The 288,358-nt window shown below is 44.5% G+C and overlaps 5 protein-coding genes, 1 long non-coding RNA gene and 1 pseudogene across 66 annotated transcripts; 4 read left to right on the top strand and 3 right to left on the bottom strand.

The window, feature by feature from the left end:
* The first annotated feature begins 1,097 nt into the window (after positions 1-1,097).
* On the top strand, positions 1,098-12,218 carry LOC147351882 (nucleoside diphosphate kinase A). Of its 9 annotated transcripts, none has more exons than XM_086358285.1 (5): positions 1,098-1,565; positions 7,719-7,848; positions 10,190-10,291; positions 11,327-11,439; positions 11,912-12,218. In XM_086358285.1, the coding sequence occupies exons 2-5, from the start codon at positions 7,723-7,725 to the stop codon at positions 12,027-12,029; spliced, it is 459 nt and encodes a 152-aa protein (XP_086214411.1). In that variant the 5' UTR covers positions 1,098-1,565; positions 7,719-7,722; the 3' UTR covers positions 12,030-12,218. The 9 variants fall into 9 exon arrangements, with proteins under 9 accessions (XP_086214411.1, XP_086214413.1, XP_086214407.1 ...); XM_086358287.1 differs by having other exon boundaries at positions 1,098-1,257; positions 9,472-10,291; XM_086358281.1 differs by having other exon boundaries at positions 1,098-1,257.
* Positions 12,219-15,089: 2,871 nt separating this feature from the next.
* On the bottom strand, positions 15,090-18,312 carry LOC147351883 (uncharacterized). The gene is made up of 2 exons (XR_015147736.1): positions 17,936-18,312; positions 15,090-15,406 (listed from the first exon to the last, which is right to left on the bottom strand). It is a non-coding gene; the product is annotated as an uncharacterized LOC147351883 (long non-coding RNA).
* LOC147351884 (nucleoside diphosphate kinase B) lies at positions 17,855-22,154 on the top strand. The gene is made up of 5 exons (XM_086358279.1): positions 17,855-17,937; positions 18,312-18,441; positions 19,340-19,441; positions 21,016-21,128; positions 21,901-22,154. Exons 2-5 carry the CDS (start codon positions 18,316-18,318, stop codon positions 22,016-22,018), a joined length of 459 nt encoding a protein of 152 aa, XP_086214405.1. The 5' UTR covers positions 17,855-17,937; positions 18,312-18,315; the 3' UTR covers positions 22,019-22,154.
* Positions 22,155-25,947: 3,793 nt separating this feature from the next.
* On the bottom strand, positions 25,948-94,450 carry MBTD1 (mbt domain containing 1). 48 transcript variants are annotated; one of them, XM_086358249.1, is made up of 20 exons: positions 93,421-93,658; positions 92,736-92,799; positions 87,718-87,756; positions 69,105-69,187; positions 65,542-65,743; positions 61,823-61,956; positions 60,340-60,454; positions 59,433-59,518; positions 48,900-49,017; positions 45,711-45,845; positions 45,338-45,426; positions 44,899-45,133; positions 44,250-44,305; positions 43,808-43,912; positions 39,317-39,464; positions 38,270-38,352; positions 37,760-37,994; positions 37,184-37,261; positions 33,639-33,830; positions 25,948-29,141 (listed from the first exon to the last, which is right to left on the bottom strand). In XM_086358249.1, the coding sequence occupies exons 5-20, from the start codon at positions 65,693-65,695 to the stop codon at positions 29,023-29,025; spliced, it is 2,082 nt and encodes a 693-aa protein (XP_086214375.1). In that variant the 5' UTR covers positions 65,696-65,743; positions 69,105-69,187; positions 87,718-87,756; positions 92,736-92,799; positions 93,421-93,658; the 3' UTR covers positions 25,948-29,022. The 48 variants fall into 48 exon arrangements, 41 of the variants coding, with proteins under 41 accessions (XP_086214375.1, XP_086214362.1, XP_086214386.1 ...); XM_086358236.1 differs by having other exon boundaries at positions 61,817-61,956; XM_086358260.1 differs by lacking the exons at positions 69,105-69,187; positions 93,421-93,658 and adding an exon at positions 93,705-94,450 and having other exon boundaries at positions 59,433-59,515; positions 65,542-65,717.
* UTP18 (UTP18 small subunit processome component) lies at positions 94,084-152,715 on the top strand. The gene is made up of 14 exons (XM_086358278.1): positions 94,084-94,451; positions 96,553-96,665; positions 99,517-99,615; positions 102,256-102,323; positions 108,490-108,578; positions 110,451-110,576; positions 110,667-110,841; positions 119,315-119,415; positions 119,714-119,804; positions 132,595-132,718; positions 145,017-145,191; positions 149,981-150,123; positions 151,282-151,320; positions 152,564-152,715. Exons 1-13 carry the CDS (start codon positions 94,086-94,088, stop codon positions 151,304-151,306), a joined length of 1,695 nt encoding a protein of 564 aa, XP_086214404.1. The 5' UTR covers positions 94,084-94,085; the 3' UTR covers positions 151,307-151,320; positions 152,564-152,715.
* Positions 152,716-189,259: 36,544 nt separating this feature from the next.
* Positions 189,260-190,460, top strand: LOC147351887 (SKA complex subunit 3 pseudogene; annotated as a pseudogene).
* Positions 190,461-243,859: 53,399 nt separating this feature from the next.
* Positions 243,860-279,291, bottom strand: KCNJ12 (potassium inwardly rectifying channel subfamily J member 12). 6 transcript variants are annotated; one of them, XM_086358294.1, is made up of 5 exons: positions 278,587-279,099; positions 258,463-258,548; positions 251,691-251,809; positions 247,600-247,779; positions 243,860-245,645 (listed from the first exon to the last, which is right to left on the bottom strand). In XM_086358294.1, exon 5 carries the CDS (start codon positions 245,583-245,585, stop codon positions 244,302-244,304), a length of 1,284 nt encoding a protein of 427 aa, XP_086214420.1. In that variant the 5' UTR covers positions 245,586-245,645; positions 247,600-247,779; positions 251,691-251,809; positions 258,463-258,548; positions 278,587-279,099; the 3' UTR covers positions 243,860-244,301. The 6 variants fall into 6 exon arrangements, with proteins under 6 accessions (XP_086214420.1, XP_086214419.1, XP_086214418.1 ...); XM_086358293.1 differs by lacking the exon at positions 258,463-258,548 and having other exon boundaries at positions 278,587-279,259; XM_086358292.1 differs by lacking the exon at positions 247,600-247,779 and having other exon boundaries at positions 278,587-278,885.
* Positions 279,292-288,358: the final 9,067 nt, after the last annotated feature.

Raw genomic sequence — 288,358 nt, forward strand, 5'->3', positions numbered from 1 at the left:
TACAAAACTTACAAGCATTTACTTAATTGGAAATTAAGTATGCCCTAAAAACGAGGAAACTCTTTTATCCTACATGAAGCTAAATTATAAAGCTGGCTTGATAAAAATATCTTCAGAATTCTGTTTTTAAATAAAGGCCTTCTACTGGGAAACTTTTAGTTGTCTATGTCTTTTGGATTTAAATGTTCTACCAGATCTTCCTAGGATGTTCTGTGTATGTGTGTGCTTGTATGTATGTGTTTCAGAAATCTGACCTCTTCCATGCTACTTAAAAATAATAAGTTTTGGCTGTGCTGGGTCTTTGTCGCTTTGCCTGGGTTTTCTGCAGTTCCACCAAGGGGAACTACTCTCTAGCTGTGGTGCCCTGGCTTCTCATCATGGTGGCTTCTCTTATTGTGGAACATTGGCCTCTAGCTGTGTGGATGGGCTTCAGTAGTTGCGGTGGGCGGGCCCCACAGATGTGGGTCACAGGTCTTAGTTGCTCCTGGCATCGGGAAATCTTCCTGAACCAGGAATCGAACCTGTGTCCCCTGCATTGGCAGGCAGATTCTTATCCACTGTGCCACCAGGGAAGTCCCTCCTTGAGCGTTTAGTTTACTTCTCTACCTTCCCCTCAATCCTGCTTTTTAAAACAGCATTTACATAATACATCGCATACGAATTTGCTCATTAGTTTATCCCCATTCTCAATCCCATCGCCAGCTTCAAGAAAACTTATTGTCATACCCCAGACCCTGAAATAGCGCCTGGTACACAGACGGTACTTGGATAAGTAAATTTGCTTGGCAGGCTGGAAATAACGAGTGAATGTAAAAGGAGGGCTACGGTCTACTTCTAGATCAGAAGCTCTTCAGACTTTGCGTGAGCGCCACCTCTCGGGAGCCAATTTGGTCGAGAAAAAGAAAGTTGAGGCACAGAATCTTAACCAAAGAAATAAAGCTTTTAAAATGGCGGAAGGTAGCTTGCCGGAAGAGCAGGGAAAAACAAGAGCAGCTGCTGTTCCCTAGAATGACGCCGGACTGTCAGGAGGAAGCGTAGGCGAGCGGTGTTCAGCAAAACGGACCCTCCTGCAACCGATCTAGGCAGAAGCGTTCCGCGCGGGTAGGTACCGGGAAACTGGAGGAGCCGGGGCGCGTTTCCGGTGCTGGCGGCCGCAGACGGTGTTGAAGCCCAGGAAGCAGGAGGGTTGGTAAGAAGAGGTCGGGCTCCTGAGAGGAAAGGGAAACGAGTGGAGTCTGGGAAGGAGGAGGTGAAGAGGTGGGACTTGTTCTGTCAGAGAGGTGGCCGGGGGATCGGATGGGGGGGAATCGCCTGACGACTGGTCCAAACCTGTCAGCTCTCGTCCCACGCCACGTGGACTTACCTTTGTCGGTGGCTGCCTTTCCGCGACTGTAGGGGTTGTGTCTTGTTTCTGGGCAGCAATAAATGACTCACTCTAGTACTCTTGCCTGGAAAATCCCATGGACGGGAGCCTGGCGGGTTAAATCCACAGGGTCGCAAAGAGTGGGACACGACTGAGCGAGTACCTACACATACAGACAGAATGAACGACAGCTGTGTCGCAGGTATACGCGGGGGACACTGATAGGGACTGTGTGTGGCTCTTTAGTCCCATTTTCTCCCGGGGAATCGGTGCTTATTTTAAGCTTCCATTAGGAGTTCTTCACCAGTTTGGGGGCTTTGTCTCTTTTTCTTGGAGGTGCAGGGTGATTATCATTTAAGAGATTTTCTTTGCTCTTACTGAGTGCTACGCCCTGTGGCTAGGTAGCAGGACAGACACAGAAGTAAACCATCCCTGTATAGATGCAGCGGGCCAGTGGAAAGACAGATAAACAGAAAATTCAAATATATTGTTACAGTGCTGTAATAAGAGGTAACTAAAGTACAGGAAGAGAGAGCCAGAAAGTGGTCCTGCTAGCCAGAGGGATTGTCTTTCAAGATAAGAGGACTCGTTTCTCGTCTTGTGAAGAAGGATCAGTTTCTGAGCCCAGTCTTCTCTGTAAAAGGAAGTCTAGAATCGGTTCTCTCTAGACTTCCTTCCAGCATGATGTCCCATGTCAGATATTACTCATGGTTTTAGTGCTCCCACAATCCACCATTTATTGGTTAGTGAGAATATGCTTTATGTCTCATGACATAGCATAAGTTGCATAGGGTTAGGTGATCTGGATTTTGGTGCTCTGAATCTGTTTCCTCGTTTGTAAAAGGAGATTGTAATGAAAGAATCTCTAATACCCCTTCCAGGTCTAAAACCACGACTGTGGCAGTAGGTCAAACCACATTTCAGACTGCCCTTTACATTATCACTGTGGTTTCCCTCATCTGGATAGTTAAGAAAGATAGTGTCTTTTTAAAAAATCTGCTGCCTTAGTTCTGCCACAGTATTGGGTACACAATACTGTGTTTGAAAACTGGCTCCTGTACACAGAAGGAAAGGAAGACAAAAAAAAGGCCAAGCACTCAGATTGGTATATGGCAGGTGTAATGAGCAACAGAGTTTGAGGCCTATCTTGGGTGGTTGCAAGATGAGTAGATCTCTGTTCTTGTCCACCAGAATTTTAAAATTATATATAGAGGCCTTAACTAGGTACAGTCACGTGGTTCAGTTCAGATGGTCTGAACAACCCCTTACTCTCTCAAGGCTGCTGTCCTTGGAACAGCCCCTAATGTGAGGACAGTAGGGAGAGTGTAAATCCCAAGGACAGGGGCAGGGGTGAGGAGCTTGCAATTGCTGGGATCAGCCGGAGTGTCAACTGATGGTCAAAACCTCCTCCAATACTCCATCCCTTGTGACCAGCCCTTACAATCTCACCCCCTCTCCTTCTGCAGGGTCAGAAGTGTGCCCTGAGAAGTCAGCAAGTGGTTCTGCCACATGGAGGTGGCTTGTTTGGCAGCTATCTGACTGCAGTGGAGGCAGATGCCACAGCAACAATATAAAGGCACATGCAAGAGAAAAGACAGATTAAGATGATTCTCAAAATAAATAACAGTTGTCTCCATCAAGAGCCCCATAATTTGAACCATTGATTTACTAAGTCCCCTTATGAGGCAGTAATAATGTCCAAGGCTATTCTGTTTTAGAGGACAGCTTTTCTCATTGAAGATTATTTTAGTGTTCGGTTAAGACAGGCTTTGCACACTGTCATTTAAGACTTGCTGGATGAACTGAGTAAGGGCCTGTCTGTATGTTTTAATGTCCTCCAGGCCAATGGAGGGGACCAAGATGGTGGCTCTGTCCATGGGATTCTCCAGGCAAGAATACTGAAGTGGGTTGCCATTTCCTCCTCCGGGGATAGGGCCTAGGAGCACCCACATTTCTAGAGACAGTGGACTGGTGGTAGGGTGCTCATCTGCTACAAATGGACAGGTCATTTAGTCATTGTGAGGGTTTGAGCCATGGCAGAGGTGGGTAGATGGAACTTATTCTTAACAACCCCTTCAAAGGAAGGGAAGTTCTTTCCATGATGTGCTGTTCCTTTGTGAGAAGCTCTGCCCAGAGGAGCATTGTGTACAGTGCTAGAAGCTGCTGTTCTGTGGGGTGTATTGGGTTTCTGCCCTCTTCCAGAGCCGGAACCAAAATCCTAGGGGAACTCTCCTTCTCTACCACAGTGCCCAACTCAGACCTTCCGGGGTAATAGGTGCGTCTAACTCAAATGGGAGCCCAGCTTGGGAAGTGCCCAGAGCTTTAATTTGCTTCACTAGTATTTTTTGCCATCTCAAAGGCAAAATAATCTGCTGCTCTAATAAGACTGCTGCTGTAATCCCCGGTCGCACGTATGCCTTGTCTTTACCAGGTGATATAAGGGATGGAGGCACTGTGCCAGGCGGGGAATAAAAGTCCTCCAAAACCTCCAAATTCCTACAAAGGCTTGCACCTGTTTCACAGTCTTAGGGCTTAGATAAGCTTGTACCTTATCAGTGACAACTTCTGGGACAATTTATCTGACCAAAGGACTGCCAAAAACTTTACCTAGGTGTCTGGGCCTTGAATTTTCTGTGAATGTACTGCCCACCTTCTCCCTCATGGATGTTCCGACAAAGCCTGCAGAGTGTCCTACAGCAGGGGCAAGTCGTCACATGTTCACAGTATCATATCATTGATGTAATGGACCTGTTTTTATCAGAGTGGGGAAAGGAAACAGGGACAGGTCTTGGGCTATCACCCAAGCATGTGGGGTTGTGCAGGTAGCCGCGGGGCAGTCCTTGAAATGTCCAGTACTGCCCCTCTCACGTGAAGGCAAATTGATCTTAGTTATCAGTAACTTATGCTTGTAAAAAGTTTTCCATAAATCTCCTTGAAGATGAAGCACATTTTAAAAAAATAATTTCTTTTTCGCTGTACCAGGTCTTCATTTCTGTGAGCAGGCTTTCTCTAGCTGCAGTGAGCGGAGGCTGTTCTAGTTGCGGTGCTGAGCTTTGTGTTGCAGTGCCTTCTGTAGGCTCTAGGGTATGCAGGCTGGTTGCGGCACTTGGGCTCAGTAGTTGTGACTCGTGGGATCTAAGCACAGGCTTAGTTGTGGTGTGCAGGCTCAGTTGCCTGTAGCATGTGGAATCCTGGACCAGGGATCGAACCTGTGTGCCCTACACTGGCAGGCGGATTCCTCACCACTGGACCACAAGGGAAGTCCAAGATGAAACACTTGCAGGAACAGTTTTGCAAATCATCAGAGTAAATCAATGACTGTAAATGACAGAAAAAACCTTTTAAATGACTATAGCTAAAGATCTTATGAGAGTTCATTATAATTCAGTTGACAAGGAAATGTGATTTTTTTGGATACACATTTAAAAATTATAGTTGATAACATTATACCAAGACATAGCAGATTTTTAGAAATCTCATACAAATATACCCGAAAGAAAGTTTAACATCACTTCTTATTTGATAATGCTTCCCATATAATTTAATATATTAAACAGGCTAATTAGTTTAATATCTCTCTTTTATAAGGAAAGAAAATATATCTTTTGAATTGTTCTAGAGGTTCTCTCGGAGAAGGCAGTGGCACCCCACTCCAGTACTCTTGCCTGGAAAATCCCATGGACGGAGGGCCTGGTGGGCTGTAGTCCATGGGGTCGCGAAGAGTCGGACACGACTGAGCGACTTCACTTTCCCTTTTCACTTTCCTGCATTGGAGAAGGAAATGGCAACCCACTCCAGTGTTCTTGCCTGGAGAATCCCAGGGACGGTGGAGCCTGGTGGGCTGCCGTCTATGGGGTCTCACAGAATCAGACACGACTGAAGTGACTTAGCAGCAGTAGTAGCAGTAGAGGTTCTCTGGAAAATCCCAGAGTTAGTTCTAGGTCAACAAAACTTTATTTACGAATAGATTTTTGGAGAGCTTATCAAAAATACCAAAAGGTTTCAAAACACGATTAAATAGGATCTTAGGTCACTGTGAATTAATAGTTTTCTATTTAACTTAAGTTACAAAGACTCCAAAGGCAAATACAGAAAGTTACATAATTGATAAAAAAAAACCCCCAAACTTAGCCCTTTTAATAGAGAAGACTCATAGAGAAATACACCCCCAAAACTCCTAAGAGAAAACTTTCATTCTTTCTCTCTTGAAATTGTAAACTTACCATGTGTTTGAAATGTAAATATCACAGGAGGTAACTAAAACGTTGCCCACAGATTGAAGAAAGAGGGTGGGGAGGGGTGTGAAAACAGTCTGCTATAGGACCGCCCTCACACAAAATCTAGTCCTCAGCTTTCATCAAAGGCAAATACAAAAAAATATTTTGTGAATCAAAGACCTGAGAAAGATAACATGAAGCACAAGAAATTTTGATAAAACACAGAATCTTTTTCTAGGCAGGTTACTCAAAAGGTAATAAAAGCCTCTCACAATCCCGTAAGGAACAGACCAGTAGTCCAGCAAAACTTTGTCCTTTGAGCACATGAAAGAAAGTGGTTTAGCTTTCATAAGTACACTACTGATATCAAAGCTTATTTTTCTTTAGGCCAACTAAATAGAGCTTTTTTACAAATTGATTTTGACAACTGTGGAGATAGAAAAATATCACCTATATTTATAACATACATCCATAGACATATGAAATACAGATAGACACAAACAAAGAATCCATAGCTGTCTCTCCAAAACTTTAGCCATGAATCAGGTATCCACTTACATGGCTAAAGCCTTTTACTAATATTTGTAGAGAAGACTTTAAAAATTTGGGAATTTCCTGGTGGCGCAGTGATCAGGACTCCATGCTTCCACTGCAGGGGCCATGAGTTCAATCTCTGGTTGGAGAACTAAGATCACTCAAGCCTCGCAGCATGGCCAAAACAGTTTTTTTTGTACTTGCCTTTGATGGACGCTGAAGACTAGATTTTGTGGGAGGGCGGTCCTATAGCAAGCTGTTTTCACACCCCTCCGCACCCTTTTTCTTCAATCTATGGGCAATGTTTTAATTATCTCCTGTGATATTTACATTTCAAACACATGGTAAGATTTACAATTTCAAGAGACAGAGAAAGAATGGAAGTTTTCTCTTAGAAGTTTTGGGGTGTATTTCTCTATTACCATAAGTCTAGAGTAATTACTGATGAAAATTTTTCTTTGTATTAGGGGCTGGACAGCGTCGAGGGCTTCATCTGTTTCATTGTCAATCACCACGACGTCCTCCCCTTAGTGCTTCTCACTTTCCCAAGGATTCTGTCTCTCAGTGTCCTAATCAGGCTTTGTCACAGCACTTGGACATTAATCTGCAGCAGCTTGTGCTCTCCTAGCTTTGCTACATAAAAGCTCAGGTCTCCAACTTATACCTTGTCTCTCAGCTGGCAGAGCAGTGGACACCTGCATGTTCTTCTCTAACTTCAGCTCTTCCAGCTAACTCAGGCTTCAGCCTCTAGTGCGTCTGTGGCCAGTGGCTTGCCCACTGTGGTGGCCACTCATTTCTCATCTTTGTTGCCTGTGTAGTTTCTCTAACAAACATGTTAAAGTAGCCAGAGTTTTTCGGGGCATCCCTGTTCTCCTGTAGTGGTCCACAGGCATCAGACATACAGGCCACCTTCCCCACATAGAGGTAGATGTTCAGCTTGGAGTTCCTCTAGGGATGCTCCTTTCTCAAGGCCCATTTCTTCAGTCTCTTGGCTGGCTCACCAATTGTTAGTTCACAAATTGGCCCTGTACATAGAGGGCAAGGAGAGTCCAAAGAAGCAGACCACTCTAGGTTGGAAGGTAGCAGTTTTAATAAGACAGGGAACATAACACATGAGGCTTATCTTGGCTGACTGCATTGTACCCACCCACCAGAATCTTAAAGGTTATATAGAGGCCTTAACTGGGTTCAGTCACATGTTCTGTGTAGATAGTTTCAATAACACCTTACCTCTCTCAAAGCTGCATCCTTGAATGGCTCCTGCTATGGGAACAGTGTACAGAGTGTATATTCCAAGGACCGGGGAGGGAGTGAGGAGCCTCTGATCACCTGGGTCCAGATTGAGGGTGAACTGGCAGTCACATCCTCTTGATATGACTTAACAGAAGCTTATTAAATAAAATAGCACATAACCCCGGCTTTTTGACCCTTCCCCACTCTGGGATATTAATTCATAGATGGGGGACTGAGGTGGAATTAGAGAGTCCTAGAATTGATGTCACAGATTTAAAGCAGCTTTATGGGATAATCTGCTTGAGAAGGATAATGATGTAGGCAGGATATTCAGTGTTGGTTGCTTCATCCCTCCACCTGCCTATCCCCAGGACCATGGCCAACAGCGAGCGCACCTTCATTGCCATCAAGCCCGATGGAGTCCAGCGAGGCCTCATGGGAGAAATAATCAAGCGTTTTGAGCAAAAGGGATTCCGTCTTGTTGCCATGAAATTCATGCGGGTAAGTGGACTTCATTCTTGCTGTTTCTATTACTTCATAGAAATAGGGGAACACCGTCGGTCAGCCTCTGTCTCCCTTCACATCATTTTGGACTTCTCCATTTAGGGTGAATAAATGTCCTGAAACGGTGGCCTCTCCACTGAGTCCTGGAACCACGCGAGTTATTCAGGACTTTCAGAAGTAGCCTCCCTTTTCTCTTGGCAGTGCAGAGTTCCACATATTACTGTAGCACAGTGATTTCTGACTCAAAGCCCTGGGCCTGTTTGAGCTGCTGATCTTGAGCTTCCTGAGCAGATCATTTTAGAGACTCCCCAACCCTCACCTTTGCCCCCACCCCCCACCATTTGAGGCAAATTGTTTTTCAGCAAGGAAGTCTTTTTATCATTGTTTACCACCTGCCTAGCGTCTAGCGTGTATTAGGTGCTATCCGGGCATATAGGGGAAAGTTGTGGCTGTGCCCTTGGGGGGGCCCACCTGAAACAACAGAGAGCAGACACCCTTGCAAGATACCTGCAAAGCAATATTTCAAAAACTCCAAAGAACTGATTGGCCAAGAACCCTTCTTCAAACAGACCTGGGAAATAAGAACTTAAATTCTCAAAGCAAATACATTAGGGAATCATCTTTTTTTTCCCTTTTAAGAGTCAACTTTAGTGAATGAATCAGAGAAAAAGAGTCAACTTCGGACTTTTCCAGTGCATTTCATTTTTTAGCTGTGCTGCATGGCCTGTGGGATCTTAGTTCCGTGACCAGGGAACGAACCTCAGCCCTGGCAGTAAAAGCATTGAATTCTAGCCACTGGGCTGCCAGGGAATTGCCCGTCTGGTGCATTTTAAATTTAGTTTGATTTGCACTATAGTTCCTATGTGATGTTTTAGAAAGAGTGTGTTAATATAAAAGGGAGCAGACTGATGTTAATGCTGAGGGGATAGCATGATAGAATGGTTAGAACCAGGTATTGGACTAGCAGTGCTTTCCAGAGAGTTTGTATGTTGAATTAGGTTTTGAAGGTAAAGTGAAATCAAAGTAGTATTGATCAGATATTTACCATGTGTTGGGCACTTGTGTTTTCTCACAAGCTCTCATGACAGCCCAGAGAAGTATTTATTTCTATTCCCGTGGTTGTTAACGATAAGAAAGCTAACTGAGGCTTGGAGAGTTTAAGTAATGTGTGATTACCCAGCCGGTGATGTAGCTAGGATTTTAACTCAGGGCTCTCTGACCCGTAAGCGCATGCATTTTGTCCTTTACACTGTTTCCTATCAAGGGCTTGGACTTGGTGAAGAATGGGAAGGGGGAAAACTGCCATGAGCCTACAGGGTTATTTAAATCTGATGTGAAGGAAAACTTGAGTTCCCTCCCACCTGCCCCCCGCCCCCCCCACCCCCGCCACCCCTCCCTGCCCACCACACACAAAAAAAGCCAGCACCAATGAATAGAATTAAAAGAATGTTGGTAAGGGAAGGTCATCAGGAGACAATCACTGCAAGTCTCCCATATGGATTGAAGGGATGGGTCAGGATGAATACTAACGGGGAGATGATGTGGCTGTGTAATTTCACTTTGGCAAGAGACGACGAACGGGGCTGAACGATAGCATGTTCAGGATGTGCTTTTTGGCAGCAAATCCCCACGTTTGTGTATCGCTGAAGTGTGCAGCATTCTGTACGAAGCAGTACTACAGAACTGGGAAAACTAAGGGATCTCATTAGACCCTTGAGGAGCATGTAAGTGGTAGCAAAGAGGAAACACAGGTGAGTCGAGTTGGCATTGCTAAGCAGATGGTTTGCTCTCTATAACTAGTCTGATTTGTTCCCAGATACCAGCCTTGCAACGTGAAAGATTTATTCTTTAGTAAAATGACTTATTGTTAGATGGCATGCGCTTTTGGGTGGTTTGCAATACCTGTGGAAATTGCATGGTCACTGCACTGGGCCTTTGGTATTTTTTAAATATGATGAGAAATGGCCTGGTTCAATTTGCTTTTCATCCAATGCTGAGACCACCTCCCTCTAAGATTTTAGTTGAGGATTGTTTGGGAATGGAAATTCATTGTATTGTTAGTTTTGCTGTCTAAAATGCCATGGCTGGATTCAGTTCTAATGTTCTGTAATTTTATACTGATCAGTCAAGGGCAATAGGGGAAAGCTGGTACAAAGCTGAAGCACTTAGAGTCCCTGTCTCTCCTTCCTTTTGGTAAGTTGAGGGAATTAGATTGTAATAGAACAAGTGAGCTGAGAGCTCACGTTTTAAATGGCCAGATGGGTGAGTGGAAAATAACTAAATTGCTGGTTCTTAAATAGTTTGGGGATGAAATTTCTTTCTCTATCTCATGGGCTAGGCTTCTGAAGACCTTCTCAAGGAGCACTATATTGACCTGAAGGACCGTCCATTCTTTGCTGGCCTGGTGAAATACATGCACTCAGGGCCAGTGGTTGCCATGGTGAGTGTACATGTTTGGGATGTTGATACAAATGGCTCAGTTGGGAGCAAAGAGTGAATGTTGTGATTCCTGCTCCTAATGGCAGGTCTTCATTGATGCAAGGATGCTGAGCCTGGGGCATTGGACAATTAGGGTATGAGTTTTCTGACTCACCAAAGGCAAAATACATTTGCTTGGTGAGCTGAAGACTCATATCTGGGAGACATCAGGAGAGATATGCCTGACTGTAAGCTCCTGGAGGGTAGAGAGACTGTGTCTTATTGTAGTAATTCTTCTCTGAGTATGTATTGGTTGTCATCTTTGTGCCAGGCTTTTTTTTAGACACTGGGGATATAATCATGAATGAGACAAAAATAGGTAACTGTTTTCATAGCTTTCCTTGCCTACATATTCTGAAAAGGGAGGATGGGCAGATAATATAGAAACCAAAAATCATGCATATCAGCTAATGATTAATGATGCACAGAAATGAAATAAGATGACGTAATAGGAAGTGACCACATTAGATTGAGTGGTCAAGAAACATGATTTTCAAACTGAGATCTGCATGAGAAGGAGCCGGCTACACACAGATTTACAGTGAAGAGCATTCCCAACCAAGAAAATAGCATGTGCAAAGAACCTAGGGTGGGGAACTTTTTGAAGTACAGAAGGACGTTAGGAATAGATGAAACCTGGTGGGTGAAAGGGAAGGTTGGGTGAGATTAATTCAGTGGCAGAGGCAGAGGCCAGATTATGTGGGGCTGTCTTGGCCCTGTACTTCATGACTGCTGGGAGGCTGTAGGAGTTTTTTACACTTGGTGTTTTAAAAAGGCCACTCTGGCTGCTGTGTCAAGACAGATAGTAGAAAAGCAAGAGGAGTGCAGGAAGACCAATTTTCCCAGTGCTGGAACACTTAGATGCCCCATAAATACTTGTTCAATGAATGAATGCCATTTTATGAGAGCCTTTTATTTTCTTTTTGAGTTAATAGTTTTCAGATTTTCTGCTGAGATTGATTTTTTTCCTTAACCATATCTTCTTTTGTCCTTGGAGGTCTGGGAGGGACTGAATGTTGTGAAGACAGGTCGAGTGATGCTTGGGGAGACTAACCCTGCGGACTCCAAGCCTGGGACCATCCGTGGGGACTTTTGCATCCAAGTTGGCAGGTAGGGGTTGTTGCATTTTACTGTTTTCTAAAATCCAAGTTAGGTGCAGTAAGAATGTGGTTTTCTGCAGCTGAGGGTAGACATGATGCCATATACAGATCCATTTATAATCAGAGTTTATTGTTTCCCTCTTTCTTAATTTGGCTTTTCTTAGCTTGGCTTTGTAGGCCCTCTGCCTTTGGTCATCATCGTCAAAGTGGTTGCGCTCTGCTGTGAGGGTAGAACCTTCCTGAAGGCTCCCACTGCCTGCATTAGTGTTCAGATAGGCTGAACATCAGAGGGCTGGATGTGTGGAGGGAATTCTTTATCCTTACTTTGATGGCAACTATAGGTTTCTTCTTTTGACAAGGAATAATGTACATGGAGCTTTGTTTTTTATCCTGCTCTGTGGCTATAGGCTTTCTGGCAATGGGAATGAAGGGAGCTTCTGGGCAGTTTAATCCTGGTTTTGGCCATCTCTTTCCCCATCCAGGAACATTATCCATGGCAGTGATTCCGTGGAGAGTGCAGAGAAGGAGATTGCCTTGTGGTTTCGCCCTGAGGAACTGGTGAATTTCAAGAGCTGTGCTCAGAACTGGATCTACGAGTGACTTGGAAGCAGACCACAGTGCTGGTCCCATGCTAATTTCCCTCCTTCCCGCAGGCAAGGACCAGGCCATTGCAAACCTGGTTATTTCTGAGAACTTGCTTTTCATTTGGAGGGAAACTCTTGGAGCTGTGGGTGCTCCATGTACAGTATTAAATGCTATCATCAGATTAAAATGTTCATCTCAAGGAAAGAGTCATTGAGTTACTTTTGTTTTGTTGTATTGCTTTGTATTATTTTCTTTTTTTAGGTACTTGGCTAATCTAATAGAGTATAAATACAATATAAATTATTTATATTGGCCTGAGAGATCATACATAAACACATATTTTTTGCCTGTCCCTCTTTCCCTGCGTTCCGTCCATTCTTGGCACTCAGCCAGTCAACAGCTATCTGCCAGGGATCTGCTTGGTTGCCCAAACTGTACTATATACATCAAGGATTCCCTGGAAATAAAAGATATTATTATCTTTCTTGCTCTTGAGAAGCTCTCAGGGATTCAGTGTTTGGGCGAGTGTGAGAAGTTGTAACTACTCCAAAATAGAAAAGTTATGTAGATAGTGGGCCTGGATTTCTGAGATGACCTTAAAAGATGCAGGAGTTATTTTGTAAAGAGTTTTGATTTGTTAGGATATTGATTTGGTTGCTTTAACAGAGACAAGATGGAAATGTATTTATTTATAAGTTCAAATGAAATCTAATGTTGATCACTGTGATTGCAATTAACAATACTGTACTGTATACTTCAAATTTGCTAGATTGGGTAGATCTGTGTTCTCACCACAAGAAAGAGAGGGAGGGAGGGAGGGAATGGTAACTATGGGAAGCTATGATTATATTAGCCTGATTTTATTAGCTTGCAGGTAGATAGAGCCACAGGATCAAGTTCTGGCCAAAGAGATGTGAAAAAGTGAAGATGGTAAATTAAGGTTGTACTTTGCAAAAGAAGAGGTAATCCTACTTCCCAACTTGCTAGAAGCTGGATATAGGGGTGGTAACATCTGTCTTGGATTGGATGGAGGGGACTGAGTCCCTGGACCACCTCAAGGATTAGAGTTTTATGACTGTCATCACCTCTATGAGCCATACCTGCTTGGATTCTGCCCCTGCCCCTCATCAGTTTTACTGAGGTATAATTGACAAAATTGTAAGATATTTAGTGTACAACATGATTGGATATAAGTATACAAACAATATACATTGTGAAAGGATTTATTCCATTGGGGGCCACCTTCTTTTAGAGCAGCTGAGGACTAGATGTATTTCTGTTTCGTACAAAGAATGGTGGGATGGGTGGGGGGTGAGAGAGAGTACCAGGACTTTGGGGGAATGAATATATGTGTAGTAAGACAGGAGGGTTGTGAAACTGCATACCTCATCTTAGGACTTAATGAAGCTCAGGTTCTTTATATCTCAGCACAGAAGGAATTCAGCAAGAGACAAAGGTAAGAAGTAGATTTATTAATATAGGATGCTTGTGAAGGGTACCAGTGGGCAGGCAAGAGGGCTCTTCCCTGAGAACTAAGTGGGGTTTTTTTATATCAAAGGAAAAGTGGGGAGGTAGAGAATGAAGGAGGAAACAGAACAGGCTCCATCTTGAAAGCAGGACTCCATCTTGGGCCGGACTCTGGACTTTGAGCTATATGCCCAGTATCTATGGAAATGACATACCAACTGGAAAACCAGACCCCCAGATGGAAGAGCCCCAGGGTTTGTACCTAGACTCTCCGTAGCCTGAAAGAATACCCTAAGTATCTGTGTAACCGAATAGAATCATAAATTCTATTATGCTTATTGGGGTATGACCACAGGCCTATTGATAATTGTCCACTGTTAACTACTTAGGTTGAAGGCATATGAATCATGGGTTAGCTTTGATTGTATCTTTCTTTTCCTTTGTTCAGGCTAGTTTCAGGAAATTTGGGGAGATGGGTTTGGGCACGTACACTTAGGGTATATAAGGTTTTCACAAAAACTGGTTGGAGTCCTTGACTAAGAAGAGACTGCCTTGGGCCTGCCGGTGTAATAAACTGCACTCCACTATCTGCATTGTCCTGGATGAGTTTATTTCCTGGAACACGTGGCTACAACGAGACCACTTTCTTCCTCTTCTTTCATAAATATGTTGCAGGAAAATGGGGCACAAGAGGATGGTCTTGTCCTAGGTCTTGGGATGGGCCACCAAGTGAAGGTCCTTGGCTTCGTGCAGGAAAGAATTTAAGAGCAAGCATAGTAAAGTGAAAGCAGTTTTACTGAGAGAGGGACACATTCTGTTACTGAAGTTGTGTTCATGTGCCTGATGCACAATTAGGCCAAACAATACCTAAATGTTGGAGTTTGGAGCAGAGAAAGACTTACTGCAGGGCCATGCGAGCAGATGGGTGGCTCATGCCCCTGAACCCCTCCCCACCCCCAGCCCCATTTCTCAAAAGGTTTCAGCAAAGCATTTTTAAAGGTCAGGTGAGGGAGTGGGATTGTAGGGTGTGTGATCAGCTTGTGCACAATTCTCTAATTGGTTGATTGTGAGGTAACAGGGTGGTGTCACTGGAGTTAACATAATCCTTAGGCTCTAGGAGACCTGGGGGCTATGTGTCCTTGGTCATCAAATAGTTAAGTATCTTCCATTTAGTGGGGGCTTTCACATCTGTAAAACTACTCAGGAAATGTGCATCAGGTACTATTATCTCAGTACTTCAGAGAGGAGCTAAAGCAGAGGATTCTGGGGGAAGGTCTGTCCCAGAAGGCCCCACAGGGGCCTGGTTGGTTACAATTCCATAGGTAGTCTGTCTTAGGAGGCAAAGTATCCCTGAGATGTGGGGTGGTTAGTTTTTATGGGCTGGGTATTTCCATAGGCTAAAGAGTAGAAGGAATATTCTAATCACTTTGGAGAAGGGGTGGGGATTGCCATGATTTGGGCCACTGCCCGCTTTTTGGCCGTTCAGTCTTGGCCTTGGAACTTGATGCCTGTGTTTGTGTCATTTGTTGCAGGAAGGGGGACCTCTTCCAGGGCCCGAACTGGGCTCTTGTCTAACACTCGGAAATGAATTGTCCAAGGAGACACACGTGCTGACAAAGCAAGAGATTTTATTGGGAAAGGGCACCCGGGTGGAGAGCAGTTGGGTAAGGAAACCCAGGAGAACTGCTCTGCCATGTGGCTTGCAGTCTCAGGTTTTATGGTGATGGGATTAGTTTCTGGGTTGTCTTTAGCCAATCATTCTGACTCAGAGTCCTTCCTGCTGGTGCACTCCTTGTTCAGCCAAGATGGATGCTAGAGAGAAGGATTTTGGGAGGTGGTCGGACCTGTGGTGTCTCCTTTTGACCTTTCCCAAACTCTTCTGGTTGGTGGAGGCTTATTAGTTCCATGTTCCTTACTAGGACCTCCTGTTGTAAAACAACGTATGCAAATGGTTACTGTGGTGCCTGGCCAGGGTGGAAGGTTTCAATCAGTGTGCTTCCCCTAACAATTTAGCATGCTAGTGAGAAGGCGATGGCACCCCACTCCGGTACTCTTGCCTGGAAAACCCCATGGATGGAGGAGCCTGTTGGGCTGCAGTCCATGGGGTCGCGAAGAGTCGGACATGACTGAGCGACTTCACTTTCCCTTTTCACTTTCATGCATTGGAGAAGGAAATGGCAACCCACTCCAGTGTTCTTGCCTGGAGAATCCCAGGGACGGGGGAACCTGGTGGGCTGCCGTCTATGGGGTCGCATAGAGTTGGACACGACTGAAGTGACTTAGCAGCAGCAGCAGTGCATTACAATGAGAGTATAATGAGGCTCAAGGTCTAGGGAAGTTGAATCTTCCACCATTTTGGGCCTAGTCAGTTCTAACTAGTTTTTGTTGTATCCAGTTTTTTTCAAGGCTGTGTTATCTTTTAAGGATTGTGCCCTGCCCCCTTCTCTTTTTGTTTATACCTTCTCCAGTCTTCCCAGGAAGAAAAGGAGAGTTGAAAGGCAGAGGGCTGCTACTGGCTATAACCACAAGGTGGTATTAGTGACCAGGCCAGGAGGCAAACAGCTTCGCGGAGAAATATTTGTGAAATTCCCACTCTTTCGCACAATTGACATTTGATAACTCTGGAAAGGAAACTCAAATAAAAGTGTGCTGCAGATTGGGGCCCACCCAAAGGAACACTGGGTGTTCCTGCTCCAGAATGAAGACTGCCAATGTACTGTGGTTTAATGCTCTGCAACTAGAAGTTTGGAAAGCCAGCAAAGTGTAATGGAGGCCTGGACTGTCAAGTCATCTAACACAGGTTATCAGTGCAGTGCCAGGACTACTAGGGTGGTGACACGCAATCCCTATGGTTAGCTCACCACCCTGAGCAGAGAGTGTGTTTGCCCATCTCAGGCTGTAAGCACTGCAGGAGAGGTGGAGGGGGGGAAGCTGGTCACCACCAAAGCTAGTGTTTTGCCAGAGAGGAGATAGAGATTGTCTGCAAATGTATGACAGGCCTGATTTCTGAGACAGAATCTAGAATCTTATCAAGGGTGTGTCTCAGACTGAACTGTATATCCTGGCCACACAATAGTGCTGGGGCAGAAGAGACCATCATCTCAGGGTGGGAATGTTGCAGCTGTTGTAGCTGCTGCTACTGCTGCTAAGTCTCTTGTCTGACTCTTCACGACCCCATGGACTGTAGCCTACCAAGCTCCTCCATCCATGGGATTTTCCAGGCAAGAGTACTGGAGTGGGTTGCCATTTCCTTCTCCAAGGAATGTTGCAGGGAGGAAGCCGATTCTGACTCCATGCTCAAAACTTTCTTTGACTTGATTTTCATTGCTGTATTATTATAATCATACTTAACGGCCTCCCTGGAGGACCCTGCCCCTCTGCTTGACAGGAAAGTGCCTTTGTTCAGCTCTTGGCGAGACAGTTTGTCCCTGCCCACCTGTGAATAGAGATTAACACACCCCATCCAAAGGCTGATGTTTTGCAAGACTGAGGACCCTTTCGCTTCACTTCCCCGCCGCCTCTCCCTCTCTAGCCTGTTTTTTGATTTTAGCTCCTCGTTGCTTCTTTCTCTCTGACCTGGAAAAAAACCTGGCATCCATGACGGTTATTTTGAAGCGCTAGCCTGCCATCGTCTCTGTCAGCTGCTTTCTGAATAAAGCTGTTTTTCTTGCCTCAACACCTCCTCTCTTGGCCTTCGTGTGGTGAGCAGAGCGAGCTTGGACTCCATAACAGGATCAGGGCACCTAAACTGGGCTGGGAAGGTTGGTGGAGAGACAGGTAGGAAGGAGCAGGGCATAGGGCATTTTGTTAAATTAGCCTTGGATGCCATCCTCCAGCCAGAGGCAATAATCAAAGCAGGGCGGAGGGTCAGATGGTGTTTGAAGAGGATGCTGACGGAGGCTCCTTGCGGGGAGAAGTGAGGTTGAGGCGCGTTGGAAGGCGGAGGGCTTGAAGCAGGGCTCAACTTGCTTGAAGGGAGGGAAGGGGAACCGATTTCACACGTAGGATAATGGCTTGTGCTAGACGGGGCGGAGAGAAAGCAGCTCTGGGTACTCGGTGGATGGGGGCGGGGGGGAGATGGTACTGACTCGCACAGAGTAGGACACGTCTGAAGCGACTTCGTAGCAGCAGCAAGACCTGGAGATATTTGAGTGCTACGAGATACTGAAGACAGGAGTTGGATTGGACGCGCGCAGTTTTACTAGTGGATCATCCAGGTAGCGAAAAAAATCACTTCCTGCCCCTGAAGCCCTAGCCAGCTTCTTCCTTAAGCTCGGGGCTGGTCAGAGTCTTCCGAACGCATCCGGCCTCGCGGGTTGGGCGGCGGGTCGTCCGGGGTGTGGCTACTGCCGGCCCCTCCTCCGCGGGCTCCCAGCCGAGTCAGTCGCTCAGCTCTCGGCTCAGGTCTAGGCTTTGGCCGTCATCGCTACCCGCACCCGCGCTCACCCCCTTACCGGTAAGGCTGCGGCTCCGCTCCTTTTCTCGCTCTGGGGCACCTCCTCCCTCGCGCCGCGTCAAGCGGGTCCCGGGCCGCAGGCGTCTCCTGCGTCCCGCAAGCGTCCCCTGAGTCCCGCAAGCGTCCCCTGGGTCCCGCAGGCCTGGCTTTATCCCAAGATTCGGCCGCGTGTCCTCCGCGGCAGCTCTGGACGGCCGAGGGGCGGCGGCTGGGTGCTGGTAGGGCTTGGCTTCCAGAAAGTCACGTAGCGGCGGGCGGCTGCGGGCTGGGTCGGGCAGGCGCGGGCGCCACGTGGCCTCCCGGCCGGAGTCTGAGCCCCCTCGAGGCCTGTGTGGGCGCGGACACCGGTTTCTGATTGCACCTGCCGCCTACAGGACCATGGCCCACGCGGAGCGCACCTTTATTGCTATCAAGCCCGACGGCGTGCAGCGCGGCCTGGTGGGCGAGATCATCAAGCGCTTCGAGCAGAAGGGATTCCGCCTTGTGGCCATGAAGTTCCTTCAGGTGATGCGCCCCACTCCCTTTCCCCCGGCTGCGGCATGGTCACGGGCGGTTTTCCTTCCCCGCAGCGCCGATCCACGTCCTTTTCTGAGTCGGAAAATCTGGCTGATCTAGGGCCCGCTAGAACTTCCTTTAGCCTCCCTCTCCAGGGCGCCTGGGGCCCGCTGACCCTTCCCCAGGCCCTGGCGGCGCGGTGTGGGCGGGCACCCTTGGAAGGTTAAGTGGAGGTAAAGTGACTCAGGTTGCCATGGGGCTGTAGGCCGCAGGAGGGCAGCAGGGAGTGGAGAAGGCCTGTGTCCTGGGCCCACGCGGGTCCACCCAGGCACAGGATGGAGGCTGCAATCCTTTTGTGCTTCAGTTTTGCAACTCTGAGATGATTGAGGTTTTAGATGGGGCTTCCCTTCCTCTGCCCTTTCCCTGCAGGCTCCCTTTGGCATAGGACAACTTTATTTTCCACATTAAATTTGGGGCACAAATCTGGACCTCAGGGGATACATATCTAAGAACTGATTTTTAAACCAAGCTTCTCAGTAAAGAGATCTTTCAGTTAACATCAGAAATGTTTAAAAGGGCATTATGAAAGGGCCAGAGGATTTGATATGACCTCTGTTTGGAATAGTTCCTTTGATTGCAGCCAACACTTAATAACCACCTTGTTTTAAGGATTATAACATCTGTATTACAAGGTCATTGACATGATAGTGTGTGTTCATGATCAGAAGAATCTTTCTGCTAATAAACTGTCAGTTTCATGGTTTGGATGGGATTTTAAAAAAAACACGTCTTATGAATGTGAACTTAAATACATAACCAGACTTTTAGAGAACCTACCAAGTTACTGGGGTAGGGAGGAGGTCTGAGGAGTTTAATTCCTAATTGGTACCTTCTCTTCAATGCTAAGGCCTCTGAGGAACTCCTGAAGCAGCACTACATTGACCTGAAAGACCGCCCATTCTTTCCCGGCCTGGTGAAGTACATGAACTCAGGGCCAGTTGTGGCCATGGTAAGTTTCTCATGGTGGCACCAAGTAGAAGAATAAAGCTGATAGGTAACTGGGTTTGCTCAGTGTCTTCATTTCCCTTTTTAGACATCATCTCCAGATACCCAAATTCCTTGTTTTACAAATGCAGCCTGCTTGTGGTTAGTTTACAAAGCAACTGGGAGCTTGGGAGGAAAAAGGAAGTGAGAATCAGACATAACAGAAAGTTCTTTTCATCCTATGCTAGAAATGAAGTGGTCTATTTCTTCATGTGGCATTAACGTCCAACTGGAAATGAAGTGAATAGAAGCAGGGGGGTATAATACAGAGTCAATACAATTGTTGAGAAAGAAGACCTACTTCCTGTTCCCTGACAGTAACCTTCTTTCTGCTTTTCCCTGGAATACACTTCCCCGTTTCGTGTCAGTTTGTGCCTTGTCTTGCTCGGCCAGTCTTCTGTGATGCCCTTCCCACTGATCCCGTTCTAGTCTGGTCACTTTTTTTTACCCTTTCGTCATTACTTTTTTAGAGTTCGTGACTGCACAAGAATTCTTCAGTCTTGTTAATCTTTTTCCGTCAGACTAGGAAGTCAAGTTGGGCAGACCTTTTCTCTGTATACACTTGGGATAGAGTATTGGGTATTTTATATCAGCCCCTATTCTGGGGCCGGTTGATAATCAGGTCACTGATTGGTCTGACTGATGTGTGCTACTGTTGTTCAGTTGAAGTTGCATTCAACTCTCTGCAACCCCATGGAACGCAGCATACCAGGCTTCCCCGTCCTTCACTATCTCACGGAGTTTGTGCAAAATGTCCATTGAGTCGGGGATGCCATCCAACCATCTCATCCTCTGTCACCCCTTCTCCTGCTCTCAGTCTTTCCCAGAATCAGGGTCTTTTTCAATGAATTGGCTCTTCGCATCAGGTAGCTCATCCTTGCATGAAAAATTGGTATCTCCAATTTTCTTAAAGAAATCTCTAGTCTTTCCATTTTTTCCTCTGTTCATTTAAGAAGGCCTTCTCATCTCTCCTTGCTGTTCTCTAGAACTCTGCATGCAGTTGGGTGCATCTTTCCTTTCACTTCTTTTCTCAGCTATGTGTAAGGCTTCCTCAGACTGGTTGTTTGCCTTCTTGCATTTCTTTTTCATTGGGATGGTTTTGGTCACTGCCCCCTGTAGTGTTACGAACCTCTGATCACAGTTCTTCAGAAACTCTCCCTACCAGATCTGACTCCTTGATTCTATTTGTCATCTCCACTATATAATCGTAAGGCATTTGATTTAGGTAGTATCTGAATGGCCTAGTGGTTTTCCCTACTTTCTTCAATTTAACCTTGAATTTTGCAATAAGGAGCTCATGGTCTGAGCCACAGTCAGCCCCAGGTCTTGTTTTTGCTGACTATATGGAGTTGCTCCATCTTTGGCTACAAAGAATCTGATTGTGGTATTGACCATCTGGTGATGTCCATATATAGAATTGTATCTTGCGTTATTGGAAAATGGTGTTTGTGATGATCAGTGTGTGCTGTTAGGTAGAGGTAAATGTTTTCAGTGGTCCTGATGGCAGAACTGATGTACTTCTTTTTTCCTACTGTCAAGGTCTGGGAGGGCCTGAATGTAGTGAAGACAGGACGAGTGATGCTTGGGGAGACCAACCCAGCAGATTCTAAGCCGGGCACCATTCGTGGTGACTTCTGCATTCAAGTTGGCAGGTAAGTTTAAGGGGCGTTATAATCACTTTTCCTCAAAGCCACTTACTTTGGGTTTAAAACATATTTTCAGCATATTACAATTTTAGAAAAACTTGAACGTTTAAATTAGGTGGTAATTATCATTGGATGAATGCTTTCTTAGTTACTTCTCTAGGCTACTTAAAATTTAACCCAAGACACTGCACAAGGGAGTTGCCATTAGGTCCTTTGTGACAACAGAAAGTGCAAAGAGTGGGGCAAGGAATGTTTCAAGTGTTGGCTCTGCCCTGTGGCACTGTGTCCAAGGGTGTGTCACTTTTAGTCTTTCTGCTTCTCTCACTTACACAAAATATTACAAAAATTTTACGGAGTTATGAGATTCAAATGAAATAAAGGGAGTCTCAATAAGTGTGAATGTTTTGGTTGGGCTTTGCAAACTAATGTAACAAAATACAGCAGAAATGACTGTTAATATTTTATATCTAGTTTGGGGTTTGGTCTAGATATTCCTGTATTTTTTAAAATATGAGAAGGAATGTTTTGTGGTGGCATGGCAATCTTGGGTACAAGCACTGTTTTGAAAACATAGAAACATAATAAAGTTGAACCAAGGGATGCTTTTGAGTTAAGTACCTTTATAGTTTTACAGTTGCTTTTAAGAGGAAATAATTTGGGGTCATCAGCTGCTTCAAGGGGCAACGGGCTGAAAAAATCTTTAGTGGCTCTTTGTTCCATCCATTAAACAGACTTTCTTGCACTTTAAAATGTGGTAACTAGTAATTATTCTCCTTAGGAACATCATTCATGGCAGTGATTCAGTAAAAAGTGCTGAGAAAGAGATCAACTTGTGGTTTAAGCCCGAAGAATTGATTGAATACAAGCCTTGTGCTTTTGACTGGATATATGAATAAGAGGTGGTCAGCATCAGTCCCTTCAGGCACCACTTCCTGTGTTCCTGGGCACAGCTCTTCATTCCACTGATATGGAAGCAGTAGGATGGATGTTTATTTCCTAAAGCATATTTACCAATAAAGCCTTTAAAAACTGCGTACAGCCTCCCGTGATTACTCCTTATTAAGCTGGAAGAAGTGACTTGGTCCCCTGGCTATTGTAGTGTTATCCAGAATGAATGAATTCTGCTTGTTATGGAGAACTCACCTGACCCTTCTCAACACCTAGTATACTTCAGACGAGAAGGAAAGCAGCGAGGCTGAAGAGGACAAGTGCGGCACTGACTGTGTATCTGAGGACACTAATGAGATAACCAACACGGGATGCAGACATGCACATTTCTGTACAAAAATTGTTGCAACTTCGCAGGATGAAACAGACTAGTCAAGCTGTCCAGAGTTACACTCTTATTGACTGCAAACTGGGCAAGTTGAAGAAGTGGAAAATGGAAACCTAAGGATATCTGTAAGATGAGGATGATACCAAGACAATGCAGGGTTAAATGAAATAATGCATGTAGAGCTGTTTAACCTAGTGCCTGGCCCATGGCCGGTACACAAATAGTCCCTGCAATCCTACCTCCCTTCTTACTCTCTACCCTAGGGTGGGATATTTATCATGATTATTCCCTGGGCTAAAGTAGTTAAGTGGTTACAAAATCCATATTGTCTGTTTTTAAGGTTCATTTTTACTGGATTGGCAAAGTTGTAAAACAATACCAAATAGTACCTATCATTATCATTTGGATTTTGCCTTAAACATGAGATTATAGAAATATGTGGTTTTATGAATAGCTGTTTTTGGAAAACAGTGACAGCTTTTTATGTCACTTCCACATAAAAGACTTAACATTGTGTGGTTTTTCTTTTGCCGTGGGATTCTTGGTTCCCCAATCAGGTATTGAACCCAGGCCACTGCAGTGAAAGCCCAGAATGCTAACCACTATGCCACCAGGGAATTCTCTCAACATTGTTTTTTGTGCACACTGCTATACTATAAGACAATGACAAATACGTCAATCAGTTCAGTTCAGTTGCTCAGTTGTGTCTGACTCTTTGCGACCCTATGGACTGCAGCATGCCAGGCCTCCCTGACCTTCACCAACTTCTGGAGTTTACTTAAACTCATGTCCGTTGAGTCAGTGATGCCATCCAACCATCTAAAAATCCTGTTGTCTCCTTCTCCTGCCTTCAATCTTTCCCAACATCAGGGTCTTTTCAAATAAGTCAGTTCTTTGCATCAGGCGGCCAAAGCATTGGAGTTTCAGCTTCAACATCAGTCCTTCCAATGAATATTCAGCACTGATTTCCTTTAGGATGGATGTGTTGGATCTCCTTACAGTCCAAGGGACTCCTAAGAGTCTTCTCCAACACCACTGTTCAAAAGCATCAATTCTTTGGCACTCAGCTTTCTTTATAGTCCAACTCTCACATCCATACACGACTACTGAAAAACCATAGCCTTGACTAGAAGGATCTTTGTTGGCAAAGTAATGTCTGTTTTTTAATATGCTGTCTAGGTTGGTCCTAACTTTTCTTCCAAGGAATAAGCGTCTTTTAATTTCAGGCTGCAGTCACCATCTGCAGTGATTTTGGAGCTGTTTTGAAGTCTGTCACTGTTTCCCCATCTATTTGCCATGAAGTGATGGGACCAGATACCTTGATCTTAGTTTTTTCAATGTTTAGCTTTAAGCCAACTTTTTCACTCTCCTCTTTCACTGTCATTAAGAGGCTCTTTAGTTCTTCGCTTTCTGCCATAAGGGTGGTGTCCTCTGCATATCTGAGGTTATTGATATTTCTTCCGGGAATCTTGATTCCAGCTTGTGCTTCATTCAGCCCAGCGTTTCTCATGATGTACTCTGCATGTAAGTTAAATAAGCAGGGTGACAATATACAGCCTTGACATACTCCTTTCCCTATTTAGAACCAGTCTGTTCCATGTGCAGTTCTAACTGTTGCTTCCTGACCTGCATACAGATTTCTCAAGAGGAAGGTCAGATGGTCTGGTATTCTCATCTCTTCAAGAACCTTCCAGTTTGTGGTGATCCACACAGTCAAAGGCTTTGGCATAGTCAATAAAGCAGAAGTAGATGTTTTTCTGGAACTCTCTGGCTTTTTTGATAATCCAATGGATGTTGGCAATTTGATCTCTGGTTCCTCTGCCTTTTCTAAAATGGTTCACGTACGGTTGAAAGCCTGGCTTGGCGAATTTTGAGCATTACTTACTTTACTAGCGTGTGAGTTGTGGAGAAGGCAATGGCACCCTACTCCAGTACTTTTGGCCTAGAAAATCCCATGGACCGAGGAACCTGGTGGGCTGCAGTCCATGGGGCTGCAGAGTCGGACACGACTGAAGCAACTTAGCAGTAGCAGCAGCGTGTGAGTTGAGTGCAATTGTGCGGTAGTTTGAGCATTCTTTGGCATTGCCTTTCTTTGGGATTGGAATGAAAAACTGACCTTTTCCAGTCCCGTGGCCACTTCTGAGTTTTCCAAATATGCTGGCATCTTGAGTGCAGCACTTTCACAGCATCATATTTTAGGGTTTGAAATAGCTCAACTGGAATTCCATCACCTCCACTAGCTTTGTTTGTAGTGATGTTTCCTAAGGCCCATTTGACTTTTCATTCCAAAATGTCTGGCTCTAGGTGAGTGATCATACCATTGTGATTATCTGGGTTAGGAAGATCTTTTTTATATAGTTCTGTGTATTCTTGCCCCCTCTTCTTAATATCTTCTGTTAGGTCCATACCATTTCTGTCCTTTATTGTGCCCATCTTTGTATGAGATCTCTAGTCTTTCCCATTCTATTGTTTTCCTCTATTTCTTTGCACTGATCACTGAGGAAGGCTTTTTTTAATCTCTCCTTGCTATTCTTTGTATTCTTTAAATACATCAATAGCTTGGTATAAAAAAATGTCAGGATTCTAATTTCAAGTTAAGAATTTCAAAAAATGTTAGCATTTTCAAAATCATTTTTTAGTTTCAAATGAATTTCATGTTTATATATGCTGCATGCTTTCACTACATTTAGTAGCAATTTCACTACAATTAGTAGATCCTGAGGCAGACCTGGGATATGCATTTTAATGTGGGGGTACCCATCCCTGATCCCAAAGCACCCTGGCTGAGGTACTTGTAATTAGCAGCAGCAGTTACGTACAGGCTTATTCTGTGCCAGGGCTGTTCTAGGAATTTTTTTGTTACACGTTCAGAACTCTTCATCACTCCTGCTGGCTTACCTTATGAGAGTACAGGTTTTGTGAGGGAGGAACTGATCCAACTTTCCCTGGGGCTTTTGACTGCTTACAGAAGGCACCATGTATGTGAGAGAGCAAAAGAGACACAAATGTATAGAACAGTCTTTTGGACTCTGTGGGAGAGGGAGAGAGTGGGATGATTTGGGAGAATGGCATTGAAACATGTATAATATCATATATGAAATGAATCACTAGTCCAGGTTCGATGCATGATAATGGATGCTTGGGGCTGGTGCACTGAGACGACCCAGAGGGAGAGTACGGGGAAGAAGATGGGAGGGGGCTTCAGGATGGGGAACACATGTACACGCGTGGCGGATTCATGTTGATTTGTGGCAAAACCAATACAATATTGTAAAGTAATTAGCCCCCAATTAAAATAAATAAATTTATATTAAAAAAAAGAGAGAGAAGGCACTCAAGGGACTCCCCTAGCTGTCCAGTGGTTAAGACTGCAGTTTCACTGCAGGGGGCGCAGGTTGAATCCCCGGTCCAGAAACTAGAATCCCTCCTGCCGCCAGGTGCGGCCAAAAAAACAATTACAAAGAAAAAATAAAGAAGGCATTCAATGTTTTGAATGAAAAAGGAAATTCCTCAAATAGCAAGCACATTAAAGAACTGCTCAGGTGCAACTTAACTTTAACGTTTTATTTTGTGTAAAAAAGGGCAAATTTAGTGAATTATTTTCATCTTGTACACAAAGTTATAATTTTAATGCTTTTAACACATCCATGCTGAAAATTTTCAATTTGGTAAAAATGAAAGGAACATAAATTTCTCCAAAGGAATTTTTCACGCCATTATATATACACGTCATGAGAAAGTTTCACTTTCTGAATGATCACAAGTTACCAAGAAAATAAAAGATTAAATTTGTACAGATATTGATCTATATATCAAATACATACAGAAATGATGTAAAAACCTTATGCAGTTTACTTTGACCTCTGTCCTCAAAAGATTTGCCCAGGGACAGATGCTTTTCTTTTGTATAAATGACTGTGGCTTTATTTAAAATATGAAAATCAAAGGAAGAAACCCAGTTTAATCACAGTATTTTTAAAATCCCTTCCCAATAGTAAAGGATCATTACCAAATATATAGCACCATAATACAAATATTGATGGGAGAGGGTATTCACATCACACAAAATGAATAATAATAAAAACAAACAAACACTGAAAACCCGTGTTAGTATCCATAGAATAAGAAGTTGATAACAGCTTTAGCTTTCCTCATACACAGCAAGGAAAAAGTTAAAGAGTTTAAACCACCAAAAACCCCCAAATAATCCTAACAGAAAAAAAAAAAAAACCAAGAACGAACCCAAGGTCAGCAGTATATTTGAACCGTAAGAGAACGGGGCTACTGAGTTGTACGCTTGGAGTTGTGGCTAAGACATGAATCTCCTCTGCCACCAACTCGTTTTCTGTTCTTTCGGCAGTAGGAGTGAAGAGCCTGAACAGTGAAGAGGGCTTCAGATCGAGTTTATCTGGTACAAAGTCCTTACCATCACCATGCTGGTCATGGGATTAAGACAAGAAACACTTCATAAATATTAATAATATGTGGCAAATTTGAAAACAGCCTGGCTTTGCTGTAAAGTTAGAAGCTTATAAAATCTGGCTACAAATGAGCATTTCACAGAACTAATTACCAGGCTCCAAATCAAATCCCTCCTGGTTTATTCAGTTCCCCATAGAGATCTTAAGCTCAGGGTATGGTAAAGCACACGCTACAACTGGCTTCTGGTGCCCATAACACGGAATCGGAGTCCTGGGTTTAAATTCACTGAGCCTGAGAATAACGACTGTTGTAACCTTTGCTTTAGAAGTCTTCCAGGCTTTAAGTTCATGGGAAGATTCTTAAAAGTTGAAGATCTGGGAAGTTTATGTCACATTTACAGTAGGTCCCTCTCAGTAATGTTTAAGATAAATATCCAGTAATTTAACAGCTGAATTCACATATATTTGACACATAAGAATCAACCTGGCATTGATATGACTTGCATTTATGCCCCTAAAGAGACAGTATTAAGAAATGTTGACATGCAATTCCATACATTCTTACACTATAAAGTAACAAATTTTACTTCCAGTAGCAACTACAAAACCTTATGATATTAACCCCTCTTGCATAGAATGAGGTAAACCTGTGCATATTACCAATGCTATTATTCCCAAAAGTAGAGCAATATTTTAGAAAATAAATTGCTGGTTTTTAATGTTCTATGCATTTTAAAATTCAAACAAAAAAAATCTTACCTAATATGGTCTCCTGGGGCTTTCCATTAACATTTTTTTAAAGCATTCCATAGGCTGAAGGACTGTAGAGGTTAATCATTTTGATTAATTTCTAATTAGCCCTACCTATATTCCAGAGGAGATGGTTAATATTACCACTCTGAAGAGGCCAGGCTAATACCCAGAAGCACTTCTACAACAGATGCAATTAATTCCTGAGAGTTTAGTTTATGAACCTCACTGGTAAATGCTAAAGCTCTCTCATTCAGTCACAACTCAGTCAGAAAAATGCAGAGAGCAAACCTTTCACCAATTTACCCTTATATCCTTTTTTAAACGAAGCCATGCGAATTTAAAAATAGGGAATGTTTGAAATGGTCCAAATCAGTTATTACTGTAAAATCTGAATACAGTTAAAGACAATTTGTACATATACATATATGGAATTTTAAGAAAATTAAATTCTCTTTCAAATTAGTTTTCTAACAAATCCAGGATAGTCAAAAGCAGAGCAGGAATGATTTTGAAATCTAGACTTTTCTTGGCTTGAAACTGTTAAAATAATTTTGATTCTCTTGGTAATACAGAACACATAAGTTTTGGGGTGTAGTTATACAAGTATTATCTCACAGATGGAGAGAACTAATGAGAATTCCTTTTGTGGGATATTTTTTAGTAAGGAAAATAACATAAACTTAGGACAATATTGCATTTTCCCCAATCCCTCAACATGTAGACCGAGATCTTGTATATCTTGTCAACCATTCCAGTTTAACATTTTAGTGTTAGGATGATTTTACTCATTTTTAATTAAAAGAGAACATATAAAGTATCCAGAGTTCTTCCAGTTTCATATAGAACTCTAAATAAATTTTCACAGAATGAAACACTTCTGTACAAATATTTAAAATGGGCTGCAATAAAATGCCAACAAGCAGAATTAATTACCCTTCCATGATTTATGTGGTGATGAGCTCTCCACAGGGGGGATTCAGTTGCATATTCTGCAGCAGAGGAAGCTGGAGATGTGACTGGCCTAACTTCTAAAATCCCAAAATCTCCCAACAGGTACCAAAAAGGTTCATTAGTAATGACAGTTCGTTTGCATTTACAACAGTATCTTTCTTAAGTCATTTCCTTCAATCCTGCTACCTAAACTTTAATCTTACCAAAAAAGTTAGAATTTCAATTCTTGTTAACAATGCACATAAATCCAAACTTGGAAAATATTACAAAATTCTTTCAAAAGCTTCAAATACAACACAAAAATTGTCCATCTTTATAAATTGAAAAATTTCCCCCCAAGGCTAAAATAGTTTCCCTACCCACTTGAAAAATCTGGAACTGAAATTTTCTATGTTTAGCAAAATGTCCCAGTAGAATAGCCCCGCTGTACAGCTGGATTGATTATAAAATCAGTCCTGTGTAAAATTCTTTCCCTCCCACCCTCAGTTTCTGAGCAACCTCAAGGCTCTTGTTTGATGTAAAAGTTGGCAGAGCCATTGCTTTCCTGATCAGATGCTCCTTGGAGGAAACTATAATCCTCTCCATCTATCAACTCCTCTTTCAGCTGCAATGTAGTCACTGCAAGAAAGAGATAAATATACAAGATGTTATTAAGTCTTTCTGGAATATTCAGATTGCTTTTAATCTTCATGTTCCACCAGCTTTATAGTTAATAAGAGGCTTCTTCATGTCTTCAATAATTTTAAAACTAACTCCCCCTGAAGGAGGAGCATTTAATTACTTTTAATTTTCAAAGTATATTTGTAGTTGAGAAAAGTTTCAAAAAAGAACAACACTACAAATTGGACACTGCACAAATGAACACTGTCAATGAAATGTTGAAGATGATAGTGATCACTAATTTGACTAGAATTTTTCTCATGATTAAGTATTCACTTTTATGTCAATGCCTATATAAATGATGTATTTTTTGGAGAGTTCTGAACTATAGTAAGTAACAGAATAAATATGACTTTAATATGTTATCTCCAAGGAGTACCTTTGTTAAAGATGCTTCATAAAAAAAAGATAAAATCTAATTTTAAAATAGTATTAAAATAATATAAAATATATGATCTACATATAATTTATATATTTATAAAAATAAATAATAAACCCAATAGTAAAAACATCTGTATTAAAACTAAAATCAAGAAAAACTTGTAATCATTTCAGGTAAAACAGAAATTGACATCAGCAGTGTGAAAGTCACTGGTATAAAACAGCTAACACTTGGAATTCCCTAGTGTCCAGGGGTTAGGACTCTGCTTTCACTGCTGAGAGCATGGGTTCAATCCCTGATTGTGTAACCAAGATCCTGCAAGCCTCGCAGTGCAGCTAAAAGAGAAACCAAAAACAAAACAGCTAACATTACCAATGAGATCACTTAATAGTACTTACTGCCTGTCCAAATTTTTATCTGAAGATCTTTTTTTTTTTTTTTTTTTTAATGAAAAGAAACAACAGTATAGGCAGTCCTCAATTTATGAACAGGTCATTCCAATAGGTCTTTATTTTTATAGACAAATGTTTTCCAGTTTCCATTATTTTCAGTGGGGTTTAGGTTTCTTGGTAGCCACTGAAGTCATGCTAGTCAGCATTTTTAGTGGCAGGAGGGCTCCTTCTAATGCATGGACAAGCAAGAGGAGAAAGAAAAATTTTTTTCTTGCTCGTCCCGACACCGGCCTTAGGCAAAAGTTTAGGCAGTTTAATTCTCAGATTTTCCTATCTTCTTTTATAAACATCTCTTAAGTTACCCTCAACACAATTTGCCAGTAACTTCAGATTGCCCTAAATACTTGCCCTGAAGCCCACCCGCTACTTCCTATTAGAACTCTGTGAAGAAAAATTACTTTCTTACTTTAAAAAAGATTAATTTTTTTGGATTGCACTGGGTCTCCATTGCTGCACACAGGCTTCCTCTGGTTTGGGCTTGCGGGGGCTAGTCTTTGTTGCGGTGCGTGGGCTTCTCATCGTGGTGGCTTCTGTTGCAGAGCATGGGCTCTACGTGTGCCGGCTTCAGGAGCTGTGGGACATGGGCTTAGCTGCTCTGTGGCATGTGAAACCACATTCCCTACTTTGGCAGGGGGTTCTTATCCACTGTACACCAGGGAATTCCCTAAAAGGGCTACTTTTAAAGTCAAAATAGTGATAGAAAAACACTTTGTGTCTTGATTTCAGTTATAAAATATTAGTTTCAAAAACAAGGGTCTTTGACATCTTATTTGGTAATTTAAAGAATAATCTTCTGCATTCCTCGGGTGGCATAGTGGTAGAAATCCACCTGCCAATGCAGAAGACACAGGTTCGATCTCTGGTCTGGGAAGATTCCATATGCTGTGGGCACTAAGCCTGTGTGCCACAACTACTGAGCACGTGCTCTAGAGCCAGGAGACACAGCTACTGAGCCCATGTGCTGCAATTACTGGAGCCGGTGCTCCACACTAAGAGCAGCCACCTCAGTAAGTCTGTGCACCACAGGAGAGGAGCCCCTGTTCGCCACAAGAGAAAAGCCTGTACAGCAATGAAGACACCGCGCAGCCAAGAATAAATATATAATCTTTAAAAAATACGGAAGAAAGTAAAAACAAGCATAATCTTCTGAGATATGCTAATGCATTTTATTTTGCTTTGGTAATGGTGTTAAAAAATTTAAGTCCAAAGACAGAAAAGTGAATACACTATTTCTATAATAATAGCGAAACACATACCAATCAGACTGTTAAAAGGTAAAGCAAACACGACTGACTGCTTGCTTTCTTTAAAAAATCGTTTAAAAATTACTTAATATAAAAAAATGCTTTTATGGAGGATATCAAACACAGAACAGTATCCTTCAAATCAAACCAACATGCATTAATTGCTAAGGACATTTGGACATGAAAACACACACATGGAAAAGGGAAAAAAAAAACAAATTTCATTAAAGGTGCAGTACCCACAATAAAAGGTTGATTAAAACAATATCTTGTTATATGATGATCAGATGGCTAAATGAATGAGAAAATAATTACTGTGCTTCAAGACCAAATATGTTCCATTCAAATGGATGTTTTTGCTTTTTTTTTTTTAATGTAAGAAAATTAAACTGAGATTCTAAAGCACATCCTGAAACTATTTGCATTTATTATTAACAACAAAGTTCTGGATTATGCTTCTACTCATGTTAATATATGGAAACAATGTTCTAAAAAACATAACTCAAGATAAACATGAAACATTCACTGAGATGTGGGATGTTTTATCTAAAGTTTCAGAGTTTTCATGGAACCTAAAATAAAGCCTGTCTGGTATCTTCACACTCATCATTTTTTCTTTACAGGCCTTATTGTGAATGAATAATGGATGAAATACAATAGACCCTGTGGCTAATGTCACTTTCTACACAAATGCATTTTCTTGGCTCTGTTTTTAAAAGGAAGTTACCTTGCTGACTCTAATCACTAACATTTCAGGACATAAACAGAAATCACACTTTTCTAGTTAGAAGTCCATAAATAGTAAACTCTTGCAAAAGCTAAACCAACTATAGTTAGGCCAGCGACACAGTCCCTACACAGTTTCACCAGAGTAAAATCACACAAAAGTCCCGCAAATGTGCCCCCAGCTCAGAAGACACACATGATAAAGTCTAGAGGAAAGGAAGTCATCATGAGGCCTTGTGAGCTCTACCCTGTATGTCTACTCCAAGTTCCTCGGTTTTACCAATCCTAAAAGTCAAGTTCTCTCACAAAATGTGACATACACCTTCAAAATCAGTCTAATGCATAAAACAAAACAAAACATCTAAAACGCAGTAAAAATCGAATATATCCAGAGTTCACAATATCTACAGTTAATTAAGTTATAAAAGACTTTCATAATAACAAGTACAAGAGGAAAAAAAAGTTAAAAAAGACAAACAAGGAGCTGAAATGCTCTTTTTTTTGAAATGCTCTTGATATCTGAAAGTAGCAGTCCTAATCCATTTCTTATACAAAAGAGGTACTGTAATTTTTTCTAGATATAAAGATATGAGAGTGATCTTCAGAGAAACAGACTGGGAAGGATAAAGATCACCTAATATACTGTTTAAGAAGGCAAAAGCTAAAGAACACATCCTTAAATGAAAAAAAAGAAAAGAAAAAAAAAAAGGCTGATGACAACTTCAGGTGCAAACAGTAATAAGAAGAAAACAGAGCTAGACACTAAGTCTCATCAGGGTTTTCAACAGCGATTTGAAAGAATGCAAGGCTTTTTAAAGAACAAAAATTAGATGAAAAAATGTAGTTTACAAGCAATAGGTAGGACACATGGCAGAATATATGCCAAATTAGATACCACTTTGATGCTATCTGATCTGTACTCACGTCTAAGATTGATCATATGCAAGTGAAGATCCTCTGACATTCTATGGTAACATGTTTGTTCTCAGCAAGGACAAAGGGCAGTCTTCCTTACTCTACCAGCTTATCCTAACCAATTCAACTTGAATTAAACATTAATCACTGTACATATTTCATGTTCATACAGAAATAAATTTCACTCAAATGCAATACCAAAATTACACAGGTATTTTATTTCCAAATTCATGTTATTCAACTAAGATTGTGGTAAATGTTACTACCAGAACCAAAATTACACAGGAATACAAAACACATGTTTATTGAATGAGATGCTAATGGAATGCTATGAAGAAGAAAGCCTCATTTTTGGATCTGATTAGTCATACTGATCCCTTATTGCATATTTCTCCCTGAAGTCAAGTCACACAGAACTCTGCAATGCAAAATGTTCAACCATTTTAACAAAACCATGAAATAGTACAAGCTATCTCACAAATTCCGTAAGCTGAAATTACAGCTTTACCTGAATGTGAAGCTCATAAGTGGCTTATAACAAAATAAAAGTCCTTTCCTGATTATTCATTTTAGTGAAGTAACTACCAAGGACTAGTGGAAATGAATTTTTTAGTTGAAAGATAAAGAAAAATTTGATGAGTCAGCATCTGCCATGCGAGACCATGCTTTGTCTCCCACCACCCTAACCCAGACTTTGACCCTCTGCAGTACCTGAAGTGTTGATGTGACTAATTACCTGTTTTGAGGCTGGGACTGAACTCTTGGCTAGTGCGGGGAGGTGGGAAGGCCTCCAGGGCTGTCTGTGCTGGAAGGGTTCGATATGGAGGAGGAGTCAACTCTTCGTCACCAGAGAAGCTCCTCCGCACCCCACCTGTCATGGGCAGGCTTGACAAACTGACAGGCTTCTTCCCAACTGGCATCTTCCTCTCTAAATATCAAGTTAAACTAAAGTAAGCTTTTACTTACATGCGTGGGAAGAAAAGTGTATCATAACTAGGAAAGGTTGTATTGCAGAGGATACTGTGAAAAGAGAACCAACTATGCAAGGTTCGTATTTTTGAAAACAAGGATGTGTGTGAGAAACAAGGTGTGTGTGTGTGTGTGTGTGTGTGTGTGTGTGTTGGGGAGTGGATGATAGGGGAGATATTTCTAGTCTCTCTGAGTCTAGTAATCCTGATTCTTGACTCTGTGGTCAATTTAAAACAAATCAAAGCAAAATGAATGACAGAGAGCACTGAGTGTGGAGCACAGCCAGCTGGCTAACTACTTTCAAGTAAAATTTTAGTTTGAGGGGGACTGAAAATCCAAGGCAGAGAGAATTTTAAAGCCCTACTTGTAGGTATTTCACTGTGCCCATATAAGCCCAAACACTGTCCTTCAGGGAGAAATCAAACAGCTTAATTAATGAATTATACAAATGGCAGAATTTTACTGGTATGAAATATGTTTCCCTAACTTTTGGTTTATAATTCACTCTTTTAGGAAAAAATTCTTACTCTGAAAAGCAGTTCTAAAATTTAAAGATTCGTGGCCTGCAAGATCTTAAGCAATTTAATTTCTTTTGAAACAGCCTTTGGTTATAGTTTCATTAGCACACATAAGCCTTCAAAGACTTTTACAATACTTTCACCACCAACAAAAAAACACTCTAAGCTTTGCAAAGACTGAACAATCAAGCATACCGCATTTATCTGGTTAAAAATGGAAGGATACTTACAGATCTTTGTGATTATAAGTTATATCTGTTTTATTCCAGAGTTAACATAACTCAGGAAAGAACAATCAGAAATTTGCTTTGCAAAATCAGAACTAAAAGACAAATCTAAGTCAGACAGTATTAATATGTAAAATGATCTGGAAATCAAGTTCCTATGAGTACACATTCAACTCTCAAACCAAAATCACCTGTAGCATTCATTTAGATGAAAAAGTCTAAATGCACTACACACTTGGGAGGTAAAAATGCGAGGAGAATCTTCAATTCTCTACTACTTACAACAGCCCCTGAAGATGGTACAGAAATGAGTGCTGATTTCCTGCTCTAGAATTATTAAACTTTGAGGGAAAAAACACTTTTCAGATTGGACAGATCGTATGTATACAACAGTCTATATGATCCTCTTGACAGAACATTCTTCATATTGTTCGAAAGCACTAGTTAATAGTTACCCCTTTACAGCATGAACACAGCTAATTAAAAAACAGGCTAGAACAATGAAGTCAATCAATTATTTTTGTAAAAAATAAGCCCTACCAAAGAACATAACCAGTAGATGATTTTAGGTTGTAGAAAGACCAGAGTCATAATATGAAATGACAGAGCCAGGATATAATAATCTGTAGATAAACTTAAAAACAAAAGGTTTTGTGTCTGACTGATAAAAATCTGCATGCAATGGATGACTCAAGGTTCCTGAACCCCAGGTTCTTTCTTATTTTGAAATTTCTAACAAACTATTTGCTGAGTAATGTGAAAAAAAAAAAAGGAATAGACAGTATCTTAAAATGAAGAATGCTTTTCATTCACACATGACTACAATTCCTTATCCTGAATTCCGAAATTCAAAGTTTTTTTTGGGCAACAAAATCAGACCTCACTTGGTGATACTATTTATAATAATCTTTATTTGGCCCATTAAATGTTACTATTTATATATATTCTACTTCAAAGTGCTGCAGAGTCTGCAAGGGGTGTTACATAATATATACTACACACACTGTACTTCTTTCAAAAAAACCCCCAGAATTCTTAATTCCAAAGTGCATTTGATCTCTAGGATTTCTAATAAGGGACTGTGAGTCCATAGTTTTTTCTTTTCTATGTCCAAAAGACAATTTAAAGGCATTAGAGATGATGTCGCAATATTAAGAGCTATTAAAATATTAAATAATATATTCTAGGTTTAAATTCATTTTTTCAGCTAATCCAGAAATCTGATGATGTCACTAAATGGGACATTAAGTTTACTGACACACATTATTAAATGTCACTAAAAATTGGGACACTGATATTATCACTTCATTAATTTCATATTTCTTCCCATGTCCCTAGCCTATTAATTCAAAATGATTAAACCCCATAAACTATAACAAACCCAGTAAGAGTCACACTGAGAGAGGTATGTGAACTGTGTATACAATGCTCAGAAGTTTGTTCTAAAAAATGTCATAAAGTCACTGAGTAGTAAAAAACATTCTTAAATTCAACACATTGCAAAGAAAATTCTGAAATCTCAAATTCTTGTCCAATTAAATGTAAAGACAGGCCAAAGCAGCCTGTACTAATTCAGTCTTAGAGAAAGCTCAATGATCACACCTGCTGTGGTTAGTCCACTGACATGAAGTTACCACATGACTTCTTGCTAATCAGTTTCTGATAAACTGGAAATCATTTTAATCTGCCTGGTTTGGCAATGTTCTCTGGAGTTCTTTTAGGTAAATATCAACCATGGTAAGCAGCCAATAAGCAAAATAATTCTGGGTCTACAGAGGCTTACGTCTACAACATAAAAGACGGTAAGAGATAGGTCTTGACGGTTAGCACTATAGTGAGACCGACTTGGGTTTCATGTAGGAAGAAACTAAGCACGCTGCAGTGGCTGCTATAAGTCCCCAGGAAAAAAATGAAAAACAAAATAACTTTATCTTAGGATGAAATATTCCATGACAAGTTTCACAAAGAGAAAAAAATCTATAGCTTTCTATGATGGAGGGGGAAAGATTTTAAAAGAATCAGAGCTATCAATATATTTTATATTATTCTGGCTATTAATGCCAGTTATCATTCATTGGAAGATAAAATACTGTCAGAAAGCATATTAAGATTTTCTTAAGCTTGATTTCATTAGCTATCAATTTTAATTTCATTTTTCTTTTATTTTTTTAACTTGAATTTAAGCATCATTTTAGAAAGAGTTTTTTTGGTTTAGAAGGATAGGTTTTTTAGTCTCCAAGTCTATTGTAAGCACCAAACACCTGTTTTTATTTTTAATAAAAAATTTTTTGAAAAGGACTAATTTTCAGGTTTACCTATTACTCCAAGAATCATTCATAGACTCTACTCTTTACCATCTATTAAATATTGTGGTAATAACTTCTCCTGTCAAAGACAAGTGCTTATTTTTAAAAAGTCTGCCTTTTATGGCATACTGCACCTTTAAGCATAATACAGGATGCACAGTTATCAGCTCTCACAAGGGATACCATTTCTGTGCAAGGATACCAAGACCCCCGTTGGTTAACAAGTTAGGAAATGTATATAAACACCATGTGGTGACCCACTTTTCTTATGTCCTTTGTATTGCTGGGACTTAGTCTTTTTCTTTTGTTTTGATGAACCTGACTGGCTTTCTCTTGATGCTGAAAAATAAAGAAGAAAATTGGTTATCAGATAATTTCTTACAACTCTCGATACAACTCAGATGAACTACCTTTACCAAGACCATGATGTTTATAAAAGTACACAATGTTTCGAAAATAAGGGTACTTGTTCCTGCAAAACCATGAACCTCAACACCAGACAGATTTCATTATTTATTCAATAAGCGCTTTGTATATGTTAATAAATTTTAGCCTGTAACTTTAAACTCACTAAAGGAAGTCTAATTTAATTCGGTGGGTGTTCTTAATGTTGTGCTATAGTCATTAAGCAACTGACTATTGAGTTCACACTGCCATGGCACACATGGTCTGATTCTGTGATATCATGGTTGAGTCTTATCAGGTAAGATCTTACCTGGCAACCAATCAGACACAGGTATATTCTGGTCCTGTAAGCTCACAAGATGATTTATGTATGACAATCCTTGGAGAATTGCTGATTTTTACAAAAGGACACCTTTTCTTATACCAACTTACACTGTGATGCTGGAGGCTGTAGTTGATATCCAGTTAATTGACACCACCCTACAGGATAGAGGTCAGGGGACTCACAGTCTACCCACTGATCATATTCTTCTTCCCATCCATCAAAATGTATCCTCAAGAGACGATGAATAATTCGAGTTACTGTGGCTACACATATTAATCGTGGCTCCATGAGGTCCACTGCTTCTAATTTCATTCCGACACGAAATCCGTGATTTGGAACATCCTAACATGGAGAAGCAAAACATTAACACTGGTGAAAAGAAGAATGTGTAACTCCATCATCACTAGGAAAGAAAAAAAGAGAGGTAACATAACCAATTAACAATTTAGACCAAAAAAACCCTTTACTGAAACATATGAAGGTGAAGCATGTAAGAACTAGTTAGGAACTGCATTCATTCCTAATAATGAAACAAAGTTTGGAAACAAATTTCAACTCCTATGTAAAGGAAATACCTACACTGTTTAACTAATATGTATGTGTTTATTTAAATTTACCTTATTAAACAGTTTTACTGGTGCTGCAATGGAGCCAGTTTCCCTGAGGTAGTCAAACCATTTAAAAGGAAGCTTTGTGTAACCTGGAAAACACAACTAGTTTAACTAGAAGTTCATTTAAAATTAGTGTAATATAAAAATGCAGATATAAAGTAATTCAGTACACATTACAATCTCATGAGCTAATGCTGCAGAGTACAATAATTCCTCCCTGTTATATGGCTCTTCCTGTTTTTCTAGACAGAAACAGGTGCACCCACATATCCTATAAGAACTAGACTTTTGCTTTTCAATCCTAGGCTTAGAATAGTCTAACATTTAATATTTTTCAGTAATATTTTTCTTTCTTTGTAAGAAAGAACAGTGGCTGGGCAAATACTGTTTTTACAGTCTTCTGTTTTGGCTTTTCTCCTTAAGAGAAAAATCCAAGGCTCAGATATTGAAATTAGGAAAGTCACTGGTTAAGCCATATGAACTATTTAAGGGTATCATTTTTAAAAAGTCATACGGTAATTTTTATTTTTTTTTGGTAATATCACCTGCCTTGGGAGATCTTAATTTCCTAACCAGGGATTGAACCCAGGGCCCTGACAGTGAAACCTCCAAGTCCTAACAACTGGAATGCCAGGGAGCTTCCTCATACAGTAATCTAAACATGAAAACTTGCTTTCTCTCAAAGGCTAAAGTCTATTTTTTAAAAAAAGTTTATGTATGTGATAGCCCTTTGAGCCTACATCATCATCTCAACAGGGATGAGAATACCAATTCTCATTATAAAATGTACAAATGCTCAGGAAAAATTCTACATCAATTTATTAAAGCTAGCTAGGTTACAGGTCTTTATGTTTTCAGACACCCCACAGCTCTTGATATAAATATATAAATATGTAACACACATGTTTATATATACATATTATATTTTCATACAGCAAATAATCTAGGGCTAAAAATAAAAAAGAAATCTAGGGCTGTGGTAAACAGTGTAAACAGGTACCATGTAAAAAGAAAACAAGGATGAATACCCAGGTATATATTAGAAAAAAGTACCTCTGGGTGGAGTGAGTTCAATCATGTTAATTTCACAGAAACCAACAGGGAAAATAGAAGGGGAGGTTGCATGATAACAGAACCAGTCAGATCCATCTGCTGCTTCTGAGCCATCGATCCCTATCATCAGGAATCCATCAGCCAGCACCTTTTAAATTAAGAGAATTGCAACTATTTAAAATTAGGTACCACTATTATAAAAATGATCCTTTAAGTGACATTCTAAAAGAATGCAAAATCTATTACATAAAGATCTCGTGAAAGTGAGAAATGTTTATTGAACTCTCTTAAATAACTGAAATTATAATGAAAAACAAATCTGTATAAATTCTACTGTGTGCCAGAAATAAAAGCATGGTTACAGAGAAGTAATTGTAGAGGTCTAAGGAAAACATACTCCTGACGATGGCCAAGGCTGTTTTCTTCTGTGGCATCAAACAGGGGGCTGAGTGCTCTTTTACAATTCAACTATCTAGTCTTGGCTAAGCTTTAAATCTTATTCAGTAGGAACTCTACTTATATCCTTCTGATTTTCACATAGTGGAGTTTTTCTAAACTTTTTCCATGTTCCTCAAGCTCCAACTTTACCGCTTTCATGCTCTGGATAACTGTGCTCCTCCATGACAGAAACTACGAGAGGGACCTCACAGTCCATCCTGTGCACGTCAGACTGCTCTAAGTAGTAGTCCTTCCTTTGCCTCTCAAGACAAACCTCTCCATGTCTCCCAACTCCCGTTATATTAAAAGTATTTTATTTTGAAACAGTTCACACTTAAAAAAAGGTATATATAGAGTACAACAAATTCCTAAATACTCTTCACCCAGAGACCCAATTCAAGTTATATCACTCAGTCGTGTCCGACTTTTTGCAACCCCATGGACTGTAGCCTGCCAGGCTCCTCTGTCCATGGGGATCCTCCAGACAAGAATACTGAATTGGGTTGCCATGGTCCCCTCCAGGAGATCTTCCCAACCCAGGGATTGAACCCAGGTCTCCCACATTGCAGGCAGATTCCTTACCGTCTGAGCCACCAGGGAAGCCCAAGAATACTAGAGTGGGTAGCTTATCGCTTCTCCAGGAGAATTTCCTGACCCAGGAATCGAACCGGGGTTTCCTACATTGTAGGCAGATTCTTTAAGAGCTGAGCTATCCGGGAAGCAGCGATCTTCTAGTTTGTCAAATCCAGTGTCTTTTTCCCAACACTTCACCCTCCTTTACAATATCCCATACCAGCTGACTTCTCAATTTTTTGAAGCATTTATTCCCAGATTCTCATTACATTATAGTCTACTGATCCATCTTCTCACCTCTGTGTTCATTGCTTCACATTTTTTTTGGCAACCACCCTTTCACCTTCAACTCTTGTTTCTGATTTTAGCCCTTTTCTTTTGTTTTCATGATGGCATTCACTCTTCAATGGTTGACTTTTATGCCAACAATTTCTCAAGTTTTATCATGAGTTTTTCACCCTCCTAGTGTCTCAGGCCTGCATTTTACCTGCATGCTGAATATATTCTCTGAGAGTTAGTACAGGGCATCAAACCAACAACTCTTTCTCCAGCTCCTTTCAAGGGCAATCAATTGCTGGGTCCCCACAACTCCCCCTAAACATTCAGTCCCTTTATCCTAGCCATTAACTCTCTCTCCACTATGTTGCTTAATATTATCGCTTTCAGCCTTCCCTATGTACATTTCCCCTCTTACACAGTTAAAACTTTCCTTTGCTATGTACTCTGTTCATGCCAGAAAGCTTTACCAGCTTAACCTGTTCACTAAAGAAAACTCAACGTGACCAAGCACTAAAGACTGCACAAATTAATTTCACATCACCTTCTTGTCTACTTGCAGGTTCTGTTCTCCTAGTTCTTTCTTTTTTTTTTTTTTAGTTATTTCTACTATATTGGATATATATATACTGATTTTCTCTTTAACCTTAAGAACTCTGAGACCTCTAGAAAGGACTACCTCCACTCATACAGGATTCGTTTTTCCCTTTTGAACACAGCTTAGTGAATCAGGGGCTCGTATCCCACCTTCAGAGTACCACGCAAAAAGCTGGGCTCAGTTGTTCAGATTTTCTCTGTAATTAGAATTAACATACAGAGAGATAACAGTCAAGCCATGGGTTGGAGAGGGCACTGAAAGGCAGTGATACAGAAGGGTGAATGAAGTGAAAGCTGCTCAGTAGTTTCTGACTCTTTGTTACACCATGGACTGTAGCCCTCCAAGCTCCTCCGTCCATGGGATTCTCCAGGCAAGAATACTGGAGTGGGTTATCATGCCCTTCTCCAGGGGATCTTCCCAGACTAAGGATCGAATCTAGGTATCCCACAATTGCAAGGAGATTCTTTACCATCTGAGGTACCGGGGAAGCCCAACAGAAGGGTGAGGGGCTACCATATGGAGGCTGAATATGCAGGACACCAGGAGAGAGAGAGAATGAAAGAAGAGTGGCACAGACACAGAGCAGAGATGGAACAAAGAGGCCCGTAGAGGCAGAGGACAGCGCTAAGCTTATGCCTTTCCAGGTTTCATCCCTGGGGCCTTCTACGTCTATGAACGTGCCCACTGAATCCTCAGAGTGACTTTTCTAAAGCCCACTTGAGGGGGTTTCTGTTCCTTATAAACAAAAAGTCTGGCCCAGAATATTCAAAGCAACCTGTCCGACGTGACCTGTGTGTGAGCCTTTCGCCATTTCCTAAGCGTGGCCTGTGCCTTTCACTCTTGGTGCTTCTGTGCATATTCTCTTTCCATGGCACAGTTTCCTCCTGAATCTCTTCTCGGCCCAGTTTTTCCCATCCTTCAAAATGAAGTTTTCAAATGTCTTCTCTTCCACAAAGCTTCTCCTGATTCCTCTGAGAAGATGCTTCTTTATCTGAATTTCAACAGTACTTGTACCATTCTTGAATCATAGTTGATCTTGTACATTAAAACATATTTTCCTACATCTTATCTTGTTCTACAAGACTGTAAGCTTTATAGAGTCCAAACCAACCTAGCACTGCAAGAATTCATTTTAAGTATTTTCTGAGTGAAGCTTAATATTCTACTCACTGGACACTTATTTTCCTTTCACACAGAGCATGACACGATGGTGCTGATTTCCAAATCTGGCTGTCAAGAGTTACATCTTGAGAACTTTTTAATTATTTTTTTTTTAAACAAATACAAATATCTGGGTAGTCTTTCTTATGATTCTGATTGAGCAGGTCTAGAGTAGGTCATGGGAATCTATGTTTTAAATACCAACAGGTAGTCTGGATTCCTAGTCAGGTCAAAAGGAAGAATAAGGGTTTAGAGTCAGTCTGGTTTAGCTGTGTGACCTTGAACACAAGTGTACAGGACATGGCAGCCAACATAACTTTTTAATTCTTTTGGCTTAAGGCTTAAAGGACTTCCTTTGTGGCTCAGCTGTTAAAAAGTCCGCCTGCGATGCAGGAGACCTGGGTTCAATCCCTCGGTTGGGAAGATCCCCCGGAGAAGGGAAAGGCTACCCACTCCAGTATTCTGGCCTGGAGAATTCCATGGACTCTATAGTCCATGGGGTTGCAAAGACATGATGAACAACATTCACTTTAAGGATTAAACTGTGTTGAAATGCAAGTCACAATTTAATTACACCTTTATGTAAGTGTATTCTGGATCAATAGGTCTTAACCCTGATTGTACTTCAGAATCACCTGGGGACCTTAAAAAAAATGCCAATTCTAAGACTGATTAAATCAGAATGGGAGCGCGGGGTTGGAGAAGAGGCTTAGTCAATAGTATTATTATTATTTTTTAAAGTTCTCCAGGAGATTTCAATGCCTACTAACAATTGAGAACCACTCTTCTACATCTTCTTGTAAAAACAGTTTAAGAAGAGAGGAAAAAGAGAAAAGAAGCAATAAAGTACTACCAATGGAGGGAAAAAGCACAAAAAGGAAACACAGGAAACTGAGGATAAACTAGCATTGTTACAATTTTGTATTGGACAAGTTTTGACTAGGAAGTAACTTAAATAAATATTCTTCTTTTAACTTAGGATATACTTCCATAAAATAAAAGTAGCAGACTCAAGATAACAATCTTGATAATAAGATATATACAAAGAAAACCTCTGGTAAGAGAACTCAAATTTATCTTGCAATTACTACTGACATTCTCCCCAGTGAAGACACAGATGCACACATTTTAGGTCAAAATGAATGTTAGGGGCCTCCTTCTCCTATTTGTTGTTGCTTAGTTGCTATGTCCTGTCCTACTTCCTACTTTTTTGCAACCCCATGAACTGTAGCCCGCCAGGGTCCTCTGTCGATGGGATTTCCCAGGCCAGAATACTGGAGTGGGTTGCCATTTCCTTCTCCAGGGGATCTTCCCAGCCTAGGAATAGAACCCATGTCTCCTGCACTGGCAGGCAGATTCTTTACCAGTTAGCCACCAGGGAAGCCCAGTACTTTAAAACTAGTTCCTATAACTTCATTTCTATATTTTAAAACCTATTCTCTTACCTTTCTAATGGTCGCAACACATATTGTGGAAAGATTTAATGGGTCTATAGCTTCCAATTTCATTCCTTCCTTGAACCATTCCCCACTCTGGTCTACTTCTTTTACCTACAGAATTACATGAAAGCACATCTATTGTTACAGGTGTTATCAGTTTAATAATTAAAATAATACCAATTTGAAAAAGTTTACAAGATGAAAATACCAAGTACCTTCTCCTACCTACCTAATATTATAACTCAAACTTCCATTACGGAATAGAGAGAATTCAGGCAAATAGAATTTAAGAATAATTATAATCAGTAGTTGTGACACATATGGATTACAAGGTCTTAATCCTTTTAGGTGAATATATGTAATTGTGATTTCTATAATATTAGGAAAAAACCCACAACCCTCTTTCAAACATAATTTACAAATGAGGGTTCTTATAAAAACTTCTTACCTTAGCAAATAAATGTGGTGGTGTATCAAAATGTCCATCCTGTTTCTTTGTAATATCTACAAGGAAAAGTTACATACTAATCTGTCAGCATTTGTGAGAAGACCAAAAACCACGTTGTTTTGAAGGCTTCAAACTCACAAGGTACGTATACTCTAAAACATGGCAAAAATACGTGCCTTCTACATTCCAGTGAATAATATTCTTTAAAAGTCTCTCTCTCTTTAGAGTACATGTGCTATTAAGTACATTTAGCCAATTAGAATGCTGGGAATTCCCTAGTTAGGGATAAAAGTATGTTTTAAAGTGTTTAGTATTAAGTCTAACCACATTTAATTTTGGTATTTCTACTAACACTGAATGGAAAGGGAAAGGCTATCTTCTTTCAAATGGGCTGGATAAAAAAGTGTAAGAAAACAAATGTAGTTGTGACCGAAAGGGCTTTATTTTTAACTTGAGCATAAGTGGAAGGAATATAAAGGAATTGGTTAGGACATTTAATTTTCTGGTGTGAACCTTCCCTAATTAAGGTAGAATAAGCAGCCCAACACAACTGATTTTGATCTTTGCTATTCTGCGGAGAAAACTACCCAAGGAGTACAATTTAGCCTCAACATTATTTTCAACAGGAATTCTTGTGACAGGTGCTTACCAGATCTTTTGAATCGATGGCCTATGCTTCGAGACCAACCAATATGATGGATTAATGGGCTGTGCATATGGCACCAGAAGTCGTCTGTTCTATCTTCACTCTCTTCATATACTAGTCTTAATCTTCCTCCAATGACACTCTCCACCACTGCCACTCGTGTTCGACACAAATGCCTCTTGTCAACCACCTCTACTCTCATGCAAGGTTTGAAAGGATACTGCATGCTCTCTGAAACCTTGAAAGAAAAGCAGAACTTTTGAGAATTCATGACAAAGGTCTACAAATTAGTATTCTACTATAAAAATATCTAGTGCACTCAATAGTTAACATAGGTCATTTGACTCACTAATTGAAACAATTATTTAAAAAGCTTTGAAGTTACTCCATTTTTTAGAGTTCTCATTTGCCACTTGAGTCCTTTCTAAGATCTTGTCTTTACCTTTTGTGAGAAATCGGGAGGCAGAGTTTTGGCACCAGTAAGTCGTTTCACTAGAAAAGCTTTCCAGTTTGTATACTTATGCTGAATAGCTAAAAAAAAAGAAATAACCAGTTATACTTTAGCAAAGAAGATAACTGCTTCAAAAGCTATTTGCTTAAAAAAAAAAAAAAAGTAACAAATTTCCCTGCAGTTAAAATTCTTAAGAAGAATAACAAAAATAGGGAAAACAAGTATGTCTTGCTAGCAAATAAGTTACCTGAAATAAAAAAATTATTTTAATTTTTATGTCACTTGTCACTGTAATGTTACTAATTGTGAAACTGCATTAAAGTTCAGATACTTAAAATACAGTAAGGGTAAAGAAGTTACTCACTTCTAGGAGGGACAAGAGGTTTTCCACTTGCAGCACACCAACCAACTGGATGGATATCAGAACCACATATACTGTACCAGAAGTCCAGACCAGAGTCATTTTCAAATCCTTCATATCTTAAGAGGGCATTATAACCTGAAACCAACAAAGCAGTCACCACATAATAAGAAAATCAAATGAAATAAAACAGAATACAGCTGCTGGTAGTGAGTATCAAATGTCAGTGAACATCTGCAACAGGTGCAGAGCTTGTGAACAGACAAGACGGCTGGGCCTCATACCCCAGAAATCATTTAGCAGATCTTGGGTGAGTCTTAGAAACTGTATTTCTAAGAAGTTCCTAGAGGTGCTTACACTAGTGCTATATGGATGAAACTTTGAGAACGATTTGAACAATGGAATTAGTTTAACTGTTTTCAGAGCACGGCCTATTTCTCTGAATATATTTCAATTTTACCCATAGTTTCTTAAATTCTAGAAAAGAGGAGTGAGAAAGTTCTACTAGGATGCATAGTTTTGGAAATAAAGAGTATTGTGGTAAGTTAATATAACCTTGTTAAGTCACAGAAATCCAGTTAAAGTACATTTCAAAGACACTGCTTTCTCCAAGTGATCAGGTGACCAAATTATTTCCAGATAATTTGCATGTGGCTACTTTAAGAGTTTAAATTTTTTTGTCTTGTTGATTTGGAAATAAGATTCAAAAACGCCAAGTAAAAAAGTTCAATGAACACAAATAAAGATATGTGAAATCACTTAAAATCTACATGTACTAAACAAACAGGGTCTTCCCAAGTGGTGCAGCGGTAAAGAACCTGCCTGCCAGCGCAGGAGATACAGGAGACTCGGGTTCGATCCTGGGTCAGGAAGATCCCCTGGAATAGGAAATGGTAATCCTCTCCATTATTCTCTCTTGGAAAATTCCATGGACAGAGAAGCTTGGGTGGCTTGCAGTCCATGGGGTCACAAAGAGTTAGACAGGGCTGAGTGACTGAGCACGTATGCACTAAACAAATGGGAAGACTTATTTCCTGGAAAGAACAAATAGTGTATGATATATACTGTTTATAATTTAATAAACCTTATCTTTTTAATATTTAAATAGACAAACTTTTATTAAATACATACAATGTAAAGAAAATAAGAGTATCAAATATCATTTCCTCAAAGAAACCCTCTGATGTACGTACAGTCACCCATAACCAGCTCTGTCATCTCTTCAAGCTTGTCTTTGACAAAGTGTTTGTTTCTTTGCTTATTTAAAATATTTTTCTCTCAGTGAAATAAAAGTTATATGAGAAAGTATTTTCATTGTTTATTACTTTTAGTAAACCTTATCTTGATAACATTAAAAAGTTAAGGTCTTTAGTGGAATAAAAAATGCCCAATAAACTTGTATTTCAGGCTAGGAGCTAGGTTTAGTTAGCATTTTCATGTGTTAATACTTAGGTTTTGAAAATTTATAGCATTAAACTTTTAGTTTTAAAATTCAGTAATTCACAGAACAACTCATGACTTGCTGTTTCTAAGTTCTGGGTTCATGATCAACAACAGGCTCACTTCTAAAATGTCATAAAAGTGACTTAAAATGAGATACATGTTGCAATTAGATATAGCAGAAGTATGAAACCAGAGATGGAAGACAGAAATAATTCTTGAGTACTAAATGCATTGATCTTTAGAGCCATTTATATGCAAGTGATTTACACATCAAGCAAAAAATATATATTGCTGTTTTAAACAAGGTACAGGGAATAATACAGGCATTTAGAGAATGTCTATACAGCTGGGGGCTTCCCTGGTGGTTCAGATGGTAAAGAATCTGACTGCAATGCAAGATTTGATCCCTGGGTCAGTAAGATCCCCAGGAGAAGGGAATGGCTACACACTCCACTATTCTTGCCTGGAGAATTCCACAGACAGAGGAGCCTGGCAGACTACAGTCCACGGAATTCCAGAGAGTCAGACAGGACTGAGCGACTAACACTTTCACTTTTTTACTTACATAAGCTGGGGAAATGTTTCATGGAAAAGGTAGGAACTGTACTGGGTTAAATAAGGTGAGTGAGAGTGAGTAAAGGAATGAAGGTGACATAGAATATGCTGTATGAGAGAGAAGGAAAACTAATCTCAGCAGAACAGATCATTTATGTCGGGGAACAATAAAAAAATCTGTTCAGTGGTGTACAGTGAAACTTAACAATAGCTGTAAATGGTGACCATCCTGATCCTTTAAGGACAAAGAAGCCACTAAAGACAGAAAAATGGGATTGAGGTCATTTTTAGGTAAATTAAGTCTATCAGCAGTACACAGGGTGGAACAGGCAGGGCATTTTTGGGAAGATGGCTGGAGATAAGACTAGAAAGAGTAGGATGAGTAAGATACCTCTTCCAGTAATCTCAGGATACCTTTTACTATCTAAGCGGCTGCTCCTCCTCTGAAGTATCACAGTATCCTACTATACCACTTACTAAGCACCTTGTCATAAAATGTATTCAATATTTAGCAGATGTAAACTCACCAAAAAAAGAAATCTTTTAAGTTTGCACATCACCTGCCCACAGGGTCTAACACAGTAGATACCTAACACATTTACTTCACAGACAACAATGTAAAAAGGGCTGGGATACATGGAAGAGGTGGGACTGAAGAAAATGTAGTACCCAAAATAGATGAAATTTTCATCATTAATTTACTTCTGATATTATGGACCATATAACTTTTTTTAGTACTTTTTGTTACTTTCCGAAATATTTCCCTGTATCAGAGGTTGAGGAAACTATAGGGCCCACAGATTTGGCCTACTGTCATCCAGAAGAGTTTTTACATTTTTAAATGGTTGAAAAAAAATTAGAGGTAAAGTAATATTTTATGATATGTAACAATTATAGGAAACTCAAATTTTAGTGCCCATAAACAAAGTTTTATTAGAACACAGCCATGCCTATTCATTTATGTGTTGCTTTGGCTGCTCCTATGCTATGATAGTAGAGTTAAATGGTTGTGACAGAGATTGCTTTGCTCACAAAGCTGAAAATATTTACTGTTGTTTTTTTTAATAGAAAAAAGTTTGCTAACCTTTGCCCTATATCATACTTATTTGGCAATACTTGAAAATTTACAAATATGCTTTCTTACAAATTACAAATACAAGTGATTTTTAAAAGTGAATTATGCATGTTTTTCACCTGCTAATTTTACTATTCCAGCGATCCAGAAGACTTTGGTAGGTAGGCTGCAGTCTGTATTGGGAACTTCTACTCTCACATTTTCTGAGATATCACCCCAGCAGGTCCCCATAGGTGCCTGTCATATAAAAATTATTAAATTATCATCTTATTAAATAAAGTCCAAAATACATGGTTCAAAATTAAGCACTATTATTCAATCATGGTAACATTAAACTAAAAATACCATTTAATTCATTCTTTTTTTCTAGAAACATAATTGTTATCCCTTGCATCACAGAATTCTATTTAGAAAAAGCCAGTGTCAGGGACAAGCTCAAGATGAAGAGAATTCACATATACTAGAACTGATCCATATCCAGTTCAAAATTCAATAGTGCTCAAATATAAGACTTGAGAGCAATTTTTGCCAAATTACACACTTGATATTAGGTTTCACAGGAAAAAGCTGACTTAACAATTCATTATTTTATCATGAACTGAATGAATGTACTTTACCTTAACCTCTAATTTTAAAAGATCTGGCTAAAGAGTAGAAAGAAAGAATTCCAATCAGCCATGTGGTTTCCAATAACACAGAGAAACAAAACTTAGTTATCTGTATTTTCAACTTCAGTTAAGTTCGCAGAACAGAAATATAGTCTGTTACAACAGACTTGTGGCAAAAGCACCAGATAAAGTTGTTAATATGATGAAGTTAAAGAGATTTTGGAGAATCGTACATGGTAAATTGTTAAATGATTTATTATTTCAAAATTTCTCACGCAGGAATTACAATAAACAAAGAAAACTTTCAATGCTAGATCTGGTAGTAATCAGCCTCCACACAAATGGTTAAGATGGGGACTTAGAAAACTAATTAAATGAATATCATGAAGGGATTTGCCAACATTTAGTGTGTTTCCAAATTACAATTTCCATTACATTTTAATCCTTAAATTTGAGGCAGTTTACCATTATTTGGAATTTAGCTAATTAATTTGGCTAATTAAAACCAAAATGAATTTAGGAATTTAAATGCTGATAATACCAAACAGTCTCTGTGGCCCTTGATAATCAGCTCCTCATTAAATACAATTCAGAACCCTGATCACAAGAAGTATTAGGTAAGGATGTAAAAGACTTGATAACACGAACAAATCAGGAAAAGACAAAATAGCTTCGAAGCTAAAAGATGATTAAACACAAAGATATCCAAGAGTCACGCGAACTAGTCCATCTGAACACTGGACAAATGTCTTCCATGCAAGGCTGCTCATCTTGGGTAGTCGCTAACCCAAAAGGGGGTTAGCTTAAAACAGTACTCAACCCGTATGCTCTCAATAGCTTAAGGAATTTCTGAAGGACAGGAAGAAAATGTCAAATAATACTGAACTAGGATAAGTCTAGAAACCAAACACAGAATCAACTTATGGCTATTTCTTTAAGTAGCAAGCAAAGAATATACTTCAATCACTTGGATACAGTGGCCTATCTCAAGTATTTCTAATTCTGGAAGGATACACATAACTATCTTCCTGAGCTGTACAAAAAATAATACATCCATTATGACTACCTCTTTCTGCTATTTTTAAATGGAAAGAATGGACTCTTCAGGTTCTGCTATCTCCCCCTATATCATTCTAGACTGTAGGGCCATCCCTATTGCCAGCAGATATGATCAGAAAAGGAGAGGCTGGAAGGAAGATAGGTAACAGATTAAGCTACCATATATTAACACAAAGACCATGTATTAATTTCTGTGAGGATAAACCAATTTCAGCGGACAGATGTAGTGGACGTATGCATTAAATTAAGGTAGGATATCCATTCCTCTTTGTTTGGCTGCCAAGTCTTATGAAATGGGCTTTATTTTTCATTAAGAAGGAAGACGCGTGGTTATGCTGACAAGCTATGTGTAAAGATGAGCACACTGCTAAAAGAATTTGGCATATAGGACTCCCTTTTGAGTTAGGTGTGACAATGACTTTTTTTTTTTAAGTCTTTTAACAGTTGTTTGGAGAAAATAACTTTTAGTCACATTTTATTAAAAAAACAAGTATCAATATGCTTGCTCACTTAGAAAATAAAGTTAACGCTCACTTTGGTTGGGGGATGTTATGTTTTCGTCCCTACAGTCTGGATTGGTATAGGAGAAAGTAGCAGAAAGTGACATTTGTTCTTGCCTGTAAGGTTGTGGTTCTGCTAGGCCCTCTTAAACCAATCCATATGGTTCACTCTAAGAAAAAAAATGAACAAAAACAATAACAAAAAAGAGCACAATCGTCACTGCATAGTATGTGCTCAATGTGTTGAAATAATAAAAGGAATTTTAAAGATACAGCTGCCCTTTTGTTTAAAATGGATATTCTTAAGTGTGGAAGACTAAATGACCCAGGGCTCGAGAGCCATCTTCAGCCAAGTCATCTGTCTTCTCTTGCTGGCAGGAGGGATACCTCTGAAAGTCTGGATTGGCATAGCATGGACTAGCAGAACCATCATTTACAGGTAACAACAAATTTACCTTCCAGACTCAGGACGAGAGGTCCACCTCAGGTTCCTCCCAAACCAGGAAGATCTGCTTCATCACTTCCTGCTCCAGGGCCACTCGTGAGGGCTATCTGGGAGCGACTCTCCTTCCCTGCAAGGTAAGCTGTCATCAGGTCCTGCAGGTCATGGCCAAATCCAAATGCTGAGGGCTCCCCAACACAAATGTATGATAACCTCCACCTGACTGTCCATAAGAAAGTAACTGGATGGGATTCTTACTTTTTCTGTACATTAAGAACATTTCCAGATAGTCCAATAGCCCAGATGGCTAGTATTTAGACTCTCAGAAGACTGACACATTACACACATGATGCTTTGCGGGAGAAATACAGATTTCCCTCCACAGAGCTGAAAACCTGTAACTTTTGATAATCACATTCTTCAGTAGTAATAGAATTCAAGCGGGCAGAAGTTAGCCCTGAAGTTGTACACTGGTAACTATTATTGATCCTACTAACGATATTCCAAATATACAAAAAGCCACCATTAAAATACTTTGACTAATAGGCATATGGTGACTAAAGTACAACTAGGAGAGAAAGGTAAACTATTATATGGGCAAAAGGGGAAAAAGCATTATAGGAAATTGACTAGAAAAGAATTCGAAGTCCTAAATGTCATTTGCTGGAATTGACAGAAAGTAGGAACAGAAAAATAAAACAGTTCCCTCTTTCTCCAGAAAGTCCACTCACCTTTTGATTTGATAACAGGACCTACTTTTGGGGTTGGGTCATAGCGGGAGGGCTTTCCAAGTGGTGCTAGTCGTAAAGAATCGACCTGCCAATGCAGGAGACCCAGGAGACGGGGGTTCGATCCCTGAGTGGGGATGATCCCCTGGAGAAGGGCATGGCAATCCACTCCAATATTCTTGCCTGGAGAATCCCATGGACAGAGGAGCCTGGAGGGCTACCGTGCATAGGGTCACAAAGAGTTGGATACAACTGAGGTGACTTAGCACGCACGCACAATAGCAGGGGGATGGGAGTACAAGGAAAGTAAAAAGAGAAAATGGGATGCTTGGGGTGAAAATCAGATTAAGAATGAGGGAATGCTGGACTTCCCTCATGGTCCAATGGTTAAGAATCCACCTGCCAATGCAGAGGACGTGGGTCCAAACCTTGGTCTGGAAACCCTAGCCGTGGGGTAACTAAGCAGGCATGTGCCATGACTACTGAAGCTAGTGCGCTCTTGAGCTTAGCTGCTCTTCAACAAGAGAAGTCACTGTAACGAGAAGCCTGCACACTGCGACTGGAGAAGGCCCTGCTAGCAGCGACTAGAGAAGGCCTGCGTACAGCAACCAAGAGCCAGCACAGCCAAAAATAAACAAGTAAATAAATAAAGCCCAAAAAAAATATGATGGAATGCTAGTGTACGTAAAAAGAGAAAGGAAGCAGTGGTTACTAATTTGAAAAGCATAAAGTAGTCCATAATTTTTAAAAAATATTAAATGAAAATAACCTAGATTACTTAGGCCTTCCCTGAAACAGATTATTTTTATTATATTTTATTATATATATATCAGAAGCCACTGCTTTCCTGCAGAGAATTTATTTTGTGGCAACACAATAGCTAAATTAGAGTACTAACAAGTACCAGAAACTGAAAACTTCTACTTCCATTAGAAAGAAACTCTGCAATCTAGGATGACATACTGATAACTCTACCTTCAGTTACAAAGGATGTGAAGTCATATTTATTTTCAATGGAGTTATGTATGCATGGTTAAAGCTAGGGGAAAAAAACAAAGAATAGTTTTATTTGAAAGAGACTATTTTACTAATAAACATAGACCCAAGTTTTACTAATAAACCATTGTTACCACACATACACAAACAAAAAGCCTTTTTTCTCCTTAATATATATATTCAAAAAATATTTTTAATGCCAGTTGCAAAGATATATTAATAACCTTATCCCTTTCAAAATAGCTGGACCAATACAGAGGATTAGAAAACATCATGTAAGCAATACAAACTGTTTGTGGAGGTAAAGGACCTTTGTAAAAATTACATAACTACAACTATTTCCAAGGGAGAAAAAAAGTAGAATGATTACATTTCTGCTTTTAGCAAGGACAGTATCAATAAACTGACATCAGAATACATAGTTCAGGTACCAAACAAAAAAATTTGAAGTCTGTAAATTTGTAATTAAAGGCATATGATTTTAGCTTTTTAAGATTCATATACACTTGATATTGAAACATTTTGGCCTGGGCTGTAATGCTTCAGTTCAGTTGTGCAGTCATGCCCGACTCTTTGTGACTGGATATCAGGCTTCCCTGTCTATCACCAACTCCCAGAGCTTACTCAAGTCCACTGAGTCGGTGATGCCATCCAACCATCTCATCCTCTGACGTTCCCTTCTCCTGCCTTCAATCTTTTCCAGCATCAGGGTCTTTTCCAATTAGTCAGCTCTTCACATCAGGTGGCCGAAGTATTGGAGCTTTAGTATCAGTCCCTCCAATGAACATTCAGGACTGATTTCCTTGAGGGTTGACCAGTTTGATCTACTTGCCGTCCAAAGGACTCTCTCGAGTTTTCTCCAACACCACAGTTCAAAAGCATCAATTTTTCGGTGCTCAGCTTTCTTTATCGTCCAACTCTCACATCCATACATGACCACTGGAAAAACCAAAGCTTTTGTTGGGAAAGTGATGTCTTTGCTTTTTGATATGCTGTCTTGGTTGGTCATAGCTTTTCTTTCAAGGAACAAGCATCTTTTAATTTCATGGCTGCAGTCACCATCTGCAGTGACTTTGGAGCCCCCCCAAATTAAGTCTGTCACTGTTTCCATTGTTTCCCCATCTATTTGCCATGAAGTGATGGGACTAGATGCCATGATCTTAGTTTTCTGAATGTTGAGTTTTAAGTCAGCTTTTTCACTCTCCTTCACTTTCATCAAGAGGCTCTTTAGTTCCTCTTCACTTTCTATCATAAGGGTGGTGTCATCTGCATATCTGCTGCTGCTGCTGCTGCTAGGTCGCTTCAGTCATGTCCGACTCTGTGTGACCCCGTAGACGGCAGCCCACCAGGCTCCCCCGTCCCTGGGATTCTCCAGGCAAGAACACTGGAGTAGGTTGCCATTTCCTTCTCCAATGCATGAAAATGAAAAGTGAAAGTGAAGTCCCTCAGTCGTGTCTGACTCTTAGTGACCCATGGACTGCAGCCCACCAGGCCCTCCGTCCATGGGATTTTCCAAGCAACAGTACTGGAGTGGGGTGCCATTGCCTTCTCCCTGCATATCTGAGGTTATTGATATTTCTCCCTGCAATCTTGACAGAAATATTCTACTTGATTTTTTTTTATTTTGGCCATGCTGCATGGCTTGTGCGATCTTAGTGCTCCTACCAAGGACTGAATCTGGGCTATGGTAGTGAAAGCCTGGAATTCTAATCACTAGGTACCAGGGAACTCTCTATACTTGATATTATAAGGAAATAATGGGGAATAGAGTGTATCTATTTAAAAGACTACAATATTAGAAAAATTAAGAATGCTTTAAGGCTAAATATTCTGCATACATATAGAACAACTCTCTTGGGTTCAAACATAAATGTCATAGGAGAAAATAGTCTGTGCATTTCACTAACAGAGGGTACCTAACTGGAATGTAGTACTGCAGAAGTACTTTGAAGATTTTTCCACAGTTAGTAAAGATAAGGCTACTGCTTTTAGAAGCTGTGAAATAAAAAAATAGATTAGTTTCTGGCCCTGTTCCTGGTATAGTTTTCACAGCCTTCATAATTTCCTAAGTGATAAGAGCACTAGATATATCTTTTGTTCTAATATTTGATCTTTGACCTTGATTCCAGACACAGAGCTCCTAAATCCTTTGCAATTTCTTGGATGACAGCAGTGTTTTTTGTTCTAATGAGGCATCTCTTTGTGGGCCCCTAGATAGCTTCAGGATGGGAGCTGGTCACCATACAGATCAAACTCTGATTAAAAGCTTCTTGGAATTTTCAGCCCCATCATCCATCTTGCAGGAAAGGGAAAGGAGTTATAGATTGAATTAATGATCCAGTATGCCTAAGTGATGAAGCCTCCATAAAAATCCCAAAACACAGAATTGGGCTGGTGGGTGCGTAAAGGCGCTAGAAGGGTGGTGCACTTGAGAGAGATAGAAACTGTGCTCCTTCCCATATAGCCTGTGCTACACCTCTTCATCTGGTTGTTCATCTCTTTTATTATGTCCGTAATGATAAGATAGTAAACCATTTCTCTGAATTCTGTGAGCCATTCTAGCAAATTATCAAACCCAAAGAAGGGGTCATGGGAACCCTGATTTATAGCTAATCTGTCAAAAGCAGAGATGACAATGTGGGACTTGCAGCTGGTGTCTGGAGTGGCAGCAGTCTTGTGGGACTGAGCCTGTAAGTGTGGCATCTGATGATGATTCCAGATAGACAGTGGCAGAATTAAACTAAATTGTATGATACTCAGCTGGTGTCAGAGAAATACTTGATGGGCAGAAAACCCACTCATCTGGTATCAGAAGTACGGTATTGGTAGTTGTGTTAAGGTGAAACACAGAAGGGTTTTTCCTATAGGGGCTTAATTCAAAACCATTAAAACAAAACAAAACAAAAACAAGGGCTTCCCTGGTGGCTCGGTAGTTAATAATCTGCCTGCTAATGCAAGAGACCGGGGTTCAATCCCTGGTCTGGGAAGATCCCACATGCCGTGGAGCAACTAAGCCTATGCACTACAACTACTAGAGCCCGTTCCAAAGCCCAGGAGCCACAACTACTGAGTCCATTCACCCCCATTATTGAAGCCCATGTGTCCTCGAGCCCATGCTCTGCAACAGGAGAAGCCACGACTGAGACGCCTGTGCACTGAAACTCGAGTTTCTCTCCGCGACTAGAGAAAAGCCTGCACAGCAACGAAGACCCAGCTCGGCCATAAATAAATAGAATTAAAAAGAAAATAAAAACTGCAGGTTAAAGCCCAAAGTTGAAAATTTCAATCCAGCTACTGAAAAAGATAGCAAGAGCTTCTTCATTTATAATAAGAGATGGAGTAGAGGAACTAGATGATTTTTAAGATAACTTACAGCTTTGTGACCCTATGATTTAGGAATAATTAAAAATGATATTACCTAACACTGGAAACCAACACAATACTGTATAAACAACTATACTCCAATACAATTTTTTAAAAAAATGATATTACCAAATTCAGTGGTTTCCAACCACAGACACTGCCAAAGAAGGGAAAGCCAAGAGTCAGGTGCCAAGGCTCCAGTCAATTCATTCTACTCTTTCCAGACCAATCGGTATGAATTTCCTTTATTCTAGCTATGTTTACTAGAAAAAAGAGGAATTGTAATGCTTAAAAAACAAAGAAGTCTGAAAACTATCACCTAGATAAAATGAAAGTTGCATCAGATATACAGCAACAATATGCAGATTTCTAAGCAGATATATTTAATGACAACTTGACTCCATTTACACTGATAATTATAAAGAATGTCAAAAGTAATTGAGTGATTGACTATATAAACCATTACGCATAATTACTGCAATATTCAGAGACAGTATTGTCCTATGACATATTTTGCAGAAACTTTCCAGAAATTTAAAGACAGACCATGGTAAAGAGGAATTCCACTGAAATTCTATGCTTTTAGAACTAATCATAATCACTTTTAAGTATTGGAATATATATTTACCTGTGGTTCTTACTGCATAAGAGGCTGAGTTATGTTAAAGAAGCAGGCAGGCAAAGTTGTGACACCACCCTACACTCAAGTCCTGGTTCAGCCAGAACAGTTCTGTTTCCATGGTTTTAGACGGGTTTTTTTTTTTTTGCAGTGCTGCCTGGCTTGCAGGATTTTAGTTTCCCAACCAGGAATGGAGCCTAGGACCCATCAGTTAAAGCACAGAATCCTAATCTCTGGAGTGCCAGGGAATTCTCACAGATTTAATGTTTTTAAAAATTATGCTTGAAAAAAGAATCCTCTCAGAGTAGGGAAAGGCTCTTAACGTGTGCTCAAGTTGGAGACAATGCAGGTATAGAGTGTGGAGGAAGGGGCCTTGCTGATGAACAAGTGTTGGAGCAGGCATCAAGTGTTAGAAGACTGGAAAACTGACGAGTCAAGGCAGGACCCTGTGCTTGCGGCTCCTCCTAGCAATAATAAAACTAAAAGCTAGTAATTTTCCTTGGAGACCACAAAAACTGTTTATGGGGGAGAACCATGAAGAGTCAACTCTAAAGGACACAATCTACTACAACAGGAAGTCTTACCTTCTAAATCAAATGACTTCAAATAAAAATGCTGGTTAAGGCAACAAAGCAAACTCATTTTGCACTAAAATACACTAAGACATTAAAAATAGAAAATGTTTCCTAGTTAATAAGGAAAAGACAGTGAAGGAAGATGAGTGGAGCAGGAAGGCACTGGGTGACAGATACTTTGATTGTAAATGAGAAAAAAGAGATTCCATAGTATCCTTCTTAACCATATAGCTAAAGCTAGCTGCTCTATTCTTTTTTCAATTGTAGAAAACAAATTTCAATTTGTTTTTTGTAAAACAAAAAAACAATTTCATTATAATAGAGATTTTCTTGCAAAGAAGTTTAACACAGTATTACTATTCAAAGATACTGTCATGAAATAAAATATTATATCTTGGGACTCTGAAATACTATTTTTAAAATATTCTGACTATTTATATAAAATAGCTGGACATGGGTTACGATAGTAAACCTAGAAAACCAAAATACTAAATAATAAAGATGGAAAAAGAGATAAAGGCTACTCAGAAGGAAACAACAAACAAATGTTCCAGAAGGCTGCAATGGAAGAGTTATTATAAATGAGGGCTTAATCCAATTCTGATATTCTTTGTACCAGAAAAGAACTCTCTCAAGAGAGGAGAGTTAAATTTGTTTCGTAATTCTCATGAAAGCTACTGGGGCCATATATTTAACATCTCTCACAAGTATGACATTACTACCAACATTTCAATAAAATATATCAGCTACAGTATATTGAAGCTATATCGAGTCCACTGAGGCTGGTTCAGATAGCAGGCCACTGATTAAGGGCTTAACACCTGTACTTTCCAGAAAGAAAAGTTAGCAAACGACTGAATTTGGCTTTAATTTTTATTTCTACCACTGAATTAATATGCTTGGCCTTGATCAAGATCCTTTATTGGCCACAAATGAATTAAAATTTATTTTGATTTCCACAGCAAGAACTCAAGCTCAGTTTTGTTCACATGCTATTATTTAACAGGAAAGCCCTAAGTTAACAATATGTTAAGTGTACACAAAACTTTACTCATTAACTTTCTAAATTCTTTTCTTCTTATACACAGTCAGTAGCAGATAGAACCATTAAATATAAATTAAAACTTACAGGTTAAAAAAGTATCGAAGAGAATTAAGCACAAATAATTGAATCAAAAGGAAAGAATTTATCATTGGTACATTTTAAACATAACTCTCAATTACTTCAAATGTCTGTGACAATCTACTTGTTAAAAAGAACATCTTGCAAAAAATAAATTCAGTCCACAATACTATATTGCTAATAGTTCCTTCTTTGTTTTTGTGATTTTATATTTGTGACCAAACAAAACTAGATCTTTCCTCTTCTCAATTATTAGATCAAATCACAAAAATTTAGGTAACATACAATGGACGGTTTCTATGAGGTTGAACCATATGATTTTGCTAATATCCAACTATTTTTGATACACAAAACAAGTAATTTTATATGGTTCAACTTAATATGAAAATTGGATGAGACTCATGCCTTCCCCATTTAAAATAATTTCAACTTGCAATGTCTTTAAAGGAAACCTTTATTTATAAAACTTAAGGTTATGTAACTATTAGTAAGTACAATAATTAATAAAAAAGAAACATTTCCATTATGGCGTATAAAATAAAGACCTTCTAAGGATAAGATGTTTAAAAAATGCTACTGTGCCTTCAGATTTAAACGATGACTAAGCATTTCAATACAAACAGAAAATTCCATACTCACATGTTTAAAGCAGGTAACTGGAGCTGCTATAAAGCTATTGCTATTGATGTAGTTACCCCAGTTGAAACCTTCTGTGGAGACTGCTGCTGAAATAAAATAAGTTTAGATATATTGGAGTTCTCAGATCGTTTATTTGTAAGAAGGTTATTACTTTATAATGTGAAGTGACACAAATGTATCACCTCTAAATTTTTTCCTATAAAGACAAAACTTCTGTAAATAAACATGAACTTCAGCATGTATCGTATTTGCAAACAAATAGTTTAACTTTTCTACACACAAGGTATGCTCCTTGGGAAGTGAGGCAAGAGCTCTCCAATCATAAGAAACAAAGAACACTGAAAGAAGACACGTTCAGGATAACAAACACTGTTCTGACTGCTCCTGTGTTTTATTCCCATGAAGCTCTAACTGCACACTTCACTGAAATTTCTATCCAGTATTTACCACCTAATACTTTCACTATGGCTCCTTATTGTCTTACTCCCTACTTACTGCCTTGCTTTCACATTCCTGTTAAGAATCTTTCTGTTAGAAAAGACCCTTTCCTCAATCTCCTTCTCTTGTTACTCTCTTCTCCCCAATCCCTTTGAAGCCAAATAAATGTCATATTTCTTTGCCTTATCACCACAACGTTTCCCACTGTTCACAGCTAGAGAATCAATGCATAAAAAATAAATAATAAACCAAATAAGAGTATTATTAAGGAGACTGTCACAAGCACCATAACTTGTGAACACTATACTTTTCTAGGATAATTTACTGAAATCAAGGAAGCCTAGTGTCATATGTACAAATAGGGAACAGAAATAGCTTAGTTAACAGGATCTAAAATTAAAATGTTATTAATTAAAACTAGATGAATTAGTACCAAGTATTTTACCTCTATTGCATTCACCCATATTACCTGATTTAGTCTTTGCTTGATTTTGTAAGGTAGCTTGATACTGAGCATATGCAGCTAGTTTAGCAACTAAAGGTTGTTTCTGAAGAACTTTTGCTTTCTTTGTTGGAGGCTTACCCTAAAACAAGAAGAGTTAAGTAAATAGGATTCTTTATCATTCCCCACCCCCAAATCTGAAAACTAACTTAATTGCATACTACTCATTTTAAGGAAACATTGAGGGTTTAGAAAATTATTAAAGCAGAGGAAACATACAAGAAAATTCACATGAGAAATGTTTTCTGGAGTTCTGCTACAATGTAGATATCTAATATGGGTAGCGCAGCTGGCACAGACTTAAATAGCAATATGCAAATTAATATATTAATAAAAAATTATATCCCATAAAATGTTAAAATATAGGCTGTGGTGAATAACTGATTCCATCTTGTACTAGATAAATCCAGTGGTTATTCACTCATGCAGGTTGCTAAGCACTGCTATTTATATAAGAAAAAAATAATTCAATGTTTAAACAGCAAGTGACTGAGGTTTATACCTTTAGCGCTAATGCAAAAGATCAATGACAAAATGATCATGGGCCAAATTCAGTGTGACAAACTGCCATCCATTTGGGTACAGACCATTGCTCAGGATCTTTAGGGGCTGTCTATCTGAAATACAGAAATACATCTAAGTGATGTATTTCCTCAACTTGGGGAACTTAAATAATCCTTTCAGTGTTATGTGCTACCTTATTACAATAAGATGAAGAAGAAAACAACAAATGTGATCAAATAAAATATATTACAAAAATCAGCTATGTGATGCTTTTATAAAGTTGTTTATATGCTACAATAGCAATAAGTGGTCATTTTGTAGGCATTCCAGTCATTTTGTAGGTGTTGATGTACATTTACAGAAAGACGATTTTCTTTTAGTATTATGATTGTTTCCAAAAAGGTTAGTTGGATTAACCAAATACCCTTGGTCAAGGTATCAAATGGGTTGCAATCAAAAGTACAAACCAAAGATAATGGAAAAATAAAACCAGAGGGTAAATCATTCCCTGCCAACACTGAAAGTTTCTACCTTGATACTAATTACGAAACTTTCAAAGAAAACCAGGGGGGAAAATGGCTTAAATTTATATATTTATATATATATATATATATATATATATATATATATATAGACATGCCTATATCTATATCTATATAGATATACATATAAAGATATTTATTACATTTATACTTATTTAGAAAAAAAGACAAACAATTCATAGTTTACTTTGAATAGTATGCCTTCTCTATTTATAACAGCGGCTCAAATTTTATAGAATGGACAAACTCTAGGGCTCACATATTTCTTAAAAATGTGGGGTATAAAATACTAACAGGCTGGTTAGGTAAAGGTGGAGTGTAGTGAATCACAATCAAATGACAGACAAACAGTGAAAGTCATAGAAATAACAGATAAAAGAACAAGAAGGTTTCTGTACCGTTACCTGAAGTCTGGCCAAAATGCTTGCCTTCTTGGAGTTTGACGAGTAACTTCTTGAACATGAAACACTGCAGAAACGCTTTGTTTTAGAGTAAAAAGCATCTCGCACACCAACCATTCCACACATTTCACAGGTAGCTAATTAACAAATAAAAACACTGGTGTTATGATCATAAAACTGATTTTCGTCTAACAGTTTAATAATTCTTCCAATTATCTAAAGGTTTTAATTTTTAAAACATTCCTTCAGGCAGATAGAAAATTTCTTCTGTTACATGTGATAGAAAAATCTAAATAAAAGGTAGGGGAAAGACTAGAATGATGCCATGGCTATAGGCTCCAGAAGGACTGACAATAAAGTCTGAAAAGGCTTTAAAAAGGATCAAAATACACAAACGTAAGTTAGATTCAACTAACATTTCCTTAGTGCTCACCTTGTGCCAGACATTATAAGCTCTAATGTTTGAAAGGATTATAAACAAAAGATGAAAAGTAGTTGCAGTACAACTGAAGATTCATACAAAGCGCAGCACAGGTCTTTAAAATATTGTGAAGACTGAAACATAAGGGTAACAAAAAGTGAATCTCAAAAGACATACAAATTGTGGGACTGCTGAATTATAAAGTAGTTCTATTTTCAAATTTTTGAGGAATCACCATAGGGTTTTTAATAATGGCTGTACCAGTTTATATTACCACCAGGAGTGTATAAGTTCTCTTTTCTCCACATCCTCCTCAACATGTTATCTCTTGTCTTTTTGACACCAGCCATCCCAACAGGCATGAGGTGATATCTCAGTGTGGCTTTCATCTTCGTTTCCCTGATGATTAGTGATGTTGAGCACCTTTTCATGTATTTATTGGCCATTTGAAGGTCTTCTTTGGAAAAAAATATCTATTCAGGTGCTTTGTCCATTTTTAAATTGTATTATTTGCTTTTTCTGCACTGTTGAGTTGTACAAGTTCTTCATGTATTTTGGATATTAACCCCTTATCAGATATAGAGTTTACAAATATTTTCTCCCATCCTGTAGGCTGTCTTTTCAATATATTGTTTCCTTTGTTGAGTAGAACCTTTTTTAATTTGTTGTAATCTCACTGTGTATTTTAGCTTTTATTAGCTGTGCTTCTAGTGTCTTACCTAATAAATCAATGCCAAGAGTAAAGTCAAGGAGCTTTTTCCCTATGTTTTCTTCTAGAGGTTTTATTGTTTCAGGTCTTACATTTAAGTTTTTACTCCATTTCAAGTTAATTTTTCTGAGTGGTGTAAGACAGATCCAGCTTTTCTTTTGCATGTGGATATCTAATTTTCCAACATAATTTACTAAAAAAAACTACGGTTTCCCTATCAAGTGTTCTTGGTGCCCTTATCATAAATTAATTGACTGCAACTCAGTATATCAGAAAGGTATCTGCCCTCCCACATTCACTGTAGCATTGTTAACAATAACCAAGTTAGAGAAACATATTAGATGCCTTCTGATGAATGAGAGGATAAAAAAACAAGTTATACATATATGTATATGTAAATGCATATGTATATGTAAAGTAGATATTATTCATTATAATACAGTATTATTCAGCCATATAAAGAAGGAAATCCTGTCATTTCTGACAACAAGGACAAAACTGGAGGGGATTACGCCAAGTGAAATAAGCCAAAATGAGAAAGACAGTGTATAGCATTACATACATGGAATTAAAAAAAAAAATAAAAAGCCTATTTCATAGGATGGTGGTTGCCAAGGGTTGAGAAGAGGGAGAAATGGTGAGATGAAGGCCAAAGGGCACAGATTTTCAGTTATAAAAAGAATAAGTTGTGACGATCTGATATATAGCATGGTCACTATAGTTACTGCTACTACTACTTATACACTTGAAACTTGCTGAGTAGATCTTGTGCTCACATGACACACACACACACACACACACACACACACACACACAGAATTAACTTTTGGGGACTTCCCTGGTGGTCCAGTGGTTAAGACTCCTCGTTCGCAATGAGGGAGCCTGGGTTTGATCCCTGATCAGGGAATTAAGAGTCCGCATGCCACAACTAAGACCCAGCACAGTTGAATAAATAAAAAGTTAACTTTGTGAGGTGATGGATGTGTTAATTATCTTGATCTTTGTAATCATTCCACTAGGTACATGTAATATCAAATCACATTTATGAACATTTATACATTTAAACATACACAACTATATTTGTCAATTATTCCTCAATAAAGTTGGGGGAAAAAAGATAACACAGCAAACAACTACTTCAATGGCTTTAAATCTCCACCTCAACAGTTACAACTGGAGGGACTTACAGTTTCACCAGTACTTAGAAATTCTGAGAAATCATGGAAAAATGTAAGGTACCAGAGAATGAGAGATAAAGGGGATCTAAGGGGGAAAAATCATTCATCTCGCCTGAATGACTTTCTGTTGTAAAAATTCTAGAACAGATTAAAAGGTTTGCGGATCACATAGGTTAAAAAAAAAAATGCAATCCCAAGGGGATAGTACGACTTTGCCAAGAACTGAACATGTCAAACTAGAACTCCCATGACTAGGATGTAAGCTCCACCAGGGACTTTATTCTATATTATTCCTATCTGTATCTTTAAAACAGAATCCGGCACATATAAAGCTCCCTCTTGTGATAGATTGCCACATTGGTATGTTATAACTAAATCATGGCAAGATGTATATTAATAGGAGTTAACACATTTGACAAAATCTCTCATGTAGCTCTGTCAATTAAGGATTAAGAAATTCAAGCTAAAGTAGAAAAGATCTAGGTAGCTATTAACTGGTTGGATGACCACACCTACTGGGTCTTGATAAATGAAGTTAAGTTCTTTGATATGATATGAATGACTGTGTACCAGGCCCTTTGATGCTTAACTTTTAATCAAAATATTAGAATATGATCTATAAGGCATAATCGTCAAATCGGAAAATGACAATCAGAAGATACTGCATTCAACATTAGATGACTGAATTAGAAATATGCCTAAATGGAAACACAGTGTCCTGAAGAAGAGATAAACGTTGAACAACCTCTGCTCTAATCACACAGGGTGACCAACTATTTGCCGGAGGTCTTTTCCAGGATAACCCTAAAACCAGGAGGGTCTCAGGCCAGTCAGGACAAGTTGCCACCCTGCGACCACACAATCTGAAGTATCTCCAGAAGAAAGTGAGCGGGACACTGATGAATTAAAACACTGTGATGCTGTGAGAAATGCTTGAAGCAACTAGGTTTACTTGGTATGCCCAAGAGAAACACTAAAAATAAATGTTTTTGTGTGAAGGAAAAAAGGACAAAAGTCAGAGTAAGGATAATTTTGGTTCAATATAAAGAATATTCTGGTAATTAGAGATACATTATCACTGAAGTGTTAAAACAGAAAACTTATAAGGAATTGTTAGAGAAGGGAGACTTACCTTGAAAGTGTCTCTCAATTCTGGAAGTCTATTATCTTACACACTTCGAATTATATGAAGTTTCTCAACAGCTTTTTGTTTTCATTTTGTTCTACTTGTTAATAAAGAGATCTAACACAAATCCAGTGATCTTATCTAGAACTGTAAGTTTCAGATTCTGTTTCTTAATTGTTCTTTAAAAATTTTAAGGGAAGTGACATGAGAAATGGAATTAAAACATACCCTCAAATATAAAGGGATGTAAAAGGTGAAGGCAGTTCACCTGAGCTGAAGTATACTCACCCATGCCAGATTTACCATCTGGGTATGTGTACACCTGGCCATTGTTTTTGATGATCGGGAGACTAGAAGGTAAAGGAGCAGCCTCCTCTTCACTCTCCTCAGAGCTGGAGCTGCTGCTTGTGTCCTCACTGCAGCTATCATAACCGTCAAACATCCCGAACGAGTCTCTTCTTTGCCTTTCGGATGGTGAAGAATGTTCAGTCTTCAAAGCAGAAGAAACCAGTAACTATGATACAGCGCTCATGTACACCACCCAAAAGACCTTAGTTCAAACTGTGATAAATGAGGTTTGCAAAATGAAAATCTAAATGTCTGTGTCAAAATGCAGCCCTTCATTTCCATGAGGCATAAACCTGTTAACCACCATGCTAGCTAAAAGGAGTAACAATGATGGAACAAACAGGGAATGGGAGTCAGAAGCTGTAACAAGTTTTGCCATAAACTAGATATATTACTTTTCTATAAAAATGTGATCAGATGATTTTTTTAAAAAGTAGTGAAATACTCGTAACAAATAGATGGTTTCTTAATTTGCCTTTTATCTCTAAAATTTTAAATTTTTATTATAATTTAGAGCATCCAGGAAATACATAGATGCTTTTAAAAATCACTAAGAGTTCTGGAGAGACTGCAAATTTTAAATTTTGGGGAGACAATTTTTAGACATTAGCTATTTCAAAAACTATAGAAGACAGCATTTCTACATGTAACACTATTTCGTTTTTTTCTTTAACATAAATAGTTAGACATAACCCAATTATCTCCAGCTAAACACTATGCCCTTTAAAAAAAACAAGCACAAAGATAACTATGTATCACATTGAGCAACTGCTACTCATATGTTCCTCCCAATATTCCCTCACTCAAGCCACCAAAATATCCCCAAACTAATACCCACCACCACTCCAACTGTTCCTGAAATCAATTCCAAAACTTCAAGTTCAGTGATAAGAAAGTTAACAGAAAGCAGGACATAACAAAAAGAAAAAAAAAAGGAATATTTGAAATGAAAAAAAAAAAACACAAACAAACCACCAAACCATTACTAAACATACACTGAGTTACAACAGAGTGAATGAAAATTGTCAGCCAAAAAATCTTTAGAGTTTGGTACCTATCTTCTTCTTTTGCTCAGTTATAAGTTTCTTGGTATCATCTTACACTTTATGCACAATTTCTTTCCTGGCTAGTTTAAAGTCTTAACATGACCAGTAACAAAGCTGAAATCTATTTCCAAAGCTTGACAAGATAAAACCATGGAAATGCATCTCTTAGTTTTACTAAATAAACTATCATTTTCAGATATGCTTGTATTAAACCGTTTCACTGAGGAGGGGAACTGATTTTCCATTTGTATTATGTGTAACTATGAAAGCAAAAGAAGTAGTTTTTCAATCCATAAAATGGGAATATTATACACTCAAGTGAATACGATCTTAAGAAGTCCTCCCCTTGGGAGGCTCTACAAATGTTCTACAAATATTGCCACATTAAAAAAAAAAACTATTCTTCTTTCAGAACTCTCTTTTAGACCCAATTTAAAAAGGAAAAGCTGTTTGTAGTCACTTTAGAATTAGTCTCCCAATCTCCCACTATTGTTTCCCCCAGCCTGATTATTCAGCAGATTCAGTTCTGAAAATCTTAGTTATTTCTATAAATCACATGTATCTTCAAAGAACCAAAATCTGCTACCAACAGAAGATTTCAAAAAAATAAATAAGACTCTGAAGGCAATTGAAAAGGAAAAGTTTAACAATATTGGTAATACTGGTAAGCTGGTAGGGAATAGGATAATCCTTGTTTATATAAAATGTGGTGCTAATAACACATAATTATGACAGACCCAGGTTTGAGATTCAGCTTTGCCATTTACGAACTATGAACCTGGGCAAGTGATGGGCTTCTTTCTTTTGTTCATTTAGCATTCAGCAAGCATTTGTTTCTCAGAGAGGCTAAAGAGAGATCAATGGTTTTCATAAAGTTTACAGCAGATGAGTCCACAGGTGGGAAAATTCAAGCAAGGCCATGTGATAATACAAGGCACGTGAAAAGGACAAGGCCCTTAGGGCAGTCAACTGAGATTAAGGAAGGATCCTGAGCACAAAAAAGGCAGTTACTTGAATATCTGCCTTGAATATTTAGCTCAGATGACCATTACATCTACTACTGTGGGCAGGAATCCCTTAGAAGAAATGGAGTAGCTATCAACAAGAGGGTCCAAAATGCAGTACTTGGATGCAATCTCAAAAACGACAGAATGATCTCTGTTCATTTCCAAGGCAAACCATTCAATATCACGGTAATCCAAGTCTACACCCCGACCAGTAACGCTGAAGAAGCTGCAGCAGCTCAGTTCTATGAAGACCTAAAAGACCTTTAGAACTAACACTCAAAAAAGATGTCCTTTTCATTATAGGGGACTCAAATGCAAAAGTAGGAAGTCAAGAAACACCTGGAGTAACAGGAAAACTTGGCCTGGAGTACAAAATGAAGCAGGGCAAAGGCTAATAGAGTTTTGCCAAGAGAATGCACTGGTCAGAGCAGAAACCCTCTTCCAACAACACAAGACAAGACTCTACATATGGACATCACCAGATGGCCAACACTGAAATCAGACTGATTATATTCTTTGCAGCCAAAGATGGAGAAGCTCTATACAGTCAGCAAAAACAAGACCGGGAGTGGACTGTGGCTCAGATCATGAACTCCTTATTGCAAAATTGAGACTTAAATCGAAAAAAGTGGGGAAAACCACTAGACCATGCAGGTATGACCTAAATCAAATCCCTTATGATTACACAGTAGAAGTGACAAACAGATTTAAGGGACTAGATCTGATAAGACAGAGTGCCTGATGAACTACGGACGGAGGTTCATGACATTGTACAGGAGACAGGGAGACATTCCCAAGAAAAAGAAATCCAAAAAAGCAAAATGGCTGTCTGAGTAGGCCTTACAAATAGCTGTGAAAAGAAGAAAAGTGAAAAGCAAAGGAGGAAAGGAAAGATATACCCATCTGAATGCAGAGTTCCAAGGAATAGCAAGAAGAGATAAGAAAGGCTTCCTCAGTGATTAGTGCAAAGAAATAGAGAAAAATAACAGAATGGGAAAGACTAAAGATCTCTTCTGGAAAATTAGAGATACCAAGGAACATTTCATGCAAAGATGGGGTCAATAAAGGACAGAAATGGTATGAACCTAACAGAAGCAGAAGATATTAAGAAGAGGGGCCAAGAATATACAGAAGAACTATACAAAAAAGATCTTCACAACCCAGATAATCAAGATGTTGTGATCACTCACCTAGAACCAGACATTCTGGAATTCGAAGTCAAGTGGGCCTTAGGAAGCATCACTACGAACAAAGCTAGTGGAGGTGATGGAATTCCAGTTGAGCTACTTCAAATCCTAAAAGATGATGCTATGAAAGTGCTGCATTCAATATGCCAACGAATTTGGAAAATTTAGCAGTGGCCACAGGACTGGAAAAGGTCAGTTTTCATTCTAATCCCAAAGAAAGGCAATGCCAAAGAATGCTCAAACTACCACACAATTACACTCACCTCACATGCTAGCAAAGTAATGTTCAAAATTCTCCAGGCCAGGCTTCAGCAATACGTGAACCATGAACTTCCAGATGTTCAAGCTGGTTTTAGAAAAGGCAGAGGAACCAGAGATCAAATTGCCAACATCTGCTGGATCATCGAAAAAGCAAGAGAGTTCCAGTAAAACATCTGCTTTATTGACGATGCCAAAGCCTTTGACTGTATAGATCACAACAAACTCTGGAAAATTCTTCAAGAGATGGGAATACCAGACCACCTTATTTGCCTCTTGAGAAATCTGTATGCAGGTCAGGAAGCAGCAGTTAGAACTGGACATGGAACAACAGACTGGTTCCAAATAGGAAAAGGAATACGTCAAGGCTGTATATTGTCACCCTGCTTATTTAACTTCTATGCAGAGTACATCATGAGAAACGCTGGGCTGGAAGAAGCACAAGCTGGAATCAAAATTGCCAGGAGAAATATCAATAACCTCAGATATGCAGATGACACCAGTGTGGCAGAAAGTGAAGAGGAACTAAAGAGCCTCTTGATGAAAGTGGAGGAGAGTGAAAAAGTTGGCTTATAGCTCAACATTCAGAAAATGAAGATCATGGCATCTGGTCCCATCACTTCATGGCAAACAGATGGGGAAACAGTGACGGCCTTTATTTTTTTGGGCTCCAAAATCACTGCAGATGGTGACTCCAGCCATGAAATAAAAAGATGCTTGCTCCTTGGAAGAAAAATTATGATCAACCTAGACAGCATATTCAAAAGCAGAGACATTACTTTGCCAACAAGGTCCATCTAGTCAAGGCTATGGTTTTTCCAGTAGTCACGTATGGATGTGAGAGTTGAACTGTAAAGAAAGCTGAGTGCCAAAGAATTGACGCTTTTGAACTGTGGTGTTGGAGAAGACTCTTGAGAGTCCCTTGGACTGCGAGGAGATCCAACCAGTCCATCCTAAAGGAAATCAGTCCTGAATATTCATTGGAAGGACTGATGTTGAAGCTGAAACTCCAATACTCTGGCCAACTGATGCGAAGTGCTGACTCATTTGAAAAGACCCTAAGGCTGGGAAAGATTGAGGGCAGGAGGAAAAGGGGACAACAGAGGATGAGATGGTTGGATGGCATCACCAACTCAGTGGACATGAGTTTGGGTGGACTCTGGGAGTTGGTGATAGATAGGGAGGCCTCACGTGCTGCAGTCCATGAGGTCACAAAGAGTCGGACATGACCGAGCAACTGAACTGAACTGAGTATCTGGTGCTGGAATATTCTAGGCAAAGGAAAGGCAAGACAGAGGCTTTAGGGCTGGCATATACTTGATGCATTGAAAGGTCAGGGTAGCTGGTACCTAGTGAGATGGGGTATGAGGAGGATGCTACACTCAGATTACCAGAGCCCTTGAAGGCCAGAGTATAAGTTTGACATATGTTTTTTTTCCTGAGGGCAACATAAAGACACTATGAAGTATTTTTCACAATGCCTGGAATATACATTTAGTAAAAACTGGCTAGAATTGTAAGTTCTAATAAATTCATACACCCTAACTCCATGCAGAGATTATCTTTTACAACCCAGAGTTTTCATAGAAGCTTGTCGTCCACTTGATAGTCAGCTTGCTTAGCAGCTGACATATTTACTGACCCTTTAGTGTCAATAGAGTATCTTATTCTGACTCAACTTGTTAAGAGAATATAAACCTAAAATTTCGGAGAGTCAAACATTTTAGTGTTAATAATTAAAGGGTGTTAACATTTAAAAAAAAAGGATTATGATCAAACATATTTAGGAAATTGTCCTTACTTCAAAGCCCTCTACGAACCCTTAACACATTGTGAACATTACAATAATTTAAGAGGAATATACAGTATGCAGCCCTTTCCAAAGCATCTTTAAGGACTTTTGTTCTAGAGAGATACTCTCTAATCTCTTCCACGGACCCTGCAAACACAGAATATGTCATCCAAGGAACACAAGGGGAATATGCCCAGTGTTTATGTGATTGTATTTACTGCTCCTCAGCCCAGTCACTGGACTGAACCTGGGCCACAGCAGTGAGAGGCTAGAATCCTAACTGCTAGGCCACCAGGAAACTCTGTATTCCATTTTGGTATAACTTTTCCTGGAGTTAGCAATTGTCTCATTCCTTTTTCATTTAATCTCTATTAAAAGTACCTATTGCCTTTTTCTAAATCCTTCAACTGTCAAAGGTTCGTTTTTATCCTGGAGCCACCTTCATCCCTCCTCCTCCAATACAGTATGGTTGCTTTCTAGACCTCCTGTACAGCTGTCAATCCAAGGACATCCCTTTTATCATTGTCTTGGCAAGTTTTGACAAATACAGCACTCATTAAACTATCACCACAGTCAAGATACAGAACCTGTCCATAATCACCATATGTTTCTTCATGCTGCTTTGTAAATTCTTTCCCTCCCCTGGCCCCATCCGTTCCCCAAGTAGTTTGCTGCTGCTAAGTCGCTTCAGTCGTGTCCGACTCTGTGCAACCCCACTGACGGCAGCCCACCAGGGTCCTCTGTCCCTGGGATTCTCCAGGCAAGAACACTGGAGTGGGCTGCCATTTCCTCCTCAAGTGCATGAAAGTGAAAAGTGAAAGTGAAGTCGCTCAGTCGTGTCCAACTCTTGGAAACCCCATGGACTGTAGCCCATAGGCTCCTCCGTCCATGGGATTTCCCAGGCAAGAGTACTGGAGTGGGTTGCCATTGCCTTCTCCCCAAGTAGCTTACTGATCTGTTTTCTGTGACTGTACATTAGTTTTTTCAAAGTTTTAAATACAAATGAAATCATACAGCTTTTTTTTGGGGGGGGGGGTACAGTTTTTCACTCAGCATAATTATGATGAGATTTGTCCCTGTTATGAGTATCAGTAATTCATTTATTTTTATCATAAAGTAGCGAGATGGAATTACTGTGTGGACATATCAAAATGTATTTATTCAGTTCAGTTGCTCAGTTGTTTCTGACTCTTTGCAACCCCATGAACTGCAGCACGCCAGGCTTCCCTGTCCATCACCAACTCCCAGAGCTTACTCAAACTCATGTCCATTGAGTTGGTGATGGCATCCAACCATCTCATCCTCTGTCGTCCCCTTCTACTCCTGCCTTCAATCTTTCCCAGCATCAGGGTCTTTTCAAATGAGTCAGTTCTTCATGTTAGGTGGCCAAAGTATTGAAGTTTCAGATTCAGCATCAGTCCTTCCAATGAATATTCAGGACTGATTTCCTTTAAGACGGACTGGTTGGATCTCCTTGCAGTCCAAGGGACTCTCAAGAGTGTTCTCCAACACCACAGTTCAAAAGCATCAATTCTTTGGCACTCAGCCTTCTTTATAGTCCAACTCTCACGTCTATACATGACCAGTGGAAAAACCATAGTCTTGACTAGACATACCTTTGGTGGCAAAGTAATGTCTCTGCTTTTTAATATGCTGTCAGGCTGGTCATGGCTCTTCTTCCAAGGATCAAGCATCTTTTAATTTCATGGCTGCAGTCACAGTCTGCAGTGATTTTGAAGTCCAAGAAAATAAAGTCTCTCACTGTTTCTGTTGTTTCACCATCTACTTGCTGTGAAGTGATGGGACTGGATGCCATGATCTTAGTTTTCTGAATACTGAGTTTTAAGCCAATTTTTTCATTCTTCTCTTTCATTTTCATCAAGAGGCTCTTTAGTATTTCTTCACTTTCTGCCATAAGGGTGGTGTCATTTGCATATCTGAGGTTATTGATATTTCTCCCGGCAATCTTGATTCCAGTTTGTGCTTTTAACTCTGCATATAAGTTAAATAAGCAGGGTGACAATATACAGCCTTGACATACTCCTTTCCAGATTTGGAACCAATCTACAGTTCAATGTCCAGTTCTAACTGTTGTTTCTTGACCTGCAATATGATTTCTCAGGAGGCAGGTCAAGTGGTCTGGTACTCCCATCTCTTTAAGAATTTTCCACAGTTTGTTGCAATCCACACAAAGACTTTGGCATACTCAATAAAGCGGAAGTAGATGTTTTTCTGGAACTCTCCTGCTTTTTTCATGATCCAACGGATGTTGGCAATTTGATCTCTCGTTCCTTTGCTTTTTCTAAATCCAGCTTGAACATCTGGAAGTTGTTCACCTACTGTTGAACCATGGCTTGGAGAATTTTGAGCATTACTTTGCTAGCGTGTGAGATTAGTGCAATTGTGCAGTAGTTTGAACATTCTTTGGCATTGCTTCTCTTTGGGATTGGAATAAAAACTGACCTTTTTCAATCCTGTGGCCACTTCTGAGTTTTCCAAACTCACTGGCACATTGAGTGCAGCACCTTCAGAGCATCATCTTTTAGGATTTGAAATAGATCAACTGGAATTCCATCACCTCCACTAGCTTTGTTTGTAGTGATGCTTCCTAAGCCCTACTTGATTTCACATTCCAAGATGCCTGGCTCTAGGTGAGTGATCACACCATTATGCTTATCTGGGACATGAAGATCTTTTTTGTATAGTTCTGTGTGTTCTTGCCCCCTCTTCTTAATATCCTCTGCTTCTGTTAGGCCCATACCATTCCTGTCCTTTACTGTGTCCTCTCTGCATGAAATGTTCCCTTGGTATCTCTAATTTTCTAGAAGAGATCTCTAGTCTTTCCCATTCTACTATTTTCCTCTATTTCTTTGCACTGACCATTGAGGAAGCCTTCCTTATCCCTCCTTGCTATTCTTTGGAACTCTGCATTCAAAGGGTACATCTTTCCTTTTCTCCTTTGCCTTTAGCTTCTCTTCTATTCTCAGCTATTTGTAAGGCCTCCTCAGGCAACCATTTTGCCTTTTTGCATTTCTTTTTCTTGGGGATGGTCTTGATCACTGCCTCCTGTACAATGTTCTTATGATTAGACTGGGTTTATACTTTTGGGAAGAAGATCACAGATATCAAGTGTCCTTTGTTACATCAAGGATAAATCCTTCAACATCGTTTATCCCTGTTGATGCTGACCTTGATTACTTGCCTGAGAAGTATGTCAGTTTTCTCTACTCTAAAATTACTCCTCTCCCCTCCTCCATATTTTACTCTTTGGAAGGAACTATTGGAAGTCCATGCTTAAGGAGTTGGGAATTAAGCACCCCCTCCATAAGGGTGGACTATCTACACAAATTATTTGGAAGTCTTTTGCACAGATTTCCTCTCCTTTACTAAGATAAAAATTCCTTCTTTTTGGATTTGAGATTTTCTCATCATTAGATTCTGGAGAAGGCAATGGCAACCCACTCTAGTACTCTTGCCTAGAGAATCTGAGGGATGGGGGAGCCTGGTGAGCTGCCGTCTATGGGGCTGCACAGAGTCAGACACGACTGAAGCGACTTAGCAGCAGCAGCAGCATCATTAGATTCAGACTGTATATTCCCAGTTGAAATACTACATAACTGATGATACTTTTCTCAGGGAAGCAAATCCAGATTACATGTGTCCATCTGCCCCTTACTGGTGATAAGTTTGAAGACTTGGTCTAGTTGCCATCTGGTTCTTCACTAAAGTCTTACTATTTTTCTTACTTAAATAAGCAGTCTATAGGAAGATGGGGCTTCCCCTGTGGCTCAGCAGTAAAGAATCTGCCTTTGATGCAGGAGGCACAGAGACATGTGTTCAATCCCTGGGTCAGCAAGATCCCTTGGAGGAGAAAATGGCAACCCACTCTAGAAATCTGGCCTGGAAAATCTCAGGGACAGAGAAGCCTGGTGGGCTACAGTTCATGGCGTTGCAAAGAGTTGGACACACGACTGAGCAATTAAACAACTACTATAGAGGACACTTCAAGACCATGTGAATGAAGTGCTCATCAAAATGTCACTCCAGATTTAGCATTCAGTGATTTTTGCCCTATCTTTTACTATGATTTTCCAATCCCAGAAATCCTTCCATATCCATCAGCTGGTATTCTTCTGTAAAGAAAAGCTCTCTTTCCTCTCTTAAGGCTTTTAACTTCTGGATTCCTATGTTTCAGTGGTTTATAATTCCCTATTGTCCTTTGTTATTTGGGGGTTCAAACCATGCCAGATTCGGCCAGCTGGAACCCATTCAGGCAGACTCCTGTGTCATTCTGACATGGCCCTATCATTTTTGAGCATTTCTTTACTTTCTGGTATCACAAGACAGGCAAGGCTTATCTTCTACTCACTTTCTGTCTCAAATCTGGAATCAACCATTTCTCCAGAGAGCCCTGGTTTCTTTTATTGGCAATGTTAGAAATAAAGACCTAGGTGGTCCATGTGCTCATTGCCACTAGGGTATCTGTTTGATTCTGGAGCCCTTCAGTGCATGTGAGTTGGAATAAATATGCACACAAAAATGTGACATTTGTCTTATATATATACACAATGTATTTTAGAAAATCATGAGTTCACACTTACATTTTCCATCCCTACAGGGCTTTTCCTTACCTTCCCACATTCCTATTTGTTGCTCTCTTCTTCTACTGAAAACCCTGGCCTCCAACAAAATTAACATTTATATGCTCCATCCTTTTCTATATTTAAATAAGTTTCAGAAGCATAACATCTATACTGCTATAAAAATGAACTTTTATATTCGGAATTTCTTTGTAATCTCTTGTCTCCAAACCAAGCAATAGAATATCAAGTTCAAGAATTACCTGGATTTGTTATTTCTCTCTCCTTCAGTTGTGGTTATAGTTACTAACTTGAAATAAGCTGGGTTTTGGCTTGCATCTCCCTTGACATCCTTAGTGAATTTGTTTCAGTTTTAGGGACTATCAAAAAAATCAGGAGATGTAAGTTGGAGAAATATCATTTCCTTGCCTTACCCTACCACTGACTCTTGTAAGGTGGGTAACCAACTTTATTGCTTTCTGGTTCATCTCTTATTGTATCTATGTTTTAAAAAGTTAAACAGGTATATTTATGCTTCCTTATTTCTTCTTCTTTCTTACACAAAGGCCACATACTAAATTCCTCCATCCTTTGCTTTTATTTAGAAAAATACCCTGGAAAACACTGTTTCAAAGCATAGACATCTTCCTCATTTCTTTTTTTTTATTTTTCCTCATTTCTTTTTAAGCTGAACAGTTCCTACATTGTGTGTGTTTATCAAACTAATCTCACTTAGACATTTAATAGTTTTCAGTGTTTTACAATGAAAAATATGACAAATTTTTGTCATATGACAAATGACAAATATTGCTGCCATGAACATATACATGTATATGAATTATTTGTGGTAAACCTTCAGGATATACTCCCAGAAGTGTGACTGCTGGTTAGAATGGTGAATGTAGTAATTTTGTTAGCTATTGCCAAGTTCTCCTGCATGGAGATTTCACCATTTTGAATTTACTCTGGCAATAATGAAGAAGTCGGAGAAGGCAATGGCAACCCACTCCAGTACTCTTGCCTGGAAAATGCCAAGGATGGAGGAGCCTGGTAGGCTGCAGTCCATGGGGTCGCTAAGAGTCAGAAACGACTGAGTGACTTCACTTCCACTTTTCACTTTCATGCACTGGAGGAGGAAATGGCAACCCACTCCAGTGTTCTTGCCTGGAGAATCCCAGGGATGGCAGGGCCTGGTGGGCTGCCGTCTATGGGGTCGCACAGAGTCGGACATGACTGAAGCGACTTAGCAGCAGCAGTGAAGAAGTAAGAGTGTTTTTTTTTTGCCAATATGCTGATTCATATGCTGGATGAAAACAGTATGTTCGTGCAGTCTCCTCTGCTGTTTTAACTTTTTACTTGGAAATAACTCTTGAACTTTCAGAAAAGTTGGAAAAATAGTACAATGAAATCCTGTGTATTCTACTCAGATTCACTAATCGATAAAAAATTGCTCCGTTTGTTTAATTCTTCTGTTGAAATATATAAATATTTTTCTGAACCATTTGAGAGTGAGTTGCATAGTTTTTTTTTGTTTGTTTTGATTGCACCCCATCAGCATGAAGGATCAGACTTCCCTGGCCAGAGATCAAACCCATGCCCCCTGAAGTTTCCACTGCAGAACCTTAACCACTGGACCACCAGGAAGTCCCATACATGTCTTTTTATTCCAAACTGCTTCAGTGTGCATTTCCTGAGAATATAAACATTCTCTCATAACTACACCACAATTATTCAATTTCAGGAAATTTAACATAAAACACTTTGCCCTAACTTACCATCTGTAGTTCAATGGACCCAATAATATCCTTTATAAATTTCTTCCCTCCAGTCCAGGATCACATGTTGTATTTGCTTCCTTAGTTTTCTTTAATCTAGAAGATTGCTTTCAGAGAATATAGGCCTCCTCCCCTCTTGGTGCTGTCTAGGTTTTCCAGTATACTTACCTTACATACTTCTCCCTGAAATTAATAAGCAATCTTAGGGACACATTTAAAACAAATACTGTTTCTCATCGAAATTCCACCCTTCTTTTCCCTAACTCAGGCATCCAAAAGCTCCTGCAGAACCAAACATTATGATGTCACAAAATGATTTTCTAATTCTAGTATTCTCTTACCAGTCAGTAGGAAACTCTCTCATCATCCCCTTTATATATCTACCTACTCATTATCAGTATGAGCTCACTAACTCCTTTTTTTTCCCCCAGTAGTTTATAATTCCGGAGAAGGCAATGGCACCCACTCCAGTACTCTTGCCTGGAAAATCCCATGGATGGAGGAGCCTGGTAGGCTGTAGTCCATGGGGTCGCTAAGAGTCGGACACGACTGAGCGACTTCGCTTTCACTTTTCACTTTCATGCATTGGAGAAGGAAACGGCAACCCACTCCAGTGTTCTTGCCTGGAGAATCCCAGGGACAGGGGAGCCTGGTGGCTGCCGTCTATGGGGTCACACAGAGTCGGACACGACTGAAGTGACTTAGCATAGCATAGTTGTTTTTTTTTTTCATAGCACAGTTTATAATTCATTATTGTCCTTAATTATTTGGGGGTTCAAATCACCCCAGATTTGGCTACTAGGATCACTCTGAACTAACTCCACGTCATTCTGACATGCCCACATCCATTTTGGACAATGCCTTACTTTCTGGGATATCAAGATAATCTAGTATTATTTTAAACCTACACTGCTCCAGCTCTGAAATCAACCATTTCTCCAAGGAGCTCTCACCCTTTTTAGTGGGGACTGGTATTATAAACCAATACAATTTTACATTAAGCCATTATCATTCTTGTAAATGTGTGTGGATTTGTCTGTTCTTATCTTTTATCCTTTTTTTTTCAGTGTTTTTAATCTTTCAAATGTTTACTCAAAACTTTGTATTTAGGAATTTACCCTAAATTTGCCCTTGTGTGTTATATATGGCAAATTTTTGATTTTGCTTATAGTTTTTTGTCATGCAACTAAAATTTTTTAATGTAGTAAAATTTATCAGTATTTTCTTTCAATGTACCTTGATCTTGAATCACAGAAAAATTTCCAAATTCACCTATATATGTTATTTGTAGTTTTTTATAATTGTATCACTGATCCAGAGTTTATTCTTAGGTATGGTGTGAAGAGGGGGGTTCTAGGTAGTGCTAGTGGTAAAGAATCTGCATGCCAATGCAGAAGACACAAGAGACATGGGTTTGATTCCTGGATCAGAAGATCCCCTGGAGTAGGAAATATCACCCCACTCCAGTATCCTTGCCTGGAAAATTCCACAGGCAGAGGAGCCTCGTGGGCTACTGTCCATGGGGTTGCACAGTCCAACACAACTAAGCACACAAAAAAATGAGGTGAAGAATAGACCTAACGTTATCTTTCCCCAACTACCTAGTTGTAGTAACCCTTTTTACTAAAATGTCTATTTTATCACAGTGCTTTGAAACACCACTTTATACATCAGGTTTCCATATGTAGTTGTCTCCATATCTAAACTTTATATTATTTCATGTATTTTCCCTTTAATGTTTCAAAACTCTTGCATGTTTTATTTTTCCAAATGAACTTCAGTACTAACTAATTTAGCTCTGTATCGTAAAATTGTTGGGTATTATTAGGGTCTCATTAGATTTACCAACTTAGGAAGAAGTGACATCTTCATAATACTGAGACGTCTTAAGTAAGAATATGAAATGTGTTTTACAGTCTGCATCATCTTAGGAATTTAAGCATATTTTGTGGTTAATATAAGTGCAATTTTTCCTTGTTATATTGTTGACTTGTTTACTTAGCACATTGTTGTTCAGTTCCTCAGTGGTGTTCAACTCTTTGTGACCCTATCAACTGCAGCACACCAGGCTTTCCTGTCCTTCACTATCTCCTGGAGTATGCTCAAACTCATGTCCATTGAGTCAATGATGCCATCCAACCATCTCATCCTCTGTTGCTCCTTTCTCCTCATGTCCTCAATCTTTCCCAGCATCACAGTCTTTTCCAGTGAGCTGGCTCTTTACAACAGGTGGCGAAAGTACTGGAGCTTCAGTATCAGTCCTTCCAATGAATATTCAAGGATGATTTCCTTTAGGATTGCCTGGTTAGACTTCCTTGCTGTCCAAGGGACTCTCAAGGGTCTTCTCCAACCCCACAGTTCAAAAGTGTTAATTTCTTCGGCACTTAGCCTTCTTTAGGGTCCAACTCTCACATCTGTACATGACCATTTGAAAAACCATAGCTCTGACTGTATGGAACTTTGATGGCAAAGTGATGTCTCTGCCTTTTTTTTTAAAACAGTGTTTAGGTTTGTCATAGCTTTCCTTCTGAGGAGCAAGCATCTTTTAATTTGTGCAGTCACCGTTCACATTGATTTTGGAGCCCAAGAAAATAAAGTGTCATTGTTTCCATTTTTTCCCCATCTATTTGCCATGAAGTGATGTGACTGGATGCCATGATATTTGTTTTTTGATTGCTGAATCTTAAGCCAGCTTTTTCACTCCACTCTTTCACCTTTATCAAGAGTACACTAAGGTGTATCATTTTATATCCTGCAATCTTGCAAAGTTATTTTTAAAGTTTTGTCATTAATTTTCTAGGGTTTTTCAGATAAACTACCATGTCACTTGCAAAGAAACTTCTCTTTCCCACTATGCTTATAATTGTTTTCTTTTTCCTAACTGATTGGTTCATACTTATAGTACAATGTTAAACAGTGGAGACAAGGGACACCCTTTCTTTCTGATCTTAGTGTTTTCCTACTAAGATGCTAGTTTTAGGATTAAGGTGTATGTATATATGTATATGGTGCATGTATATTTATGAAAATCATGTTAAGGAAGAATCCATCCATTCTTGTTTTCTTAAAAATTTCTAAAAGGAATAGATCTTTCCTATTGTCACGGACTTACCCAGCATCTAAAAAGAAAATATGACTGTTCTCCTTAGAGCTATTAATATGGTAAATTATACACCAGTAGAGTTCCAAATACTGAATCATTCTTGTATTCCTACTACAAACCTTACTTTATCACAATATATTTGAATACAACGCTAGAGATTGCACAACATTTAGCATTTTGCATTGACATTCACAAATGTCTGATTTTCATTTCTTTGCATTATTTTTATCAGGTCAAAAAATTGGTTATTAGTCTTGCTTCATAAAAATACTTAGATCGTTTTCCTTCATTTTTTATGGTCTGAAATGATTCGTGTAGCATTGGTCACTAAAGGTTTCACAAAATCCTATGTGAAATCATTTGGGTCTGGTGTTTCGTGGAATAGGTGTTAGTTGCTCAGCCATGTTTGACTCCTTGCGATCCCATGGACTGTAGCCTGCTGGGCTCCTCCAGGATTCTCCAGGCAAGAATTCCTGGAGAATTGCCATTCCCTTCACCAGGGGATCTTCTGGACCTAGGGGTAGACCCCAGGTCTCTTGCACTGCAGTCTGATTCTTTACTGGTTCAGCCACCAGGCAAGCTACTTGTAGGATACCTACTTGATAATTTCTCCAACTCTTCTATGGAAAGTGTTCAAGTATTTTTTTTTTTTTAATCTTTGGTGAGGTCAATTTTCTGAAACTATATTTTCCTAATAATCCATTTCATCTAGGTTCTCAAATTTATTTGCATAGTGTATGCAAAATAGTTGTTTATGATTTTCTCAATGTGTTTTGTATCAAATTATCCTTTTGTTATGCATTCTGTATGTCTGTGCATCCTCCTCTTCCCCTTGATTAAACTAGCTAATGGTTTACTTATTTTGTGAATTTCAATATAAAGGTCCAGGACTGACCCATCAATTTTACATACAGTTTTCTCTGCTTTTTAACAAATTAATTTCTACATTTACCTATTACTTCTTTTGTTTTCTGTGTTTTGCTTTGGCTTACTTTGCTATTCTTTTTTGTTTCTGAGTTGGGAATTATTTATTTTCAATCTTTTATTTTTACTATGCTAAAGTAACCAAGAAGGCAAAGTGATGTTACCTGAGGAGGCTTTACAAATAGCGGAAGAACAAAGAGAAGTGAAAAGCAAGGGAGAGGGGAGAGGTACACCCAATTAAATACGGAGTTCCAAAGGAATAGCTGGGAGAACAAGAAGGCCTTCTTCAATGAACAGGGCTTAGTAATTGAAGAAAACACAAAAAAGAGGCAAGACTAGAGATCTCTTCAGGAAAACTGGAAACATCAAGGGGCCATTCCACCCAAAGATGGGCACAATAAAGGATAAAAATGGTAGAGACCTAGTAGACACTGAAGAAATCAAGTAAAGATAGAATACATGGAAGAGCTGTATAAAAAAGATCTTAATGAACCAAATTACTACAATGATATGGTTAGTCATCCAGAACAAGACATTATGGATTGTGAAGTCAAGTGGGCCTTAAGAAGCACTGCTGTTAATAAAGCTAGTGGATATGATGAAATTCCAGCAGGACTATTCAAAATCCCTAAAAGATGAGGCCATCAAGGTTTTGCATTCCTTACGTCAGCAAATCTGGAAGACCCAGCAGTGGCCACAGGACTGGAAAAGGTCAATCCTCAACATAATTCCCAAGAAAGGCGGTACCAAAGAATGTGCTAACGACTGGACAATTGCACTCATCTCCCATGCTAGTAAGGTCATGGGTAAAATCCTGCATGCTAGGCTTCAGCATTATGCAAACTAAGAACTTCTAGATGTCCAAGCTGGGTTTAGAAAAGGAAGAGGAACTGGAAATTAAACTGCCAACCTTCGCTGGATTATAGAGAAAGCAAGGGAATTTCAGAAAAACAACTATCTCTGTTTCATCAACTATGCTAAAGCCTCTGACTGTGTGGATCATTACAAACTGTGGAAAGCTCTTAGAGAGATGGAAATACCAGATCATCTTACCTATCTCCTGAGAAACCTGTATGTGGGTCAAGAAGCAACAGTTAGAACCCTGTATGGAACAACTAACTGGTTCAAGACAGAGAAAGGAGTACAACAGGGCTGTCTGCTGTCACCGTGTTTAACCTACACGCTGAGCACATCATGAGAAATGCTGGGCTGGATGAGTTACAAGCTGGAATCCAGATAGGCGGGAGAAACATCAACAACCTCAGCTATGCGCATGATACCACTCTAATGGCAGAAAGCAAAGAGGAACTTAAGAGCCTCTTGATGAGGGTGAAGGAGGAGAGTGAAAAGAGCTGGCTTAAGACTAAATATTAAAAAAACTAAGATAATGGCATCTGGCCCCATTACTACATGGCAAACAGAAGGGGAAAAGGTGGAAGTAGTGACAATTTCCTCTCCTTGGGCTCCAAAATCACTACGGACGATGACTGTAGCCATGAAATTAAAGGACACTTGCTCCTTGGAAGAAAAGCTATGACAAACCTAGACAGTGTGTTGAAAAGCAGAGACATTATTCTGCCGACAAAAATCCACATAGTCAACGCTATGGTCTTCCCAGTGGTCACATATGGTTATGAGAGCTGGACCATAAAGAAGGCAGAATGCCAAAGAATTGATGCCTTCAAAATGTGGTGCTGGAGAAAACTCCAGAAAGTCCCTTGGACAGCAAAGAGATCAAACCAGTCAATCTTAAGGGAAATCAACCCTGAATACTCACTGGAAGGACTGAAGCTAAAGTGCCAGTATTTTGGTCATCTGATACAAACAGACGGCTCTTTGGAAAAGTGCCTGATGCTGGGAAAGATTGAGGGCAGAAGGAGAAGAGGGTGTCAGAAGATGAAATGGCTGGATGGAATCACTGATGCAATGAACAATAACTTGGGCAAGCCCTAGGAGATGGTGAGGGACAGGGAGACCTGGCATGTTGCAGTCCATGGGGTTGCAAAGAGTCTGAGACCACTATGCGACTGAACAACAACAAAGTAACCAGATGAGGCCCAAGATGGAGTTGCTCAGGCTGAGGCCCAAGTCAGAAAACCAAAATTTAATGGTTAAGTTTCTACACTCAGCTCTTCTGGAAGAGACAGGCCTAGGTCAACCTAGGCACAAATCAGCACCAATTACTTGAGGCAGCTCCAAGACCTCTTTTTGCTCCATTAAGTCAAGTAACACCATTTTAACCAATCAGTAAATGTCTAGTAGAACTTCCTTGTTCCCCTTGCTCACTTTGGTCTATCAAAATCTCTTGGCCTTGTGCAGCTTTTCAGAGTGCCTTTCTAACTGCTAGACTGGATGCTGTCCAATGTATCAATTGCTGATAAAGCCCAGAAAACCTTTAAAAGTCACATTTGCATTTTCCTTTAACAACTGACTGATAATTTAGGAGTATGAATTTTCCTCTGCTCAAGGCTTTAAGTATATTCCACAAATTCTGATACATATGCAGTATTTTCATTATTGTTATTTTTTATAAATTCTGTACTTTGTTTGCATTCCCCTTTTACCCAAGTTAATATTTTTAAACTGAGGCATGATTTTGAATGCCTATCAAGATGCAGAACTTCTCTATCACTCTAGAAAACTCTCTCATGTCCTTTTCCAGTCTGTTTTTCTCCTCCCTGCAGTTTTAGCACAATTGGTTAATTCTGCATATATTTAAGATTTTATATAAATGGAATAAAACTGTATGGACATTTTTGGTATCTAATTTATTTCACTCAGCACAATATTTTTGAGATTTATCCATGTTATTACATGTACAATGGTTCATTGCTTCTTTCGGCTGAGTAATACTCAACTTTCTCAATATATTAGTCCATCCATTCTCCACCCAGACTTGACTACTATGAATAAAACTGCTATGAACATTCTTGCCAAGACTTTATAACATATAATAGGTCACTAAAGTTAAAGATGGAAGTGCCCTTTTGCTTTTTGGTTTGCTTTTGTGTTCTTGAATGGAACCTAGTGATGTTTTCCTCATTTAGCAATGATTTTTGTGAATACTTGGTGTTTGAAATATAGTCTTTCTTAGGATGTAGTGGTAGACATACCTGAAGATCTTTGCCTTATTTTCTTGTTAGATTTTTCATATTCTTATATTTTGTCTACAACAACTATCTAGTGTTAAAGTATTAAAGTCTTGAAATTTTAGTGCTTCTTTTCACTACTTCCATCTTTTTTATAGCTTCTGATTTACAGATTGTTGGTGTTATTTGGTTCATATATAACTATTTTCTGTTGTGAATTGTGGTTTTAGCATTATAAACTGTCTTTGCCTTGTTCAAAGCTTTTTGGTTTGACATGTTATCAGCACTGCCAATCCTGCTGTCTGCCTAGTATATCTGCCTAGTATATCTGTTTGCCTAGTATATCTTTGTCCGTTTTTTTTTGTTTTTAGCTGTTTCAAGGGCTTTTTGTCTATTATAACACGGGTTTTAATTTTCTGATCCAATTTGACAATATTTTTAGTTGGTGACACTACACTATTTCTTGCTGTGTATGTTGCTTTTGAGAAATCCAAAACCATTCTAATTCTCTGGCCCCTGTAGGTCACTTCATCTTTTTGCCTGGAGGCCCTGAGAATTTTTCAGAATCTTTAAAGTTGCATAGGTTTACTATCTTGGAATTTATCTTACGGTATGAAATTTTGATGTATTCAAAATTCAGAAAGTTTTTTGTTTCCAGAAAGTTTTCTTGGATTATGGCTTTAAATATTATGCTTTTATTCTTTTGCCTTCTTGAGAGACACCAATTACATGAGACTTTCTGGACCCATCTTTCACTGAAATTGTCATTCTCTTGGTCTTCCTGTTTTTCTTCTATGCCTTTTGTCATATTTGCATTTTACTCTCTTGTCTGTTGGAGAAGGCAATGGCACCCCACTGCAGTACTCTTGCCTGGAAAATCCCATGGACGGAGGAGCCTGGTAGACTGCAGTCCATGGGGTCGCTAGGAGTCAGACACGACTGTATAACTTTCAAGTAGACAACCTGAGCGACTTCACTTTCACGCATTGGAGAAGGAAATGGCAAGCCACTCCAGTGTTCTCGCCTGGAAAATCCCAGGGACGGGGGAGCCTGGTGGGCTGCCGTCTCTGGGGTCACACAGAGTCAGACACAACTGAAGCGACTTAGCTCTTTTCTGTTGGCAATTTGTTACTGAGACCTCATTTCTGTTACAATTTTTCCCTCTCTTTTCTCAGTTTAATCCGACTTTATTTTTTCCTGTCTCCTGTTCCTTTCTGTTCTGTTTTCTATTTGAGTGAAGGTGTTTTTCCTCACTTTTGTCTCCAAATACTGATTTTAAGATGTTTTATTTCATTTTGAGTATCACTGTATCAATTTTCTTCTGCCTCACATTTTTCTTTTTCTGGGGATAAGGAGAGATAGTAATCAGCTCCATACACTCACATTGATTGTTTCTTCTTATGGGAGTTCTGAATGGATGTGATTTACTCTTTTCTATTTCTATTCACTTCATGGTCAGAGTTCCCAGTTCAAGAACACCCTCTTTCTTTTTCTGAAAGATTATTTTTTTCCTCTTCCTCCTTCTTTTTATCCATGACTCTTAAGTCCTATGTCTTCATTTCTTCCCTATGAAGCACTGATCATTTCAGGTTACCAATTCTGGTACTGCTTGCTTTCTAGCTCTTCTCTGTGGTTAGAGCTGTGAACTATCAGATTTCAAACCTGTGTTCATTTTTTTTTTTTTAACGTTTGCCCAAAATTCATAAGAAAAACTTTTTGGTTAAGAAAAAGAAAGGAATAAAGGTATGAAAGGGACTGAGGCCTGGAAGCAGCATGGTAAGCCTGTGTTCAGTACTTTGGAACTTAAGTGCTGAATTTCTCTCTTTTGGAAGTGGAATTTTTGTGCTTCATTTAAGCCTTCCATGACCCTAAACTCTATCAATAAACCTGTTAATACTTCCTTTTCCCACTCTTTACACAGTCAGATGGATCTCTTGGAATCTGATTTCTCTACTTTAAGGTAATTTGAAGGTTGTGCTAATTTCTTAATGCTGAAGGCAAGGATAGTGTGTATGATTAATAATACAACTAATACTTATACAATTCTTAGTATGTGGTAAGGACATTCTAAACAGTTAATATGAAGTAATGCATTTAATCCTTACAAATATTATTACTCCCTTTCTACAGATGAGGAAGCAGAGGTTCAAACAGATTAAGTGATTTGCTCAAGGTCATACAGCTAAAATGAACATTAGCAATGAATCAAGGGAATAATCTTAAATTTACGTTCAATTTTAACCTCTTTTCTCCTTCTTTCTTAATTACGGTTCTAACTTCTACAGGCACAGAAAACAAAGACCAAATAAAATTGTTTGAGGCAATATGACATTTGAACACTTTGTTCTTCAAAATAAAACTGAGAAATCACATTAGGTACTCATACAGTCACTCAAGACTTGAAATATAAGGTGGTGAGATGACTTATAAGGTGATGGGGAAACCTTGCCTAATATTAGAGCATATATGGTAACTGCTCATCCAGCACAGAAGATGTCAAAACAAGGTATCTGAAACCCATATACCAGGTAATGGAAGTTTACTATTTAGAATTATGTAGATAGACACTAAATCAAAAATAAAAGAATTAAAAATAATTGTCTCATAAAAGCTGAACTGGGAAAAGACTGCTGCAAGGGATCTTTTATTTTACAAAAATAAAAGCAAATTTTTATTATTAACTACCTCTAAAAAATTTAATAAACTGGTAAAAATAGACTGATGATATCTGGCATTGGCAAATTTATGTATGAGAGAAAAAGCACTCATATATATTCACATAGAAAGGCAAATGTATGCCATCTTTTTGGAAAGTAATTTGTATTACTTATGAGATGAGTATGTCTGTTGACCAGGAAATTCCACTCTAAGGAACCCATCCTTCAGAAACACTCATGGGACACAAGAATCCATGTGGAAGGCTATTTCTTATAGTAATAACGTAATTGCAAAAAAATGAAGGCAATCTAACCTTCATTTTTTAGGTTATGATTAACAACAGGTGGATGATTAACAACAGGTAAAATACTGATTGAAAAAAAATAAATTGCCAAATATGAGTAATATGACTCACTTTTTTATTAAAAGAAACAGTGTGTGCTGGTATACATGGAGACTGATATATATATGTTTATGTATATATTTAGAAAGATTCTGGAAGGAATAGCTAAACTACTAACAGGGTGAGAATGGGATAGGAAGATAAAAAATTTTAACTTTTCCATATTTTTCATTTTTTTTTTTAAATAGCAAGTATGTAACACTTCTATAATGAAAAATAAAACAAAAAAGAGGTTTTCATAGTGATGAAATACAGGAAGAAGTCACAAACTGTAGTAGAATTTCATTTTCCTACCGTGATGGTCTCCCTGAAGAAACTTCCTCCTTATACAATCTACAAAGAAATTAAAAGGTATAACCGTTAACTTATTCATATAATCACCCACAGGTTCCAATAAAAGTGTAAACCTCTCCAGGAGAAATTTTACAGAAAACATTTGAGACTCTAAATGCAAGCACACATAAATAATAGTATAGGGCTTCCCCGGTGGCTCAGTGGTAAAGAATCCACCTGCCAATACAGGAGATGCAGGTTTGATCTCTGGGTCAAGATGATCCCCCAGAGAAGGAAATGGCAACCAACTCCAGTATTCTTGCCTAGCAAATCCCATGGGCTACACTCCATGGGGTCACAAAAGAGTCAGATACAACTTAGCGACTAAATAACAAATTAATAATATAATCTCAGTATGAATAAACTAATCAAAAGTTAAACCAATTCTCCATTATCCATACCAATAGAGTACAGTGGTCCATATAATTGTCAAAGTTTTATATTTAACCATGGAATGTAAGTTTCCCAGAATCCTAAGTTTGAAAGTTGTACATGTAAACCGATGAAGTTCAAAATAAGAATTAATATTTACTCTGTAATGACACAGAAAAGCTATGGAGCTACTCAGTTCTTGCTCTTCTCTTCCTCATTCCCCTATCAAAATACAATTTACTGGGCTAAACATAAGTGCCTTCATGCTTCTTAAGCTTACTATTAGGACAAAAATAAACAGTAAAGATTTGGGATTATTGGGCTTTTGTTTCCCACAAGTTCAACGTGAGAGAACATATCTATCCCGGTGATATAATCATTAAAACTGAAAGCAATAATATCTTGAATATCCCACCCAGAGAAACTGAAAAGTACCCAGAGAAGGATAGGACAGTATTCTACATGACAATATTCTAAAATGTAAAGCTACAGTGAGCAAAAGGAAGTTATCTTTGATATATAAAAAATATAAATTTCTATCTCTTTGGGTTCAAGTTCTGGTACTTCATTACTTAGGACTTTGGATGTAACAATTATTTGGGTCTCAATTTCCTTCTCTTCTAGATAAGGAAAACACCACTTACCACACAGGAAGATGTCTGAAAAATAAAATAATTTGTATGAATGGGCCTTCAGTTCTTCAGAAGACAGTTATGAATCCTTAAGTATGAATCTTTTGAAAAGCTAATTAAAAATAAAATGACCTCATCAAAATTAAGTCTGAAATGCACTAACCTAGATGGTCTTCAAGATCATTCATATTAGGTATCAATTCTATCCAAATAACAGAATTCATACTAAGGCTAGGCTAAAGTCTAAATGTATTTTAAATAATCAAACAAGAGCTTTTATTAATCTTAATGTAACAAAAATAGGTTAAATAGGTTATTCATCATCATGTTAATTTGATATACCTAAAAATATTGATGTAAAATGATGACATTCTCTTGGTGTTTATCTTTCAAAAAAATATTTGTAGCTGGTTGCTCAAAATATGTACAACCACTAACAATAGTAACTATAGGGTATTGATAATGGGACAGTTAAAACACAATCAAGTGAGTTATTTCTCTGATATATAAAATAATCTGAAACTAATTAAAGTTTTGAAGTCTAATAGTAAAGTGAATAAATGGTATTATCTAATATGTACTGAGTAATATACACAAAAATCATGCTGAATACCAGAAATGCAAAGAAGTGTTAAACTTTATATGCGTGTCCTAACACTAGACTATAAACTATCCCAAATAGTTGGGAGGACAAGAAATTACTAAATCAATGAGTATTGTATATAACTAGTTCTATAAGTATGAATTAGATAATACAGTGAAAAGGGAAAAAAGAAAAAGGCATTCTGGAAAGGTATCTTCACATTTTACAGTTTATAGCAGCTCACATTTTACTACATAGCGGTTATCACATTTGACTGGAGGTTTATAGAAACCTTGGGAGGAAGGCAGGACTGATGTTTGGCCGTTACGTAGATGAGGAAAATGAAGCTTGACAGATCACAGGTGAGGAGGTGGCAGAGCAAGAGCCGGGCCAGTCTGACAACTTTGTCCACAGCTCATTTCCACTCTGCTACATTTTAAGTTATCAATCCTAAACGTCAGAACTAGAAAGCGCCTCAGAAATCTTCTCATACAGTGTTTCTCTAACCAGTCTGATAAAAACTTTTCTGAAGCATGCATTTCTAGGCTCCACTGCAGACCTACTGAATCATAACCTGTAAGAGAGAGGTTTATAATGTGTATATAACACTGTCCTCTATGTGTATGTCCAATGTGGCAGACATGTAGCTATTTAAATCCACACTTGATTAAATCAGATTGGAAATTGGGTTCCTTGGTCCCACTAGATACCTTTTTAAGAGCTCAAAAGACACCTGTGGCTAGTGGCCACCATACAGATGGCACAGATATAGAACAGTTTTATCACTGCAGAAAGTTCTATTGGCTGTTAATTCTTGACCAACCCTTCTACTCTAAGGATGAGAACACTGAGGCACAGAATCTTGTCCAGCAAGGGCTACGAAGTTATTTAGAGGCAGAAGTGAAATGCTAACCCAGTCTGCCAGTGCCCCTCATACTGTATCACTTCATCCCCTCAACTTCAGGGTTTATTCAAATGGGAATGATTTTCTTTCCACCCTTCCTTGTGGGTTGCAGTAAAGAAAGAAGAGAAATTCTAAATTTGTGGGAAGAAAACTTCTAAAAAAAAAGAAGTATTTAAAATTCATGATTAAATCAAACTATTTTGCAAGTTTTATACAAAATTAAAAGTAGCCTTGGACAGTTAAGAATATACTAGTGTTAGGAGGCATATTTTAGTTTAACTGTTGTTAAGTCCTTCCTCTTCTACCATCCTGATGTTTTTCTCTTTTGAATCTGAAATTAAATCATACATTTTCTTAACATTATAAATGTGAAAAAGTTAGATTTTCTTTTGCAAACATTCCATTTTAAAGATGAAAAATTGAGAAACAAAGGAGCAACCAAAAGAATAATGACTTCTAATTTTAGGATGTGGTTACTCAAACCACTGAGAATGCTTGGCTTTTAGTAATCTAGTAGTTTATTATTTACAAAACTAGTATGCTGTTTTCACTTCTGAGCTATAGTTTTACCTCCCTTTGACTACTATGTTACATTTAAAATAATTTGTTTTAATTTCCAATGTAACTGAGGGTTTAAAGCCTCTGAACACCTATGGTTTATACACTAATTAAATCAACATATCATCAGTCATAAAAATATAGTATCTTCTTTAAAAATAAAACCAGTTGTTCCTGTCTAGTATGTTTACGATGCAAATATCTCCACAGTCAGTCAACGTAAGCCATGACAATTCACATTTAAAATGAACAGAACTTGGGAACTCCACATTAATGGAAACTTTCAAGATAGAATTATACAGCTCCATTAACTTTTATCACTTATCTAGTATTCACTCCCCTGTTAACTTTTAGTGATTAAATTCAGTGAAAGTACGTGTCAAAGTGTATATAAAAAAGTGTGTATAAAATAAAAAAGTTGGACAGGTAAAAAACTGTCTTAAACATAAGATACTTATGAACAGATCTTTACTCAAGACAGTTTTTGCCATAATGTGCAAAGCACCCAGGAGCCCAGAGTATGGTGTTCTATATAAATAGAAGCTACTTGTTATTCAGAGAAGGAGGTGGTACTAAAAAAGACAGCTATTTTCTTTCTAACCACTCACTGGTGTTGAGGTAAACAAAAAAAAATACAGCATAAGCACATTAAAATACTTGGAGAGCAACAGTCTCCAAACTAAGAAAGGGAGAGAAAAAAATTTCTGTGCTCTAATATTTTAAAGAGGCGGCTGGGAGTTTAAAGTGAAATTTATTCTCTGGCTTTTATACTAGATTCATTGGTGGTGGTGTTTAGTTGCTAAGTTGTGTGTCTGACTCTTTTGGGACCCCATGGACTGTAGGCCGCCAGGCTCCTCTGTCCATGGTATTTCCCAGGCAAGAATACTGCAATGGGTTGCCATTTCCTTTTATAGGGATCTTCCCCATCCAGGGATTGAACTTACATCTCCTGCAGGGGCAGGCAGACTCTTTACCACGGAGCCACCAGGGAAGCCCACCAGATTCATTACTTTTACATTCTATCTGTTATGTCTTGACTACCACTTCACCATATTAGGAAGAGGAAAACATGTGCCCCCAAGATTCCTATGCCAATAAAACAACTTTTGGAAGCAGCACAGCTCACCAAACGAAGAAGAATATTCGAAAAATGCTAAGTGATAGTAGTAGAACTGAACTATCTCAACCACTGTATGTTAACTACTGCTGCATACCAATGTAAGGAGCATGAAAAATATTGCAAACTCTACGCAAAGATTATAAAGTATTGCAAAAGTTTCAAATCTCATTAAAAACTGGGGAAAAAAAAATAGAGAAAGTATTGTGAAGGAGGGGCCTTCAGAAGGAAGCCCAGCTTGAAAGAAAAACAGAGGAGTGCAGTTCTTCTGATTATCCCTCTACCTATAGGCTTTGGTACAATCTCCAGGAGGTGATTTTAGGCATCCTTAGGAAAAGTTACTTAGACATACAGAAATGTGCTTTGGGACAGGATCCTGAAATTTATAACTTAAAAAAAAAAAAAAAAAAATAGCGAGAGAAAACAGCCATGAAATCCCTAGATCCTATTTTCCAAGCTTCCTGCAGAAAAACAGCATCCATTCTCAGACATATAAGCCAGCACATCTGAACTGACCTAAGCCAAGTTTTCAGCCAGCCCTCACTATCTCGTAAGCCCTCCTTCCCCCACTTCCTGGCCGTTCTTTTCTGGCACACAAAATATAGGCCAATGAGCAGTGGGGTGGGTGAGGAGGATGTGAGAGAAAATTTGAGAAGTAAAAGGGGAATCCACTTAACAAAGACATGAATGAGACTGAAAAGTCTAATAGGGATAAGCAAACAACAATCATAACAACTGAACAGAAAGGGCTTTCCTGGGCAGCAGCGAGCGCTCAATGTTTGGAGGGGTTTAGGCAGAGGCCAGGCTACCTACCACTTGTCAGGGAGGCTGCACAGGGGACGGCGGCTTTGGGTGACCTCTAATGTCTCCTCCGACTCTGAAATGTTAGGATTCTTATTTCACAAAAGAGAATACAATGGTCATAAAAGCCCACCAAATTAGAACCCTTTTAAAAGGCGACTACTTCCCAAACACCACTCCCACCTCTCCCTCCCACACGTGCCCACTCCGCCCCTTTTCAATTTTTCCACCTCCACGTGCGAAACACCTCGCGGCGCCTGCCCCACAGCCTGAAGGCGCCCTCCCACGCAAAGCACCCAAACTCTGCCCCGCGGGAGACGTGAGGACTCCACTCCCCGACCCTGGGCGGTCAAAAAAGGAAGTCTCAAATCCAGTCTTTCTCCCCCAGCCAGAGCTAAGGGGGGTGGGGTGGGGTGGAATGAAGAGAAGAACTTTCTTCTAAAATTTGTTTTCCAGATAGTGAAGGGGATAGAGAGAATCCCGAGGAGTCCAGGGCTGAGGGGAGTGGGGGGAGGGGACACCCCCCAATCGTTTAACGGCCGGCAGGGGGAGGGGGGCTCCGGAGGTGGAGAGGGCGTGGGATAGGAGAAGCAGGCCTGGGAGCGGGGTCAGGGGGCTGCACGGGTTCCTGGGGTCAGGGAGCTGCGGGCGTCCCCCCCATCTGGCACACAAAGCAGCTGCCGCGCTCGGCTCTCACCAGATCCTTTGTGTTTTCCATCAGGGCCTCATGGGTAGGGGTTGTCCGCGCTCCCCGGGCCCGCGGCGCCCCCTCCCGAGCTGGGGGCAGGCGCCTCTCCCCGGGACTACGGCGACTACAAGGGAGCCCCGGCTGGGCCCAGACTGGTGGCGGCTACGGCAGCCCCCGGATTTCCCCCCTTTAACTCGGGTGGCCCCAGGATATCAACAACATTAGCATAGCCCTCCCTCCTCAACGCGCCTGCGCCGTGACCCGCGCCCCGATTGGCCCGCTTCCCTACATACCCTCCTCTCTGTCTTCCAGCGTGGGACCCTCTGCAGGCTCCGTACTCCAAGGGTCGTACCAAGACGAAGGGGTGGAAAAGGCGATTGGGGCTCGTGTAAGTCGAATGGTTAAAAAGCCAGGAAAAAGAGTAAAAGTTTCAGCCTGTCATCTATAGCTTTCTTTATATCCTTTCAATCAGTTACAGCTGCGAAGTTATGTTGGAAAAAAAATTTCCACTCCAGGCACGCCGCTACCCCCTCCACCCGGAAAATTGGTCCTCCCGGAGGAACTCCCACACGGGGAGGGGCTCGTGAGGGGAGTGGGCGTTACACAAGAACACAGTGTTGGTCACGTGCTCAAAGGCGGTGCAGCCTTCTTCCGGCCACCTGCGGCCTCAGCGCATGCGCAGTGAGATTCCACGTGAGGGCCTGCGTTTCTTCTCAAACCGAAAGATGCCGCCGGAAAGAAGGCGCCGAGTGAGACAGGACCGTAAGACCCAAGTGAGGCCGGACCGGAGAGCCGGAGCGCGGTGGGGCGGGCCGCCCCGAAAGGCTGCCTCCTCATACCAGCAAAAGTCGCTGGCCTGGCCGCGCGCGGCGCCCGCTGCAATCTCAGTTGAGGCGGAGGAGGAGAACCGGCTCCGACTGCGGAACCGTCTGATGCTAGAGGAGGACAAGCCGGCAGCAGAGCGGTGCCTGGAGGAGCTGGTCTTCGGCGACGTGGAGGACGACGAGGATGCGTTGCTGCGGCGTCTGCGGGTCCCGCTGGTGAGGGAGGCCACCTCGCGCTGCTTGGGCCCGCGGTGGGCTGCGAGCCCCCGGGGCCGGAGCCTGGGCGCTCGGGAGCGGTGCCTGGAAGCGCTCAGGTGGTAGGGAGCCGGGAACACGGGCGCCTTGGGGTGCCAGCTTTAAAGTCCTGGGAGGGCGGAGACCGCGCCTTTCTTCGCCCGCTTGGGAGCCGCTGCGCCAGGTATCCAATAGGCGCTCAATACATACTGGTTTGCACGCACGCGCGCACAGTCGCTTCAGTCCTGTCCAGCTCTGCAACACTGTGGATTGTAGCCCACGAGGCTCCTCTGTCCATGGGATTCTCCAGGCAAGATTATTGGAGTGGGTTGTCATGCCTTCTCCCGGGGATCTTCCAGACCCAGGGATCGAACTCGCGTCTCCTAAGTCTCATGCATTGGCAGGCGGGTTCTTTACTACTAGCGCCACCTGGGAAGCCCTCATACTCGTTTAGACTGTTTTAATCGTGAGCATCTTTTGTGGCTCATCCCCACTGTCTTTTCTCCCTTAGTCGTTGCATCACCTGCCTCAGTACTGTGCAGTGATTCAGGAGTTCCGCTTCGTTTGCGAAATCAGAATTCCTGGGCACAGGCCTGGGAGTCTTGTCTGATGTTTTAACAATCATACCAAGTGATTGACTGGCCAACTTTTGTATTCGTCTTTTAAATATTTGTGAGCCAATTTGGCGGCAGATTCTTTTCCTGGCGGTGAAAACCCTGCATGATTGATTGATTATAATGATTATAAATTTTTTGCACGCTTTAAAAAAAAAAAAAATCCTTTATCTGGCTTATCTTCCAAGATAGGAAGTCCTAGGCAATTTCTAGGCACTGGAAGAGAAACAGCAATGGACAAAAACTGGCAAACATCCTTGCCTTTTTGGAGTTAGATACCAGTGGCAGAGGCAGAAGATAAAACTCAACTATGTCAGTGAAATGATGAAGAATAAAAAGACATTCAAGAAAGGAAGATTAAATTTGTGTAGAGGGAGCCTATACAATAATACATAGGGTAGAAGAGCAAAGCCTTCCTGAGAATTACTCAATTTGATAAAGAAACAGACGTAACAAGTATCAGTTGATTGCCAGAACATCCTTTGGGTGCTTATGGGAGAGGTTGCAGAATCTAGCTGGGAGATAGAGAAATACTACTGGGAAAATGCGGAAGTATGTGATGGTTTCCCAGTCAGGAAAAGAAACTGTGAAATGGGGTTTATCGGGCTTTGAAGGATCATAGGCTAGTAATAGAGCAGGTATAAATCATTTGAACATACCTGTTGTGGTTTTGGAGAAGGCACTGGCACCCCATTCCAGTACTCTTGCCTGGAAAATCCCATGGATGGCGGAGCCTGGTAGGCTGCAGTCCATGGGGTCACTAAGAGTCGGACATGAATGAGCGACTTCCCTTTCACTTTTCACTTTCATGCATTGGAGAAGGAAATGGCAACCCACTCCAGTACTCTTGCCTGGAGAATCCCAGGGACGGGGGAGCCTGGTGGGTTTCCATCTATGGGGTCGCATAGAGTCCGACACGACTGAAACGACTTAGCAACTTATCGTGGTTTTGGGAAAGCTCAAGCTCACTTCAGGGTAAATTCTGTGGTCTAGATTTAGATTTGATTGTATAGTATAAAGTTTCTTAAGTAGGTAGGGGATCAAGAACAGTTAAGAAAAATAGAGAAGTGTGTCTAAGAATATGAAATATGGTTTAGTCATGACATTCAATCATGTTATTTTATTTTTGGTGTCAGTCTGCCTCTGATCCTGTGATTTGTGTAGTTCTGTGATTTTCCCTGCTCTTTTATCTAACTTACCTTTTACGCTTGTCTTTTTTGATCTTCTCAGCAAGTTGACTTTTTCTCCTAGACTGTTCTATCTTACCTCACCTGTCCAGTGGGTGGTGCATTTCTCTATCTCTAACCTGGTTTTCTGTTCTGCCTCTAGCATTTGCTGTGGAAGCATTCTGTCCCATAATTTGATCAGAGGGCCATAAAAACAAAGCATTCTACAAATAGTGTAACTACAAAGTCTGCCACCATGAGACAAGAAAGACTCAGTGCTTGTGGGTATTTTGTCTTCTCTAGGTTCAAGTACAGGAAGACTCAGATGACTCAGAAGTGGAGAAGGAAGCAAAAGATAATTTTCTACCTCAGAAGAAGCCAGTTTGGCTGGATGAAGAAGATGAAGATGAGGAGATGTAGGTTGCCTAATTTTTTTCTGGAATCCCTCTGGATGTGTCAGAAGTTGTTTTTCAGGTTTTAAGAACGTTCTCTTTCTGAATATGTGATTCTGTGAAGATTTAAAAAGTACTGCAAAGTATATGGCAAAGGTCATTCATATCCCATCGCCGAGGGAGAACCACTGTTAGCGTGCTGGCATGCATCTCTCCTCTCTTCTGTGCTCCACAGAGAAACTAAGAGAGCACAGTGTTTGGGGGTCAGACCTGAGTTTGCTTCCCAGTTTGGCCAGTTCCTAACTGACTACAGGCCAGTTTGGAACCTGTCTTTTCTCCTTTGTAAAATGGAGATAGTAACTATATCAGAAGACTCTTGAGATTAAATAGTATATGTAGAGCTCTTAACACATGCCTAAAATGGAGAAAAGACTAAAAAAAATTAGCCATCATGCACAGTATGTACTTTAATTGATGAGAATGTATTGTATTGCAAGCATGTCTCCCTAGTTAAAAAAAAAACTTTATAAACACTTTAAAATGGATATGTTATCCATTATATGATTTAACCATAATTTACGTGGGCTTCCCAGGTGGTGCTAGTGGTAAAGAACTCGCCTGCCAATGCAAGAGATGTAAGAGACACGGGTTTGATTCCTGGATTGGAAAGATCTCCTGGAGAAGGGCATGGCAACCCACTCCAATATTCTTGCTTAGAGAATTTCGTGGACAGAAGAGCCTGGTGGGTTCCGAGTCCAAGGGTTGCAAAGAGTTGGACACGACTGAAACAACTTAGCAAGCACACACGCATAGGGAGAATGTACTGTATTACAAGCATTTCTCCCTAAATAAAAAAAAAAACACCTTATAAACACTTTAAAGACTATTATAATGGATGTATTATAATCCATTATATGATTTAACCATAATATACATAGCTGTTGTTGGGTAAGTTATTTTTTTTAATTAATGTTGAGATGGGCATGTTTATGCATAAACCTTTTTCTTTTAAAATTAAAGGAAGATTCTTCTTTTAAATTAGAAAATGAATTTATGAAATCTAAGGCCAGAAGTTGAAGCCACAGACAGACAAATATACAACATCACTGGGGCAAAGGAGCTTCTTTATTGAACTCTGCCACCACTTATTCTTAGAACTGGATGCCAGATATTGCACTGCTGCCCCCTTGAAGGAGTGCAGCGATGATGGAGTTGGGGGTGAGGATGAGGATGCAGTGAGGAAAGAGGGTAGGTTTGAAAAGGAAGCAGAGGATGAGGCTCCAGTCTTTCAGAGGTAGAATAATTTAATCAAAGAGGAGACATTTCTAGGGTTATTGATAATTACTACCAGGCTGACTCTGAAGTTCTACCAGTTTACTTTTCAATTGAGAAGTATTTGTTCTACTCCTTTTTGAAAACCGTAATTTCTGTTTTCAGACCTTGTCAGTTTAATGGGTGGGAAATACCTACTTAATTTTTGTTGAGAAGATAGATCAGTTTTTGTTAGTCATTGGTATTTCTTAAAAGTAGTCTCTGTTATGTCTTTGCTTGTTTTGTCTACTAAACACTGTTTCATTTTGTTTACTTTTCAAATAAAAGTTGAATGTGTTTAAGGTGTACAACATGGTAATTTGCTATACATATACATACTGAAGTTATTACTGCAGTCATGTAAATTAATTGCATTTCCATGTCTTCAAAGAGTTACCATTTTTATTTGTAGTGAGAGCACTTGAAATCTCCTCACTTTGCAAATTTCCAGTGTGTAATATTAACTGTAGTCATGCTTTGCATTAGCTCTCTATCCTACACAACTGCAGCTTTGTACTCTTCGACCAGCATCTCCCTGTTTCGTCTACCTTCTCACCCCTGGTAATCGTCATCCCACTCTTTGCTTTTGTCTGTCCTCTTCAGAGGCCACGCATAAGTGAGACCATGCAGCATTTTTCTTCATGTCTGTTTTATTTCACGTAGTGTTCATCCATGTTGTTGCCTGTGGCAGAATGAGATTGTTTATTAATGATTTTAGTATATTAGCTCCTTGTGTAATTGAGAATTTCAAACCCTTTAATGTCAAGTTTCTTGCACATTATCTTCTAGCTTTAAAAACTATATAATTTTATTTCTTTATTTTTGGCTGTGCCATGTCTTTGATGTTGCTTGGGCTTTTCTCTGGTTGTGGAGAGTGAGGGCTCTTCTTTAGTGCAGTGTGCGAACTTCGCATTGTGGTGGCTTCCCTAGGGTGTGTGGGCTTCTGTAGTTGTGGCTCATGGTCTCAGTAGTGGCAGTTGCCAGGCTCTAGAGCTCAGGCTGGATAATTGTGGCACTCGGGCTTAGTTGCCCCGCAGCATGTGGGATCTTCCCAGAACAGGGATCCAACCCGAGTCTCCTGCAGGTAAATTGCTTACCAGTGAGCCACCAGAGAAACTCATCTTCTCGCTTTTTGTTTGCTTTTAAGTTTGTTTTAATATTGTTTGGCACAGAATAGTCAAGTATATATATAGTGAAGTCTTTTTTTTTTCTTCTGATTTTAACAGTAAAAAGTTCTGCATCAGAGAGAAAAATATTTACGTATATTTTTCCTTCATAGTATTTTAAGGTTTCGGTGATTTGCCTGGAATTAATTTTGGTGAATGGCTGTAAGCTGTGTCTAGAGAAGTCATGAATTTGAAATAGCTCACCAGAGGTTGAATTAGGTGACCTGAAATATTAGAGACTTACTTTTTATTTCTGGAAGAATGAAGAACGTATATTTGAGATGTTCCACATTTTATAAATCTTGGCCTGTGTTGTTTGCTCCAAATACTAAAGGCAACAACTGTTAATGTTAATTCTTTAAGTTATCTAAAGCATACCGTTCTACTTTTTTTTGTAGGGTTGACATGATGAACAATCGTTTTCGGAAAGATATGATGAAAAACGCCAGTGAAAATCAGCTTTCGAAAGATGAGCTTCAAAAGAGACTTAAAGAAGAGTAAGTGTATTTTATTTTGACTTTTTCAACCTCTGGCTGTAACAGCTTCTTGGGTAGTCAGATTTCCATTTTGAATCATAAAAGAATTGTCCTTGGAAAATGATTAAACTTTATTATGAGGGAGCAGAGAGACAACACAAGTACAAAAAACTTGGAATCCCACTGTCCAAGTATGATCAATGATATTATTGTTCACTTGCTTGTTTGTTGGTATGTGGAAAATCATCTGTTTTCCACAACTTCTAGGCTCTTGCAGTTGAACAGAACTGGGAAATATATATTTTAAAATAATGATTTTATATTGAAACATTTTATTAATTCGAACTTGTGTACCTTTAAAAGTATTTTAAGGTATGTTTATTTTTTGTACTGAATTTTTTTTAATGTTCCTAGAGATTCATTACATTATCACTATATTTTGACAGTAGATTTATTGAAGTATAATTTACATATATTGAAATTCACCCTTTTAAAGTATCATTCTGTAAATTTTGTTTAGTAGGTATAGTCATGTAAGCCCATGACAATTAATATATGTAATCAAGATACAGAACATTGCTTTCACTCAGAAAGTTCTTTTATACCCCGTGATAGTCAGCATTCTCTCTTCATCTTCTAATTCCATTACCCCGTGACAAGCATTGATCCATTTTCTGTCTTTATAGATTTGCTTTTTCCAGAATGTCATATAAATACAATAATACAGTATGTAGTTTTTTCAGTCTGTTAAACCCATTTAGTGAATTTGTTATTTCAGATATTCTCCAGCTTGAGAAGATCTTTTCAACTAGACCTTTCGTTTTGTTCTGTTTAGTTGCTATTTTTCCTTTTATTGTGTTCATACATCCTTTAAATACTTGAATATATTTGTATTAGCTGTTTTATTTTATTTTTTATTAATTTTTATTGGAGTGTAGTTGCTCTACAAAGTTGTGTTTCTGCTGTACAGCAAAGTGAATCAGCTATACATGTACATATATCCCCTCTTTTTTGGATTTCCTTCCCGTTTAGGTACCACAGAGCATTGAGTAGACAGTCCTGTGCTATGCATTAGGTTCTCACTAGTTATCTATTTTGTACATAGTGTCTATGTGTCAATCCCAGTCTCCCAGTTCATCCTGCCCGCCTCCCCCTGCCCCCATCCATTACCATACACTTGTTCTCTACATCTGTGTCTCTCTCTGCTTTGCTGATAAGTTCATCTGTATCATTTTTCTAGATTCCACATGTAAGCAATATTGCATGATATTTATTTTTCTCTTTCTGACTCACCTCACTTTGTGACAGTCTCTAGACTCATCCACATTTCTGCAAATGGCACGGTTTCATTCGTTTTGATGTGTATTAGTTACTTTTAGGTCCTTGAGCGCTAGTCCTGTCAGGTCTTTCATTTCTGTTGACTGCTTTTTTTTTTTTTTCTGGTTATGGTTCATATTTTTCTGCTTCTTTGTAAATCTAATAATTTTGATTGTATTCTGGGCAGTGTGAATGTTGTTCAGTGCCTGGATTTTGTTTTTTGTTTTCAATGGGTGTTTAACTTTGTCTTGGCAGGCAGTTAAATGACTTGGAAATCACTTTGATCCTTTCAAGACTTGTTTTTAGAGATTTCTTCTATTCGAGTAGCATTTATTCTAGGCTGGTTTAGCCCTATTAAGATGTGACCTTCCTGGGATCTCTGCTGAATGTCCTGAGTGTTCAATAAGGACCCTTCCTCTGACTGGTTGAACTCAAATGTCTGAACTTTGGTTCTGTGCAACTTAGATCCGTCTAGTAGTTCCTTGCTTGACCTCATGGAATCTTATTCTGTGAGTGTGTAGCTTAGTATTCAGAAGTGTCTGTGGACCCCCTGTGCAAATTTCTGGAGCTCATTCTCTTCCTCTTCTATAGTTGATTGCCCCTCAAGTTCCTGTTGTCTCAGCTTCTTTCAAGTCTGATCATTTTCCCCTTACCTCTGTGTCAGGGTCTTATGAAAATGCCTTGAGGGGAAAATCCCAGTAATGGCATGGCTCCCCTTGTTATTTCTCTTCTCTTAGGAATCATAGTCCTATGTTGCCTTTTGTCCAACTTTTGAAAACAGTTTCATACATTTTGTCCAGTGGGCTTAGTTTGGTGGACTTGTCTATGATTCTGTTTTAAACAATTAGAATGATTTTTGCAGGCTTCTACATACCAGAATGTAACTAGCATACTTCTCTGGGAGCTTGCTTTTTCCAGGGTGAAGTGCTCCCATTTTAGTCAAAGGATATACAATGAAGGTTTGTTTATTTTACCAGTCTGGTCATTTTCTTTCAGACATGTTCTAGTATTCTATTGTGTATTCTGTTAGCATTGATTTATAACCACAAAGAGTTTTCTATTTCTTTACTTAATCACCAAATCTTGTGTGTTTATATGTGCAAATAAGGCAACAGCAAATGTAATTAGTAACAACAAATAGGTATCCAGGTGTCCTGTATCCCAGACTAGTTTAGATGGTTATCAATTTAGGCAGGTTGGGAATATCCTGTGTGACTAGCCCTTCTGTTCCTCAGGATAAGAACTTCTTTGGAAGAGATTTCTATTTATGTTCTGACCTATATTCTTTAAATGTACCAAAGTATAAATACAGTGGTCCCTGCAAAATTTTATGTTTTTGCTTAGATTTCAGCATGCTATGGGGGGAGTCCCTGCCTGGGCAGAGGCCAATAAATGGAAAACACCTTCAGATGGTGAGTGTTGACACCTCTGTTTAAATTGGTAACTAGATTCCTAATGTTGTTCTGTTATTATTTGAGGTTTCTCATGAGACTCATTAATGTTTGAAATGTCTTTTTTTTTAAATACCTGGTTTTGAAGTCTACCATTTCTCTGAGGGAAATGCTTTTACAATAATGTAAGACTTAATAGTATATTCTTTACTTGTAAAGGCAATAATGAATGAATTTTATTTTGTTTTCAACAGAACTGTGTTACATTATGACATAGGATTAAGTAAAAAAATTAGTAGTGTTATTTCTTGATTCAGAGCCCCTTCCAAAGACATGAGCAACTGATCTAGCTATCCACTAGGAAATGGAATGTTTTGCTAAGGAGCACCTATCAGGTCAGACCCAGAGGATTACATACTTCCTAAAAACCTATTTTTCAACTCCGGATTTTAAGTTTGACTTGTACCAAAACTGTTTTCTACCGTTAAGATCTTTGAGTTTAGGTGTTATAAGTTTGGCCAAGACCTGATATGAGTTTTTGGAGTTACAAATTTTAGACTTGAAATTGACCTTTGAAATCCTTGAGGGATTCTGCAGTATAGCCTTTCATTGTAATACAGGAGCTCCTTTCTTAGCATCTTTGATATATGATGAATTTCTATTTGATTGTCGTCATCACCTCTCCCTTCCTTCTCCCAACCCATATCAGTCCTGGTATTCAAGTATAGGGAGCCCTTACAAGGAACCAGTTTTATACATTTCTGATAGAAAACTCAATCAGTTAGTAAGTAGAAACTTGCCTTCTGGTTTCCAACTAGATACTTTTAGAGGTTGAGGGCCTCTTAGTGATATAACCTGACTTGATCCACTGCGAGAAGCTTTTCCACAACAGCTGCTAGATGATAACTTAGCCTCTGCTTCAATATATCAAATAATGTTGTGCTCTTTATTTGGCTGTTTCTTACTCTCTTCCTCTTTAAGAACTAATTGTTCTAATTTTTTACTATTTTGAAATTTAATCTTTCTACTCTCTAGTCCTATATTTTGAAGAAATATAATCTTATCTTTCATATGAAACTGTTCTGTTATTTGAGAAATGTTTTTCCAAGTTTTTTTCTTTTTTTGGTATGTTAATCATCTTGTTATCACTTTTTTTTAACATGACATAATTACAAACTTTGGTCACCAGTTTACTTTCCTGAATGAAATACAATTTTATTATCTGTTTTAGAATACTGCATTCATAGAATACTCTATTTTAGATCCATGTAATTATAGATAAGGTTTTATGCTAGCACTGAAGCAGAAAATTTCCCAGATCCCAGTGGCTTAATCAGGTAGAATTTTTTTCTGTGCATATGGTTAGGGTGGTGAGGTCATGTTCTATTTCAGGGGCCCAAATTCTTAGAGATTCTGCCATCTCATTCTGGGCCTTCCAGAGTTGCCGAAGGTATTGACGACTACCAGTTGACTTACAGGAGAAGTGAGAGAGGCTCACCAAGGGAGCTTAATAAAACCTGTCCTGGAAGTGCTACATGATACTTGCGCCCACATTTTTTTGGCCAGAACTCAGTCATGAGACCACACTTAACTGCATGGAATACCAGGAAGTAGAGTGTGTCTTTGTGCCAAGGAGAATAGGGAAATGAATTAGGTCAACAGTTAGCCAGTCTGTTACTGTCTGGGATATTGAAGTCTAATACCTTTATTGGACAGATGACAGGAGTAAGGTTCAAAAAGATACAAGTGATTTGTCCAAAGTATACTTATTGGCAAAGTGGTGACTATAATAACCGAGCTTCACAGTTTTAATCTCACAGTTATTTTTAAAAATTAATTAGTTAATTTTTGGCTGTGCTAGGTCTTCATTGCTGCGTGTGGGCTTTTCTCTAGTTGCAGTGAGTGGGGGCTATTCTTCATTGCAGTGTGCAGACCCTGGAGTGTGTGGGCTCAGGAATTCCATCACATGGGTTTAGATGCTCCATGGCATGAGGGGTCTTCCCAGACCAAGGATCGATCTCATGTCCCTTGAGATTTCTAACCACTTAACTCTGTCCCTTTAAGGCAGATTCTTAACTACTAGACCACCAGGGAAGTCCCACCATTTGTTATTTTTATCTATAAATACTAGATTATTGTGTTTTTTTAAGGTTATTTTTTGTTTTTTCTGAATTACTTTTTTTGGCTCACTGTTACGTAAGTTCCCTGACTGGGGATTAGACCTGTGCACCCTGAAATGAATGTGCGGAATCTTAACTCCTGGACTGCCAAGGAAGTTTCTAGATTAAAAGAGAAATACCGCCCCCAACCCCCACCCTGCTTTAAACGTAACTGTAATGCTGTTACGATCCATTGGATCATAGAAAAAGCAAGAGAATTCCAGAAAAACATCTGATTCATCGACTGCACCAAAGTCTTTGACTATGTGGGTCACAGAAAACTATGGAAAATTCTTAAACACATGGAAATATCAGACCACCTTACCTGCCTCCTGTGAAATCTGTATGCAGATCAAGAAGCAGCAGTTAGAACCAGACATGGAACAACGGACTGGTTCCGAATTGGGAAAGGAGTACATCAAGGCTGTATATTATCATCTTGCTTATTTAATTCATATGCAGAGTACTTCATGCTGGACTGGATGAAGCACAAGCTGGAATCAAGATTGCTAGGAGAAATATCAATAACCTCAGATACACAGATGACACCACCCTTAATGGTAGAAGGTGAAGAGGAACTAAAGAGCCTCTTGATGAAAGTGAAAGAGGAAAGTGAAAAAGCTGGCTTAAAACTCAACATTCAAAATGTGAAGATCATGGCATCTGGTCCCCTCACCTCATGGCAAATAGATGGGGAACCAGTGACAGACTATTTTGGGGGCTCTAAAATCACTACATATGGTGACTGCAGCCATGAAATTAAAAGATGCTTGCTCCTTGGAAGAATAATTATGACAAACCTAGACAGCGTGTTAAAAAGCAGAGACATTACTTTGCTGACAAAGGTCTGTCTTGTCAAAGCTGTGGTTTTTCCAGTCATCATGTATGGATGTGAGAGTTGGATGATAAAGAAAGCTGAGTGCTGAAGTAATTGATGGTTTTGATCTGTAGTGTTGGAGAAGAGTCTTGAGAGTCCCTTGGACTGCAAGAAGATCCAACCAGTCCATCCTAAAGGAAAGCAGTCCTGAATATTCTTTGGAAGAACGGATGCTGAAGCTCCAATACTTTGGCCACCTAATGAGAAGAACTGACTCCTTGGGAAAGACCCTAATGCTGGGAAAGATTGAAGGCAGGAGGAGAAGGGGACGTCAGAGGATGAGATGGTTGGATGGCATCATTGACTCAATGGACATGAGTTTGAGCAAGCTCTGGGAGTTGGTAATGGACAGGGAAGCCTGGTATGCTGCAGTCTGTGGGTTTGCAGAGTTGGACATGACTGAGCAACTGAGCTGAACTGATATGCTTGCAGTAATCAGTAATAATTCCTTAATATTGTAATTGTGTTATTGTTGCTTTTTTGTCAATTTATCTACCCCTCCCCCCAATCTTTTTAGATTGGTTTGTATTCTTGGTCTTCACAGGTACTCTTGAATCTGGCTAGATGTCTTTTCTAAGTTTTGCAAATTCTTGCCTGTTAATCTCTTCAAATTGTTTTTGTTCCATTCTTTCTTTCTTTCTAGGATACCAGTTACATTTATGTTAATTTTTTTTTAACATTCTGTGTGTTCTTTTCTGATGATTGGGTGCATTCAGGGTGGTATGGCTGTAGACTATTCTTTTCTGTATTTTCTTTTTGCTTTCTATGCTTTAGTCTGGATAATTTTTTCTGATCCTTTTTCTAGACCACGAATTCTCTCTTCATGTAATTTTGATACCTGTTAAAACCATCCACTGGATGTTAAATTTTCATTACTGTGTTTTTTTCAGTTCTAGAATTTCTATTTGGTTCTTTTTTTTTTATGATAGTCTGAGATTTTGTTTTGCTTTTTAAGTCTTCACTGAAGTTGTTACAGTATTGCTTCTATTTGTGTTTTGGTTTTTTGGCCTAGAGGCATGTGGGATCTTTGCTCCCTAATCAAGGATCAAACCCTTACCCCCTGCATTGGAAGGCAAAGTCTTAACTGCTGGACTGCCAGAGAAGTGGCTGGTTCTTTTTTACTCATCTAGTTTTCTGGCTTACTTCTGAGTCTTGTCTTTCAAATATGTAAAACATGTCTTTTAAATATGTTAAATATATTAAAAATGAAGTTTTAATTTTTTTATTTTTCTTTTCCTTCCAGTTTTATTGAGAGAATTGACCTACAACACTGTATAAGTTTAAGGTGTACAGTGTAATGATTTGACTTACAGACATCATGAAATGATCACCAAAATAAGTTTAGTGTATGTGAACATCCGTCATCTCAGATAGATAAAAAGTTATAGACATAGAAAAGAAATATTTTTCCTTGTGATGAGATGTCTTAAGATTTTTATATCTTAACAACTTTGATATATATAGCAGAATTCTAGTTATCATGTTGTATGTTATATCTCTAGTACTTACTGATCTTATAACTGAAAGCTTATACCTTTTGGACTGCCTTCATCCAATTTCCCCTTACGTTCCTCTCCCTCACCAATCTCTGGAAACCACAGACCTGATCTCTTTTTCCATAAGTTTTAAACATAATATTTAAATTTTTATGTCTGATAACTCCATTATCTAGATCTCCTGTGAGGATTGTTTGTTTCTCCTTAGGTTTTCAGTCAGATTATATTCACCTTGTCATTATTGACCTGGTTCTGTTTCATTGAGTGGTGGGCATTGTACATGAAAAATAGTATCAAATAGAAAAATGGTACTGCACCTATTTGCAGGGCAGGAATAGAAGACACGGATATAGAGAACAGACTTTTGGACATGTGGGAAAGGGAAGATGGGATGAATTGAGAGAGTAGCATTGACTTGTATACATTACTGTGTGTGCGGTGGGGCTTCCCTGGTGGCTCAAGTGGTAAAGAATCTGCCTGCAATGCAGGAGACACAGGTTCGATCCCTGGGTCTGGAAGATCCCCTGGAGAAGGGACTAGCTGCTCACTCCATTATTCTTGTCTGGAGAATTCCATGGACAGAGGAGCCTGATGGGCTACTGTCCATTGGGTTACAAAGAGTCGGACACAACTGAGCAACTAACACATGTGTAAAACAGATAGCTAGTGGGAACCTTCTGTATAGTACAGGGAGCTCAGCTTGGTGCTCTGTAATGACTTGGAGAGATGGGATGGGGGTGGGATGGGAGGGAGACTCCGAAAGGGGGGAACATGTATAGCATATATATAGCTGATTCGCATTGTATGGCAGAAACTAACACGATATGGTAAAGCAATTATAGTCCAATTAAAGAAAAGTAGTATTGATTAACTAGAGGTCTAGGACAATGATATATTTCTCTAGAGAATTTGTACAGTTGTTTTTGGGTAAGTGGCTGGGCAAGGGGTACTAGCAATCCTAAAACGTTTTATTCTAATGAGACAGTACGAGGTTTTAAAGCTGGGTTTCAGGTCTTGGGAGATTTTCTTACGATTCTTTTATTTCACCTTTAATTTTATGTATTGCCTTTTGTGGCAACAATTTGAGAGCCTGGTAGTTTATCAGGTCCCTTAGGCACCCTAGAGGGCTTCTGGTGCTGGGTTTTGCCCCCTTAACCTTAAACACTCTGCTTAGCTTCTCAGCTTTCTTTAGGAGACTCATCAGTCATCTCCAGGGGAAGAGCAGGCCTATTACCTGTCTTTGAAGTTCTGACGCATGGTTTGCTACCAGTGATCTTCCAGTCAACTAAAAATTCTAGTTCTTTTTCTTGTGAATTGTTAAGCTAGATCTGCTGTTCATCCTGTTGCCAGTTTTGCCACAATTATGAGTTTCTCTCTTTAAATGTTGACTCAGTTTATCTTTATTTCATGTTCTTTTAGTCACTGTAGTGAATGTGTGCCTTTCATTCCAGAGTCGGGCTTTTAAACATATACATTGATGTGTTTGTCATTTCCTCTTTCAAATTTATTTTGCTGTTTTACCAGTTGTAGCTTAAATAAAATGATTGAGGTTGGGAGAATGGGAGGGGAGTTGAAGTTTGAAATACAGGTGTTTGGGGTAGGTGATGGCTATCTCATTGATTCTAAAGATATACTTATGGGTTTGTTTGACATAGATGAAAGTGAAGAGGAGGAAGATGATTTGTTGCAAAGGACTGGGAATTTCATATCCACATCTACATCTCTTCCTAAAGGAATCTTAAAGGTGAGAATTAGTAAAATTGGGCCAAACCAGCTAATTACCTCAAATCCAATGTACTTTGACTTTCAGACCTATGGCTTTCTGTTATCTGTGGGATTAAATGTGCTTGCTGTCTTTTTGCCTTGATAAATATTTGTGTAAGGTGTTTTTTTTTTCCTTTTGCAAAAATGATAACATTAAATTATGTTCCCAGGAATCTTTTATGATTCTTGCTTGATTCCTCCTTTTGCATTTCTCATCCTTTCTGTTGACAGGAGCCTGGTTCGTGCTGCATGGCAACAATTTCATGGCTAGACTCTCCATTTCCACTTCTTCCTCAACCATTCTTCCTACAGTAGCCCGAAGGGTCTTTTAAAAATAAAGCGTCATGTCCTGTCACTTTTCATTGCTCTTTGTAAGCTTTCTTATCATAGTCTACGCTACCCTCTTCCTGGGATCTGACTTAATGCTTACGTCTTCAACTTCATCTCATCCCTTTTTCTCTTACTCCTTATTTAGGCCGCAGAGACCTTGTTTCTGTTTTCTGCACATGCTGAGTCCTTTCTTGCCTCTGAACCTTTGTTCTTGCTCAGTCTTCTGTCTGTTTTTCAAGCACAGCCAGTGGCAAACTCACTCTTACCTTTCTGCTCACATAATGTCATAGAAATGTCTTTCCTGGCCTTCCTGTCTAAAGTGGCTTACTCAAGACTTCCCTAGTGGTCCAGTGGTTAAGAATCTGCCTTCCAGTGCAGAGGACTTGGGTCTGATCCTTGTCAGGGAACTAAGATCCCATGAACCACAGATCAACTACACCCAACTACGCCCATCCATTGAGACTAGAGAGACTGCTGCAAGAAAAACTACTGCATGTTGCAATAAAGATTCCCCATGTGCTGCAACTAAGACTTGATACAGCCAAATAAATCTTTTTTCAACCTTTTTTTTAAAGAAGTAGCTTACTCTAGTTACCTTCTAATTTACTCCTGTGTCCCACTTGTTCATTGTTGTAACCAAGTGCTTACTCAGCACTTACTTCAAATATCTGTCAAATGAACTGTTCTCTCTTTGATGTAATTTTCCCCATTATAAAGTGATAGCATGTGAATTATATGAGAAAAGGGGATCTTATGGTAAATTATTAGTGATTCTGTCTATCCTTACTCTGAAGGTAGTTCATTTAGCTCCTCATAGAGTGAATTCACCTCTGTTGAAAATGTAGTCAAAAATAGAACATCATATAATACTATGATGTTTTATATAATTTCATTTTTAATGCAGAGTGAAAAGCCTGTAAAAACAAAACAAAAGCATGAAAATAGTCCAAATGACACATGAGATCATCATTACTTCAAACTAACAACCATATACCATGAGAGGAAAACATTACCAGTCCATACCAACCATTGCTGTTGTTCAGTTGCTGAGTCAAGTCTGACTTTGTGACCCCATGAACCGCAGCACACTGGGTTTTCCCATCCATCACTATCCTGGAGTTTGCACAAGTGGACATGCCAACCGTAGAACCTTGGGAATGACCACTCGTTGCCTCTTATTGTGTACCATGACTACAGCGATGCCAGAGTAGGAGTTTTAAGTAAAATTTCCATGGAAATAAAAATCTCCTAACTCAAATGGATATATCTCAGGGAAATGATTGTGTACTAGAGTTCCAAGGCTTAACGATTTAATCTCCTTCTTTGAAAGATTGTAAAAATGGATTCTTGAATAGTGAAACAGTGTACTAGAATACTAGTTGGTCACAGAGCTGTGGTCTTCTGGTTTTCATTCCAGTGCACTTTCTTTTGCATTGTAAACTATGATGTCTTTTATCATGCTTTAAAGAAGATAATGTTAACCCATTTGAATTGATAAAATTTCAACTTTATTTTTCCACAGATGAAGAACTGCCAGCATGCGAATGCTGAACGTCCTACTACTGCTCGGATCTCATCTGTGCAGTTCCACCCTCGTGCCCAGGTTGTGATGGTCGCTGGACTGGATAATGCTGTATCCCTGTTTCAGGTATGTGGAGACTTGTAGTGAAAAGTGTTTATAATCAGCATACATGGTCTTTGGAAATAATCAAAAGGAATATTTTAAAATTCCTTATAGGTTGATGGAAAAACAAATCCTAAAATTCAGAGCATCTATTTGGAAAAGTTTCCGATCTTTAAGGCTTGTTTTAGTGCTAATGGAGAAGAGGTTTTAGCCACGAGCACTCACAGCAAGATTCTTTATGTCTATGATATGCTGGCTGGAAAGCTAATTCCTGTGCATCAAGTAAGAGGTAAGGTTTCTATTGAATGTATTGACACCCACAGCCCACAGCTGAGTTTGTTTAACAGTATTTAGAACCACTTTTTTTTTCTTCCCATAAAGTTCTTAAAAATAGAGTTTCTTTGGTTTTAGTGTGTAGAAAATGTGTTGTTGAGATAATGTGTTTGAATGAAAAAAGTGAACTGAGTTTATTGGGGGGAAAAAATGATAGTTTGCAAATCTGTATTCCCCTAGAGTAGAAAGGCAGTTGCACATATTTGGCTGTAAAATCAGCAATTGCTGCAGCAGAAAGAATATGAGCCTGGGAGCTAGAACATCTGGGTTCTAATTCTTCAGACAAATTATTTCACTTCTTTGTTCTGAAATTTGGATACCCTCCAGTTCTTCTGGTGTTTGTTTTAATACAATTTTGATTTACATTTAAAGGGAAACAAAGCACTGCTTTTGGAAGTCGTACTTCGAAAAATGAATTACTTAGCAGATGTATCATCAGATAAAAATTAGTCTTTCCTCTGCCTTGTCTATTCTTTGGCATTCTCCTACCCCCGTTACCACAAAAGCACAGTGCCACCTTCATGAACCCTTTGGGAACCAAAGCCTTGTGATTGGTTGGCTTAACATTATAAATCTTGGGAGGGTGGGAGTTGGTGATGGACAGGGAAGCCTGGCATGCTGCAGGCCATGGGGTTGCAGAGAGTTGGACACGACTGAGCTGAGCTCAGCCCCTGCCACTTTGTGAATGTTCCTTGATAACTACTGCCGCCATTAAGAGCAGCATATAATCTATCTGATCACAATCAGACCACTTCCCGTGCTGTGGAATTTGGCTCTATTCTGATTAACCTGGACATTCTTTTTCTTATCAGTTGCACAGCAGTTGACCTGAAAACTCATTCTCTAAGCAGTAGCAACATTTATAATCTGACATCATTAAGTTGTATATCTTTTTTGCTCAAGGCCATATTATAAATTTTATCTGGCTTCTATTTTGAAAGCTCCAGCTTTTGTAAAACAGTTGTAATATTGATATTGGCATTTATTATCACTATATTTTGTGTGAAGTTAAAAGCAAAATGCTGTGTACACGTAACTGGCATTACACGGTGTAAGTGAAACCGATTGGTGTCATTTCATGGAGGCTCTGAAGAACGCTGGTACCATAGTCCTTTATGTCTCAGTGCAGAGAGGAATTCAGCAAGAGCGCAGTGGTGGATAAGAAGTGATCTATTAGAACGGCACACCTGTGAGGCCCCAAGCGCCCAGGAGAGAAATGCCGTGCTCTGCGAACTTAGTGGTCTACAGTTTTCATAATCAAAGGAATAGTGAGGAGGGGGAGAAGACTTCTTTGTCTTTCTTGAATAGATGCCATGTTTTCATCGTCAACTCCTCCTCCAGATTGGGCATAGGAGTTTTCTTGTCTCTGTGTGATCAAGCTAGGTCCACAAATTTGTTTTTCACATGTGTAGAGCCCATATTCTAGGGATCATTAACTTACTTAGCTCACTGGGCAGGATATGTGTCTCATGCCCCCATTGGTTTATGGTTTAGGAGCATACCCTGTGCTTCTGTTGCTAAGCAAGCCTGTTTGGTTTTGTGGTTAAGCAAACCTGCTTTCTTGAATAATAATTAACTTACAGAGGTCTTCCATATATTTCTATTTTCTATTTCTCTTTCTAATCCCTAGTAGGATTAAATATTTAATCATCTATCTTGTCGTTTCATTCTGTCCTTATCATTTCCCCCCTCCAGGTGTTTACCCTTTTATTCTTAAAAGAGGGGGTAAGGGGTGAAGTTCTTTCAGTCAGTAGCTACTTTCAGCTGAGAATGGGCATAGGCCTGTCAGGGGAAGGAGTGAACATCTGGCTGACTGTCCCTTTTTTAAAATTTATTTTTAAATGAAACAGGTGAATATTTGTAATGATAAAAAGTATAATTCACAAAGAAGAAAGACATCATAAACCATCAGACACCTAATAACAAAGAAGCATGGATACATAAAGCAAAAATCAGAACAAATAGAAGGGAAAAGAAAAAGTAGTCACAGTGACACTAACATTTCTCTGAGAATATTTTATCAAGTGCAGGAAAAATAAGAATAGAAGCATCTTGAATGATGTCATTAATAATTTAAATGTAGATTTCTGTTTATATTATATTAATCTTATATCCTACACAAATATATTTTGTCCCTTTTCTATTTGGAGAACTGCAAGTCAGTGTCACTCTGGTTAGCATTATCTTTTTAGTTCTCTTGGATGTTAAGCATTGAGGAATCTAAAAAAAAGTTTAGGAATCTAAAAAAATACAACAGTAAGCATCAGAAAAGTCATTAAAAGAGATTATAACCATAATTTTAAAGATCTGAACCATTTTTTTCCCCAGTGGTTTCCAAATCCAGAAGGGGGTCACTTGAGGCCTCAATCTGTTTGTTTTAATTAGGCCCAGAGTCTCAGTGTTTTATATTTTAGGGTCTGTTGAGTCTTTTATGTCAGTTATAGATTTAATCCGTTCCTTTTTTTCTGTTAATATCGTTTGGTGATGAGGGTTCCTTTTTGTCCCTTGAGAGGTAGAATGACTCCTAATTTAGTTAATACGTCCCTTTTATTAAAGAAATAGGGTAATTAGGCATAAACAGAAGGCAATGTAGAAACAGCCGGTTTTTGATGTTAGAGAAAAGGGGTCCCAGGAAAGTGGGCCCCTGTCTGTTTCCTGACATTCCCATTACATATTTCTTACAGTTGATAAGGTTTTCAGTCCTTTGGGTTAAGAGCAAGAAGATGCAGCAGTGTTTATGAGAAATTCTATCAAGCGGCCTGCCATTTCAGTGACCGCCTGAGGCTCAGTGTTAGTTGTATATACGCCGTCTCTGGGCAGAGCCACTTCTAGCCTTGGGCCCTGTCAGTCTTTGGATTGTGAAACCATCTATGGTTGTGGGCATCTGGGGCCTTCACTCTGCCAATGCCCTGGCTGTTTGCAAGGGCACGTGGATCACTATTTCTTCTAGTGTCCCTTCTGTCCACACAGGGCACACTTATTTTGCCTAGCTGCCCAGTAACCATGGCTTTGTAGTCTACCATGTCCAGTTTGGCCCAGAAAGTCTGGCCTCTTCTTTGGTGGTCCCTGAGTGGACAGAGCTGTCACAGTCATTTGAGCCTTTTCTTTTTCTCTTTGGGTGCCTTCAGCGTTTTTGGCCATATCCCAGTTATTGAAAACCAGATAAGCCAGTTGGAGTAAATCACTCATAGATGGTCTGAGGACCAGCAGTTTTTTTTTTTTAATTTTGTGCCTGATGTCTGGGGCAGACTGGGCTATGAAGTGCATAGCCAAAAGGGCTTGTTCCTTGAGGGAAGAGTAGTCCATATTTGTGTACTTTTTAAAAGCTTGTATTAATCACCCTTGAAAAACTATAGTGTTTTCATCCTGTCCGTGTTTTTTTTTTTTAATAACAGGGTTCTCTGTGAACTTTTTTATACTACTTGTTAAACAGTTAATCATATGGTCCCATCTATCTCTATCAATAAAATTTACCTGATGATTGCATTGTGAATCTGCCTCAGGGAACAGTGTTGTTCCCTGCCTGGTGCACTGTATGGCCTTACTGGGTTGCCATTTGATTAGCATGGGCTCTGTCTATAATAGGCTTGGAGCCTTGGCTCCCGCCTGTGAGATAGCCCTTGTTGGAGCAGCCATTTTCATGAATACAGTAGCTTTCACCAAGGCAGTAGTTAGCTATATAAGAACTTCCTTCACATGTTAAAAAATCCACCATATAATTTAATAAAGATTTGTACTTAACAACTTTAGATGTTATCCCTTCTACAGTAGTCCCCCAACCAGGTGTTAATGTCTGAGAACTTGCCACAAAGGAATAGAACAGAAAAAGTCCCCAGTGAACTGGTCTGGCTGCAAATTGGAAATAAAGGATCAGCATTTTTAAAGGTTGGAAGGAGGGAAAGACTGACATTAAGGCTCAGGAAGTCATCCTCCGTTGGGCACTTTTAGTAATTGGGGGGAAAGTACCTCAAATCCTGCCCTGCCTCCCCACTCACCAAAAGAGTTGATTCCCTTCAATTTTTTTGGGGGGGTGTGGTGAGGGGAGGAGGCATGGTATACTTAAGAATACCCAATAAGAGGTATTTTATCTGGTGGGACACAGTTCATTAAATGTTTATTTTTTTTAAACCATATATCCTTTGGTTATAGATTATAAGCATTTGATCTTTTTTCAAAGATAAATTACAATGATCAGCTTCAGAAACAAGCTTAGAATACCTTCTTAGTAACTCAATTAAGTTTTACAATAATATAAAATAATGACCAAGGCTATTTCAAAAAGTAAGTTTTAAACAGTAGATATGTTCCCTGTCCTAATGATTTTCAGAATTTGGTGAGGCAGAATCCCCTTCTGTGGTGGCTCATATGGTAAATTCAGGAGACCTGGGTTTGATCCCTGGGTTAGGAAGATGATCTGGAGGAGGGCATGGCAACCCACTCCAGTGTTCTTGCCTGGAAAATCCCATGGACTGCAGTCCTCCAGGCTCCTCTGTCCATGGTGTTGCAAAGAGTTGGACACAACTGAGTGACTAAGCCTCAAGTAGCAGAGCTAAAATTTAATATTTATAAAAATACAATTTTCCCAAAATTACCCTCGCTTTTACCACACATAGCCAAATTAAGATAGATTTGTTTGTAAAATAAGATAAGTCTGGTTAACTGATCTTATAGGCTTGTATGTTTTGTCCAATAAAGAAAAAGGATACCCCAAGTGAAAAACACTTTTTTATCCCCCCCTCCCCTTTTTTTTGATGAGTGTATTAGCTTTGTAGCCAAGAAAAGCTTTAGCCCATTAAATTAAAAAATGGGGTTTGTCAGGGAGCTGGGAAGAGTCAGGCAGCTGTCTTGGATTTCCCATAGCTCTGTTTAATTTACAGCTTAGTTTTAGGACTGAAATCTTATAACCCAGTTTAGAACTTGAATCCACGTAGTTGGGACTCCAGCCTAGCCAAAACCCATATTGAAACTTGAACCTGAGCTCTTTTAATTGAGATTACACACCTGGTTTTAGGACTTCATGAAGTTCAGATTTTTGATGTCTCATCACAGAATTCAGGAGAGACAAAGTGATGGGTATTTATTTAGAGAGAAGCACAATTCACAGAGTTGTGTGCCATCTCAAAAGGTAAGAGGCGTTATGAAAAACAGTCTTTTGAGTTTTAATCAGGGATAAAAGAACAGTCTCAGAATTAAAGTGGTTTCTTGCCAGATAAACTGAGATAGAAGAGAAGAATGAATTGCTCTAGTGAATGTAGTAAAAAGTCTTCTGGAGTTAAAAAGGGAAGAAATAGAATGGAAACACATGTAAAGCATAGAAGGAAAACCTCAGAGCGAGAGAGAAAAGTATAGATTATTAAATTCTGTAACATCATTTAGTGGCTGGCTTTATCCCAGGCTAGCTGTTGGATGTGCGCAAGCATAGCCTTTATATTCTTTTTATGTTTCTATGCAGCCACTACTCGAACCTTGTCAAAGCCACCAGAGAGTGAAATTCTTCCTTTTCATAAACCATTTCCCTTGTCTTCTGCACCAGCAGAAAGATCCCTTCCACAACTCCTGCCACCTTTCTGTGGCAGTCCATGCTGATCACCATTGTTCTTCCAGTTCCTTCTCTTTAAACATTTATATCATCAATCCCCTGGCCTGTGCTTAGGTACCCAATCAGAGCTCCAAAGCATTCAGGGTTGATCGGCCCAACTGCAACAGGCTATCATCGAAAGAGCACCCTCCCTGGAACTCTTGGCCCATGGCATCCCATGGCCCTGCTAGGATCTGATCCTAGACCTTCCTTTTTTACCACAGACCTGCCGCAGTCACCAGCTGAAACTGATTGATGTCATTTCAGGAGGGCTCTGAAGAGCTCTGGTACCACAGTGCTTTATGTCTCAGTGCAGAGAACAATTCAGTGAGAGCAAAGTGGTAGATAAGTGATTTATTAGAATAGGACGCTTGTGAGGCATATAAGCAGGTGGGTGAGAAATGCCATGGTCCAAGAACTTACTCATTGGAAGCACTGATGCTGAAGCTGAAACTCCAGTACTTTGGCCACCTGATGCGAAGAACTGACTCACTGGAAAAGAAAGAGCCTGATGCTGGAAAGATTGAGGGCAGGAGGAGAAGGGGATGACAGAGGATGAGATGGTTGGATGGCATCACCAACACAATGGACACGAGTTTGAGCAAGCTCCGGGAGTTGGTGATGGACAAGGAAGCTTGGCATGCTGCAGTCACGGGGTCACAAAGAGTCAGACGTGACTGAGTGACTGAACAGAACAGAAGAACTTAGTGGGCTACAGTTTTATAAAATCAAAGGAAAAGTAGGAAGGGAGAGAAGACCTTATCTTTTGAGTAGACATCATGTTTTCATCATCAGCTCCTCCTCCAGGTTGAGCAGGGGAGTGTTTTTTGTCCCTGTGTGGTCAAGCTGTGTCCACAAGTTGTTTTATTTGTGTGCAGAGAGCATGTCCTATGGATCATTAAATTAACTGAACTCACTGGCAGGATATGAGTCTCATGCCACCATTGTTTTGGGGCATGTCCTGTGCTTATGTTGCATGGTTTTGCTAAGCAAGCCTGTTTGGTTTTGTGGTTAAGCGGACCTAATTTCTGGAGTAATCATTAACTCACAGGGGTCTCCCATATTTTTTTTTACTTACAATCTCCTAGTGGGATTAACTGTTTAATGACCTATTTTGTTCATTCTGTCCCTATCATAAGCTTTGGATAAAAATATCGCCGTCTTTCTTATTTTTCCAGTTAATTGATAAAGCAACTTTATTTGTTGAATGTCTGATATTTCCTTCTTGAAGACAACCTCCTCTCCTTAGTTACCCCCAAACAATAGGCTTATTCAGAACAAAAAAGTAAGGTCTGTCATGACGGGCCGAGAGCTGTGGACTCTGTAAGAGTCCTCTGGCGCTTTGTCTCTTCTGTTGCCCTCCTTGGTGTGTGTTGGATCCTGCACAGTATGAGGGAAGATTGTTTGCCGTTGCCCTTGTGATGCCTGTGCAGTCTGCAGTCCTGCAGCACTGTGGCGGCGCCCAGCTTAGGCTCCATGGTGAACACTGTGTTCTCTCTTGTGTTCCCACTGCCTGGTACTGTGTCCTTTGGATTGGGTCTGGAGGGGTTTCCAGCTGTAGCCTCACAGGGTGATACACCTAATCTCCCTTTCCGGATTCTTCATGTTATGGTATTTTCCCTCTGTTTGGAGCTGTCTCTTTTGATTGTGTAGTCAGTGTATAATGTTTGCCCAAAATTTGGGGTGAAGATTGCCCTTAGTAAGACTAGAGTCTAGAATCATTGTGAAGATTGATAATCCCTAGCTGAAGTAACCCTAGTAGTTGGAAACAGGTATCTGGATTGATTCCAGTCAAGGAAATTAGGGTGTAGACTTTTGGTGGAGTACTAGAGTGGGAGGCCCAGTTTTGTGGTATTATAAACCAGCTAGACAAAGACTGTTAATAGCCCAAAGATAGTCTGTGGGACCTTTAACCATCATTTTCCTATGGAGAAAAGGAACTCTTCATTGGATTTTTCTAGTTTCTTTTTCCTGGTTAATACTTTAAGTTAGCACATTAATTTTTTTTAATAACTTTTTTGACTAAGTGATACATTAACATGGTGCAAAAATCCAAAAGGTACAAATGAATGGCTAGTGAAAATTCTCTTGTCACCCTGGCCATTTACTTCCCTTCACTGGAAGTGTAGCCAGTTATACTTATTATGTATCCTTTCTGTTAGGCAACGTTTTAATGGGTATGTTGGCTCTTTAAGCTAAGTTTAATATCAGAAAGAATCTGTTGCATAGTATGAGCCTTTCAGGCATGGAAAAGAAACGTGTCCCATTATAGATAAGTAAATTGACTCTCTGGTCTATATACTTAGCTCATGTGATTTGCCTACATGAGTGTTGAGAAGCTAATTAACTCTTAAATACATTACCGACATGTGGTTTTGTTTTTTCCTTTTGGATCCACGAAGTTAAGAAATAGACTGCCGTATGTCATGGGATGTTTAGTAGGTGGATAGCAACTAGTTTCTACATGTTACTGTGTTTCAGCTGTCTCTAATGGCAGTCATTATATTTCCCTTTGGTGATGAATGTTGTGACAAAAAAGTATAATTTATTCTTTCAGTTTATTTATGGGTATTACTGTTTACATTTAGAAAATTAGTCAATAAGTTTACTATTTGGAGAGCTGAGTCTCTGGCCTGCAATTAAAATGGTAAATGTTATCCAAGAGAAAGAACAAAAGTTTGCCAAGCATTTTATAGTGACCTTATATTTGGGTTATACTTGATGCATGGAGTCAGACTTACTCAGTGTCTGAGCCTACATTTTATTTGAGGCGCTTAAAAAGTAAGAGACTCTCAATTGTCAGTCAGTAATTGCAAGCTATTAATCCTTATTGATTCATTTCCTTTCTTAGGTTTGAAAGAGAAGATAGTGAGGAGCTTTGAAGTTTCCCCAGATGGGTCCTTCCTGCTTATAAATGGTGTTGCTGGATATTTGCATTTGCTGTCTATGAAGGTGAACCATTATTAGCTGTTGCTTTTTCTAGGATAAGACATTAGTCCAAGTAGGAATAGCCTTGAACCATAACTCATGGCGTCCTTAAATCGGCATCCCAAGTGGAAGCACACAGGGGCTTGGAGAGAAGTTGTGGGCAGCAGGGGAAGAACTTTTGTGGTTTTTTTTGGAGTATAGGGAAAAACAAAGTTAAGTAGGTGCTACAAAACAAGAGAACTAGATCATTTTTATTCTACACATTGTGATTCTTCTTTACAACTCCTAACAATTTGATAAGTAATATTTCTTATTCTTTCAGACTAAAGAGCTAATTGGTAGTATGAAAATTAATGGGAGGATTGCAGCATCCACATTCTCTTCGGATAGTAAGAAAGTATATGCATCTTCAGGTAAGTTAACAACAAGATGTGTTTAAATATCAAATTTAATCAAAACTGAGTTTGATTTTAGACTTCTGTGTTAGTAAGAAAATCATTTTATTTTTAGAATTCATTTTTCATTGCTGTTTGCCTTCTCATTTACTGACCAGTAATGGTGAAAGGTTAACCGCTTAATGTGTACTATTTGGAGAAAAGATGGGAAGAAGGTTCACATTTGAAAGATAATTCATCCTGAGATTTTTTTTTTTTTTTTTTTTAAAGAATTGCATTTAGGGTCCACCCTCTTTTTAAAATATTTATGTAGGTATTTTTGGCTCTGCTGGGTCTCTGTTACTGGGTGCTGGCTTTCTTTAGTTGTGGTGCTTGGGTGCTACTCTAGTCGTGGCGTGCAGGCTTCGCATTGCAGTGGCTTCTCTCCCTGCAGAGTGTGGGCTCTACGGTGAGCGGCTGCAGTACTTGCGGTGTGTGGACTCAGTGGATGTGCACAGGTTTAGTTGCGCTGCCGCATAGGGATCAAACTGGCGTCCCGTGCATTGCACAGCAGGCTGTTAACCACTGAACCACCAGGGAAGCCCCATTCTGAAACTTCCTTTTTTTTCTTTATAAAAGTTACTTAGAATCACTATTTCTTTTCCTTTAGCCCCCTTTCACTTGGATACTGTTTGGAATTTTCTTCACTACTGACTGAAAACAGTTCTGATCTCATCCTGATATTTCTATAATACTGTTTATTAATTTATTTTTTATTGAAGGATAATTGCTTTACAGAATTTTGTTGTTTTCTGTCAAACCTCAACATGAATCAGCCATTGGTATACATATATCCCCTCCCTTTTGAACCTCCCACCCCAGCCCACCCTTCTCGGTTGATACAGAGCCCCTGTTTGAGTTTCCTGAGCACTACCGCAAATTCCTGTTGGCTATCTATTTTAAATATGGTACTGTAAGTTTCCATGTTATTTTTTCCATACAGCTATCTCACCCTCTCCTCCCCTCTCACCATATCCATAAGTCTGTTCTCTATGTCTGTTTCTCCTTTGCTGCCCTGTAAATAAATTCTTCAGTACCATTTTTCTAGATTCCGTATATGTGCATTAGAATACAATATCTTTCTTTTTCTGACTTTCTTCACTCTGTATAATAAGTTCTTTTCTAGGTGTATCCATCTCATTAGAACTGACTCAAATGTGTCCCTTTTAATGGCTGAGTAATATTCCATTGTGTATATGTAACAATTTCTTTATCCGCTGCAGTGAACAGTGGGATACATGTGTCTTTTTCAGTTTTGGTTTCCTCAGGGTATATGCCTAGGAGTGGGATTGCTGGGTCGTACGGTGGTTTTAGTCCTAGTTTTTAAAGGAATCTCCATACCATCTTACGTAGTGGCTGTATCAGTTTACATTCCCACAGTATGCAAGAACAGTGCGAGAACTCTTGCCAACAGTGCGAGAACGTTCCCTTTTCTCCGCACCCTCTCCAGCATTATTGTTTGTAGACTGATGATGGCCATTCTGACCAGTGTGAGGTGGTATCTCATTGTAGTTTTGCTTTGCAGTTCTCTCATAATGAGTGATGTTGAGCATCTTTTCATGTGTGTGTTAGCTATCTGTATGTCTTCTTTGGAGAAATATCTATTCAGGTCTTTTTTCCACTTTTTGATTGGGTTGTTTGTTTTTCTGGTATTGGGTTGTATGAGCTGCATGTGTATTTTGGAAATTGATCCTTTGTCATTTCATTTGCTGCTATTTTCTCCCATTCTGAGGGTTGTCTCTTCACCTTGCTTATAGTTTCCTTTGCTGTGCAAAAGCTTTTAAGTTTAATCAGGTCCCATTTGTTTATTTGTGTTTTTATTTCCATTATTCTAGGAGGTGGGTCATAGAGGATCTTGCTTTGATTTACTTCATCAAGTGTTCTGCCTATGTTTTCCTCTAAGACTGCTTCAGCTATTTGGGGTCTTCTGTGTTTCCATATGAATTGTGAAAATTTTCGTTCTAGTTCTGTGAAAAATGTCATTGGTAATTTGATAGGGATCACACTGAATCCGTAAATTGCTTTTGGTAGTATAGTCATTTTAACAATATTGACTCTTCCTACCCAGGAACATGGAATATCTCTCCATCTGTTTATGTCATCTTTGATTTCTTTCATCACTGTCTAATAATTTACTGTGTACAGTTCTTTTGTCTCCTTCAGTTCAGTTCAGTTGCTCAGTCGTGTCCGACTCTTTGCGACCCCATGAATTGCAGCACACCCGGCCTCCCTGTCCATCACCAACTCCCAGAATTCACTCAGACTCACGTCCATCAAGTCAGTGATGCCATCCAGCCATCTCATCCTCTGTCATCCCCTTCTCCTCCAGCCCCCAATCCCTCCCAGCATCAGAGTCTTTTCCAATGAGTCAACTCTTCACATGAGGTGGCCAAAATACTGGAGTTTCAGCTTCAGCATCATTCCTTCCAAAGAAATCCCAGGGCTGATCTCCTTCAGAATGGACTGGTTGGATCTCCTTGCAGTCCAAGGGACTCTCAAGAGTCTTCTCCAACACCACAGTTCAAAAGCATCAATTCTTCGGCGCTCAGCCTTCTTCACAGTCCAACTCTCACATCCATACATGACCACAGGAAAAACCACAGCCTTGACTAGATGGACCTTTGTTGGCAAAGTAATGTCTCTGCTTTTGAATATGCTATCTAGGTTGGACGTAACTTTCCTTCCAAGGTGTAAGCGTCTTTTAATTTCATGGCTGCAGTCACCATCTGCAGTGATTTTGGAGCCCCCAAAAATAAAGTCTGACACTGTTTCCACTGTTTCCCCATCTATTTCCCATGAAGTGATGGCACCAGATGCCATGATCTTCATTTTCTGAATGTTGAGCTTTAAGCCAACTTTTTCACTCTCCACTTTCACTTTCATCAAGAGGCTTTTTAGTTCCTCCTCACTTTCTGCCATAAGGGTGGTGTCATCTGCATATCTGAGGTTATTGATATTTCTCCCAGCAATCTTGATTCCAGCTTGTGTTTTTTCCAGTCCAGCATTTCTCATGATGTACTCTGCATATAAGTTAAATAAGCAGGGTAACAATATACAGCCTTGACGTACTCTTTTTCCTATTTGGAACCAGTCTGTTGTTCCATGTCCAGTTCTAACTGTTGCTTCCTGACCAGCATATAGGTTTCTCAAGAGGCAGATCAGGTGGTCTGGTATTCCCATCTCTTTCAGAATTTCCCACAGTTTATTGTGATCCACACAGTCAAAGGCTTTGGCATAGTCAATAAAGCAGAAATAGATGTTTTTCTGGAACTCTTTTGCTTTTTCCATGATCCAGCGGATGTTGGCAATTTGATCTCTGGTTCCTCTGCCTTTTCTAAAACCAGCTTGAACATCAGGAAGTTCACGGTTCACATATTGCTGAAGCCTGGCTTGGAGAATTTTGAGCATTACTTTACCAGCATGTGAGATGAGTGCAATTGTGCAGTAGTTTGAGCATTCTTTGGCATTGCCTTTCTTTGGGATCGGAATAAAAACTGACCTTTTCCAGTCCTGTGGCCACTGCTGAGTTTTCCAAATTTGCTGGCATGTTGAGTGCAGCACTTTCACAGCATCATCTTTCAGGATTTGAAATAGCTCAACTGGAATTCCATCACCTCCACTAGCTTTGTTCGTAGTGATGCTTTCTAAGGCCCACTTGACTTCACATTCCAGGATGTCTGGCTCTAGGTCAGTGATCACACCATCATGATTATCTGGGATGTGAAGATCTTTTTTTCTTGCCATCTCTTCTTAATATCTTCTGCTTCTGTTAGGTCCATAGCATTTCTGTCCTTTATCGAGCCCATCTTTGCATGGAATGTTCCCTTGGTATCTCTAATTTTCTTGAAGAGATCTCTAGTCTTTCCCATTCTGTTGTTTTCCTCTATTTCTTTGCATTGATCTCTGAGGAAGGCTTTCTTATCTCTCCTTGCTATTCTTTGGAACTCTGCATTCAGATGCTTATATCTTTCCTTTTCTCCTTTGTTTTTCGCTTCTCTTCTTTTCACAGCTATTTGTAAAGCCTCCCCAGACAGCCATTTTGCTTTTTTGCATTTCTTTTCCATGGGGATGGTCTTGATCCCTGTTTCCTGTACAGTGTCACGAACCTCATTCCGTAGTTCATCAGGCACTCTATTTATCAGATCTAGGGCCTTAAATCTGTTTCTCACTTCCACTGTATAATCATAAGGGATGTGATTTTGGTCATACCTGAATGGTCTAGTGGTTTTCCCTATTTTGTGTCCTTAGGTTAGTTTATTCCTAGATATTTAATTCTTTTTTTGTTGCAGTGGTGAGTGGGATTGATTTCTTAATTTCTCTTTTTGATATTTCATTGTTAGTGTATAGAAATGCAAGTGATTTCTGTGTATTGATTTTGTATCCTGCAACTTTGTTAAATTCACTAATTAGCTCTAGTAATTTTCTGATACTATCTTTAGGGTATTCTATATACAGTATCATCTCATCTACAAACAGAGCTTTACTTCTTCTTTTCCAGTCTGGATTCCTTTTATTTTCTTCTCTGATTGCTGTAGCTAGACTTCTAGAACTATGTTGAATAATAGTGGTGAAAGTGGACACCCTTGTCTTGTTCCTTATCTTAGGAGGAATGCTTTCAGTTTTTCACCTTTGAGAATAATGTTTGCTGTAGACTTATCATATGTTGAGGTAGGTTCCTTCTATGCCCATCTTTTAAAGTTTTAATCATAAATGGGTGCTGAATTTTGTCAAAGACTTTTTCTGCATCTATTGAGATTATCATATGGTTTCTATCTTTCAATTTGTTAATATGGTGTATCACATTGATTTGCATACATTGAAGAATCCTTGCTTCCCTGGAATAAACCCAACTTGATCATGGTGTATGAGCTTTTTGACATGTTGCTGAATTCTGTTTGCTAAAATTTTGTTGAGAATTTTTGCATCTGTGTTCATCAGTGATACTGGCTTGTAGTTTTCTTTGTGTTTGGTTTTTGTATCAGGGTGACGGTGGCCTCGTAGAATGAGTTTGGAAGTGTTTCTTGCTCTGCGATTTTTTGAGAGAATTTTAGAAGGATAGGCATTGGCTCTTCTCTAAATGTTTGATAGAATTCTCCTGTGAAGCCATATGGTCCTGGGCTTTTGTTTTTTTGGGAGATTTTTGATCACAGCTTCAATTTCACAGCTTGTAATTGGGTTGTTCGTAATTGGGTTGTTTCTATTTCTTCCTAGTTCAGTCTTGGAAGGTTCAACTTTTCTAAGAATCTGTCCATTTCTTCCAGGTTATCCATTTTATTGCCATACAATTGTTCATAATAGTCTCTTATAATCCTTTGTATTTCTGCATTGTCTGTTACAACCTCTCCTTTTTCATTTCTAATTTTGTTGATTTGATTCTTCTCTTTTTTCTTGACGAGTCTGGTTAAAGGTTTGTCAATTTTGTTTATCTTCTCAAAGAACCAGCTTTTAGTTTTATTAATCTGTACTATTATGTCTTTCATTACTTTTTCATTTATTTCTGCTCTGATCTTTACAATTTCTTTCCTTTGGGGTGTTTTTTGTTCTTTTTCCAGTTGTTTTAGGTGTAAAGCTGGGTTGTCTATTTGATGTTTTTCTCGTTTCTTAAGATAGGATTGTATTGCTATAAACTCCCCTCTTAGAACTGCTTTTGCTGCATCCCATAGGTTTTGAGTTGTTGTGGCTTCCCTGTCATTTATTTCTAGAAATTTTTTTATTTCCCTTTTGATTTCTTCTGTAACCTGTTGGTTATTTAGAAACGTATTGTTTACTCTCCATATGTTTGTGTTTCTCACGGTTTTTTTCTTGTACTTGACACCTAGTCTCATAGCATTGCAGTCAGAGAAGATGCTTGATACTTCAATTTTCTTAAATTTGCTGAGGTTTGATTTGTGACCCAAGATGTGGTCTGTCCTGGAGAATGTTCCATGTGCACATGAGAAGGTGTGTTCTTCTGCATTTGGATGAACTATCCTGAAGATATCAATGAGATCCATCTCATCTAATGTATCATTTAAGACTTGTGTTTCCTTATTAATTTTCTGTCTTGATGATCTGTCCTTTAGTGTGAGTGGGGTGTTTTAGTCTGCTACTATTACTGTGTTACTGTCAGTTTCTCCTTTTATGTGTGTTAGTGTTTGTTTTATGTATTGAGGTGCTCCTATGTTGGGTGCATAGATATTTACAGTTTTTATGTCTTCCTCTTGAATTGATCCTTTAATCATTATGAGGTGTCCTTCCTTATCTCTTGTAAGCGTCTTTATTTTGTCTGTTTGTCTGATATGAGGATTGCTACTCCAGTCTTCTTTTGCTTCCCATTTGCATGGAATATAGTTTTCCATCCTCTCACTTTCAGTCTGTATGTGTCTTTAGGTCTGAAGTGGGTTTCTTGTAGACAGCATATATATGGGTCTTGTTTTTATATCCATTCAGCCAGTCTCTGTCTTTTGGTTGGAGCATTTAATCCATTTACATTTAAAATAATTATTGATATATATGTTCCTATTGTCATTTTCTCAATTGTTTGGGGTTGATTTTGTAGATCTTTTTTCTTCTCTTGTATTTCTTTCCTATAAGTCCCTTTAACATTTGTTGTAAAGCTGGTTTGGTAGTACTGAATTCTCTTAACTTTTGCTTCTCAGAAAAGCTTTGTATTTCTCTGTCAATTCTGAATGAAATCCTTGCCGGGTACAGTAATCTTGATTGTTGAATTTTCTCTTTCAGTACTTTAAATATATACTGCCATTCCCTTCTGGCCTGCAGTTTTTGCTGAAAGATCTGCTGTTAAGTGTACGTGGTTTCCCCATATGTTGCTTGTTGCTTCTTCCTTGCTGCTTTTAATATTATTTCTTTGTGTTTAGTATTTGTTAGTTTAATTAGTATGTGTCTTGGTGTGTTTCTCCTTGGGTTTATCCTGTATGGGACTCTCTGCCTTTTGGACTTGATTGACTATTTCCTTTTTGATGTTGGGGAAATTTTCAACTATAATCTCTTCAAAAATTTTTTTGTACCTTTTGTTTTTCTCTTCTTCTCCTGGGACCCCCTATAATTCGATGTTGCTGCGTTTGGTATTGTCCCAGAGGTCACTGTTCTTTTCATTCTTTTTACTTTATTCTGCTCTTGAGAAGTTATTGCCACCATTTTATCTTCCAACTCACTGATTTGTTCTGCTTTGGATATTCTGCTATTGATTTCTTCTAGAGTATTTGTAATCTCAGTATTTGTGTTGTTTGTCTCTGTATGCTTATTCTTTAATTCTTCTAGGTCTTTGTTAATTGATTCTTTCATTTTCTCCATTTTTGTTTTCAAGCTTTTTGATCATCTTTACTAGCATTATTCTGAATTCTTTTTCAGGTAGTTTGCCTATTTCCTCTTCGTTTATTTGGACTTTTGTGTTTTCGTTTGTTCATTTATGTAGTATTTATCTGCCTTTTCATTATTATTATTTTTTAACATTGTGTTTGAGGTCTCCTTTTCCAGCCTTCAAGGTTGAATTCTTTCTTCCTTTTGGTTTCTGCCCTCTAGGGCTGGTCCAGTCGTCTTTGTAAGCTTCCTATAAGGTGAGATTTGTGCTGAGTCTTTGTTTTTCCTCTGATGGGCAAGGCTGAGTGAGGTGGTAATCCTGTCTGCTGATGATTGGGCTTGTATTTTTGTTTAGCTTGTTGTTTAGATTAGTTGTCCTGTATAGGTCTTGTATTCAAGTGGTTTCCTTTGTGGGAGTTCTCACTATTTGATACTCCCTAGGGTTAGTTCTCTGGTAGTCTAAGGTCTTGGAGTCAGTACTTCCACTCCAAAGGTTCAAGGCTTTATCTCTGGTCAGAAACAAAGATTCCACAAGTGGTTTGTTATGGCATTGTGAGATTAAAATAAATATCCAAAACCAAGAAACCAAAGATGAAAGTGCAAGTCACTCAGTTGTGTCTGACTCTTTGCAACCCCTTCATCTTTATAATCTATGGAATTCTCTAGGCCAGAACACTGGAGTGGGTAGCCTTTCCCTTCTCCAGGGGATCTTCCCAACACAAGGATCAAACCCAGGTCTCCCACACTGCAGGTGGATTTCTTACCAGCTGAGCCATAAGGGAAACCTGAGAATACTAGAGTGGGTAGCCTATCCCTTCTCCAGCAGATCTTCCCAACCCAGAAATCAAAGGGGTTTCCTGCATTGCAGGTGGATTCTTTACCAGCTGAGCCACAGGGACCCCAGACAAATGGCAGTTATAAAATCAGGCAAATAATCATAGAAATAATGGAATATGCATATACACCCATAAGTATATACACCCATAAGCCCAGTCAAAACAGTCCAACAAAAATAAAGCACAGTAGATTGACCTGGTGAACAAAGGAGATCTGCCAGTTAAGAAGACTAACTAAAACACAAACTGGAAAACAAAGCACGGTGCCAGGTGGGGAATAAAACAGAGAAAATAAAATTTATGTTTAGAGGAAAGGTAAGAATGAAAAGAAAGAATAGATATGCAAAGTTAAATAGAGGTAGATAAAGAAGATTTATATACATTAAAGATTAACTGCAAGGGGAAAAGAAGAGTAGGAAAGGCAAACAAAAGAGTAAATGTAGAAAAAATAATAATAGATTTTAAAAGTTAAAATTGAAAAAAGAAAACAAAAAAGGAAAACTCCACAGAACTGCAAAAGCCCAACATAGAGGCAGAGGTTTGTAACAGCAATAACAGTTGTGACTGAGAAAAAAAAGAATCAAAAGCCTAATTAGATTTTATAGTGCCAGTAAAATCGACAACTCCAGCCAAGGTCGGGGGTGGAAATGGAAGGAAAAAAAAAAACCCAAAAGAATCTATAGAACAAGTCCAGACATAAAAATAATAAATGTTTTTCATGAGTCACTGCTGTCAGAGTCCTTTCTCTCGCTGGGAGTCACAGTCCACCTTACCTCCCTAGGATGCCCTCCAATGCTGGACTTGCTGTGGGGCAGCTCAGATTCTAATGTGGTCCTACTCCTGTGTGTCCTTGCCTCCAATACCCACAGCTGTCAGAACCAGTGCGTCTTCTTTAGTAGGAGCTCTCAATGTCCTTTGATATATTCCATAGACATAGAGTCTGCCTAGTTGATCTTGTGGATTTAATCTGCAGCTTGTACAGCTGGTGGGAAGGTTTTGGGTCTTCCTGCTGTGCTGCCCGTGGGTTTCACTTGTGGTTTTATTACCACCTCTCATGTGGGTCGTCCAATGGGGTTTGCTCCTGAGGCTTCCCTTCCCTTGAGGACTTGGGTGTGCCCCTGTGAGGGCCAGGTGTGAAGGTGGTGCAGCTGCTTGGGTTGCAGGGGTTCTGGCAGCACCAGGTACTCAGGGGAGTTGGCAGCTAGGGCAGCAGGAAATACAGTGCTCTAGAAGGGTATGGCAGCAAGTATTGGCTGATACGCTCCAGTATCCTTGCCTGGAGAACCCCCTTGACGGAGAAGCCTGGCAGGCCACGGCCTACAGGGTCGCAGAGTCGGACATGACTGAAGTGACCCTGAGCGCATAGATGCAATGCTTTTTTGCCTGTGGCAGCTCTGCCCGTGTGGAGAGTTGAGCGTGAAGGTGATGCAGCAGCTTGGCTTGTGGGGACCCTGGCAGTGCCAAGTGTGCAGGGACAAGACTCCCTCTGCTGCAGGATTTATGGCTCTATCATCTTCCTAACCCAGGAATTGAACCTTGCAGGTCCCACATTGTAGGAGCCACCAGGGAAGCCTAAACAGCATCTATTTTCCCTATTAATTAATTAATATGCTAGGTTTTTTGAGGAGTAAGGAATAAATATTGATACAGAGTAGTAATGTTCCTAACGAAATTGTCCTTGGATCCTGGGAGAGTCAGAGTTTGGGAGAAGAGTTAAAGGGTCAGCAGAGGTACTAAGATTTGGTTATATGAATTGGATATAGATATTAAATATTTACACAGTATGATGGTCTTACCATAAGAAAGTTACCATAAGAAAGTTCCTAAAATTAGAGAAGGAGTAATCAAAAGTTGAGCCTTGGTAAGTTAGGGAATTACCTGTATTTTGATTGGTATTCTCTCCCTTCCCTTTTTTTTCCTTTCCTCCTTATATAAGAAGTGATTTATGTGATTAGCATCATGTTGTTTGTATTACCTTATTTTATGTATATGAAGAGTATTTTGATAGGATTGTTGAAGAAAGAGTTCACCTTTTATCTTTTCAACTTAACTGCTTCTTTCATTTTGTTTTCTGCTGGATTAGTTATTGCTTCCTTTGCCTTAAGTCATCCATCAACTTATGACCATCTAATACTCTTGCTTTCTAGATGGTCTTCCTGCCCTTCATCCCTTCCCTTCCCATTTTAGTCTGTTACTAGCAAATTTTTAAACATCTTTCTTTACTGTACCATGACTCTACAGACAAACATACAGGCTTTAAAATTTGTACCTATTAAAATTTTTCCTAAATAAATATTGTAAATCTAAACCCTTATGTCAGCCTGGGAAAGTTTGTTAATGAAATAGTTGAAACAGTGAGATTCATTGAATTCTCATTGAAAGAATAGTAGTATAGAAGGATGAACATTAGAGCGATAATCACAGTAAAGAGAGAAAATAGACGAGTGAGAGGCTACTTTTGAGATGCATATAGGGTCATTATACAGATCTATAATGGGTCTGAGGAAGAGGGTGATCATCAATATGGAATATATAGGAGAGAGAAGAAAGAATAAGGACAGATTTTGGTTGTTAGATGACTATTTCTATCATGAAAATGTGTTTTCATCGGATTTATTATCCCCTTATTCTCCCTTCTCTAAACTATTTGTGCTAATTACCCAGAATTGTAAAGTTCAATTCACTTCAGTCGCTTAGTCATGTCTGACTCTTTGCAACTCCATGGACTGCAGCATGCTAGGCTTCCCTGTCCATCACCAACTCCTGGAGCCTGCTCAAACTCATGTCTGTCGAATTGGTGATGCCATCCAACCATCTCATCTTCTGGTTGTCCCCTTCTCCTCCTGCCTTCAATCTTTCCCAGCATCAGGGTCTTTTCCAGGAAGCCATTTCTTCACATCAGGTGGCCAAAGTATTGGAGCTTCAGCATCAGTCCTTCCAATGAACATTCAGGGCTGATTTCCTAGGATTGACTGGTTTAATCTCCTTGCAGTCCAAGGGACTCGCAAGAGTCTTCTCCAACACCATAGTTCAAAAGCATACCTCCTAGGAATTGTACACACATCCTTAATTATATCCTGTTAGTCTAGACCAGTCATCCTTCACTTCTTCTTCCTCCTCTTGACGTCATCAGTATCATCATCAGTTTGGTGTCCAAATCACCTGGCCTTACATATTAGGTACTCTAATACCTATTGATAGATGTTGGAAAACCTGTGCTTGTGGATATTTTGGGTTTTTTTCAAATTTTGCTATAGTAATTTATCTGAGTGAAATGTAGGAACTTTTCTAAAAGGTCAACTCAAGCCAAGAGTTTGTGATTTTTCACTCTAAACCTAAAGATACTATTTATTAGTGACTAATGGGATATAGTTCTATATATATGAAAATGTATACAAGAAACATTTTTTAGGCCAGTTTTCTAGACCTAGGACATTTACAGGTCTTCTTAGTAACTTGTACTATTAAAAAGGAACTAAGATTCTTTAGGGTTTTCTATGTAGAGGATCATGTCATCTGCAAATAGTGAGAGTTTTACTTCTTCTTTTCCAATTTGGATTCCTTTTATTTCTTTTTCTGCTCTGATTGCTGTGGCCAAAACTTCCAACACTATGTTGAATAGTAATGGTGAAAGTGGGCACCCTTGTCTTGTTCCTGACTTTAGAGGAAATGCTTTCAATTTTTCACCATTGAGGATAATGTTTGCTGTGGGTTTGTCATATATAGCTTTTATTATGTTGAGGTATGTTCCTTCTATTCCTGTTTTCTGGAGAGTTTTTATCATAAATGGATGTTGAATTTTGTCAAAGGCTTTCTCTGCATCTATTGAGATAATCATATGGTTTTTATTTTTCAATTTGTTAATGTGGTGTATTACATTGATTGATTTGCGGATATTGAAGAATCCTTGCATCCCTGGGATAAAGCCCACTTGATCATGGTGTATGATCTTTTTAATGTGTTGTTGGATTCTGATTGCTAGAATTTTGTTAAGGATTTTTGCATCTATGTTCATCAGTGATATTGGCCTGTAGTTTTCTTTTTTTGTGGGATCTTTGTCAGGTTTTGGTATTAGGGTGATGGTGGCCTCATAGAATGAGTTTGGAAGTTTACCTTCCTCTGCAATTTTCTGGAAGAGTTTGAGCAGGATAGGTGTCAGCTCTTCTCTAAATTTTTGGTAGAATTCAGCTGTGAAGCCGTCTGGACCGGGGCTTTTGTACGAGACAGCAAAAGAGACACTGATGTATAGAACAGTCTTATGGACTATGTGGGAGAGGGAGAGGGTGGGAAGATCTGGGAGAATGGCAATGAAACATGTAAAATATCATGTAGGAAACGAGTTGCCAGTCCAGGTTCGATGCATGATGCTGGATGCTTGGGGCTGGTGCACTGGGACGGCCCAGAGGGATGGTATAGGGAGGGAGGAGGGAGGAGGGTTCGGGATGGGGAACACATGTATACCTGTGGCGGATTCATTTTGATATTTGGCAAAACTAATACAATTATGTAAAGTTTAAAAATAAAATAAAAATAAAAAAAAAAAAAGGAACTAAGAATGAATTCAGTTATCTTTCAAGTTTAAAACAAAGTTAACCACCCCCCCCCAACCCTTTTTTTTTTTTTGGCTCTTTCAGGGGATGGGGAAGTTTATGTTTGGGATGTGAACTCTAGAAAGTGCCTTAACAGATTTGTTGATGAAGGCAGCTTATATGGATTAAGCATTGGCACATCTAGGAATGGACAGTATGTGGCTTGTGGGTAAGTAAACAGAGGTTCTGGTAACCTTTAATCACCTTTTGCTAATGAAAAAATATTAAAGAATATACGAGATGGTACCTGAGTAGTTCTGTTTATAAAGTGTTTAGTGATATGAAATTATAAACCCAGGTCTTTTACATTTTATTGTCTTAAAAAGATTTTCTAATATTTGTGTTTAATAATATTGATGGCAGTTTTTCAGCTCTTTAGCAAAGAAAATACTGGACTACCGTCTTGTGTGCATGCATCCTAAGTCACTTCAGAACCTATGGACAGTAGCCCTCCAGGCTCCTCTGTCCATGGAATTCTCCAGCCAAGAATACTGGAGTGGGTTGCCAGGCCTTCCTCCAGAGGATCTTCCCAACCCAGGGATCAAACCTGTGTCTCTTGTGTCTCCTGCACTGGCAGGCAGGTTCTTTACTACTAGTGCCACCTGGGAAACCCAGACGCCCTTATTATGTTACAGTACTTTTTTCTCTTATGTTTGGAATATTTGTTTAAGTCTTAAAGATACTTAAAAGTATATGTTCTTTCATCTAGCTATGTGGTATGAACCAGTAACATGTTTTTACTGTTGTTAGTATTATAGAGATCTTGAAAGTATTATCTAGAACATGTTATTGTGTCCTTGCTGAGAGAAATGGTTATTACACTGGGGAAAAGATGGCTTTATTGTCCTATTTGATTTTAAAGATGCAGGGTAGGAGAAGGAGGTGTTGGGATACTTACCTGTAATTCTAAATGATTTTACCACCAAATCACTAATCAGCAACTTTAATTTTAGAACTTCCAGAAGTTGATCTTTATGACTGTTAGATTAAACAAAATTTATCCATAAAGAGTTTTCATTCAGATTCTCCCTTGTTGGGCAGTCCGGTGGGTCCAGCAGCATAGCTTACTTACCACTTTTTCTTCACCACCTCCTTCAAAGGCTAAAATTGGGGAAACTGCCTATAAATATCTGTCACCATTTGGATATTGGTCAGCAGCTACCTTGTAGCCTGGGAAGAAAGGAGAGTAGAACCAGGCTGTGGTGCTCGGAGGCCAGGCTAACATCAGGTGAGTCTGACGTAGGTAGGGGGACAGCCTGAGCCCAGCGCTTGCTGGAGCAGTATGCTCTATGGCAGCAGTGTATGATTAGCAAGTCTTTTGAGACTAAAGCTCCTTTAAAATGTAGACTGGGAGTAAAATTATAAGTAATTTTAAGCAGACCTGCTTTACCTTTGTGTAAGACAAAAACTGCACAAACATAACCATCACTCAGATTTGTGAAGTTAATCTTTTTCTGGTTTTTGCCTCTTTTTTTTTGGTATTACTTTTTATTAATTCCCTTTGACAGGCCCAGAGAGGAAAGAATCTAATATTAGCCACTTAAACTCATTTGATTTTAATTGCCTGTCAGTGTAATTGAATTCTGATGTGCTTAGTCAAAGACCATTTCTAGGTTTTTATTGTTAAACCTGTAAAGAAAGGCCTTAACCCTTCTTAGAGGAGTTTCTCATGTAGAGGGAAGAGTTATTGGTGGTACAGTCAGAGCAGAGGTAGGAGAAACTGAACTCACTTAGCTGGTTGACTGGCTGCTGCTTCCCTTCCTCCCAACTCCCTCTCTTCCTCTCTTGATCTCAAAATTTGTTTGATAGTGTCCATTAACTCTTTTCAGTGTCCTGGGTTAAAGTGGATGCTTTCGATTTACAGCTTTGCTCTGATAGGGATATAGGAAACTCAGAATATTGTAAATAGAGGTCTTTTATTTTATAGTGCCTTTTTTTAAAATGGCTTTGGTTAATGTAAGGATTGCTACAACTCATGTTGTTTGATTTCCAGTTCTGTGGTCTTTCCACAATGCCACCCCCTAAGTATTTTGATTTTATTTTAAAAGACTACTGAAAATTCAGGACTGTAGAGAATTAGAAAATTTGTTATGATTTAGGGCCTGGAATTAATAGTTCTTTATTTCAGTGTTTTCTCATTGAACATATAAAATGGGTTTCATTTTGCTTCATCTAGAGATTCTTTAGGACATGTGTGCTTTATAATGCAAGAAAAGCCTGTTTTATTCAGTGATAATGCTTTTGCTTCAGTTTCCTCATTCATAAAACATTTATTGGGCGTTGAGCTGGGGATTGTGAGATAGAACAATACATTTTCACCTTTTCATAGTTTATGATCTCATGTGGGGACATATGTACATGTATCGGTATTCACAAGGTGAGCCATCAAGCCATCACAAGGGCTGCAGTTTAGATACAGTGTTTCAATTTTAAAAGCGTTAGGAATGGTGAAGGCTGTTATAGTTGGAATGTCTGAAAGGGGTTTTGTGGGATATTGGCACTTGAGCTGGGCATTTTGAGGGCCAGTTGGAATTCAGAGAAAGGTATTGCAGATAGTGGAGAAAGGATGAGAGAATTCAGGTTTGTGTTCTGAGAGGAGTATGGATGGGATGATTCTTAAGTGGGGTGGGGGCGTAGGCTACAAAGGTAGAAAAGCAGGCAGGCAGAGAAGTCTTTTATGCTGTGCTGAATAATATGGACATTATATTAAATGGAAAGTGGAACCATTAAAGATTTTTAAGCAAAGAATCATGATGATAATTGAAATTTAGGGTTTGAAGTAGATAATTCTCATAGCCTTTAGATGGGGAATAGAGGTGCAGGTGGATGAGCCTTGAGGTCATTGCAGTAATCCAGGCCTTGAGTAATAAGGATGGGAATGGGAATAGGTAGATAGGTAAATGATGCTTTCAGTGTATGTCCTAACTGCTTAGAAAATTGGGATGAGAGAGGAGGAGTGACATTCTCAGGCTCCAGGCCAAGACAGTCAGTAGAGTAGAGTTGTCCATGGAATGAGGGTGGATGCGGGATGGAGGCAGGTCAGAGATAGGTTCACAGGGCAGTGTTAATAGGCAGTTAGAAGTGAGTGGAGTTAGATTAAAGGCAGTCATTTGATGGTCCATGGGAGGAAATGAAATGAGAGAGAGACTAGAGCTAGGCTGATCTGGCTAATTGCCATCATTCTTGTTTGGGAAGATTTTTCTCTACTAGGACATTTGTGGTTGCTGATCTGCTAATGGATAGGCTGTTCTTGATTTAGGAACCTACTTCTAGTCCAGTCAGCTGTGATTGGGGGGTGGAAGGGTGACAGTCATGTCTATTTTTTTAGTTAGGAGTTCAGTGATGAGAGCTCCCTTCTCCCTTTGTTCTTGTTTTTCCTCTTATGATACCTGGTTTTTATTTTTTTGCCTTGTCATTGTTGCTATTTGTTTGTTTTGAACCTACTATCTCCCTTCCCCAGCTCATGTCTCACTTACCTTTTCCACAAAGCTTCACTAGAGCAACTTCAGTTCATACTTATTTTTCCTTTCTTTGAGGTTCTGGATCACATATAGAGAGTTTAGCTTATGTTCTCTTATATTTCTGAGTATTTCTTAACAGTCTTTTTTTTCCCCTGGGATTAAATTCTTTCTGTTCTTCTGTATTCCTGTGACAGTTTGCATTGTTGTTGCTAGGTCGTGTCCATCTCTTTGTGACACCATGACCTGTAGCATGCCAGGCTCCTCTGTCCTCCAGTGTTTCCTGGAGTTTGCTCACATTCATGTCCCTCGAGCCAGTGTGATGCTATCTAACCATCTCATCCTCTGCCACTCCCTTCTCCTTTTGCCTTCAATCTTTCCTAGCATCAAGGTCTTTTCCAATGGATCTTTGCAGGAATCTTTCCCAATGGATCTTTGCATCAGGTGGCCACAGTATTGGAGCATCAGCTTCAACATCAATCCTTCCAATGAATATTCAGGGTTGATTTTTTTTAGGATTGACTGATCTGATCTCTTTGCAGTACAAGGGACTCTCAAGAGTCTTCTCCAGCACCACAATTCAAAAGCTTCAGTTTTTCGGTTTTAGCCTTCTTTATGGTCCAGCTCTCAGTATCCATATATGACTACTGGAAAAACCATAGCTTTGATCATATGGAACTTTGTCATCATAGTGATGTCTGCTTTTTAATATGCTGTCTAGGTTTGTCATAACTTTCTTTCCAAGGAGCAAGCGTCTTTTAATTTCATGGCTGCAGTCACTTCCCACAGTGATTTTGGAGCCCAAGGAAATAAAACCTGTCACTGCTTCCACTTTTCCCCCTTCTATTTACCATGAGGTAAGGGGATTGGATGCCATGATCTTAGTTTTTTGAATGTTGAATTTCAAGCCACACTTTTTGCTTTCCTCCTTTACCTTCATCAAGAGACTCTTTAGTTCCTCTTCACTTTCTGCCTTTAAGAATAGTATCATATGCATATCTGAGTTTGTTATTTCTCCTGTCAATCTTGATTCCAGCTTGTGATTCATCCCGCCCAGCATTTTGCGTATGCATGTAAGTTAAATAAGCAGGGTGAGAATAGGTTTGACATACTCCTTTCCCAGTTTTGAACCAGTCCCTTGTTCCATGTCCAGTTCTAACTGTTGTTTCTTGACCCACATACAGGTTTTTCAGGAGACAAGTAATGTGGTTTGGTATTCCCATCTCTCTTAAGAATTGTCCCAATGTTGTGATCACATAGTCAGAGGCTACAGTATAGTCAATGAAGCAACAGTAGATTTTTTTCTGAAACTCCCTTCCTTTCTCCATGATCCAACGAATGTTGGAAATTTGATCTCTGGTTCTTCTGCTGCTTTGAAACCCAGCTTGTACATCAGGAAGTTCTCTGTTCAGTTTTCATACTGCTGGTTATGTGGATATCATTAAATATTCTTAGTTGCATATCAGGATCAGTTATATCGTAGCACAAATACCACTGTAAATTTCCATATATTAAGATGATTAACTCATGCCATTTTTGTCCCACACATCTAAGCAATAATCACATAAGAATTCTTGGGGTAGGGGCTTCCCTGGTGGCTCAGTGTTAAAGAATCTGCTTGTCAGTGCAGGAGACTAGGGTTCAATCCCTGATCTGGGAAGAGCCCACATACCACAGGGCAACCAGGTCTGTGCACCACAACTATTGAGTGAGAGCTTTACAGGCAGGAAGGCCAGAGGAAATAGGCTGCAAGTGTCAGACATATTTTACCTCTCTCTTAAGCAGCAGGAGGAAGCAAACAAGTGTTGGGTTTTTTTCCCCTTCTCTATACAAATTTAAAAGGAGGTTTCTCTTAAAATTCTATGTTGCCATGATGACACTTGGCTCCACCTGAACTTAACTTTTCTCAAACCTTGAGCTAGCCAATGTGTTTTTCTTACGGAAATGTTTTTCTTAAGCTATGTTAATGAACTGTGTATTTACCCTAGACTCTTGTCTTTCCTCAAGTCAGTTCTGCTTGAGACTCAGAACCAGGGCTCAACAAACCTGTATGTTTTACGGATACATTGTTCTCCTAATCTATGTTAATGAAACTATATACTTACTTGGACGCCTGCCTTTCTTCAAGATAAATGTCAATTGTTTTATGGCTCCAGATGACTCACCTGGTGCCAGTGTTATCTCAAAATGCATATTGGGAGTGAGGGGCCTGGTGCCACTCTGAATTTTGAGACATCTCCTTTCTCTAATTAACAACTTGCTGATAGGTATGTAGTGAAAGTGAAGTTGCTCAGTCATGTCCGACTCTTTGCGACCCCTTGGACTGTAGCCTACCAGGCTCCTCTATCCATGGGGTTTTCCAGGCAAGAGTACTGGAGTGGGTTGCCATTTTCTTCTCCAGGGGATCTTCCCGACCCAGGGATTGAACCCTGGTTTCCTGCATTGTAGGCAGACGCTTTACCATCTGAGCCACCAGGGAAGTATAGGTATATAACGTCCAGCTAAAGATAGGTATATAACATCTGGCTAAAGACTAGCAAGGGGGCACTCTTTCTGCCCCCTTCTGATGTCTAAGTCAGAAGCTTTCTCTATCTCTTTTACACTTTAATAAAACTTTATTACACAAGAAGTTTGTTAGCGTTCAAGCCTTGTCACTGGCCCTGGATTGAACTCCTCTTCTCCAGAGGCCAAGAATCACAGCATCTTTCATGGCTCAGCAACAACCTGTCATGAGCCTGCGACTATAAGCTGCAACTATTGAAGCTCACATCCTGGAGCCCATGCTCTGCAACAGGAGAAAGCCACCACAATGCAAAACTCACACACAGCAATTGGCGGGTAGCCCCTGCTCGCCGCAACTAAAGAAAAGCCCTTGCAGGAGGGAAGACCCAGCACAGCCAAAAATAAATAAATATATTTTTTAAAAAAGAATTCCTCAGAATAATGATAGTAAAGATGATCCAAAATCTTGAAAACAAAGTGGAGGTTACAGGTAAATAGATTAGAGACAAGGATTGAGAAGATGCAAGACATGTTTGACAAGGACCTAGAAGAAATAAAGAGTCAATAATGAATAATGCAATAACTGAGATTGAAAGCACTCTGGAGGGAAACAATAGAATAACTGAGACAGAAGATAGGATAAGTGAGGTGGAAGATGGAATGGTGGAAATAAATGAAGCAGAGAGGAAAAAAAGAAACAAGAATTAAATGAGGACAACCTCAGAGACCTCTAGGACAATGTTAAACGCCCCAACATTCAAATCATAGTAGTCCCAGAAGAAGACAAAAAGAAGGGGCATGAGAAAACATTTGAGGAGATAATAGTTGAAAACTTCCCTAAAATGGGAAAGGAAATAGCCACCCAAGTCCAAAAAACCCAGAGAGTCCCAAACAGGATAAACCCAACGCAAAACACCCCAAGACACTTATTAATCAAACTAAGGAGGTTAATAAACACAAAGAGCAGATATTAAAAGCAGCAAGGGAAAAGCAACAAATAACACAAAAGGGGATCCCCTTTTAAGGATAACAGCTGATCTTTCAAAAGAAACTCTTCAGGCCAGAAGGGAATGGCAGGACATACAGTGATGAAAGAGAAAAACCTATAACCCAGATTACTATACCCAGCACGGATCTCATTCAAATATGAAGGAGACAGACAAGCAAAAGCTGAGAGAATTCAGCACCACCAAACCAGCTCTTCAACAAATGCTAAAGGATCTCCTCTAGACTGGAAACACAGGAAAAGGTTTATAAACTCAAACCCAAAACAACAAAGTAAATGGCAACAGGATCATACTTACCAGTAATTACCTTAAATGTAAAAAGGTTGAATGCCCCAACCAAAAGACAAAGACTGGCTGAATGGATACGAAAACAAGACCTCTATATATGCTGTCTACAAGAGACCCACCTGAAACCAAGGGACACATACAGACTGAAAGTGAAGGGCTGGAAAAATATTTCATGCAAATAGAGACCAAAAGAAAACAGGAGTAGCAATACTCTTATCAGATAAAATAGACTTTGAACTAAAGGTCATAAAAAGAGACAAAGAAGGACACTACATAATCATCAAAGGATCAATCCAAGAAGATAGAACAATTAGAAATATATATGCATCCAAGTCGGAGAAGGCAATGGCAACCACTCCAGTACTCTTGCCTAGAAAATCCCATGGATGGAGGAGCCTGGTAGGCTGTAGTCCATGGGCTCTCGAAGAGTTGGACACGACTGAGTGACTTCACTTTCACTTTTCACTTTCCTGCTTTGGAGAAGGAAATGGCAACCCACTCCAGTGTTCTTGCCTGGAGAATCCCAGGGATGGGGGAGCCTGGTGGGCTGCCGTCTATGGGGTCGCACAGAGTTGGACACGACTGAAGCGACTGAGCAGCAGCAGCATGCATCCAAGGTAGGAACACCTCAAGATGTAAGGCAAATGCTAACAAGTATGAAAGGGGAAATTAACAGTAACACAATAATAGTGGGAGACTTTAATACCCCACTCACACCTATGGATAGATCAACCAAACAGCAAATTAGAAAGGAAACACAAACTTTACATGATACAATGGACCAGTTAGACCTAATTGATATCTCTAGGACATTTCACCCCAAAACAATGAATTTCACATTTTTCTCAAGTGCACACGGGACATTGTCCAGGATAGATCCCATCCTGGGCCATAAATCTAGCCTTAGTAAATTCAAAAAAAATGAAATCATTTCAAGCATCTTTTCTGATCACAGTGTGGTAAGATTAGATGTCAACTACAGGAAAAAAGCTATTAAAAACACAGACATATGGAGGCTAAATAACATGCTTCTGAATCACCAACAAATCATGGAAGAAATCAAAAAGGAAATTAAAACATGCATAGAAACAAATGAAAATGAAAGCACAACTGAAAATCTATGGGATTCAGTAAAAGCAGTGCTAAGTTCATAGCGTTACAAGCTTACCTCAAGAAACAAGAGAAAAATCAAATTAACCTAACTTTACACCTAAAGCAACTAGAAAAAGAAGAAATGAAGAACCCCAGGGTTAGTAGAAGTAAAGAAATCATAAAAATTAGGGCAGAAATAAAAAGAAACAAAGGAGACTCTACCAAAAATCAGCAAAACTAAAAGCTGGTTCTCTGAGAAGATAAATAAAACAGACAAACCATTAACCAGACTCATCAAGAAAAAGAAGAATCAAATCAACAGAATTAGAAATGAAAATGGAGTATCACAACAGACAACACAAAACAACAGACGACAGAGGATCGTAAGAGACCACTCTCAGCAACTATATGCCAGTAAAACGGACAGCTTGGAAGAAATGAACAAATTCTTAGAAAATTATAGCCTTCCAAAAATGAATCAGGAAGAAATAGAAAATCTTAAGAGACCCCATCACAAGCACGGATATAGAAGCTGTAATCAAAAATCGTCCAACAAACGGAAGACCAGGAACAGATGGCTTCACAGGTGAATTCTACCAAAAATTTAGAGAAGAGCTAACATTTATCCAACTCACACTCTTCCAGAAAATTTCAGAGGAAGGTAAACTCCCAAGCTTATTCTGTGAGACCACCACCATCATCACCCTAATATCAAAACCAGACAGATGCCACAAAAAAAAACAACACGCCAACATCACTGATGAACATAGATGCAAAAATCCTCAACAAAATTCTAGCAAACAGAATCCAACAACATATTAAAAAGATCATACATCATGGCCAAGTGGGCTTTATCCCAGGGATGCAAGGATCCTTCAGTATTCGCAGATCAGTGTGATACACCATATTAGCAAATCGAAGGATAAAAATCATATGGTTATCTCTAGATGCAGAGAAAGCCTTTGACAAAGTTGGGAACAAGATCATTCTCACCACTAATATTCAACATAGTTTTGGAAGTTTTAGCAACAGCAGTCAGAGAAGAAAAAGAAATAAAAGGAATCCAAATTAGAAAAGAAGTAAAATTCTCACTGTTTACAGATGACATGATCCTCTACATAGAAAACCCTAAAGACTACTAGAAAATTACTAGAGTTTATAATATAGTAAAGTTGCAGGATATAAAATTAATACACAGAAATCCCTTGCATTCTTATATACCAACAATGAGAAAATAGAAATTAAGGAAATAATCATTCACCATTGCAGTGAAAAGAATAAAATACTTAGGAATAAATCTGCCCAAAGAAGCAAAGACCTATATATTTTTACAGTTTTACAGAAAACTGTAGAACACTGACGAAATCACAGATAACACAAATAATGGAGAAATATACCATGTTCATGGATCGGAAGAATCAATATAGTGAAAATGAGTATACTATCCAAAGCCATCTATCAATTCAGTACAATCTCTATCAAGCTACCAATGCTATTTTTCACAGAACTAGAACAAATAATTTCACAATTTGTATGGAAATACAAAAAACCTTGAATAGCCAAAGCAGTCTTGAGAAAGAAGAAAGGAACTGGAGGAATCAACCTGCCTGACTTGTTTATACTACAAAGCTTCAGTCATCAAGACAGTATGGTACTGGCACAAAGACAGAAATATAGATCAATGGAACAAAATAGAAAGCCCAGAGATAAATCCACGCACCTGTGGACACCTTATCTTTGACAGAGGAGGCAAGAATATACAATTGGGGCAAAGAGCGCCTCTTCAGTAGATGGTTCTGGGAAAATTGGACAGCTACACGTAAAAGAATAAAATTAGAACACTTCCTAACACCATACACAAAAATAAAGTCAAAATGGATTAAGGATCTAAATTTAAGACCAGAAACTATAAAACTGCTAGAGGAAAACATAGGCAAAACACTCTCTGACGTAAATCACAGCAGGATCCTCTATGACCCACCTCCCAGAGTAAAGGAAATAAAAGCAAAAATAAACAAATGGGACCTAATTAAATTTAAAAGCTTTTGCACAATGAAAGAAACTATAAGCAAGGTGAAAAGACAGCCTTTAGAGTAGGAGAAAATATAAGCAAACGAAGCAACTGACAAAGAATCTCAAAAATATACAAACAGCTCATGCAGCTCAATACCACAAAAATAAACGACCTAATCAAGAAATGGACCAAAGAATTAAACAGACATTTCTCCAGAGAAGACATACAGATGGCTAACAAACACGTGAAAAAATGCTGAACATCACTTATTGGAGAAATGCAAATCAAAACCACAATGAGGTTACCATCTCACGCCGGTCAGAATGGCTGCTATCAAAAAGTCTACAAACAATAAATGCTGGAAAGGGTGTGGAGAAAAGGGAACCCTGTTACATTGTTGGTGGGAATGCAAAGTAGTGCAACCACTATGGAGAACAGTGTGAAGATTCCTTACAAAATTGAAAATAGAACTGCCATTCAGTTCAGTTCAGTCACTCAGTCGTGTCCAACTCTGCAACCCAATAGACTGCAGCACACCAGGCCTCCCTGTCCATCACCAACTCCCAGAGTTTACCCAAACTCATGTCCACTGAGTCAGTGATACCATCCGACCATCTCATCCTCTGACATCCCCTTCTCCTCCTGCCTTCAATCTTTCCCAGCATCAGGGTCTTTTCAGATGAGTCAGCTCTCCACATCAGGTGGCCAAAGTATTAGAATTTCTGCTTCAGCATCAGTCCTTCCAATGAACACTCAGGACTGATCTCCTTTGGGGTGGACTGGTTGGATCTCCTTGCAGGCCAAGGGACTCTCAAGAGTCTTCTCCAACACCACAGTTCAAAAGCATCAATTCTTCGGCACTCAGCCTTCTTCACAGTCCAACTCTCACATCCATACATGACCACTGGAAAAACCATTTTAGTGGGACACAAATGTTCAGTCCACAGCAAGATTTTCTAAAGCCAGGATATATATTGTTCCTCCTGAGTGGTTAATAGGGACTACATAAGAGTTAGCTGTACTTAAATCAAGGGCTTTTTAATTAATGTATATGAAATATACATCAGAAACTAAATATAAGTAGTTTGAAGACTTTAAAACACTGAATCTAACATACTATTTGTGAGTTGGCTATAATTTCAAACTGTGGAGTCGTGTGTGTGAACTAAATTTGTCTTGTTTATGCATTGTGCCTGTTTCACTGTAGGCAATAAGTATTAAGTGAATCAGTGAGAATGTTGAGTGTAGGAATTAGAACACTTAATGTGTCGCCTTTGTTAGTTTGAGTATTAATTTCTTGCAACTTTCAGGTTTATATTGCATTTGCTAATTAAGTATCTGTGAATGACAACTACCTTATTCTTATTCCTTATAAATGATGCCTGTAACATTAGGTGGTCTGAAGATTGAGGTCAAAAGTGTTTACTGAAACCTGTCTGTGAATGATTCTGTTAGTCATTAAGATTTACATTATGTGAATATTGGGTATAGTTCATTGTTGGTAAGTATTTCAGTAAACTTGGAGTGGATGATCGCTTCCATTAACTATTGACTGTGGTATTCTTATAGACCAAAAAACTAAGGTACTTGCTATTACAGCTGTTGTGCAGCACTGTTTTGGATGTTCTCATAAATAGAATAGAATAAAAAAAAGAAAGGAGGAGATCTAAACGGGGAAGATGGTGCTCATTCGCATATTAGAATGTTTGGTTGTCCATACATGGCATGAGAGTGGCCCTCGTAGCCTCTTTTGTTTGTCTTTGCATCCCAGGCACTTAAACAGTGCCTGTCGTAAAGTTGAAATTCAGTAAATATTTATTGAAGGAATGAATAATGAAGATTCTACGCTTGCTTGGATTTTCTAGCTACACTAGTAATTTAAAAGCTCCCAGCATTAACAAGATTTCAGTAAGACTACAGTAAAACTGATAGACTCTGATTTTTGCCTTGGGATGAACACTCCAGCCCATAGTCCCTGTGTAACATGATACAGTTCCTATAAATATTAGTTTTCTGGGGGTGGGGTGTTATATCTTAATTCACTTGGATTGTGAAAATCCTGTTGCTTCTTTTTAATCTTTAATTCATTCATTTTTCTCTTTGCAGTTCTAATTGTGGAGTGGTAAACATATACAATCAAGATTCTTGTCTCCAAGAAACGAACCCAAAGCCAATAAAAGCGATAATGAACTTGGTTACAGGTGTTACTTCTCTGACCTTCAATCCTACTACAGAAATCTTGGCAATTGCTTCAGCAAACATGAAAGAAGCAGTCAGACTGGTAATGTGTCTTTACCCTTTCCTTTTAGCATTAATGATTTTAAAATTTTAAGTTGAAAACGTGGAAAGATAATAAGGAAAGAGTTGAATTATTTTAAAAAGAGTAGCCTCTTTTGTTGTAAAAACTGCTAGTATTGTAGCTTTTGGGTGTAATTATAGAAATGATACACAGTAGCCACCAAATTTGTATTATTTCACTTCTTTTGGGAAAACTGTGCTGTCCTTTCCTAACATTTCTTAAGAGGTGGTCTTCATTTTCAGAAGTTACTTTTGGTATATACATGAAGGAATATGTAAGCAAATATTTCATCCCTCTGTAGTTTTCTTAATTTACCTTTATAAGACCTGGTGTCATAATAGAGTGGAGGCAGTTCTTAAATTCTGAAAATAAATTGAGCTTGGACATTAACCATGTAAAAAGATTGCAGTTTAAATAGCTGGATAGTACTTGTGAAGATAGCTCTGTGCCAGGGGTTCCCAGGAACTCCCCCAGGTTTGATGAGTGCTGAGCATTCAGTCGCTCAGTTCTGTCCGACTCTTTGCAATCCCATGGGCTGAAGGCCACCAGGCTCCTCTGTCCATTGAATTTTCCAGGCAGGCATACTGGAGTGGGTTGCCGTTTCCTACTCCAGGGGATCTTCCCAACCCAGGGATCAAACCTGCATTGCTTGTTTCTCCTGCATTGGAAGGTGGATTCTTTTACCATGGCACCACATGGAATAGAATGGTAAATACACGGACTCAGGGATTCAGAATATGATCATACTCATGGCTAAGAATTATTACAGAGAAAAGGTACAAAGGATAAGGAAAAAGTATATGGGCTAAAGCCTGGAGGAAACCAGGCACAGGCATCAGAAGTCCTCTCTTAAGGCAGATCACATAGGACATGTTTAATTCTCGAGTAACAAGTTGTGACAACATGTGTTAAATATTTTTTACCAGAGCTCATCATAGACTCAGTGCCCAAGGTTTTTATTGGGGGTTGATCAGGTAGGTACCCTCTACCTAGGAGGTACCCAAAGTAAAGGTTCCCAGAAGTAAAGTCAAGTGTTCAACATAAACCACATTAGAGATCCTCTGGAGTACGAAATGACAACCCACTCCAGTATTCTTGCCTGGAAAATTCCATGGACAGAGGATCCTGGTGGGCATAGTCCATGGATTCACACAGAGTTGGACATAACTGAGGCAACTGAGCACGGACTCATGAGCCATCCTTATCATTTAGGAAAAGTGTCCCATCTGTGTAGGGACCTATTTGCCAGTCAAATTCCCAGACAGCATCTAAGGGCCACTTGTAAGCAGGGCTTTCTAAGGATAACAGCCTCAGGCCAGTGTTGCTCTTTTTTTTTTTTTGGCCCAGCATCAGATCTCAGCTTAAATGTCACTCCACCTCGTGAAGTTTCCTGCGCTTCAGGCAGAATCAGTTTCTTGCTATAAGCCGGGTATACAGATGCCCAGGTATACATAGAACCTTGAAAAGCAGCATTGCAGTGTGCTATTTTTATGTGTGTACTACCAGATTGTAAACACGTTACAGAGATTCTTATTTTTATCTTACTTATACTCAGCAAATAAACCTTGCATACTTCATCAGCTTTAATAGTGTATAGTTTACAAAGATAAAGAATTTTACAAAAAATTTTGAGCCAAGTGATAGTCCTCAGAGGATTAGCTTACCCAAAGTCAGCGGCTACTAAAGGCCGGTGAACTGTGATGCTAGATTCCGTATTCTTTCTAGCTTTTAGTTTTCTAACTAAATTTTTCAGAGCCCTAGAATGTGTACAGGACTTCAGATGGCAAGTAGGAGGCTAAGCTCCTCCCTGTATTATATAGAGCAGCTTTAGTATTACTTGTGATATATATATTGGCATTCTGCATTAAGATTTTCTTTGAGGGAAGAAAGAGTTCTGCTGGAAAAGTGTGGAAAATATATCATTGGGTTTTATTGCCTCTGTTGAATGAATCATTTGATAAATGGGAGGGTTCTAATTCAAGTCAGCTTTAAAATAGCATAAATCAATCTTTTATCATTTTAATGATAGTAAATTGTGTTAGAAAACCATGGGATCTATTTTTCTTGACATAATATGTTCTGAAAAACGCCTTATAGTTCTGTCTAGTTTGCTTTAGGGATCATGGCAGCATTTATGTTTTTTATTGTAGTAAAATCACATAAGGAATTCATTAATGTCAGCCACCTCCCATTTTTTAAATGGTAGTCAGCTATAATATCAAGCAGCTTCCCTGATGGCTTAGATAGTAAAGAGTCTGCCTGCAATGCAGGAGACTCAGGTTCAATCCCTGGGTCAGGAAAATCCCCTGGAGAAGGGAATGTCTACACACTCCAGTATTCTTGCCTGGAGAATTCCATGGACAAAGGAGCCTGGCGGGCTGCAATACATGGAGTTGCAGAGTCAGAGATGACAGTGACTGACACTTTCTAACAACTTTCAACCATAATGACTAATGGAAATAAACCAGGTATAATGCCTCTGTGAAACAGTGTCGGTGTTATTAGATGCAGTCTCCTATAATGAACCAAACAGTTCTGTTATTTCAGCAGTGAATATAAGTCTAAGTTATAGCACCATTGAGAGACTCAGAAGTTAAATTGTTACTACATCTTCAATCTTGGATGTTGTAGGAGTTGTGGGACTCCTTAATTATTAAATTAAGGATGAGAGAGCTTTGACTGAATTTTGATAACTGGACCCTTAAATGTAATACAGAAATTATGTTGGAGATAAAGGGAACTTTATGAATTAAAGAAGTTGTGTTTTTATGGGACTTCTTATTAGTTCAATTAACAGCTTTTAATACAAGGGTCATAAAGAGAGATGAGAGAACAGCTGAGATCTAACCAGGAGGGGGTCGTTGGTCTGAGGGAAGATGTACTAATACAGTGTAATCTCTGGGGAACTTTTTTTTCAATACTTATTTGTCTGGCTGCACTGGGTCTTAGTTGCAGCTCAGGGGATCTTTGATCTTCATTGTGGCATGCAAGATCTTTTAGTTGTGGCACATGGGATCTAGTCCCCTGTCCAGGGATCGAACCCAGGCCCCCTGTATTTGGAGCAAGGAGTCTTAGCCACTGGACCACTAGGCACTCCCTAAACTGGGGCTCTTGCAAGTAAGATAGCTGAGTCTTTTAGGAAGGCATAAACCTGGTTTTTCCTCCTTGATATTCAAGTCAGTAGAGGAGATAAAATTTAAAATTGTTGATAAATTGGTATTTATCCTCCATCAGAGTAAGTCAGCTTGTTGTGTGAAGCTCTGGCCACTATGTATGTTTGTGTAGGTTATTTGTTGCACAGGGTACATTTAAAGGGACTCCATTTACATCATAAACTTTGTATTTACTGCAGTATTTCTGATAATTTTGGTAATAGAGTTCTGTTTATTTAGCTAGACAAATACACAAAAGGTAAAGTTGAACTTTAAAAAATTGCTTTGTGTCTTATACTCCAATTTTTGTCAGTGTCTTTGCTTTATTGTGTCAAAGAGCACTTCTCATTAGCCTTTGCATTGATGACAGGCTGTGCAGGCAGAATCTGCTTCCCGGAGAAGGAGAATAATTGAAAATGGTCTGGAGAGTCACTGTAAACTTTACTTTCTTGACTTAATGGTCAGTAGGCATTTACCAGGGTAGTAGGGCCTAGTGACTGAATGAAACCTGTGTAATAGACAGATGTATCTAACAGTTTTACCTGGTACTTGTCTGTGAAAGTCCCCTTGATTGGCTGGGGACTTACCTCAAAGTGAAGGATGATGGACTGCCATGATTAATAGCTGAATGAGAATTCTGTGAGTATGAAGGTGCTGTGTTTCTTGGAAGAGCTAGAGAATGTGCGAGAGCTTTCCTAGTCTGCTTAAGGTAATGGCTTCCTTGCTTGGATTTTATTTATCCACAAATTGGATGAGGACTTGTCTTGCCTAGCTTGGATTTGGGCTCATTTCCCCCCTGAGCAGACTTTTCTGGAGAAAGAGACCTGGCCTTGAGGTGAGCTTTGGACTGTTTCTCAGTCAGAACACAGTTTCCCTTGAACCAGGTTTTCATGGTTTAGCCTCTCCTTGAGGAGAGATTTTCAGCACCACATTGTTGAGAAATAAAAGTGCAAGTAGGGAATTGTATGATACTGGAAATTTGTTATGATTTTGTCTTGGCTTCAGGCTCTTCATAATGTTCTGTTCCTTGTAATCAGATTTTAGTATTCTTTGCTGTAGTTATCATGTTAGAACATTAATGGGTTCTACTACTGACTTTTCAGGCTTCCCTGGTAGCTCAGTCAGTAATGAAACTGCCTGCAGTGCAGGAGACCCGGGTTCAGTTCCTGGGTCAGGAAGATCCCCTGGAGAAGGAAATGGCAACCCACTTCAGTAGTCTTGCCTGGAGAACCCCATGGACAGAGGAGCCTGGCAAGCTACAATCCATGGGGTTGCAAGAGTCAGACACGACTTAATGAGCAAACCAGCACTGCTGACTTTTCACTTTGTTCATTCACTTATTTGTTTACCCTCCTAGGCACCATGCTAGATGCTGCAGTTTATTAATAATGAAGCATCAAGAAAGCACTTTTTTCTCTTCCGTCCCTTTCTTCTCAGTTAATAGCATATTGAAAATCAAATTTTAATTTTGGAACACTTTGCTGTATTAAGGGAACTATACTTGATGTGTGTTACAATCAAAACGAACTTTTGTTCTAGCAAAATGATAGAATGAAGTCTAAAATTTAAGATGAGCTCCTAGTTGTTTTAGTTTAAAAGCTTTTTATTGTTTCCTGCAGGTCCACCTTCCTTCCTTTACAGTATTTTCAAACTTCCCAGTTGTTAAAAAGAAGAATATTTCTCTCATTCATACCATGGATTTTTCTCCCAGAAGTGGGTATTTTGCCTTGGGGAATGAAAAGGGGAAGGCCCTGATGTATAGGTAGGTGTTATTATCCTCACATCTAACAAAATGTACATTTTTCTACCATAAACTGTCACTAGCAAAAAATTTACTTGGAGTTTTTGGAGAAGGGGGGTGATGCAGTGTTTTGAAAATGTCAAATTGAGGAAAAATTGCCCCTTTAATAATACTGCCACTTTTTGGTGCCTTACGTTTTTAGATTAGCCTCTGTCGCCTTGACAATGCTCTCTTTATTCCACTAGATTTAAGTGATATTTTTCACAGAGGTATTTATTTCTTTTCCTGCAGCTGTAAGCTGTAAATATGGATATTAACTACAAAGATACCAAAAGTTTATGCTCTGTCCAGGTTCTTTTCTGCACTCCGTTCACTTGGCTATAAAGCAAAAACAAAATCTAATTACATTGTTTCTAGAAGAATATGCTGGTGACAAGGTGACTCTTGGGGGCGGGAACTGACTTAAGTCGTAGCCCCTTTTCCTTGCTCCCACGTGCTGGGAATGAATGTTGTATAGAACCCTGTGTTCATGTTTGTATGCTTCAGGGAAAGCCTGCTTTCAAAGAAGCTGAAATCTGGGGTGAAGAAGAGGAGGCGTGCAAATTGGTTTTGAGGAGATAGTTGTGAGAAGAGAATGTAGCAAACAATAACATGCTTACTTTGAAAGAAAATTGGGTGGATGGTGCTGGGAAAATTGGTAACTTCATCATTCTCACCACGGGTCATTTTTGGAGTGATTTTTCGGTTTGGATTTTATAAAAGGATGCAAATATTTACTGTGCTTCAAAATTCTCTTCCGAAGCTGTAATTTATTATGATAACGGATTTTTTTCTTTTCTTAAGCCCCTAAGCCTGTTAGAATTTTCACCAGAGCATTGATCTCTCGTGAGACTGCTCCTAGCATGTGGTTTGCAGTGACAGCGTTTCTGCTGGAAGTGGCTGATTAGGTATTTCACGGATTCTGCTTTAATGCTTTGGAGCAAGCTGATGGCTTGTATCTAAAATCTGAGGTATTAGCATTAGGATTCTTCAGAATATCAACTTGAGGAGTCTTAATGTAGTTGCCTAGTGAGAGTGATTGTGGCTGCATTTCCACACCTAAAGTCTTCCTCAGTGCCATACTGTGATACCCAGGGTAATCAAAAATTGTTTTGATGATTTGTCTTTTACTTTTTTCAGGTTGCATCATTACTCAGACTTTTAAAAAGATTATTCAAAGTAAGAAAAGCTTTTTTTTTTTCATTCTACAAAGTTTTAAGGTTATACCCATTGCTGTCAGTTGGCAGAGGGACCATATTAGCTGATCTTTGTTTCTTTGCCTCTGAGTTGCTGTATCTTCAGTTAAGGGAGTGGGAAGGACATAGATCAGGAAGTTGGACTTGAACTTTTCCTTGGGAATTTCTTCTCCCAAATCACAACAATCTGGCTCTGTTCTTCTGAGGGAAGATTTTTAATACTATGTCCATAAATAGTCATCAAAATTATAATCACTGAGTATATAATCTGCAAAGCAGAAGAGACTTAACTGAAGATATATATATATCTTCATATATAATTACAGTTTCCATAAGCTCAAGCCCTTTTATTTTGTATGTTTCTTGAGAGTTTATAAGTAGCTTGCCTTATAGCTAGTGAATGGTTGGCCATTAGTTTTGCTGCCACATGTAATATATATATTTGGCACATGCATGTGTATATATATATATATACACACCATATATATATGGTACACACGAAAAAGAAATACATATACATATGTTGTATATATTCTTTTTCTTCCAGTTTTATTGAGATATAATTGGCATATAGCACTGTGTAAGTTTCAGGTGTATGCATAATGATTTGACATACATATATCATGAAATGATTACTACAATAACTTTAATGAGCATCCATCATCTCATAGATACGAAATGAAAGAAATAAATAAAAACTCCTTTCCTTGTGGTGAGAAGTCCTAGGATTTTCTCTCTTAACAACTTTCGTATATAATGTATGGCAGTGTTCGTTGTATTTATCATATTGTATATCACATCCCTGGTATATATTTATCTTGTAACTCCAAATTTGTACTTTTTGACTTCAAGATATAAGGTTTTTGCCTTCCTCCAATTGCTGCTTGATATTTAAAACAGTAGGACATTATTTTCTTCCCATGGCTTGATTTTCACCTGAGGTATGGTGGTCATTCTGACATTGAACTTTGCAGTTGACCTGTTCATCACAGTTGAGTAATTTGATCTTCTCTGAGATTCATAGATGTTGAGGAGAAACTCTGGAAGTGCATATAGACTTAATTAGGGGAAGGAATTTTTGAAGGTAGCAGAATTTTGAGCAGAACACTAACCAGGAGGAGAAAACAGTCCAGCTATCTTGCCTCTTCAGAAACACTGCCGGTGCATGTTTGTTGATGACCAGTGGCTATAAATCAAGTATATCATTTCTTCTGTTCTTTCCTTAGATCCAGTTGGGCCACAGGAAAAACCCATCCTGAAATCTTAAGAGACTTTCCAGAATGTGTGATAATATATAGATAATGATATATTGAGTCAGATGTGCTTTTTTTTGTTACTAGGAATGTTTTAATAAACTCAGAGTAACTTTTGTTTGAAACTAAGTGTATGTGGTTCTTCCTTCTCTACCTGCCTACACACACACACACACACACACACACACACACGCTAATTTGGGTGCATTTCTTTTAAGACTGAACCTAAGACATTGAACACACCTGTCTGTAGCCAAAAATAACATAGGTGGATAGTCTTGTATTTCACAGTTAACCCTGATTAGTATTTCTCCCTTTCCCAGGATCAGTCAGTTCAGTTCAGTCACTCAGTCGTGTCTGACTCTTTGCAACCCCATGGACTGCAGCATGCTAGGCTTCCCTGTCCTTTACCAACTCCTGTAGCTTGCTCAAACTCATGTCCATTGAGTTGGTGATGCCATTAAACCGTCTCATCCTCTGTTGTCCCATTCTCCACCTGCCTTCAGTCTTTCCCAGTATCAGGGTCTTTTCCAATGAATGAGGCAGTTCTTCGCATCAAGTGGCCAGAGTATTGAAGTTTCAGCTTCAGCATCAGTCCTTCCAATGAATATTTAGGACTGATTTCCTTTAGGATTGACTGGTTTGATCTCCTTGCAGTCCAAGGGACTCTCAAAGAGTCTTCTCCAACACCATAGTTCAAAAGCATCAATTCTTTGGGACTCAGCTTTTTTTATAGTCCAACTCTCACATCCATACATGACTACTGGAAAAACCATAGCTTTGACTAGATGGATCTTCCTTTGCAAAGTACATCAGAAACAGTTAAAGTAGATTAGGACTCAAAAGGCAAAAGAGAAGACTTTTATTTCACTGCAGCACTTATGAGCACTTCATATTCACAAGGATTGCTGGGCTTTAAATGATATTGGCACTTTATGGGTAACTAATTGAAAATAATTAAAAACTGAGCAGAATGTGAAGAAGAAAATTTCCACGATCAGTTCCACACACACTAGTTAAAATCAAAGCCCGTGAAAATGTGCTGCACATCACAAATTGTTAGAGACATGCAAATCAAAACCACAATGAGGGAACACTGCGCCTGTTTAAAAGGCCATCCTCAGTCTACAAAGGGAAATGGGAGAAGACACGGAGGAAAGCAACACTTGAAGTACTGATGACAGGTAAATGCTAAGAATCACTGTTGAGTATGGAACTGCCTTTTTTAAGTAAGACAAACATTGATTCCAGTCCAGGTCTTTGGAAGACTTAAAACATGTCCTGCTCAGTGTTCCTTCATCATCAGCACCAACAAGGGAAGAAGGTGCCTGAACAGCAGCTCCTCCCGAAGCCAACAGACAGCCTCTGGTGAGGGACCCGTCAGTTAAGTCTCTTGCTCGTCAGGTGGTTAACAAGGCTCCTCCCTTGTGGCAAAGGGCTCTTTAATTCTAAATTCATTTTGCACAGAGAAGAGGAGAGCATCGGACATAAACTATAAATCATGTATCTTTATTTTTAAATGTTAAAAAGCAGAAGATAAAAGCAGTAAAAAAAAATTATACTTTAAATAAATTACAAATTAATCAACTATATAGTCTGACTTAAAAGAGGAGGAGGATGTAAACAAATTACTGTAAGTGAGCAGCCCTTGACTGTGTGGGTACCACCCAAGAGCTCCAGCTGACTCCACCGCTAGACTCAGCAGCAGATGCCATCCAGGAGGACCCAAAGCTGCTCTTTTGATCACACCAGGAGGAGCCTTCTTTGTCACCAGGGCCGAGAGAACCAAAGTCTGTGCCTTCAGACACATCTGCCAGGCTCCAAGCAGAAGGCTCAGCCTGAGTTGTGTTCTTCATGTTCTCCTGCAGGTTAATGGTAGTGAGGTGAAGGAAGCACCTAGAACTTGGGCACCTCCCCTTTCTGAGGTTGTTTTGTTAGGGGAAGCACACTGACTGAAACTGCCCACCCTGGCCAGGCAACATAGTAACCATTTGCTGAGCATGTTTTAGGACAGGAGGTCCTCCTAAGGAACAGGAACTAATAAGCCTCCACCAACCAGAAGAGTTCAGGAAGGGTCAAAAGGAGACACCACATGTCCAACCACTTCCCAGAATCCTCCTCTCTGGTATCCATCTTGGCTGAACAAGGTGCACACCACTAGGAAGAACTCTGAGTCAGAATGATTGGCTAAAGACAACCCAGAAACTAATCCAATCACCATAAAACCCAAGACTGCAAGCCATGTGACAGAGCTGTTCTCCTGGGTTCCCTTACCCTACTGCTCTCCACCCAGGTGCACTTTCCCAGTAAAATCTCTTGCTTTGTCAGCACATGTGTCTCCTCAGACAATTCATTTCCAAGTGTTAAGACAAGAGGCCAGTTTCGGGCCCTGGAAGGGGTCCCATTTCCTGCAACAGTTTTATTTTCTTCTCCTCTAAGTGATTTGAATCAAAGGAGAAAGGGCGTATTTCCACAGTTCTTCTCACCGGGATTTGGGGCTTAAAAGGTACCCCGTCATGGGCTCTTATCACTCCTGGCTGCTCCTCATCCTCTTGGAGGGTTTTGGATTCTCTTCTTCTGAACAAAGGCAGGAGTCCAGGGGACAGTAAGTGGGGTTTCTTTTTGGGAACACCCACAACACCTAACAAGATACAATAAGGTTGGAGATCTCCTTCCAGTCCAAGGGACTCTCAAGAGTCTTCTCCAACACCACAGTTCAAAAGCATCAATTCTTCAGCACTCAGCTTTCTTCACAGTCCAACTCTCACATCCATACATGACCACTGGAAAAACAATAGCCTTGACTAGATGAACCTTTGTTAACAAAGTAATGTCTCTGCTTTTGAATATGCTATCTAGGTTGGTCATAACTTTCCTTCCAAGGAGTAAGCGTCTTTTAATTTCATGGCTGCAATCACCATCTGCAGTGATTTTAGAGCACCAAAAAATAAAGTCTGACACTGTTTCCATTGTTTCCCCATCTATTTCCCATGAAGTGATGGGCCCAGGTACCATGGTCTTAGTTTTCTGAATGTTGAGCTTTAAGCCAACTTTTTCACTCTCTTTCACTTTAATCAAGAGGCTTTTTAGTTCCTCTTCACTTTCTGCCATAAGGGTGGTGTCATCTGCATATCTGAGATGATTGATATTTCTGCTAACTATTAGAGAAATCCATATCAAAACTACAATGAGGTATCACCTCACACTGGTCAGAATGGCCATTGTCAAACACTCTACAAAGATCCAAGGCTGGAGAGGGTGCAGACAAATGAGAACCCTCCTCCGTTGATGCTGGAACATCAGTTGGGAACAGCCACTAAGGAAACAGTGTGCCTGCATGCTAAGTCATTTCAGTCATTTCTGACTTTCAACGCTGTGGACTGTAGCCCACCAGGCTCCTCTGTCCATGGGACTCTCCAGGCAAGAATACTGGAGTGGGTTGCCATGCCCTCCTCCAGGCGATCTTCCCCACCCAGGGATCAAACCCATGTCTCTTATGTTTCCTGTGTTGGCAGGCAGGTTCTTTACCATTTGCACCGCCTGGGAAGCCCATGGAGACAGTGTGGAGGTTCCTTAAACATTGAAAATGGGAATGAATTTACAGTAACTCCTGTTGACTTAAAAAACATTCACAACCTAAAAGATGAGAATTATGCTTTATTCAGCAGGAATTTTCAGGACTTCAAGCCCAGGTGAAGTCCATCTCAAATAAGACCTGCTTTGAGGAGGTGAGGGGAGGAGTCAGGTTACATACAATTTTGTAAGAAAGGGCAGGTAGTCTGAATATCAAAAGATTATTGTTAAGAAAACCAGATATCCCGAGTTAAGGAATTTAGTGCTTTTCTATGTATGGAAAGATGCACGAGTCAGGGCTCACTGAAATCATTCATTTCATATGCACCTCACCTGTCTGGGGCCAGTGTCCTGTTTTCACATCCTGAGTTTCCATTCCTCAGGGCTCACCTTAGTGGGTGACTGTAGTCTAATGGCTGCTAGAGAGCCGATATTCTTCTCATTCCTGAGTTCCCTGAGGGTTCACTGGCTCACAGTGGAGGGCTGCAATTGCTGATGACTATGACATCCTTGTTTACTGATACAACAGAAAATACTCCATTTCTCACTCCCTAACACCATACACAAAAATAAACTCCAAATAATTTACAGATCTCAATGTGAAGATGGACACTCTCAAACCCTTGAGGAAAATATAGACAGAAAGTGCTTTGCTGTAAATAGCAGCAAGTTCTTTTTGGATCCACATCTTAGAGTAATAGAAAATAAAAAGCCAAAGGGACATAATTAACCTTAGCAGCATTTTCACAGCAAACAAAACCCTAAATGAAAGAAAAAGACAACACTCAGGATAGGAAAAAAATATTTCAAACAAAGATCCCCACATAGAATTCATCTCCAAAACATCATCCAAACAGCTCATGCAGCTCAATATCAAAACAAAAATACCCAATAGGAAATGGGCCAAAGATCTCAATGGACATTTCAAGAAGGCATACACATGGCCACTAAGCACTTGAAAAGATGCTCAGCATCACTAATGGTTAGAGGAAGACAAAAAGTCCAGTGAACTATCACCTCACCCCAGTCAGAATGGCCATCTCAGAGAATCTCCAACAATACATGTTGTGGAGAGAAGGGAACTTCCCTGCATTCTTGATGGGAATGTAAATTGGTACACCCATTAGGCAAAGAGTATGAAGGTTCTTGTAAAAAACTAAACATAGACATACCATAGGATCCAGCAATCCCACACCTGGGTGTGGATACAGAGAAAACCAAAATCTGAAAAGACGCATGCAGCCCTATGATCACAACTGCACTAGGACCATAAACAGGACACAGCAGCAATCTAAGTGCAGAACACAGATGAATGGATAAAGAAGATGGGGTTCCTAGCCATAATATTATTCAGCCATCCAGTTCAGTCAAGTTGCTGAGCCGTGTCCGACTCTACGACCCCGTGGACAGCAGCACACCAAGCCTCTCTGTCCATCACCAACTGCTGGAGTTTACCCAAACTCATGTCCATTGAGTCGGTGATGTCATCCAACCATCTCATCTTCTGTCATCTGCCGGAAGCCACCACGGGAAGTCCCACCCATGACAAAGCTCATGCGGAGAGGACCTGACAGGCAAAGGCGGATCAGGACTCGAGGGATTCCCTGGACCTGCTCAAGCATCTACCCCGAAACCAAAATCTGTCTACTGTTTATTATGCTTTTCACCAACTCTTCTGACATTAGTAGGGGGCTATCCCCGGCCACCTTTCTCTGAACAAAATCAATTTAGGCTATAATTAATAAGTCTCCTGGGCTTGAAAGGAGTATTTCAATTCTAACCTCTCCATTAACATTTTAGCTTGCTTGGCAGGTTTATCCATATCCTTATAACTAACGCACATAAGTGCTCACAACTCCCCAACCATGAAAGGCACAGGAAGCCTAAACATTCTAAAAGTCCTAATGAGTATAGAGCCCTTTGAGGAATGAAAAATTATTAGAATAGTACTGGTAAAGGGCTTCATTATTGGCCAGTGCTTGCTGCCAAGTTCCCATATCCCTTATCCATTGTGCACCTGGGAGTGCATTAGTTAATGTAGTTGGAATATAAGAAAAACAAGTAGTAGCCTTGGTATTAACCACATCATACCTTTGAGCTAATAAGTTCTTTCTTTGTTGTGACCCACTGCACCTTTACTCCATGAGAATGTAACTTTATTTAGTACTTTCTGAGGCTGAGAAAAATAAAGCAAAAACACTTTAAGGGAAAACAAGTTTTCTGGCTGATCAACCTTTATCAGAAAAAGAGTCATGAAATGTTAATAGGCCACAGGGCCAAACATAACATAAGACCTTTGTTTATGAAAAGGTGTAGAGAAAATGTCCTGGTTTCGATAAAGGTAAAATTGATGAAATGTTGAGCTGACTCTGTATCTTTTACTTTGAGAAATGTGTAACTCAGAGTATAAAAGTTCCTTTTAAAAATAAAGCTGCAGATCCCACTTCTCCAGAGCTCTGGTCTCTGTGTCTTTCTTTCTCTCTCTCTTTTTTTTTTCAGGCTGACTCCTTGGAGCACAGAGGCTCTCTGAGTTCACTTTTTTGCCTGGGCTTCTAAGACCCAATCGGGAAGGCATCCTGTGTCTTCACCCAGAGGAGACGGTGTCCTGCATCTTCACCCCACCGAGAGGGCACCTGTGGCCTCCGTGAACAGAGCAAGTCCCATGCCAGGGGCTTTATTGGCTTTCTGTGTAAACCAAGGAATATCAGCCTCCTTTTTCCTCTTTATTCTTTCTCCTTTATTCTCTTATCGTTCGACCCCAGGCCATCAGGTTCCAGTTCATTATAAAACCCATATTATCTCTATCGCCGACGCCGTCCTTCCCTAGGGTACCCCTGGATCCTGCTGGGGCTGGACCCCAGCAGTCATCCCCTTCTCCTCCTGCCCTCAATCTTTCCCAGCATCAGGGTCTTTTCAAATGAGTCAACTCTTCGCATCAGGTGGCCAAAATATTGGAGTTTCAGCTTCAATATCAGTCCTTCCAATGAACACCCCAGACTCTCAAGAGTCTTCTCCAACACCACAGTTCAAAAGCATCAATTCTTTGGCACTCAGCTTTCTTTATAGTCCAACTCTCACAGCCATACATGACTACTGGAAAAACCATAGCCTTGACTAGATGGACCTTTATTGACCAAGTAATGTCTCTGCTTTTTAATATGCTGTCTGGGTTGGTCATAACTTTCCTTCCAAGGATTAAGCATCTTTTAATTTCATGGCTGCAATCACCATCTGCAGTGATTTTGGCGCCCCCCAAAATTAAGTCAGCCACTGTTTCCCCATTTATTTGCTATGAAGTGATGGGACAAGATGCCATGATCTTAGTTTTCTGAATGTTGAGCTTTAAGCCAAGTTTTTCACTCTTCTCTTTCACTTTCATCAAGAGGCTCTTTAGTTCTTCTTCACTTTCTGCCATAATGGTGGTGTTATCTGCATATCTGAGGTTATTGATATTTCTCCCAGCAATCTTGATTCCAGCTTGTGCTTCACCCAGCCCAGCATTTCTCGTGAGGTACTCTGCATATAAGTTAGATAAGCAGGGTGATAATATACAGCCTTGATGTACTCCTTTTCCTATTTGGAACCAGTTTGTTGTTCCATGTCCAGTTCTAACTGTTGCTTCCTGACCTGCATATAGGTTTCTCTAGAGGCAGGTCAGGTGGTCTGGTATTCCCATCTCTTTCAGAATTTTCCACAGTTTATTGTGATCCACATAGTCAAAGGCTTTGGCATAGTCAATAAAGCATAAATAGATGTTTTTCTGGAATTTTCTTGCTTTTTCCATGATCCAGCGGATGTTGGCAATTTGATCTCTGGTTCCTCTGCCTTTTCTAAAACCAGCTTGATTAAAAATGATCAAATAATGACATGAACTCCTGTTGTTTTAAACCACCCAGCTTGTGGTCATTTGTTAGAGAAGCCACAGAACAGCCACATAAACCTTGCTCTGTAGGATCCTGAAAGTGTGGATCTCACTAAAGGCAGATGGAGGCTGGATTATGGAACCCTTAGAATCAGCACTGGGCCCCCAGAAATGTTAAAGCAGTGGCTGGACCCCAAAATGTGGGGGGGTCAAGCCTGAAGCCCATCACTAGGGTACCAGCTGCACACACCTTCCCAGGTTCTTACACCTGTGCACGTGGTGTGGTAAGTGTCTCAGTCCTGACTGAGGACATTTAATGTCACAGTTCACACTCATTAAGAACCCACCAGTTACACAGATGAAACCCAGTTAGGATACTTGCTGCACTGATGAGCAGTTCTGAAGATGGTCAGGAGTGGGGACTACATGCAGCCAGCAGCCCTTCCACCTCCTCCACCCACCACCCCCCAGGAGTATCCTCAGTGGGAAACTAGGGGACCACATGGAGGCATCTCTAAGTAAACCTTGGCTGAGCCCCAGGCTAGCTGCTCCTGAACCTCCTCCACCCTTCCCAGGTAAAACACCCGAATACCAGCAAAGACCTCACAGGTGGGAGGAGAGGGCTTGGAGCCACCCCAGTGACAGCATGCTTGCCGAGTTGGCTCATATAGGCCAGGCAGGATGGTCCTGACCCAGGGGCTTTCCATTTCCTTACCTGAGTTACCCCTCCTAACCTGCTCCCACTGCCTTTTCCCTTACCTCCTCACCCCTACCTGGGGAGATGGCCAACAGCAGGTATGGGTGACACACCTCTTCCTTAGCTGGTCTAGGAAGACCTGATAACAAACAGCAATCCACAAGGTCCTCTCTCCAGCCCACCCACCCCACAAAGTATGGTGTAGAATATAGCTGCAGGCGTTCTTACACCTGTTTCTACAGACCTCAAGCCAGGCACACCCAGGAAGGGCTGGTGGGCCAGGTCAGGTCAGCCAATCCTCCCCCATTAGGGGTTCACAGTTGCAGAAAATGGGCCTTGTTGTGCTTGCCAGGTGCTAGGAACAGGTGTGGCTCCTGAGGGTCAGGATGGACATGGGGCTGGAGCTCTGGATTGTTTTCTAATCATTTTATCTGGCCCACAAGTGGGAGGTAATTTCAAGAAGACCCTCTCCAAATGAGAGGAACCCAGGGGTCAGGGAGAGGAGAGATGGTATGTGGAAACAGGGGCCCAGTTCCAAGGTGCAGTGGAAGTCTCTGGAAGACTTGGTGGAGGGAGGCTGCATGTGAAGCCCAGGGTCACTGACCTGTCCAGGAGCAATTGTTAGTTCAGGTCCTGCTCTGAGGGGCTCAGGGTCAGACTGGCCAACAGGTGGGCTGGGGGTGCTCTGCAACGAGGGCTCTGTACATGGTTCCTGGGTGCTGAGCCCTGTGGGGTACCTGCCCAGGTGAGCCCCATACCCTTGGAGGAGCCTACCCACCAGAACCCTGTGCTCTTGGGAGGATCATGTGAACGAGCGCCCTCTGTGTAGCAGGCACAGAGTAGCTTAGTGACTCCCCCGTGGGCAGCGCTGGGATAAGATGAGAACCAGGACATGCAGTGGGGCCCCTGAGCCCACCCTGGGCCATCCAGAGTGAAGAGGTCAGTAGGTGGGTGCTGGCCACTGTGCTGTGTGTGGGAGGCCCTACAGGAACCTATTGTTTCTTATACCTGTTACTATGGAGGCCTCCCCAGGACAGAGCAGACAGCCTGCCCTGGGTGGTGAGAGCTCCTGGTGACCCTGCAGGGGATATGAGAGGGAAGGACCGGGCCAGAGAGGAGTGAGCACCCAGGCAGAGCCATGGGGCTGGGGGCCCGAGGGGGCCTTTCTGGTCTGAGCTGGGAGTGGACAAGCAGGTATTGAGTGTGATCCAGGAAAGTGGCCCTGGTGACATCAGACTGAATCCGCTTCAGAGTGACAAGCCTTCTGGATGATCCCAGAGACAGGACTGTGAGACAAGAGTCCTGGTAAAAGAAGATGAGTGAATCCCCCTAAGAGGAGGCTCCAAGAGATGGCCCTGGGAGGGGGTAAAGGGAACAGATGTGAGCCTGCTGTGAATGGGCAGTCACCCTGGGCAGTCAGCGGGCACAGACCCCACTCCATGGCTGCACATCTGTCCTTCTGGATGGGTTACTTGGCTTCTCGGAGCTTAAGCCTCTCAGCCTGCTTGTGGAGTGATGGTAGCACCAACTGACTAGTCATTTGCTCAGAACAGGGCAAAAAGGGGTCTCATGGAAATTCCACAGAACACCATCAATATGGGACTCACGGCCCCTGTTTCCTGCAGGTCTGTCTTCAGAATCTGGAGAGCAAATGCGAGCAGACTTGTAGCAGGGCCTGGGATGGGCTCAGTTTTGGTGGTTGGTGGAATGACTGCTCTCATCCCCAGGCCCTGCCAGCATTAGCCCTTCAGGCTCTGGATTGGGGAGCCCATGGGTGTGGGTCCAGCTGTGTCCACCAGGGAGGCCTGGAGGACTTGGCAAGGTAGCGCAACTGTGACCATCACCTGTGCAGAAGCTCCAAAGCCAGGGTCCAGTGGGAACTCTTGTCCTGTCTGAAACGTGGGTTTCAAGTCCACAGCGCACATCAGCTTTGAGCAGCTCTGTTTGTTTCTAGATGCAAGTTCAGTTCAGTTCAGTTGCTCAGTCGTGTCCGACTCTTTGCGACCCCATGAATTGCAGCACGCCAGGCCTCCCTGTCCATCACCAACTCTCGGAGTACACTCAGACTCACGTCCATCGAGTCAGTGACGCCATCCAGCCATCTCATCCTCTGTCGTCCCCTTCTCCTCCTGCCCCCAATCCCTCCCAGCATCCGGGTCTTTTCCAATGAGTCAACTCTTCGCATGAGGTGGCCAAAGTACTGGAGTTTCAACTTTAGCATCATTCCTTCCAAAGAAATCCCAGGGCTGATCTCCTTTAGAATGGACAGGTTGGATCTCCTTGCAGTCCAAGGGACTCTCAAGAGTCTTCTCCAACACCACAGTTCAAAAGCATCAATTCTTCAGCGCTCAGCCTTCTTCACAGTCCAACTCTCACATCCATACATGACCACAGGAAAAACCATAGCCTTGACTAGACAGACCTTTGTTGGCAAAGTAATGTCCCTGCTTTTGAATATGCTATCTATCTAGATGCAAAGCAGAGTCCTAATATCTACTATGTACACTGTCCATAAAAAGGCACTTCTGATCTGGCTCTATGTACTGCCTCTGGGTCTCTCCTGACTGGACGCCCAGCAGCCAATGTCACCTAGTCATGGCTATAAGGTCATGGGGAGGGGAGAACATACAGTCTAGGCCCTTGAGGGGCTGTGCTGTCTACAAAGCCAGTGCTGTAGCTTAAGTGTGCCCTCCACCCACCCTACAGCCAGAGACCACCGTCCCCTTACAGATTGTTACCAAGTTGTATGGACCCTTCTCGGGCCCTAGCCTGGCCGAGGCTCTCTGCCCCAATAGGGAAGGTTTCCTTTCTCCATTCAGGTTCAAGTAGGTGATTATGAAACCAAAGCTGAGACCAACACAGCACAGGCTTTATTCAGAGGCCAAAGAATGGAGAAGCGGGAATTAAATTCACAGATCAGCTTCTCGTCCACCTGGAGAGAGGGCTTTAATTCTCCAGAGTAAAGACAAAGGAGGAGGAGTGAGGCTAATGCTGGGGAGGCATGTGCATTGGGGGAAGAGACAGGGCTTTTTCCGAGGGAGAGGGGTGCCACCACCTTTCTATCCTTTTTTGGTTCTTCCTGCTGGTCAAGGCCACCAGTAGATGTGTCACTTAATATGATAATATAGTAAAACCAACATACAATGAGACTCAGGGTCTGTTGGAGGTCAGATTCATTGCCAGCTTGGTCCCAGCTAGCGCCATTTGGTTTTCTTTCTTTGTAGCTTCCTTTCTTCTCTCTGGATCCTTTGACTTAAAGACTTCTGTTAAATCCTGCTAAAGGTAGGGGTTGGAGGGTTGTGAGCAAGGACACCCCTATTAAAAGTGGGTTCACAGATTTTCAGCAAGGGCCTGGAGCAGCTCTGACAACACGATGAGAAGGCTGAGAGGGCAGTCCGTCTGACACCTACACAGGGCCTGTGGCCAAATGTGGAGGCAGTCAGCAGGGGGCGTGAGCTCAGGGAAGGTTCTCACTGCTTACAGGGAAGATGTGGACATGGGTCCAGATGCAGACTGCTTGCAGACACTGCTACAGAACTCCTGACCCTTCCTGAGGATACTGGGTGGGAGAGGGGGATTCAGGCAACAGGGCAGACAGCTTATTCTGGATGCTTTTGTGGGGAAGTAGGGGCACAGCAAAAGGGGCTCAGCCTGCAAAACCCCAGAGCCACTCCCAGATCAGCTCTACTGGACGTGAAGGAAAGGGTAGGGTCTGTAGGACAACCTCACCTGTGCGAGGGAAAGAGGGTTTAGAACAGGGCAAGGAGCTGCCCACTACCTGCTGAGATTGCTGGGGCAGTGGTGACAACCAATCACACATGGGGGCTCCAAATAACAGAAGCCAGTCCCCTCTCAGTCCTGGAGACCAGATGTCCGAAATCAAGGTGTCCCAGCACTGCACTCCCTCCAGAGGCTCCAGCGGAATGCCCTTCCTGCCTCTTCTGGCTTCTAGGGGCCCCAGGTGTCCCTGGGCTCGTGGCCACCTCCCTCCCATCTCTCCCTCTGTCTTCACCTGGTGTTTCCTCTGTGTCTGCCTCTCTCCTCTCGTCTCTCTGAAGGACACTGAGATTGATTTAGGGCCACTCTGATCCAGGATGACCTCACCCCCAGATCCGTAACTAATTATACCTGCAAAGACCTACTTACAAGTAAGATTCCATTCTCCGATTCTGGGGTCATTATGGGGACTTAATTTTAGGGGGGCCTACATTCAATCCAGGACAGCACCCAGACACCAGCCAGGCTTCTCAGGACAGCAGTCAGACATCAGCCAAGCTCCTCAGGTCACAGTCAGGCTCCAGCCAAACTCCTCAGGACAGCACCCAGACACCAGCCAGGCTTCTCAGGACAGCAGTCAGACACCAACCAAGCGCCTCAGGATAACAGTCAGGCTCCAGCCAAGCTCCTCAGGACAGCAGTCAGACACCAGCCAAGCTCCTCAGGACAGCAGTCAGGCTCCAGCCAAACTCCTCAGGACAGCACCCAGACCCAGCCAAGCTCTTCAGGACAGCAGTCAGGCGGATGACACCCTGTTTTTCTGCAGAGGCGTTTTTGGTTTCTTGTGGGAACTTAGATTAGGTGGGGGGCCCTGCTTATCTGATCTCCTGGTCATTCCAGGGTGCATGCTCAAGTGTCCCCCCCAGGAGTGTGGAAGCATCCCTGGGTTCCCTCTGCATAGTCTACACTGACTGCTCTGTGGTCAGACAACTGTGCGCAGGCCTGCAACCATGACGTGTGGACCTGCAAGATCAGTGGGAGCCCTCCCGCCTGCCCCATGGCCTCCAGTCTTGCCATAGACACCCTCATCCCATTAAGCCCCCGAGAGCCCTGATGGGAGGGGTGAGAACTTGGCCATGAAGAAGACAGGGCAGGCTTTAATGCAGCAGATGAAGGCAAGTACTGAGAGTGCTCAAGTGTTTGTCCTCCAAAGGCCCAGAATGTGGGTGTCCAAGACATGAGGGTTCTGACTTGAAAGGTCACCTCTACCTGGGCGGGAGGGGAGGTCACTGCAGGGATGATTGTCCCACTCTCCCCACCCCACATTCACCTCCCCCACCCTGCCCCCCTCCATTAATAGTCTTCAAATGGTGTCTCTCACCCAGTGGGCCCGTGTGGGAGGTTTCAGTATCGTGTGTGGGTCCAGTGACCAGTGCCCCGTGTGTCCTGTGGTTTTGGGAGGGGAAGGAGCCTCACCCTCACGGTCCTGCCCAGAGATAGTGTGGGGGTGCAACAGCCTCAGGCTTTATTCTGCAGAAGCTCCCTTTCTGTGGACAAGTCTCCCCTCACTCCTCTATCCTCCCTGGAAACTCAGGAGCCACAGCATGGAGGCACCTCCAGCACCAGGACCCCACCCTAGGGAATTTCTCAGAAGCAGGCACTAGGGCTGGGAGCTGAGGGGAGGAGGGAGCTGGCCTCTTGGTGATGCATGGGGGCTAGGATGCCTCATACCCAGGAGGGCCTTGGACTCAGCTAACTACCACCTGGGGTCTCCTACCCCTCCCCAGTAGAGGGCCCCTCAGATTCCAGGGCCCCAAGATCCCCCACGACTTCCATCCCTGACTGCAGAGTCAGAGACCCAGCAACCCACCTAAGTCACGTCCAGCGCTTTGCAACTCTATGGACTGCAGCCTGCCAGGCCTCCTTGTCCCTCACTATCTCCCGGAGTTTGCCTAAGTTCACATCCATTGTATCAGTGGTGCTATCCAACCATCTCATCCTCTGTCGTCCCCTTCTTCTCCTGCCCTCAATCTTTTCCAGCCTCAGGGTCTTTTCCAATGAGTCGGCTCTTCAAATCAGGTGGCCAAAGGCTTGGAGTTTCAACTTTAGCATCAGTCCTTCCAATGAATATTCAGGGTTGATTTCCTGATTTAGGATTGGCTGGTTTGATTTCCTTGCTGTCCAAGGTCTCTCAAGAGTCTTCTCCAACACCACAGTTCGAAGGCATTAATTCTTTAGCACTCAGCCTTCTTCGTGGTCCAACTCTCACATCCATACATGACTGCTGGAAAAAGCATAGCTCTGACTATACAGACCTTTGTTGGCAGAGTAATGTCTCTGCTTTTTAATATGCTGTCTAGTTTTGTCATAGCTTTTCTTCCAAGGAGCAATCATCTTTTAATTTCATGGCAGCAGTCACTGTCCTCAGTGACTTTGTAGCCAAATAAAATAAAGTCTTTTACTGTTTTTATTGTTTCCCCATCTATACACCATAAAGTGATGGGACCAGATGCCATGATTTATTTTTTTGAATGTTGAGTTTGAAGCCAGCTTTTTCACTCTCCTCTTTCACCATCATCAAGAGGTTCTTTAGCATCACAGTTCAAAAGCATAAATTCTTCAGCATTGAGCCTTCTTTATGGTCCAACTCTCACATCCATACTTGACTACTGGAAAGACCATAGTGTTGACTATAGGGACCTTTGTCAGCAAAGTGATGTCTTTACTTTTTAAAAATAGTTAAGGAACAGTTAATTGGAAACCATGCAGAATGAAATGGATGTAGATGTAAACTTCACAACTCATACCAAATTCACTCAGTTATTCACAAACAAATTTTAGATACAAACTATTCAATTTATAGGAGAAAAGTGACATGAATTTGGATTTGGCTGTGTACATCATGAGCTTTGGAGTATTAACACACAACACAAAAAGGCAATCCACAGAGAAAAGCAAAGGATTTCCTGGACTTAATAAAATTAAAGATTTCTACTGTGAAAGACAAATTAAAAGACAAGTCAAAAACTTGTTCCAAAACATTCTCATCCCCAAATGAGACCCCAGAGGAATCTCCATGAGCAGTCACTTCCTGTTACCCTTCCCCTCCCCAAGTATTTGACACCACTAACCCACTTCCTGTCTCTAGATTTGCCTGTTCTGGATGTTTCCTGTAAATAGCATAATACAATTTGTGGTTATTCTGGGCTGGGTGTTTGTGTCCCTCTGAAATTCACATGTTGAAATCCTAACCCCCAAGGTGATAGTATGAGGAGGTTGAGCCTTGAGGTGGTGATGAGGTCATGAAAGAGGAGCCCCCATGAATGGAATTAGTGTTCTTATAAAAAAAAAGACTCCCAGAGAGCTCCCTCAGCCCTTCCTACATGGGAGGACACAATGAAAACACAGTCCCCCACCAAGAACAGAGCTTTACCAGAGCCTGACCATTCTGACACCCTCATCTCAGATTTCTGGTCTCCAGAACTGTAGGAAATACATTTCTATTGCTGAGGTCCCCATCCTGATATTTTGCTATGGCAGCCCAAGCATTCCAAGACAGCATCCTTCTGTGCCTGGCTTCTCTCACTGAGCATCATATGTTCAAGATGAGTGTCAAGATGAGCGTGTTCAAAGTTGAGTGAGACCATGCTGCAGTGAATGTCACTGCTCCACTCCTTTTCATGGCCAAGTAATATTCCATTGTGTGGATGGACCACATTATGTGTATCTGTTCTCTATTCACCTGTGGATGGTCATTTGGGTGATTTCTACCTTTCAGCTGTTGTGAATTGTGCTGCTAGGAACATTCATGTACAAGTATTTCCGTGGACATGTTTTCCTTTCTCGGGTTTATATGTGGGAGTGTAAGTACTGAGTCACATGGTGACTCCATGTTTGACATTTTGAGAAACTGCCAAACTAATTTCCAAAATGGTGGCATCATTTCACATTCCCGCTACTGCTGCTAAGTCGCTTCAGTCGTGTCCGACTCCGTGCGACCCCATAGATGACAACCCACCAGGCTCCTCCATCCCCAGGATTCTCCAGGCAAGAATACTGGAGTGGGCTGCCATTTCCTTCTCACATTCCCTCTAGCCACGTTTAAATATTCCAACTTTCCCCCTTATCATTGTCTGTCTTTTTCAATTCTAGCATCTTAGTGGGAATGAAATGCTATGTCATGGAGGTTGGCATTAGGGTAACTCCTTGGAAAATACCATTCCTTTCTCAATCCTGTAAGGGGTCATGATGACCACCACTTACCTTGTACGTGCAGCTTTGGCGAGTGTTAAGGACAAGGCCATGTCGTTTCCCTCAAAGACAGTGATTGCAGACTTTCCTGGTGGTGCAGTGGATAGGAATCCACCTGCCAATGCAGGGGACATGGGTTCAATCCCCGGTCTGGGAAGATCCCACATGCCATGGAGCAACTAAGCCCCTGTGCCACAACTACTGAGCCCACTTGCTGCAACTACTGAAGCTCGCATGCCCTGGACTCCGTGCTCTGCAACAAGAGAAACCACCACAATAAGAAGTCCATGCACCGCAAGGAAGAGCAGCCTCTGCTCCCCACAACTAGAGAAAAGCCAATGGAATGCAACAAAGAACCAGTGCAGTCATAAGTAAATATTAAAGAAGAAAAAAAGATAGTGGGTGGTGCAGAACAGACTGGTCAGCCAACCACAGGGCTGCACCTAAAGGAACTTCTCAGCTTAAATACTTGTGACCTTATTAATGTCACTAGTCTATGGGGTTGCACAGAGTTGGACACGACTGAAGCGACTTAGCAGCAGCAGCAGCTGTATTACTCGTATTCTGCCTGTTTTACAAGATTATTTTTCTTGCATTACTGAATGTGTGACTGAGCCTCCCATACAAATAATGAACAGGAGACCTGAAAAAATTAATCAAATACATAGTTCTATAAGATCAGTGATTGTAACAGTGTAATTCTAGGTATGGGGGAAAGCCATGGAAGGAACCATTTCCTGGATGATCGCTGACCAGTAGGACACGCAGCCCAAGGCTTTGGGCTACTGTTAACAGGGCTAGTCTGGTAACAGTAGGTTGAGTGGCCCATCAATGAAATCCTCGCCCAACGTGGGAATGAGCATTCCTAGGACCTTAGGACAAATTGCTCACCAAATGCCTCCCAAACCTTGGTCAAAATTAAGACCAAAGGGAGGGATTGTAACATGAAGAAAATTTCCTGCCACCCAGCTCTACAGGAATGATGTCATCAACACCGCAGTCACTGACCCGCAGGACACCCTGAAAGGAATGTGGACAACCATCAGGATGAGGCACTCGGTGCTCTGGGCAATCTGGCAGCACTGGCTCTCAGTTAAATATTTTCAGGAGAAACGTTTTGTGAACCTGGATTCTCACCTCTTCACACACATAAAAAAACACTAAAACCTTTAAGGCATCTGTTCCTCTTGAATAGCAGAGAGCACACAACTCTTCATCAAAATCACACTAATTCTCTTCCCTCACCTCTTCAGAACAGTTCTCAGAGATTTGGGAACCTGTCTCCTGGGTTATAATCCTCAAGTTGGCTCAAATTAAATTTTCCATTTCCTGCTTAGATTGTGCGTGTGTTAGTCACCCAGTCGTGTCCAGCTCTTTGTGATCCCATGGACTGTAGCCGGCCAGTCTCCTCTGTCTATGGAATTCTCCAGGCAGGATTACTGGAGTGGGTTCCCATTTCCTTCTCCAAGGGATCTTCCCAACCCAGGGACTGAACCCAGGTCTCCCACACTGCAGGCAGATTCCTTACCATATGAGCCACCACAGAAGCCACCTCTTAGATTGACCATTGAGTAATTTCTCATTGACAATACATTCATTATCTCGATGGGGGACATGTGTTTCCAACCATATCAAATTGGACACTTTAAACGTGTGCATCTGTTGTATGTTGATTACACCTCAATAAAGCTGTTAAAATAGCCTGGAGCTCTAGACAATAATGCATCATTGCACATTCGGTGGCTTAATGAGAAGTTGCATTTTGATCTCCCCCTACCTTTTATTTGGTTGTGCCCCCTGGCCTATGAGATCTTAGTTCCATGACCAGGGATCAAACCCATGCCTCCGGCAGTGGAAGTGTGGAGTCTTAAACCACTGGACAGTCAGGGAAGTCCTTCCCCTTTTTTGGACGTATATAGGAGCTCCATCTTATTTTGATCTTGGTGAGGCTACTTGAGGGATGCATCTGCAGTTTGGTGAGCCCTGGTTTGGTGAGCCTCCTCTCAACACAAACACCTATTTTTCTTACAGTGACCATTGAAGTGAGTCTTGACTGTCAGAATCCGACCAGGCTGGTGGGCCAGGCAGGGAGGGATGAAGATGCCAATTATATTCCACAAGCAGAATAAGCTAATATACAGATTTAAAGGAAAGTCACTTCAAGAACATCCTACAGTAAGAACTCTGTATTGAAACAGAATACCACATACATGAAGGCAGAATAAGATGGACAGAGTTGCATATTTCCTGAGCCTGTCAAGAACATCAGGTAAAGCAAGACTTTCTCAGTGAAAGAGAAGCTGGTCAGGTCAGAAGCTGGTCAGTGAAAGAGAAGCTGCTCAGTTCCTAAGCCTGGGGATGCTTTTGTTCTGCTCCCCAGATACTGAAAAAGGATTCTCATAAACCTGCTTGAAAGCTTCCCCCTGTGTACTTTCAACAGGATTGAAGGAAACACTAATAAAGCTGTCAGCTGATAGGTTACCCAACCTTTCTTGTCATACTTGGTTATGTAATTGGGAAGGAATTGAATGAATAAATGATTCTCATCTGAATAAAGTATCTGTGCTAATATCTAAGAAATACAAACTAGGACTAGGTCTATTTACTGAATCATTTCTTTTCCTAGCAATTAGTCATGGTCATCTTTGAATACATGTAAAAAAACAATAAAAGGAAAAAGTATTCACTCTATTAAAAATGTATTTCAAACAGATTTATTTTTAATAATTTTAAAAATATGCAATCATATATATACTAATTTAATGAGTTTGAATGACTCATAGATGTATTGATAATTCAGAAATAAATGTAACCCTGAGAACTTTATGATCATAGTAAAAAAAAATCTTAGGCACTTCTAAGCATGGGAATATTGGGTGATCAACAAGGCTTTTATGCAACAAAGTCTATCGCATTGGAATAACATTCTCTGAGTGATATGGGAGTAGAAAGACAGCTTCAAACAGAAAACAAAGATCAGAAAACCAGTCTGAGACACTATGTCTGGTGTGAGCCCAACTAGAAGCTGTGTTGGGGAGGGCGGATTATGGAGGCAGAAAGAGGACAGTGTTGCCAGGGGCTGGGTATGCCGAACAGAGAGAGCACAGAGCATTTTCAGGGCAGTGAAATACTCCGAATGATACCGTAATGGATATATGATACTGTACATTTGTTCAAATTAACCTGATCTACATACACACACATATAAAATAACCCAATAAACATCTACCTCCCAATAACAGTCCAGCAGAAAACTGGGCCCTTCATGAACAGTCTTTCACGCAAGACCAAACTGCATAGGCCAACTGACAGAGGTGAGCTGGCTGCGGATGCAAGTCAAAATGAATGAAACAGCCACTTCCCTGGCTGTTCAGTGGTTAGGACTTGGTACTTTGACTGCCGTGGATCCAGGTTTGATCCCTGGTCAGGGAACTAAGATCTTACAAGCTGTGCACTGCAGCCAAAAAAAAAAAAAGGTGACATAAGAAGATACTCTGCACCGTTCAAAAACAGCACGACTGAAACAACCAACAACATACCGTATGTGGGGCTCTAGATCCGCAAGAAAATTTCCTTTTTGCTGATGGGAATGCAGAACAGTGTGACTCTTCAGGAAACTAACAGAAACTGGTCAATCCTCTCAAATACAAACCCAAGAATGTGGTGAGCACCAGGATGTGTTCACCGAGGTGTTTGCAGCAATACTTGGTCCGGAACCACAAAGACATGAAACACTCACAAAGATGCCTGGCAGGAGAGTGGAAGGGAGGAGGCTCCCCAGGGATCCAGTCAGCAGGGTCACAGAGCAACTGGAATGAGCAAAAGACTTCCCTGGTGGTCCAGTGGTTAAGACTGTGCTTCCAACGCAGGAGGCCTGGGTTCAGTCCTTGGTCAGAGAACTAGATCCCACATGCTACAGCTAAGAGTTTGCATGCTGTACCCAGGATCCCACGTGCTACCGCTAAGACCCAGTGCAGCCAAAATAGTGAATGAACAAATAAATTTTTTTTTTAAGGAGAAAGCTTTTTGTTGTTGTTGTTGCACTGCTGCATGGCAGAGGAATCTTAGTTCCCTGACCAGAGATCAGACCCCAGCCACCTTTAGTAGAAGCCTGGAGTCCTAAACACTGGACCACCAGGGAGCTTTGGAAAGGCTTGTTTTTAATTTTGTCATATAAACTGTTTTTCAGTATGGTTCTGAAAGGTTGCCATTGCAAGCCATATGCTATGCTGGGATTTGTGACCTCTGGAGGAGAGGATTTCAATCGGGGGCCAGAGACGAGGATTGACTCCTCAGAGCTTTTTGTGTAGCAAAGTTTTATTAAAGTATAATAGAGATAGGGAAAGCTTCTGACATAGACATCAGAAGGGGACAGAGAGTGCCAGCTTGCTAGTTTTCAGCAAGGCATTTTGTATTAGCGAGCTGCTAATCAGATGAAGAGAAACAACTTAAGGCTGAGGGAGTTTCATCAGGCGCTTCTCCCATAATATGCATTTTTGAGATAAAGTGGCACAATGGGTGTCATCAACCCCCCACCCCCACCCCGCCATCATCCCACCCCATAAAGCAATTGACATGAATACTGGTTTGCTGAGCCAAAGTCAGCTCAAGGTTTGAGAAAAGAAAAAAAAAAAAGTCTTAGGCGATTTAAAAAAGGGTAGATTTCAAAGCAAATACATAGCTTCATTAACGTAGCTTAAGAAAAACACTTCCATAAGAAAAACACTTCCATAAGAAAAATGCACTGGCAGCTGTTGACCATCTAAAGATTCCTTTCCCTTGATCAAGCGATCCTGCATACTTTATAAAGTCATAAAAAAAAAAAAAAGAAAAAGAAAAATGCATTGGTTAGCTCAAGGTTTGAGAAAAGTTCAGGTGGAACCAGGTGCCAACAGAGAAAGGAAAAAAGTGTACCACTTGCAGTTTATTTCCTCCTGCCGCTTGGGGACCTCTGGCCTCCCTACCGAGGCTGTTAACACTCTCAGTTCCAAACAAATTGTCATATAAACCATATTTTTAATTTTACTTGTCATGTCCAAATGGGGATACTGTTAAAAAAAAGGGAGGGGGTAGGATTTCAAAATGTGAGTTTTGCGGTTCTTAAATGTCTCCACTGCTAAATAAAAACACTTCAGCCTTTGTCTTTAATTATGCTGAAAGCATACGCTAATTCTGAAGTCTAGAAGAAATTAAAAATTTCATAATCAATTAGCTTATCGGGGACCTGTTAGGGGAAGCACACTGATGGAAACAGCCCACCCTGGCCAGGCACCATAGTTAACCATTTGCATGAGTTGTTTTACGACAGGAGGTCCTGGTAAGGGATATGGAACTATAAGTTACCACCAACCGGAAGACTTCAGTTCAGTTCAGTTGCTCAGTCATGTCTGACTCTTTGCAGCCCCATGAATCAGAGCACGCCAGGCCTCCCTGTCTATCACCAACTCCTGGAGTTCACTCAAACTCATGTCCATCAAGTTGGTGATGTCATCCAGCCATCTCATTTTCTGTTGTCCCCTTCTCCTCCTGCCCCTAATCCCTCCCAGCATCAGAGTCTTTTCCAATGAGTCAACTCTTCGCATGAGGTGGCCAAAGTACTGGAGTTTCAGCTTTAGCATCAGTCCTTCCAATGAACACCCAGGACTGATCTCCTTTAGAATGGACAGGTTGGATCTCCTTGGAGTCCAAGGGACTCTCAAGAGTCTTCTCCAACACCACAGTTCAAAAGCATCAATTCTTCAGCACTCAGCTTTCTTCACAGTCCAACTCTCACATCCATACATGACCACAGGAAAAACCATAGCCTTGACTAGATGGACCTTTGTTGGCAAAGTAATGTCTCTGCTTTTGAATATGCTGTCTAGGTTGGTCATAACTTTTCTTCCAAAGAGTAAGCGTCTTTTAATTTCATGGTTGCAGTCACCATCTGCAGTGATTTTGGAGCCCCCAAAAATAAAATCTGACACTGTTTCCACTGTTTCCCCATCTATTTCCCATGAAGTTATGGGATCAGATGCCATGATCTTTGTTTTCTGAATGTTGAGCTTTAAGCCAACTTTTTCACTCTCCTCTTTCACTTACATCAAGAAGCTTTTTAGTTCCTCTTCACTTTCTGCCATAAGGGTGGTGTCATCTGCATATCTGAGGTTATTGGTATTTTCCCGGCAATCTTGATTCCAGCTTGTGCTTCCTCCAGCCCAGCGTTTCTCATGATGTACTCTGCATATAAGTTAAATGAGCAGGGTGACAATATACAGCCTTGACGTACTCCTTTTCCTATTTGGAACCAGTCTGTTGTTCCATGTCCAATTCTAACTGTTGCTTCCTGACCTGCATACAAATTTCTCAAGAGGCAGATCAGGTGGTCTGGTATTCCCATCTCTTTCAGAATTTTCCACAGTTTATTGTGATCCACACAGTCAAAGGCTTTGGCATAGTCAATAAAGCAGAAATAGATGTTTTTCTGGAACTCTCTTGCTTTTTCCATGATCCAGTGGATGTTGGCAATTTGATCTCTGGTTCCTCTGCCTTTTCTAAAACCAGCTTGAATATCTGGAAGTTCATGGTTCACATATTGCTGAAGCCTGGCTTGGAGAATTTTGAGCATTACTTTACTAGCGTGTGAGATGAGTGCAATTGTGTGATAGTTTGAACATTCTTTGGCATTGCCTTTCTTTGGGATTAGAATGAAAACTGACCTTTTCCAGTCCTGTGGCCACTGCTGAGTTTTCCAAATTTGCTGACATATTGAGTGCAGCACTTTCACAGCATCATCTTTCAGGCTTTGAAATAGTTCAACTGGAATTCCATCACCTCCACTATCTTTGTTCGTAGTGATGCTTTCTAAGGCCCACTTGACTTCACATTCCAGGATGTCTGGCTCTAAGTGAGTGATCACACCATTGTGATTATCTGGGTCATGAAGATCTTTTTTGTACAGTTCTTCTGTGTATCCTTGCCATCTCTTCTTAATATCTCTGCTTCTGTTAGGTCCATACCATTCCTGTCCTTTATTGAGCCCATCTTTGCATGAAATGTTCCCTTGGTATCTCTAATTTTCTTGAAGAGATCTCTAGTCTTTCCCATTCTGTTGTTTTCCTCTATTTCTTTGCATTGATCGCTGAAGAAGGCTTTCTTATCTCTTCTTGCTATTCTTTGGAACTCTGCATTCAGATGCTTATATCTTTCCTTTTCTCCTTGCTTTTCGCTTCTCTTCTTTTCACAGCTATTTGTAAGGCCTCCCCAGACAGCCATTTTGCTTTTTTGCATTTCTTTTCCATGGGGATGGTCTTGATCCCTGTCTCCTGTACAATGTCACGAACCTCATTCCATAGTTCATCAGTCACTCTATCTATCAGATCTAGTCCCTTAAATCTATTTCTCACTTCCACTGTATAATCATAAGGGATTTAATTTAGGTCATACCTGAATGGTCTAGTGGTTTTCCCTACTTTCTTCAATTTAAGTCTGAATTTGGCAATAAGGAGTTCATGATCTGAGCCACAGTCAGCTCCCGGTCTTGTTTTTGCTGATTGTATAGACTTCACGAAAGGTCAAAAGGTGACGCCAGGTGTCCAACTGTTATAGAAAGCATGGCGGCACTCAAAGCAGCACTCAAAGATGAAGAAGATGAAGAACAGCAGGGTTTATTCAGCACTGGTGCAGGCCCAGCAGAGTCACCTACAAAGGCTGGGCGCCCAGGCTTTGTTCTGGGTATCTTTTATACACCGTAAACTTCCCGCTCAAACAGCTCAGATCCCTCCCCTCCCCAGCAGCCCTAATTCCCATGGATGTAAGGAGCAAGCAAGATCACAGAAGTGAAAGTGGTGATTGATGAGCAGCAACTGTTTAAAAACAAGATAAGGGAAGGGAAAGCAAACGACTGTCCCTTTAATTGGGGGTTTTGATCTCGTTCCTACCTCATCCCCCCCTCTTGATGCTTAGGATGCATCTGCAGCTGTCACAGAACATCATCTTCTGGCACTTGCTGGTATTCCTTTAAAAGCAGCAAGTGGGTGGCCATCCTCCATGGGACAACTGCCTCTATGAACACTGTTACAACTCTGATTAGGAGGGATATGAGGAAGGGAATAAGCAGACCTCCGGCAAGTATGACTATGACCATCCCAATCATTGTTTTAAACCCCCCTAGTGTTTTTGCCTGGAGAATCCCAGGGACAGGGGAGCCTGGTGGGCTGCTGTCTATGGGGTCGCACAGAGTCGGACACGACTGAAGCGACTTAATAGCAGCAGCAGCAGCAGCCAAGAGATCCATCCTCCAAAGAGACCATCTGAATCCCATCCCCTCCAGGTCTGAACTGGAACATGGGAAATCTTCCTGATATGTTTAGCTATGTCTATCACAGCTTTTCCATTATCATCTTTTTGGAGGCAACAGTCAGTTTGACTGAATTTCCCACAGACGACTCCTTCCTCTGCCAGGAGGTAGTCTAGTGCCAAGTGATTTTGAATGATGGCAATTCTCATCTGGGACTGTTGCTGTGCCAGCAGTTCCAAGACAGCAGCGGTTTCATTGGTTATAATCTCTAGCGTCACTTGTAGTCAGATTATTCGATTTAGCATGTAAATGGGTGTCCTGTATCCCCAGCTCCCATCTTGTGTCCTTGTAGCTGGACCGTAATATCGAGTATTCACTGGGGAGGCCAGGCATTTTCTGGGTGATGGCCTCCTATCTCTGGAGACCGCCCTTCTCCACATTTTAAGTCATCATAGATTGGGATGCCAAGCGTGTCTCCTTGTGAGCCAGGTAGGAGGAAAAAATCTGGCTGAATCATTCCTATGGTGCAGGTTCCTCCCCTCCCTATCTGGATGGAAGTCATGAGTAGGCCTTTCTCCCACACATCTAAAGAAGACCCTCTGGGGCCTGCCATAAGTCTGGGTTTGTGGATTTAAGATGTTTCCAATACGGGCTAATGCCTGGGATTGCAAGAAAGGGATTAATATCAGGTTGGTTTCCTGTACAGTTTTGCACTAGAATCCTGGTGGTGGAGTTGAAGGGAATGCAAGTGTGATTTCTATACCCTCCTTTTTGGGGAGCCCAATACCAGCTTGGGGCCCCTGGTCACCACAAAAGGCTCTTACTGGTGTCACTATAGACCAGGGTTTTTCTGCATTTTGTTTTTCTGACCCAGGTATAACTAATCCTTTCTTGGCTCAAGCATTTTTTGCCTATCGTCTCTGAGGACAGGGCCAACTCCAAATAGGACCTCCTGCCCACCTACTAATTGTTTGGTCCCATTGCAGTAGCAGAAAGGCCTCCACTCTGGTACCCTTCCAGGGCCATGTTTCACTCATCAGGGCTCCTCTGCACACCCAGCAGTTAGTGATACCCAATTCTCAGGTAACCTGCTCAGCTAAATGGATAAAGAGATTATTTTCAATAGTAGGCACTTTTAGTTCATCTTTTAGGGAAATGAGTTGATCGTATTGTCCCTTGAAGCCCAGGGCTTAATGTCGGTGGGCCAGGGGTGGCTACTAAGGGGTCTGGGTCCAGCCAGATGTACTCAATTGGCCATTTTCCTAGGTCGACGTGAACTTTTGTTTTCTCTTCGCCTAGTTTCCAACAAGTTGCTTGTCCTGGAAACCCATAACATCTTTGGCCATCTATATTTTGGGCTTTAATTTCTCCCTTCCAGCAATGTTTCCCTTCTCTAGTGCGTGTAGAAGCTGAACTATGACATGTGGCCAACTGGTGCATATAGTAGGCAAAGGCATGGCAGACCCACCCCTTCTCATTGTAGAAAGATTCTATGCATTCCGAACAATCATCCTGACTCTCAGATAAGGAGGGGATTTTACAACCTAACAGAACTATAAGGCAAAAATACGTCATTTTCATATTTAAGCTGATCACAGTAGGAGAAAACTCCAAAAATCAAGAACTATGAAGAAGCAGACAAAGCAGAGGGAGAGTTTTTGGATACAAGTCCACTCTAGGGGAGAGAAAGAGTAAAGCTTTATTCTGCATAAGATGAATAGGGCGAGTCCCAGTCCAATTAATAACCAATACATCTGCCTTTTGTCAGTCCAGTTGGTTCCTCACACTTCAGCCACGTGTTGGCTGACCAGCTTCCAGTGTGGTCCGAGCAGGGCTTCAGGGTAGCTGTTTCCTCTTTCACAAGATCAAGCCCAGGGTCTCCTCCAGACTGAGGGCTGCTTCCCACTCCCCTCAGCTATTGGTCAGACTTGTAGGTTTGACTCTGGAGTAATGGATCCAAGTGTCTATTCCTGCCACCTTGAGAGCAGTGGGAGTAGTTAAGATTACAGAATAGGGCCCTTTCCACATGGGTTTTAAAAGCTCTTGTTTCCAATCCTTCACCCATGCTTGGTCCTCTGGTTGGTGGGGATGTACTGTTATGCCTAAGGATATTGGTACTCCATCAACTGTCCATGTATGTGTTTGAGAGATTGTGTGTCATAACCCTTGCAGCTGCCTATATAAGTCCAAGTTCCCCAGTTCTCTGGTATCTCCCCTTAGGTTGACTACCTGGGGTGGCTATCCATACAGGATTTCTAATGGTGAAAATCCTATCCCTGCCCAGGGTGGACACCTCACCTTCAAGAGAGCCATGGGTAACATGCCTACCCAAGGTAAGCTGTTCCCCTGGCACAGTTTTGCTAGGGTTTGTTAGAAGGTTCGATTCTTGCGTTCCATTTCCCCTGAGCTCTGGGGCAGGTAGGCAGTATGCAATTTCCACTGAATCTTCAAAGCCCTTGCCACCTATTATACTGTCTCGGCTACAAATGCCTGTCCATTGTCCGACCCTATGGTCAGAGGCATTCCACATCTGAGGACAATGTCTTTCAGGAGTGCCTTTTTCTTTTGATACCTGGTACCCAGCTTCTATTAACAAGGAGAGGAGGGCCTTTGTTCCTTTTAGGCAGCAAGCCTGTGTTGTCCTGGCCAGCATGAGGTCATTGACGTATTGCAGCAGGACACAGTCTAACTCCTGTCCAGGAAAGTTAGCTAAGTTGGCAGCCAAAGCTCTGCTGAAGAGGGTAGAGGAGTTCTTGAACCCCTGAGGAAGCCTCTTCCAAGTGAGCTCTTCCTTGTCTCTCGTGTGTGGGTTTTCCCATTCAAAGGCAAATAGCGGTTGGCTGACAGGTGCAACTCAGAGGCAGAAGAAGGCATGTTTCAGGTCCAAGCAAGTAAACCATTCAGCTGTGGAAGGGATCAGTCCTAGTAGGGTGTACAGATTAAGCACTGCCAGATGCAGAGTAATTGCTGCCTCATTCACAGCTCTTAAGTCGTGAACCAGACGGTAGTCATGAGTCCCTGGCTTCTTCACAGGTAGTAATGGGGTGTTCCAAGGTGTTCCAGGGTGACTGGCATTTCATCAGAATTCTGTGTTTGAGTAGTCTGTCTGAATAAGCCTGGATTCCCAGTCGGGCCTCCTGGGGAATTGGATACTGTTGTAATTTTACAGGCTGAGCTCCCAGTTTCAGATCAACCAGGATGGGAGCATGGTGTTTTGCCAGATCCGGAGGATTTTCCTCCACCCAAACTAGTGGGTACTCAGTCTCTAATTCAGGAGGAATGGTCCCTTCTCCTGGACGGGAGGAATACAGGTGCCATTCTTCTTCTCTCCTTATAGTGAGAGTCATAATCAAGGAGGAAGGTGGTCGGGCTAGCTTTAGCTGAGCTGATCCATCAGCAGAAAAGGAAATCTGGGCCCCCATCTCAGCAAACAGGTCTCTTGCCATCAAGGGAACTGGGCGGTTGAGCAGGTAGAGGAATTTGTGCATTACCACATGGCCCCCTAGTCGGCACTGTCAGGGACTGCAAAATGGCCTGCGGGTCTGGGCACCTGTGGCCCCGATGATGGCAGTTTCTTTTCCCTAGAGGGGGCTGTCTGCTGGGTGACCACTGAATGCTCATCATCTGTGTCCACCATAAAGTCCATTGGATGGCCCCCTACTTGAATTCTGACCAGGGGCTCTCGGGGGCACAGTTGGAGAGAGCCTGGTCCCCCCACTAGTTGGATTCTGCTCCAACTAGCCCAATCAGACTAGTGCTGGGTGGCTCGGTTTGATATCAGCTCAGCGAGTCTGCTGCTTTGGTTTTCTTCTCAGGGCGCTAGGGCACTCATTTTTCCAGTGTCCCTTTTCCTTGCAATAGTCACACTGATCACGGCTGAGGGGAACGCTCCCTTTCAGATCTGGGCCCCTTGCCTTGTGGGGTGGTCCCACGGCGGGGTCGGGTGGGGCAAGGCTTTGACAGGGCAGCTGCCAGGAGTGCGGCTTTTTGCTTCATCCTCTTTTCTGCTTCTCGGCGTGCTGTTTGGTTGCGATTGACAAAGACTTTGTTAGCTATTTCTAGCAGTTCTGTGGCATTTTTACCTGCAAACCCTTCTAACTTCTGTAAATTTTTTCTGGATGTCAGATTGGGCCTGTCCCACAAAGGCTGCATTTATCAACCGTTGATATTCAGGGGCTTCAGGATCAAAAGTGGTGAAGACCCGAAAGGCTTCACATAGCCTTTTATGGAAATCGGCCTGGCTTTCATTTGGCTTTTGTAGCACCTCAGTGGTCTTAGCCATGTTAGTAGACTTCTTAACCGTGGCTCTTACCCCCTGTAGGAGGGCCTGTCAATACCTCTCCAACTGGTTTATTCCCCTCCCTCGGTACTGGGGCCCAGCAAGGCTCTTTCTTCAGGAAATTCTCCCGATCCCAGTTCTCTGCATCTAATTGATCCCCTGGAGCCTCTGTTATGACACTTCGGTGCTCCTCTGTATTGAATAGGGTGAGGAGAAGCTGTTGGCAGTTTCCCCAGGAAGGGCGGTGGATCTGGAAGGTGGATTCTAAGAGATCAACCAGCGCTTGGGGCTTTTCAGAGTAGAGGTGATGTGATGTTTCCAGTTAAGGGAATCAGTCATGGAAAAAGACTGGTAGTAAAAAATGGGTCCCCCCTCATGTAGGATCCCATCAGTGGCAAAGTGCTGCAGCCCTTGAGTCTCTCGTAAGGGCATTTGTAGTGCTGAGTCAGCTGGTCCCTGAGCCGACCAGAGGCGCGTACACATTGGTTCTGGGATGGCTGGCCAAGGGGGCACAACAGCTTCAGGAGCATCAGGAGAAGGAGAAGGAATGGAAGGTGGTGGGCTGTCTGGTAAATGGGGATCTGCTACTCTGGGTGCAGGAGCCATGGGGACGTAAGGTGGGGACATTGGAGGCAGCTCTTCAGCCTCTCCCTGGAGGATAGGTGGTTCCTTCTCTTGGCACGAGATCCTTTTCTTTGACTGAACTACTAGGACTTTACAATATCCCTGACCTGCGGCATACAATCAAACCCAAGGGGGCCCTAACTGGGCAATTTCCAACCGTTAATTGATATATAGGATTGGCCCAGGTGGCTGGAGTCTCCCTCTATGACACTACTCAGACAGTGGGCATATCTAAGGTCCCTCTGGGGGCCACCGACCCCAAAGGAGGGCTATTCCAGGGTACAAAGACTGTACAGTTTTTCAGGACTCAATTTTACACCATAATCTCCAGGAAAAATTAAAGTCGCTTAGTCGTGTCTGACTCTTTTCGACCCCCATGGACTGTACAGTCCATGGAATTCTCCATGCCAGATTACTGGAGTGGGTAGCCTTTCCCTTCTCCAGGGGCTCTTCCCAACCCAGGATTATGAACCCAGGTCTCCCACATTGCAGGCAGATTCTTTACCAGCTTAGCCACAAGGGATGCCCAAGAATACTGGAGTGGGTAGCCTATCCCTTCTCCAGCAGATCTTCCCAACCCAGGAAGACTACTGGGGTCTCCTGCATTGCAGGTGGATTCTTTACCAACTGAGCTATAAGGGAAGCCTGATCCCCAGAAAAATCCTTTCCTAAAATTTTTAACCATACACTCTAAGATAGTGAGTTTAGAAGTCAAGTTGCCCATTATGTGAAAGTTCCCACCCTGAGGTGGTGTCCCACAACAAAACAAAGGGAGACACTCATTTTCCTCCATCTGGCCGCTCCCCATATGGAAATTTAGACACCTCTGAGCATTGGCAGGTCAATATAAACTCCCAACCCAGACTAGCCTCGCAAGGACAGATTAAATCCCCCAGAGGCTGGCACTGCCCTGAACTGAATGAGCTCATCATGGAACCACAGGACCCTCTTAGGTGCCATAGTCCAGTCCAAAGACGGTGGAGCGCCGGCTTTCACTCCGCCCAGTCATTCTCCCACACACACCAGAATTGACAGACCACCCGAGGGAACATACCCTATTCTGAGTGACTCTCTGGTCATTGGGAGGTGAGCAGGCGCCCCTTCTGCCGTATGGTGGGTCCTGACTCAGGCAGATGTCCCCAGGGCACTCACCCATCTGACATCCTGTACTTGACCCCGCTTCTGCTCTCCTTCTGAGTCTGTTGGGGAAGCGGCATGGGCCAAGGCCAGTGCAACTTGAGTGAGAATCGCGCTCCAGCAAATGGCCGGGTGGTGCCTATCCGTCTGTCACCGGGTCGGCGGCCACAGCTTTCTCTGGTTCCCTGACAATGGTGGCGCAAGGGGCCAGTTCGGTTGTCAGCTTCCTGGCCAAAGCACCAGAAAATATTATAGAAACCATGGTGTCAGAAAGACACAAGTGTCACTCAGAGATACAGAACAGCAGGGTTTATTCAGCACTGGTGCAGGCCCAGCGGAGTCACCTCCAAAGGCTGGGAGCCCCGGCTTTGTTCTGGGTATCTTTTATACACCGTAAACTTCCCGCTCAAACAGCTCAGATCCCTCCCCTCCCCAGTAGCCCTAATTCCCATGGATGTAAGGAGCAAGCAAGATCACGGAAGTGAAAGTGGTGATTGATGAGCAGCAGCTGTTTAAAAACAAGATAAGGCAAGGGAAAGCAAAAGGTTGTTACTTTAATTGGGGGCTTTGATCTTGCTCACAGCCACCTCCCAGAATCCTTCTCACTGGCATCCATTCTGGCTGAGCAATGTGTGTGCCACCAGGAAGGACTCTGAATCAGAATGATTGGCCAAAGACCACCTGGAAACTAATTCCATCACCATAAACCCTGAGAATGCGAGCCACGTGGCAGAGCAGTTCTCCTGGGTTCCCTTCCCAATAAAATCTCTTGCTTTGTCAGCACATGTGTCTCCTCAGACATTCATTTCTGAATGTTACATAAGAGCCCTCTTTCAGGCCCTGGAAGGGGTCCCTCTTCCTGCAACAAATGGCGACTCTGGCAGGGACTGCTCTTTGCTGCAACTGATATCCTGACCATTTGGGGCACTCAGGGACCAGCTTGCCTGGTAATGGATCAGACCCAGCTGCCACAACTGGGACCCTTTTTTTCCTGGTCTCCTCCTGTTGCAGACAACTGGCCAGAGTGCCCAGACCGGGTAAGGAACAAGAGATTTTATTGATCTCTCTCTCCTTCCTTCTCTCTTTCCTGTCCTTAACCCTTCCTATCCTACCCTTTCTTTTTCTAGCCCCCCGATCCTGAACGCAGAAATCTGGTCAAAGGGCCTCAAATCAGAAGGTCAAATCCTCCTGAGCTGAGGACTGGAGGCTGATCACCTCTTCTTGGCAGAGACTCGAATTCTGGTTCTTTTCTAGTTTCTGGTTTGAATTCTGGTCTGGTCTGGTTTCTGGTAGGGCCAGGTTCCAATCCTCCCTTCTCTGGAGGCCCAGGGTAATGTCCCGTAATGCCTGGGTGTCCGCAGGTGGCAGGAGACGTCTATAAGGCCACAGCTTTTGCCCCTCTCTCCTGCCTCCTCGCCCCTCTCCTTTCAACCTGGCGTCCTTTCCTCCCTTTGGAGTCTTTGAAGACTTGAGATGTTTTCATTTACTCTGTTAGTCCTTGGATCTGAAGCTCTGTGTCTCTATAGGAGGTGTTCTGAGAGACTATAATCTTCTGGTAAGGGAGGGTCTGATTAAGACTGCCAGGTCTGTGTATGTGTTTTCTACTCTGGGATCTGTGTTGTGATTGGTGATGGCCATTCTGCTTTGTCAGGCCACCATTTGGTTTAGACCTGCTGCCATTTTGATAGAACTTGATTTTCATTCCCTGTGCCTTGAGACCAGAGCTCTCAGGAACACTTATCTATAAAATTGTGAATTTTATATTGTAATACCTAATTCATGACTAAGTTTAGAAAATGAAGCTAGATTTTGCGTTGTGTCTGTCTGAATATGTGTATGTCTCCATATGTCTTTGTCTCTGGATAATATTTTTGAGATTAATTTGTAGATAAGCTCTATTTAATTGGCTTTAAAAATGTAAGTGCTTACAAATCAAATAATTCTAAATTAAATTAAATGAATTTCAGATTCATGTGAACTGAGAAATATTCAGTATTAAATGAATACCTGGTAACATAGATATGTCTTTAGAACCATCAATAAGTATAATACTTCTGTTGTACCTAGGTTTACTAGAGGTCAAATAAGACTGTATTCTGCAACAAATTTGTCAACAAGAAATGTACCTCATTGTGTGAAATACTTTAGGGAAACTAAGATGTGTTTTCAATAGAAGAAGGTATGAAAAAAAAATACTGAAAGAGTTATGCATGATCAGGATTTTCTAAAATTGGATTACAATTAGTTGGATAAATGGATTTTCTTAGGAATGACACAGCTGCAGGAGAACTGGTTAGAGCCAACTAGGTCCAAGATGACGGAGTTAACTTTCTCTAGACCTGGAGCCTCCTTATATATACCCATTGTGACATATCAGCAAGCTAAGTGATACACCCATCGGCATTAACTAAATCTGACTGAATGTTCTAAACCCTTTTGATTGATTTTTTTGACAAAACTTCCTAAATCAAATTCTGTTGAAGTACTTTTGATCTCTAGCTAACTTTGCACCTAAAACATCCCAAAGAGAACTATTAAACTAATTGTGCTTATTTGGTTGGTTAAATTACATGGGAAATATTATCAAATGAGTAATAAGTCCTCTCAGGTTATAATGTATGGTAAACATTACTAATATAGATACCCTAGAAATTATGTAGGGATTCTAACATTCTGATATGTCCTGGTATTCTAATGGGAAACCTGATGACTTCACAAAAGTTACAAAAGGACTGAATGAACAGCGAATATGCTTATAACTTTTATGGTTTCTATCTGAAAAAATTATAGGTTTGAATCTGTGTTTTCCAGGAGTAGGGAAAACCTTCCCCTCAAAATAATTATGACAGTAATTTGGTAAAATTATATGTTATAAACAAATTAAAACAATTATATTTTCTCTCTATCTGACTCCTTCAGAGACTAGAAAATCTTAGGTTTTCAGTAACTTTATCAGATGAGTTAGGAAGGTTTTCTCACTAACAGGTACAGAATTCTGAAGGAATTTTTGAGACCTTGAAAAGGGAAGAATTCACCTAGATTTGTTAGGTGAAACCTGTGATAAGCCTTTGGCATGACTTTTCCCAGCCCTCTTTTATTTTAAAAGTTTGATCTGAGAATCTATGAAAGTTTCAACAAAACAAAAAGTCTGTAATCAATTATGGTTATATAAATCATCAGGCCAAATTTATTGAAAGCAGACCTATTTTGCAAACAAACTAGCCTTAATTTGGTTATTTTTGATAAAAATGAGAGTAATATTAGGGAGGAAAAGATATTTCAATAAATGTTAAAACCCAAGTTGGTTAATGGAGGTCTGAATCTAGTAAGATTCATCTCCTGGATAGTTCTTTGCTGTTATGTGATATTAATGTAAAATTTAATTGAATTCCTAAAGAACACCCTAAGTTTGTTTCTGAAACTTATCTCAGTAATCTATCTTTGCATAAAGATCAGATGCCTCATGAGCTGCAACCAGGACTGGAAAAAGACATAATTTAAGGGGCTGTCTCCGACCTGGATGGAAGGACCTTTTTATCAGGTACTCTTAACTAGCTCATGCACAGTGAAACTGAAGGGAAATTGACTCTTAGATTAATTCCGACTTCCAAAGGCCCCTACACTGGACTGATCTATAGAGAGGACAACTGACCTGATCTCACCTTAAAATGATGCTCAAACAGAGGAGAAACTGCACTACACCAGGACAAGAAGAAGACGACATCAGAGACAGACAGTTTGCCCAAGATGTGGATCTGATTCGTATGATCATTTATAATGTTTTCTTGACTTCTTAGGCCTTTGCATATAAATCAAATGCTTTTCTATCATAGCCCTGATCCTAGGCTAGTTTTAGAAGTCAATCCAATTGTTGGGTTTGTGGCCAATTACCTGTATCTAGTTCTGGGTCACCTTGGTGAATTTCTCTACTCCAAGTCTCTAACTGGTTGACCCTGAGAAAATTTACTTAAAAAGAAAAATTATAGTCGTATTCAGAGATCAAATTGCCAACATCCGCTGGATCATAGAAAAAGCAAGAGAGTTCCAGAAAAACATCTATTTCTGCTTTATTGACTATGCCAAAGCCTTTGACTGTGTGGATCACAATAAACTGTGGAAAATTCTGAAAGAGATGGGAATACCAAACCACCTGATCTTCCTCTTGAGAAATTTGTATGCAGGTCAGGAAGCAACAGTTAGAACTGGACATGGAACAACAGACTGGTTCCAAATAGGAAAAGGAGTAAGTCAAGGCTGTATATTGTCACCCTGCTTATTTAACTTATATGCAGAGTACGTCATGAGAAACACTGGACTGGAAGAAACACAAACTGGAATCAAGATTGCCAGGAGGAACATCAATAACCTCAGATATGCAGATGACACCACCCTTATGGCAGAAAGTGAAGAGGAACTCAAAGGCCTCTTGATGAAAGTGAAAGTGGAGAGTGAAAAAGTTGGCTTAAAGCTCAAGATTCAGAAAACGAAGATCATGGCATCTGGTTCCATCACTTCATGGGAAATAGATGGGGAAACAGTGGAAACAGTGTCAGATTTTATTTTTCTGGGCTCCAAAATCACTGCAGATGGTGACTGCAGCCATGAAATTAAAAGACGCTTACTCCTTGGAAGGAAGGTTATGACCAACCTAGATAGCATATTCAAAAGCAGAGACATTACTTTGCCAACAAAGGTTCGTCTAGTCAAGGCTATGGTTTTTCCTGTGGTCATGTATGGATGTGAGAGTTGGACTGTGAAGAAGGCTGAGTGCCGAAGAATTGATGCTTTTGAACTGTGGTGTTGGAGAAGACTCTTGAGAGTCCCTTGGACTGCAAGGAGATCCAACCAGTCCATTCTGAAGGAGATCAGCCCTGGGATTTCTTTGGAAGGAATGATGCTAAAGCTGAAACTCCAGTACTTTGGCCACCTCATGTGAAGAATTGACTCATTGGAAAAGACTCTGATGCTGGGAGGGATTGGGGGCAGGAGGAGAAGGGGACGACAGAGGATGAGATGGCTGGATGGCATCACTGACTCCATGGATGTGAGTCTCAGTGAACTCCGGGAGTTGGTGATGGACAGGGAGGCCGGGCGTGCTGTGATTCATGGGGTCGCAAAGAGTCGGACACGACTGAGCAACTGATCTGATCTGATCTGATAGTCATATTCATGTCACTATTGATATTACTAGATGGAATCCCCTTACCTGACCAATTAATAATGCCTGCTCTGACCCTGGCCATAAATTTGAATTTTCTTCTATTACTCAGTCTCAATCAGAGCATCAAGCAAAGTTTCAGCAAAGGAAAAAAATCTCCCACCATTATGGGATGGATTTATATAGATAACGCCAGGTTATGGTAATTTAGGTTTAAAGTGTCCTCTATGTTGGAAACAATTAAATCATACTAAGAATAACCAGTCTAGTAACACTAGGAAACTGGGTTAAGTGCCTTATACACAGTGCCAATATATAATTTCCCTGGAAAATAAAGATTCGTGCTGAATAGACTAAGTCAGATGACCTGGGATATACTGGGCTACATCTAATGGAAGTTTTTAGCTTATAATACTGCTGTCTATGTTACTTGTCTTTCACTAGTTTTACAAAATTGCTGTTTCTTATACTGCCAAATGTGTGACTGAGGCCTCTGATAAAATAATATATAGTTCTATATGAGATCAATGATGGTAACAGTGTAACTCTAGATATGGGGAGAAGCAACATGAAGGAATGTTTTCCTGGACCAAGAGGCTAGCAAGACAGGTGGTCCAGAGAATTTTGGATACTGTTTTATGGCCTAGTCCTGTAACAGCACGTTGAGTGGCCTGTTAACAAAATCTTTGCCAGACCTGAGAATGGACATTCTCAGCATCCTAGCATGAAATGGTCATGAAATGCTCTCCCTTAAAATCATGGCCAAGTTTATGACCAAGAAGGGGCTCTGCCAACTAAAAACCGACACTTGCCATCTACCTCTACAAAGATTAAATCATGACCACTGGCAGCTGCTGATTTTCAACACCCCTGAAAGGAGTTCAGGGTGGAAATCGGGAATGAGACACCCTGTGCTCTGGGAAAAACTGGCAGAACAGGCCTTCAGATAGTTAGATCTTTTCAGGAGAAGATTTAATGAGTTCCAATTCTTACATCTTCTCATACCTGAGAAACAATGACGTTGTTAATGGTGACGTCTGCTTTGGCTATAAAGGAGAATTTTACAATTAAAAGTCAAAATAGGCCAGGCTCTCCTATGGATCCAATCCGAGGCTTTTGCAGGATGCTGAGGTCTCTGGCTATCACCCTGGATGGCAAGACGGCCCAGCTGTAGTGAGCGCTGGACAGAGAGGAAAGCAACTCTGAAGATTGTCCAATGAGAGTTTTACATGACCTTCACTCAGAAGTACAGACTCTAAAGGATGATGTCAATATTCTTGAAAAAGCAAAGCTTGGAAAGTCGAGAAAGCATTGGTTTCATAAAGGCAACAAAAATACTGATGAAAAAGAATTCAATGGATATCATGAAAATAAAAGAGTTTTTCTGGAAGTATGGATGTACTCCATGTGCCAAGAAAAACTCAGTGGATGAGCAAGAGGTCACTGACTCTAAACCAGCGTCCAGTGAATGTGAACGTCCTGAGAAGCCTGACGTGGAAGATGATTTGTTGGATTCTGCTGCTCCAAGCACTTCTGTTTCTGAGAATTCACCGCATAGTCCACAACTTTCTGATTTTGGACTTGAGCAGTACGTCGTATCCCAAGTTCTGCCAAACCCTCCCCAAGCAGTAAACAATGAGAAGGAAGAGCCAAAAATTTTAACTCCATTTTCCAAACAGTCACTAGTAAAAACTTCAAAATGTGCACTAAAGATGGACGATTTTGAGTTGGTATCTCTGAATACACTATGTGTTTAAATGACAATTACACAATTGGACTTAAAAATGTGAAGATTAACAGTGAGACCATAGAAACAGAACCAGTGCCCAATAATGATAATGTCTTTGCCACTCCTGGACTCATAATCCAGCTGTTGGGAAAAAAATGGTGCAGAGCACACAGATTCTCCCTTGGCACCTACATTCAGCACTCCTGGTTTGAAAGTTCCTTCTACAAAGATCAGCACAGCTCTGGTATCCACAAATTATCCATTATCAAAAGCAAGCAGTTCATTGAATGATTTGGCAATGGAAGAAAGTACAAATTCAGATGAGTGCTTTGAGAACTTTGCAGATCCCTCTTCTCCTACTATTTCTTCTTATGAGATTCTACTCAAAACACCTACACCTCCAGAAGTTACTACGATTCCAGAAGATATTTGCCAGATTTTATCAATATACAACTCAAACCCAGTGTCTCTGGTAGCAGTTAGAGCAGTGCCACCCAGCAAAGTATTCCTTCCTCGGCATGGAGGACTGAAGGTACGAGATGCCAGTAACAAAGAAAACCAGTGAAGATAGTGGATCCATCCTCCCATTATGGAAACTGAACAGAATGAGATGAAAGCAAATCTGGTCTCGCTTGGTTTTTGACATCCCCTACATCGTCCCCCTTTTGAAAAACCAACTCATGTTAAAGATGAACATGGATACTAGTCTCATAAAGTGCTTTTTATTAAGTTTGATTTAATCTGGCCTGTCTTGTTGATACGTAGTTCAGCTGCTCAGTTTTGAAAGATCATTACTATTTCATTGATTTCAAGTTTACCCTGCCTCATGGAACGGTGTGGTTTAAGTAATATTAGGAAGCAGGATAAATAATTTTTGAAATTTCAACCTTACTATTTGCCACTCAAATGAGGCCACCTTCAGTCTTCTTGGGGCTTGACAGTTGTTGCTAGAGCTAGGCTTCTTTGGGGCTAGCTCTGCCCACTGTCCCAAGTCTCATGACTGTCCCAAGTCTTCTACACCTTTTATTTCAACAATGCTCTTTCAGACACTGTTGTTTACAAAAGACAGCCTAAACTGATATAGGAAAAGAGGAATTTACAGGCCTAGGTAGCTATACTGAAGTGGGTGTCTCAAACATTTGGACTTAAACACTTGCCTGCTGTCATGTCAGGACGGGCGTTTTCCTTTAACTTGTCAGTTTCATCCTCTCAAATCACCTCTTCCCAGCACATGACTGTGACCTCCCCAGACCCCCATCTAGCTCGGCGCCCAACAGAGCCCAAGCCTCACCCTCTGGAAAATCCTAGGCATCCTCCTGCATGAGTGCTTCTCTATGGACTGTCAGCTGTGCCTGTGGACCTGTCTCTGAGAGTGCCAGGCTGCCCTGTCCATGGAGCCCAAGAGCCTTATGATCTAAGCCAAGCTGCATCAGCGATTATCCTCTTTTATGGCTGTGCCTTGAAAGTCAAACGGGAAGACGCATCACTTTGTGTCTCTTCATTTTGTCAGAAAATTGTCCCCAAAGAACAACTTTTTCTTTGTTCTAGGAACTACTGTGTAGTTATAATTTAAGTTTGGCTAAATAAAATGTTAAATTAAAACAAAAAAAGTCAAAACAGAGTAGCTATGCTTCAGACATCCAAGGTAGTGATACTACGGGTGTGATTTCAGACTTGACCTTGCATTGCTATACGCTTGAGTTTTCTGAGTTGTGTCAGGCCTGGATGCCACCAGACATGCTCAAAACAATGTCTGCTGGAAGCTAGTAACTGCAAACTCATTTTTTATAGAGCTAGGCAACTGGCTACCTGGCTACAAAGTCTCCCAGAAGTGCCAGGTCCAGACTGGGTTTCAGGCCTATTCTTCTGAAAAGAAATGAGATTTATTTTGTCTATTAAAATTCCAGTTGTCAATCTTCCAACTACTTCTAATTGGGTCTGTTACACCAAAATGGCAGACCAAGGGATTGAGATTTTAATCATACAAGACTCAGATCTAGGACTTGGAACTCAGGAATGCTTCCAATTCAGCGTCTATTCTCCAAGCTGAGGCAGTCCTATGCCCCATTTAGACAGGAAGTTATCACAGTCATAGTTGCCTAGTTCCCTGAATTAAAACTGAGCAGGACTCACTGGGGCTCTGGAGTACGGATCTGTTCAGTGTTCTCCATTTCTTGTCTGTAGGATATGGGCTTCATTCAGTCTTCTTGACCTTTCCTGAGTCCCAGAGGATTCAAAACAGATTCAAACAGTTGCTAATCAGAGAAGGGAGGGGATACAGAAACAGAAGGAGCAATCAAATGGTGGTACAACCTTGAGGCAGGGTCCTGCTTCCTACTCAAGAAGCATGCATAGCAATGTCCTTGAGTTCTTCTGCAGAACTGGAGCCCTCACCAAGGTGAAGGATGGTAACTTCAGGCTGAGCACAAGATTCCTGGAGCACCACTCTGTTGCCTTACCACCAACCAGTCAGAAGAAAGTCATACACGCTGCAGCCCTCACCCACAAATGTTGCCTTCTGTTTCTGGGGCCCAGTGATGACCATGTTTTTAGGCCTTCTATTTGCCCCTGTCTATTTCATATCTGACAGGGGCCAATAGTTTCAAGCTAAATTGCTGTTCTTACAAGGGCAAATGCTGGTTTCAGGCACAAAATATCTTGGCTTAGATCCTGAGAAATCTGTATGCAGGTTAAAAAGCAACAGTCAGACCAGGACATGGAACAACAGACTGGTTCCAAATAGGAAAAGGGGTACGTCAAGGCTGTATATTGTCACCCTGCTTATCTAACTTATATGCAGAGTACATCATGAGAAACGCTGGGCTGGAGGAAGCACAAGCTGGAATCAAGATTGCCGGGAGAAATATCAATAACCTCAGACATGCAGATGACACCACCCTTATGGCAGAAAGTGAAGAGGAACTAAAAAGCCTCTTGATGAAAGTGAAAGAGTAGAGTGAAAAAGTTGGCTTAAAGCTCAACATGCAGAAAACTAAGATCCTGGCATCCGGTCCCATCACTTCATGGCAAATCGATGGGGAAACAGTGGAAACAGTGTCAGACTTTATTTTTGGGGGCTCCAAAATCACTGCAGATTGTGACTGCTGCATGAAATTAAAAGACTCTTGCTCCTTGGAAGGAAAGTTATGACCAACCTAGATAGCATATTAAAAAGCAGAGACATTACTTTGCCAAGGAAGGTTCGTCTAGTCAAGGCTATGGTTTTTCCAGTAGTCATGTATGGATGTGAGAATTGGACCATAAAGAAGGCTGAGCACTGAAGAATTGATGCTTTTAAACTGTGATGTTGGAGAAGACTCTTGAGAGTCCTTTGGACGGCAAGGAGATCAAACCAGTCAATCCTAAAGGAAACCAACCCTGAATATTCATTGGAAGGACTGATGTTGAAGCTGAAGCTCCACTACTTTGGCCACCTGAAGTGAAGAGTTGACATTGGAAAAGACCCTGATGCTGAGAAAGATTGACAGAGGATGAGTTGGTTGGATGGCATCACCGACTCGATGGACATGAGTTTGAGCAAGCTCTGGGAGTTGGTGATGGACAGGGAAGCCCAGAGTGCTGCTGTCCATGGGGTCACAAAGAGTTGGACATGATTGAACTAGTAAATTGACTGACTAGATCAGGTAGAGAGAGACTTCTGCTCTCCTAGGCAGGCCTACACCCATGCACAGCAGGAAGAAATTACAGAAGAAAGAGATCTCTGTCCCAAATCCCAAGAAGTACCTTGAGTATGAAGTCTCTCAGAGGGAAGTTGTTAGGGGAAGCACACTCACTGAAACCATCCACCCAGCCAGGCACCATAGTTGTTTTTGCACCACCATTTGCACGAGTTGTTTTACAACAGGAGGTCCTGGTAAGGAACGTGAAACTAATAAGCCACCACCAACGGGAAGAGTTCGGGAAAGGTCAAAAAGGTGACATCACATGTCCAACCGCCTTCTAGAATCCTTCTCGCTGGCATCCATCTTGGCTGAGCAATGTGTGCACCACCAGGAAGGACTCTGAATCAGAGTGATTTGCCAAAGACAACCCAGGAGCTAATCCCACCACCATAAAACTGGAGACTGCTAACCAGTGGCAGAACAGTTCTCCTGGGTTCCCTTACCCTACTGCTCTCTGCCTGGGTGCCCCTTCCCAATAAAATCTCTTGTTTGGTCAGCATGTGTGTCTCCTCAGACATTCATGTCCCAGTGTTAAACAAGAGACCACTTTCTCGTCCTGAAGGCGGTTCTCTTTCCTGCAACACACCCATTTTGTTTTTCTCTTTCTCTCTCTCTCCCTTTTTCTTCTTCTCTCTGTTTCCCCCACCCTCCCTCCCTTTTTTTTTTTTTTTAACATTTTGGTAGAAAATATATGAGTTCTAGAGTCACAGAAGCACAGGTTTTAATTTTTATTTGCACTCTAAGCACCATATTTACTGTTTTTCTTTTGGTGCATTAACTACCCCTGTGAAGTTAAGTTTCTTCTGTTATAAAATAGAAACAGTGAAAAAAAGAAAAGAAAGGGAAAAAAAGTCATCATTTTGTTAGGTAGGTAGAATAGGGAAAAGGAGTCCAAAATGGCAGTGGCTAAAAGACAAGGAAGGTCAAAGGATGGTTCGAGGACCAGAGTGAAGACTTCAGGCAGAACAAACAGCACTCCTGGCTAAGCCCAATTTTCATAGGGCAGGCCTAGGTTGAGGAAAAAAACATATAAAAGGAGGAGCCAAAGCGCTTTCTCTAGGGCTCTCTTTCTCTCCCGCATGTGTGTGCTCTTTCTCTCTCTCTCCCTCTCTCCCTCTCTCCCTCTTTCCCTCTCTCCCTCTCTCTCTCTCCCTCCCCCGCACGCTCCTCCACTCTCTTCTCTTCGAGTCTTTGGGTTGGCATGCTCTCACACTTCAAGGATGGATTCTCCTGCTATCTTCTAAATAAAATAGAGCTGTAACACTGATTTGCCTAAGAGCTATAACACGGTTTGTTCAAGACCCAAGAGCTGTGACGCGCCGAGGGCTTTAATGTCTGTCGCTCCAAATCTTTATTGTGATGAGACAAAGAACCGAGGAACATACACTCGCGTGACAATTTTCTTTGCAAGAGAGAGACAGAGAGATGAAGAGAGACAGAAAATGTGTGTGAGAGAGAAAGAGAGATGCCAGAGCTGACCTGCGGGCCTTCTGTTTCAGAACTGCCCGGCCTGTTCTGCTCTTCCAGGCTGGCAGGAGTACACAGGAGTGGAGGTGTGCAGGTGTCAATGACCAGTGACAAAGGGCTGAATCGCCCCAGACCTAGGGGATTTCCATTTCTACTCTGGTCTAGTCTGTGAACACAGTGGTATTTTAGCCTTATGTGGAGACAAGGAGTGTAAAGCCTTCCCACCTCAATGGTCAGGACAATGTGGGGTCGGATAATGAGCTCCCTCTGTACTCCAGTATCCCACCTCAAATGCCAGTCAATTATAAACTTGAGCTTCTTCCTGAAAATGTGGTGTCACATGAACGTCTCAGACAAGACAACTCCATAAATGCCAACCTCTGTAGCACCACTTCAAGGTATCCTCAGGATTTAGAAACTTATTCCCAAGTCTGAGAGATTACAATTTAGAAAAGGTGGTCCCAAATATCTCTATGGTAACAGAAGAAATGTTCAATATCAGTATCAGAACACTGAAAAAATTCCAATTATACTTAATTGTTTAGTTTCTGTACTGCAAAGTCATAGTCCACAGATACACTGCCTGCCCAGTAAGGACAATCTTGTGTAACTGCTGATATATTAGTCAGGCGTCTCCAGAGAAGTAGAACCAATGTAGCTAGATAAATAAATACATGCATGTACACACACACAACTACAAATATACAGCCGTTACATACACACATACATAGGTAGATACAAAATGGGTAGATGCATCCAGAGAGATAACAGATACTTACATGCATCATATCAGTTCATTTCAGTCACTCAGTTGTGTCCGACTCTTTGTGACTCCATGGACTGCAACATGCCAGGCATATATATAGATGGTAGACATATGCATACAGAAATATATATTAGTGTATATATGTATATATACTTACATAGAGGCAAATACATACATACATATATATATAGGACTTCCTTGGTGGCTCAGTGGTAAAGAATCCGCCTGCCAACATAGGAAACACGGGTACAATCCCTGGGTCAGGAAGATCTCATGGAGAAGAAAGTGGCCTGCCACCATTTTGTTAGAACTTGATTTTCTCTCCCTATGCCTTGAGACCAGGGTTCTCAGGAACACTTATCTGGACCATCTCTAACTCCTGAGACTGAGGAAAAATGGGGAAAAGCCTTTAGAAATTTTATTTATCCCAACTATTATTTATAAACTAGCCATTTTTATATTGTAGTATCTAATTCATGACTAAGCTCAGAAAATGAAACTAGATCTTGCTTTGTGTCTGTCTAAATATGTCTCTATATGTCTCTGTCTCTGGTTAATATTTTTGAGATTAATTTGTAAATGAGCTTCATTTAAGTGGCTTAAAGACAAGTGTAAGGCAAGTGCAGAGAAAAAGAGAGCAAGCCGGGAAGTCAGGCAAGAAAAGGAAATTTATTAGAGGGAAAAGAGAGGGTGACTGGCTCTTAAGGAAAACCAGCATACTCCCTTTCTGACAGAGTCCTTCTTATACCCCACCAATGAAAAATTCCCTGAAGGGATGGTCATGTAGCCGTCTGGAATCTGGTGGTGTTGCAGCTTTGACAAGCTCCAGAGAGATACCAGGATACCATTTGGGCAATTTGGTCAGTCTCACAGATCACTGTGATTTTATTCTTCATCTGCAAGGTTGACATAACGAGCCATCTTATCAGTGAGACCCCATGTGGGCCCTATCAAAAAGTAAGGAGAATTTTATAATGAAAAATCAAAATAGGTTCGTCTAGTCAAGGCTATGGTTTTTCCTGTGGTCATGTATGGATGTGAGATTTGGACTGTGAAGAAGGCTGAGCACTGAAGAATTGATGCTTTTGAACTGTGGTGTTGGAGAAGACTCTTGAGAGTCCCTTGGACTGCAAGGAGATCCAACCAGTCCATTCTGAAGGAGATCAGCCATGAGATTTCTTTGGAAGGAATGATGCTGAAGCTGAAGCTCCAGTACTTTGGCCACCTCATGCGAAGAGTTGACTCATTGGAAAAGACTCTGATGCTGGGAGGGATTAGGGGCAGGAGGAGAAGGGGATGACAGAGGCTGAGATGGCTGGATGGCATCACTGACTCGATGGACATGAGTCTCAGTGAACTCCGGGAGTTGGTGATGGACTGGGAGGCCTGACGTGCTGCAATTCATGGGGTCGCAAAGAGTCGGACATGGCTGAGCAACTGATCTGATCTGATCTGATGCTTCAGACATTCAAGGAAATAACTAGGTGATTCTATGGGTGTAATTTCAGACTAGACCTTGTATTGCTAAACACTTGAGTTTTCTGAGTCGTGTCAGGCTTGGATGCCACCATTCTCAAAACAATTTCTGCTGGAAGCTAGTAACTACAACCTCACTTTTTATAGAGCTAGGCAACTGCCTACACGTCTCCCTGAAGGTCTAGACTGGATTTCAGGGCTATTTTTCTAAAAAAAAAAAAAAAAGAGATTTATTTTGTCTATTAAAATTCCAGTTGTCACCCCTCCAACTACTTCTAATTGGGATGTTACACCAAAATGGCAGACCAAGGGATTAAGATTTTAATCCTACAAGACTTAGATCTAGGACTTGAAACTCGAATGCTTCCAATTCAGTGTCTATTCTCCAAGCTGAGGCAGTCCTGTGCCCCACTTAGACAGGAAGTTATCACAGCCATAGTTGCCCAGGCTTCATCCAGCCTCCTTGACCTTCCCTGAGTTCCAAAGGGTAGACTCCAACAGTTGCTAATCAGGGAAGGGAGGGGATACAGAAACAGAGGAGGAGCAAATGGTGGTACAGCCTTGAGGCAGGGTCCTGGTTCCTACTCAAAAAAATATGCATAACAATGTTTTTGAGTTCTTCTACAGAACTGGGGCCCCCACCCGGTGGAGGATGGTAGCTTCAGGCTGAGCACAAGATTCTGAGAGCACCGCTCTGGTGGTGGTTGCCTTACCCCCAACCAATCAGAAAAAAATCACACACCCTCAAGCCCTGTCCCCAAATGTTTCCTTCTGTCTCTGGGAACCAGTGATGCCCATCCTGTTAGCTCTCCTGCTTGACCCCTGTCTATTTCATCTCTAAGAGGAGCCAAGTTTCAAGCTAAATTGCTGTCATTACAAGGGTGAATGCTGGTTGCAGATGAAGAGTACCTCAACTTAGATCAGGTAGAGAAAGAGTTCTGCTCTGCTAGGCAGGCCTACACCCATGCACAGCAGGAAAAAGTCACAAAGGAAAGAGACCTCCGCCCCAATTCCCAAGAGGTACCTTGAGTTTGAGGTCTTTCAGTGGGGAGTTGTTAGGGGAAGCACACTGACTGAAACCGCCCACCCTGGCCAGGCACCATAGTAACCATTTGCATGAGCTGTTTTATGACAGGAGGTCCTGGTAAGGAACATGAGACTAATAAGCCACCACCAATGGGAAGAGTTCAGAAAAGATCAAAAGGAGACACCACATGTCCGACCACCTCCCAGAATCCTCGCTGGCATCCATCTTGGCTGAGCAAGGCCACCAGGAAGGACTCTGAGTCAGAATGATTGGCTAAAGACAACCCAGAAACTAATCCCATCACCGTAAAACTTGAGAGTGCTAGCCACGTGGCAGAGCAGTTCTCCTGGGTTCCCTTACCCTACTGCTCTCCACCCGGGTGCCCTTTCCAATAAAATCTCTTGCTTTATCAGCACGTGTGTCTCCTCAGACAATTCATTTCCCAGTGTTAGACAGGAGTCCATTTTCAGGCCCTGGAAGGGGTGCCCTTTCCTGAAACACCCCCAGTCCATCAATGGGACCAAAGATTGCTCAGCCTCCAGGGATGGGATAGCATCCCATGTCAGGGAGGTCAGACATACTAAAGTAGGAGCTGCTTTTTGTTCCTTTCTTTAACATCTTGCCGATGCTACAGCTCATTATGTTCAATATGCAATGTTGTGATTGTTGTCAGCATACAGTCGCCTGATTCAGGTATTACATATCTATGGAATACCTCTATTGTTTTTTGGATTTTGCCACAGAAGAATGAGCAGTTTGCTGAGCCACAGGTCCTTGTGGATTGTCTATCTCAGATATGCTTTTCTGTGTATACAAAGAAGGAAGATAGGAGATAATTATTGTGGATTATCTCTTAGAGATGCAGATTTCTGTGTATCTGTGGAAGTATGGAAGGCAGAAAGAGGGGAAGGAATGAAGGAAAAGGAAAAGGAGATTCCTTCTGGATAGTCAAGTGATGGGGATTCCACATGGTCATCTCAACAGACACAGCAACAACATTTGACAAAATTCCACGTCCACTCATAGTAAACTCTCTTTTCAAAATGGGTACAGAGAGGGAGTTCCATGGTAGCCTAGTGGGTAGGACTCCCGGCTTTCACTGCTGGGGCCTGGGTTTAGGAAAGTAGATCCCACAAGCTGTGCAGCCAGGCCCCCTACCCTGGCACCCCAAATAAGGTACTGAGGGAGTATTTTGCAACATAACCAAGGTACATTTGATAAACTAAAAGGTAATATCATACCCCTCAGCATATAATATTAGATTTGGAGACCTGCAGTGAAGTCGGACTCCACATCGTGGTGTGTGGGTGGACAGAATGAGTGTGGCCCCCTGAAGGGGGGGACCAGTGCACGTCTGCAGTACTGAACCTTTGACACTGGGCCTTCAAAAGCGTTTCATGCCGATCAAAGTACTTCAGTGGAAGAGAAAGTATGAAAACACGAGTCAGAGTCCATTGTCAGCTGACAGGCAGCAAAGGAGACTGTGAGACATAATTTTAGAGTAAAGAGAAAACAGGCCCAGAGAGAAGATGGAGAAGAAGGAAACGAGAAGCGAACCAGTAAAAGCCATGTGTGTAGGCATGATTAAATGCTGAGTGGAGGGAGAAGAGTACATCGTCTTGTAATGGGTATAAATTAAAAGTGTAGAATTAACATTTGAAAGGTCAACGGGAATTCTCATGAGAGAGCAAAACGGTGGGCACTTAAACACGAAAGCCTGGAAGAGCACAGAACAAAGGGGAAAGGGAAACATTAGATTTCTATGGCTCAGTTATCTTCTGTGCTTTGTGAAAACCCTAACATGGAAGTTAAAGAGCATCCAAGTCTTGGGCTATCAGAGGGGAAAATTAGCCAATGGGTTAGATCCACCGGGGAAGAGCAGGCCCAGGTAGGATGGGGGTGGGGGGAGGTGGGGGTGGGGGGGTGGAGGTAGGAATACGGAGTCCTGCCGGACCAAGGCCAGGAGTAAATGTCCCACCTTGGAAGTTCATCCCCCAACACGGTCAGTTTAAATGGCTGGAGTATGTTCAAAAATTCAAAGGGAAATATTCATTGTCTGGAGAACCATGACATTTTTTCTCCCGGTCATGATCTGGTACTAGATTTTTTTCCTCCCCTGAAAACAAGTACAGAATTTTCAGGAGTGAAATATTTGTTGTCTCCCATTGGGCACCAAGAGACACTCCCCTGTGTCTTCAGCTGAGGCGGGGGTGGGGGTAGGGGGAGGAATGTACCACCGTCCAGGAGAGAAACTCAAACAGGGACTAGAGGGAATGCCCTCGGGGGCTCCCCAGGGTCAGGGGCAGCCTCTCTCCTGGCCGTGGGGAAAGGAACACAGTCTGGTAATTAAGGGGAAGGGAATATCAGATGGAGGACTCTGAAAGGTTTCGGGGCGCACTAGGGAAATATTGATCCTACTCTAAATGCTGACCCAGTAAGCCCTCAGTTCCCTGGTAGCACTCTCAGACACAGCCCTCCCAGTCTCTCACCTCAGCCCTGGCTGAGTTCACAACCAGACCCACCCTCTGCCTGGCCCTGCGACTGTTACCTAATCCCATTAGAATACCCACCCAGTGACCCCTTTTTGTCTGTCAATATCTCCTTGGTAGGAAGTAGCCGCAGAAGATGGTATAGACTTGGCTACTCTGGGACCCTGCTTTGAACTATTCTCATTGGCAGATGTCCCTGAGCCAGGCCGCCAGGCTGACAGAGGGCCAGGTCACCTTGCGGGCAGCCCCTCTTGCTGCTCGGGCTCTGGGCAGTGCTGGCTCCTGTCCAGTGTTCTCCAGGACATCCCTCATGGCGCTACAGCTCTTCGGAGGTGGTGACTCCCAGGAAGGAGCTGCACCGAGACAAGAGTGTCCAGGTGCTGGGCTGGCTCTGCTACAGCCTGCGTGTTGCAGAGCAGAGGCATGTTATCCACATGTGGCACAAGAAATTATTTTCACCCGGACACCTGCCGCTGATGACTCAGGATGACCAAGGAGCCCTCCAGATAGACTACCCCATCGGCCCTTCAGACTGTTACTACCTCGGCTACCTGGAGGAGATTCCTCTGTCCATGGTCACCTTGGACACTTGCTATGGGGGTCTCGAAGGTATCATGAATTTGGATGACCTTACCTATGAAATCAAGACTCTCATGTGTTCTGAAAGGCTTGAACACATAGTTTATCAGATTGTGGCAGATGCCAGTGGAACAGGACCTGCATTTAGACCGGATCACAAGGAGGATAGGCAGTCATTGCCCCCTGAAGTGGATGTCAGTGTAGCCCCCAGAGTTATTTCCAGAATGCTTGCAACCTATCCTTCAGTTATGTCAGCATTGGATCAGTTTTCTAATTCAATGTATTGTGTATACAACAATGTCACTATGTGTATAAAATTCTTGTTACAGATCAGTAATATGGTGGATTCCTTTTATAAGGGTCTTGTGTTGAATTTCTGGCTCATTGCAGTGCTAATATATGATGTACAAGATCCTACCAGAATGAATGATTATAATGTACCATATGGTCCATATGCTCGTTACCGTGCAGCAACCTTTCTACCATATGGAGATCCCAGTACATCCTTCATATTTAATCGTGATGGACCCAATTTAACTCAATTTGAATCAGAACTTTATGTATTGTGTAACAGTCCTTTTAGTCTGGTCTAAATGGACCAGACTCCCTAGTTGGTCGTCTAGGGAGACGTGTAATCTTGTTAGGCGTTTTAACAGCCCGACTCACTGGGAGACAAATTGGTCTGTACTATGATGAGGATACCTGCTTTTGCCTGAGAAGGAGCAGCTGCATTATGGGAACATTCCCATCCTTGACAGATTCCTTCAGTAACTGTTCCGCTCTTCACTGGCGGAGCATAGCAGGATTTTGGGGCAGTTGTACGTTCGTGAAACCTCAATGCTTTTTTAATGAAAGCCTGATAAAAGAACGTTGTGGAAATTCTGAGGTAGAGGATTGGGAGGACTGTGACTGTGGCTCCTTCAAGCAGTGTTATAACAACCCATGCTGTAAATTTAACCGTATGTTCAAGGTAGGGGCTGAGTATCATATAGGAGACTGCTGTACAAACTGTACCTGGTCTAAGAGAGGAACACTCTGCAGACCAATCCAGAGTATATGTGATCTTCCGGAATACTGTCGTGGAACAGTCTCTATATGCCTCTGGATGATCTTTATATGCAGGATGGAAAGCCCTGTTCTGAAGAGGGTTGCTGCTGTAATGGGACCTTCACTGACCGCAGTGTGCACTGCAGAGAAATATTTGGAAGAGACTCTTTTCAGGGTCGTGATGACTGTATGAAATCAACAGAGGAACCAATCAATTTGGACACTGTACTGCTATGCACAGGGTCTTGAAATTTAATGGTTGTAAAAAGGAAGATGTAAAGTGTGGAAGGCTCCAGGGTAGCAATGTCACTCAACTTCCCCCATTGCAGGAAGAGGTTTCATTCCATCAGCCAAAGATCTCAGGGGTCTGGTGTTGGGGACTATCCAATCACCATAGACTTGATGTAATAATTGATGTTGGTCAGGTGAGAAATGGTACCCTGTGCGCTCTTGAGAAGATCTGTATTAACAACTGCAGCAATACTAGTCTCAAATGGCTATCCCCCCAGTAAATGCAATTTTAGAAGACTTTGCAACAACTACGGAGAGTGCTTTTGCCACATAGGCTGGAAACCTCCAATGTGCAGAAGCAGAGGTCCTGGAGGGAGCATTCCAGACAGACCTGCTTCATCTGGTTTCGGACAAACTGGCTCCGTAAAAACAAGTCAAAAACCACTCCAGTACTTGCGGCTGATCTTTGGTTGCATTTATGTGTTCATAGCTGCACTCCTCGGAGAAGGCAATGGCAACCCACTCCAGTACTCTTGCCTGGAAAATCCCATGGACGGAGGAGCCTGGTAGGCTGCAGTCCCTGGGGTCGCTAGGAGTCGGACATGACTGAGCGACTTCACTTTCACTTTTCACTTTCATGCATTGGAGAAGGAAATGGCAACCCACTCCAGTGTTCTTGCCTGGAGAATCCCAGGGAACGGGGGAGCCTGGTGGGCTGCCGTCTCTGGGGTGGCACAGAGTTGGACACAACTGAAGCGACTCAGCAGCAGCAGCAGCTGCACTCCTCCTTGGTGTAGCCACCAGTGTTAGAAGTATCCAGACCTCCACAGTTAAGGAAGTGACAGTAAAGGTTGCTTAAATTATGAACCAGCCTCCTGATCTCCATACAACCAAGGGAAATATAGGAGTCATATCAGTACATGTGATGAGAGCAGCAATAAATCAGCAAAGGTGTGGATTTCATGTTCTAGAAGTCTGCAGGCAATAACGGGGCAGTTCCAAAATCTGGGGCCATCAGGAGGCATTGACATTTTCACATCAGGTCTCTTGAAACAGCACTCGCAAATAAATCTTGAAAACCACTTGTTGGTGTCCTGTAATATTTGTAAACTCTAAGAGGGCAAACAGCTGGACAGTTTGGCTAGGATTGAGACCTAAATCAGCAGCTGGGTCTTGACCTGTGTTCACTGGTCCCAGTACTAACAAAAGTTTTTATGGGCTTCTTCAGGGGCAGATTCTTGACATTTCTCCAGCCGTGGGGTTTTTCTCTCCTTCTCTTTAATCTCTCCTTATCTAAACCCAAAGTGGGTTCAGGGTAACAGAGGGCTCCTCCCAGCCAGCGCCATGTATGTCCTTCTGGGATGGCTGCGGTCTGTGGGGTGAGAGCAGTGTGGGCTCAGTTTCCAGCCAGCATAAACTATGACTCTCTGGACACTGTATCCCCAAGTGGACACCAAGACAGAAGGCTGAACATAGTAGCATTTATGGAAATCCCATCTGAACATGAGGCTGCAGTGCCCATGTGACCGCGGCCATCACAGGGAGTCTGTGGGTGTGAATCCCTGCCTTCCTTCCTTTTAAAACAACTTTAAATTTATTTATTTACTTTTGGCTGTGCTGGGTCTTGGTTGCTAGGCAAGGGCTTTCTGCATTTGCGGTGAGCGGGGCTAACTCTCTAGTAGTGTTGTGCAGGTGGTTTCCCTTTTGGTGAAGGACGAGCTCTAGAGCATAGGCTCAGTAGCTGTGGTGTGTGGGTTTAGTTGTTCCGTGACATGTGGGATCTTCCCAATCACAGATAGAAGTGTCTCCCGCACTGGCAGGTGGATGCTTTACCACTGAGCCACCAGGGAAGCCCTTTCTCTTCCTTCTTGCATCTACACTTCAGTGCACTCTCAGGGAATGTAAGCCAAGTAATGTCTGGTGAATAACAGACATGAGTTTATAGAACACCCCTGTGGGAGAGGAGAACCAGTCCTATATCTGAACAATGTTCAAGGAACTAAATATTATTTAAAACATGATGTAAAATTAATAAAATATAATGTGTAAGTGAAATGAAGCATTTTATTTTAAATCAACACTTCAAATTATGTTGACTTTGCCCTTGCAATACAGGTACACTGCATAGAATTAAAAAGACACAATCTCCCATGAGCCTAGGGAGTTACACTTCCTACATAGACCACAAAAAGCTGCTTGTAGTAGAAATCTTGTGTCCATGTTGGGTTTTTCCTCAATGCACACAGTTACAGCTGTCTTGCTTCTACACACACTATCCTCTCATCTCCAAATGCATCTTGACGGCCTGTCTTTGAAGCTCCATCCAATTTCCAACATTCAGTCTGCACTGGAGTCTTCCAATGCTTTGCCCCTCTCAGTGTATTCCATTCTTTTATTGGTGAACATTAAGGAGAATTGAGAGGTGAGATGAATTCAATACTCACCTGTTTCCACACCCTACATGTAAAAGGTGTAGTTGATGCTGGACCACCCTCTGCCCGCCTTTTGACCCTCTTCTTTCTGAAGCTCAAGGAGCAGACCTCCCCCACGTGGCTTGTCAGGGGGGCTCCCTACCAGGGATCATCTCCCCTCTCCCTGAGGCTCACTTGCATTTCAAGGACTCAGGACACCAAGTCCTGATTGCCTTTGAACTCTTGCCATTGTCCCCTTTTCTTCTCTTTCTGACTATTGGTCTTCACATCACATCTCATGATTTGGCTACTGCATTCTGATCGAAGTCCAGAGACGTGCCTGAAAATTGATGGGGCTTCTGAGTCATGTGACTTTCCCCCAAAAAGAACCTCCACCACCCATTCCCCATAGAATTCAGTGCACACACAGATCACCTTGTTCCAATTAGGGACTGAGCTATTAATACTTCAGGTTGGGTTCCAGGTTTGTGAGGGCTGCTCTGTTCATGGTTTTCTCTGATTTACAGAACAGTCTTCTAGGGACTGCAATGAGAATCTGGGCTGTTGGTCCTCAGGAAGCAGGACAGTTCAGTGTTTGACCTAATCTCTAAGCAGACTTGGGCTTCCTTGATAGTGAAAAGTTGATGAACCACAAAAGATGCTGGGATTCTCGGCCTCCAGAGGAGAAGAATTCAATCCAGGGCCAGTGACTAGGCTTGATCACTCAGAGCTTTTGTGTAATAAAGTTTTATTAAAGTATAAAAATGGAGAAGGAAATGGCAACCCACTCCAGTATTCTTGCCTGGAGAATCCCATGGACAGAGGAGCCTGACAGGCTACAGTCCACGGGATCGCAAGTGTCGGACACGACTTAGCGACTAAACCACCATCAAAGTATAAAAGAGACAGAGAAAGCTTCTGACATAGACATAAGAAGGGGGCAGAAAGAGTGCCACCCTCACCCCCACTAGTCTTTAGCCGGATGTTATATAGCTACTAGCAAGCTGTTAATTATAGAAAGGAGATGTCTCAAAACTCAGAGTGGCACCAGGCCCCTCACCCTCAACATGCGTTTTGAGATAACATTGGCACCGGATGAGTCATCCTGGGCCATAAAATGATTGACATGAATCCTGAAGAAAGGCAAGCATCCAAGTAAATATATAGTTTCGTTAACATATTAGGAGAACGATATATGAGTAAAATATACAGGTTTGTTGAGACCTTAATCAGTTCTGAGTCTTAAGTGGAACCAACTTGAAGAAAGACAGAATCTAGGGTAAATACATAGTTCATTAACATCAGTTCAGTTTAGTCGCTCAGTCGTGTCTGACTCTTTGCGACCCCATGAATCGCAGCATACCAGGCCTCCCTGTCCATCACCAACTCCTGGAGTTTACCTAAACTCAGTCCATTGAGTCAGTGATGCCACCCAGCCATCTCATCCTCTGTCGTCCCCTTCTCCTCCTGCCCCCAATCCCTCCCATCGTCAGGGTCTTTTCCAATGAGTCAACTCTTCACATGAGGTGGCCAAAGTACTGGAGTTTCAGCTTCAGCATCAGTCCTTCCAATGAACACCCAGGACTGATCTCCTTTAGGATGGACTGGTTGGATCTCCTTGCAGTCCAAGGGACTCTCAAGAATGTTCTCCAACACCACAGTTCAAAAGCATCAATTCTTCGGCGCTCAGCTTTCTTCACAGTCCAGCTCTCACATCCATACATGACCACTGGAAAAACCATAGCCTTGACTAGATGGACCTTTGTTAGCAAAGTAACATCCCTGCTTTTCAATATGCTATCTAGGTTGGTCATAACTTTCCTTCCAAGGAGTAAGCATCTTTTAATTTCGTGGCTGCAGTCATCATCTGCAGTGATTTTGGAGCCCCCAAAAATAAAGTCTGACACTGTTTCCACTGATTCCCCATCTATTTCCCATGAAGTGATGGGACCGGATGCCAGGATCTTAGTTTTCTGAATGTTGAGCTTTAAGCCAACTTTTTCACTCTCCTCTCTCACTTTCATCAAGAGGCTTTTGAGTTCCTCTTCACTTTCTGCCATAAGGGTGGTGTCATCTGCATATCTGAGGTTATTGATATTTCTCCCAGCGATCTTGATTCCAGCTTGTGCTTATTCCAGCCCAGTGTTTCTCATGATGTACTCTGCATATAAGTTAAATAAGCAGGGTGACAATAGACAGCCTTGATGTACTCCTTTTCCTATTTGGAACCAGTCTGTTGTTCCACGTCCAGTTCTAACTGTTCTAGCCTGAAAACATTTCCATAGGAAAAACTCATCGGTTAGCTCAAGGTTTGAGAAAAGTTAAGTTCAGGTGGAGCCAGGTGTCATCACAGCAACAACATTTTAAGAATTTTGTGTTGTTAAAATGTTAAGAGAAACCTCCTTTTAAATTAATATAGAGAAGGGGGAAATCTAACGCTTGTTTGTTGCCTCCTACGGCTTAAGAGAAAGATAAAAAATGTCTGACACTTGCAGCCTATTTCCTCTGTTTGGAGACCCCTAGCCTTCTTGCCTGTTACCCTCTTATTAACTCAGTTGGTAAAGAATCTGCCTGCAATGAGGGAGACCTGGGTTCAATCTCCTAGAGAAGGGAAAGTCTACCCACTCCAATATTCTGGCCTGGTGAATTCCATGGACTACACAGCCGCAAAGAGTCACAAAAATTCACAAAGAGTTGGACATGACTGAGCAACTTCCACGAAGCAGACTACAGAACACTACGCTTGGACTGGTGTTTTTTTCTTCCCTGGAAACTCTTTTTATTTAAAATTTATTTAATCTAAATATTATTGAGATAAAATTAATATATAATATTATGTAAGTGTTGGTATACAAAGGGGTGATTGTCTGCATACCTACATTGTAACATGACCATAGCTTTAAAATTTTTTTTAAAAATTTTAATGTTTATTTATTTATTTATTGGCTGTGCTGGGTCTTGGTTGCTGTGTGCAGGCTTTCTCTGTAGTTGTGCCAGGCAGGGGCTACTCCTTACGGCAGTGTGGAAGTTTCTCATTGCAGGGGCTTCTCTTGTTTTGGAGCGCGAGCTCTAGAGCAAGGCTCGGTAGTTGTGGCACATGGGCTTTGTCGCCCCGCAGCATGTGAGATCTTCCCAGACCAGGAATTGAGCCCCTGTCCCCTACGTTAGCCGACATTACCACTGGGCCACCAAGGAAGTCCAAAAGCATGGTTTTCTTGTGCTCACTTCAGCAGCACATATATTAAAGCAAGGCTTTCTTAATTTCTAGTTGTAAAAATTTGTTGTCAATGTATGAAAGTACACTTAGTATTTGCATATTAAATTTGTATTCTGTAAGTTCCTTGAAATCGTTCAATAGTTTTCACAATTTTTTAATGGAGACAGTCTTTTTTCTTCCTTTTTTGAAAAAAGTGTATGTATTTATTCAAGCTGTGCCAGGTTGTACTTGCAGCTCTGGGATCTTTAGTTGTGGCCTGTGGGATCTAGTTCCCTGACAGGACTAGAACCCAGGCCCCCTGCATTGGGAGCATGGAGTCTCAGCCCCTGGACCACCCACGAAGTCCCTCTTCTTCCTTTCTGATTTGGATATAGTTTGTTTATTTTCCTTGCCTAATTGCTCTGGCTAAAACACCAGTTGCCATGTTGCATAACATCCTTGCATTGCTCCTCATCTTAGAAGACACGCTTTTAGCTTTTCACTGTGGAGTATGATATTACCTTTCAGCTTATAAAATGTGCCTTGATTGTGTTGTGAAATATTCCCTCAGTGCCTTTTTTTTTTTTTTTTTTTTTGTGGCAGGGCTGAAGGGGGGATGCTGGACAGCTTGTAGGATCTCAATTCCCTAAACCCAGGCCCCAGCAGTGAAAGCCAGGAATCCTAACCACTAGGCTACCAGGGAACTCCCTCTCTGTACTCATTTTGAAAACAGTTTACCATGACTGTACGTGGAATTTTGTCAAATGCTGTTGCTGAATCTGTTGAGATGATCAGGTGGAATCCCCATCGCTTGATCGTGGTAGATGGTCCATGCAATTGAAAAGGGAAAGTTAAAATTTTACCTTTCTCCTTCTGCCTCTGTAACTCAGCTTGCTCCTTGCAAAATCTGGATCACGTAGGTCACATAGTCTCAGAAAGTGGAGACTTACAGTACTAGGAATTGGAGCTTATCTCACTCACCCTTGTCCTGCTCTTTGCAATTGCCCAGTCCCTGCAAACCTACTTAATCATGCCTGTCCGTGTAAAGGTCAGGCATCCCCCTCCTCATCTTGATCAATGCTCCCACACATGCAAAACCCCTTAGTTTAAACCAGCCTGTTAGCAGCTAGTGTGGCCCACTGTAGTCTTTCTATAAAAACTCTGTAACACCTTTGTTTGGGGCTCAGAGCTTGGAGTGAACTCCTCTGGGCCTGCAGGCATAATAAACCTGAGTTCTCCAGCTCTCTGAGCGTGGTGCTTGGTTTCTCAAGTACTAGTTTCTGCAATATTTCTGGGGGCCCCAGCGAGATTCCAACCACGCTGGCCCTTGAGCCTCCAGACTGGTGGCTTGGCCGGGTCGGAGTGGAGGAACCCCAAGACGAACGAGGAGGTGTGCCACCTGACAGTATTCCGGGTTCTCTTTTGGACCAGCTTTCCGACTGTCCGGACGGCCGAGCCCCAGCAAGACTCATTGGACAGATGGACCAACTCACCAGGAAGGACCACAGGATAAGGTAAGGCCCTGGGGCCAGTCCCCAGTCAGGACCTGCCCCAACTGGTAGAAGAGGAGACTGATCACCTCCTTGGGCTCCCAGGAAGGGAACATCAGATAGGGAGACCTGGGGACTCGGGAAAAAGGGAGATATTGTGATAACCTCTGAGTGATTGATTGTGTATGCATGATTAGCTGACTGAAGGAAGTGAAAGTGAGCTCCACAGTCCTCAGACTACAGAGCATGAGAGGGTCCAAACCCTGCGGTTCTGTGACGGCCTCATAAGACTAAAAGGTGGCGCCAGTCTCTGGGGGACTTGATCCCTCCCTGCAAGGCTGGTCCGGGTCAGGGGTTTATACTGACCTGCCAATGCTAAGAGGTGTCTTAAATCTCCCTCGGGAGAGCGGCCAGGCAGACAAAAAATGAATGTGAACGTGTGCAGCCTGATTCCCTTGCACTTTAGCCTCGATTGTGTGGCTTCATGGCCTTTTTGCAGCTATGGAGTCCTAGAGGGCCCTAACTTGTGGTTCCATGGTGACCTCATACGGCTCAAAAAGGTGTCTGCCTCTGGGGGACCCAGTTCCTCTGTGCAAGACAGATCCATATCAGGGGTTTATACTGATCTGCCAATGCTAAGAGGCACCTCAGCTCCCCCCAGGGACATGGCCAAGCAGGCACCTGAATGGTCTCCTCTTTTGAGGGAGCACCCACCCTTGTTTGTCTTTGTGCCACCAACTCAGGGCAGGATACACAGGGAGGGAGAAATTATTGATTAGTGGTTATTCTGTCGACTGATGCCTTGAGCTAAAATCTAAGAGATTAGGTTTTCCTCAAAACCCTGCCAGGTAGATTACATTTGTCAACATGGGGGGAAGTTCCTCTAAGCCAACAGTTTTAGATCGCATGATAAAAACTTTAAGAAGGGATTTGTAGGAGATTACGGAGTCAAGATGACCCCCAGGAAGCTTCGTAACTTCTGTGAGCTCGATTGGCCATCCTTTGATGTTGGATGGCTGCCAGAGGGCACGCTCGACCTGCCTGCTGTCCAAGCAGTACACCAGGTAGTCACTGGGACTCCAGGACATCCAGGTCAGTTTCCACACATAGACTCCTGTCTTCTAATAGCACAGACCCTGCCCCCATGGGCAAGATTTTGCATGAACAGACAGAGACAGAGTAGGGTATTTGTGGCCCAACCACTCAGAAAAAAGAAAGAAGGAAAAAAACCTATATCCCAGGGAGATCCAGTAGAGGACCCACTACTGCCCCTGCCATACGTTCCCCTGACTCCACAAGCCCCAGGACAGTCAGCTCTGGACCCATTGCGAGACAGTCCACCCCTCTCCTTGTCCCCCGCACCAACTCATGAGCAAGACTCCAGCCTCAAGCCAGTAGGTAAGCCGCTTCACTCAGCCAAACAATCTAGCCATCAGGCCGCGGCCCGTCAGATGCCACTGCGAGAAACTCAAGGTCCTCAACAAGTGAACGAGGACGGTTCAGTCCAGCCTGGTCGCTCCATCTCTATTACCAGCCCTTCAGCACTACTGGTCTCCTAAACTGGAAACACCATAACCCAGTGTACTCTGGCTATGATTGACCTCCTAGAGTCCATTTTCCACACCCATCAGCCTACATGGGATGGCTGTCGCCAGTTCCTAATCTCTCTCTTCACCACTGAGGATAAACAATGCGTCTCGACAGAAGCCCAAAAATGGCTCTGAGGACAAGCCTCCACAGAGGTCTTAGATGCGGAAGGATGGGCACGAGAAGCAATGTTAGAGATGAGACCTAATTGGGATTTCAATACCAGAGAAGGACAAGAAACCCTGGGTTGATACCATGATGCCCTTCAACATGGTCTTCGAGTGGGAGCCAAAAAGCCCACCAATATGTCCAAAATTATAACGATAATCCAAACAGCAGAGTAAACCCCCACTGATTTCTATGAAAGATTGTTTGAAGCATTTCGGACATACACCCTGTCCAACCCTGAGATAGCCGAGAATCCATGGATGATTAACGCTGCCTTTGTGGCTCAGACATCCAACGAAAACTCCAAAAGCTGGAAGACTTCGCTGGGATGAATGCCACACAGCTCCTGGAGGTAGCAAATAAAGTCTTTGTGAACTGAGACTGTGAGGCCCAACAAGAAGCAGATACAAAAATGAAACAGAAAGCAGCCCTGCTAGCAGCAACATTGAGGAGCTCAGGTCCAGTGAAACAGACTGTTCCCTCATGGAAAGGGGACACTAAGACAAGGCCACCCACTACACTACGACCAGTGCCCCCATTGAAAAGAAACTGAACATTGGAGGAATGAACGCACCCATTGCAGAGGGACATCTAAAGGATCAAAGTTCAGTCAACCCAACAAAGAAATGTACCAGCCTGAGCCAGCTGTCCAAAACCTTATTGGCCTGGCCGGAGCAGAATCAGACTAGGGAAGACTGGGCTCCCTGATCCTGGGCCCCTGGGAGCCCACAGTCATGATAAAAGTAGGGGGCCAATCAGTGACTTTTATGGTGGATACCGGAGCTGAACACTCTGTTAACCACACCTGTGGCTGCCTTCACAGGCCGAATAGCAACTGTTGTTGGGGCCACAGGGGACATGGCAGCCCGTTCATTTTGCAAGGCCCATTCATGTCAGCTAGGGGGCCATCTGGTGACTCATGAATTTCTGTACTTACCGGAATGCCCCATTCCCCTGCTGGGTAGAGACCTACTGACAAAACTGGGGGCACAAATCACCTTTGCCCCTGGAAAGCCTGTGAGCCTCACCTTGGGGAGCCAATTGGCTCTGATGATGGGCCATGACCGTGCCCAGGGAAGATGAATGGTGTCTCTATTCCTCAGGGAGGGAATAAATAAATCTCCCCAATCTGCTAAAAGAATTCCCTGATGTCTGGGCAGAGAAGGGGCCCCCAGATTTGGCCAAAAAACATGCCCTCATTATAGTGGACCTGAGGCCAGGAGCCACTCCTGTTAGAAACAATATTCAGTACCACGGGAGGCATGCCTGGGAATTTGGGACCATATCCAGCACCTATGAGATGCCGAGATCCTAATTAAATGTCAGTTTCCCTGGAACGCTCCGCTCTTACCAGTCAAAAAGTCTGAAGGGAACAACTACCGCCCCGTCCAGGACCTCCGTGCCATCAACAGTGCAGTGATCACCATCCATCCAGTGGTCCCAAATCCCTACACTCTCCTGAGTCTCTTACCCACTCAGGCAAGCTGGTTCACCTGTCTCCATCTCAAGGATGCATTCTTCTGCCTCCGGCTATCACCAGCCAGCCAGTCCTTGTTTGCCTTTGAATGGGAAGACCCACACACCGAGAGAAAGACACAGCTGACTTGGACTCGACTGCCACAAGGCTTCAAAAACTCACCTACCCTGTTTAGTGAATCCCTGGCTGCAGACCTTGCTGCCTTTCCCGGAGAAACTTTAAACTGCACCCTACTCCAGTATGTGGATGACTTGTTGCTAGCCAGTCCCACCCAAGGGGACTGCTGGAGAGGCACCAAAGCCCTGTTGGCTCTACTCTCCACCACAGGGTACAAGGTGTCATGGAAAAAGGCTCAGATCTGCAGACAGGAGGTCAAGAATCTGGGGTTTGTCATCTCAAAAGTGCATCGAGTGCTTGGACATGAGAGGAAGCAAGCCATCTGTTCACTACCTCTTTCTTGGCTGAACACCAAGAAAGAAGTCCGCGAGTTCCTCGGAGCTGCCGGATTCTACTGGATCTGGATACCAGGTTTCTCTGAAATTGCCAAGCCTTTGTTTAAAGCCATAGCAGGATCTGGTAAGGACTCCCTAGAGTGGGGACCTGAACAGGAAAAGGCCTTCGAGGAGATAAATAGACTCTTGACCAGCTCTCCAGCATTAGGGCTGCCTAATGTGACACGGGAACTTTAATTTCTTTGAACATGAGAAAAATCACACTGCACTGGGAGTCCTCACACAAAGCTGGGCCATGGCAGGGCCTGGTCGCATACCTGCCCAAACGACCGGATCTGGTGGCCGTGGGATGGCCGCCATGCCTCCAGGCGTTAGCTGCACTGTGGTTTTGGTCAGAGAAGCAGATAAGCTTACTCTAAGACAAAATATAAATGTAAAGGTTCCGCATGCTGTTACTGCCCTGATGAACAGCCTGGGGCATAAGTGGCTGACCAGCTCCAGGATGACTCACCATCAAGGACTGCTTTGCGAAAACCCACAGGTCCAACTCGAGACTGCGCAGACGCTGAACCCCGCCACCTTTTTACACAGAAGTGGGAACCCCCAAACATAACTGTGAGGAGGTCATAGATGAAATTTACTCGAGCAGGCCAGACTTGACGGACATTCCCCTCAGGAACCCAGAATTGGAACTGTTCACTAACAGAAACAGTTTCATCCAAGACAGGCAGCACAGAGCAGGCAATGCCATAATAACAACTGACAAGATAGTGAAGGCTGAGTCCTTGCCACTAGGGTGGTCAGCACAATGAGCTGAGCTATGGGCACTCACCCAGGCGCTAAGGCACACCAGAGGGAAACAAGTCAACATCTATACTGATTTAAGCTATGCCTTTGCTACTTTACATGCACATGGAGCCATTTATAAAGAAAGGGGACTATTGACAGGGGGGGGAGAAAGGAGATTAAAAACAAAAAAGGAATCTTCCAGCTGTTAGAAGCAGTCTGGAAGCCTTCCCAAGTGGCAGTCATCCATTGTAAAGGCCATCAGCAAGGAACTGATCCAATAAGCAAAGGAAATCGGTTGGCTGACCAGGCAACCAAGGAGGCGGTGACACAAACAAGCCCCACAGTGGACCCGAGTCCATCTTTAAGGTCCTGTTAGCACCAGAATTGCCTCTGTCCCTGAGATACACCAAGGAAGAAGATCAATGGGCTCTAAATGAGGGAGGAATAAAATAAAAGAAGGGCTGGTGGAAGCTCCCAGACCAAAGACTCTTTGTCCCCAGCAATATAACAATCCAGCTTATGAAACAACATCATGAGATAACTCATTTAGGAACAACTGTGCTGGAGAGTTTATTGAGGCACTACTATTTAATTCCTAAGCTCCCAAACCTGTGTGCCCAGATCAGTGCTAGATGTGTGACTTGTGTGCAAAACAACGCCAGCCAAGGACCAAGACCCAACCCAGGGGTGCAGACAGTTGGGACACTGCCCTTTGAAGATCTAGAAGTGGGCTTTACTGAAGTCAAGCCCTATAGGGGCTGTAAGTATTTACTTGTGGTAGTCTGCGCCTACTCGGGATGGGCTGAAGCCTACTCCACACGCACTGAACGGGCATAAGAAGTAGCCAAGCCCTTGCTAAGAGACATAATCCCGAGATATGGGCTGCCTCTCTCCATAGGGTCTGGCAATAGGCCATCTTTTGTGTCTGAAATAATCCAAACTTTATCCAGGACACGGGAATCAAATGGAAGCTTCATGCAGCTTACAGGCCACAGAGCTCAGGGAAAGTTGAATGCATGAATCAGACCCTCAAGACTACATTAGCTAAACTCTGTCAGGAGACCCAGTTATTGTGGGTCGACAAGTTACCCATAGCCTTACTCCGAGCCTGATGCACCCCAAGGTCCTCACACTATTCTCCCTTTGAGATCTTATATGGGAAAACACCCCCAGTGACAGGAAAACTCAGGGGACACCCCCAACAACTAGCTGACCTGGAGATGTCCTGACACCTCCAGGCCCTGGGAAAAGTCTTCCACCATATCATCTGAGAAACCTTAGAAAGGACACCCATTCCTTTGGGCAATTGGGTTCATCCCTATTAGCCAGGAGATGAGGTATGGGTTAAGGACTGGAAAAAGGAACCACTTCAGCCAGTTTGGACAGGCTCTCACACAGTTGTCCTGGTAACCCCTACTGCTGTTAAAGTTACAGGCATCATCATCCTTTGGATCTACCACACCAGAGTCAAAAAGGCAGAGGCTTCCTGTAATGAGGACACCTGGAAAACAGTTTGGGACCCCAAAAATCCTCTTGAGGTCTGGTTCCAAATCAACGACCTTCACCCATGAAGGATGCTGAGCGCTGCTCTAGTCTCTCCGGGAGCTGACTAGTCAACGCACGGCAGAAGTTTGAGGATTCTTCAGCCTTGCTCCAGCCACACTCCGGCAGCTGGCTGGTCAACACACAGTGGAAGCTTAAGGATCTAGCAATCAAAATATCAATGGATATTCATTGTCCTGGACTCTATGCCTGATTGGTATTATCGCTGTGCTCTTCGCTATAGCACTAGCTTCAGTCACACCCTAGGACTGGGATTTGGGTCAGAAGCTGCAGTTAGCTGTCTGTTATCTCACTGTAGTGGGAAGCCTCATTCTTATTAGATGTCTCTTATGATCAATTCTCCCTGCTAACTAAATTGCTCCACAGTATATCTGACCCCCCTTCATGATGGGCTCAGTTGCTATAGCTGTGACAACCCAAAGGTGGGGAGAAAACCTTTTGCTAGTGTTCCATCATCTGTTATGTGCAGGGTGCTTTGCAGCCTTTTTGTGTCCCTTGCTGTATCAGATGGTGCCATTCCTTATCCATCATGCACCTGTCAACATTACAGTCAACTCTTGGAAAATCGCTTACTTAACCATCAACAAGAGCAATGTATAGATAGTCAATCCTATAGGCCAATCACCTACTGCCTTCATAACCATGCGATGTATATCCAGGGGACTGGGTGCCAAAAATGTTTTCCAAAAATGTATGCCGCCTGCTGCCGCTATATTTCCCCCACCAGAGGATCCGAACCCCGGGTGGTATCTCGACACCATGGCGTTGCCATCATGCCCCTGTGCCTCCGTCCACCCCCAAATGCCACGCAGATGCCAGAACCCAGAACAGGTGTCTGTCTGTCAAATAAATGGAAAAACCTATTGGACAGGGACAATAATGCAGACAAACAAAATCACAGACCAACTTTGCCCTAAAAAAATCAGGCTCTGCCATTTTTTTGGCTCTGCCAAATCATATACTGCCATATATGGCAGTATAACCCAGGTTACAGAGTTTACTCCCCCTTAGACCCTCGTTTGCACCAGGTTCTCAATGCAACTCATCGCCTACTTAATGACACCAACCCCCAGCTGGCCAGGGACTGCCGGCTTTGCTTATCCTTAGGAGCTCCATGGTATTTAGCTACACCAGTACCATTAAATAATGCAACAGCCGTGGAAACTCCTTTAGATCCACCTTTACAAGGACCAGTCTTAAGGCCAATTGAGTTAACTCAAAAGGCTCCAGAATGCTTTACAAATGATGGAGAACTGAACCTGTTGGCAATTTAGCCAGGGACCAATGTAATCAAACTTTAAAAGGTGAGTGGCCCACTCATCCTCCCACAAACACAACATGGTGCTGCCCCATCCAGGCCTTTTCTTTGTGGGACAGATGCTTACCTATGTCTACCAGTCAATTGGTACCAGTCAATGGGTATCTGCACCTTAGCTTTCCTCACTCCCCGGATGAATATTGTCCCTAACAACCAGACTCTTACCGGACCTCTGGCAGCACATCCGTGGTCAAAACCAGCCATCCAGTTTATTCCCTTACTAGTTGGTCTAGGATAGGGATCCCACGGCTGGGATAGGTATGGGAATAGGAGGAATTGCTTCATCAGCCACCTTTTACCATACACTATCCAAAGACTTCACAGATGACATTGAGAGAGAGGCCAAATCTTTAGTGGCCTTACAGGACCAACTAGACTCCCTGGTTGAGGTGGTTTTACAGAATAGGAGAGGGTTAGACCTATTGACAGCTAAAAAGGGAGGACTCTGCCTCTTCTTAAAAGAAGAATGTTTCTTTTACGTAAACCAACCAGGAATAGTCAGTGACATGGCCCAACAGCTAAAGGAACGAATCTTAAAAAGGAGAGAGGAACGAGCAAATCCCTGGGGTAACTGGAACAATATCCGGAGCTGGGCATCATGGCTTCTCCCTTTAACTGGTCCTCTCTTCACGTTCTTTGTGGCGCTCTTGTTAGGCCCTTGTATTCTCAATGTAATTACACAGTTCATAACCTCTCAGATTGAATCCATAAAGTTACAAATGGTAAGAGCTCAGTATAGCTCCCTAAACGATAGGGAACTCTGAATGTCCTACCAAAACATGAGATAATGCTTTCTAGAACAAGTGAGAGAAGCATCAAGAGGGGGGAATGAAGAGGAAAGTTAAAATTTTACCTCCTCCTTCTGCCTCTGTAACTCAGCTTGCTCCTTGCAAGGTCTGGATCACGTAGGTCACGTAGTCTCAGAAAATGGAGACTTACAGTACTAGGAACTGGAGCTTATCTCACTCACCCTTGTCCTGCTCTTTGCAATCGCCCAGTCCCTGCAAATATGCATAATCATGCCTGTCTGTGTAAAGGTCAGGCATCCCCCTCCCCATCTTGACCAACGCTCCCACGCACACGAAACCCCTTAGTTTAAACCAGCCTATTAGCAGCTAGTGTTGCTCACTATAGTCTGTCTATAAAAACTCTGTAACTCCTTTGTTTGGGGCTCAGAGCTTGGAGTGCACTCCTCTGAGCCCGCATAATAAACCCGAGTTCTCCAACTCTCTGAGTGCGGTGTTTGAGTACTGATTTCTGCAACAGCCTTGGTGAATTTGGTTTGCTGAGGATTCAAGCATCCATATTCATCCACTTTATTGGTCTGTACTCTTTTTTTTTCTCAAGTAGTGTCCTTGTGTTTTTGTTATCAGAATAATGCTGGTCTCATAAAACCATTGAAAATCATTCCCTCTCCTAGTTTTTGGTAGAGTTGGTGAAAGACTGGTATTAATTCTTTTTAAACGAATGGGTAGAATTCATTAATGAAGTCATCTAGTCATAAAACTATTTGTTTTAAGGTTTTTGATCACTGATTCAATGTCCTCACTCATTATTGGTCTTTTCAGACTTTTTATTTCACTATAAATCAATTTTAGTTGGCCTAAGAGTCAAGGAGTTTGTCCATTTTTTTCTTCTAGGCCATCCATGCTGTTGGTGAGTTATTTTGATAGTAGTCTCTTATGATCTTTTTTATATGTGTGGTATCAGGTATAGTGTCTCCCCTTTTCTATTTTATTTATTTTGAGTCCTCTGTCTTGATGAGTCTACCTAAAGTTTTGCCTATTTTTATTATCTTTTCCAAAAATGTAGCTTTTAATTTTGTTTTCTTTTTAGTTTCTATTTCATTTATTTTCACTCAAATGTTTGTTATTTTCTTCGTTGTAGTTATTCTGAGTTTAATTTGCTCTTCTCTCTGTAGTCCTTCTCCTCCATGGATCATAGCCTTGTCATGGTGAAGGGCCTTGCGTAAGTCAATGAAGCTACAAGCCAATCCATGCAGGGCCACGCAAGACAGATAGCTTATAGTGGAGAGTTCTTACAAAACGTGGTCCACTGGTGGAGGGAATGGCAAACTACTCCAATACTCTTGCCTGAGAAACCCATGAACAGTATGAGAAGGCAAAAAGATATGACATCAGAAGATGAGCCCACCAGATCAGAAGGTGTCCAATATGCTACTGGAAAAGAGCAGAGAAACAGCTGCAAAAAGAATGAAAAGGCTGGGTCAAGGTGGAAATACCACTCAGTTGTGGCTATGTCTTTTGGCAAAAGTCAAGTCCGATGCTATAAAGAACAATATTGCATAGGAACCTGGAAAGTTAGGTCCATGAATCAAGATAAATTGGATGTGATCAAGCAGGAGATGGCTAGAGTGAACATCGACATCTTAGGACTCAGTGAACTAAAATGGACAGGACTGAGCAAATTTAATTCAGATGACCATTATATTGACTAGTGTGGGCCAGAATTCCCTGAGAAGAAATGCAGTAGCCCTCACAGTCAACAAGAGAGTCTGAAATGCAGTACTTGGGTACAATCTCAAAAATGACAGAATGATTTTAGTTCATTTCCAAGGCAAACCATTCAACATCACAGCACTCCAAGTCTATATCCCAACCACTAATGCTGAAGAAGCTGAAATTGAATGGTTCTGTAAAGACCTAAAAGACCTTCTGGATCTATCACTAAAAACAGATGTCCTTTTCATTGTGGGGATTGGAATGCAAAAGTAGGAAGTCAAGAAATATCTAGAGTAACAGGCAAGTGTGGCCTTGGAGTGAAAAATGAAGCAGGGCAAAGGCTAACAGAGTTTTGCCAAGAGAACACACTGGACATAGCTTCCAACAGCACAAGAGACAATTCTACACATGGACATCACCAGATGGTCGATACCAAAATCAGATTGAGTACATTCTTTGCAGCCAAAGATGGAGAAGCGCTATAGAGTGAACAAAAACAAGACCTGGATCTGACTGTGGCTCAGATCGTGAGCTCTTTATTGCAAAATTCAGGCTTAAATTGAAGAAAGCAGGGAAAACCACTAGGCCATTCAAGTAAGACCGAAATCAAATCCCTTATGATTATACAGTGGAGGTGATGGATAGATTCAGAGGATTAGATATGGTGGACAGAGTGCCTGAAGAACTATGGACAGAGAGGCTCGGAATATAGTACAGGATGTGGTGACCAAAACCATCTGAAAGAAAAAGAAATGCAAGACAGCAAAGTGGTTGTCTCAGGAGGCTTTACAAATAGCTGAGACAAGAAGAGAAGAGAAAGGCAAGGGAGAAAGGAAAGATACACCCAGCTGAATGCAGAGTTCCAGAGAATATCAAGGAGAGATTAAAAAAAAAAAAAAAGCATTCTTAGTTAAGAATGCCAAGAAAAAGGGGAAAACAATAGAATGAGTTGGAGAAGGCAATGGCACCCCACTCCAGTACTCTTGTCTGGAAAATCCCATGGGTGGAGGAGCCTGGTAGGCTGCAGTCCATGGGGTCACTAAGAGTCAGACACGACTGGGTGACTTCACTTTCATTTTTCACTTTCATGCATTGGAGGAGGAAATAGCAACCCACTCCAGTGTTCCTGCCTGGAGAATCCCAGGGACGGGGGAGCCTGGTGGGCTGCCGTCTATGGGGTCGCACAGAGTCGGACACGACTGAAGTGACTTAGCAGCAGCAGCAGCAACAGAGACCACTTCAAGAAAATTGGAGATAGCAAGGAAAGATTTCATTCCAGGATGGGCATGATAAAGGACAGAAATGGTAAGGACCTAACAGAAGCAGAAGAGATTAAAAAGAGATGGCAAGAATACACAGAAGAACTATACTAAAAAGGTCTTAATGACCTAGATAACCACAATGGTGTGATCACTCACCTAGAGCCAGACATCTTGGAGTGCGAAGTCAAGTGGGCCTTAAGAAGCATCACTATGAACAAAGCTAGTGGAGGTGATGGAATTCCAGCTGAACTATTTCAAATACTAGAGGATGGTGCTGTTAAAGTGCTGCACTCATCATGTCAGGAAATTTGGTAAACTCAGCAGTGGCCACAGGACTGGAAGAGGTCAGTTTTTCATTTCAACCTTAAAAGAAGAACAATGACAAAGAATGTTCAAACTACCGCACGATGGCACTCATTTCACATGCTGCTGCTGTTCCTGCTAAGTTGCTTCAGTCGTGTCTGACTCTGTGCAACCCCATAGATGGCAGCCCACCAGCTTTCTCTGTCTCTGGGATTCTCCAGGCAAGAATATTAGAGTGGGTTGCCATTTCCTTCTCCATTTCACACGCTATCAAGGTAATATTCAAAACCCTTCACACGAGGTTTCAACAGTACATGAACTGAGAAATTCCAGACATAGAAGCTGGATTTAGAAAAGGCAGAGGAACCAGAGATCAAACGGCCAACATTCAGTGGATCATAGAGAAAGCAAGGGAATAAAAAAAAAATCAACTTCTGTTTCATTGACTACGCTAAAGCCACTGACAATGTGGATTGCAACAAACTGTGGAAAATTCTTAAAGAGATGGAAATACCAGACCATCTTCCCTGCCTCCTGAGAAACCTGTATGTAGGACAAGAAGCAACAGTTAGGACTGGACCTCTAACAATGGGCTGGTTTAAAATTGGGAAAGGAGTACGTCAAGGCCGTGTACTGTCACCCTACTTATTTAACGTATATGCAGAGTACATCAGGCGAAACTCCGGGCTGGATGACTCACAAGCTGGAATCAAGATTGCCGGGAGAAATACGAGACACCTCGGCTATGCAGATGACATCACCCTCATGAGAGAAAGCACAGAGGAACTAAAGAGCCTCTTGATGAGGGTGAAAGAGGAGAGTGAGAAAGCACCCCTTGCTGGCAGAACTGCTGAACCCATTTAACTTTGGGCATTCACTTAAATGGAGATTATATCCCATAATTTCTCCAAAAATAGTTAAGCAACAATTAATTGGAAATAATATGACATGAAATGAATGTAGACATGAAGGTTACAACCTACACCAACTCATTCAAAATTATTCTTAGGCACATTTAAAATACACAGTTATTCAAAATTATACAAAAAGACATAAAAGACTGGGAAGCAGTACATTTAGGCTGTGTACTGTCACCCTGCTTATTTAACTTATATGCAGAGTACATCATGAGAAATGCTGGGCTGGAGGAAGCACACACTGAAATCAAGATTGCCAGGAGAAATATCAATAACTTCAGATATGCAGATGACACCACTCTTATGGCAGAAAGTGAAGAAGAACTAAAGAGCCTCATGATGAAAGTGAAAGAGGAGAGTGAAGAAGCTGACTTAAAACTCAACATTCAAAAAGCTAAGATCATGGCATCTGATCCCATCATTTCATGGCAAATAGATGGGGAAATAATGGAAACAGTGACAGACTTTATTTTGGGGGGCTCCAAAATCACTCTAGATGGTAACTGCAGCCATGAAATTTTAAAAGATGCTTGCCCCTTGGAAGAAAAGTTATGACCAACCTAGAGAGCATATTGAAAAGCAGAAACATTACTTTGCCAACAAAGGTCTGTCTAGTCAAGGCTATGGTTTCACCAGTGGTCATGTATGGATGTAAGAGTTGAACTATAAAGAAAACTGAGCTCTGAAGAATTGATGCTTTTGAACTATGGTGTTGGAGAAGACTCTTGAGAGTCCCTTGGACTACAAGAAGATCCAACCAGTCCATTCTAAAGGAAATCAGTCCTGAATACTCATTGGAAGGACTGATGCTAAAGCTAAAACTCCAATACTTTGGCCACCTGATGTGAAGAACTGACTCATTTGAAAAGACCCTGATGCTGGGAAAGACTGAAGGTAGGAGAAGGGGATGACAGAGAATGAGATGCTTGGATGGCATCACCGACTCAGTGGACAGGAGTTTGAGTAAACTCCGGGAGTTGGTGATGAACAGGGAGGCCTGGCGTGCTGCAGTCCATGGGGTCACAAAGAGTCGGACACGACTGAGCAACTGAACTGAACTGAACCAATCTACATGACCTTGTGTTTTGTTTCATAGATCATGAGCTTTGAACTTTAACAGACAACAGAAAAAGGAAATCCACAGAAAAGGAGCAAGTAATATCATGGACTTTAAGCAGCTAAAGATTTCTACCCTATGAAAGACCTCCTTCAGAAAATCAAGAGATAAGACAGAAGCGGGGAGAAAAGTACTTGCAAACACATATCTAATAAAGGATTTGTCTCAAATACACAAACACCTCAAACACAAACCACCCCACTCAAAATAGGTAAAAGATATGGACAGACACCTGGCCAATGAAGATATACAGAGTATACAAAAATATGCTCAGTGTCATACACCAATAGGGAATTACGAATCAGTACAACAATGGGATATCACTGCACACCTGTGAGAACTGCTGAGCTCCCAGAAAATGACAAAACCAGTTCTTGGAGGGTGAGGAACAACAGGAAGTCTCTGCCTACTGGTGGAATGAATGTGCAGCCACTTTTTAAGATAGCTTGGCAATATTTCCCCAAAACTAAGCAAGTCTCACCTTGGGATCCAAAAAGTGTGTGCTTCCAGTATTTAGGCAACTGCTTGGAGAAACTATACCCAAACCAAGGATGGAATTATGCATAACAGCTCTACTCATAATGGCTAAAAACTGGGAGAGATCAGAAAGTTCTTCAACAGATACATGCATAAACAAACTGGGGTACAGTCAAGGTTCCCTGTCAAGGGGAACAGAATATGCCATCCCCAAACATTCTTTGGCATAAGGATTATTTTGACCTGATTAGTTTTTTGAAAACACACTGAAGAATTTCAGAAAACTGAGTAGAGTTTGCCCTTTTTGAGGGACATTTACGTCTAGTTAGGGAAATCTCCATTCCAATGGTGTCTCCCTGTCTGTACCAGTAATACAAAGATGACTAAATTGCGAGAAACTCTCATCAGTGAAGAAGTCCTGAGTCAAGCTGCATAACAACCATACCCTTGTCTACTGTGCTTTGCATGATAACCTGTCATAACTGGCCTCCCCCATTCCCCAAAGTCTTTTTTGTTTGTTTTTAGCTGAAGATGTATTTTAAGTGATGACTTGGGCCATTTCAGGGAGTTAACTCCGTTTTCCTGGTTATCGCCCATGTATGAATGATGTATGAATGTATTCAAATTCTCTTTGCTTTTCTCCTATTAATCTGTCTTTTATGACCTACAGAGTCTAAACCAAGAGCCTAGAAGGGGAGAGGGAAAATTGTTTTTCCTGCCATGGACGTGCAATGGAGCACGACTCAGCAATAGAGGGAAATGAACCATCAACCCATGGAAAGACACAGGTGAGTCTTATGTGCATATTGCTAAGTGAGAGAATCCAGCCTGAAGGTGCCACGTGGAGTATGACCCCACTACGGCATCTAGGAAAGACAAAGTTACACAGATGCTAGCCGACCAGGGCAGGGGGTCTGAAGGATTACACGTGATACTTCGGGGCAGAGACTTGTCACTATGCGATTGTCCAAACCCAAAGATTTGTAAAGCCCAGGGGGTCAATCATAAACTATTCAGGTTTAGTTATGTTGGATGTAGGAATGTCACAGGATGGAATACTGCGACGTAGAATCTAACTATTTTAGAAATGTATGGGAAAAACTGTCAGGGTGGGGGCAAAAGGTGCTGACCTGAGTTAACTTTAGAAATAAATGGAATCTGTAGACTAAAGGCAAAACGGACTATACATAAACAGGGGGCTTTATTTTGGGGGTTCTTTCCAGGGTGTAGTAGCTAACAATGCTGAAACCTCTGCACGTGTAATCTGGAAAGGAGCAATACACAGATAAAAGGCAGATGGTGGGAGCCAGGCTCCTCAGTGTGGGAGTCCAAGTTACAATAAACAATAGGAGAGCTTCTACTCTCGTAATCCTGGATCTGAGTTTCCTGGGAGGGTGGTGTAGGGGACGGACTGGCTGGGAAAACACACAGATCTTTACCCTGGGAAGGCCCTGCAGGTGTAGGAACATCACACCCCATGTTTCCACCTATCTGGACAAAAAACAATCAGACCTCCAAAATCAAACAAAGGCAGCTTTTAGGACCTTCTTGTCCCCAAATAAAGGAGCATGACAGCCTTGAATTACCCCTAAGGTGTCCCAGAATTCAGGCCCTGGGGAGTGGAGCCTGGATGGAGGTGCCTGGGCCTCTGACCAACAGCTGGTTGGAAGAAAGGAGACCAGTCCTGAAGACAGGTTTTCCGCGAAGTCTGTGAACCCAAGTGCCCTGATGGATTCATCCCCAGTGGGGACATGGGCGGGACCTGCAGTGGTTCTGTGTTCCACCTGGGCCATTTTGATGAAGTCACGTCAGCGCCTGGTTCAGAAGTCTCCTGGTGATGCCTCAAACACTGACACAGCAGCTTGAGCAAGAGAGTGTGCTTCAGAACCTTCCAAAATGAGGGAGAGAGGAATGAAGTTGAGAGAGCGGGTCCTGAGGAGCTTTTCCTACAAGGGCTCCTGTTGGGAGGGGCTCTGATGGAAAAGCGGAAGCTGGTGGATGACAGTCCCCACCAAGCACTGCCCTCACACGAGGGCCCCTGGAACCCAGAGGATCTCATTCCTGACTGAGGATACCCTCCTGGAAGAGAGCAGTCCTGAGGCCCACATGCATCTCCTGGTTTGGGATCAGGGTGGGGGTGGGGGACCCTTCAGCCAGTACCTGTCTCCAGGTGACACTCCAGTCATCTGACACATCAAAGGCCACTATGAGAGGACCCTCCCAGGAAGACCTCTGAGAGGTGTCTCTGAGCAGGGCAAAGTGAGCTAGAAGGAAAGGATGCTGTATCTCTTTCCTCCAAGTGTCAGGTTTTGAGGGTTCTAGCTGCTGGACCCCAGCCCTTCCCTTGCTCACTTAACTTTCTCTCCTACCAACTATCTCCTTGGCCTCCACACTGGGGTAAGGGGAAGGTCCTTAAACACATCAGTGGATCAAGGAATTCTCGTTTACTACCCAGGGGCACAGCTTCTGCCCAGGCCCTGGTCTTCCAGGTGTGCGGTAACAGGGTGGGGTCACAGGGTGGGGTGAACATCATCAGTTCTCAGCCTCTAGTAGCTCCATGCTCCTGGTCATCAAATAGTTAACTTCTTCCTCTTGGGGGGCTTTTAGCATTTGCAAAACAACTCAGGAGTGTATATCAGATACTATTGTGAGGAGAGAGGACGTGGGAGAGTGGTGTATCCCTGGAAGGTCCCAGGGGGTCCTGCTTGGATGCACTCCTGGACCCCATGAGCCCTCCCTCTGGATGTGGATTCTGAGCCAGGGCTGGTGAGGAGCACTAGCCTAGAGCTCCTGTTTGCCTGGGCAGTGATCTTTCCTTCCTCAGATGTGGCCTGGAGTCTTGGAAAGAAATGCTGATTCTGTGAGATTGGCTTTTTCCAGTGGTTTCCTTCCCTCTGGTCCTAAAGCAGCAGACTGAGGCCCAAAGATGACTTGATGCTGACAGGGATGAGCCAGAGAGGGGAGAAGGCGGACCTGCGGCAGTCTGCTGCCTTCCATCTCAGGGGGTTAAGACCTTCTCACTCACCTTGAACTGGAATTTTAGTCATCTGTTTGTGGCAGGAGGAGGTGGATTAGCGGGGGTTAGATGGGGATCATTTCAGCACCATGGATGTGTCTGTCAGAGCCTCACACCCAGGTAGCTCTGCTGGGCGGGCTGGATGCCCTCAGAGACTGGGCTCGGAGACTGTTGGTTCTCTGTTCTAGCTTCCATGCAAGGTGCTGAGGCCATGTGCGTGCCATGGATGAAGGCCAGCCCTCGTGTTGATCACCACCGGGTACCAGCAGGACCCATGATGTGAGCCATGTGGTGGAGTTTATAGGAGGATCTCAGCTACAGGGCCCAGGTACGGGGCTGTGAGCTGCTGCTCCATAATTGTGGCTTATTTTCCAGAAAACTTACTTGTGGGAGCAATCTTCTCTGTCAACTCAGATTTTCAAAATATCTACTTCGGTTTGCTGTCAACTAATGTAATAGGACAGAACTTGATTTGAGTCTTAATTAGCTAAAGTCAGGTCAATGTCCAAAATGCATGAATGTTGCCGAGGAGGGGGCCGCGTGAGGCCAGGCATGGGAGATCTTGTCCCCTGGTGCAGCTCTTGGAGACCCTGAGACTTGGGGGTCCCCACTGATGCTCTTGTTCCTTGGACAGTGAGAAGGACACCAGCTTGAGTCATGGCTGCCAAGTACCTGGTGCAGAGCCTGGAAACCCCTTGCCCACCAGGGGCATGGCATGCATGTCTGCAAAGTCAGTCCTTGGCTCATTGAACAATAGTGCAAGAAGAGCTCCTAGACCCAAGGGAGCAGCCCTGGCACCACCTGCCCTGTCTGCAGGGCATTCTGATTTCTCAGACCTGCTGCTCACGATTTCCCAGGATCCTCCTCTGGTCACCCCTGCCGGAGTGCCTCTCCTGCACCAGCAAATGCCTCCTGCCTTCCCTTCTCTGTGCTCCAGCCATCCTGCAGCTGAATTTTCTATAACAGAGCACAGAGAACAAGGGCCTGACAAGCACACCAGTGAGACAAGCGGTGGCCTCACTGTGACCATCGCGGTGGGGTGTGGCTCCTTAGAGCTTCCTGGATGCCTGGGTCAGTCACACACAGGTGTCACTGCCCCTAATTCTCATTCGACAAAATGTTTGATCTCAGTGAGGCTGCACACCTGTGCACCAGGTGACTCAGTCTCCTGAGGTTGACAACTGTGAGGGACAGACGCCATCAGGGCCCTGTGTCTGAGTCAGAGAGGGAGCCGACGCTTCCAACACTATAGGCTCCTGAGAGCAGGCGTCTCACCCCCCTCCCTGGATTGGGGAGGGTGTGCTTCCAGGGGAGCAGCCCATATAACAGGCCCTTTATCTGGAAAAGAGAAGCAAAATCAAGCGAAGCAAGTTGACGCCTACCACGACGATCTCTTCATCCTGAATACTACTTGGGTGTATTTATTAGAAGGTCACAGTTATTTATTAGAGCTTAAAAAATGGGACATCCAGCAGCATGACACAACAAAGGAATGTTCCGGAACCTTTGAAAACCAAGCAAAGGTGCTCACGCAGCAGTATTCACCAAAAGGAGAAGAATGCAGACACTGTGTTCTGCGCACATAAGTCAAAGGATGTGACGGCTGTGGACCAAGTCTTGGAGGGGGGCAGGCGGCCAGGAATTCTGAGGTCAGGCAGCAGTGCCATCAAGTAGGGGCCTGGTTCCCATGGGTAGCGCCCATCTCCCCCAACCCTAGATGCGCTCCTTAAGAGCAATGAGCACAGAAAGGTTATGTTATGTAACAGACAAAAGAACTCACTCATGGGATTAATGTCTCCAAGACCAATTTGTCCTCCACCCAAAGAGCTAAGCATCTTATTAAACAGGGCCTAACCAAGGACAGAGTCAAACACAGAACCTGCCACACAATAGGTGCTCAATAAGGAAGCACTGAATTAATGCAGCTGCTCATACGTGGAGGCCAAGTAAGGGATCTGATGCATCTCACTGCCCTTTGTTGACAGGCACTGAAAATGCCTGCTATCGAGGTCTAAGGTGGTTAAGTATAGAATTCAACACATTTATTTTTAAAGGCGTTGCAAAAAGGGTCTTGATAAACATACAGCACCTGTCACGTTCATCCTCCTGAAGATCGACTTATGTGTGTTGTAGACACTTAACAAGAAAGTCGCATCTACTAGATGTCAGTTTTTTGCAGGTGACAGCTAGAAATATGTCCTAGCTGTGCACATCTATTCACATGCTCTAGTATGAATACAACCACCTCTCTAGAGGCAGCAAAACATATAAAACATGAGTTGCCAATTTATTTTCAGAAGTTCATGATCATATGCTGAGGGCAGGAAGAAGCGGGACAAGCTTTAAACTGTGGTCCTTTATTCTTAGAGACCTCGGTCCCCCATCCACAAGGGACATGCTTGGTTGAAATAATGGCTAATGTGTGTAAAAGTGAGAGAGGAAATTTGACCTGCCCAGGAATGTCCAGACTAGGTGTTTTCCAGCAGCTGAAGCAGGTGTGCGTGTGGGAGCACAGTAGGGGTGGGTTCTCCAGCTCAGAGGAGCCAGGCTCAGGGCAGAAGGGATGGAGGTGGGGCTGCTTTCCCAGTGGTCTGCAGTGGATCCTGGTGCCCCCAAGACTTCAATGAGACCCTAGCCACCCACGTGGAGCAAACCCCTCAGGAAGACTCTTCAGATAGGCTCTCAAGACAGCACCAGCCCTTGTCAGCACTCTCCAGGGCCCTTTGAGGAGCTGTAGCTGAAGGGGCTGGTGGTGCCTCCCCGCCCCTCCCCACATGGGTCCTGCATCTCATCCCCACAGCCTCTGCTTTCTCTGTGGGACAATCTTCCTCATGCCCACAGGTATCCTCCAAGACAATGATGCTGGAAAGTCTGGTGCTCAGACCCAGGAGAAATCAGCAGAGAGGTTTCATGGAGGCATCACTGCTGATCTCCCCAGATGGAAAATGCTCCCCTGGGAGAAAAGGGAATTCCTGTGCACTGTTCATAGTAGTGTAAATTGCTGCAGCCAACAGGAGAAAGCTACCTTCAAAAATTAAAATAGACCTACCATATGACCCAGCAATCCCACTTCTGGGTGTATATCCGAGGGAAATGGAATCAGTATCTCAAAGACATATCTATGTCCCTTGTGCATTGCCATGTTACCTGCAAAAGTCAAGATAAGGAATCAACCTAAGTGTCCACTGATGGATGAATAGATAAAGAAAATACAAGATGTGTGGTGTGTGCATGTATGTGCTACAGCCCGCCAGGCTCTTCTGTCCATGGGGATTCTTCCTGCAAGAATGCTGGAGTGAGTTGGCATGCCGGTCTCCAGGGGATCTTCCCAACCCAGGGACCAAACTCAGGTCTCCCTCATTGCAGGTGAATTCTTTACCATCTGAGCCACCAGGGAAGGTCCTATATGTATGTATGTATAACGAAATATTCCGCTATCTGGGAGGAAGATTCTCCTCTACCCTTCTAGATTCTTCTGGTTGGTATGAGAATTAAATTGACATGAGGCAGATTAACAGGAGAGCATCAGAGTTTAATAACATGTATACATGGGAGAGACCTGGGGAAACTGAATAACTCACCAATGCCAAAACCCTCAGCTTAAATATTAATACCATCTTCAGCTAAAGACAAAAGAGGGTGTCAGGTAGGGATTTGGGACTTCAGTGGGAATGCAGACAATTCACGTGGAGATGGGAAAGCAAATTTTGATGAATCAGTGTCTCCTGAGCCCTGCAGAGGCAGCGGGATGAGAGTGGACTCTGGTCTCCAGGCTCTGCTGACTCTCCCCACTGCACAAAACCCACAAAACCCAGATTCCTCCAAGGACAGCTCTGTTCCAGGAACGGTCTCTATATCTAAATTCTATAGGCAGCTAAGAGGGAGGTAAAAATAACAAAACAAAACACTTCCTGAGTCTTCTGTTTTTTTTTTTAAATAATCAGCCCAAATGAATCCTCATGCCAGAGAGATATGTCTTCTGGTAACAGATTTTGCCCCCTGCACGGTCAAGGACTCAGGCCCCTGCTGGCTGGGCTCTTCACAGACTTACACTTCTATCCCTGGCACCTCCATTCCCAGGTGCTTTTATCTGATGCTTGGACAGGGGTCTTCCCCAGGTGCCTTCAAGGAGGAAGGGGGAAACCTCGAAGGTGCTTTCCCCACTTTGACTTGGTACCCAGTATTTTTCCACTCCAAGCTCACCCCTTAGCACCCACCTTGGGTCCCTAGAACCACCAGAGCCTTTTGCTGGGCCTACCCCGCTGTGAGATGACCCGCCATATGCTCTGCCCCACCTAGCCTCAACAGGTACACGTTTCCCCTGGGGGACAATGGAACAGCTGGAGATGCTTGCATCATTCAATCCAGGAAGTGATTAAAGCTTTCACGCCTCCATTCGGGGCCTGTGGCTCTACTCACCTACTCACACCTCTCAGCTCAGCTCCTGACAGATTGGACCTGCCCTTGTGCCCGTAACCAGAGAAGGCTGTCAGTTCGTAAGGACTTGTGTGATTAGATTAGGCCCACCGGGATCTTATCCTGCCAAAGGGTATTGATCAGTAACTTTAATTCCATCTGCCAAGCCCCTTTGCTCAGTAAAATGACATAATCACAGGAGTGGCAGCGGGGCAGACACCCTGGGAGGCAGCTGCCCACTGAGGTTGCTGTGCTTTGTCTGCTGGGCCTTCGGCAGCTCCTTATCCTATGTCCCAGCTCTCACACCACCTGGGAACATGCTTGCTCACAGCGTGATCGTGATGACCTGAACAAACAAGTAAATGCTGTGAGCGGTGTTGGATTGATGGGCTCAGCCGGCAGCCATGCTGCAGGGGCTATCCAGCTGGGTGAGCCCAGTCCAGCCGTGCCCCACGAAAGCCCCAGGCTCCTGCCAAGTGTCAGATGACCTAGGGCTCCGCTCCTCTACTGAACTGAATGGTTGGTACCTGAGACTCTTAGTGGGATGAGATAGTTTGTGGGCCATCATTTTACACAAAGATTCCAGATGCTTCTCTGTACAGACTGACACTTCCATACCCCATATGTCCTGCCTATCTGTCCTGGTCAGTCTGCATGAACTGACCTCAGGTTGTACATCGGAGACGCCAGTTTGACAACTGTCCTGTCATGACCATTTGTATCCGGACCACATGTAGGTGATCATGCCAGTGAGCATCTTCCTACTCAGGTGAGCATCTTTCTCTAAAGTAGGGGTGGCATGAAGGAAAATTTACTGGTCAAATCCATACCCATCGTAACATTTCTATGTTCTGCCCAGTAGCTCCATGTATATATTTACCCATGGTCTGACCACCCTGAATGTTACCAATCTTCTCAGTTGTTACCCACCAGACAGCTAACAAGAACAGCAAATAGATTTAGTTTACCTTTTCCAGGTTAGTAATCGTGTTGTCATTGTCCAGGTGGGGGAAAAAAACAAAACCATACTGATCAGTCTAACAGAGACCGGGGCAGCACGTAGAAAGCAGGAGACACACACAGGGGGCACGCGAGACAAGAGAGGACACGTACGGGAAGCTGACACTGCCAGCAAGGCCTCACGAGCAAAGCACAGGGCTGAATTAGTACAATATAACAACTTTGGAAAGAAAACTGTTTGGCAATATCTATACAGCTGAGCACACACACACACCCCGTATGACACAGCCTGACAGGGATTATGGCTTATGTCCATGAGAAGATGTGCCAGTAGGAAAAAGCTAAAAGAATCAGAGAATTAGAAAGTTCACATCAGTAGTTGAACAGATACGTATATTTTGATATAGTCAAACAATAGTAGGACCTAGCAATGATGACAGGAATGGCTGTTATATGAAATAATGATATAATATGGCTGAATTTCACAGACTTAATATGGACTGGAAAGGCTAGATGTGAAAAAGTACCTAATGTGTGTTCGCACCGATTGGAGGTCCAGGAACCGCAAAGTCCAGCAGAGACTCCAAGTGTGGTAGGTCCACAGGGTGAGGCTCACCAAGAGAGCACAGAGGGCCTTCCTCTCCTTGGAGACTGGATGTCTGCAGGCTGTCCTAGCTGGAGTCCTCCTGCCATCTCCTAACTCACGGCACCCGTCAAGACTCCAGCAGACTACTGCCTCTAAGGGAATGTTGGTGGGAAAACTTGGGTCTCGTAATTTCCATGTTCAAAGAGGAACATGCTTGATCTTATTTATGTGGACCAGCCTATTCCTACTTGTCCCAAAATCATAAAAAGTTAAGGATGCATCTGTAATTGGAAACCACATTTGAGATGATGGGCATTGAGGGTTGCTTGTAAATACTGATGAATACACGACTAATTGTTGTCAGCAGTTGGATGAAGAGACCACATTGCTGGGACAATGTCAATTGGTGTAAAGAGCTTAGACACACTTTGATTACTTACCTTCCAGAAGTCATTCTTTCTGAACAACAAACATATTTCTGTGGATGCAGAATTTAGTAAATTATGCAATATAAAGGAAAATGAATAAGCTTAAAATTGTTAATTGCACTAAGATATTCATTTTGGATTGTTGTTTATTCTATCCAATATAATCCTCCTGGACCTCCCATAAAATTGATTTTGAGTGGATTTTTGTTGATTTTCCACCCCACTTCGAAGAACAGCTGTGTCCTCTAATATCTCATTGCTGAGAAAGAGCAGAAAGTCTGAATGCTATAGATACTGAAGACTCAGCACATTTATTAAGGGTGGATGAGTGTGTGCAGCTCTTGGAGTTAACCAAATGCTCAAGAAGCAACGACACAAGCAAACCTTGAGTTTACTTGTCCACAGACCGAGCAACCCGATCTAGTGACTAATGCCTTCCTGCCCTCTGCTGGCTCCAATTGGAATCCCTCATTTAGGTATATTCCAGGAAAAAGACTTCAGGGTAGAATTTTTATGGATTTTTCCTCTTAAACAGAAACAAGCAAAAACAAAATAAAAATATGACCATTCTTAATGTATGCTGCTGCTGATGCTGCTAAGTCGCTTCAGTCGTGTCTGACCGTGGGACCCCATAGACGGCAGCCCACCAGGCTCCGCCGTCCCTGGGATTCTCCAAGCAAGAACACTGGAGTGGGTTGCCATTTCTTTCTCCAATGCGTGAAAGTGAAGTCGCTCAGTCGTGTCCGACTCTTCGCAACCCCATTGACTGCAGCCTACCAGGCTCCTCCATCCATGGGATTTTCCAGGCAAGAGTACTGGAGTAGGGTGCCATTGCCTTCTCCGTTCTTAACGTATATCCTTAGTCAAATAATCAAAGAGCGAGAAGCATTCTGATCCCATATGAGATGTCAGATCTACATTGTTTTGCCCTTCACGTCACTTGAAGTCATATGAATCCAAGGCTCATGATTGACAGGAGCTCATAATGGCATCTTAGGTGGCCATGACCTCCTCATGCCAATGTGCCCCACACAGAGGAACTCTATTCAAAGTCAGAGAAAAAGACAGAAACAATGCTGTCTGCCTCTGTTCCACTGGCTCTGCCCCTCTCTCTGAACCTACATCTGTGTGTGTGTGTGTGTGTGTGTGTGTGTGACACTGTACCTACATCTGTGTGTGGGTGACTGTACCTACATGTGTGTGTGTGGCTGTACCTACATCTGTGTGTGTATTTGTACCTACATCTATGAGTGTGACTATACCTACATCTGTGTGTGGGTAACTGTACCTACATCTGTGTGTGTGACTATACCTACATCTGTGTGTGGGTGACTGTACCTACATCTGTGTGTGTGACTGTACCTACAACTGTGTGTGGCTGTACCTACATCTGTGTGTGGGCAGCTGTACCTACATCTGTGTGTGGGCAGCTGTACCTATATCCGTGTGTGTGTTAGAGACTGTACCTACATATATGTGTGTGGCTGTACCTACATATGTGTGTGTCGTTGTATGTACAGATGTGTGTTTGTATGCCTGCCTGTCTGGGTGTCTGCCTCACTTTTCTGTTAGTTTGCCTGTACCTCTCTATCCATAATCCTGCCTGTCTTTTTCTCTGTGTTGTCCATATAGCTTTCTGTCTCTTGTTGATGTGTCTGTTAATGTGTCCATCTTTCTGAGTCTATCTCTTTGTCCCTCTATCAGGCTGCATGTTTTTTGTCTGTCACTTTATCTGTCTGTCTTTTTTTTCTCTCACTGAGTTCTCTCATGTGTGTGCAATGCATATACTGATAAAAGCCCCCTCTTTGATGGGCAGGACACGTGGACTGGAAATCTTTCCTTGTCAACTTGTTCCCCCAGAGCCAGGGACTCCTGTTCTCTGAGCCCAAACCTACCAGGTCCTAACCCCTCACCTGCTCCCACAGGCAACCCACACCCTGAGCTCTAGCCCCACAGACTCAGCATGTCCGCACGTGTGACTGTGAGGATCCTTCACGTTGGCACATGCATTGGGGGCTGCTCTTTGGCACTACTGTGTAATACGGCACATACTGTCGTGTGTGTATGTTTAGTGCACGTGTGTTTGTGTACATTTCAGGTGTGTATGTGTGGGTCTATGTGAATGTGGTTATGTGCGTGTGTGGGTAGGAGGCCTCGTCACCCTTTCGAGTATTTTCCAGGTAGTCAGTCAGTTCACAAAGAAAAGTTGTCCCTGTCTGCAGAAACAGCTCCCATCTTGGCCGGGGCACCCCACACCATGCCTTCCACATGTGCTGTGGGCCCTCCCCACAGAGCCTGCGGGCAGTGAGGAGAGACCAGAGGTCTCGGAGGTCACCACTGCTGTGCACGGAGGAACAGGCCATGAACGGCCTCCTGGGTGTGCGCGGTACACTGGGCAGCAGCACTGCTCCAGAGCCCAACCTGGGGCTGCCCTGACCCAGGGCTGTGGTGCCCAAGCTCCCGCCTCAGTAGAACAGTCCCAGCCTCAACGCTGAAGAAGCACTGACCCAGGAAGGGAAGGGAAGCGTCTTTCCACATCATTCCTCGTGTGCCAGAAACAGAGGTGTCAGGGAGGGACTGCGGCTGGCAGGTCACTCAGGGAGCATGGAGCCAGGATCCAGGTGACTGGCCTACTCTTCATACAGCCAAGCCTTCTGCCTGCTGGAGCAGGCTTCATGCAGGCTTCCCGTGGGCCCATCAGGGCCAGGGAGCCCAGGCCACCCAGACCCAAAGCCCAGGGGACTCTAAAGTCTTGCCCAGGTACAGAAGGGGAGCAGGGGAGGTGCTAACTACAGGTCAGAGATGACAGTGGCCTAGACTGGGTGGAGGCAGTGGGATGGAGAAATGCATTGGGGCTCAAAACAAATTCTAAAGATTTAAAAGGTCAGGGTGTTGCACCAGAGTGGAGTGGGGGGTAGGGGGATCCAAAACAGTGCAGAGATCTGGCTTGAGCGGTGAGAGGCCAGCACACCCCTGCTTGTCCTTGAACCTCAGCTTCCTCATCTGTAAAGTGCTGTTGAAAGTCTGCATTCCAACCATCTTTGGAGTCACTCATCACTGAGTTCTCTCGTGTGTATGTGTGATATGTATACTGATAAACTTCTGCTTGTTTTTCCCTTATTCCTCTTTTATTAGTCCAATTTGCAGGATACAAGCTGAAGAATGTGGGAAGATAGAGGGGAAAACCATCTTTTCCCTCTCCTACATCAGAGAGGGGCTACCTTGGCTTGGCACCTCTGTAGGGAACACCAGGCCACCTAATCTCACACTTGGGAAGGGTTATAACTGTGTGAGAGCCAGGGCGGGCGGTCAACTCACAAACATCTGGGGCTTCATCTCCCAGGCAGAAAAACAGCGGTTCTCAGGGTAAGGAAGGCAACCCAACAGCTTGACATCACCTGGGAACTTGTTAGAAATACACATTTAGGGACTGCCAAGGGCTGGATGGATCAGAACTCACAGTGGTATGAGCTTAAAGAAGTTCTGGGAGATTCTGATGTAGCCCACAGCCTGTTTTCATGGCCCTCCAGCTAAGAATAGTTTTGCATTTTTTAATAATGGTGGGGTGGGGGAGAGCAGGGAGTGGAGTCAAAGAGTAATAGTCTGTGCCATGTGAAAAATACATGGAATGCAGATATCAGGGCCCATAAATGAGGTGTTATTTGAACAGTAATAATAATGGCTTTGCTGTCAGGCTAACGGAGCCATGCCGGTCCCAGCGGCCTCGTAGCCACAAAGCCTACAGTATATTCTCTCGGACCTCTGCAGGAGAAGTGGCCCTGCCCTGCCCCACAGCAGCAAGCCTGTCTCCAAACCACTGGATCTGCAGGGCTAGAAGCCAGGCCTGCATGCCCACCCGGGCTCGGGGACTGTACCTGGGTGAGAAGCATGGACAGCTCTGTGTTCTCACCTCTAATGAAAAGTGACCACGTCCTCTTCTTTTACATGGAGGCAATTCTGCCACCTGCAGAATGGTGGGGGTGGGGGATGTGGGGAGGTAGGGGTGGGGTTCTTTGCTGGTGACTTTCTGGAACCCCTGACAGTGAGGCTGCGCTCACCTCCAGGAAGCTGGCATCAACAGTTAGTGAGGAAACATGGTTACTGCGTGCAGGCTCAGTCGATAATTCGTATCCGACACTTTGTGACCCCACGGACTGTAGCCCACTAGGCTCCTCTATCCGTTGGATTCTCCAGGTAAGAATATTGGAGTGGGTTGCCATGCCCTCCTCCAGGGGATCTTCCCGATCTAGGGACTGAGCCTGCGTCTCATTGGCAGGCGGATCTTTACCACTAGCACCACCTGGAAAGCCTGTAGTTATTAACATCCCACAGATTTTTTCGTTTGTACTTTGGTAACTGTTCTGCACGAGGACGGGTTCCTTGGCAACCATAGGTTGTTTAATTTTGTGCACTTCTGAGAAGGACACCGCCACACACAAACTGTGCAAGCCTGCAGGAACCTCGCCATTGGGCCAACACGGAGGAGGCCTCCTGGACCTACTCCTCAGCCAGGTCCATGGCAAGGCCCCAGCCCCTCCCAGGACAGGTCAAGAACAACTTCCCGTAGTTCTTTTACATCTTGTGGGAGCACCCCAAGCTGAGCACCTACAGGGAGCCAGGCACTGGTTACTCTGGGTGCTGGGGCTCCATCGAGAACGAGAGGACCAGAGCTCCTGCTCTGGGGAGGCTGTGGAGCAATGCTGCAAGGCCATCACGGAGGGCTGAGGAAGGCTGAGGTCTGGAGGAGGCCAGGCCCCGCATGGGGCCCTGTGTGGTCTTCCCCACCCCAGCCAAACTGTTCCTTTCACTTCCTCCTACGCTCTCACCCCAGGGGCCTTTGCTGGTGCTGACCCCACGCTGGGAAGCCCCTTCCCATATACCTGGGAAACCTCTACTCATCCTTCCGAGCTCAGAGGAAATGCCTCTTCCTTGGACCCACTGGTCCCTCCGACAAGGCCTCCCCTGCTTTGTGCTTGGGGCCTGAGCATCCCTCTCATTCAGGGACTGGGCCCCGTGGCAGCGGCTGCGGCAGAGGCGTGTCTTGTGCACCATCGGACGCCTGTACTGGGGTGAGCCCCGTGCCCTGCTGCTGGGTCGTTGCCCAGTGGATCTCAACTGCCCGTTCTCTGGAGAATCATCCAGGTTAACAGGAGCCACCTGGGCCCAAAGGTGCGGAGAGGCTGTGCCTCCCCATGGAGAGGGGTCACAGTTCACACGCCTGAACCCAGGGTCAGGTGGCTGGCCCTCAGCTGCTCCCAAGTCTGCCCTTCAGTTCCTCTCCTGCTTCTACTGCTTCCTTCACCAACCCCCCAGGCCTCCCCGCCTCCCACCACTGAGTCACGGCACATGGATCTATTGCAGGCTCACACCATTGTCTGTCCCCTGAACCCCTAGAGGGATGTCAGGAGCTGGGCCTATCCTGCTTCCTCCCAGGGCTCCAATGCCTGGCTGCTGCTGCTGCTGCTGCTGCTAAGTCGCTTCAGTCGTGTCTGACTCTGTGCGACCCCATGGACTGCAGCCTACCAGGCTCCTCCGTCCATGGGATTTTCCAGGCAAAAGTACTGGAGTGGGTTGCCATTGCCTTCTCCTCCAGTGCCTGGCAATTCATAACGGTGGCAATTCATAAATGCTACTGGAGGAATAGATGGGGCTCCCGTTTCTCACGCAGGGAAACTGAGGCCCAAAGATGGCTGATCATAAACATTTAGGAGGCAGAAGGCCTTTGAGACCCCAGCCCAGCCTTGGGTAAGGACGACTCCTACTGTGCTGTCTCAGCAGCACTGACAAGAAGGGGCCCAGGGCCCTCAGTTGGCTCAGACTTCCTGGAGTGCCAAGCTCTCCACCCTCCCTACCCTCAGACTGAACCGGTCTCTTCCCAGCATGGCTGGTGGCTGGCCTCTGCCCACACAGGGTTAGGGGGAAGTTGGGAGTGGGGGCAGCAGGCTGGTGAGACTTGAAGGCCCCTCTCTGGGTGGGAAGCCCACAGGACCCGCCCTCCGCCCATCCATCTTCACCAGATGAACACACAGGGAGCACATCTTACCCTGCTCGGGGCACTAGGCCCTCAGCAGTGGGTCGAGACACACCACCCCTGCCCACGGGGAGCCTCTGCAGGGGGCCAGGAAGGACGGGGAGGGGAGTCTAGGGGAAGGGTGAGGGGGCGAGGGGAAGGGCGGTCCAGGCAAAGGGAACAGCCCTTGCGCAGGCCCTGGAGTGGGGACAAAAACGTGCTCTCAAGGGACTAAAGGGGGACAGGGTGCCTGGAGCAGAGGAGGGGGATGAGGAGGGCAGGATGAAGGCAGGTTGGACAGACAGGATCCAGTGCAGAAGGAAGCGGGGGAGGGCTCACAGGCAGTGGGTGAAAGCCCAGACTCTGGTTTGGAGACCACTCTGGTCCTGGTGGAGACTGGCCTGTGGGAGGGGGAGGGGGTGTCCTTTGAGGACACTGCTGTGACCTTGACTCCTTGGCACTGAAGGGAAACCCATTTCCAACTTCCTCCCGAGTTGCAGGCCCCCTCAACAGAAGGTGGACTTGGGGAGACCCTCTGGCCAGGCTGTCGGTCCTGACTAGGAGGGCAGTGGCCTCTGTGTCCAATGACCAGACATGAAGGCCACACGGGGCACTGGGGCTTGAGCCCTAGCTCTGACCCCAGATCAGATAACTACCCTCCCACTGCCCTTGGGCAACACCCTCAATAACCCAGAACTAACCTCCTCCAGGACAGTACGCCTGTCCCCTGATCTCAGATTCTCCATGCCCCTCCCCCCCCCCCTCCATTTTTACCTGTTTCAGGGAAGATTCCAAGGTGGACTCATTTCATCCTCTGGGAGGCGGGAAAGAGTAGAGGCAGCTAGTGGGCACAGCCACGTATGGATGGGGGCCTGAGGGCTTGTGTTCCAACCCAAGGGCACAGTTTCAAGGCTCTTGCTGAATTAACAGGCTCTCTCTTTCACTCTCCAACAAATCTGCAGGCTGGCTGCTGTTAGGAACGCCCTTCTGCACCGATGGGGAGACTGAGGCCAGAGAGGGAAAGGAAGCCACTCTTGACTGGTAAGCAAGCGTGTGGCCTGGGGTTTGACTGGGTCGGGACTGGCCTGAGGGACTCCTGAGCTCCAGCTGGAGCCGGGTCCTCCTGCCCGGAGGCCTGGCCTGGCAGTGCTTTGGTGAGAGCTCTCGGGTGTGGGAGTCGGGGGCGGTTGGCAGGGAAGGCCACGACTGGCTTAGCTTCTGGCATTGGGACCCCAGGGAAAGCTCCAGGGCCAGAGGAGGAGAGCACCTGCCGCCCTCATCAAGCCAATCGCCTCTGGGTCCAACCCACGGGGACACGGGCCAAGAAGCCTTCACGGGACCACAGCCCCGTCCCCACCCGGCTCCCTCTCCAGCGGCCCGGAATCATGGCGTGGATCTTCACTGACACAGAGGGGTCTCCACTCAGGGAAAGTTTGGGCAAAAGGAAGGATCCTTTCCTTGGGGGCTTCTTCCAACAGAGACCCTTGAGGTGATGATATTCTTAGCCCAGAACAGGCCAACGTGTCCACACTGCAGCCGCACGAGCCTGCCCTCTGTGGCCCTGCTGCCCCCACTTCAACCCCTCTCAGCTCCCCTACACCAGTGGGAGCCAGGCCTGCCTCATTCTGGGGGCTCAGCACACATCAGCCCTGCCCTCGCCAAACCCTTGCAGGAGAAAGGGAAAGGGAGGCACAGGCCTGGGGAGGACCCTGCAGGGGCCCGGGGCCCAGCTGTGGCGGCTGTCGGGCACACTTGGGCCAGGTCACAGCCTGAGGAACACGCAGGGGTCTGCAAGGAGGCTGCTTCTGTCCTCTCTGTCCTCCTTCATCAGCCTCTGGGGAGCCCCCCGCAGGTCACGGGGTGTTGGGTGGGGGTCGGGGGCAACACGAGGGGCGGTGCGCACCACACCAGGCAGGGCCTCTCAACACACGTCTGCACACGGCACCGCTCCAGGAGGCTGAGATGAGTGTAGTGTGGTCTAGTCTCGTGGCCTACACCTCCAGACGCTCTGTGTTGAAAATAACATGAAAATTCTCCTCGTTTCACCATTTAAAATATATTTGACATCGATTTGACCTTTGCAGGGGCCTCCTTCCCACAAGGTCCCCAGCCCCCACTGGGACCCTCTGGGGGCAGGGACTGAGCGGCACAGCACCAGCAGGTATGGCAGGCAGGGGTGCCGTGTTCTGAGAAACACACCTGGGCCTGAGCGGACACGAGCGGCCCACAGACACACACGCCACCCTCGGCGGACAGGCGCAGCTCTGCGGCCGGAGCCTGGCGCATGCATGTACGTGTGTTTGTGGACAGATGCACACAGGCCTCCTAACATGCAGTCATGTGCAGATGCTCACCTTTGGAGGTGGCAGACTCACATACCCATGTGGCTTTCACCTTGTGCCAACATACACAGAAGCCTCACCCTGTCACCCGTGCCCCTTACCTGCCCATGTGGACAGAGTCGGGGCAGAGGGCTGGTGGGACCACAGCTGGGGTCTGTCAGTGCTGTATGCCCAGCCCCGCAGCCTGGAAACATAGTAACCAACAAACACACAAACAGACCCATGAGCCACATGGAGTATCATACACAGACGCCACCTGCCAGGGTTCACACACATGTGGAGATGGTCGTGGGCACACATCTGCAGGACACTCCTATGCACAGACTCAAGCACTTCCAGGAAAAGCCGTCACTGGACACACTTCACTGGCACATGGACGAGATGACTCAATATGGGAATTCACGCCTCTGCTCTCACACACTTGGCTCCAGGTCCCTCCCCACATAAGCAGCTTGCTTTCTCCGGGCAGAGGGCGCCTCGGGCAGCTCCAGCCCCCGCACCACCAGGCCCAGGCTGCCAGGAAGCTTCCTGGAAATACCACTGCCAGGGGCTGGGGGCAGAGCAAGTTTGTACCCCCACCTGTACAGCACACAGGCCACATATGACCTACACCTGTGTGCCCACAGACTCCCACACAACACACGTGCTCTGCACACACACAGCACATGGCACACTGAACATTCAGTGAGTTCACAACTCCATACCCCACACACAGGCACACACGCCCCAGGGACCACCTGATCCTGCCTCTGCACACACAGCTGCTCCATCTGCCCTCCTGCTTCAAGGGCACTAAAGAGGGAGACTATTTTGGTCTTTAGCACAAGCAATAAATAAATAAATAAATAAACACAGAGGAGGCAAAAAGATAGTGGAGTTTGAAAACACAGCATCTGCCTTTGGTGAGAGATGAAAGGCAGCTTGGAGTGGCCCTCCTGCAGAGTCTGTGGCCTGAGCCATCCAGTGTGAGCCTGGGAGGTGGGCAGGCCTGAGAGGAGGTGCCCCAGGCCACTCGAGACAGCTGGGGCCTGGGTGCGGTGAGTGGAGGGCTGGCCCGGCAGGCCTGTGTGCCAGCCCCAAGCAACCAGGGCCATCTGCTACCCTCATGGCTCCCACGGGGACTCCACACCCCACCCCCCTGACTAAGGCTGAAGAAGCCCGGGGCTCAGGGCTGGGAAGGAGAGAGGCCCATCCAGTAGATCTTGAGCGGACGAGCAGCCTCCACCTGCTTGGGATTGACCCTTTTGACTGTTCCTGACTGAAAGTTAGGGTGTGGTGAGGCCAGGGCAGGGCTGTCTGGCTGAGAATGGACAGTTGGTGCCGGGACCCGCATGGCCCCTGACCTTGGGGCAAGCCTCCAGCTGCCTTGGGGTTGGAGGAGGGGAGGGGCTGGAGTCCTAGCACCTCCTGGTCGTGAGTTGTCCCACAGCACCTGGGCAGGTGGGCTGGGGAGATGCCAGCTCTCTAATGACTGAACAGCCCAGTCATATGTGAGCACAGTGCTCTCAGCAGTCCCGGGAAAGGCCCAGGCTCCATCCTGAGGCCTGGCCCCTGCCAGCTGCTTTCTCCATCAAGAACAAGCCTGTGCTGGGCAGCTCTTGGGCTGGCAGAGCCAAAAGCCAGTGACAAACAAGGAACCCAAGCCTCTACCCGACCCAGAGGTGTGTGCTGACAAGCTCACCTTTCCTAGGACACTCTTGTGTGTTCAGCATCAGGGCATAGCCCAGCTGGGCCCCGCCCGGGCACACCTGCACTGCTCGCCTTGGGAGGGTGGGGTGCCAGGTCAGCCCAACCTCTGCAGACAGAGGAATATGGTGGAGTTGGGGGCTGCGGAGAGGACACGTGGGTCCAATAAAAACAGTGACAACTGGAGCCAAACTCCCAGGGTCTCTAAGGCACGACTCATGCTGGGGCCCCATAGGGATGGGGCTGAAACACTTCCTTGGAGTTGGGGAGCCCAGCTCTCCTTCCCATGGAGCCATCCACCCCCACAGTTCTGGGGAAGGGGTAGAGGCCTCTGGGCAGAAAAGGAGAGAGAAGCAAACAGGAGAACCCGGCAGGTCAGGGTTGGGGGCGGTAGGCGGCAGGTCCCATCCCGGCCCTGAGATATGCCTCGCAGGAGGTACAGAGTCAAACCTGAAAGCTTTTCCCAGACTCTTCCTGGCCCTTACCCCCAGCCCAGTAACACTGGAAAGCTTCCATTAGGATCATTAACATGGTCTCGGTATTGCCATCACAAATGAAATCCAATTCACTTTGTGAGCACAAAGAATGGGGGTGAGCCCCACGCCTACCCTGCAGGCGGCACCATCAGGCACATGCGCCGTCTTCACGGAAGAGAGGCCTGCCCAGCATCGGGAACTTGCTGGAAACTCCACTCAGCTACTTGCATCCTAGCAGACTAACAGGATTCTAACTGTCCTTTCTCCCCCCAACAAATTATAAAAATCAATCACATGTTAATTTTCTTTTTTTTTTGTAAACAGTCTTACTCAAACTAAGATTGAGAAAGCCGAAACTGGTGTTTCTCCCCAAGGTAAAAACCAGTGAGGCACCCTACTGCCTGCTGGCCTTCGCCCTCAGAGGTCAGGTGGCTGGTCAGCCGTCTCTGGACAGGCTGCAGCTCCCTCCTCAGGCAGAAGGCCCTGGCTCCTGCAGCCCAGTGCCCGGAGGCCACCTCCCCACCCCTGGGCCTTCCCCAGCTCCGGAGGCAGCACAAGCCACCCACTCTCCCGCCAACATTCCCAGGCGTTGTAAAGAAACATAAAACATCTAAAACGCTACTGAGTCTGCAACCAGGGCCCAAGCTCATCCTGCTCAGGCCCAGAGCCCTCGAGGGGCTCAGGCCTCTCCTTGGCGGGGCAGATGCTGCACCTCGGCCGACCGACGGCAGCTCAGATCTCAGACTCCCGTCTGTAAGGCCGCTGCTCAAGGGCTGTGCCGGCCTGCGGCCTGTCAAAGTCGCGCCTGGCCTGGGGGCCGAGGCTGTCTTGCTCTCCGTCCACCTCGTCCTCCTCGTCGCGGCTCAGGAAGGCCAGCTCATTCTCGTAGCAGAAGGAGTTGGTGCTTGGCAGCAGGAACTTGTTCTCCACTAGGTCCTTGGCACTGCAGCGGGGTGTGGATGGCACCTCGTACGTCTTGTGGAAATGCGAGTAGTCGATCTTGTACTGGTTTTTCTCCTCAAAGAGGACAGGCTCAAAGCGGTGGCCCCACAGGATCTCGTTGGCCAGGTAGGAGCTGCGGGCCTGCGTGGTCATGGCCGTGGCCTCCACCATGCCCTCCAGGATGACAACGATCTCGAAGTCATCCGTTTCCAGGTCCTGCCGGCTGATGCCAAACAGAGGGCTGGCCTCGTCGATCTCGTGCAGGATGGTGATGGGAGACACCAGGAAGATGCGGTCCAGGCCCTTGTCAAAGCCTACATCAATGTCGATCTGGTCCAGCGGGATGTACTCGCCCTCCTCCGTGACCCGGGGCTTGATGAGCTGGGCCCGCACGTGGGCCTCCACAATATGGCTCTTGCGTAGGTTGCCCACGCGCCACATGAGGCAGAGCTTGCCGTCACGCAGCGCCACCACCGCATTGTGGCTGAATAGCAGCGTCTGTGCACGCTTCTTGGGCCGCGCCATCTTGGCCATGATGGCGCCAATCATGAAGGAGTCGATGATGCAGCCCACGATGGACTGCGCCACCACCATGAACACCGCCACCGGGCACTCCTCGGTCACGCAGCGCAGCCCGTAGCCAATGGTGGTCTGCGTCTCAATGGAGAAGAGGAAGGCCGCCATGAAGCCATGCACCTGCAGCACGCACGGCGTGCGGCCATGGGCCTCAGCAGGCTCCAGGTCCCCATGGGCCACAGCAATGACCCAGAAGATGACCCCGAACAGCAACCAGGAGGCGAGGAAGGCCAGCGAGAAGATGAGCAGCATGTAGCGCCAGCGGATGTCCACGCACGTGGTGAACATGTCCGCCAGGTAGCGCTGCGACTTCTCATCCATGTTGGCGAACTCGATGTTGCACTGGCCGTTCTTCTTGACGAAGCGATTCCGGCACCTGCGCCGCGTGTGCACCTTGCCATTGCCGAAGCCGTTGGCGCCCGACATGGTGACCAGGTGCAGCCCGTCCTCCTCTGAAGACACGATGCTGTAGGGGTTTGTGCGGCCGGACGCAGTCATCCAGGAGGTGGGGGCAGCAGACCCCGCTTGACCCCAGACTGGCTCAGGGTTGAGCAGCTCCTGCAACAGAGAGGATGGCAGGGCTGATGGCGGTGCTGGCGCAGTAGCTGCCCCCCAACCTCCACGCCTCCATCCCGGCCCAGCCATGGTTGCAGAGACCCAGACTCACCCACAACCAGTTCTTGGTCCTCCCTCCCATCTCATCCAGCTCCCCGCCTGCCTCCAAACTCCCAGCTGCTCCAGACAAGAGCCCTGGGTTCTTCCTCAGTCCCCCTTTTTCCCACCAAGGGCTCTGCTTTCCAATATATTCAGGATTCAGGATCCAGCTCCTTCTTCTACCCTCCTGGCCTGAGTCCTTGAAATCACCCATGAAGACCAGTATGAAAGCCACCATGCTGGCCTTCCTGCTTGGTGCCAGTGCCCACGGCAGCCACCAGGAGTCAGTCCATCTCGTCTCCAGCCTTCCCTTGCTCGCCCCTGGGCCCACCTGGACACCCTCCTCTAAGCCCTGGCTTTGATGCCTCGGGGGCATCTCCCAGGGCCTCCCTGCACCTGAGAAAACTGTACACCCCCCAGAACCCCACTCGAATCCCACACATCCCTCCCTGACCCAAAAACACCAGTGACCACAACAACAGCTTGCTCGGGGCTGCACAAGCCATCCCACCACAAGAGCACCAGCTCCCTGAGTACAGGGGTTTGCTGTTTGTTCACAGCAGTTTCACTCTTGGGGCCTGGACCTGGGCCTGATGGACACCCAAAGCTGGACCCACCACCCTCCTGACACTCACACTCTCCCCCAGGTGCCTATTCTCACTGCCCATAAGCTAGGCCTGTGGCCTCCCCATCACCAAAGGTGGCTAGAAGGGGGCCCATGAGTCAGCCTCCAGAGGGGTCACTGACTGCTGACCTCAGCCTGGGGGCCTCCGCCACCCCTGCCTTCCTCAGCTCTAAATAAGAGCCCTCGTCCTCAGCCCACTCGGCACAGCACCTGGTTGGCACACACACTCACACACTGGGTGGTCGGTCCCAAGCCACACCCCCAGCACTGTTCCCACAGCCAGACAAATCCCATTCTAACTGCTGGGGGCAAGCATCCAGGCCCCGGATGTGCAGGTAGCCACCCCTCCCCATGGCCCTGCTGGTTCTGGGGCAGCATCTGTAGACGGGAGATCCCAACTCCACTTGGGCCCATGGGTGGGCACGGAGGCCATGTGGCTTTCTGTGTCAGGCACCAAGCGGGAATGGTGTGGCAGGGCACTGATGGGCCCCACGCCTCTCCAACTCCAAACCAGTCGCACCATGAGGTCAGAGCCAGGTGAGCCTGGGAGCACTTGAATGCACTGAGATGCTGAGGCCCCAGAGAAGGTCCCAGGGCAGCCAGACCAGTAGAAAGGGAATGGAGGTGACAGCCAGGAGGTGGCTAAGTTGGGATCAGCCCTGGTCTATGGGACGGGGTACAGCCAGAGCCGCAGAGAGGGCACCACCTCTGACCTCTGCTCCAAACACCTGGGAGAAGGTGAAGGTGGATCCCACTCAACCAGCCAGGCTGCAGACCCCTCCCAGGAGCCATCCAGTTGCCAGTGTCACTGGATCCCCAGGTCTGGCAAGTACACAATCCTCCCAGCTCATCCGTCCACAAGGAGAGCAGGCCAGACCCGTCAGCAAACACTCCTGGGTCATTCCTCAGCAGCCCAAGGAGGTAACTACTGTGGCTGTTTCTACTCTCTGGATGGAGTTCCAGAGAGGTCAAATGACTTTCCCAAAATCACATAACTAGTAAGCAGGAGAGCTGAACTCAGAACTACTTCTGTCTGACACAGTGTCTCCCACCGTGGGGACCCCAGGCTCTGCGGCAGCTCTCCTCACACTGTGATTCTCCCCTACAGCTGCTGCAGCTGACTACCTCACCCTGGGTCTGAAGAGCTGAGGCCTGAGGCTATAATGGTGGGCACTGCTTCTGCCTGAGCCAGGAGGCAAGGAGCCGGCGGTGGGGGTACCCCAGGGACCATGCCTGGAAGACAGCCCAGCCCAAGATTCCTGGGCCTTCCAAGCAGAGGTGACCAGGATGGGGCACTCAGAAGCCTGCAGCATGCCACCGGATTGCAAGGGGCAGGTCTGTGTGGCCGGGAGAACTTGCGGGATGTCCAGCAGGTCACGGCTGCTCCAGGTAAGGCTCTGAGCAGCTTGAGGCCTGTAACGGGGACAGAATCAAAAGAATCAAAGGCCAGGAGAGCCCAGACTGGCACGACTGTTCCCAGCAGCTGGGCAGCCTCACATGGAGGCTGTGACTTGGCCAGCTCCCAGTCAGGTGGCGGGTATCACAGTGACCACTGGCATCTCTGCCTGGGCTGGGTGCCTATGCCCCACCCAGACCTATTTTATTGATGTTTCTCCTAAAACCATAGAGAAAATCCACAGGCCACATTCACAGCCCACTCCCCCACTATTCAGAGCTGGAAACTGGTACTTGGAGCAAAGTCACCCAGGCAAAGACCCCTGGAAACTAAGGAGCAGAGACACAGCAGACAGCTCTGTGTGCACATGTGTGTATGTGTGTGTGTGCATGAGATGCCAGGGGTGTGGGGAGTCCTCACAGGCACTTGGTAAACACACCACCACCAAGAAAGGCTGAGAAAAAGACCCACAGTAGGAGCCCTGGCACCACAAACTTGCCAAACATGCAGGGACCCTCCATACACAGAAGGCAAGGCTGCAGGGCTCTGTGGTCTTTAAGGACTCGGTTTAAGAAATGTGGGGGACATCCCTGGCGGTCTAGTGGTTAGGATTCTGCACTTCCACTGCAGGGGACCTAAGTTGGATCCCATCTCTAATCTGGGAACAAACATCCCAAAAGTTGCAGGGCATGGCCAAAAAAAAAAAAAGAAAGAAAAGTGGGACAACATCCTCAACCAGGGATGTACAGGTCTATCTAGCTCCTGCTCAGCGGGTACATACCGTTAGATTAGACAGACAGGAAGCTAGATTCGCTTTGCTGGAAGAGGCCTTAGCAAGCAAGGAGGCTAGCTCTTCATTTTATAAATGGGAAAACTGAGGCTGAGACTTGTTCCAGGTCACAAAACACGTCATGGGCCAGGAGGAGATACATGATAAAGACAATAGTTAACACCACAGCAGTGGAAGCCCAGGTTGACCGGCAGGGGTCCCAGATGTTGCTAGGAGGGGAAGGGGAGACAGGCACTGGGATCTCCCACCTGAGCCAGGACAGTAACTACAGCAGCAGAGGTGGAGTGTGAGGCACCCTCAGTGGGCTGGACCCAGAGAGCCCCAAGGGGTGGCAAACCTGTCCTGATCCCAGCGTCTCCAGAGCCGGCATGCCCGCCAGCCACAGCACCCACGCACAGAGGCTCTGGCACCCAGCAGACTCAGTGCCCCAGCAGGGACTGGGCTGGGAGCTTTTAGGCAGGCAGCTAACACATGACTACCGGTGGGGCCAAGTCATCAGGAGGTGCCTCCGGATGGAGAGGGCCACCCTCTGCCAGGTCCCCTGAGGCTCTGGGCCTCAGGTTTCTGCAGCATCCAAGAGGGGACCAGGGCAAAGCCAAGAAAGCACTGACTAGTTGGGTCGATAGAGGGGCCACTGAGGAGGTGCTCAATGTCCCCCTCCCTGGGAGGATTCCCAGGTGGCAGCACCCCTGCATAGGTGTGAACAGAGTGATCAGTATTTGTCAGGCACTTACTACCTTCCAGGCACTAAGAGCTCAAATAGCTCATGTAATCCCTTCTTATGACTTTCTGGGTGAGGAAACTGAAGCTCAGAAAGCTTGAGTCACCTACCCAGGGTCATACAGCCTTTCATAAGTGAGCACCTAGTGTGGGAGGTTGAAGAGAACTCAACTTCCCATCTCCTTATCTCCTCCAAGCCCCAAGGCCAGATTGTGGACATGACACTGTATTCCTAGCCTCAGTCCTCAGGGTTCCTGCAATGCCACGTGGTGATGAGACACAAATAGCCCCTCTCTCAGCACACAAAAGCAGAGGAAAGACCCTTGCAAGCGCCCCTGATCTATGGCCATTCAGGCCCCGCTTGGAACATCCAGGGAAGGGGCACTCACTACCTCATGGTCAACTGGAAGAATCCTTACAAAGCACTTGTCTCAGGGAAAGCCAGCATGTAACCTACAAACACCTCCTTCCTGGTCCCTGCCCAAGGCAGACATCATTAATCCATCACAGAGCACTTTCTCACTACAGCCTGTGGTGGCCATGCCCTCTTTTCTAATCCAGACATTATCTATCAGACTCAGCACAAGGGCTTGAAAAATGTAACCCGTCATCCGCCGGTGGGGAGACGGAGGCTCTGAGAAGGGTGCCTCACCCAGTCACACAGGGAGCAAGGGGTCTGGGCCACGCTTGGAGGGTGCACCACAGGGAGAAAGGGCAGCTCAGGGTGCAAAGGCAGGAGAGGGGCATCCCTGGCATGGGGAGGGCAGGCTGGCACCTCAGGGTCCAGTAAGCAGGCTAAGGCTGGTTGGGGAGAGCCCAACACCTCTGCCCTCATAGTCTGCAGTGATGATGGCCATCTCCTGTGCCTGCCCACCTTTCCCAGACACAGTCCTTCCCCTTCCCCAGATGTCACCCACAGGCTGCAAACATTTGGAGTCAACACTGTGCAGGCCCTCAGGGTGGGGCCCCATGTGAGGCCTGAGGAGAGCTGTGTGCTGGTGATGGGCCTGGCCGATGCTCAGCTGTCCCTGGGCCCTCCCCACTTCCAGGCCCATCTGCCCAGTTTCCAGCCACCAACACCAGTCTTTCCTGGTGCAGTGGCAGGCCAGGGAGCAGCTCCCCACTACAAAGAGCACACTTGGGGAACCTGCTCTACCAAGCTCGCAGGGCCCCTCAGGCCTGGGCCTTCCTCAGGCCTCTGGGCTGCTCCGCAGCAGGGACTCCCAACCCTGAGCCCACGCCCTCTACGTCCTCCCAGCACCGCAGAGCCAACAGGCTCCTCCTCCTCTCCAAAGCTGACCCCCTTCCCCCTACCTCCCCCCTCAGTCTCCTTCTTTCCTCACACCCCCCGCACCCTGTGAGGTCACTGGGCAGCCCAACCATTTCCCCAGTCACCCCAGTCAACAAGCCTGGCCTCCTCCCTCCTCTTCAGCCCCCAAATCCACTCCCTCCCCAGGTCCTGTGCATTTTATCTCCTGAATGATCAAAGCCATCCTCCCCCTCTTTGCCCACAGACCCCTCCTGTCCAGGCATTGCTATCTGGACACTGCAACAGGCTCCTTATGGATGTTCCTGTGGTGACCCTCGCCCCACGTGGTCCAGTCTCCAAATCACAGCTAATGGGAATGCTGGAAATCCATCGGTTAGGAATCAGTGGAAGCCCACCACTTCCCTGAGGCCCTTTTAGATTCTCTGGCCCTGGGCTTCTTCTGTCAGGACCAGAAGGTGCTTTTCCACCTTGTGTGAGAGTTGGTTTTGCCTTGGCCCCATCTCTGGCCAATCTCAGAAGTCCAGAGAGATTGAGGAAGGCCTGGAACAGAGCGGGCACCCAGTAAATGTTTGCTGCTCAGACAGGACAAAGGAATAAGCTGCTGAACAGAGGCATGGATGAATCAATGAATGAGGAGACCGTCGCATGTACCGATGGGTGGTCAAGCGTGTAGATGGATAAACGGGGCTGACATGTGGATGGATGGATGGAGGATGACTAGAGGGGTGGGTCAGTTAGGTGGGTGAGAAAGGTCTGGATGAGTTGGGTGGATGGATGTTTGAGTGCATTAGTGGATGGACGGATGGACTGAGCAGATGGATGGACAGATGGACAGAGTGGGTGAATGGATGTTTGAGTGGATGGATGAATGAGTGGAAGGACAGATGGACAGATGAATCTATGGATGGGTGGGTGGGTGGGTGGATGGATGGATGAATGGGTGACTGGATAGCTGGCGGGGGAGGTGAATGGATGGAAGGATGGCTGGATGGGTTGGGTAGGTGGATGAAGAGTTAGATGGATGGATGATGGATAGAGGGTGGATGAGAGGTCACATAGCTGGGTGGATGGGCAGGTGGGTAAAGAGATGAGTGTCTGGATGGAAGGATGACTGGGTAGACAGGTGGACACCCGTGCCCCAATCTTACCTCTGGAGCCCTATCTTCTAAGTAACGGTGCTCACCAAGCAAGTGACCGTCTTCAAGGCTGCATTAGCTGTGGCTGCCATTGCCCCACCGGCTGGAGAGGCCTCAGCGGCTGGAAGACCCTGAAGGTGACAGAGCACAGTTACCATTCTCCTTGCTGGGGGGAGCTCAACAGTCATAAACTCCCACACAAACCCCCATTTCTGTTTGCTTTCCCAGGATCCCGTGGAAGGTGGAGGACCCTGTGAGTCTGTTCATAACAACCCTTCAGAACCAGAGAAAGGTAGTACGATGCGGGCCCCCAGAGAAAGTGACCGCTGACAGTTACTGAATGCCCATTGCATGCCAGCCACTTGGTAGGCGCTTCACAGACACCAACTCAGGCAAGCCTCACGACGTTGGAACCCTATGAAGTCGGAGCCGCTGCTGCTCCTGCTGCAGAGACGGGGCATCTCCTCAGGTCAGAGGCCCTCAGGGTGTGGCTTGCGCACCTGGCTAGCTGCAGAGCCTTCAGCACACCAACCACAGGCCCCACTGTGAGCGGACAGCCCCTGCCTTCCTCTGCAGCACGCCATGAGGTCTGGGCAGGGGGAAGGGGGAAGGGGGCATTGGGGAGTCTTTGGAGGCGAGTCCACCTGAGATGTCCTCTGGCCACAGTGCCCATGCAGGCCACTCTCTCGCAGCTACCATTGGCGGGCATCCACAGTCACGCTGGATCTTCCAGCTGGGATTAAGGGAACTGGTGGTGAGTCAGCCCCGTATCACAAGCCTTCTCAGGCAACGCCAGTGGTGGGTTTAGAAGCATACAAACCCAGTTTCAGTTGCAACTCTGCCTCTCACCAGCTGTATGACCTTGGCTGAGTCACTTCCTGGCTCGGGGCACCTGCTCATGCTTTTAGGAGGTGGCCTGGCTGGTCTCCCTTCACTCCAGGCTCACCTCAAGACACCCAGCCCTCAGCCCCCTGCTTCCCCATCCCTCATGGTTCCCAAAGCAGCAGCCAGGGGCCTTGCCATTGGCCCCTCTAAGAACGATGGAGGCTCGACCCCAGACTCCCAACAGGTAGCTGGACTTTTGAGAGAGGACTAGTTCCGGGGCCTCTGACCTCTTGTCCTTCTACTGGAGTGGACACCCACTGTGTGTGGCCCTGGGTGCTGGGTTCCTTGCCTCACTGATACTCCAACCTTCACAGCCCACCCTGAGGGATAGATGGGAAAACTGAGGCTGAGCAGGGCGAGGTCACCAAGAGCTGGGACTCTGAGCAGGGGAGATGACATCTGGCCATGGGGAGGGCAGACGGAGGAGCGCCTGCCTCCCACTTGCTGGGGTCATTCGGCCTGCCTTCCCCGGGCTCTCAGCCTCTGCCTCCCTGCTCCCTAAAACGGGCTTTCTCCTGTGAGGGAAGCAAACCAGCTCCAGAAGGAGGAGACAGAGCCTTTGAGCAGAGCAGGGACTTGCCCCGGGTCACAAAGACACACGGTGAGTGGCAGCTCAGGGACAAGAGCCCAGCGCTCCATCTTCCCCTGCAGTGGCCACGGCCCATGAGACAGATGTGACCCCCAACCGTCGGAGGTTCACTAAACATATTCCTGAGGGGGGGTCCACAGTCCTGAACAGGGAAGGTCAGAGCAGGGGCAGGGTCTTCAGCTGACGGGGATGACCTGACCTGACAGCGAGACTGTCCCTCAGCCTCCCAGCAAGGGAGGGGAGCCCTCTGCTTTCCCCACAGGACCATCCTGTCAGTCAGGGGCAGGACCCTTCCCCTTGCTGCTCAGCCTTGCTCCAATGCCATGGGGGAAGTGCACTGGGCACCAGCCGGGCACCACACGGCTCCACCACCACAGTCACCGTCCTCACCAACGACAGCCTCCCCTGGAGGGTGGGGCTCGGGGACCAGCGAGCCTCAGCCCTGCATTCGAGGCCTGATCACCCCCTAGCTCCCAGTGGGAACTTCCCTGGGCCTCAGGCTTCTCATCTGCAAAATGGGGAGGCTACAAAGAGGGTGTCCAGCACAGCAGATGCCCAGTAAATGCCGGCCGTCCCAGGGTTCTAAGAGGACGACACCTCCTGTGTGGCCCGGTCTGTTGCTCTCAGGACGCACCCAACAGGCACTGAAGCAGGAGAGCCCTGAGCTCTGCAGGGGTTGGGTCTGGCCGCCCTGCCCCCACCCCCCAGCTCTGTGCCCAGGGTGTCATCTCTGGCAAGGGTGCCAGTAAGTGCCGGCTACAGGAACCACAGCGACCACAACCCCTCAGGCCCCTCAGATACCACGGCCTGGAGACAGGGGCTGGATGCACTGACCACAAGGCTAGGCTGAACCAAGCGGCCAGGAGGGATAAATGTCCACTCTCTGAGCCCTGAGGTGAAGCCAGGGCAGGAAGTTCTGGCCCCCAGTGTGGAAGACAGGTCACGCCAGGCACCAGGAAATACTTCCGAGGGTATTTTTATCTTGAGAACATCCTTCCACGAGGAGTAGGAGCAGAAGGGAGACAGGGTGTCCTTGGCCCCGGGCCCCTGGAAGCAGCAGAGGACCGAGACTCCTTGTGCCCTTTGCTAGAGTGGCCATTACAGACACTGCCCCATCCCTGGGCCTCCTTGGGTCCCGGGACCAAGTGGGGCCTGGGGGATCTTGGGATTACTCATGGGGCCCCCAGCTCTGCTCAAACTCACTGTGTGACCTAGGGCAGGCCCCCATCCCTCTCTGGACCTCCCTCTGGGAGGCAAACTTTCCTGAGCGCTCGCTCACTGCTGGACTCAGCTGGGCACCAGGGGCTCTGTGATGGACCGGCAGGGTTTGTCTACAAGGGGCACCTCATCAAGCAGGAAGACAGCGAGCTAGGTAGCAGCCACAACAGGCAGGATCAGAGACATGGTCAGAGCCTTTGGAGGCCATGGGAGGAATATGACCCAGTCAGGGGCAGGGGACTCCCTGGAGAGGGCCCAGCTCAGACTGACCACACACTGCCAGGAGCACTCGGGGTCCCAGAGAGCAGGGTGCACATTGGCTCTGCTCCTCACACACTAGGCCTTGGGCAAAGCTCGCCCAACTCTGAACTCTGTTCCTACTACACGTGAGGGGGCTGGCCCTTCCAGCACCTGCATTCAGGATCCTAAAGATTTGGGGCTGAGCAGGGTGGAGAAAGAGACCCTAAAAGCAGGGAGACGAGGCGCTGAGTGCCTGTGCACTTCACACCGATGTGTAGAAGCAGAGGTGCCGAGAGGCCCTGCACGTTATTTTAATGAGTTTGGACTTGGCCCCAAGAGCAATGGGCGCCAGAGAAGAGTTTGAAAGTATAAAACCAGAGGCAGTATGGCTTGCATTCCAATCTTGTCTCTGTCCCTTCCTGGATGGCCTTGAGCAAGTCATAACTCTCTGAGCCCAGTTTTCTCACCAGTGAGATGGGATGAATAACGTTATCTATTTCATGTGGTCATGATGGGTTTCATCAGTTTAGTACATGGAGCTGGAAATATCCTGGTTCCCCCACACCTCCTCACCACCTCATCTCTGAGCCTCTGACTCACCCTGGGAGGGTCACAGGTCCCTTCATGGAGGGCCTGGACTGGACTTCACTCCAAGCAGGAAGGGGAGAGCAGATAGACAGGGTGGGAGGGACCATGCGGTGAGCAAAGGCACCGTGGTGTCCGTTTTCCTTACAGCTGTAATTTATCAATCTTCAACTTAAGTCTCAAACAGTTTCTAAGTGTGCACAGCAGAGCAGAGACCTGAGACAAAGGGGCAAGGAACGCCCTGGGATGTGAAAGGCCACGAAACAAAAGGCTGGAAAATTGGCCACCATAAAAATATTCGTGATGTTGCTTATTAAAATGCATTATAAGCAAAATGGACAGTAAATGATACGTTTGCTATAGAAAGGGCTGATATACTTAGTATATAAAGGGTTCTTATAAATCAACAAGAGAAAAGGACACAGTGGGAGTGTGAACCCCCCATCCTCAGTGGGGGGCGTCTCAGGAGTGTCCACACCCAGAGCCGCAGCCTGGGCTGGGCCCTCACCTCGGAAAACCCTGCTCTGCGTTTCATCTTTCAAATTCCAAGGATGTCTCCTCTAGGAAGCCTTTCAAGATTTCCCTGGGTCCCCTGCTGCTCCCTGCCAGGTCCCGGCAGCACGTTTCTTAGAACCCTGGAATTGAATGCCTAGCTTCTGCTGAGTGCCCGGCACTGCACCCAAGAACAGTCCAGGTAAGATGGCCCACGTGTCTTTGAGCAAGGAGGAAGTAAGTTGCAGAGAGAAGCATTGTGTCCACCAACACCAGGCCCTGAGCAGCAGATCCAAGCCCCGCACCCATGACCTGGCCTCTGTCCCTCTGCATCCAGCCACCTCCTCCCTAAGGAGCCCTCCTGACTGAGGACCACCTTGCTTCATGGCAGGCTGGGCGCAGTGTGAGGCCTTCCAGGCAAAGGTCAGGCAGGACACAGCCTGACTCCTGGCCTCAGTGCCCCGTGGACCTGGACGCTTGCTACGGGAGCAGAGGGACACTTGTTTTCTCAGCTTCCCTCTTCTCCCCGTCCTCATCTTGTAAATCTGGCTTTATTTTGGAACAGAAGATTCACTAGGAAGGCCTGACAGACCTCTGAGGTCCAGGGTTCACCCTGGGATGGGCCGGAAGCTGTGCTCAGAGATCAGGAGGCCGGGAAAACAGGGTGGGCTTCCAGAAGACCCATCATTCCACTCAGGACTCTCTGGAGAGCTGGGCTCCAGGAGCACAACCGAGGCCTTGGGCTCTGCCTGCTCGACGGACGGGGCATTCACCCCCTCGGCAGACACCGTCTGGGCCTCCACTGTATGCAGACACGGTGCTCAGGGCCAAGACTGCGTGGGGGCAAGGCAGACAAAAACCATGCTGGGGAAGAAAGAACCGAGTCATACCTGAAGCAAAATGGGCACAGGAAGACCTTGCTGAGGGGGCGACACGTGACTTGAGACAGCAGCGTTCTTGGAAATATGCGAAAGGACAAAGACCTTGAGGCTGGGATGTTGCTCCATGTGCTCCAGGAGCTGGAGGGAGGCAGCGGGGCTAGAGCTGCGTGTGCCGGGGCACCCGAGCCTCCTCTTTCTCATCTGCCAGCAGTAAGAACAATCCACGCCCCAGAAATGGCTTTTGGAGGAAATGCTCCCACATCCTGCCTTGCTCGAGGAGACTGAGGCTCAGGGTGGCAAGGCAGCAAGCTAGAGGGCGTCTGACCCTCTGACCCACACAGCCTCACACTGGCCTCCACCACAGAGGCTTTTCCAACCCTAACAACTGGAACTGTGCACCCACGTGGACACTGTGACACGTGCTACTTCCATTCACGCTATGGTTCCTTCGGATAGTCACAACAGACTGGGGCTCAGGGAGGGTGAGCACCAAGCCCAGGGTCACACAGCTGGTCCACCCAGAGCTGGGCAGGAATCACTGGAGTCCAGATTCAGGGCCACGGAAACCAAGACTCAGGCACTGACCACATGTCTGGCCCAGATGTCTCCAGGAAAAACCACAGTTTTCTCCAAAGGCTAAGGACTGCCTCCTACAGGAAGCTTTCCCCGGCTGCCTCTCCTTCATGGCAAACCAGTACTGTGGGAGGCCAGGGGCTGCAGAGAGCCCAAGACTAGGGGGCAGGGGCATGGAGTCTGGACTGTATTAGGCCCTGCTGTGCTGCGTGGCCTTGAGCCACTGGCCCTCTCTGAGCCTGTGCCCAGGAAGATGAGGTAGATTGTGGGGGCGGTTTCCCCAAGAGCAGGAAAGGTGGCCCCTGAGAGCCCCAGGAAAAGCTTTCTCCTACCTGGAACTTTTATTTAGCACCAACTGTGTGCACCTTTCAACAATCCTGAGACTCTGCCCCAAGAGGAAGCAACAGGGTCAGAGATAGAATATAGTGCCCCAAGGCTACAGGCTAGTCAGTGCCATCCTCAGGCCGGACATCCTGGAGAGGCCGTGCGTACCCAGGGGCTGGGGCCCATGACCAGAAGCCAAGGGATGCGGAGGCTGCTCCCGCCTTCATCTGCACCGTCAGTGCTGCCAGCGGCCGGGGCTGGGGAGTCCTCCTGCACGCGGTCCTGGCCTTGCTGGCTCCGGCCTGCCCTCCTCCACATCTGAGCTACGTGTTTATATGACTAATCTCTGTCTCATTTCCAGATCTGTGAAAGGGACCCAGTTCTACTGCCTGCCTGGTAGTGTACGCACAGTGCCTAGACCGCAGTCCAGCACACAAAGGTATGTGCACACATCCTGCGTGGACAGATGGCCTGGGGTGTGGTGTGTGTGACTCCAGGAGCATCAGAGTGTGCACGCACATGGCCCAAGTTTGTTTCCCCAGAAACAGATCTAGAGTGGAGGGTTTGGGAGCAGGCAGTTTACTTGGGAGGTGACCAGAGAAGGACAGCAGCTGGAAGCAGGTGCTCTGGGCGCTGGAGGCTGCAGTGGCCGGGAGACAGGGTGCTGTGGTTCATCACACAGCTGCGTGGCCAGAGGTGGCGCTCATGCAGAGACCAGGGCATGAGGAACAAAGCTCACACACTGACCGGTGCGCGTCTACACACCCCTGCTCCTCTGGGAACATCAGCAAAGGGGCCTGGGCTGTGTCCTCACGAGGGCACATCTGTGCCTCCATCACATCAGGGCTGGACACCATGGGGTGAGTCTCCAAGTGTCTGTTCTTGCACGCGTGTATCTGTATGTGTGAGCTGTGTGTACACACGTGTGTAGGCGGTGTGACATAGCCATGCACACATGTTCAGGCTACATGCATGTGCATGCACTGAAGTCCCTCACCTGACCCTGGCTGCAGCTGTGGGGTGAAGGATACGGCTGTCCTGGTCACCCTGGTAATGGGGCAGGAGTTGGCTAAGCTGGGGCGCCTTGGTTCAAAAGAAGAGAAAAAAAAAAATCAAACCACTGAACACAAAGAGGAGCAGGAGGGCTGAGAGGGCCAGGCTTGGCCCAGGCTCCAGTCGCAGCCTGGCCTGTCTGTCCTTGAGCCAGTGAGGGCTGCCAGAGCCAGGACACGAGTGCTCGACCCAGTGGGCAGACAGTCCGTGGTGTGGGGTCCCTTCGGAGACCGGGGAGTCCACTTGGGAAGGCAGCAGGCAGGGACGGGGACTGGGTGGGGCCGCCCTGCAGGTTCACCAGGCCCCAGAAGAGGGCGCTCCAGACGCCAGGCACATCAGGGCCGCTGGGCCAAGCCGCACGCGTCACCCTCTCCCGCCGGTTGAGGCGCTAACTGCACCGCCGCCTTGAGGCCGGGGCACTAACCCGGGTCGTGTGATGATTTATTCACGAGCTCCCGTCCCCTTCCCGTCCCCACGACCAGCTCGTCAGCCTCGCTGCCCTGCCGGCTGGGGAGGGAGGCGGATCCTTGCTCGCAAACATTGCCCGCTATTTATATCTCATCAGACGGAACCAGCCGGGCGCCGCTCCCCGCAGGCAGCCACCCGGCAGCGTCAGGCAGAGTCGAGGTGTGCACACTCTGCTCAGGAGCCTGGGCCAGACCTCCGCTCACAGCTACAGGGGCTTTGCCCTGCCTGCTCACTGCGTCCTGAGAAAGCCCTTTGAGGTAGGGTCTGCTGCTGTCCCCAGCGGGCAGATAAGGAAGCTGAGAGCTAAAGTGGCTTCTCCAAGGCCACGCAGCCTGTAAGACGGAGAGCTGGGGACGAACCCCCTGCCAGGCCGCCCCCAAACCTGGGCCTTCGCTGCACAGCACAGACCTCCCCAGTTGAGTCCCAGAGGCAGGAGACTCATTACGATTCCTGTTTTACAGAAGAGGAAACTAAGGCTCAGAGAGGTGAAGGGACTTGCCCATGGTCATGCAGCCAGGAAGGAACGCCAGACATATGACCCTGCCTGGTAATGTGCCCCAGCCCATGCCCTGGTGACCCTCCGGTGCATGCAGGGAGCAACCCCCAGGGGGAGAGAATGGCTCAGCATAGCCAGTCCCCACTGCTACCTGAAGCAGAAGCCATGTGGGGGCCCTTCACCTTGCGAGGTGGCCCTGCCTCAACACCCAGCCCACCTTCCAAACAGCTGTGGAGGCCAGCTTGCCGGGCTCTGGTGCCTCCAAGGGCCCAGCTGTCAGCACAGGGACAGTGTGAAGAGGCTTGGCATCCTACTGCTAACCTCTGACCATCACCCTCACAGACAAGGGGCCCCTCACTAGGCCACAGCGGCACTGGATGGGGGATTACGGGAATCCCTTGCCCATCCCCTAGGCATCCCGTAATCTCTGGCTTCTCCTGAGACCCTGGGAACTGAGCCAGCTAGAACTCTGGCTACCGAAAGGCAGTCCAGGCCCCTCTCAGAGCCTCAGTGTCCTCATCTGTAAGACAGGTGCAGACAGGCCCTCTAGAGGGGCTGTGCCCTCGAGACGTGGGGCCAAGCACTGGGCCTTCACAGTCACCGCTCAGCCTGTGGCCACAGAGTAGGCTTTCATGTTGACATTTGCAAAGCGGGAAGCAGCCCACCTGCGACCCACAGAGCTGCATGGGCTTTGCAGTGTGCCAGTTCTGGGCTCAAATTCCATCTCTGACTACTTGGTTGCATGTCTAGGCACCTGGCAGCCCCTCTGAGCCATGGTCTCCCTGACTTCCCGCAGGCCTGTCCAGGTGTGTGACGGACTCCACTCCGGCTTCAGCAAGCGCCTGAGAGCCAAACAGCTCCTCATTCCACTCGACCCCAAAGCCGGGGCAGCAGACACCCCTGAGGGACACCTCCACCAGGGCCTCCCCTCGAGGGCCCAGTGAGGGCCCGCAGTGCCCCGGACACAGGGCACAGCCCCTTCCTACTCTCCCCCAGCCAGTCCACAGCCCTGCCTGAGTGCCGACTACGTGCAATCCTAGGGATGCAGGTCAGACGAGGCCAGGCCCTGGGCAGGTCACTGGCCTCTCAGGGCCTCGTTCCCCATCTGTACTGTGTGGGCATTCAGATGTGACTGCTTTGAGGACCGACAAGTTCATAAAGAGCCTAGAGAAGAGTGACCACCATCACCATCATGAGCAGCAGCAGCATTTCTGTGCCAGGCACCAGGGGGACAGCAGGAGGGACCCACTCACTCCAGCACTGGCCATGTTGTGCCTTCATGGTCTGTTTGCAGGCCTGCCAGGCCCCAGGAGTCCTCGAGCATGTCCCTGCAGCCCTTTTCCGCGGCCCCAGCACGGCCTAGAAAGTTTCCGGAAAGAAGATGAGCGCGCGTTTTCCGAGGGTTTGCCTCTGGCAATGCTGAACCCCAGCAGCCCCCGCTGGCAGGGTGCCAGCCACTGGCAGCTTCTGCCTCATCCCTTGGCCTGGGTCTGGGGTCACCCCCTGCCCTCCATGGCCCCTGGGTTTCTTTGTGTCACACAAACCCTGGCCACACTAGGTATCCTGAGCTTCTGGATCTGATTCATCGCTGGACTCACCCAGCACAATGCTGGGCAGGAGCGAGGGCTGATGTCTGTGTGCAGAACCAGAAATGAGTGTGCACGCCCACCAGGACTTTATCTCGATGCTCTCCCTTAAGCCTCCCAAGAGTCTTGCTTTGACATCAGAAGAAACTGAGGCACAGGAAGGTGGCCTCTGAACACTGAAGACCATGTGGCTGTGACCAGCAATGGCAACAGCCCCCTTGAGCCCTGGTGGTACTCCCAGCCCCGAGCTTAGGGAAGCCACATTCTAGCCCCAGTGTAGGCCCTCAGTGGAGACGTGGAGGCTGGAAGGTGGAGCAGGAGGTACCTGGAGGCTGCATCGGGTCTCTGAGGCCTGCTCTGTATAGTGGATTGTAGGGCAAGCCCAGCACCTGGCAGTGGGCACTCAGCCATCAGCTGTGGAAGGAAGGGCAGGGGGTCCTAACTGTCCAGGGTCCACCAGCCTCCTGCCACTCAGGCCTCCACCTCCTATTGATAGGTCACCGGTTCAGGGGTCTCAGGCCCCCAGAGGGGCATTAAAGGTCCTGACACCAGGTTAACAGCCAGCAGACAGTGATGGCCCCATAAGCAAAGAAAAAGAGGTGCCAGGCCTGGCACAAAGGCAGGGAGTTGCAGAGACTCTGTGCCCATGAGCAAGGGCAGCATGGGGGCGAGGTGAGCAGGCCGGCCCTGAAAGTAGCCAGGGATGTGGGGACAGACCATTTGGGGCCCTGAAGCCGGGCTTCTGAAGGCTACTCTATCAGCCACAGCCAGACTTCTAGACAGAGGCTCAGAGGGGGCACCTCAGGCCCCATAAAGTCCCCAAACCCCTCTGAGCCTCATGCCTTCCTCTGTAAATGGGGTAAGAAGAGCACTGGCACCTGCCGAGGTCACCTCAGGGAAGCCATGCATCAACACCTACGAAAGCCCCAGGCAGCAGAAGCTTCCAGGAGCATGCTTTCCTGAGACCCAGGAGCCCGCCCTCCCTGCAGCTGGGGAGAGGGGTGGAGAGGTGACGGGGTCAGAAAACCCATGAGCTGGGGAGGTGCTGGGACAGAGTGCAGGACAGGGGACAGCAGAAGGCACTGGGACCTAAATGTTATTGAGGGTCTGAGCACAACACGCAGGGCAGTGGGGCCCAAAGCCTCAGGTGCTGCGTACTCGCAGTGGCACGGCTGTCCCCCACCTGCACCACTGGCTAATCTGTGTCACTGTCACAGTGCACGAGCTCCTCACTCCTGCTTACACGTTCAGACACGTGCCCTCCACAGTCACGGCTCTGCGCAGCCACAGAACACACAGCCAAGCACCCCTCCTGCTCACTGGCCATCCATTCACAGCCTAACCCTGTCTACAAGATTGGTCCCAAGCCTACCCTCTGAACCCATTTGCTTGGGTTCTACCCACTGAGGATGCTGTATTGTAGGAATGGGGACACAGAAAGGAGGGTGGGGGTCCGTGAGACCCTGCACTCCCACAGCACCCGCACCCCAGGCCAAGGGGAGCCAGGTGGCTTGGACTCCCTCCAGATCCAGCCACCAGCATAGTGCTGATGGGAGCTCCTGCCAGCTCCTCAGTGCTGACAGGCTGATTAGGGGGTGGGGGGCCAGCTGGGCCCCCGCCTCCCACTGGAGCAGCTGCAGCCTTTGAGGGGTGCCACAGGAGGGGCTCCTGTCCCCTGCCTGCCTTTCTGCCCTCCCTGCAGCAGGCGGACCCACCCTTCCCTGGGGAGCCCACGCCTGGGGGACTGGGCACTGCAGGGCATACACATGTCCACAACTGTGCCCCTTAAGTGAGCACACGCTGAGTGCCTACTGTGTGCCAGGCCTGTGGGACCCAGGGTTCCCATGGCTCCACTTGGGTCTGGAGTGGGCGACGTGACTCTATTGGACTCCCAGCAACACGGGGCTCAGGGGCTCCTCAGTTCACTGCAATCCACTCCTATGAAGGCACACGCCAAAAAGACGTGAACCCAATTGCAGCCTGACACACCTGACCCGGCGAGCAGCATCCACCCCAGCCTCTCCCCTCAGGTCCCTACTTGGTTCCTCCCCAAGTCCACATGGATCTCTGCTCAGACGACCCTGCCCTCTCACAGGTTCTCTGGTCACTAACTCAGTCGCCCATGAACATGTGAGGGCCAGGATTCTCTTTTTGCTCAAGAGTGTTTCTTAGAGCAGTTTTAGGTTTACAACAAAATTGAGGGGAGGGAATAGAGAGCTCCATTTACCATGACCCTGCACATGCACATCCTCCCCGTCATCAATATTCCTCAATAGAGCAGGACCTTCACTATGACCCATGGCCCTGCCTGGGCCCGTCACCCAGAGTCCATAGGTTACATCAGGACCCGCTCGCGGTGCTGTACAGCCTGTGGGTGTGGACAGATGGACAAAGACTTGTATCTGCCACGACAGTGTCACACAGAACGGTTCACTGCCCTAAAAACCCCGTGCTCTGCCTATCCATCTCCCCTTCTCCACCCCTGGCAACCACCAATCTGCCTGTTGTTTCCATAGGTCTGCCTTTTCCAGAACATTTGGTAGCTGGAATCACATGGCACAGCATCCAGCCCTTCAGGACTGGCTTTCATGCAGATGGCTAAGTATGCATTTGGGTTCTTCCATATCTTTTCATGGCTTCAAAGCTCGTTTCTTTTTAGCACTAAAGGATACTGCACTGTCAGGGTAGACCACAGTTCATTTATCCATCACCTACTGAAGGACATCTTGGTTGCTTCCAGGTTTTAGCAATAACCAATAAAGCCGCTAGAAACATCTGCATGCAGGGGTTTGTGTGGATACAACCAGCTTCCTTGGGTAAATCCCAAGGCGTATCACTGTTGGGCATACAGTAAAGTATGTTTAGTTTTATAAGAGCCAAACTGTCTTCCAGAGTGACTGTACCACTTGTGCCCCATCAGCCGTGAGGAGAGTTCCTGTTGCTCCTTCTAAAGGTATGGAGCGGTGTCTCACTGCTGTTTTGACTTACCCTTCCCTGCAGAAAAATGATATAGAGCGTCTTTTCATATGTTTACTTGCCATCTGTGTATCTTCTTTTGCTGAGGCATCTGTCCAGGTCTCTGGTCCATTTTTTTCCCTATTGTCTGTCATTTGTTCTCTATTGCTGAGTGTTAAGAGTTTTTGGTTTATTTTGGATAACAGCCCTTGATTAGATGTGTCTTTTGCAAATATTTTCTCCCTGTCTGAAGCTTGCCCTCTCATTCTATTGACATCATCTTTCCCAGAGCATTTAATTTTAATGAAGTCCATCCAGCTTGTCAATTATTCCTTTCATGGATCATGCCTTTGATATTGCATCTGAAAAGCCGTTAACTATACCCAAGGTCATCTTAGTTTTCTCCTACACTGTCTTCTAGGAGTTCCGTAGCTTTGTGCCTTACATTTACATTTATGACCCAGTCTGGTGAAGGGTCATGTGGTCTGTGTCCAGATTGTATCCTTTGCGTGTGGACATCCAGTGGTTCCAGCACTGTTTGTTGAAAGACTACCCTTGCTCCACTGTACTGCCTTCACCCCACTGTCAATGATCTGTTGGCTGTGTTTGTGCGTGTCTATTTCTGGGCTCTCTCTTTTGCTCCATTGATCTATCTGTCTGTTCCATTGCCAATCCCACACTGTCTTGATTACTGTAGCTTTATAGTAAGTCTTTAAGGCAGTTAGCATCAGGCCTACAACTTTGCTCTTCTCCTTCAATAGTTGGCTGTTCTGGGTCCTTCACTTCTCCATATAAACTTTAGAATTAGTTTGCCGATATCTACTAAATAACTTTCTGGGATTTTGATTGGGATACATTGAACCTATAGATCAAGCTGGGAATAACTGACATCTAACAATATTGAGTCTTCCTATCCATGTACATGGAATATCTCTCCACTTATTTAGCTTTTCTTTGATTTCATTCATCAGAGTTTTGTTGGATTTATACCTAGGTAGTTTCCTTGAGGGCTTCCCCGGTAGCTCAGGTGGTAAAGAATCCACCTGCAATGCAGGAGACTTGGGTTTTATTCCTGGGTCAGGAAGATCCCCCGGAGAAGGGATAGGCTACCCACTCCAGTATTCATGGGCTTCCCTGGTGGTTCAAAAGGTGAAAAATCTTCCTGCAATGCTGGAGACCCAGGTTCGATCCTGGGTCAGGAAGATTCCCTAGAGGAAGGCATGGCAACCCACTCCAGTATTCTTGCCTGGAGAATCCCCATCAATAGAGGAGCCTGGCAGACACGACTGAGCGACTGAGCACAGCAGTTTTGTTGTGAGGGTACTAATACAAATGGTATTGTGATTTTAATTTCAGATTTCACTTGTTTACTGCTGCCTCTGCTAAGTCGCTTCAGTTGTGTTAGACTCTGTGGGACCCCATAGACGGCAGCCCACCAGGCTCCCCCGTCCCTGGGATTCTCCAGGCAAGAACACTGGAGTGGGTTGCCATTTCCTTCTCCAATGCATGAAAGTGAAAAATGAAAGGGAAGTCGCTCAGTCATGTCTGACTCTTAGTGACCCCATGGACTGCAGCCTACCAGGCTCCTCCATCCATGGGATTTTCCAGGCAAGAGTACTGGAGTGGGTTGCCATTGATGAAAGTGATTGACTTTTGTACATTAATCTTGTATCCTGCAACCTTGCTTTGCTGCTAAGTCACTTCAGTCGTGTCCGACTCTGTGCGACCCCAGAGACGGCAGCCCACCAGGCTCCCCCGTCCCTGGGATTCTCCAGGCAAGAACACTGGAGTGGGTTGCCATTTCCTTCTCCAATGCATGAAAGTGAAAAGTGAAAGGGAGGTCACTCAGTCATGTCCAACTCTTCGTGACCCCATGGACTGCAGCCCACCAGGCTCCTCCATCCATGGGATTCTCCAGGCAAGAGTACTGGAGTGGGGTGCCATTGATTTAACTGCTTATTATTAGGTTGGTGCAAAAGTAATTGCAGTTTTGCATTGTTAACCTTCGCCATCTGATATTGGAATACATTCTTAAATAAATGTGGTGATGTTATACATCATTTTAATGCGCATATTTTGCTTTATTTTTTTGCTAATGACTTATTACTTGCTGTTTATTTTATATGTAGTTTAGACTATGGAAATGATGTTAGACAAAAAGCAAATTCAAGCAATTTTCTTATTCGAGTTCAAAATGGGTGGTAAAGCAGTGGAGACAACTTGCAACATCAACAGTGCATTTGGCCCAGGAGCTGCTAGCAAAGGTACAATGCGGGGATGGTTCAAGAAGTTTTGCAAAGGAGGTGAGAGCCTTGAAGATGAGCATAGTGGCCTGCCATCGCAAGTTGACAACAACCAACTGAGAGCAATCATCAAAGCTGATTCTCTCACAACTGCATGAGAAGTTGCCGGAAAACTCAACGTCGACCATTAACAGTCGTTCAGCATCTGAAGCAAATTGGAAAGATGAAAAGCTCAATAAGTGGGTGTCTCATGAGCTGATCAAAACCAAAAAAATTGTTTTGAAGTGCCATCTTCTCTTATTCCATGCAACAACAACAAACCATTTCTATATCAGATTATTGTGACATGTGACAAAAAGCGGATTTTATATGACAACTGGTGATGACCAGCTCAGTGGGTGGACCAATAAGAAGCTCCAAAGCACTTCCCAAAGCCAAATTTGCACTAAAAGAAGGTCACGGTCAGTGTTTGGTGGTCTGCTGCCCATCTGATCCACTACAGCGTTCTGAATCCTGGTGAAACCATTAAATCTGAGAAGTATGCTCAGCAAATCGATGAGATGCACCCAAAACTGCAATGCCTGCAGCTGTACTGGTCAACTGAATGGGCCCAATTCTTCTCCATGACAACACGAGACTGAATGTCACACAACCAGCGCTTCAAAAGTTAAACAACTTGGGTTACGAAGTTTTGCCTCATCTGCCATATTCACTTGACCTCTCGCCAACCAACTACCACTTCTTAAAGCTTCTCGACAGCTTTCTGCAGGGAAAACACTTCTACAACCAGCAGGAGGCAGAAAATGCTTTCCAAGAGTTCATCTAATCCCAAAACATGGGTTTTTACGCTACAGGAATAAACATACTGATTTCCTTATTTCTCATTGGCAAAAATGTATTGATTGTAATGGTTCCTATTTTGAGTAATCAAGATGTGTTTGAACCTAGTTATAATGATTTAAAATTCACATCTGAAACTGCAATTACATTTGCACCAAATAGTTCCATGGGCTTCCCTGGTGGCTTGGTGGTAAAGAACCTGCCTGTCAGTGCAGGAGATGGAGGAGACAGGGTTCGATCACTGGGTTGGGAAGATCCCCTGGAGAAGGAAATGACAACCCACTTCAGTAATCTTGCCTGGAGAATCCCATGGACAGAGAAGCCTGGTGGGCTACAGTCCATGGGATCGGGGGCAAAAAGTCAGACACGACTGAAGCAACTTAGCACGGAGCACGGAAATACTTCCTGGAGCTTTTGTGTCAATTTCTTCAGATTTTCTACATAGATGATCATGTCATTTGTGTGTAGAGATAGTTTTATGTCTTCCTCCCCAATCTGTATATCTTTTATTTCCTTTTCTTTCCTCCTTAGCCAGGATTTCCAGTAAGATGTTGAAAAGCAATCATGAGAGACAACTTCTTTGCCTTGTTCCTGATTCTAGTGGGAAGTTTCTCATCGTTCAGTAGGATGCCAGCTCTAGATTTCTGTAGGTGCCTTTAACAAGTTGAGAAAGTTTCCCTTGATTCCTAGTTCACTGAGAATTTGTATTACAAATGGATGTTGGCCGGGCTTTGTTTTCTCCCTTGGTATGTCCTGGTGCTTGGAGGAAGCGTCGGCCCATGGCAGGCCCTCAGTGGTCACCTCTGAACGGAATGGGTGCAGCATGTAGAAAAGGCTCTAGCAGGGAGAGGGAGACACCACAGCGCTGGCCTTGGGTGGGTGAGAATGGAGGGGCCGAGTGGACATGGAGCACAACAATCCAGTCACAGGGAAGGGATGCAGGCAGGGTGAAGGGGTGCAGGTGGCGGGAGGTGGGAGCTGCAGTGGGAGCAAGTGGAAGGCTCCGCTTCGATTTTCTCAGTAAGGAGGCGGCCACACTGTCGGCTGAGAGTCTAGGAGCCTAGAGGGGAGGCAGGGCCCCAGAACCAAGATAGCAGCTTCTGGACGGAGAGGGAGGAGGTGGGTCTGGGACCAGAGCAAGAGAGGGGTCCAGGCAGCACCAGAGCAGCAGAGGGTCATGCCTTTTAAATCTCATCTCCTGCATGTCCAGGAGGGACAGGGTGGGCTCAGGAAGCAGGCGGCAGGGGACCAGGGCACCAGGGATGGTTCTGAAGGGCTCTCTAAGTTCCACTGGCTGCACACTCACCCTGGGAGGCACGGGCGCCACCACAGCCTTATGTGGGGCCAGGGCCAGACACCCCTCCCCTGAGGTACCTTCTTTGCTCCACCAGCCCCAGTCCCTGCCGAGGACTTCTACTCAGGCCACGTGAATTCATTTAACTTTGATCCAAAGTGAAGTGGATGGGGGATGGGTCGATGGGCAGCACAGCACTGCTCCGCCCCAAGCAGCTCTGCCGTGCCCTCGCATCCCAGCCTCTCAGCAGCACTCACGGGAAGGTCTGCAGAAAGTCCAACACGCCCACCTATGCTGAAGCACAGAATTCAGCCCTGGGAGGGGCCGGGGCTCCCGGGACAAGGGGCTGATGGAGAGATGGGAGCCTCATCTTTGCCTAAGGAAAGGATAAAGGAGGCCTGATCCCTATCCTGAGAGCTTTAGCAGGGCCCTGGCCTAAATCTTTCCCTTGCATGAGCCTCTCAGCACAGAGCAATTGCTCAAACAATGACCTGTCTTCCTATCCTAGTTTTGTGGGAGTAAAGATGAGGGAGATTGGACCAGCCCAAGTCCTGTGGCTGAGGTCTCAGGGGATGGAGGAGGGAAGGTCACTCAGCCCCTCCCCCTCTTGAGCTTCGATTTTCCCACTGGTAAAATGGACAGGCCACTGAGAATCCTTCACCATCTAGGCTTCTGAAATATTCCTAAAACCTGGCATGCAGAACCACATTTGAAAGGGCAGACTTGGCCCTGTTTCTCAGAATAGTGAGGCTCAGAAGGGTGAAGCTGCTTGCCTGGAGCCACAAACAGGGCAAGGGGCAGCCCTACTTAAATCCAGGCCAACCTGGCTCATGCCCAACACTGCACCTGGATCCTCAGCCCAGGTCTCAGCCTTCCCTCAAGGGAGAGCCCAGCAGGACCCGTGGCCTTCTCACAGGACCTCATGTCTTTGGAAGGTCCTGGGGCCTCCAGCCTCGGCGCTTCTCCAGCTGGCCGCCTGCCTCCCTTGGTGCCTCATCTCTCAATCCCTGCCCCTCTCCCAGCCAGTACATTTGAGAATTAAATGAGACAAAGTTCGGGAGAGCACTGTGCACAGTGCCTGGAACCAGAACACAGAATAAACAGTCATCTTCATTATTATCTTTGGGCGCAGAGTCTCACTGAAACATCAGAGCACTTCCTGAGAAATAAAGGCACCCAGTGACACCATGGGTTGCTGAAGTCACCGCCAAGGCAGGCATTTTGCTGAAGCATCCAAAATATCCTGATGGTCACCAGGAGCCAAGGGAGGGGGCTGAGGACACCCAAGCTCCCGGGGCAGCAACCTCAGGCCAGCAGATCCCAGCGGCTCAACAGCACATCAACCATCTCCAAAGGGACTCTGCCTGGCAGCCTAGGGATGCAGCCAGGACGGGGACACAGGAAGATTGAAACCCAACTTTCTCCCTCCAGGGACAGCAGGCTTGCAGGGAAACCAAGACGCCTGAGGAGGCCCTGCAGGCTCCAGGGACAGATGGACTATTAGAAACGAGAGAGGCTGGGCTGCTATGTGAGCTGAGCCTCAGTGTTGGCATCTGGAAATAGGGCAGCTGCTCGTCATCCTTGGGTCTAACCATGAGGACCCACCAGGATGAGAAAGGGTGCCACATGTGGCAGGGGCACCGGGAAAGACCTCAACCTGGGGAAGGACAAAGTTTAAGGAAATAACCACTCAGCAGGAGCTAGCAGCAGCCAGGAAGGGAACCATAGAAAGGTATTTCAACAGGAAGAAAAGCTCCACTGGCTCTAAAACAAGAAAGGTGCCCATGGAGGCGCTGACAAGGACAGAGTCTCGTCCTTTCTCCAAGGGGCAGGGCAGCGACCACCCTGGAGGGCACATCGCTAGTGGCTATAAAAGTTGCTAAGGCACAGGCCCTCTGACCCAGCAGGGCTACATGCAGACTTCTTGCTTGCATGGTCCTGGCACAGGGACCTCACGACCCAGGTGATCACAGCAGTGTTATGTGGGGTGGTGAGGCTGCTCACAAACCAGAAATCCAGCCCAATGCACGCAATGCAGGTGACTGTAAAACCATTCTGCTCATGGACGTACTGATCAAAGGTGCCATCTACTACACCTCTCCCGTGCATTTCCACTTAGAGTTCCCGCAGTCTGATGAGGGGGAGGACCATCAATACCTCCCCTTGCAGATGAGCAAATAGGGGCACAGAACAGTCAAGAAATCTGCCCAAGGACACACAGCTGGTAAGTAGCACAAACCAAGCATACTGAATATGCTTCTCTCTCCAAGATATATTGCTAAAAAACTACATATTTTTCTTAAAGGAGAAAAAAAGCAGGATGCAGGACAGCATACCCAGGTTGAGTGATGGCTCTTCCAAACTACGTGTTCACCCAGTACCTGTGAATGTGAGTTCATTTAGGTAAAGAGTCTTTTCAGATATAATTAAGCAAGGGATCTGGAGATGAGATCATCCTGGATCATACATGCTAAGTCACTTCAGTGATGTCTGACTTTGTGTGACCCCATGGACTGTAGCATGCCAAGCTCCTCTGTCCACAGGATTCTCCAGGCAAGAATACTGGAGTGGGTAGCCATGCCCTCCTCCAGGGGATCTTCCCAACCCAGGGATCAAACCCATGTCTCTTAAGTCTCCTGCATTGATAGACGCATTCTTTACCACTGAGTCATCAGGGGAAAATGGCCCTAAATCCAATGACAAGTGTCCTCTAGAGAGGAGAGAAGACTCAGGGAGCAGAAGGCCATATGAAGACACATGGCAGGGACACGTCTACCAGCCAAGGAACCCCAGGAGGGCTCAAGGAGGAAGCGACTCTGCCAACGTCTTGAATTCAGACTCTGGCCCTGGAACTGAGAGACAATAGCCTGCTCTGTTTTAAGCCCCCAGTCTGTTTTCACTTGTTACAGAAGAAAGTAGTACAGACTCCACCTGCTGCCCACCATCCCACTTCCATTTTCCCCTTGGGACCTAGCTGACTGACGTCCTCAGGACGGCAGCCCCACGCAGGGCAGTGCAGACATGTCAGCTGTGCAGATTTGTTCAACCACTTGCCCTCATGTTCCCTGTTCCCAGATGAGCAGACTGAGACCATAGGCTCAGGTCACAGCTCCCAGGGGTGCTGCTCCCCCGCCGCCCCCTTCACCGGTGTCTGATCTGAGGCCCACCAGGAGGGCAGCTGGGTCAGGACAGGACCCAGAGCTTGGCCACCTCGCTCTGTAGCCTCAGGGTCAGGGCATCTGCCGCAGGATTGGGACAAAGCCCACAAGTGCTCCGAGGCTATAGCTGGCAGGGCCAGCAGAGGAAAGGAAGAGGGTGGCTGGGGTCTCCTCTGCTATGAAACCCCCAGGGAGGGGACAGGCCATTCTGTGGCTGCCCCCAAGGACTTTTGAAGGCATCCCCTCCAATGGTCCTGAAGGCTCCTGGAGCCAGGGTGGGGGTTGGGGGAGACTTGGCCACCCTGGCCAGGCAGGTGCTGCTGACAGCTTGAGGCACAGCGGGCCAAGGTGATGGGCACAGTTAGCCTCCGGCCTGCATGGCAGAGGGGCTGGGGGCAGGGAGCAAGGAGGCTGCCCTGGCTGCCCTGGCTGCCCTGACCGCAGAGCTGGAGCGGAAGGGGGATAAGAAAACAGATTCCCAGACGGAGGCGTGATGCTCACATCCACTTCACAAGCAGGACTGCTGAGGCTTGGCATGAGCACCCGGGCGGTCCTCTCAACTCAGCCTCTCAGACTTTCCACGGGGGCTCTCAGTGGGGCCAGGCGGGGACCGTCCTTCTGATTCCTCCAAACCAGGTGACAGGACTGCTGGTGGCACCCAGCAGGAAGCTCGGTGGCCTAGTGAGGGTGACCGTCCCCAGCAGAGGCCTGTTTCCCCACCCCCACCGCCCCCAGGGCCTCAGAAGAGCAACCTGGCCAGCGCTTCCCCTTCAGGGTCAGGCACCACACCGGCCTCAGCCTCGCATTTGTCCATGCTGGGCCACACAGTCCCTAAGACCCAGAAGGCATGGACAGCCCAGGTCTGCCTGCAGCAGGGTGACCTCCCCGCGGGTGCTAAGCCAGGGCTCCACCCCGGGTCCCTGGAACCAGGATTTCTGAGGGTGGAGCCAGATCTGGATTCTCCAACTGCTGCCCGAGGGAGCTGAGGAAGGAGGTACCCCAGCAAAGATGCAACACACCTCCCAGGGCCAAGATACACCAACTCTGCAACTTCAGGTTCTCTGTCCCAAAGAGGCCACAACCACAACTCAGAGCCCACTGCCTGGGAACTCGGGTGACTGTGCATTCCTAGATTCCACAGCTAAGATTCCAGGGTCCCAAGGCTCTGACTTAGCCCTCAAGCCAACACCATCGAAGGAGAAAGGATGAAGCCCCAGGGGATGGGGCCCAGGGCACCAGCATGGACAGCAGGGTGGAAGATGAGAAACATGGAAAGGGGGATGGGGAGAGAGAAACAGGGCGCTGCCGACATGTACTGGTGAAGCACTCGGACAACCCAGAAAGTTCTCTAATGACAGTCACCTCGAGTGCATGTAGCTTCATGGTAGGGGTGAGGGGAAGACAAAGTTTGAGAAAAAGAAATTCATTTCTATCCTTAAAATTTTCTGATGCTTTACCATGAGCATGTAACACTCTTGTCATAAAAAGCTGTGATAATTAGCAGAAGAATATGACAAAGTCTATGCTTCCTTAAGTGTCTGTTCACTTGTTTCATTATCTCCCCAACCGAGACATCAGTTCCCAGGCCCCAGCCCCAGGCACAGGGCATAGCAATGATGCTTGCTGGAGACTTAATTGTCAGAAGAATGAATAATGCTGAATTCTGAGCTCCTCGAGGCCTGTGTCACTAAAACTCACCCATCGGAGACCTCCAGAGCTCTTTGAGAACAGAAAGAGAGCCCAGCAAGGATAGCGAGATCCAAAGGCCCATCCCGAGGGTGTCATGTGAGAGGGGCTCCAGGGCCCCGCCCACACCCTGCCTCCACAAGGTCATGGCCCAGGCCCCTGGGAAGCCCCACCTCTGAGCCCCACCTGACCCCAGATCCCAGCTCCCACAGGAGTCACCAGCATCCATCCTACTCTGCCCTCCCAGTGACAGTGACCCAGAGAGGCACCTCTGCTCCTGGAAAGAGGCCAGATGAAGCCAGCTCCCCTTGGCACCCCTGGCCCAGCTTGGCCTGGAACCAAGAGCCCAGAGGCACAGGGTCGGGGCAGGGGGTGGCGTGACTGCTACCACCCAGAATGCCAGCTGCTGGCAGAGATTTATTTTTACTTTAAGTGCTGGGGAATTGCAGGCTGGAGCAGCCAACTCAGGGGGCTTGGGTTGCAGCTGGAAGGAGAGGAGGTGGGCGGGGAGTGGGGGCACAGCCCCTCCTTGACCTTGGCCATCAGCTGTTCAAACACACACACAGAGCTCAGTACCTCGGTATCTCCACATTCACCCCACTCACCCACCCAGCCCAGCTCTCCAAGGGATGCCTCCAAGATGCTGTGAGGAGGCTTTAGAGGCAGAGGGTCTCAACTGCTGCCCCCAACTCTGCTCCTAGAGAGACCTGCCACCTCCAGCTGGGGCTGTCCCTCTCAGGCCACAGGCTGCCCACTCCCACAGTGAGCATGTCCCACCGTCCTCTCCCCCAGGCTGCCCCCACAGTTGGGGACCATGGCCACAGTGAGCGGGTGGGACCAGGCTGTGTTCCAGAGGTGAGTTCAGGAGATGAGCACTCAGGGTACTAACACTCCAAGGGAGACCGACAGGAAACAAGACAAACACGAGGGACCACTTTGCCCAGGGGAGCCCGAGAGGCAAGACCTGAAGGTGATGAGGGCGGAGTCAAGTGGACATCTGCAGGGGAGTGTTGGGGCAGGAGCTGGCCTGCGTGCTGGAGGTGCAGAGGGGAGGGAGCAGGATGACCTGAGGGGAAGAGGAAGCGAAGGCACAAGGAGGACCAGTCTGCAGGGCCCGGTGGACCAGGATGAGGAGGGTCCAGAGCCCAGACCCTAGGGGCCACGCAAAGAGAGCCACATGTGGTGCTACCCGACTGAAGGCTAACTGGGGGCCCAGGGCCCCCACAGCCTCATGCAGCCTTTGCAGCTGCCACTTCAGCAGCTGGGCAGGAAGACGGAGCAGCGGGACACAGGTGGGGTGAGTGGAGGCAGGGGAGTCGGGAGGTGACTCGGCTGCCCTCGCTGGGCCTCAGTTTCCCCACCTGTCCAAGGGGAGGAGGGTATCAGGGGAGGGGCAGTTGTGCCCGGTGTCACTCACAGCAAAAGCCCCAGCACCAGCCCACACCCTCTGCCACGGAGCCCCTCCACTCCACACCCCATTTGTTTTAGGAACCCCCAGAGGCACTCACAGAGGCTCACATTTCACTGTCCCGTCCCGGGCATCTCAGAAGCCTCCCTGCCTGATGCTTTGATCCCACTTCACAGATGACAGACTGGGGCCCAAGAGGAGAAGTGACGCCGCAGTCAGACCACCGGCTGCACTTGCCCCGGTGGCCTGCCCCAAAGTCTCTCCCGAAACAAGGAGATCCTTGGGGGCAAGGGCCGGGTCTGCATTTACTCAACACCCATTTATTAAGCACCTTCTGTATGCCAGACACTGCACTGGGGCCACAGCTCAGCAGAGAGCACCAGAGTCTCCACCCCAGGAGCACACTTCTGCTGAGGCTCTGCGGCAGAGAAAGCAGCCCAGACACAGACCCGCTGAACATTTACAGAGCTCCTACTGCATGCGAGGCCTTAACCAGGCCCTGAGGACACAGCAACCTGGGAGCTGGGATGGCGGGCAGGCACCAGGCCCTGTAGGGGTCCAGCCCTGGGTGTAGGAGCCGCCACAGTCAGCCTGGCGCAGAGACACATCTGGGCAGGGTATCTGGGGGATGCAGGAAGGTGGGCTCTGGGTCGGAGCCATGTTCCAGTCTCTCTGGGAGCCTCCCTGGGACTCAAAAGCTACTGCCACCCTCTGCACTGGCTGACCATTAGGAAATTAAATCGGTTGGCAGAGTGCTGGGCCCTCAGCCAGTGCCCAGTGAGGGCTCCAATTCTGCTCTCGGCCCCAGATCCTCTGGAAAACCCGCCTGCCTGAGCTTGGCCTCACCCCCACCCCCAACCCCATCCCCACCCCCACGGCTTCTCTGAAGCCTCTGAGCCTCCTGCCCTGCCCGCAGCCCAGTTTCAGGCTGGCTCTCTTTCATCTCTGGCCTTCCCCTGGCTGTCTCCCTACAACACGGCCAAATTCCTCTGGAGCAGCCATCCTGTTGTCCAAGCCCACACCCACCACACCTTCCGAGTGGCCAGCCCAGCCTCCAACCCCTTGCTGTCCATGAGTTGCCTCCCCCAGCCCCTCCTCCAGGTCAGCAGTGGCAAGGCTCCAGCTGCAGCCCCAGGGGAGGGGCAGGTGTGCCCAGTGTCACTCACAGCAAAAGCCCCAGCAGGGGCTCAGCAACAGGCACCAGGTGAACCCAGTCAAAGGACAGCCAGACTGAGCTGGGAGCAGCAGGCTGAGTGGGATTCAGGTGGGCCCTGAGTGGGCTCAGCAGCCTCCAGCCTGGAGCCAGACAATGGCCACAGAGGTTTCTGGGAGTGACAGTGCATTTGCTTCCACCCCAGACACTGTGCCAAGGCTCTGGGTGCCATGCTTGGTGTTGCCAGCCATGGCCCAGGGCACCTGAGGCCTCACCAGGCCAGAGGAATCTGCTCACAGCCAAGCCGGTCCCAGTGCTTCACAAGTACAGGGCGCTGCGGTCGCTGTGACTGCTGTTACTGTTATCACTGCTGTCCTACTACTTCACTGCCTCAGGGCCACCAGTGTTTCCTTGTCCTGTTTGGGCAGACTTGAGAGGAGGGAAAGCATGGCCCTGAGACAGGAAACCCAACAGGGCAGCCCTCTGGCCTAGGGAGAGCAAGGTGGAGTTTTATGCTCAAACTCCTGACAAGCTGTGTGGCTCTGGGCAAGATCTTACCCCTCCCTGGGCACTTTTTCCTCCCAGTACAGCACAGTTCACTGAACATCCTTCCACCAGGTACATATCTCAGGGGGTCCCCTCCTTAGCAACCTGAAGCCCGATGAGGGTCTGACATGGCAGTCGGGCATGGGAGGAGGTCCAGGGAGAGACCAGCAAAGTCAGGCTCTGCCCCTTTCACCAAGGGATGGTCCATCCCATTCAGGACTAGGGAGGGGGCTCTGCTCTACCCTCACCTGGACAGGGGGCACAAGGTAAGGTCCGGGACTGGGAATTCAGATGTGCCAGGTATGTCCCGATCACAGTGGTAAAGAATCTGCCTGCCAGGACAGAAGACCCAGGTTTGATCCCTGGGTTGGGAAGATCCTTGGAGAAGGAAATGGCAACCCATGCCAGTATTCTTGCCTGGAGAATCCCATGGACAGAGGAGCCTGGCAGGCTACAGCCCATGGGGTCGCAAAGAGTTGGACATGACTGAGCACACAAACATATACACACACAGGTGTTTGTAAACACCCAGCATTTGTAGAATGCCCAGTGCATGTGCTTAGCGGTACATCAGTAGGGAAGAGGGACCTCCGCTGCTGTCCAGCATACTGGTGCCCCCTTCTTGTCCCCAGGGATGCTCAAACAAGCCCCTCCCCTTTGCACCCTGCTCTCCCTTGGGGTCTTGGCCCCACATGATGGAAACCCCCTTTCTGGAGCTGCCAAAACCCGGCCCCCTACCTGGAAGGGAGGGGCTGTCCGAAAGCCGAGGGGCAGATTTTGCTGGGGAGTTTCTTTGAGATGGGAATCCAGCACGAGGTGGGGGTGCTCTTCTCACAACGGAGGAGGAAGCATGCCACAGGAAGGCCAGAAAGCCCCACCGCTCCATGGGCTGTCCCCTCCCTGGCCCTCCCTGGCCACATGGTGGCGGTCGGGACGGAGACCTGTGATGAGGCACTGCATAGGAGCAAACTAGCACAAGGGGAGGTTGGGGTCCAAGTCAGGCAGCAGCCAGGGCCTGGCTGTCCTTTGCACCTAGGGAGCAGGTGAGGGGTAGGCCAGAGGCTATCACCTTCTGGGTTCACACCTTCCAGGAGGCGGCTGCTGATTTCAGCGGCGTGTGGGCGCCTCTGTGCTCCCAGGAAACGAAGCCTGAAAACCCCGGGCTGTGGGACGGGACATGGATATGGGGGACAGGAGGTCCCCAGCACTTTATTCCAGGGCCCGTCCTGGGCATGGGGGAGCAGAGAAGCGGGCAGTGGTCCCGGCAGTGCAGTGCTCTGGGAGGATGAGCAGCCCAGGAAACGGGAAGCAGGGTGGCCAGGTCCTAGCAGATCCAGGCCATGGGGAGGCAGAACTAAAGACCACCTCCAAAGAGACACTTTCCTGTGCTCTCTCGTTCTGAACACAGGTGTTTAAATATACACAAGACATGTGCACACTCGTCAGAACAGGCCTCGAATCCCATCTGAAGCCCCACAGGAGCTCTGCACCCAGCTGCTCTCTCCGGGGCCCCTCCCCGCGCCCCAGGACGTCCAGAGCAGACCGCAGCACGGTGAGAGGACCCCGGCCCTGAATCCGCCGGGCTTCTCAGCCAAGGCCCCCCCCCCGCTCCGCGATCAAAGCAGATTTCTAAAAGCAAAGGAAAAAAAAAAAAAGGTGCGCCTGGACTCGCTGGCTAGCTCACTCGCCAGCGGAGAACACCGTTTCCAGAATGTTTTTGCTCCATTAGAGCACAGAAGATGAGAAAGAGAGCCGACTCCAAGGACCCGCAGCCCTTGGGCCTGGGGGCATTTTCCCGGCCGCCAGTAGTCCGCGCTCCCCTGCGCATCCCGACCCCAGTCGGGGGGTCTCCGGAGAAGGTCATGGGTAAGACTGACGCTGCCCACGAAAGTGCCTTCCCACGCTCCCTCCCGAATCTTTTCGTGCAAGTCGTCCAGAAGGGGACCGTGGGCGCCTCAAAGTTTCCCGGAGCGCCCCCAGGACGAAGGTTAGCAAGAAGCGAAGTTCCTTGGTGGCGGTGGCTGGAGACATGGCAGGGGAGAAAAGCTTGCAGTCAGCATTTCCTCCGATAGCTCACCAGGGAGGGGGAGAAAGGGGAGAAAAAGAGAAAAAAACAGAAAACGAGAGGACGAACCAAGCCCGCCGTCCCACCTGCCCTGCTGCGGCACCCTCTCTTGCTCGGTCGGCCCGGGAGGGGACCGGCGGGGAGCTGGAGCCGAGCCCCCGGGCGCTTACCTCGGTCAGTGCCCTGGACACTGCGCGCTCCGCGTCCTCCGAGCTCCGGGCGGCTGTTCCTGGCCCCGGCAGCCGCCGCGCTGCCTGCATCGCTGCCGCCGCCTCAGGGCAGCCCCCGGGGGCGCTCCATGCTGAGGGGCGCGTCGGTCTGGGCCGCCGATCGCCCCGGTCCAGCCGCGGGTCGGGGGCGCGCGCCTGGACGGCGCCCCCGGTCGCGGGGCGCACGCTCGGGTCGGCGCGGTTGGCTTCCGTCCCTCAGTCCGGCGGCTCGTGCGGCCGATCCAACCCCTCCCCCGCCTGCTGCTATCTGATCCCAGGCTGGGCCCGGCGCGCTCCCCTACGCCCAGGCGCCCCGCGCCTCCACGCCCGCTCCGGCCGCTCGCCCTCAGCTACGGTTCCCCGGGAGGCGGTGGCAGAGGCAAGGCCCGGAGAAGGCGGGGAGAGTGGAATGGAGGGCGAGGAGGCGGCAGGAGACTGAGGCTCGGCGCGCTCCCAGCTCCGCGCCCGGCTGTCACCAGAACCCAGCTCGGCAACAACTCTAACTCTCAGCCGAGAGCACTCCCGCTCTGCGCCGCTCCGCCGCCGCCCCCGCCCACCAGACCCAGGCCTGACCGGGCGTCCCTGGCCCCGACCCCCCTCCACACACAGACACACCACCAGCCACTTGCGCACTGGAGCGCGCGCGCGAGCGTGCACACGCGCGCGCACACACACACACACACACACACACACAGGCGGAGGCATGTCCTCCCAGGGACCCACACAGGTGCATGGCGAAGGCACACACAGCCAAGTACACGAGCTCAGGCGTCTGGATCCACACATGCAGAATGCATGCTGTGACATACATGACGGTTGCAGGTGTACAGGTACGATAAACACTCATACTTCCACGTGCAGGCTGGTGGCTGCGGGAGGGCACCTGTGCACAGATCTCAACTTGCACATTCCCATGGACTCCTTTCCCGTTGCACACAGGCGTGCACACTCGGACACACATATTTCTCCCTCTTTAATAGAATTTGTCTCCTCATCGTGTGCTCTGCTTGACTCTTCCGTCTCCTGCTTTCTTTCTGTGCTCCTCCCCCTGCCCTCTTTCTCCGAGGACCTGACCCCCATGTGACCCTCTTCTCTTGCCACCCCTGCCTCTGCCTCTTCCCAGCCTGTTCCCACAGGCCTGCCCTTCAAGCCTCCTGGGGCCTATTGTCTGGGCCTCAGATCTCTCAGCCATTGGCAGGGCCCAGGCCTTTCATCCCCGCACATAGACCTGCCCTGCTGGACCTTGGCCTAAAAGGGAGACCCCATTTTATCACCAGTCTGAACCCTTGCTCAGCTCAGGGGCCACAGATTTGGGCCAAGGAGGTAGGTCTGTGCCCAGAGCATCAGCCTCAAAGAGCTCTCTGGCCCCCTCAGCCTTCAGCTTCCCCTTTAATGTGAAATATAATTATGTGTCTGCACAGCAGGGAGACTGGCTGCAGGATTCTAACCAAGGAGGATGGCTTTCTGGCCACCGCCCAGATTGCTGGCTGCTCAGACAGAGCGGTCTATAGGCCCCACCAGCCCCAGGCTCCCAGCCCCAGGCAGCTGGTGGTTTGGCCTGGCCAAGGCCACCCAGAAAACTCACCCCAGGCTGTCCAGAGTTGGAGCCACACCAGGTCTTCTGCCCAGCGGTGGCGACAGATCCCCTCACCTCCCTGTGCCTCACTCTCCTCGCCCAGGTCGTGCAGCTACAGTGAGGACTGAGGACCAAGCTCACCCAACACCCTCGGCAGGCTCACGGCGAAACGCTGACCGAGTGCTGGCTCACAACCACACTCCACTGTTACCACGACACTGGCCCTGTTTCACGAGTTCAAAAGTATATCTGCCCCCAGATTGAGCGCCCTTGCCTTGACAGCTTGCAGCAGAGAGAAGGGGCATCCCAGGAGATCCCAGCCACAGCCCCTCCCCCCCGCCCACTGGTACTTGGTGTCCTGGTTTTCTCCTGCGCTGAGACCAGCTCCCTGGGGACCAAAGGCTCTCAGGAAACTTTTCCTCCCTCTCCCTCACGGTGACCGAGGAGGGAAGAGGCTCAGTTCCCCACCCTCCTGTGCCCAGGTTCCCAGAAGACAGGACAGAGTACCACCCTAGGAGGAAGGGGCCCCAAGACACCCAGGGTCCCCAGAGGAGCCAAGACACCTCTCAGCTGGGAGACAGTTCCAGCAAATGGTCTCAGCTGGGGAATAGACAGGAATACCTTGGATCAACTCTGTGTCGAACTCAAGCAGGTCTTGGGACGAGGGTACCCTCAGCCCCAAGTACAGAGCCCCCAACCAGAGGGCCAGTCTCAGAGCTAGTCAGCCGGACCCCGGGGCCCCAGCCTCCCCCAGAACCTTTATCAGACCCATTTCCCAGAGAAGCTGCCATCTTCCCAAGGTCATCCAGCAGAGGTATAAGCCTGACTCCTCAGGCTCTGCAACTCCTTCCTGACCTGCCTGCCAGGTGGGAACTCAATTCCTAACACTAATCACACCCACCAGCAGCCTATGGGCCCTTGGCTGGGCAACAAAGGTCACCAGCTTCCCTGGGGAGGCACTCCCATGTCCAGATGCAGGCACTGTCTACCTGTGGGCAGAGAGCTCATGGCCCTTCCAGGGCACTGCCCACAGCAGTGGGGGCATCACACCTCCTTCTGATGTGGAGGGGGCCAAGCAGGGCCAGGTAGGGGAACTTTGACTCGCCCTGTGAGGCAGGTCCCACTTCCTTCTCTGTAAAACAAACCCCCTCCCACAGCTGTGTGAGAAGCCAGTGAGATGAGCAGGAGCTTTGGCTACAGCCAGCCCTTCCCAGCACACCTTACTCTGAAATATTCTCTTCTACTCCAGGGTGGGGCCTAGGCCCTCCCAGCCTTGAGTGGGGCACATAGTAGCTGTTCAAGAAACATTTGCTGAGCCGGGCACTCTCAGAGCCACAGACAGGCCAGAAGGGCAAAAAGCCCCTTGGCCCAATTGAGCCGCTCCTTTATTTGAGAAGTGTGAGGCCCAGAGACAAGGGGCTGCTCCTGAAGCCACAGAGCCATGAGGAGCAGGGGTGGGTGAGGAGGGGACCCCACAGGCTGGGGTTTACTGGGCTGATTGGCCAGCAGGCTCAGAGCTACCAGCTCCTGTAACACTGGCATCTTAATATGACAATACCAGCGTCAATTAACCAGTGACTGGGATGTGAAAACCCGGCAGTGCCTCACTGGTACCTCGCCTGCAGGCTGCCGCCCTCAGGCTCCCAAGGTTCCTCTCAGTGTCACAGCCCCAGGAACTGCCTCCTCCCAGGAACCTGCCCAGGTCTCTCCTTCCTCAGCAGGAAACCCTCAAAACATACAAGGGGCTCACGGCCTCCCAGGGCAGGACAGAGAACCAAAGTCCCAGTGCTCCCCACCCTCAGCCTCCCTGTTCCCGACACACTGCCTGGCCACCCAGGCCTCAGACGCCACCAGCTTGGTTGTGCTGCTGAGCCCTCCTCCAAGGTTGTTCTTCCTTCAGGGGCACCTCAGGGCACCTCTTGGCGAGGCCCGCCCACAGCGTCCCTTCCCCTGTTTTGCTTTCCTCCCAGCAGGCCACTTTCTGCAGCATCTTGTTTACTGTCGGTCTCCTCCAAGGCATGTCAGCTGTATGAGGGCAGGGAGAGCCTGCTCACAGCCCACAGCCCCAGAACAGTAGGAAGGGATTGCCTGGGGAGGATGTGACAGGTATGCAGGCTGAGGCTAAGGTCCTCTGTCAGGGCTGCTGTGGAGACATGACTGCAGGGAGAGGTCCAGAAAGAGAAAGCTGGGAGCTCCTGGCCATGCATTCCCCTGTCCCTGGGCACCTGCAGGCCCTGGGCTGACCCTCAGCATCTATCTGATGAGAACAGAACTCCAGGAACGGAGGGCAGCCCTGGAAACAGGACACTGAGTCCTGCCCAGCCGGTCAGGAAGCAAGGCATTGATCTCAGCCTGGAGCGGGCTGGCTGACGTCTCCCTCCCGCAGGCTCTGCACTCAGCCTCCTCCCCATGCTGCCCCGCGGCTGCAGCTGTCTGGAGGTCAGGGGGCAGCACCAGGGTGAAGGCCACTCCATCCAGTGTTTCCTGTCCGCTGGGCAGGTGCCGTACTGGCTGGGCCACTTGGGAGGCCTTGGTGGTCCAGATCCTCCCACTGTTTGGGCCCCTCTCCTGAGAATCTTACCCAGGCCAACCCTGTGCCCTCTGCCACCTGCTTGCTGGAGGGATGTCTGGAACCACAGTGAGCCCAGAACACAAGTGACCCACGCCTAGCTGTGAGCTTTACTGTGATTGGTTGGGGGTGGACACGTGATTGAAGCCAACCAATGAGAACCAGCCCCAAGACTTTAAATTAGCTGGGTGATGAACTCTGTCTCCAGGGGCTGCTAGGGACACGTTTGCCCCGCTGTGGGCTCAGCCCACCTGAGAGGACCCCCTCCCAGAGGAATGCAGAGGTGAGAGTGCAAAAAACGGACTCCAGACGTGGCCGTGGGAGCCCGTTTAGAGCAATCCCTGACTGAGCTCTGCTCTTAGCGTCAAGGGGCTGCTGAGGAGGTAAGCAGTCCAGCAAGGCCTCCATACCAGCCCCAGACTTCCTGAACCTCTCTCTCCTCCTCCCTGGCAGAACCGTGGGGGTCCAAGACCTTCTCCCTTCCTCCGGAGGGGCTATGACCTGCAGGTCCAGGCTGACAGGAATAAAGGGCAACAGAGGAGGGGAGGGAAGTCGCTTCAGCTCTCACAGTTAAAAATTGCTTTCCCCAAGGAGGCCTCCCCGCTGGGATAATCCACCCAGTGGGCACTGCCTGCGCCCATCACAGTCTCCACAGAGGCCATCACCCACCTATGGAGCCTCTGCCCCAGGACCAGCCCCCCACCCCTCCCTCCTCAAAAGGGGGCGGGGCTGGAGCTCTCTGCCTCCATCTCCTCTCTTCTGAACTGGGCCTGACTCCGAAATAAAGGTAGATCTGTAAGGCCAGACAACGGAGAGTGAATTGGCCAAGCCACCATCTCCACTTCCTCACCAGCCCCCAGAGGATCAAGAAGCAGAACAGGGCCTATTACGTGATCCTATTTATGTTAAGAACAGCTACAGATAGATTTGCATCGGCCAAGCAAAAATTCTGGAGGTCTGGAGCCTTTTCCCTTCACTCACTTGTGTGTGGAGGCAAATGTCCACCCTGCTTCCTGAGTTCTCTGGGCTCAGGCCAGCCTGGAGGGTCCCTGCCCCTGTGCCACCCCCCACCAGACCCCTCAGCAGGAGCTCAGCCTCCACCCTGAGGAACCAGAGTGGTTTGCACAGTACAACAGGCGGGTTTCAGGGCTGGTCATTTTTGTTTGTTTTTTCTTTTTAATTTTGTGCAGAAAGCATTTATCACTTCAGCATTTTTTAAGTCAAGTTATCTTGTAAATGTAATAAAGTGACAGGGTGGACAAGGCTCCCTGGTGTCCTAAGGTCCCGTCTCAGGGATCAGCCTGGGTGGAAGCGCCTATATAAGGAGCACCCACAGCCTGGGCTCTTAACAGGGGCAGGGCTGGGGTGGAGGGAGGGAGGAGACTTGACTCCTGCCCTCCCCTCCCATACCTCTGTGTCCTCTGCTGTGGAGCAGGTGCGGTGAGACCCGGGTATAGCTCCCAGCACCTGGGTGGCCCTCAGATGCTTCACTGGAAGAGCAGACAGAAGACGCAGCTCTCCCAGCACAGTAGGGGTTCCCTCGGCCTTGTTGGTGCCCCGCCCTCCCAGGCTGGGTGCCACGCCTGCCCCGGGCACCCAGAGCCTGCCATCTGCCCACTCCACATCACTATCCTTCTCCAAGCCTGATTCTCCCTCAGACTGGGGGCTCCTCAAGAGCAGAGGAGACTTCCCCCCTCCCCTTCCCCAAACACATCCCCCTTCCAGCTCAGATATCTCCCTTTCCATTGCATCGGAACCACCTCCAGCCTGGGCCACCTCCCTGCCTGCAGCCAGGCCCTGACATTTCAACCATGGTCTGGCTACCACCGGCCAAGTTAAGAAGACACATCCCTTGATGCTGGGGATTCATCCCACACCCAGGGAGGTGAGGAGCACACACTTTTGGGGAGTGAGGACCATGCTCTGGTCTGGAAGGACAAGGGTCTGGAAGTGCCAGAAGACGGCACTCAGTAGGTACTCGATAAATACTTGCTGAATGAACCTAATGGGGCAAATTCTTTAAGACACAGTGAAGAAGCACAATGCAGAAGAGACAGGATTGGGCGTCATCAGTGTATGTTGCTTAAGCAGGGTGTGTGCGCACACACAACCCAGACCTTCTGGAAAGACGCCAGGAACTGACTCCCCGGAGGAGGATCAGGAGGTTAGGGGCAGGAGGGAGACGCGCTGTTCTCTGTGGGTCAGTTGTGCCTTTACACCACCTTCAAGGGACTTCCCTGGTAGTCCAGTGTTTGGCAGTCTGCCTTAGAGTGCTGGGGACATGGGTTCGATCCCTGGTCCAGGAAGATTCCACATGCCGCAGGGCAACTAAGCCTGGGTCAAAACAACTGAAGCCCACATGCCCCGAGCCCATACTCCACAACAAAAAGAAGCCACTGCAATGAGAAACTGCGTGCCCACAATTAGAGAGTAGCCCCTGCTCCCTGCAAATAGAGAAAGCCCTCCCACAGCAAGGAAGACCCAGCATAGCCAAAAATAAATAAAATAAAAGCTGGAGGGGAGAAGGGGCTCCCTGCTGCCCAGGAGGCTGGTCCAGAGAGCCATCCTGACCCCCCCTTCCTCCCACCCCCCGCTGCTCCTTCCTGTGAGCGCTCCTTCCGGCTCCAGATTCCCCGTGGAGCTGCCCAACCCCGTCCTGTCTGTGGTGATTAATAAACACTCTGTGATGACCTAAATCTCACAGAAGCTCCTTGGGGACAGCTTCGCCCTGTGCCAGGGGCCAGGAGGAGCTGCTGGCCTGAGGGACAGGAGCGCGTGGTTCCCCAGTGGTCTGTAGGAGCCTGCACACCTGTGCCTTCCCTGTTCTCTTGGCCCAGTGCTACCCCTACTGGCATCTTAGCCACAGGCTCAGAGCTGGAGGGAACCCTGCCCCCAGACTGGCTCATCCACAGCTGGGGACAGTTAGTACCGCCTCCATTTAAAATCCATTAGCCTAGGGATGGGGAGGACAAACACAGAATCAACTATACATCCTTAGAGCCCAGCCCAGTCCCAGGGAACATCCCTCTGTGAACACAGAGGGTTCAGTAATGACTACAGGTTCTGGGGTTAGATAGGCTTGGATTAAAATCCTGATACCATCACTTATAAGCTGAGTAACCTTGGCTGAGTTACTTAACTTCTCTGTGCCTTAGTTTATTCCTCTGCACAATGGGGACCATACTAGTGCCTACCCTGCTGGCACTATGGTAAGGATGTGCTGTGTGTACTTAGTCGCTTCAGTTGTGTCTAACTCTTTGTGACCCTATGGACTGTAACCCACCAGGTTCCTCTATCCATGGAGATTCTCCAGGCAAGGATACTGGAGTGGGTTGCCATGCCCTCCTCCAGGGGATCTTCCCAACCCCAGACTCAAACCCAGATCTCCCGCATTGCAGGCAGATTCTTTACTGTCTATGCCACCAGGGAAGTGGTAAGGATAAGACACAGAAAAATCACTCACCCAGTGTCTGGCACAGTGCAAGGCCTCCATAAAGACCAGTGATCGTCACCTGTCACCATCCATCACTGGATGTGGCATTATTATTGCTGCTGCTCTTCCTGGCAGAGAGGGTGGGAGCAGGCAAGATGTCAGGGATGGACTTGGGCCCACGTGTTTGAATGGGGACAGTATCACTATTTTTACCAAGCACAGCTGAAATTGAGCATTTCCTTCAGCTGTAAACTGAAGCAGCAAACCCTGGTATCTGCAGTAGCAATAGATGAAGTAGTAGTACTTCATCACCAAGAAGAGTCACAGAAGTGCTCATATCCTACTCTTGGGGCTGGGGTTATGGCATTTATGTTCATCTCTGGCCCCAAAGTGTGGTTGAGATGAAACGTGCCGCTCAGCTTTATCATCAATGTGCACACACAGCTCACATCTTGCCATATCACAGTGAGCTTTTTAACCTCTATGATAACTGGCCCCGTGGGGATCCTGAATGTTAGGTGCATTCAAAACTAAGATTCTGAGGAGGTGTCTAAGGCACAGGAAAGGGCCAGAAAGCCCCAGAGAGGCAGCACCACAACTCTGGTCCTGGGCCTATGGCCACACACCTCAGAGCCCCAAGCTCACCCTTCCTTGAGCGCAGCTATCTGCATAAGCTCCAAGCTGAGCGGCACATTTCATCTCAACCACACTCTGGGGCCAGAGATGAACATAAATGCCATAACCCCAGCCCCAAGGGTGGGATATGAGCACTTCTGTGACTCTTCTTGGTGATGAAGTACTACTACTTCATGCAGGGGGTCAGACCAGAAGGGGATTCTATGCCCTGGGGTGGGGGCCAGGCAGGTGCTGTCCTTGGGGGTGCCCTAAGAGACCTCGTGCTTTCACTGCTGGCCTTGCCATTTCCAAGTCCACCAGGGAGCCGTCTTCCCCAGGTGCAGCTCTCGGTCCCTCCCCAGCATCCGGGCTGAGGCTCCTGACACCCCTGGAAAGCCAGAATCTCCAGCACCCAAAACCAGCACTCAGAAGATGGGGCAGCGAGAGATGAGAGGGCCCAGGTCGGGGAAGCTGGGAGGGTGCAGGTATTGTCCACACAGGGCTCTGTAATGGGGCAGGTGGGTGGCCTGGAGAAAGCAGCCCCTCGTCCAATTCCCAAAGCAGGCAGCTCAGCTGAACATGGGGGCCCCGAACCTGGGCTTCTTGGGGAGGCCCCAAGACCTCAGGATATTTTCAGCTCATCCCTGGGTTCAAAACACTGAATTCTCCAGGCAACCTCTCCACCCACACCCCCACTCTCCCTGTGAGAGCATCTTGGCCACTTTGTGTTGAGGGAAACCAAGGTACAGAGACCTCGAGTCTGATATCACACGGCCACGAAGTACTGACTCCAGACTTGAGGTTCACAACAGCTGCTGCCCCTTTCCTGAAAGCGTCTCAGGGCTCAGTTTCCCCCTAGTCCTCAGGTGCCTAAAGGCCCAGCATTACAAAATGAACGGGAGCAAGGAGGGCCTTTGGGCAGAGAGAACAGAAAAGAGAAATGGTTGCTGGTGGGACCAGGAGGTAGGCATGGAATCAAAGTCTCTTGGAGGGCAAAAGTCAGCCTCCTTCTAGCCCATTCTTCCTGCAGAAGAAAGCCCAACTTTTCCTACCGCCAGAGCAGCTCAAAGCCGGACAGAGCTGCCATTGGAGTAGTCAGAGCCACATTACAAGAGGTGTGCAAATAGCCAGGACCCTTCTGTCCTTGAGCAGCAGGCAAGGGCTGCTTCCGTCTGGGTGGGGCTCTGGTCAGCGTGTCGTGTGTGTGTGTGTGTTCATCGGGATGGAGGCATGTCGAGTTGCGAGGGCAGTGCCCAGAGCTGGGGCACCATTGTCTGGGGATCCCTCCTGAGACTTCCATCAAACCAGGTCTTAGGCACAAAATGCGTGCAGTGAGGAATCCAGAGTTTTGTGTCAGCACATAGCTCACACCGGGTGAGGAGGCACTGCCCCTACCTGGGCCCCCCATCCCAGTTGGGGCCCCTTTCAGCCTTGCTGGTCTCAGGGGCTCTGAAGGTTGGGCTCACATTCACCCCCAGCATCATTTGAGGAGGACAGAGGGAGGTTGAGAAAGGATTTTTGTCATTTGTTGTGAGCCCTT

The sequence above is a fragment of the Bos grunniens genome, chromosome 19 (assembly GCF_055505025.1).
Source record: "Bos grunniens cultivar Pamir isolate PY7600 chromosome 19, Bosgru_T2T1.0, whole genome shotgun sequence".
Lineage (NCBI taxonomy): Eukaryota > Metazoa > Chordata > Mammalia > Artiodactyla > Bovidae > Bos > Bos grunniens.

Excerpts from the sequence above, each read along its gene's own strand:
- LOC147351882 (XM_086358285.1), top strand. The coding sequence starts at position 7,723 with ATGGCCAACAGCGAGCGCACCTTCATTGCCATCAAGCCCGATGGAGTC. Across the intron at positions 10,292-11,326 it reads CAGGGCCAGTGGTTGCCATG|GTCTGGGAGGGACTGAATGT; the intron begins GTGAGTGTACAT and ends TTGTCCTTGGAG. Across the intron at positions 11,440-11,911 it reads TTTTGCATCCAAGTTGGCAG|GAACATTATCCATGGCAGTG; the intron begins GTAGGGGTTGTT and ends TTCCCCATCCAG.
- LOC147351884 (XM_086358279.1), top strand. The coding sequence starts at position 18,316 with ATGGCCCACGCGGAGCGCACCTTTATTGCTATCAAGCCCGACGGCGTG. Across the intron at positions 19,442-21,015 it reads CAGGGCCAGTTGTGGCCATG|GTCTGGGAGGGCCTGAATGT; the intron begins GTAAGTTTCTCA and ends CCTACTGTCAAG. Across the intron at positions 21,129-21,900 it reads TTCTGCATTCAAGTTGGCAG|GAACATCATTCATGGCAGTG; the intron begins GTAAGTTTAAGG and ends TATTCTCCTTAG.
- MBTD1 (XM_086358242.1), bottom strand. The coding sequence starts at position 65,695 with ATGTTTGACGGTTATGATAGCTGCAGTGAGGACACAAGCAGCAGCTCC. Across the intron at positions 44,306-44,898 it reads CCATCGATTCAAAAGATCTG|ATATTACAAAGAAACAGGAT; the intron begins GTAAGCACCTGT and ends TTTTCCTTGTAG. Across the intron at positions 38,353-39,316 it reads TGAACTCACTCCACCCAGAG|GTTACACAAAGCTTCCTTTT; the intron begins GTACTTTTTTCT and ends TGTGTTTTCCAG.
- UTP18 (XM_086358278.1), top strand. The coding sequence starts at position 94,086 with ATGCGCAGTGAGATTCCACGTGAGGGCCTGCGTTTCTTCTCAAACCGA. Across the intron at positions 108,579-110,450 it reads TTCCTAAAGGAATCTTAAAG|ATGAAGAACTGCCAGCATGC; the intron begins GTGAGAATTAGT and ends ATTTTTCCACAG. Across the intron at positions 132,719-145,016 it reads GGACAGTATGTGGCTTGTGG|TTCTAATTGTGGAGTGGTAA; the intron begins GTAAGTAAACAG and ends TTCTCTTTGCAG.
- KCNJ12 (XM_086358290.1), bottom strand. The coding sequence starts at position 248,922 with ATGCCGGCTCTGGAGACGCTGGGATCAGGACAG. Across the intron at positions 245,646-248,889 it reads AGACGCTGGGATCAGGACAG|GAGCTGCTCAACCCTGAGCC; the intron begins GTTTGCCACCCC and ends TCTCTGTTGCAG.